General features: G+C 39.6%; 8 protein-coding genes and 1 pseudogene across 19 annotated transcripts; 6 read left to right on the top strand and 3 right to left on the bottom strand.

The window, feature by feature from the left end:
• Window positions 1–3,805: 3,805 nt before the first annotated feature.
• Window positions 3,806–17,846, bottom strand: chaf1b (chromatin assembly factor 1, subunit B). The gene is made up of 14 exons (XM_061053488.1): window positions 17,695–17,846; window positions 17,188–17,326; window positions 15,612–15,744; window positions 15,380–15,500; window positions 12,741–12,844; window positions 12,102–12,198; window positions 11,893–11,977; window positions 10,864–10,957; window positions 10,648–10,717; window positions 9,732–9,823; window positions 9,486–9,645; window positions 7,739–8,290; window positions 5,991–6,079; window positions 3,806–4,233 (listed from the first exon to the last, which is right to left on the bottom strand). Exons 2-14 carry the CDS (start codon window positions 17,311–17,313, stop codon window positions 4,133–4,135), a joined length of 1,824 nt encoding a protein of 607 aa, XP_060909471.1. The 5' UTR covers window positions 17,314–17,326; window positions 17,695–17,846; the 3' UTR covers window positions 3,806–4,132.
• Window positions 17,847–18,743: 897 nt separating this feature from the next.
• Window positions 18,744–35,609, bottom strand: morc3a (MORC family CW-type zinc finger 3a). The gene is made up of 19 exons (XM_061053487.1): window positions 35,547–35,609; window positions 34,304–34,376; window positions 33,777–33,909; window positions 32,027–32,253; window positions 31,470–31,626; window positions 28,562–28,709; window positions 27,048–27,176; window positions 26,835–26,957; window positions 26,646–26,746; window positions 25,140–25,247; window positions 24,922–25,050; window positions 23,369–23,443; window positions 22,708–22,759; window positions 22,424–22,531; window positions 22,218–22,329; window positions 21,362–21,425; window positions 20,265–21,270; window positions 19,693–19,880; window positions 18,744–19,533 (listed from the first exon to the last, which is right to left on the bottom strand). Exons 1-19 carry the CDS (start codon window positions 35,583–35,585, stop codon window positions 19,347–19,349), a joined length of 3,159 nt encoding a protein of 1,052 aa, XP_060909470.1. The 5' UTR covers window positions 35,586–35,609; the 3' UTR covers window positions 18,744–19,346.
• Window positions 35,610–42,659: 7,050 nt separating this feature from the next.
• Window positions 42,660–48,863, top strand: LOC132986837 (interleukin-1 receptor type 2-like; annotated as a pseudogene).
• A 5,507-nt stretch (window positions 48,864–54,370) lies between these two features.
• Window positions 54,371–65,783, top strand: LOC132986839 (interleukin-1 receptor-like 2). The gene is made up of 11 exons (XM_061053489.1): window positions 54,371–54,608; window positions 55,816–56,065; window positions 56,374–56,566; window positions 57,679–57,850; window positions 61,034–61,096; window positions 61,814–61,946; window positions 62,461–62,612; window positions 63,338–63,481; window positions 64,310–64,477; window positions 64,613–64,878; window positions 65,321–65,783. Exons 1-11 carry the CDS (start codon window positions 54,533–54,535, stop codon window positions 65,645–65,647), a joined length of 1,944 nt encoding a protein of 647 aa, XP_060909472.1. The 5' UTR covers window positions 54,371–54,532; the 3' UTR covers window positions 65,648–65,783.
• A 3,654-nt stretch (window positions 65,784–69,437) lies between these two features.
• Window positions 69,438–105,531, top strand: LOC132986840 (interleukin-1 receptor-like 2). Of its 5 annotated transcripts, XM_061053490.1 has the most exons (15): window positions 74,655–75,199; window positions 75,312–75,389; window positions 76,403–76,652; window positions 76,967–77,159; window positions 78,260–78,431; window positions 81,608–81,670; window positions 82,388–82,520; window positions 83,032–83,183; window positions 84,988–85,050; window positions 85,768–85,900; window positions 86,396–86,547; window positions 101,734–101,877; window positions 103,528–103,695; window positions 103,838–104,118; window positions 104,407–105,531. In XM_061053490.1, exons 2-15 carry the CDS (start codon window positions 75,314–75,316, stop codon window positions 104,695–104,697), a joined length of 2,271 nt encoding a protein of 756 aa, XP_060909473.1. In that variant the 5' UTR covers window positions 74,655–75,199; window positions 75,312–75,313; the 3' UTR covers window positions 104,698–105,531. The 5 variants fall into 5 exon arrangements, with proteins under 5 accessions (XP_060909479.1, XP_060909473.1, XP_060909474.1 ...); XM_061053496.1 differs by lacking the exons at window positions 74,655–75,199; window positions 76,403–76,652; window positions 76,967–77,159; ... (5 more) ...; window positions 85,768–85,900; window positions 86,396–86,547 and adding exons at window positions 69,438–69,611; window positions 98,558–98,810; window positions 99,131–99,323; ... (2 more) ...; window positions 100,643–100,775; window positions 101,211–101,365; XM_061053491.1 differs by lacking the exons at window positions 74,655–75,199; window positions 75,312–75,389; window positions 76,403–76,652; ... (6 more) ...; window positions 85,768–85,900; window positions 86,396–86,547 and adding exons at window positions 88,949–89,234; window positions 97,738–97,815; window positions 98,558–98,810; ... (3 more) ...; window positions 100,643–100,775; window positions 101,211–101,365.
• A 2,605-nt stretch (window positions 105,532–108,136) lies between these two features.
• Window positions 108,137–120,960, top strand: LOC132987538 (interleukin-1 receptor type 1). Its single transcript, XM_061054654.1, has 11 exons — window positions 108,137–108,424; window positions 112,703–112,913; window positions 113,985–114,153; window positions 115,054–115,228; window positions 116,171–116,237; window positions 116,517–116,648; window positions 117,011–117,150; window positions 117,888–118,034; window positions 118,335–118,499; window positions 119,705–119,908; window positions 120,250–120,960. The coding sequence occupies exons 1-11, from the start codon at window positions 108,355–108,357 to the stop codon at window positions 120,459–120,461; spliced, it is 1,692 nt and encodes a 563-aa protein (XP_060910637.1). The 5' UTR covers window positions 108,137–108,354; the 3' UTR covers window positions 120,462–120,960.
• Window positions 120,961–132,130: 11,170 nt separating this feature from the next.
• Window positions 132,131–152,863, top strand: il1rl1 (interleukin 1 receptor-like 1). The gene is made up of 12 exons (XM_061053497.1): window positions 132,131–132,267; window positions 136,625–136,688; window positions 137,897–138,137; window positions 138,244–138,430; window positions 141,424–141,574; window positions 144,703–144,768; window positions 145,813–145,939; window positions 146,671–146,813; window positions 147,921–148,058; window positions 148,850–149,014; window positions 150,439–150,569; window positions 151,454–152,863. Exons 2-12 carry the CDS (start codon window positions 136,625–136,627, stop codon window positions 151,700–151,702), a joined length of 1,662 nt encoding a protein of 553 aa, XP_060909480.1. The 5' UTR covers window positions 132,131–132,267; the 3' UTR covers window positions 151,703–152,863.
• Window positions 152,864–154,944: 2,081 nt separating this feature from the next.
• On the top strand, window positions 154,945–180,682 carry LOC132986842 (probable ribonuclease ZC3H12C). The gene is made up of 6 exons (XM_061053498.1): window positions 154,945–155,105; window positions 172,522–173,403; window positions 174,319–174,458; window positions 174,598–174,832; window positions 174,987–175,093; window positions 175,311–180,682. Exons 2-6 carry the CDS (start codon window positions 172,634–172,636, stop codon window positions 176,828–176,830), a joined length of 2,772 nt encoding a protein of 923 aa, XP_060909481.1. The 5' UTR covers window positions 154,945–155,105; window positions 172,522–172,633; the 3' UTR covers window positions 176,831–180,682.
• Window positions 180,683–181,432: 750 nt separating this feature from the next.
• On the bottom strand, window positions 181,433–226,601 carry LOC132986843 (radixin). 8 transcript variants are annotated; one of them, XR_009675553.1, is made up of 18 exons: window positions 226,327–226,555; window positions 214,140–214,239; window positions 198,073–198,156; window positions 194,869–194,964; window positions 194,393–194,515; window positions 193,666–193,817; window positions 193,374–193,457; window positions 193,104–193,250; window positions 191,944–192,040; window positions 191,690–191,853; window positions 190,053–190,183; window positions 188,248–188,408; window positions 186,133–186,225; window positions 185,485–185,694; window positions 184,360–184,520; window positions 183,462–183,492; window positions 181,914–181,936; window positions 181,433–181,615 (listed from the first exon to the last, which is right to left on the bottom strand). XR_009675553.1 is itself a non-coding variant. In XM_061053505.1 (17 exons), exons 2-16 carry the CDS (start codon window positions 214,149–214,151, stop codon window positions 183,489–183,491), a joined length of 1,719 nt encoding a protein of 572 aa, XP_060909488.1. In that variant the 5' UTR covers window positions 214,152–214,239; window positions 226,327–226,555; the 3' UTR covers window positions 181,433–181,615; window positions 183,462–183,488. The 8 variants fall into 8 exon arrangements, 7 of the variants coding, with proteins under 7 accessions (XP_060909488.1, XP_060909484.1, XP_060909482.1 ...); XM_061053505.1 differs by lacking the exon at window positions 181,914–181,936; XM_061053506.1 differs by lacking the exon at window positions 181,433–181,615 and having other exon boundaries at window positions 181,861–181,936.
• Between the last annotated feature and the right edge of the window lie 35,233 nt (window positions 226,602–261,834).

The following is a 261,834-nucleotide window of genomic DNA, read 5'->3' on the forward strand; positions in this document are numbered from 1 at the left end:
ACGGTAATCGCGCCAACTGATGGAAAAAGTCTCCAGAACCGGACTTCCAACCGGCCCCCCCACCCCTCCGGCAGAACCGCCTCCCCTCCGGTGTTCACGGGTCGGGAGTGGCCTCCTCCGGGTCTGGATGACGGCGGGCAGCCTCACCGCTGGCGTTAACTTCACATTTCTTTCCGCCAACTCGAGTAGGAAGCGACATGATGACGCAGCGATCAGCTCAGCGGCGACGACTGAAAACGACCCGAAAAAAAAAAAAAAAAAAAAGAAGCGAGGTTGCCTCCGCGACAAACCCCGTTAAATGTCGCAATTCACCACCGCTTCCGGTCAAAAAGATAAACCTTACACGCTTCCTGTTAAACACCCGACATAGTTGGTCCCGCTCCCGGAGCCGTAGAACCGGTCCAGCCCGTCAAATAGTCCAATTTCTAAACTCGTAACCTTCTGTTTGTTGCTAATCAGCAGCCTAACCGAGCTAAGTCCTTCCCCGCCTTCACACAAAGGCCATTAGCAGAAGCCCTAATGAGCCCCCCGCCAGACGGTCTGTGATTGGCCGACGGAGCTGCCACTCAACTTAGGCAGCAGGGTAGGTTGATCGCGCACGATGCCACTAGTATTTGTCTCACAGTCAAGTTAACCATGGTGCATCTTTCTTATTATGTTTATCAGTGACTAACAGACAATTTGTCAATTTAAGGTTTTACAGTTGAGATATTTCTGAATGTTTATTCCACTAATCAGTTAGAAAAACATTTTATTTTCAGGTTAAGATGTAATCTCAATGTCAGATAAATATATTTATCAATAATCAGTTTTCAGTCTTTGTGGGTCCATTTGAACAACATTATTTAAATTCCCAAAACTAGAGATGTGTGTATCATACTGATGCTTATGGAGCAGAAAGAATATCTCTGTATTAATGTCGTCTTCTTACTGTCCTTTTATTTATCCTCTTATCTTAACTCCTCTTATGTTTTAACTTATCTTACTTTGTCTATTTATGTTTTATATTTATATAGGCCTATACTTACGATAATTTATTCACTTGTTTCTATTTCTTTTTCTGCTCTTACCTTCTTATTTCTGTTATCTCTTTATTTGCTTTTATCTCTTTTAGTTTCTTACATCTTTTTAAATCTTTGCTCCTCTTGGTCTCAGCTCATGTTTTTGGGTTCTTATGATGGTTCTTGTGATGGTTCTTATGATGGTTCTTATGATGGTTCTTGTGATGGTTCTAATGATGGTTCTTCTGATGGTTCTTATGATGGTTCTTGTGATGGTTCTAATGATGGTTCTTGTGATGGTTCTTATGATGGTTCTTGTGATGGTTCTAATGATGGTTCTAATGATGGTTCTTCTGATGGTTCTTCTGATGGTTCTTCTGATGGTTCTTGTGATGGTTCTTATGATGGTTCTTGTGATGGTTCTAATGATGGTTCTTATGATGGTTCTTATGATGGTTCTTCTGATGGTTCTTGTGATGGTTCTTATGATGGTTCTTGTGATGGTTCTAATGATGGTTCTTATGATGGTTCTTGTGATGGTTCTAATGATGGTTCTTCTGATGGTTCTTATGATGGTTCTTGTGATGGTCGGGTTATACATCTGTTGGGTATCGTGCACTTTGGGTTCTTTTCTGTTGAATTGTATTTAATTATTTTTAGTATTTTGCATTTGTTATGTTCTTGCTGTTGTTTATGTTCTTCTGTGTTTGGTTTAGTTTGTTCTTGTTTTTTCTGTTTGTCAAAGCACTTTGTAAACCTGTGTTTTTAAAAGGTGATATATCAATAAGGTTATTATTATTATTATTGTTATTATTAAATTCATCATCCAGTTGCCTGTTAATATGTCAACATTGCTTGTTCATTAATTAATTTTAACCTCTGCTGCTTTTGAACAATAGAGTAAATACACTGCTGTCAAATAATGAGAAAATGTCATCAACACAATTCAGGAAAACGTTTCACCAGATTAAAACAAGTGAGGAGAACGGTGAATGTATAATGTAGGGTAATGATTACTTTAAAAAGATTTTTGTGAGTGTCTAGCTTGTTTAGATCATCCAGTTTATTTTCATTCAAGGCACCGTAACTTTTGGTAAAAAAAAACCAAACAAACAAACCAAGATACAAGTCATCAAAAAATTGAGCAAAAAATAAAATGTAAGACTTGAGTAATAACATTAAACCAAAATGTACACGTCTTATTCACTCTACAATATATCCTGCCATCTTGCGTAAGGCATTGGTGATAAAGTTATTCACTATTAATGAGAAATATTTGTACACACGCTTTGACACTCGTTTAAATGTAACTATTAAAACGTGTGGTTTAGTATTACATCGGGTGGTTTCCACTTTAAACACGAGGGCAGAATATTTTGTTGAATGGTAACGAGTCTATTTTGCTTTTTTGTATTAAAGGGACATTCAGTGAAATCAGTCATGTCCACTGTATTTATTGAAGGGGGATCCTGGGTGCTTACCTCAAAGTACGGTTCACTTTTTGAGAAAAACTTTCAGTTGATGATCTGAAAAACTTTGATTTGTCTTTAGTGACACTAAATCTAAGTTTCTGTTTCTTGCTGTGAGTTTGAAGAACTTTAAGATCTTCATGAACTTAATACAAGTGTTAGACATTACAGGATAAACATTCAACAAATTTGACATTTTTATGGTTGATTTTAAATCTTCTGACCCGATAATTCCCACCTTTTTAACAAAGTCTTCTGCTTGTGCTTTTCGTTTCATTAGTTGCTTAGTTGATGAAATTTGTTGTTTATTTCTATTTTATCTTTTTCCTGTAGCACTTTGAGATTTTTTTTTGCCAAAATGTAAAGTGCATTACAAATTAAATGTATTATTATTATTATTATTATTATTAATAATTCTAGCCTCAGTCTTCAATACTAGGAAATAGAAATGCACATCAAGGATGAACATCAAGCCTGATGATATCTCAAGAGATGAACACCTTCAAATATTTTAAAGCTCCTGTGTGCTTTGTGTCAATCATGACGCCCTGTAGACAAAGTGGTACCTCTATACCTTTGCATTTCTCGTCCAAGTGGAATAGTTTCATTGTGGTTTCTTGTATCAATCACATGGATCACTCACTGGGAATATTTGCTTTGGAAGATGAATAAGAAAAAACATTATTTTCTCTAGTTTTGTCTAAAACTTAAAAATTGGCAGTGGTCAAAGTTATTTAAAATAACTATAGAAATAGTACATTTTGTTGCTGGTTGTCATTTCTCTGTTTCATGATCAGGTAAAAACTGATCACAGAGCTTTGAGGTTAATAAAATGTAATCATTCCAAAGACCAATGTCCTGAAAAATAAAATTAACTACCAGCTGCTTGTAGTAATAAATCATGACTAATACCACAACCATTTCCTGCACACAACTGAATCACACATCTCCTCAAAAGATCTTTTATTACATAATAAGAAAAGTGACTCTTAATATGCTGAAGTTTCACACTTTTCACTTCAACTGCTTCAACAGTGAAGACTCAGATTGTATTTTATAAGAACTCACAAAGCAGTACTCTCTAAAATACTTCTTTTAAAAAAACAAATGCATTTTTAGTTTCAACATGTTTTTGATATGGAGACTGAATTGAGGTGCCCGATAGCCCAGCTGTTGCATCACACGGCCCATTTATTGAGACCCAGTATCAGGTGACCCGGGTTAGATTCCAGCCCTCATCACTTAGCCGCATGTCATCTCTCTGTTTCCTAAACTTTCCACTGAATAAAGGCACCAAAACCCCAAAACTGATCTGAAAACAAGTGAGACTGAATGTCATGTTTTCAACAGAACTTTAATGCCAAACAAATCTAATGTAACATCATCAGCTCATTTACTATATGATACAAAAAACACACAATGACTACAAGAAGAGATAACTCACAGTTACTCACTGTAGTCTGTTTTATAAGTACATTATGTGGTGTTCTTCTAGTTCGATCAAGAACACATAATCCAACACAAACACAGTGCTATAGAACTGTGGTGTTGTAAATCCATGGAGAGCCCCATGGGGTTTCACTGAAACTGCCATGACTGTTTTCCTCTGCTGTACATGTACTCCTATCTGACAACACACTCAAACACTGATTCCAGTAAACTCTAAGCCTTGGTGGAGCTGCTCTTTGCTGGGGGCTCACTGGTCTTGGGCCGTTTGGACTCTGGGGGCTGGCAGACTGGGTCGGTGGGAGGAGACGGGCGTTCTGAAGAAAAACAAAGAAAGGAAATCAGTGACAGTTGAGATGAGACACGATAGCTTTATAATCAACAAGAATTTGTATGTAGCATGTAGGATGTTTAATTTGACAAATTCAAATCAGCATTTAGGGTCCTAAGACGCTGACTAGACTCTTCTCCTCTGTCGCCCCCCGATGGTGGAATGAACTTCCAAACTCCATGTGATCTGCAGAGTCCCTCTGCACCTTTAAGAAAAAGCTAAAGACCCAGCTCTTTCATGAACACCTACTAACTTAATGATGATGGTCTCCATATTATTGATGATGATGATGGTAATGACGATGGTTTTTGTTTGATAACGACGACTTATAAGATGGTTTCTATACTGATTAGAGCTCTCAAGAACTGCCCTCAATGTTGTGCTTTGCCTCTGGTCACTTCCTGTCAGCACCTGTGTGTCCAATCAGACTCAAAGCTGATCGTTTGCTCTTACTGACATTGTTCCCTTTTTTCTACATCCTTGCTTGTGTTGTTCTTACTCTCTGATGTACGTCGCTTTGGATAAAAGAGTCTGCTAACTGAATTGTAGAATTGGAAGACTGGAGCAGGGCTCATATTTGTAGTTTTGAGCATCATTTCCACTGGGTGAACCAAACTTTTACACGCTGAAGGGAAAGAAAACCAGTGGAGTATAATGCTGAAGCAGTCACAGTCAGAAGTTGTAAACAAGCTTTAGGACTTTCTGATTACCCATGCCACTCCAGTAATAAAATTGAAGTACACACATGTAAATAATATGCCATTGTATAAACAGGAAAACTGAGTAATCGTCCGTGTAGGCAAGAGACCTAAAGAGCTGTTCTCACGTGTAACACAAACTCAACAACAGGTAAAGGACTGACTCACAGCCAGTGAATGACAGCATAGTGATCAATGTGAGCAGTCTCGTCCTCAGAAAAAAAAAAAAAGTGAACTTAATATAGCTGCAGTTCCAGACGCTACTCTCTCTCGCCACCGTCCCCCTCTTCCTCTCTCTCTTTTTCCCCATTTCCTCCCAACCACTGGCTCCTATCCGGTTGCCATGGAAACTCCACATGTCTCGAACAGCTGTTTTTTTGTTGCAATTTTCCACAAAATGACAGCCGACTTTGACTGTAAAACTGCAGCACTTCTTGTTACAATTCTACAATTCAGTTAGCAGACTCTTTTATCCAAAGCGACGTACATCAGAGAGTAAGAACAACACAAGCAAGGATCTAGAAAAAAAGGGAACAATGTCAGTAAGAGCAAACGATCAGCTTTGAGTCTGATTGGACACACAGGTGCTGACAGGAAGTGACCAGAGGCAAAGCACAACATTGAGGGCAGTTCTTGAGAGCTCTAATCAGTATAGAAACCATCTTATAAGTCGTCGTTATCAAACAAAAACCATCGTCATTACCATCATCATCAATAATATGGAGACCATCATCATTAAGTTAGTAGGTGTTCATGAAAGAGCTGGGTCTTTAGCTTTTTCTTAAAAGGTGCAATGACTTCCAATGACGTTTCAGCCACTGCTTTTCTAATAAACTTCTCAAAGTTAGACACAGATAAATAATTGGGGGTTTTGTAGATCAGCTTTTTTAAAAAGGTTACATCAACAAATAAAAGAAATTGAGCTTTTTGATCAAAACTGCCAAATAAAAAAGGATAACTGTCCATCCTGTATTTGACATTCTTTACAAACTTCTGTTGTGACATTTGAAACAAAAACAGCCAGAGACAAAATGGAACCACTGACCGTGTTTGGCCTTCTCAGTGGACGAGGGAGTACGGAAGAGTGAACTAACAGCCGGAGAGCGAACTGCGACTGGAGTCAAAGACACTCGCCTGTAGACAAATAGAAAAAATAAGCTTAGACAAAAAAAACACATAAAAATAAAACATTAAACATCGATACCTTCTACAGTGAACAAAAATGAATCTCTGTTCCACTTCATTAATCCTGATTTAAGTTTTTTAAAGTGTGGCATAGCTAGTTAAGACCAAGGAAAACATTCAACATTACAAGTAAAAACACAGCAGCATGTGCCGACCTGCCCATTGTCCAGGCACAGTCTGCCACAGTGATTATATTTTTTACAGTCAGTGGGGGGTCCAACGAATCCTTCATACCAGACAGGGCTTTGTTCTCACTGCCAGAGCTGAGCGCATGCAAACCAACAAAGACCTCACAGGCACGCTTCAAGCTAGTCACATTCTTAGAGCTTTATCATTTCATTTTTAAGTATTTAAGAACATTTCTCCCTCTGAGTGTTCCTCTCTGTTAACTTTACAGATAATCAGATTAGTTGATTCAATCGGTCAGGGAGGCAGGGAGCTGGACGTGTGTTCTTGAGGAGGTACTTCCTCTGACTTCAGTCACAGCACATTTGAATAGTATTTTACTAAATTACAACATGTAGTATTGTGTGAGTCAACACTCATTACATCACCTGAAGGACATCTGAACGTTGTTTTAACACCTTTATGAAAAAGAAACCTCTCAGCGGTTCAAACAATGTCATAATTTATGTACCATTTATTTTTATTTTATTTGAATGCTTTTTATTTGATAGTTTTTGTCATAATTTATGTATCATTTCTGATGCACGATTACAAACTGACCTCTCTCAGTCTGTCCATGTCACCCTGCTGATGTGTTCACGGTCCTGAATGTCTGTCAGATTTTAAGATTGAATTCAAATCCTTCTGATTCATGCGTTTAATTTAATCAGGTAGCGTCCTGCTAAATGTCTCCATGTTGGAGTGAGCAAGCTGCCCATTTATTAAACCTCTCTCTCCGAGGTCAGATCAGTTAAGTTTGGGGTTTGAAATCATCTCAAACATTTAAATTCACAGTAGATATCAGTCATGCTTCCTTGTCCTGATTGTTTCTTATTCTCCAGCTTCTCTTTGATTAAATTATTATTCAGATGCTTTTTAATTTTCTTTGAAGATGTCGAGCACTTTGTTACCCTGTGATCATATTTCTGATGTAAAGACGTTTAAAATCAAACTATGGCTGCAGTTGAATCAACATTCAAAATGATTCCAAAAGTATTTTTCACCAACGTTTTGAATACATCGATTAAACATTTGCACTGTGTCTCTCAGTTGTTGCAACGAGCGACACTATCACATCCTGTTTTCAAACAAATCTCAATCTGAAATCCCAGCTCGTGCTCACTGAGTCGATTCATCTGAAAATGGCTTCATGAATGAAGTGTCACCAAATTTTTAATGTAAGCGATGACAAATAAATACTTAAGTCGATTGGTTGTTATGTTTTGAACGCATCATGAAAAACATGTTTTGGCAGTTTGGTTTGTTTACAGTTGTTAGTCACAGGAACAGACAAAAACAACTTCATCACTGATATGCTCAGTGACAACACGACAGCAAACATATGAAGTATTAACACAACTATCATTATTATTATTTTTTATGTGATCATGTCCATTCTAACGAGTTCCAGCCCTAAAACTGTTAAAGGTCACATGCATTTACCTCGGTGTTGGTCCCTTAGGGGTGGTGGGCCCAGCAGCATTAGCACTGTTGAGGACTTTAGGGGTGGAGGGAGTGAGGGGGGCGATGCGAGGCTGGGTGGAGGAACTGGTTGGGGTGAGGGGGGCGACGCGAGGCTGTGGAGTGGAGGGCGTGCTTTTGCTTGCAGACGTTGGGGTCTGAGGGGCTGAAGGAGCTGCAGCTTTAGGGGTGGAGGGCTTCCCCCAGCCCTCCAGGGTGTTGAGAGTGATCCTGCGGGGCTGAGGTTTAGCCTTGCTGCTGGGGGTGCTCTTCTTCTCGTCTGGGGGGGTGACATCCTTGCTGAGGCCGGGTTGGGACGACGGCGTCAGGGCTGAGCTCGGCAGCGGGGTCACAGGAGATGACGTCCTCGCTGTCGATGACTTCTTGCCCTTTTTCTCGGCAGCACTGCTGGGGGCAAAGACCTCCAGGGTGGGGGGCTCCTTCAGCGGAGTGCCCAGTTCCCCCGGAGAGAAGGACAGGAAGGAGCAGTAACCATCTGTGGAGGAAACAGCCAGGAAGGAGCCGTCCCCAGACCTCAATAGGAGAAAAAGAAAAGAATCAAACATGTATGAAATGAAGGTTTAGTTTCCCACTTATATTTTTACAAGTCTTTGTAAAGTGTCCTCCTTTGTGTCTTCAAACCTACATCAGTCAGAAGAGCAAAGGAAGTTACTGTCTGTCCAGAGGTCAGATCTGAACTACAGAAAAAGGTGTTTAAGTTTACTTCTCCCTTTAATGGATACTTATTATAAACAGACCTGAAACATCCGGAGCTGGTCTATCCTTTGATGCTTTTAATGTGATTATAAAAGACTTGGAGGAAGGCTAATTCAGACTGTGGATGTTCTTCCTGATATATTCTTTATGGGGTCGATTTTGTCAAATATTTGCTGCTTTCACTTCTTGACCAGCACACAGAAAGCAATTTTTGTTTTGATCTCAACAAGTCTTCTCTTGGATATTTACAATATAAATCAAATAAAAACATTCATGAGAATCTTGCTCAAATATACACAAAACGCATCAAACACTTTTGTAGTTGTACAAGAGATCCCTTCCTGGCATGATTTGATTTTAAAGTATGAGGCATGTTAGTGGCTCCTTGTAAAAATAACCTTTCTTAGTAACTCAAAGGTTTACAGCAGTCTTCAGCAGTTAATCAGATGAGTTTAATAAGACTCCTTCAACCCTTCTGAGGCATCATAACAGTTTTCTTTTTCACACAGAAGGAGGATTGTAGAATGTCTGGTATGAGGAGTGGGGAAAAATAAGAACGACTGACATGTTTGTAGATAAAGGCTTGAGGTCCAACCTTTCCATTAATGCTGCTGTGGATGTAAACTCAATTAAATCAACTGGCAAAGTGCTCTCAAAAATAAATGAATGCAGTGGATTTTATGAAAATGTGCTTTGGTACCGGTCTGCTCCAACAGCTGTGGACCGCCCCCAAACGTCTCTCATTTATTGAGTGACTGAAATTTGTCTGGTTTTGTGCTCTTGTCTGACTGTATTCACCATTTGGGGATGAAATAATCTCTTTGTGCATATTCATTCATAATTTAGGAGCTGTTCTATGATGCATTTTGAAATGAATCTTTCTGAAAAGTCATGAACAAAAAAAAATATATATTTCGTTGCACTTAAGAGAACTGCACAGAACACAACTTGTTCCTCAACTATTTGGAAATGTCTAAGAAAGGCTCAAAGACAGAGGCAGGTCCTGGGTTACCATGTGAGATCGCTGAGTGTGTGGTAGTGGACGTTGGACACCAGGCCGAAAGGAAGAGTCTGCTGCGTGTCGTACAGGAAGATGGAGTCCTCGGACGCCACGGCAAACACCATCCGGTACGGCAACTGGAATACGTTAGGAAGAGGCTGAATGGAGCCATCTGTACAGGGGGAATGAGAAAGACCTTTAAAAGAGGGCAGGGAGTAGATTACAGAGGGGTTTGTGTAATGTTGCGTCAGTTCTTGCCTTCTCCCTTCTTGGTCCTCAGTTCAAAGTAGACGGGGCAGCAGCGCACCGCCAGCGTCGCTTTTGAAGGGCAGGGCAGATGTGCAATAGGCCTAAAACACACAAAGGGAGTTATACATCAAATCCCAGCGTTAATAGAGAACAAACCATATGATGTGGTTTTGTAGGACAACCCTGAAGTAGCATCACCATGGGGGTCTAATGAGAATTCTCCTCTGGGATGTTTTCATTGGATTTTGGATCGTTGCAGAAAATAATCTCTGTGCCAAACACACGTTTCTGAAGCGTAGGCGTTTTGTTCAGCAGGATAATCTTCACAGATGAACGCCATTTTTATGATGTTTGAAGCGTTAATGCGGCCGACAGAAGTAAAAAGCTAACGTTATGCTACAAGCTAACTACAGCGCGGTCGGATGATTGTGACGTCACTAGCGTTCAGCTTCAGACGATCTCCGATAAACTAATCCACGTAGCTTAATAAATAGTTCACTAACATAATATTCACCTTAACCTAAAGATTAAACCTACAGGAGACATCTCCGACTAGTGAGAGAGTTCCCGCCCTCTGTGTCCGGCGTGATGACGTTTAATGTCCCCGACAACCACTGTAGTCACATTTAGCCGCTTGTTAGCAACCACCTTTTTAAAGACGAGTAAAAACTTCAAACTTCAACAAGTGGAGGTATTACCTAACGTAGTTTATGTGGTCTAACAAAACACCAACATCTCTTCAGCTTGTGTTAACCACAGACCTTATTTCAGGAGTCTAACCACAAACCCATTTAAAATCCCCGTTGACTTTTAGACGTTAGACCCCATGGCGCTCAAATGCTAACTTACTTCCTGGTTTAGGACTCATTCCTGTGGCGCTCTATACACTCATATTATACAACACCAGAAATGTCACAGTAGTTACCTTTTTAGGCTCTTCCTGGAAAAGATGTAGGTGGTGTTAATGATGTTTTCTCCAATTTCCACACATCCAGCTGTGGTAAAAAAAGAAGAAGGTGAAAACAGAAGAAGAAGGACGTTTATGTTTGGTTTATTGAAATGAGCTTATGAAGAATATAACCACATTGTGAACATTTTCACTACATGACTTCAGCACATTTTGAGCATGCAGTGTAAGTACCTGGTGCAAGCAGGAAAGATCCATCAGGAGTGAAAGAGAGACGTCGAAAAAAAGACCTCATGCTGTCGTCGTGGAACATTCTGTGTTGTTTGACCTTCAAAGATGAAAAGAGATGCAGCATGTACAGGAGGCTGGTCAGCGTCAGTCGACATAAAACAGGAGCATGAGTCACAACAGACAAGACGTGCTTTCATGTAGCATGTGGTCAGAGAGACGTCTGCAAAATGCAGCGTACATGTAAAGGGTTGGCTCACACTGCAGGATCATCGGGCCGATTTGAGCTCTGATTCTTCCTTCCCGACAATCTCAGGGTCTCTCCCGAGTCGAGGCTGCTCGGACCCTATTCTCTGCTCAGATTATCTTTTAGTGTGAGCGGTACAAAGATCCAATCTTAACGTCGGGGACGCCCCGATTTATTTCAAACATGTTTGATATTTAGAATTAAAAATCTTGATGTTTACGTCATGAAAGGGTCCGGCAGAAGTTGTGTGTGACTACAATATAACAACAAGAGACAAGGGAGGACTGTAGTCATGGCGACCAGCGGCAGGTTAGGTTTCTGTACAGATCATCAGTGCAGCACTTTTCAGAAACTTGTCTCCATATATCTACGATTGTATCAACTTTTCTATATCCTACAACAACTTCCACTTCCTTCTCTTTCATAAACCGTCGTCCTTTGTTTTTTTTCAAATGAAACTTTACTAACAATTGTCAACGCTCCGTCACGATTTCACTTGTACAGTGTGAGCTCTCCGGCCGTGCCCGACAATCGGGTCGTACAGTGTGAGCTGACATGCCACCCCGACTTTTATACAATCGGGGGGGGGGGGAAATCGCACAGTGTGAGCCAGGCTTAAAAGGTTGGCTGAGGATTTTGCAGAATTTTAAAAATTCCAGATTCTAATGTAAAGTAACCTAACCTGGCTAATTCTGACAAAATGCATTATAAAAATTAATGTAGAATTTCAGTCTCAAAAATGGATTTATGACTCAGTTGATATGAACAAAATGAAATCTTCTACATACCTCTCCCTCTGCTTGTGGCCCGGAGCTCATCTTACTGACACAAAAAGCCTTCTTCTTGGTGTGAGTGCTGTACACACGCATCACTCTGAAGGAGAGGGAAAAACAAAAAACACAGTAAGCATTATGCTGTGGTTGCCTGATTTAAAGAAGAATAGACATTTAGTTCATCAGAGGTCTGAAACAGAACGTATGAAGCTCTGTTCTCTTACCTGTCACAGCTGAGAGTGGCTACATACTGGCCTAAAGGATCCCAGGTCACCCCCTGCACGTAGCTCTTATGGTCATTCAAGATACAAAGCTTCTGTCCTGAACAGGCACACAAAGATAGTACACCAAGACAATAAATATAAAAAACTAAATATAACATATTTCATCATTCCACTTATTTAAACATGTTTTGTTTTCTCATCTTCAAACTGATTGTGTTTGTTTTCAGTGACGTCAACACTGTTTATTTATTTCTCTCTGGGTATAGACTGAATCTCTCTCCTCTAAGGTGTCTAGTCTAGAGTTGTTGGATGGTTGTATCTGTTCTGTGTTGTCCCTTGTTTTGTTTTTTGTGTGTTTTGTTTTGTTGTTGTTGCTGTATGTATTACTTTGTTTGTTTGGTCTGTATTGTGTTATGTTTTGGTTTTGTATTGCTGTGTTGTACCTGTGTCTTTGTAAATATATGTTTGGGACGCCTTGAAAACGAGGTGATACACCTCAAGGGGCTTATCCTAATATAATAAATTTCACATATTGTCAAAGATTATATCAATGGATTTGAATTACTTACAAAACGTCACAAACGCAAAAAGAAAACAATTTAAAACTGAATATGTATGAAGTGGGCGGTGTAAGCAAACCTTTGTTGACGTCCCACATAACAGCTGTGTTGTCCACCGACCCCGACACCATGAAGTTTCCATCCCGTGTCCAGCAGATGTCATACACGTCCTCTATGTGTCCCCTGAAGACAAATCAAATCAACTTTGTTGATTACACTGTTTCTACAAATGTAGATAAAGCAGACAGCAAACAGCAAAAAAATGATACCTCCACAAATACAGTGGGCACGGAAAGTATTCAGACCCCTTTACATTTTTCACTCTTTGTTTCATTGCAGCCATTTGATAAAATCAAAAAAGTTCATTTTATTTCTCATTAATGTACACTCAGCACCCCATCTTGACAGAAAAAAAACAGAAATGTAGAAATTTTTGCAAATGTATTAAAAAAGACAAACTGAAATATCACATGGTCATAAGTATTCAGACCCTTTGCTGTGACACTCATATTTAACTCACATGCTGTCCATTTCTTCTGATCCTCCTTGAGATGGTTCTGCTCCTTCATTGGAGTCCAGCTGTGTTTAATTAAACTGATTGGACTTGATTAGGAAAGGCACACACCTGTCTATATAAGACCTTACAGCTCACAGTGCATGTCAGAGCAAATGAGAATCATGAGGTCGAAGGAACTGCCCAAGGAGCTCAGAGACAGAATTGTGGCAAGGCACAGATCTGGCCAAGGTTACAAAAGAATTTCTGCAGCACTCAAGGTTCCTAAGAGCACAGTGGCCTCCATAATCCTTAAATGGAAGAAGTTTGGGACGACCAGAACTCTTCCTAGACCTGGCCGTCCAGCCAAACTGAGCAATCGTGGGAGAAGAGCCTTGGTGAGAGAGGTAAAGAAGAACCCAAAGATCACTGTGGCTGAGCTCCAGAGATGCAGTAGGGAGATGGGAGAAAGTTCCACAAAGTCAACTATCACTGCAGCCCTCCACCAGTCGGGGCTTTATGGCAGAGTGGCCCGACGGAAGCCTCTCCTCAGTGCAAGACATATGAAAGCCCGCATAGAGTTTGCCAAAAAACACATGAAGGACTCCCAGACTATGAGAAAGAAGAGTCTCTGGTCTGATGAGACCAAGATTGAACTTTTTGGCTTTAATTCTAAGCGGTATGTGTGGAGAAAACCAGGCACTGCTCATCACCTGCCCAATACAATCCCAACAGTGAAACATGGTGGTGGCAGCATCATGCTATGGGGGTGTTTTTCAGCTGCAGGGACAGGACGACTGGTTGCAATTGAAGGAAAGATGAATGCGGCCAAGTACAGAGATATCCTGGAAGAAAACCTCTTCCAGAGTGTTCAGGACATCAGACTGGGCCGAAGGTTCACCTTCCAACAAGACAATGACCCTAAGCACACAGCTAAAATAACAAAGGAGTGGCTTCGGAACAACTCTGTGACCATTCTTGACTGGACCAGCCAGAGCCCTGACCTAAACCCAATTGAGCATCTCTGGAGAGACCTGAAAATGGCTGTCCACCAACGTTCATCATCCAACCTGACAGAACTGGAGAGGATCTGCAAGGAAGAATGGCAGAGGATCCCCAAATCCAGGTGTGAAAAACTTGTTGCATCATTCCCAAGAAGACTCATGGCTGTACTAGCTCAAAAGGATGCTTCTACTCAATACTGAGCAAAGGGTCTGAATACTTATGACCATGTGATATTTCAGTTTTTCTCTTTTAAGAAATTTGCAAAGATTTCTACATTTCTGTTTTTTTTCTGTCAAGATGGGGTGCTGAGTGTACATTAATGAGAATAAAATGAACTTTTTTGATTTTAGCAAATGGCTGCAATGAAACAAAGAGTGAAAAATGTAAAGGGGTCTGAATACTTTCCGTACCCACTGTAGCTTTATATTTGTTTTCTTGGAGTTCTGAAATTCTGACTTGTAATTTTAAATGCTAAGAAAGTAATTGAGAACTGTCTCACATTGTTTTGATCGTCAGTTGTGCAATGTGAGTAAAACTGGACGAGGCAGTAACCATCAGAGAGCAGAAACTAAACGTACTACAGTTAAACTAAAGACTACAGTGCAGAAAAAGGCAACCTTAGAAAAGCTTAAAGTTGCATATAATGACTCTGAGGAAACTGTTTAAAAAACCTCGATGGGCTCGTGCAAGTGAGTTATTTTGTAAAGCAGGAGTTAACACTTTTCAGGTTCTTATGAGAAACTTAAATGTACAAATTTATCTGCCGATTGACGGATTCTCAGAATTCCATCATAATGCTGTTGACAAATCCCAGTCATAGTTCTGTGCAATACCAGTCATCCTTGTGGCGACACTGGTACAGTTGTTTTTGATAATATTGGTGATGTTTTGTCTGTCTGTATGTGTTTTTATATGTTTTCTAATGGACTCCTGAGTCTGGCAATAAAGATGATGATTCTAAAACTTAGAAATGTAGTCAAGGTTGTTATCAGTTCATCCCGTCTGCATAACTTCAAGATGAGCAGTAGAATTAATTTTTTTTTGTGATGAAATCAATCAGTGATGTGCCTTTTCATTACTGAATGCTCAATGCATTTACTGCCTGATGACAGAGGCAGTACTATTGCCTGATTGATTTGAACCTCAAAGGCTACAGAATTGAATAAGAGGAGGTTCAATTCTTTACACAAAATAGGAGTAAAATGTTGAGAGTTTGGTACCTTAGTGTCTTCACCACAGACCAGCTCTCCTTGTTGAGCTGAGCATCTTCATCCTCCTGGAACATGGCCGCCTGCTCAGGCTCCTTAGAGTCGTTGGGCTTCCACAATAAAATTGCTGCATCTGAATTAAAACGTCAATAAAAAAATCAGAGTTTAATATCAGTACTCCCTCTTCAATAACGGCCAATAAACTTTCACACAGCACATTTGACATCGTGTGTGTGTGTCATACCGTCTCCTCCTGAGGCGAGCAGCTCTCCATTAGGGCTAAAACGCACCACGTTGACCGCCTTGGTGTGTCTAGCCAGATTAGACAGTAACTCCACCACAGCTTTCCCGTCTGGGCCTGTGTCCACTCGCCACAGCTGCATTAACATCAGACAAAAGGTCATAAAACATGCACTCAAATCCACCGTGCCTGTATACACAACAGCTGCAGAAATGCATTTAGTTTAAAAAGTATTTAATTCCTATATTTGGCAAACATTCCTAAAAAATGTGTTTGGCAGGGGAGTCATAACATTCATAAATCCATAAATCCATTTGAGGATTAATTGGATTATGCCAATTGTTCATATCTGTCATTTCATTACCAATGATATACGTGTTATAGGGCTGGGAAATATATAGAGTTTTTAAGATATATCGATATATTTTCAAACAAAATATAGGGTAAGACAATATCGTTAATATCGATATAGTTTAAGTTGCATTAAAATAACGTTATAGAGGTGCCGGGTCACCTTATTCTCACCTCACAGAAGATGACTGACTGTCTGTCCCTCTTCACCCTGCTCCTCCTCTCTCTCTCTTTTATTGTATTCAAGGAACATTTTTATTTTATAATATTACTTTTTAAATTCACAAACAGTGAATATTTTCCATGTGTTTTCACTGTTAATAAAACGCATATCGATATATATCGAGTATCGCCATTCAGCTAATCAATATCGAGATATGAGTTTTGGTCCATATCGCCCAGCCCTAACGTGTTATGTAACATTCACCTGTCTTAAGACTTTTAAGTATTCTAAAATGAAAAACAAACAATTGGAAAATAGTCTATTGGTTTCTCATAATGAGTACGAGCCCGCTTATTCAGGGGGCACCTTTGATGGTAACAGCAGGAACCATAGAATTTCCTATTCTTGTAAAAGTCTTGCACATAAGTAACGTAAAATATGTGTTGTCCTGTTCCTAATCAGAATCAGAATCAGATTTATTGACCAGGTATGCTTACATACTGTGTTTTTTTAGTAACAATAAATCTTTCCAGTGTAGTTACTGTGTAATTTTCCATTATTGTATTTTTTAATTTAACTGATGTAAATATGTTTTTAATTTTAATTTTTAATAATTATATTCCCGTCCCCTGTTTTCTTGAGCTGCTGTAATGCACAAATTTCCCCCACCGGGGATCAATAAAGTTTATCTTTATACACAAGGAATTTAACTTGGGTGAACTGTGCTCTCTTATGAACAGGTACAACATTAAATACCAACAATAAACAGAATAAGAAAAGACTAATATTTACATGACTAAATATGAAACAGTGCAGTGGTGAATAGTGCAAAAGATGCTGAAGTAACATGATGAGTAAAATGCAGTTATGTGACAGATGGGTCAATTAAGATGTCAATTACAGTATTTACATAAATAAGTGTGTGTATTGATCATTTAAATTAAATTATATATATATATATATGTATATTCACAGTGACGGTTGTTTTACAGCCTGGGGGAAGATGTGTCTGTTTGTGAACACATTCAGATGATCTTTAAAGTGACCTCATGTAAACACACTCACTCTGACTGTGGTGTCCACTCCAGCTGTGGCCAGTCGGTGAAAACGTCCATCAGAGCTGTGCTGGAAGTCCAGACTGTAGACTGGCTCTTTGTTGTGCCACGCAATCTCACACGTTACAACCTTCATTTTAAACCTGAAACTGAACACAGTAAAGAAACAAAAACAAGTAAATCTGATGTTTCCGATGGTTTTAAACTGACTCCTTTAAGTTCAGCAGCTACAACAGAATTTCATTTATATAAACTGATAGAAACAGATTCTAATAAACACCACAACATAAAGATAAATAAATGAGAAGAGGGCTCACTCTTCATTCGGTCAGCTAACACGATTAGCATTAATGTTAGCGGGTTTGTGATGATTTGTTGCTAAATTTAACAGAACGATGCTGTGAACAAACTAACTGCAAGTTAACGATTCGCTACGTTTACACGTCATTAAATATATCTCATTTATTCACTCCTTTTCAGAGAATTTAAGCTTTCTCGGTACTAAATTCATATTTACCTCCTCTGTACTCCAGCTGAGGCGCTCAGTAATTTCCCGCGTACGACTCGTTCAAAACTTCCGGTCGAGTGGACTGCAGTGATTGGACAAAAAATAAGGAAGGAGGAGGTTGATATTGTGACGTAACGACGTTGCAGATGTTGTTGCGTAGGCCAAAAGGAGCGAAAGTCGTGGAGGAAATTGTGTATAAATTTAACTATTATAGCGACAATTCGCTTTGCTCAAATGTGTCTTCTTTTGTTTAGATAACCTCATCTTGTAAACATTCATTCTGCACCATTTATCTCGAGTTAGGATCGCCCTCCCTGTACTTAAATTGTGTTTTTTACGTCAAGTTTTACTGCAAAAATGTGCTTTCCCTTTGTCTGTTTCAGCGCCTCCTGGAGGTCTTTCTTTACAAAAAATCCAAAACATTTTCTATAAAAAATACAACCATTAAGTTAAATGGTAAACAAAATAAAATAATAATTAAGTCACGCTGCTCGTCTCTACCATTAATATACATGTTCCCATTTTTTTTAAACAGTAGACAACTTGTACAGTTGATAGCAAGTAAGATATAATGGTCATCAATATTTTCTTAAATCAGGTCTGAACTGGAAAGGAATGGTTTCCAGCATACCAAACCTAATTTTTTAATTCAAGATATTTAATTATTTTGAGATTTCTAATTTCTAAATGCATGTCTACTGTACCATTTTAAACAATTGTTCTGTCTGCTGGTCTTGTAGTGAACTTTAAAATATTGTAATTCTTTTAAAGTGGCTCTAAGGAATAAGATCTCTTTTGAATAATTGAATAAAAACCGTCCGTATATCCCAAATACATCATAACCAGTATCACCCAAACTGTGTGACTTTCGAGACAGTTAAAATGTGATGATAGATTCTGTTTAATGATGGTAATGTATTAATTCAGCGCGTAGAGGCAGAGGTATCTACTGGTAGGTAGGCTTTAACATACAAATTCATTCCTCTACCACAGCTATTGTACCTTTCAAAGATTTCTCAAACAAGAACAGCCTGTTAATGAAAAAAAAGTTAGAGTACCACGCTTTAAGGTTTATTTTGTATCACCCAGAGACATACATTAAGCTGCCAGCTGCAGCTTCCAGGTGTGCGCTGTCAAAGGTGCACAACTATAACTTACCATAGATCACTTAATTACAATAGCAGAGATATATACTGTAAATATACAAAAATAGTTGGTATAGAAAACATACTGCAAAACAAACCAAAGAAACAGTCAGCTGTCATTGTAAAAAAAAAAAAAAAAGAAAAAAAAAAATTAACAGAACTAGATGCAAAATTGTTTGTGAAACCTTCGCAAAGTTCATAAGTGAGTCAACATGATCTGATTCACAAATATCCATAAGTTGACAGATGCAAGGAAACCAGAAACCTAAAGAGAGAAGTAAACTGACAAAAAAACATTCATGTACATAGTCTGATTCAATTATTGATGATGCCTGCCTGTTTAGTTTAGGAAAAAAAGTAGCAAATATTGAATTACAGGTGTAGAAATATAAAAACTATTAACATGTTGTTAATTTCAAATAAATATGACTGAATTTCACACAATCATAGTAAAACTGTTATTTGAATTCTGATGGTGTTGGAGAATATCGATGTTTCCCCTGATGACCTTAAAACTTATGACGTTTTATTTATTGATCTGGATCTGTAGGTCAGCCCCACTCGCTCGATGGAATCCATATTACAGAGCACCTGTTCCAAGAGCTCGTCAATGACATTACACTCAAAATTCACTTGTCCCAGGTCCAGATCAGGCACGTAGGAGATAAGAATGCGCCCGATGTTGTGTCGAAGTTCAAGCAAACTGGGGTGGGGGGTTGGGTAGATAAAAAAAAAAAGAAAAAATAATAAGAAGAAAAAAATTATAATAATAATAAGAAAAAAAAAGAGATACATCTTGTTAGTCTGGCTGGTTAAATCATATCATCTTAAATCACATTCCCAATTATTTTCACCATCAAACCTTTTTGATGCATCTGATCCTGAATCTGTTCCTCCGTTGTCCTCTGCATGTGTCCTCACAGAAGAGTTATTGGTCCCCTGAGGAGATACGCGTCTGTCTTGAACGTCTTCCTTCTGTTGCTGCAGGCTCAACCGGAGCTCTTCACACTCAGATGCCATGATTGCTCTTTCCTCCTCAAGATGATTCACCTGGTGGCGTGCGACACAGTAAACCCCAGGTTGAAAGAAAATTAAAGAGAAGAGTAATTTACTACTGCCACTCATTTATTTTATTTATTTATTTTCTGCTTAATTTACAGTGTTACTGTTTTCGTGCAAATAATATTATATTTATGTATACAAATATTTTTGTTTTTCTCTGTGATATTTCTGATGTCTTTGTAAACATTATTTGCAGCATCCGTTAGTTTGGGGTGGTTTTTTTTGTTTAGTTTATTTTCAGTATTGTTCTTATTGTTTGTTTCCTCTCTAAATTAAAAAACTCAATAAATAAAAACTGCTCCAAAGTCAGAGAGATAATAAAGACTAAGTTTCAACAATAAGCTGAAGTGCATACAGCTGACACACACTGACCTGCGAGTGTAGTTCATCCCTCTCCTTGTTTCTCTGATCCAGTTCCCGGAGCAGACTGTCAACCTGCAGCACTATTTCATCCATGTCGTTCTCTTCAACTTTGGCGGTGCTGGGTTTGCTCTCAGCGGGTTTGTCTTTAATCAATTCATCGACTTTCTGTTTGGCCTTCTCAAACAGACTCTTATAGCAGCCCTCCTCGCCCAAGTCCTCCGTCTGGCTCGCCTGGTGAGAACACTCCTTCTTGATCTGAGTGAGCTCCTGCAGTCTGCTCTGCATGTCGTGCAGCTGGCAGGTCAGCTGGTGGACCTCATCTTTGAACTTGTCCCTCTCCTCAGCTGTAGACTGCATGAGTCCCAGGAGCTGGTCTTGCTGTTCCTGTACCTCAACTATACTCGGATACATAGCCGGGGCGTGATCTTTGTCCTGGGCCCCCGAACAAGAAGGTCCAGCTTCTTCACTGTCCATACAGTGTGTCTTTGTATCGCAGACATCGACGTCTACATCCTCACACTTCTTTTCTTTTTCCTTTAAATCTGCCGTCCTCTGCGCCGCCCTCTCTTCCCCTTCAGTTTGACTTTGAGACTCTTCCTCCTTCTTCAGTTTGAATACCTCTGTCTGAGTTGTGCTGCTGGCAAAAGGTTCAGGAACTCCGACGGCTTTCGACGCTGCACAGCTCGTTTCTGCGTCATTGGTCTCCATCACAGCATCATCGCTGCACTCCAAAAGCATGCCGACGTTCGCGTCACTTTGCACCTTCTCTGTCTTCACTTTCGTCAAATCAAAGTTGGACTTTTTTGGCTTTGGGGTACTGGAAGTCTCCAAGATGAAGAGGTCATCGTCGGTTTCATTGCCGTCTTCATTGTCGTCACCGTTTAGGGACACAGATGGGGAACTTTGTGGACCCACGTCTCCGGATGTGGCCGTATTGGAGGTGCCCGTGTGGAAGCCGTTGACTCTAGGTCTTTTGGGCGTCGTTGGTGGAGGAGCAGGCTGTGTTCTTTTTTTACTGCACGACAGACAAAGCACAGATAATTAACTTCATAAAGTAAATGAATGGCACATACAAGATTAAAAAAAAATCACAAAAAATATTATACCTCAGGAGGTCAGGTGACAGTGAACATACGCTAGAAATAACTGGAAGACCGGGCGAGCTGCAAGCTAGAAAGGAAAGAAACCACATTTTTAATCTGAACACTCACAGACTCTCTTTCTTTACACCGACCTCCAGCAAAGTATGTTCAATTTAAAGTCTTTATATGTGATTTTTCACACTTAAATGTATAAATCAAGTATATCCTCTGAAAATAACTCTGTGAGTCATGACTGTCTACAATGGGTGTAACACCCGAGTCCCACTGTCTGTGATGTTTTCAGAGTTTTCAGAGTCCTATCTTCAGTTTGTTTACATCGCCAGGACGGCCAGCTGACTCCTCCCCTCACGTATAAAAGTTGTTTAATTGAGGGACTAGAGAAAAGAAGAATAATATACTGTACTCACTGCTTAACTGTGTTTCTAGATCACGCTCATTTCAGGTAAATTTACATGCAGTGTGAAGATACGAGCATAATAAAGATCGCTAGCATTAGCATGCTAACACAACAATGCAGCGCAAATTGTTTTGGTTTCATGCTGGTGCTAAAAGGCCGACATCTGCTGGATCAAAAAATCACATATAAAGCATTTAATCTTTTCATATTTAAGACTAGTAATGCTTAGTTAAATCCTGGTTGTATATATTCTCATTCTTAGTTTTGATATTTTTAGTGTTTATTTACTTTGTATTTAATATTATATTGTGTTTAAATTTGCTAATTATTGTGTTTTTTTGCTCATATTGTGTGTTTGGATAACCTGCTGCTGTAACGCCACAATTTCCCAGTTTGGGATCAATAAAGTAATTCTATTCTATTCTATTTCTCACAATCACACAGGAAGTTATTTTCTCTTACCAGCTTGTGAGACAGTCAGAAGAATGGATTTAGCAGTTGCTGCACCTCCTCGAGGTGAATCCATGTTTACCCTCTTCCTTGTGTTGGTGTTATTAGATGGTGAATTTGCAGTCTAATGACAACAACAACATAGAGCACAGATTTTTTATTTTCAATGATTAATATTACTAAACAAACCCCCCCGTATGTTAAGTGGAAAACCCTACTGTGTTTCTGAGCTGTAGCTCCCTCTGCAGGTCTTCACTCTGTCGTTTGAGAGCCTGGTTCTGCTTGGCCAGTTCAGCCAAACACTGACGCTCTAGCTGCACCTTCTCCTACAAAAAAAAAAAAAAATTCAAAACAGCAATATTAACCACATGTAAATCTCTAATAAGAATAACAATCAATATCATCAGATAAAATAATCTTTATTCTTTAATAAAGGTGTTACAGGTGCAACTGTAGAAAACAGCAACCAGAGTTTAATCAAAGCAAAACAATGTGACCTCACCATTCTTCTTCTCCTCTCTTCTCTCTCTTCCCTCTGTTTGAGAACTTTCTCTCTGTTAAACAGACATAGGAGGTAAGGAGTCATTCTTGCAGTGGAAAGATTGACTAGAAAAAAATGTCATGAATTAATCTCTCCGTTAAGTGAGTAAAAAAAAATCAACCCTTTCCATCTGTCTTTGTTGCCTTAAAAAAAACCTCTCAACTAATTTCTATTTAAAGGATAATTCTGCAGGAAAAAATCCAAAGGATTCAACGTCTATGTCTGTACAAGTGTCCTCCTTCTCTTCAGCTCTATAACAGCACCAGCAGAAACAAAAAGACACTTTCATAACACGACCAGCTCCAGCCACAGAACTGCACTCATACAGAACACAGCACAAAGACTTTGAGCTATCTAACAAGGTCTGTCTGGCCAAACACAAAATGACTTACTGTACGTCTCTGGAAAACTTGGATTATCATAGACAACAAATTTATTTCATTAAAAGAGCTTTTTTATTTTGTTAGATCATGTTAGCTTGCTGCCTGTTTGAACAAGGTTCTATCTAGCATATGTTGAAAACTGCTGTGTTGAGTGGATATTGAGGCCCAATTCATCCAGACTCTAGAGGACTTTTAATGATCATCCTTTATATTTGATCATGGAGATAGTTGTGACTCACTGTTGTTTATAAGTCTTGTGGTATGCAGGTTGATCATCATCAGAGTCCTCGCGCTCCTCTGCCTTTTCGCAGCTCCTTGAAGGATGAAATTAAATGACAAGTTAAACATGAGCATGAATGAAAACCTTTATTGTCCCTAGGGGGAATTTACCTTGCACACAGAGCATAAAAAAACACACAATACAAAACAAACATTTACAGGACAGCACATAAAAACACACTAAAGCATCACATGATTCAATGAGTGATTACAGAGTTAAATAAAGTGCAGAGTGATGAGTTCGTCTTGTATAATCAGCTCTTATTAAGCATCTGAATACTGCGCGGTACAAAATATGTAATACCTCTTTTAGAATAGAATAGACTTTATTGTCATTGCACAAGAGTACAATGAAATTTACTGTGCCATGCCTGAAATATAAAAATATAAATATATAGAATAAAAACAAATATATACATATACACATGTATATATATACCTACAGTAGTACAGTACAGTACAGTAGAAAATATCAAAACACACACACACACAATCATCATTAGTTTGTAATTAAATGTGTAAACAAAGCAGGTCGAAGTAATATTTCAGTCCTCATCCTGGGCGTTCTGTACCTGCACCCTGAATTCAAGAGTTCATACTCTGACCAAAGGGGGGTGCAGAGGGTCAGCTGTGAATAATTCAATTGCAGCACTTTTCTTCGTCCTTTCATGAATGTGACCCTTTTTTTTCTTTTTTTTTTTACTTTTTCCACTCAGGATTTTGATTTGAGTTATTTTACACAACTTACATGCACTTCCATTGTTTACACACACACACACACACACACACACACACACACACACACACACACACACAACACACACACACACACACACACACACACACACACACACACACACACGGGAGAGGCTGCTATGCAAAGTGACCATCAGTACCAACTAATCCCAATCATGCAAATCCACACGTACACCTGCAAAGCAGTGGGGGCAACTTGGGCAACTTAGGTGATTTTCAGAAGGACACATGTAGCTGCAGGAGCTGGGGATCGAACCCTCGACCTCTTGGTTGAGAGATGACAGACTCGACCACTGAGCCAAAGCCACAGAAATCTTTCTACACTGGCTTTATAGGCAGATTCTTATGAATTAGTTTTTTTTGCTAAAGGACCTTGTGAGACAATGCACTTTTTAATAAGAACACTCAGGTGTTCTTGGGCGTCACACGGGGCCCCTTGCTGTGTAATATATTGTTTTTACATGTTTATATTTTCAGTATTTGTTGTACATATAGATGGTTTTGAATATTCACATTCAAGAAGAAGCTCCATCTAATTTGCCCCATGTTTTATGTCCACGCCCATGGGTGGGACTCCATGATTGTGTTGTAATGTAAACACCTGCAATATTTATTTAACAATAAAATAAATATTTGGGAGTATTTTTTCGACTCGGCACCCAATCAAGTGATGTGCGTGTGTTTTTTTCCTGACTTTTCCCACAGCTTCTTATGAATGCCATGACTGTCCTTTATTTTTATTTTTTTATTTTTTTACCTGAACGCAGGATCAGGGTTTAAATGGCAGAACCATTTCTCTGGTAGTTTGCTGACTTCAATCCCATCAGGTAGTTTGCGCCAGTTCAAACACGTATCACACTGCGCCCAGTTTTGATCCGGTCGCTTCCTGTGGACATAAAGAGAGACGTGAAGCGTGAGAGCATGAAGGGCGTCAACGTGTGAGTGTAGAATATTATCACTGCTAAATGTACTCACGTTGCATCTTCTAAGGGTATGTTGTTATTTGGATCCTCAGTTTGTCTCCTGTAGCGGATTTCTTTCCAGTACTCCTCCAGTTTGATCCCCAAATTTGTCATAGTTTTCCTGTAACAGGAAATAAAGATCTTCAGTATTTTTGGCAAATACACACAAATGGTACCATTTATATCAAGACTGCACAATAAAAGCTATATATATTTTTTCTTTTCTTTTGCATTGTACAAAATCTGATGATTTAAGAGAATTATTGTTTCATGAAGTAAAATCTGAAATATTGGGGCGGACAGATGTGCAGAAACTGGAATGGCTGTTTAAGTTTGATGTGTTTAAACTTGCTAATTTTGTTTCAAAAACTTGGAAAAGAAGACAGGATATTCTGTTTGATTAGTTTGACTTCTTGCTTTCTCTTTTTGTTTCTTGAGAATGAATATAGTTTACCTAGTGCACTCTGATCCGGGAACGTTTTTAATTTATGGTGTCATGTAAGCCCATGCCGGCTGGGCATATGGATGTATGTATGATACAATAATAAAATAAAACACTAAAAACTATATTATCATTATGTTTATATTAGCATTGGTAATTAATACATCATGAAAGTCTGAGTTTATTAAAGTAACTAAAAACAATCTAATGAAAACAAGCTAAACTTTCCTCATCAGTAAGTGAATATTTCTCCCACTTATTTAGAGATAAAGAGTTCACCACCTCTTTCCTTAAGCTAGAGAAGAACTCAAGAGGACTTCTTTCTCCTCCGCATGTGTAAGGTTTAAGACTCTTGTTTGTATATGACCTGTGACCTTTACCTGTAATCTCCTAAACATTCTTTATGTTATGTTCACATAAGAAGGACCTTGTAGTCTTAGGGCGCAGTCACACTGGCCATCTGTACCGTGCCATACTCAAGCACGATTGGCACGCTGGCCGGCACGCAACTTTGTGTCTTATATTGAGTAATTTTAGTCAGACACAGACATGAAACTCTGGATTTCTCCTTAATGAAGGCTGTTAGCGTTGTGTTCCCGCGTGCTTGTGCTCGTGCATGAAGTGTACCGTGCCGAAGCACACCTCTCCGAAGTGTGCCAAAGCCAACAAAGTGTACCGTGCCCAAGCACGGCACGAAGCGGTCACACTGGCCAAATGAACTGGACTTTAGGGTTGAAGCGTGCTTGGGCACGGTACGGATGGCCAGTGTGACCGCGCCCTTAAAGCGAAAACTCTGGTTGCTTGAGAAGGTGATTGGTGAACACCTTTTGGGTAAGTGAAAAGACAAAAACAAAACTTCTAGATGAAGAAATAAAGAAACAAACTATGAGTAAAGAAACTGTAATATGAGTACCCGGTAGTTCCAAAAACTCATCTACACTAACAGTGAAGATGTCAAAGGTAGATTCTGCCAAAGATAACAGGACCAGGATGTTTGAGCGAAATAGAATTATTTGTGAGAAAAAGACAATTTGACAGAAACATATTTACAGACTGAATGATCATCAGTGCTCTTACCTGTACTGATCTGTCTCATTGAAGCTCTGTTTGTTGTGGGTAGGTTCCAGAAATTGACCACACTCTATGACCCCGATGACTCCAACACCTTTGTTGTTGGCCTGTAGAAGGAAAAAAAAAGAGATTCTCAGCAACAGTAGCCCTTTAAACATCGTGTAACAAATCCACCAAAAAACAACAGAAACTCACCTTTATCTGGCAGCCCACACGCTCGTACGCTTTGATGAGCCGGTTCTTGTGATACATCATGACACCATACTGGTCTTTACTTTTGGTGTTGTATCCAAAAGTGATACGAATGGGTTTGTTGTTCTAAAGCGATATTTAAGGAAAAATCCCAGAAGCAGATACAAACTAGAAAAAAAGGTTTAAACAAGAGAAACTCCTGTCATGAAAGGATACCAGGAAAGTCGGTTTGTAGACGTCCTTTCTGACCCAGGCCAGACTCTTTGCAACAAGCTGAGATTTCACCTTTTGACCACGTATGATGATCTGCATCCGAGGCTTCAGGTAGAGAATACTGCAATATGCCTACAAACATTCAATACGAGAGAAAAAATAAATCTGAGGGGTTAGTAGCAGAAGTTTTTCTCCTAGATACATCAGAATCAGAATCAGAATCAGGGTTTATTGCCAAGTACATTTACACATACAAGGAATTTGACTTGGTGTACTGGTGCTAAACAATTAACAAGGAAATAAAGCAGAACTAGAAACAACTTAAATATACAGTATAAGAAGATATTACAATATATAAAATAGAATTTAAAAATATAAAATATATAAATAAAAAACACAAAAAGTACAAAAGGTGTAATGTAGGAGCTGTGCAGTGGACTATGAGAAAAACAATCTTAGTGTGTGTAACTACTACGTCAATACAAATGAACTGTGATTACATTTATTCAACTACACTGAGTAGCAGTTTGGATAATACTATTAATTTATTTAAAAAAATTAAAACATCTGCTCATCTGCAAGAGTCTCCTGTTCCAAAGATAAGTCCATTGTCAGAGTGTGACCTCTAGGTTTCAAGTACGCACGACCAGACTCCGAACCCCCCCCCCCCCCAACTCTCGAAATACCCACTGGAGTTCTGCATAACTAAGTGCAATATATTTATTCTATACCTGTTACCTGCAAATTATTTATATATTGTATTGTATTATTTAATCATATTTCTTATTTCAATATTTGGTTTTAGTATTTGTATATTTCTGATATTAGGCATCTACAGGCTTGCTCCAACAATATTTCGTTGTACTTGTACAGTGACAATAAAGATATCTTATCTTTTCTTATTTAACCATATTGTCCCTTGAAAAAGTTTGGGATCACACAAAGTCCTGCTCTAAGACGCAGAACTTTCACTGAGGTTTTAAGTGCTTCAGCAGATTCATTTTTTTTATTTTTTCATTTATTTAACCAGGAAAGAAACTCATTGAGATTAAAAATCTCTTTTTCCAGAGGGTCCTGGCCAAGACAGGCAGCAAAACATTAACAGAGTTTCACACGGATAACGAGCAGTCAATCTTTCAAATACAAAAATACATGATTAGACATTAAAAGACACAAATAACAAATCCAAACAGCAAAATGTTTGTCAAAAATCATCCACAAATACATCAGAAAGAACCTCCAAGTCACTTAACTCCCTCTTAAAAGCATCCAACGAGAGAAGTTCATTAAGTTTCAGCTCTTTTTGTAATTCGTTCCAAGTAAAGAGAGCAGCAAACTTAAATGCCCTTTTCCCCAGATTTAATTCAGCCAGATGTTGCACAATACAGGTCAAACATCCAGAGGAGGTGACATGGTGAAATCAGTCAAAGTGGTTGTGAGAACTGGCTTAAAACGATGCCTTTAAACATAACAGAATCACTGAGCTCTACATGAAGTCACAGCTGACAGTTTCTTACCCGAAGCGAATAGCAGCTCTCAGGGATGTGTGACGGGACCCGGCCGGGCTGATGATCACTTTCACTCATCTCCTCGTAGACATCGGATGGAATTCGGATATCGTAACGATCCGTCAAAAAATCAAACTCTGTTGTTCTCGTAGGCGTCCTGTTTGAAAGTGAAAAGTTTAGGCCTCTGTTGTAATGAAACCATTGAGTTGCCTTGTTGTTTTCCTATGAAGGCTAACATTGGTGCTTCAAATTATATAAACAGAAATGAAAGCATCCAGGTATGGAGCTATTATTGTGGCAAAACTATTTGAATATGTAAAAAGATCCACAAATGCGTAAACTAATCTGCAAATATGTAGACCAACTTCGAAATGTTTACTTATTTATTAATGGCAGTGAACTTTTTCAGCTGTAAATCCTGAAAATACAAACAAATGATCGCTTACAGCTGAGGCGGGCCTCTCCATTGGCTGTCATTTTACACGTGACTTTTGCAAAACTGCTGCCGTGCAAGATCTTCAAATGCGTACACATATCTTCGAATGTGTGTCTGACGATCTGTAAACACTTTAGTGGGGTTTGTTGCCCTGAGCCCATCTCATCTTTTTACACATTTGTGGATCAGTGTATGCATATTCAAATAGTTTTGCAACAATAATAGCTCCAAATCCAGTAATCAAAGTAGTGTTAGCTGTAGGAGCTCTTTCAGTATATAGTCTGCCTAAAACACAAGAAAGTTTCTCTCAATAAAGTTTAAAAAAACAGTTGAAATTGCTTTAGTGAGATGACATGGTCATGCAGATCTGTAGACGTAATGTCATCAAGCCTTCAACAAGGAATTGAACCTAACCTAAGGAACAGCAGGTCCTTTAGAAGTGGAACTCCACTAACAGGAATGTTCCACTTGGACTTGGAGTTTGTGAATCTTGTAATTGGTGTAAACTCTCCTGTACTCAGTGTTATGGTTTGAAGGTTGAGTGTTTTGGAATCCTTTTTTTTTTTAACATTGGTGATTCATGAATCACACGGAAAGAGCCCAAGAGGAACAAACAGTAACATTAAGATGTTTTCATTCCTTTTTTGCGGGAGATCAACACAAACCAGATTCTTTACATTTTTCAAATAGTTTAGTGGGAGGCGATGCTGGCACTTTTACACTGCGGCTTCTGTGGACAGTCAGTGCTCGCTTTAATTTCAGCAACAGTTTAGTTTAGTTTATTTGCACATTTTTTGAAAGAAGAATAAAACAAATAAAAAATAAAACACGTGCAGGTGAGGTAGAAACCCATGAGGGCTTATCTCAAAACCTCACCTTAAGAGATTAAACAACAAAGTTTACTATCACAACATTTTTTTACCCAATTGAAAATTAAATACAAACATTGAAAACATAAAAATAGAGCAAAGCAGGACATACAGTATGTAGACAATATAACAAAATCAGGGCAATTCACTATTCACTACAAATCTTTCTGACATCAACGCATTTCTGAATCTCAATTTGTATCTAGAAAAAGACAAAAAATCATTAAGTAAATAAATATTCGTGTTCCATAATTTGACTCCACGGTATCTTACTGAGTCCTCGAGATGTACGACACATCGGTAGGTAGAGGTTATTGGTTTGTCTAGTTGAGTAATAGTTCACTTGAGAATTAAAAATGAAAAATGCTTTAAAGCTTTCTGGCAAGTTTGCACTCATGTATTTAACTTTAAAAATAAAGCTACTTATTTGAAGAATATTAATATCAAAGATTGTCAATGTGTTACACTTCAGAAAAAGAAAAAAAAACAGTACGCTTTGGTGAGAGAGTTGTCTAGTTGGAAGGCTACACCCTCCAATTTACACCCAGAGTAACTTATCCTGGCTAAAACAGCAGTACTTTGAATAGAAAAAGGATTGGCTTGTGTTGAGAAAGAAAATAACCTGAGGGATGTTTAATCCAATCGTATTCCCCAGTCAACTACCATCTTGGTTATGTAACAGAAATGACTAACAACACACATGACAACACTTCCTTAAACTTGTCTATTGGGAATAAATGAACATTGTGAAACCATAAAACTAAAACAAGAAGTTCCATTAGAACTGATGTTGACCTTGAATAAGCAGTTTATTACGTGTTCGTCTAAGAGCTTTATAATATGTTTCTTATACTTTCAAGCATAATGTGACTCGAAACCAGTCTAAAAAAAAGTAACAGGACATATCATATTGTTGCAGTGATCAGTCCAGTTCTGAGGTATTTACACCGGCTCCCAGTCTGTCAGAGAATAGATTTTAAAATCCTTCTGCTGGTTTATAAAGCGCTTAAAGGTTTAGGCCCCAAAATACATTAGTGACCTCCTGATTAATTACGAACCATCCAGACCGCTCAGGTCGTCTGGGACAGGTCTGCTCTCTGTCCCCAGAGTCAGAATCAAACACGGAGAAGCAGCGTTCAGTTTCTATGCTCCTTATATCTGGAACAAACTCCCAGAAAACTGCAGGTCTGCTGAAACTCTCAGCTCTTTTAAATCCAGGTTGAAGACTCACCTGTTTACAGCTGCCTTTCATTAAACAGCTTTAATAAGATTTTAAACTTTAACTCTGCACTGTAACTTTTAACTCTTTTATATTTTTATTTCAATTAATTTCATTGTAATTATTTTTATTTGAACATATTTTCAGATTGAATAATTTCAGTGATTTTTTTAAATGTTCTATTTTAATGTTTCTTTTCTTTCCTCTGTCATGATGCTTTTTGATGTTTTGTGTGAAGCACTTTGAATCGCCTTGTTGTTGAAATGTGCGACATAAATAAACTTGCCTTGTTTTGATAGGCTGGTGACAGTTTTTATCTGATCGATCTAAATTGTTCCGTGTACAGACTAACTACATTTATTGTGTGTTTGTTTGTGTGGGGGGTTCACAGACCTGCGGAGATTCCAGATGATGATCCGTGTGCCCGTTTTACTGTCAGGAAAAGAGGAACTGATGGTTTTGATCTCTTTCAGCAGCTCTTCCTGAGTCCTGAAGGGGGAGTACGTCAGGATGTCCTTCAGGCTGGCCTGCTGCTTCTCTCTGACACTGAGTGAAGCTGAAGTTAAAGAACAACTTCAAACAAAATGACAACATGTCTCTTTATGAAAGGAGAGAATGTGCTTCTAAGGGCGCGGTCACACTGGCCAACCGTACCGTGCCCAAGCACGCTTCAACCCTAAAGTTTGGCCAGTCTCTCCCTCCCTATTTCTCTCTTTCCCTCTCCCTCCCTTCCTCCCTCTCCCCTCCCTCCCTCTCCCTTCTCTCCCTTCTCTCTCTCCTCTCTCTCCCCCCTCTCTCCCCTCCCTCCCTCTCCCTTCTCTCTCTCCTCTCTCTCTCTCTCCCCCCTCTCTCTCTCTCCCTCTCTCTCTCTCTCTCTGTCTCTCTCTCTCTGTCTCTCTCTCTCTCTCTCTCATAATGGTGTCTGCCCTCATGCAGTAGTTAAAGGATATACTTGCTCGTCTGACTCTGTTCAAAGCAGACAATAGGAACAACGATTTGCTTGGCGTCGATCTCTTTCAGGTAGGACTGAGAGAGCATCCCGACGCAGGAGGTGGTCTTCGATTTGGAGAAGACGATGGCGTCTTTGCCGAGACGCATGGCTCCAGACTTGAACCCGTTTCCATACATACCAATCGGCTTCACACCTTTTATCGCAGTCTTGTCACTATAACCAAAGCTGGAGGAGGAAAATGCAAATGATCATCAGTGATGCAGGAATCACATCTCTGAAATCATTATCATACCACATTATAAAGGTTTGTCAAATCGATAATAAAGACATTTAAAGGCTTTATATGTGATTTTTTGATCTAGCAGATGTCGCCCTTGAGCACCAGCATGAAACCAAAACAACTTGCGCTGCATTGTTGTGTTAGCATGCTAATGCTAGCGATCTTTATTATGCTAGTATCTTCACACTGCATGTAAATTTACCTGAAATGAGCGTGATCTAGAAACACAGTTAAGCAGTGAGTACAGTATGTTATTCTTCTTTTCTCTAGTCCCTCAATTAAACAACTTTTATACGTGAGGGGAGGAGTCAGCCGGCTGTCCAGGCGATGTAAACAAACTGAAGATAGGACTCTGAAAACTCTGAAAACATCACAGACAGTGGGACTCGGGTGTTACACCCATTGTAGACAGTCATGACTCACAGAGTTATTTTCAGAGGATATAATTGATTTATACATTTAAGCGTGAAAAATCACATAGAAAGACTTTAAAAGTGTAACGGAACCAGGTGCAGAACAAACTGACAGAACCCCCCCCCCTTTTTTAGTTAACCCCTGGATCAAAGAACTGCTAAGAGCAACAACATCCTGACCAGGAACCAGGACATGACTCTCTTGTGTTTACGTTGGACTGTGAATTACGATCAAGTTCTCAGAAGAATAAGAAACGAACCCTTCCACAGATCTCTCATCTCTCACTCTCATCCTGAACGAGCCTCATGTTGAGGTCTGAGGATCGTCCAAGCATCATAAAACTGACAAGAGACTTTGTGGCTTTCTCAAATAGAAAGATCTTATTTTGAACATTAAAACTTAATCATTTAGAACTTTGTCTGTTTATTTAATGATTGAAGTGATCCGAGAGAACTTACTGACATTCTGATATGAGACTGAATAATTAATTAACTTATACAGTTAAAGTTAATTTCTTCCTTTACTGTCCAACGTTGTTTGTCTCGCTCTCTCTCTCACTGTTGTGTTTGGTTTTGTTGCTACCGTAACAACAGATTACGCCCCCCCCCGATTAGCAGCTTTGTTTAAAACAGTTAAAGGTAGCTGTCAATGTAATGTATGCCAACATTGACATTTCAAAGAAAGCATGGGTGGGAGTGGCTTTACAGAAAAATGCAAATTGACAATTTTCCAATTCCACAAATGTTACTAGAGTGTTACTGTTGTTACTATCAACATCAGAATCAGAATCAGAATCAGAATCTGGGTTTATTACCAAGTACATTTACACATACAAGGAATTTGACTTGGTGTATTGGTGCTAAACAATTAACAAGGAAATAAAGCAGAACTAACAACAACTTAAATAATACAGTATAAGAAGATATTACAATATATAAAATAGAATTTTAAAATGTTAAATATAAAAAAATAACACAAAAAGTACAAAAGGTGTAATGTAGGCACTGTGCAGTGGACTATGAGAAAAAAATAAAAATAAAAACATTGACTGTACCTGAGCATCTTGTGCATGGTTTCAAGGTCCAGTCCATTTCCACTATCCATAAAGCTGAGGCAGTCTTGTTCTTGAACCACAGTTTTATCAATCCAGAAGTTCTTGGCATTAACATCTGGATCGTAGGCATTGTCTGTCAAAAAGAAACATTTGATATACATGAAAATCTCAACGTCCAGCGTTTACAGTTTGCAGTGATGAATACATTTAGAAAGATCAGATTCACTCAGGATGTTTGGGCGCAGTGTGATAAATGTGTCCCCCTTCATACCAAGAATAACAGCCTCATCTGGTTAGAGTGGGGTTTAGTGTGCAATTAATTAATTCGGGCGTTACAGCAGCACAGAGAAGAAAGCTCAAAGTACACATTGAAGTTAACTATGCATGGAGTTGAGACAGTATTGAGACAGTAACTAATGTAATTATAACTTGCAGATGGTTTCATTTTGATGCATATGAACAAAGCTTGAAACAAAAACGAAACTTAACCAGGATGACGTTTGAACTGTTACATCAGAATGACTCACCTATAAGCTCGGCGATGGCACTGAAGGGCCAGGTGTGGCTGGTGGAATTGGTGTGAAGAAACTTGGGACAGAGCTGCAAGAGGAGCAACATGAAGAAGTAGACAAGTGTTACTTTGACTTTTCAGAGGGCTCTTCTCTGATATACATGAATGTTTTTGCAGGATTTGAAACCAACTCCAGGAAGAATCAACAAGTTTTAAATAAAAGAAGAGAAGTCTGCAGACGTCAGGCTTTGTTTAGAGTGAAAGTAGGAAAATCAACAGAATCACTTATTACTAATAATATTTACCCTGAAAACATTGACAAGCGCTCAAAGCATTAGTGTGTACACTGTACAGTAATCCAGTGGTTAAATGTGAGTATAAAATATGATATGTGTAGATCAGGGGTGGGCACATGCGGCCCCCATCAACCCCCAACGTGAACATGGCTAAATCTGCCATGAAATCATGAAAATAGAAATATGTCCATGCTAATATTTGATCACTGGTATATGTTGAGATAATTTGAGACATAATTGACTGTAATTGTTTTTGTATTCTACAATTTGGCCCCCTGACAGTGAGAATTAAATGAATGTGGCCCCTCGCTGTGAAGTCGATCATCCCTGATGTAGATACATTATCTGAATGTTGAATTTCTGCAAACATGTGTAAGGTGGCCCATTATTCTGTCTAACTATTTTTGTATTTAGAAGAATTAAAGCGTTATGACATATTCATAAAACAGCAGTGAGGTGGCGTTGACACTTTTTTTTGTTGTTGTTTTTGTTTTTTTTACCCAAATTTAAATAAATGAATATAAAGATTAAACACGAACAGTGTAAAGACATTTTCGGCATTTTTCATTTTTGTTTGTTTTAAATAATTTCTAAAAGGTCAGTTAAGGTTCATACTTTTTGTTTTAAATGTGGAACATCAACAACTTAGCTACGGACCCGGAAGTCAATATCAACCTTAATAAACACACTTGTAGTCTTTTACTAGAGGTCAGTGCAGCAATAAATAAATGTTGATTTAAAGCGTTATTTTAATATTAATTTTATAAATAATTTATGTTGTTTTCCTAGTTTAAATACAGAGAGCCACCCAGCATTTTATCTATAAACAGAAACGTCCAGAATATTCAAGCCCATTGTCTATATAACAATATGTTATATGCTTTTATCTCTTTTGAACAATAGATGTTACAAACGAGCAGAAACGCCCCCAAAAAAACAAAAACAAACGTTTAGTTTACTGACCGTACTGAGCGGGACTCCGCGCTCTGCCTTCGCCGCCATATTTTCCGTAATAACAGCGGATGGTCTTCTTCTTCGTTCTCTTTTGATAAGGTAGACTAGTGATGTGTAGTTGGTGAACGATTCGTTCAAAACGAACGAATCATCTGGGTGAACGGACTGAACTGAATCACTTACTGAAAAGAGTCGTTCATTTCTCAACTTCAGTTGCGCTCTCCTCTCTCCCGTCTCGTGTCTCTCTCTCTAGACCATAAGAGTCACTCAAAGCCATAGACTGTAAATATTACTGGACGAACCCTGACCCGTCTGTTACATAGGCAGCAAATGAGTCCAATCGACGGCCGCATCCATATTGGATTTGCAGTCTCAACCTAACCTCGGATCAACCTAGCCACAGCAGTAAGGCGGGACCGGCGGGACTTAACTCCGCCCATTCAGCGCGACGTTAGCAGTCCACTTCACAGCATAGCTAACGGCTAGGCTGCTATCATCCCCTATTCCTGCTCGTCCGGAGTTATCTCTATAAACAGTAAGCTAACATTTAACTTTTCTACAACACAGTTAAAACTAATTATATTCAACCCAAATATTTAATTAAAGTCTTAAAACTACACTTTTTTAAATATACAATTATGGTTATTAGTTATATGTCAGAGAAGTTAGACTTTGTCAGTGTTAGCAGAGAAATACATTAATAAAGTTTTATCCATAGACTGTAAATAAATATGAAACATCCAGAAGAAATCAATATTACAAAGCATACAGTTCATGTTACTGTTCTGACAAAAAGAGGAATGTCTGTGTTTTATATTTACTGATGTCAACAGTGATGAGGTGAACATGACAATTTAAAAATAATTATTTAGTATTTATTAGAAGACATTTGTTTTCTATAGAACCCCGTGAAGTCATGGAGTCTGTGGACAGTGTCAGCTTCACACCAAAAACTTTAAGTATTAGAAAAAATAGTATTTAAGACTGGCATCTATTATTATTATTGCAGCTACCTTGTTCAATATTATTCCTGCAGATGTGACTAATAACAAAAAAACAGCCTGAGCTGTCACATGTAGTTAACTGTACATTTTGTCTTGTCTGAGGCATTAATTGAACATTTGTGTATTTCTCCTATAGACACAGTGTGGATTATTGGTGACTTGTCCGTCAAGGTGCCCAGAGAGCTGCAGAGACAGAGGAAGAAACCTGAGCCTCAACAACATCTGTATTTGTTGGTTCTTCTGGGGTGGACTTCGGTTGCTTCTCTTCAACAGCTCGCAGCGAGGGAGGTCTCCCCCGGATGGCCTGAGTGATGTCACCCACAGGCTGAGAGCTGAGGCTGAGGCGTGTTTTAAGCCTCTTGACAAACCCGCCTGTCAAGCTGGTCAGCTACACGCCTTATTGTGAATAACTCTTATCCTTCATCAAATTAAACGACCCCCGTACAGTGTGTGTCGATCGAGACATGAGCTAATCACACCTAGTTTGTTTGTTTTGTACCAAGCTGTAAACATGTTAATCTCTGCTGTAAAAACAGACTTTTTGAATGTAGTTTTTCAGATTAAATAAATATTTCTATATAAATGCACTCCTTTATGTCTACTTATGAGTATACATTTCAGATTTGAATTGACAAGACTAAAATGTGCATTAATGCTCAACTCAATAGCTAAGGGAAGGAAGTCTACTTTTACACAACTTTGTCTTCTTTTGACATTTTTTTTAACCAAATACTAATGTAGTTAATTTCTGAAAGTGGGATGGAAAAGAGTCATTGCAAAATATGCCCTTAAACACAGCCCCATTCTTAAATCAAGATACATGGAGAGTAAATAAGATCAATAACTTGTGAATAAAAACAGTTAAAATTATTTAGAAATGTAGTCTTCCCAGATCAATATCACATAATATCAACTTCTCCCATCTAAACTGGACAAAGGGTTTAAAAATGGGAAGAAAATGGTTTGATTGCAAGTTGTTAGGAGGAGATCTATTTTTATTTGAACAGCATGAATACAGTCTTCCAAGGTGCAAACCCTCCTCCTCCTTCTCCTGAAGTTTGTGGAGCTCCTTGATGTACTGCCGTCTTATCTGCTGGCTATTTTCTCTCACCAGAACTTCGACCGTTGAAAAGTCATTCTGAAGAAGCTCGAGCATGTGACATGGATCCAGGAGAACATGGACTTTTAGTGTGGGGTCTTCAGGATGGCAAAGAGAGAAAATATCAGTTATTCATTAAATCATTTTGTTTGTGCATTTTCTGTATTCATCTCTGTGTAAGAGTATATTTATAAATTCAACAGTGTACTACCCAGACAACAAAGGTATAGTATTCAGGTAATCAACATCTATTTAAAGTTAAGAAGATAAACCTTATTGTAATCATGATATTTTCAGCTCTCTCACTCACTGGCACAATGATATTACACATCAAATTACCTCAGATTTTGTGTGAGGAAAAATTAAGCAGTTTATTGTGGATAGTACTTCATCTTAACATGAAACAAATACTACCTGAATTATTTAAATCATTAACAGTCTCTGTGCTTTAGTACAGAACATACAGTAACTCATTTATTATTAACATGAGCTCAGTACATGGCTGTATTCTTCAAACTATTTCTTGTACTTATTGCTTTATATCTCATTTTAATTATAAATGTTATTTATATTTTATATTTCTACTGCTATATTCTTTATAAGAGCATATGTAACGATTAAGAACTATATTAATAACCAGATTAAATTTCACTTAACTCACACAAAGTGAATTTTTTTTATTTGGTAACAGTTTGCACAAATCTTAAGACACTACATCAACCATGTAACTTTAATGTCATCCTCTATAACCTACACAGCATATTAGGTTCAGTTAAGTTTAGTTCATGTTACTGACGGATAATTACTACACAAAGTTTGTTTTTTAATGTCCACATTTACGTGGAGTATAACATTCATCATAACGTCAGATAACCATATTTACAGTCTGCGGTTAACCACCGAGGTGAACCTTTAGCTTCTAACATCACACAAACTCATTATTTTCAACATCTTAACAACAAACATTTCTAAACCATGTAAATAATGGACTACACTGAGTACAGTTAGCCGACTGGTTTACAAGCTAACGCTAAACAAGCTATAAATATAAATAACGACACATGAGTATGCAGTAAATATAACACTACTATATCACTTACCGAAAAAAACTGAAGCATCAACTTCTTGGAGGGTCTCTTAACCGCACAGCAAGCCATGTATGTTGTCAGATATGTGTAACTCTCCAAACGAAGTAAAAAAAGAGGAGAAATCAGACGGATCAAGCTGTTAGCCTTCTGACCTGCTGAACTGACAGACAGATGCAGCGCGCAGAGCTGTCAATCAAATCTGCCACAACCCTTATATGGGCATAGTCGTTTTCCTTAATAGAATAAAATCCGATGAGTTATAAAAAAATTCACTTAAGAATGTTTTGTGCAGTTGTACATTTGTATGCTTAAAATATTATGTGTAGGTTATATCTTATCTTTCATCATTAATGTAACAATTCATTTCATATAATCATATTTATTTTGATGTTGATTTCTGAGTGGACAGGAAGCTGATGGTTTCACTTTTCTTACCTGTAGCCTGGTATTCCATATTGCTTTTATTTCAATCCCAACCTTGTGGTAATTAGGATTATTTCACCGGTAAGAAGGCACAGGGGAAAGTTTTTTAGATGCGTTTTTTGTAGTCCATTTTCGGAACATTGTAGTTTCAACACGGCGGACTCACGTCATTAACCTCCGCCGGCCCGTCGCATTTAATGACGTCGCCTAGTGGAAAATGCGGTCGGATTGTCAGAGCAACGAGATCGCCTTTCCCTAAGTCCTTTATGAATTCTCCTAACATCTTTCCTTGACCTCATGACGTTTTCGCGGGGTTAAGGTAAAGTGGATAGTGAAAGGAGATAGGAGGGACAATTCCAACGCACCCTGTGTGTGTGCTCTCGTTCTCGTGTGTGAGCTCTCGTTCTCGTGTGTGAGCTCTCGTTCAGTTCCGCTCTTCCTCTCAGTTCACTGAACGAACTGAACGTACTGAACAGAACGGTCGGGGAAAATAAATGTGATTGTTTTAGCAGCTTTCAGTTTGCAAACTGTAACTTTATCCAACTAAATTCTCAGCTCATTGGTTTATTATTCACCACCGGCTGTTCTCAGTACGATCGCGAGCAGAACTAAACGTTCGGCCGTGTTTCAGCTTATTAAATTCTGATTCACAGGCAGAACTGCGGAGAAGTACTGAACGATTCGGTGAACGAATCTGTTGAACGAATCACTTTACTGAACTGATTCTAGTGATTCAGTACACTGAAAAGAACTGCTTTTCACATCACTAAGGTAGACTAGACGCTGCAATGGCGACCCCTAACGTCGGCCATGAAAAACGCACATATTCATTATTTCAAAGTGCGCGGCATCAAAACCAAAACAAAAGATCAATTTAAAGGCAAACCAAACGCCCCTAAGCATCCAGCATGCACTGACACAGGTGGGACAACCTTATCAGATATGAAAGCAAAAACATTTTTTGGTAAGAAATAGCCTACATTGCTTACCTTACATTACAGATAGGGTAAGAGACCGGTTTGCATAATCTCAATTTATTTAAAAGAAAACATTGTGTATATTTCTTCTGGTTTATTTTGGACGTGTCAGTAGACATATTCATAGAGATGTATGTGAAAGGTTAACAATTGCTTGTGTGTTTATGGACAGATATATCTGATGCCTGCTTTGAAGAAGCAATTTTTTCCCTCTACTTGTCAAGAGTCTCCTCTCTGTGCAGATGAAGATGTTGCCATGTGTTTTATTTATTTATTTATTTTTATTAATTTTTTAATAATTCTTGTAAAATTTCACCAACTGAGATGTAAATCTAAATGTGTAAAGCTGAATAAAAAAAAAGAGAGGAAATAACCTACAATCTTTGGGTCGCAGATTCAGGGCAATAATGCCATCTTGTAAATTCACAAAATTTTATTTAAATCTGAGCTATTCCTGTTACCTATTTCATGCGTTTTCCATGCATTGTAAAATCCATATACCTGCCTATAATAATAATAATAATAATAATAATAATAATAAATTGTATTTATAAGCACCTTTCAAGACACACAAGGACACTGTGGCCCTGCAAGCAGGAGGAGGAAGACATTTTTGTTTTGTTTATGTAAATACTCTATGTATCTATGATTTACTATTTATAGTTAAAGTTACTTAAAGGCCTCCCTTGAATCTAAAGTCTTGTAGCTGAGAGTCACTGCAATTCCAGAGAGAAGGACAGAAAAACGGTGTAAGCCCTCAGCTCGATAAATCCATGAGATGAATGGATACAGATATGAAGTCACTTAATCAAATCCTTACTTTAGAGTTTGTAACTTTCTCATCAAAATGAAGTTTAAATAGTGGAGTGGGTCTATTTATAATGCAGTGCAATAGTCCCTGTGAGGTTTTTTCTAATAGACCTAATATTTAGCCTATCACTGCTGCAGAAATGTATTTGTTAAATTTTACGAATGGAGAGGTTCGGGGTTGTCCTAATTTGAATTTACTTGATATACTGCTGGCAGTTTCGATGCATCAGAAATACATTGTAACAGGGCGCTGGTGGCTCAGTGGTTAGTGCGTGCGCCCCATGTATGGAGGCTATGGTCCTCCAAGTGGACGGACCGGGTTCGAATCTAGCCTGTGGCTCCTTTTCCCGCATGTCATTCCCTACTCTCTCTCTCCCTGATTTCTGACTCTGTCCGATGTGCTATCTCTCCATTAAAGAGATAAGAGATAAAGATAAACTTTATTGAGGCTTAAAGGCACAAATAGCTAAAAAATAAATCTTTAAAAAAGAAAGAAAAAGAAATGCATTGTAACCCAAGAAATCTGGAATCTGTTTGTGTTGCTGTCCAGTGAGAACCACACACTTCTCATGAGCCCAGAAATCACAGCAAGCAAATAAAAACTTGGGGTTAAGTCGTTTACTTATTTGAACTCTTTAAACTGAGATCTGTAAGATAACTGAAGCTGCCCGACAAATTCTGTGGAGTCAAAAGTAGTTTCTTACAAGATGGAGTGGAGTAGAAATATTAAGTAGGCTACCATAACATGTAAGAACTCGGGTTAAGTACAAGCACCTTGATTTGTTCAGTAGGTATTTTAGTAAATACATTTTGTATTTTACACAGTGAATTTATGATGGTAATCTCGTATAGCCTACTTAAATGTTTGAAATAATTTAAGATGATGAGGACCTCAACTTGTGCATGCTGTGCGGGGGGAATGACAACATTAGCATCAAGGAACCACCAAAATGTGGAAATAATATCAAGGTTCATAATGACCTACCGACGAGCCAACTTGATAAAGTCATCAGTAGACAGCGTTACACCTGTGGTGTTTTCTACTGCACATTCTTCATGTCTTTAAGAACTAAATAGATCAAAACCATTTGAGCCACAAGAACAGTTTCTTCCCCTCTGCTGCCAGCCTGATGAACAGCTGCCCCCCCCCCCCACCCCCCCACCCCCACACACACACACACATTACACAGACTCTCATCCAGCCCCACAGTCAGACAGCATCACAGTAATGTGAAGGCTGAAACTGTTTTTATGCTTTACATTAACACTCACTGGACAACCCTAACCCTAAACTTTTATAAACAGCGCAGGTACACTTTATAATCAAAAATATCTTCTAAAAAGTGAAATTTTGATTCCATTGTCAATCTATTGTTTTATTACATAACTACTGTCTGTATTATTTTGCTGACATTTGATCAAAATGACCTTTCGCCGACTGAAGTGAGTCATGGTAAACCCTGGGCTTAAATTTGGCTGCTGAGCGTGGGGGCGGGATGACAAGGAGTGCTAGCATTGACATCATCACTAGTCTTGTGATGTCACAAGTTTCTACAAGGTGCAAGAGAGTTTAAATTAAAGCTAGACGTCCTTACAACCCATATCAGCCAACATCAATCAGCATCAACAGCTTCAATATTTGGTTCGGGGACATTTTTGTTTTCTATACTGTGATTGTTATTTTCATGGTTAACTTAAATACAGTGTCAAACCGAGTACTTTTTACAGCTGGAACGACTAACAGTTTCTGTTCCCTCAGATGTCTATCTTGTTACTGTAGACAAAATTATTTAAGTGATTTTTGACTTTACATTTTTGTGTCACTGCAGACTGCCAACATGGTTCCCTTGGTAGTGATTTTTGCTGCGTCCGTCATGGAATGTGTTTTTGGAAGACCGCCAACACTTCACTCCACTGCCAATGAAAGGTGAGCGTGCAGAAAATATGTAGCTTCAAATATTGTGCATTAATATATTAACTCAGACATTTTTGTTGCTAGGTTAATTACCTAACCTCTATTTTTATCTCTAAATACAGGAACAGATGTTGCCACTTTTAAGACTTCTTAGTTTTTCACAGCTTGATCCAAAGGCAAATGAACACGGTTGGAGATCTTGAAGACGTTTTACATCTCCTTGGAAAGGCTTCTTCAGTTCTAAAGTAAATAGTCGGCGGAGCTAGAAATTAGTTCATTTTTAGTTTCACATTGAGGAAGCCTTTCATAGGAGGGGTGAAACAGCTTCAAGATATTCAACCAAGTCCAGTTGCCTTTGGATCAAACTTCAAATTACCATGGCCGGGATGTCATAGACCTACACAGACAATAGTTAACTTACCAATTACTGGTTAAATGGACCAATGCATGACTGAACTGACTGCACAAACTATTTTAACCCCTATGACACAGAGGTATCTTAGTAGAAAGAAGTTAGAGAGGGATTGATATATGTTTACTGATAGAGGTTTCTGACATTGCACCCAACATGATACAATTTGGGGCTGAAGTTATATTGGACCGTTTGTGGAGATTTTAATAATTTGGGACCGACGAATTTTCAATAATACTCTGAACACTGCTTTTTCTATAATATGATACATATTAATATGTATCATATTCATATTTCCTCCTCTAATTGTGTAAGTGTTTGAATCTCTTTTCCCCTGCAGACGGCTGCTACTTGGTGTCTCCAGAGGTGATGATATTCGAAATGGAGGGAGAAGACATTATACTCTCCTTTCCAATGTTTTGGAGAGTGCTAAAAAAAACGCAATATAGCCCCTACAACCGCAAAGTACATAATCACCAAGGACAATGAGGCAGAGGATGCGCCCTATCACGGCGAGGGGTGTGTCCAGCAGCATGGCAAACAGTTGTGGGTCCTCCCAGTTCAGGCTTCAGACTCGGGGGAATACATCTGCACCTACAGGTAGGCATCAAAGCTGCTACCTCACCTTCACTGCTATTTTCTTTGGGCTGACTTCTATAGAATTTCACAAAGGTAATGACTTGCAAGAAAGTTGCAATTAAACATTGGAGATTAAACATATTTTTGCAACTTGGATTTAGCTCACACAAAATAAAATATGAGTATCAACTCACTAAATAAACTGGAAAATAACAAAAATAGATTGGTGTTAATTTGATGATAAGGAGGTAGGCAGGTTCAAGTTAAATTCCTCTGAGGGAAACATTCATTCAAAACGTGCCTCAATTTTTTTTTATTGTGTGCCTCTGTCAGTACACAGTTAAGGTCAGAGTGGGATACCAAATAGCCTCTTTTACATTTGTAAAGATGTAGCGTAGTGGTCACGCGCCCCATGTACGGAGGCCATATTCCTGCATGTCATTCCCCACTTTCTCTCTCCCTCATCTACGACCCTATCCACTGTCCTATCTCTAAAATAAAGGCACAAAAAAGCCCCCAAAATACACCTTCAAGATTATTTGTTTTTGCACTCGTACTGTGTAACGGGGAGTATCTCGCTACAAGTGTACAAGTCCAGTTCTGTGGACATGAAGAAATGGTCCTATTCCATCAGTCACCCAGTGGGGGAGGATCTGAAATTCAGCTACCCAAATCTAAGTGACTTCAACCAGACAGGCAGACCGATAGAGTGGTACAAGGTGAGAGAGAAAAATCCTCTTTTGACTGGATGAGGATCTCAGCGTCTGACTAAGTTCAACAGTAAGTTAGTCAGATGCTTTAGTCTTCACTCCATCACAGAAGTCAAACTTTGCGATTTCAAGATTAGTGTAGGAGCCAAAATGCTTTTGATTGATCCTTGCAAGAAACCCAACACAACACTGTGAATTTGTATTTGAGTGTAATACCGACACTGAACACTAGGTGGAGTCTTGCATAAAGCCAAGGCTCCAGGTAATTGGATTGAGGAGTGTGTTTCGAGGCATGGAGTTTTTTGGACCATGTCCGCATGTTGGGCAGTTGACTTGAATGTAACCGTTTGTGTGTTATTATGAGTGAGACATTTACGCCTTTCATTGAACCCTGAACTAAAATAAACAGATTGAAGACTCTAGTGGAAAAGACTATCAGACAGTTGTTTGTTCCAACGCTAACAGCACGTGTCCGGAAATAGTTCCACAACTCACACCTCAGTGGTGACTGCTTTGGACAATATTTGGTTGTTTTAAAAATAGTCCCCACAGTAATTAGTGTGACTGACTTTGGGTGCTTTTTGAACCAGACTGTTTTAACTGAACAAATCTGGACTTGATTCTTACTTCAACAAGTTTCCAAGTTTCATCATGATCATTGTCAGAAAATAATCCTTAAATTAAATTGTACTAATAATACATAAGATGTCGATTATTTTTGCCCTATCTTTACTGTGTCAGGTCAAATTGAATGTAAACGTTGCCAAGTATTTCTGAAAGCTATTTTTTTTTACATTTTCAAAGACTATTGTTAAGCAGAAGAGCAACTTTACTTTGCAGGAAGCAGCTCAAGCTGAAAAACATTCAAGCTGTTTAAATGTGTCTGCCATTTTGACGAATACTGACAATTGACAACTGCCATTATATCTTCAAGGGAGAGGACTTACAATGAACTTGAACTTGTTTAGGATATAGGGGACTTGCTCCTTCTCCTTAAGTGAATCTGTATGTTTTCCTCCTGTCAGAACTCCAGCCTAACTTCAGTTCAGCCGGACAAGCCAGGCTCCTCTTTTTGGGACACAGGAGACCTTGTGATTCCAGCTGTGAAGAGATACCACGCACGTCTATACACCTGTCAGCTCAGAGTGCTCATCAACAACCAGCAGTACAAAGTCAGCAGAGCTGTGCTGCTCTATGTCGAGGGTGGGTGATATCAGAATTTTCTCTACGAATATTAGAGCTGTAATCTATAACATTCCTTTTGCAGGTTTCTTGAAATAATTATCCAAATGTTGGTTGACAAGAATGAAATATTGTTAAATATTAGTGCTTCTTACAAAAAAAAAGCAGGCAACTTAATGATGCACGTAAACACAGCACTGACTTTCTTTCTCTTCTGCTCTGTTAAAAAACTAAATACCAAGAATAATGATGGACTTTTTACTATTGGCTGAAAATGAATGCACATTTAAAGTCAGTAAAACTAAAATACTTTAAAAAACAAAAATGAATACCTACCATGTCATCTAATAGTCTTAATCATCCTTTAATAGGAGTTGTCATTGGTTTCTCTGAATAGCACTATAAAGGATTAGCCTGCCCTGCCACCTATTGGTCTGATGGGTGCACACTGACTCAAATCAGCCACAGGAACAACACACCTCCTTCTCAAACCCACACTGTGACCTGCTTGCACGATATTATCATTATGTGAAATGAGTCATCGTTGCTAATCTTTGAGTTGTTTTTGTGTTTACACTTTTCTGAATCTGTGTGTGTGTGTGTGTGTGTGTGAAGGTCCTGACCCTGTAATCACTACCACTGTGCATGAACCTTCTAAGACCTCTAACCAAGAGCCATTTAGCAGCAGCTACAGCACTGTTCACTGTGAGTTTGTCTGACGTCTTTTACCACTTTTAAGGGTATACATTTCCCTGTGGAGACAACTTAAGTGTTGCTACTGATTACATTTATTTTTCTTTGTATCATAGCTCCTGTTATTCGACCCCCTGTGATTGTCTCACCGTTGAATGGAACCATTTTTGAAAGTCTGCACGGTAAGGGATTAAACAATAAATCATAGAATAGCTAAACTAATTTTCATCTTCAAAAGGCTTTAAAGCATTAAAAAAAAAAAAAGAGAAATAATAACATTTAAAATGTCAATCATCTATGATGTCTTTCACTTTCAGGACTGGAGGTGATTTGCAAAGTGCTCACTGACTGTCAAATATCAGATAACACTGAGGTCGCATGGTGGGCCAATGGCAAATCAGTGGAGTCGTCTTACCTTGATGGGCGAGCTCTGCAGGGTGGAAAGAGGTAATTGTGGAGTATTTGGTGGATATTAGTCAAAGTATTAAAACAGGAGTCAAAAATAAATAATTTCTGGTGACATTTCTCTTGAGGAAAAAAGGTAAGAGAATTTCACCAAACTTAAAAAAAAACTTTAAGGCATAAACTTGTCCCCAGATTATAGTGCAGAGAAAAATGGCTGCCACCTTATTGTTTATGTTTACAGATGGATATGTGTATCTCAATGTTTCAGAGTAACAAGGGTGTCTGAAGGCTGCCAGATTGAGTTGAGGCTGATTGTTGTAGCAGTTACAAAAGAAGACTTAAAGACGGAGCTGAAGTGCATCACTCACAACCAAGGAGGGAGACAGGAAGTTGTTGTAAAGCTTCAACTAGAGGGTGAGTTGTGTAATGTGTATTTTTATAACCAGTTTAAAATGACACAGCTCTGTTTTCCTTTTCAGTTATGATTTATTTGGAAATGGGATTTGATACAGTATTTGCAAAAACTGCTCAAGTTGGTTTGTTTGACTAAATTTAAAACTATGACAAGGTTGTTTTTAATTCTTATTTAAATAAATGTTATAAAGGTGGGTAAGATTTTAACAGCACTCTTATTTACAGCAATAAACTTTGATTGAGTTGTTTATTTATTTAACGAGTTTACCCATTTAGTTTGTGTTGCAAATTAATTACCGGTATCATGATCAATCTATGTCTCTACAGACACTTTAATATCATAAAGAGTGTTGACCTGCTGTCAATATACATTTTACAAAATAACTTTTGATGGCTTTATATGAACATAAAATACTGACTGGAAATGACCTTTATCTCTCACGGCAGACTCCACACTTACATGTCTGGTGGTAGCTTTGGTGGCTGTTTCCTGCTTTCTGACTGTGAATTCTATCTTCTGCTACATCCTCTGCAAACCTCAAAGGAAAAATTAAATGGATTACTTTCTGGCTCGGCAGAACAGCACCTTTTAACTCTGCTTGTGTACACGCTCCCCCCACATAGACCTTCAACTGTGGGTTTCAACACTCCTTTTATTGGATTTCTGTGTTTACAACAAGCTGTCACCCAATGTCCTCCTGTTTGTACACCAATGTCAGTTTAACAATATGTAGGTCGGTGTTTGCGGTTTCAGAAGCTGGTTTCTCCTGGAAACTTGAAACCTTGGTGTGAAAACGGTTAAGGGAAAACAACCCTCTGAAATAGGCTACACATAAGCCAACCTGTTTACACTTATGGAAAATGTTTGATTTAAGATGAAGTAGTTGACCTACTGTATATCAGTCAAACTGCTTTATGGTATAGTTACAGAGTGCTAAGACGTGCAGAGAAGCTTTCAAAGGAAAAAGTAGCAAAGACACGTGTGGAACTGCTGCATTGGATTGATTTACAGTTTTACAAAGACTTTTTGTGACTTTTGAAATCTGTTTTATGTGATGGTTTTATAATTGAAAGGATATGGTTTATATTATGGCTGCAGACATTTGGAAAGTTTTCTCTTCATGCATTGTCCGTATAAGTGTGACAGGATGCGTAAACATGTCATGGAATACCTTTGCTGACAATGGCAACGTCTGCATAAATACAACATACAACAACTGAAGAAATGTGATTGGTTTCATTTTCCGGGCAGGTAGGGCATAAAGAGATTTAAAACATAACAAGCAGTAAAAACTTTATTATAACTGATGCGAATTCCAATAAAACAGCTGAATATATTATTTTGCAATATATTTATATTGTAATAACTGTGTACATGGTTCACTGAAGTCGCTGTTTGCAGTAAATTTAACTGGTTAACATAACAATCAGAGGTGTTTCCAGTGTTACGCTCACCCAAATTATAGGGCTTAAGGGTGACATTGATGGCTCTCTGTGAACTTTGTTCAAAATTGGACTTTTGTATCTTTATGACAGAATTAATGTCTGACCTGTTGCATTTGACTGCATTAAATCTAACAGGTGTATTAAATAAAAAGGCCCTTGGTGCAAGTGCAAGTGGTATAACTTTTTTTTTTTTTTTAAGAAAAGCTTTTCATGGTTGTATCTTGTACAACAGTAAAAGGTTGATGTTTGGTGTTCCTCAGGGCTCATTCCTTGGTCCTTTTCTGTTATCCCAGTATATCTTAGTTCCTTAATTAGTAGACTTAAGTGCAGTTCATATCAGTGTTTTGTGAATGATTCTAAACATTACTTTTGATTCAGTTCAAAGTGACTTTCAGCTATCCAGGATTCGATATCAAATATCTGTGTCAGAAGATCTTTGTGGGACAAAATCAAGGCTGAAAAACCAAAGCAGAACAAGTTCTGATCCTTTGAAACCATTTTCCCGCTGGTGATAAAACAAATGCCCTTGGATCTGTTAAGAATTTAAATGATTGGACTCCATGACTCCAATTTTGGTTCCTTCAGCTCTTGATATAAGAAGATTGTAGACACTTATATCAAGTGGTTTAAGTAACAAACTTCTCCTGAACTATGAATTTTATTTTTCCACATTTAAGATAAGAGATGAAAATCACAATCACAAAATTCTACATTTACATAAAAATCTGGTTATAAACAATGTTCAGTAAGAACGGTTCACTGTCAATAATAGGCCTATGAGCGTAAGAAGCTGCGTTATGCAGAGCTTGCAGCAGAAGCAATGCAACGTGGCTGGAAGACCAAAGTCTATCCGGTTGAAGTGGGATGCAGAGGATTTGTTGCGTCGTCTACCATCAGACTGCTGAAGGAGCTTGGAATCCATGGTCAGGCTCTGCGGAAGACCATCAGATCACTTTCAGAGGCGGCTGAAAGAAGCAGCCGGTGGATTTGGATCAAGTGGAAAGATTCATGCTGGGCCCCAAGTATGTCAGGGTGAATCTTTGGGACGGTTAGACACACGCTGAGGGCTGATCATCCTGGAGCAGGCCGCCCTTGTGGAGGGTGTATAGTGAAAGGCCGAAACACCCAGTGATGCAAGGGTACACTACTGATGATGTGGCCTGTGCTCAACTGTCCTGAAGGTTACCCAGGCCAAGATACCCGTACCGTACCGTACATCAATTTAGTTTCCCAGTTTAACTTGACTTTTAATAGATTTGTATCAAAGTTTAAAATTCTGATCATGACAACCCTACTTAAAGAGCCCATATTATGCCCTTTTTGGGGTTTGTATATTTAATCTATGTACCTACTTTTGTACGTTCACAATAGCTAAAGTTCGAAAAAAGTGTCTGTTTTCATGTACTGCTCCTCCTTGCTCCCTCTACGCTCTGAGTCCAGCAGCTACGCTCTGTTGAGCCCACACTGTTAGACCCCACGTGGGCCAAGTCTGCTCTGATTGGTCTGCCGATCCGCTCTGTCGTTGTTGGTCAGTTGCTCAGCACGCTTCTCGGAAATTTCAACATGAGCTGCAGGGCTTGCCACAATTAGATCAGTGATCTCACACTGACAATGACGTCACACTGACAAATTTTTATCGAGGGGGGCTAGAACCGAGCGTTACATGCAGCTAATGCTACAGCTGTAGTGATGTTAACAAAGAGTTAAAAAATGCAATACAAACACTCTTCCTCCTCATTGCCACTGTCAGTATTTTTGTGTCATGTAGGTGGGACTAATCACTCTGAGTTGAGGTTAAGAGATTAAGTTTCCTCTGCTGTCGTGAGAACTCTCATCGTTCCAGCATCTACTTAGTGTCTCTGTTGCTTTTTCCCAGGTGAGTCAACCTTCTTACTTAGGCTTACCAATCTACTGACTTCTTTTTTAATCTTTTTTGTGCAATATAAACATAGCCTTGGAGGCAAATTCAACCATCTCCCCAAGAAACTGAAGCTAAATTAATGTCCAGAATTCAAACTGGGTAAGAGGGGGGATAGGCAACTATAGTAAATTTTGTAAAAAAAAAAAAGAAAAAGAAAAACCTTGAACTAACCCAATGTTGAGAAGCAATGGCCTTGCAGAGTTTTTTTTAAAAACCAAAAGTGCCAAGGTCAACTTCACTGTAATGTCCTGGAAATATACTTTTCTGGTTATAATTCTTACTTTACTGGTTATAATTCCTATCCCATTCTTGAAATTCTTTAACCTTTACATTAAAGACCACAGTTACACAGCCATTCTGCCGGAAAACATTGATTGATTTTAACTGCAACTCGACTAGTCTGCAGAGGTGTAAAACCCAAAGGTGTTTGTTGCTACATATTTCTGCTTGTGTTTTTCACAACATGCAAAATAAACCAGCATTGAAAAGTCAGATAGCAAAGAGCCTCAAGTTCTCATCAACGAGTGACCACATTTTCCCCGAGATAGAAAAACTGAAAGTCAAAGTTATCCACAATGTGCATGTGAAGAGTTTGTAACCTTCTATTGAGTGTTAACTGTCCTCTGTATGTTGCATTTCTTTTTAGCACTGCAATAAAGTGTGATTTGACACTTCAGGAAACTTTTTTTTGTTCAGGTTTATTTATTCAGCCTTTTAGAGTAAGATACAGTCTAACCTGCACTTTGCTGAACAAACTTTTCATAATCTAAGTCATTTGAATGGAGTTTTAGATTCAAACAAAAAAGTCAGCGTGGGAAAACCTAATATGACCAAACATACACGTAGTTTCATAGAACATCTAACCTCATAACCACAATGAAAACGTTTTTTCTGGTGGGAAGTACACTTTACCTTGAACTCAAACCAGTGGGAATTATTGCATGGTTACGTTTTTAGTGTTAAATGAGTCATGATTTGTGTCACGCTTTAAAGGCTAAATGGCTGAAAGCACATTTCCAATTCTATATCTGAGATTTTATAATTTCCTTGAATTGGTGCTAGAATTGGTGACTCGTGTTAAAATATTCCCACGATGTTTGTTCTTACTCAGTCCAGATTGGGGTGTCTTAAAGTTTCTAATGCCTGCTGTTGATACAGACTCTTCTTATAAGAGAAGTCTGCATTGGCTGCACTATTTGCTTTATAAATGGATTTATCATCAACCCACACATCTATAATGTGGCACTCTTTCAATTAATGTACAATATATTAAATGCATTTTTGGCATGTATTTCAATCAACTACTTGGCTTTTGGAAAACTACATACATTTAGTTATATCTGCATAAAATACAAGTAAGACTTTATTTGGTGTCTTGTATTTAAATGAGCTTAATTAAAAGAGAAGCAGATTTTCAAAGCTTATTTTACAACATCAGCAGAATAAGGTTGTCAGTAGTTGATACTTTTCCATACCACATTTTAAAACAATATGATCCACATTATTTGAATGATCAATAGTACTAAAAAGTACTGAAGCTTTAAGAAACTATGTGAAAAATGTGTGTATTTCATGAGACAGGTGAAGTAGAGAGGAATGAATCCATCAGAAACTGCAAGCAAACACCTGCACACTGTCTAAATTACACATTTAGTTACATTGGTAACGATGATCGGAGGACAATGGATGGATGACAACGTTTCTGTAACAAAACAGGACTTCATCATTTGTATTGATTGTGAGCAAGACTGCTCCCAAGATTGAACTTTGTGAAAATCCTAACTTAACTTGGATTCAAACGTATCCACTTTTGCACAAAGCTGTTATTGAGAGAGGCAGCTGTTAAACCATGTCCTAGCAATGGGATGAAATGTTGACATTTTATAGATTCTAACGGATAAATCAACAACATAATTACACTGGTGTTAATTTCATGCAGTCAATTTGTAGTATTATTTTAATATGGCTTAAAATTATTGTTTGATTTCTATGTTATTCGCAAAAATGATCAAATAGGATTACCCTCCCTTCTGCATGACCTCATGTCAACTAGGGATGGGTCATGATTATCAAATATTTGAATACTTATTAACTTATTTAAGAAATCATAACAACTAATTTAGAATCGCTTAACTTAAGGAACGATGTATCTCACTTAACACAGTTAAATGAATGATCAATTAAAATATCTATTCTACTTAAGATTGTTATTCAAATTGTATTCCAGTAATTGCCAATAACTTTCAAGTAGTAATTTTCCTTCAAATGCCCGGGCTATATGTCAACCCCTTTAGGTTTGCCTGTAAAAATAAGTCAGTGTGAATGTTGACACGAAAAAAAAACCTCCAAAACAGCTGACCTTCAGGTATAAGAAGCCCTTAGATTACGACTTTTAGGGGGCTGTCAGACAGATTTCTGCTAGCAGTGAAAGAAGCAATGATGCGACAGTTGTGCACTGCAAAAGGCTAGCGTGAAAAAAAAAACCACACCAGCAGCAAAGTAAATTCACTGCAGTATTTCTGTGTTACTTCAACAGGTTGCTCTTCCTGTGGGGAGGCTGAGAGGCACAAATGCTGTGGTTATGATGCATTGGCTATCTACCGCAACAGTTGTCTTTGCTACTTTTTCTTTGAAAGCTTCTCTGCACATCTTAGCCCTCTGTAAAGCAGTTTGACTGATATAGGTCAACAACTTAATCTTAAATCAAACATTTTCCATAAGTGTAAACTGGTTGGCTTAAGTGTAGCCTAAATAAGAGGGTTGTTTTCCCTTAACCGTTTTCACACTGATGTTTTAAGTTTCCAGGAGAAACCAGCTTCTGAAACTGCAAACACAGCGACCTACATATTGTTAAACTGACAGTGGTGTACAGCAGTATCAATGTGGCTGCGGCTGCTACTCACTTTAGAGCCACCACTTACAGCAGATGATATTGTTAGGGTCATTGTGAAAGTCACAAATTGATATCTATTCGATATTGATCAATATGCTTCGATATCAATTCAATATTACACATTAGATGAGAGAAATACCCAGATAACTACTCACAGTACCTTCTTATATTTGTTTAATAATTATTTGTTTGTATTTGTTTCAAACAATCTGACTCAAAAATGTATTTTATCATTGCATTATTCTTTAATAAACAAAGAATAAAACATGAAAGTACAGTATGATCAGTGCATATTTGTGCCTGAGCTGTGCCCCCAGAACAAGCAGATCAGGAGGATTTCAGGGGTAGTCCTGTGTAAAATCTCCAGAAATTTTCAGGCAAGACTGAAAGGGAATGTTCACTGGCATTAAGCAGGTTTCAGAATAGTTTGGCCTCATGGGCGGTTCTAGGCAGGGGCCAACAGGGGCCAGTGCCCCTGTAACAGTGAGCTTGGTCTCCCCTGTGGCCACCCCTCCAAAAGGAAGAGCCCCCCTAATAACACATATATAGTATTTGACTCAACAACCAGACTAACAATCTAGTATTAAATACTGTTACTGAAACAAATATGAATCATGGTATTTTATGTTGTGGCATAATATATATATATATATTTATTTTTAAAGCGATTATCTTTGTCTATTTTTCACCTGGGATGTTCCCCTCTGACAAAACAGCTGGCCCCAGTTTGGCGCCCTCAGTAAAAGTAGTCTAGAACCGCCACTGTTTGGCACACTTCCAGATCCAGAAGTGTTAAACAATGTTTAATCAAAGTGGGAGTGGAAAACCGTTGGGAAACCCAGAGGGAGAAGTGAAAGCCATTATAGAGACAGGTTGGACAAGCACGAGGCTTGATTTATAGAGGAGATTAAACTGTTTTTGCTGAACGTTAAACGTGCTGTCATGAACAAACTGGACCTGTACCTTTCTCTCCTAAAGCTTTTCGTATTCATGTTGTCCTATTCAATTCTAAGTTTTTTCAGCAATGGTCCTGCGTCTACCACTGACAAGCCTCCTCATTTTCCTCAGGATGTATGGGATCTGTAAAGGATTTGAACAAGGTAAGCCGAGTCAAACTGGATTCAGAAAACCCTTCATTAGAAAAGAGAGAGTTTATGTATATAGAGTCAGGGATTCCATTTTTTCATGTTTTTTTTAAGTATTGCATATCATTAGTTTTGGCCGAGCTCACTTTGCTGATCACCCAAATTCAAAGAGAATGACAGACCTTCACAGAAATACTTTTTAAAATTATTTTTCAATAAAGGCAATACATACGGTACATGTACAACTTAAAAGGGCAAAGTAAATATTATGTTATTGAGTAAAGTGTTTCCAATCTTGAGCATTAGACACATGCACTCTGGGCCTCCATTGACTCTCAAATGCGCATCGCTCCTCTTCAGTACAAGAGATGGGAGCACGGATGAGTGCAGGAATAAAGCGCTTATGAACACATTACACACCACCACCCAGGAGGCCGCAGAGGGATACGTTCCATGAAGTGAGCCATAAAGAGAAAGTCATGCAGTGTCACTGTATCAGAGCATTGATTGTTTATAAAGATGGATCGCAGCAGCAGACCAGACTATGAATCAACATTTTTAGTATGTCTCCCAAGACTTTAGGAAACATATGCCTGTAAACACTGTTGCTGTAAAGTATGTTAAGTAAAATTTGATCATTTTCCAAGAGTTAGAACAATCACAAAATAAAAGCATTTTCCAGTACTTGCTAGCATCAAGTTAACAAACTAAGATATAAATCCAGGTCCACCTCTGAGATAGTGTGCCCAACCTTGAAAATAATGCACCAGACGCCACTGGTCAAATCTTTTTTCAAACATCTGCCTTTACCAGAAAATCCCAATTAAATGTATCTCGTTCAATAAATAAAAGTCAATTCTCCTTTGATGACTGTTTTTCAGAGAACTGTACGACCTTCAAACATCCATTTGAAAGGCCATTTGTATAACTGAAGAAACTTGTCTTGCCAGTCCTCTGTGATTCTAATAGATAGGTAACCAAAAAAAATAAAAAATTCCCACACTGATTTTTTTATTTTTTGGGAAAAAAGAAAGGCCCACCAGTCCTCCTGAAATGACCAAGATATTTTCAGGAGTGCATTATGTTAAAACAGCTCACTCTTGTCCAAATTCCCATCAAAAATGTCTAAAACCAAATCTCTATCAGGCAGGTTCTCTCAGATTTGTATCAATATTAAATCACCAAATAGTTAATTGATCCCCTTGTGATGATTGTTTTGCAGAGAACTGTACCAACCACAAACTCCGGTTTGAGACGGTTTATTCTGTTCCCGGTGAGGTAGCTATGCTGACCAGCACCCTCGTGTCTCCAAGTGTCTCCAACTTCACAGATGTACCTTACAACATCACCTGGTATGACTCAAAGGGGAAAGAAATAATCAATCAGACCGGTCGAGTCCTGGTACTCGAGGAGACTCTGTGGTTTCTCAATACAACACTGGATGATAACAAGGAATATATGACCATCCTAAGGTAATATCTGTCAAATCATCTTTACGACTTCTACAGCTGAAATGTAATAACTACTCTTTACAATAATACATGTCTGAAGTAGAAGATTGCAGCCCCAATGCTTAGGATTGAAATGTTTTGTTTTTGACAACTTCTAATGCACTCTAACAGAAACTTTAAGTCTAAGTATTTGCCACGTGCAGTTTAATGATATCATGGGTAGACATCCCTCAAAGTTTCTGCTTTTTTAGATATATCTTTACAGATGAATAAATGAAGAAAGGACAGAAAAAACCCAACAAATTACTTTCTCCTTTAAATTCCAAAAGGACCCCCTCTGGGTGCCACAAGCAGCGCTTAAATCTGACCGTAGAGCAACCAGAAGCTGGAAAATGTGAAAGGCCAAGAAAAACTCATCAGTTCCTTACGAAGGATGTCAGCGGCATGCTGTCCTGCCCTCTGAGGAACTATACTAACAAACTGAAAAGCTACAACATCACTTTCTCCATCAAGTGGTACAGAGTGAGTAGTGGGAAGGTCTTTGTGGGAACTAATGGATAATGTAAGGAAAAAAAAACTCTCTTAAGGGGAGAGAAGAACTCTTTGCACAGCATGGGTTTATTTATGGATGATGAGCCACCCTCAGCTTAGATTTATAACATTATTTTATGTTATTTTTCCACCACTAATTGTATATCATTTTTCATGTACATGTTGGCATTGTGCAGTTGAATGTCAGTAAAAGTGCCTGTGTGACATTTGGCATTTTGGAGATGAGGATTTGACCTCTAACTGACTTCGGTTTTATAATTTCTAAACAGAAACATCAAACAATAACAATATTGAAATAAGATTTTTGGTCTGTATCGTCCAGTCCTACCTCAGGTCAATGACGCCCTTGTGGTTGTCATTGCCCAAAGAGACCACACAAGGGTTTCAGCATACCAACGCTCACCTTTGTCAAATGCTGATTTGTTTATTGTCTCTTATTAAGTCCATGGTCCATGTCTCTTATGAACTCCATGGTCGCATGCTCTGGGTGGACTGTGGAACCGAATTGCCCTCTGGGATAAGTAAAGTTGTCTAAGGTCTTTAAATGTACTCCAAGAAGTTTTAATTGGTTTTGAAACTGACTCTTCATGACTTGCAAAAGCAAGCCCAAACATCTGGGACAGAAAATGTTTATTTCTGTTATAGATATTTCTTGACGCTGCCATCAGATCGAATCCAAAAGCTATTTACATCAAAAGATTTCAAAGAGTGAAGCGAGGGGGTTGATATATTTGTCAAACAGAACTAGAATAAGATTCTTTAGAAAGCAGCCCTAACACATGTACAAGACAGTAAATACAGGTTTGTCCACAACCGCCAAAATCTACATAAATGAAAGCTACCAAGAGTTACTTCAAGTTCATCTCTAAAACAGGATTATAATAGATGGGGTATTTGTTGATGAGAATAAGAACTTAAAAGTAGGAAGACACCTCTGGATTTTATGTGATTAGTCTTGGACTACCTTCAGGCTCTGCTCACCAGGCTGCTACTTTAAATGTTGTCTACCATCATAACAAAAGGAGTATTTTTTAAGTTATGTCACTGCAAAACGCTTAACTGTTATATTTCCATTCATCCAGGGTTGTGAACGAATAGAGGATGGGACAGGAGGGTACAGCTTTTTGGATGACACCAAAATAATGATTCACAAGGCGGGTCCTGAAAAAAACATTTTTTACACCTGCACATTGACCTTCACTCTCGCTGGCATTACTGGATCTGTGTCAGAGACTATCAACGCAACGGTCAAAGGTGAGAACAGGGATAAGAACTGCTTATGAGGCTACTGTTCTCAACACAGCACAGCGGGGAATACATTTCACTACCATCACAAGTAACCACTAGAGGGCAGCACAACAGCTTAAGTTTAAGGAGGCTGACAAGGGGGAAATTACACTTCATCCACAGTGCAAGCTTTAATGCTCATTTCAGATTTTTTGCTCTGATCCATTTCTTGTGTATGGTTGTTCATTTGTTTTATGTGGCCTGTATCAGAGTCCCCTGTTAGTTGGTTTGAGTCCTTCTCCTAATTAAACCTGGGTAAGGTAAGGTAACTTTTTAGTTGACACTGCAGCAGTCACGACCTTCTGTGGCCACATTCAGCCATGTCTTTCTATATGCTTTCAAACACGGGTCGGTTATGATCCTCAAGTTTTTCTTGTACTAAAGTGTCACCTCAAATTCTTATAAGGTCTCACCAGTGGCGATTGTAGAGTATATTGTGGCCCTAGGCAAAGAAAATTAATTGGGGGCCCCTCCAATGAGCGCTTGTTATTATTTTCCTCTATCCTTTCACTCCTATACAGACAAATCCTCTGTAACTTTCATTGACAAATTTTGTTTCTCACAACTATAATGCATGGACAACTAGTATGGAAAAGAGAGTAAGTGCTATCAGATGGGACCCCCTTAGGGAGGTTTTTTACTGCAAAATCTGCACATTCTGAGGAACTGCTGTAATTTAAGGTTTGTCAGCCCTTGGGGCACCACTACTGGCCTGGGGCCCCAAGTAGTTGCTTGCCTTGGCTATTGACAAGCAGCACCTCTGGGTCTAACACCTCACTGTCTGTTTACTGACAACCTCCAGCACAGCCATGGTTGTTTTCATGAAGCATGTGAGTGACTACAATTCTACAATTCACTTAGCAGACGCCTTTATCCAAAGCGACGTACATCAGAGAGTAAGTACAACACAAGCAAGGATCTAGAAAAAAGGGAACAATGTAGGGCTGCATTATTTGAATAATTGGTTAATTATTTTTCCGATTAATCGATGAATCGGATAAAAAAAAAAAAAAAACATTTTGAATTTCCACACGTTTATTCAAAAACAGAACATTAGTTCATTGACAGTGCAAACAAAAGTGCAAAAACAACAGGTCACTGCTTGGACGTCTCCCTGAGCTTTGTGAAATGGGTCCTTGAGGGAAGAGTGTAGCCAGGGTTCAAGGTGGGGATCATTGTAGTGAAGTTGCATCTTCATTTTCAACCATCGTCAGAGGCCTCATGTCAGTGACGAGCATGTTGAGGATGCTATCTGTCAAGACGGATGCTTGCTGTGGTGTACATGATGTTTTCTGCAATGACAAAGATAGTATTAGTATGTAAAACAGCACAATTTACATCAAAACAATATGCCTTGTTGTTTTAGTTATGAATTATTGTTATAAGGCAAGTAAGTAACCCAAAGAGCACTTGCAGAGACAACACACGTTTTTATAATATATATTTATTTACACTCATACAGGTACCCTAAAAACTACTTATTTACACAAATTTAATTAAGTGTCTAAATGTACTTGCATACAGTGCAGTGTATTAACTCTCACCTTATTACAGAAAATTAACGCTGGAAGATTAATCATCAAATTATCAAATCATTGTAGTAAATACATTTATACAATACATACATTTGTTTTTAAACTAAAATAAAATGCAAAACACACACCTACACAAATATATTCCAACGTCAACAGAAAATAATATGGAAAAAAGCAAAGAATATATCTGACAACGTATTGAAAGTGGGATTTTTGTAGTGACTTACCCTGCTGTGGAGCTCCCTTCCTAGTCAGGGATGACTCCGACATGTTTACTTTTCAGGTGCTGCATCATCACTGTGGTGCTCCCGTGCCACGCCATATCGCTATTGCAAAGCTTGCAACTAACTTGTGTTTTTATGCATTGTGAAGTGCTCCCACACTGGTTCGGGAAAGCACCTACTCAATCTGACGTCACTTCCTTACTGAATGAATCAGATGAAGTAGGGACAAATATCTGCCTACTGTGTGTGCATACTGAATAGTAGGTACTAACAGTATACAGCACGGATAGTACGTACTGTCTACTGACAGATTGAGAAGGTGCTTTCCCGAACTGGCCACATCCACCCGTTTTTTTTGTTTTTTTTGTTTTTTTTGTTTAGCTTTATTCAAGAAGAGTAATGCGCACATACAGTCAGGAAAACAAAAAACAATATCACAATGCTGCAGAGGGGTGACAGTCAGGTTTGCTGTCGAGCAGTTCCGAGTCAGAATTAAGTCAAGAGTGTTGCCAGCTTTGTGGGTAGGAGGAGTTGGGACCTGGGTGAGGTCAAATGAGGATAGGAGAGCAAGGAAGTCTGTTGCCTGGGCTTTAACAGTGTGTATATTCATGTCTCCCATTACAATCAGTGATGTTCCATCATCAGGGATTTCTGAGAGTAGCATGTCCAGTTCCACAACAAAATCATTTAGATTACACCCAGGTGGGCGGTAAATGATAGCAATGTACATTTTAATAGGAGCAGTAACCATGATTGTGTGATATTCAAATGAGGAGTTGTTGCTCAGTGGGAAGAGTTTATTGAATTTCCAGGTATTAGAAATGAGGATACCTGTACCACCTCCACGTCCAACAGAGCGGGGTGTGTGTGAGAACACTGTGTCAACAGAAAGAGCAGCAGGTGTGACTGTGTTTTCTTGGCGGATCCAGGTTTCTGTCAGGGCAAGTGCCTGAATGTCTGACATTTTTGCAAGTGCTTGGATGAATTCAGTTTTATTCACAGCAGATTGACAGTTCCAGAGGCCAAAAGTAAATGAAGGGTGTGGAGAAGAGGCTTTCTTAAGCAGAGACAAGTTGTTAAGATTGCGTTGTCTATGACATATGTGTCTTTTCCTGTTCCCATGAATGACAGAGATTTCTTTGTCGCACATGTTGCGTTTAGCAGATGACCAGAGGAAATATGCAAAGCAGTAGTCGTGGATGCCCGGGCTCTGTGGCACACGCTGAAGCGTCAGACGCAATCCCGCCCCAGATTTTCAGCTTGCAATCAACAGAGGGTGTGACACGTCAGGTCACTTTTGCCTCCATTGTGAACATAGCCTTGATTTCACTCCAACTCAACCTACTCCGTGATTATTATGTAAATTCATTTCATATTGTCTATCTTTTCAGAGGAGTACTATTCGGTTCCACAACTGCAGGAACCGGCCAATGAAACAATCAGGGCACAGATAGGTGAGTCTCTGTTTGAAGTTAATTTTTAGAAATATGGTCCAGTGTCATTTACATCTTCTCACAGTGTTGCGACCGACTGAATAAATGCAACTTAGTTACGTTAACTGCTGTGTTTTACAAATAAAGAAAACAATGTTTCAGCTTTGATTAGTTTACAGATTTGTAAAGTCCTGGCTCTCTGATACAAACAACTTTTTAAAGAGCTGAGCTTGATAAGTTTTTAAACTCATGGTTGATTTAAATGAAATGTGTTGTCTGGATCATCAGTCAGGAATTTTCCAGGAATTTTTCCCAACTACAGTTGTGATATGTGTGGTGTGAGTAGCTCACATATTTAAGGCAAATATCTGTTAGTATTAGTGTTGTAGTCAATACCACACTAACTGAGGCCAGGACATACCCGAGACCGGAGAGCTCCGAGGCCAAGACAAGACCCACACATTTCGGGATCGAGACTGAGACAAGACCAAGACCATAAGTATCACTGAAAAATCATCATCCTGTGTGCAGTGGGCGTGTCACTCACTGGCTGCAGCCTCAACCAGGGGATAAAAATCAAAAGTAGTCTTGAGCAGTCTTGACAGATTTCGAGTACTACAACACTTGTTTTTATAAATCGTTTGTGGAATCCATATTCTTAAGGTATCTTTCAAAATGAATTTTCAGGTTTAATATATAATTAATTTGATTTGTGTTTTTGTTTTTGTATGTGTTCAGGCTTCAATTTCAGCAAGCGGTGTCTGGCATTTGTGCCTTCTGTTGAGATTCCCTCGGTTAGTATTGTGTGGAAGGTGAGAGAAACCTTCATTGAGAGGAACCAATTGAAACGTGTCTACACAGGAAATAAAAGGTTTGCAAAATCATCTTTTCATTATATGTTTTTTTAACTGTTGCTTTAGGGGAAAGACAAATATTATAACTTAAAGTTTATATAAGATGCATGTGTGTCAAAAAAAATCAAACATACAGAGTTTAAGGCCCAAACACTGCAGAAACATTCACATATTATAGTTTTGTCTACACAGACTATCTTCATTCTTTACTAAATATTTATTTAGTATTTATTAGGTAATATCTGTCATAGTTCTTAGACATGTTTCCATCTTTTATATACAGGTGTTCTCAGGATAGCACATGTATTTTTTAACAATGAAAGTGAATATGTTAAAGCTCTATTGAGTTGATGTCACTTTTGTCAGAGACATTTTTCTTACTTATTTCATTTAACTTATTTTTGACCAACAACAATGAGTACAAGAGGCAGTAAAAGATATATGAGGTAGAGCATTTCTGAAGTACACTTTACAAACTGTATACTTCAATTTTAAACTTAATTTTCCCCCACTGTCTGTCCTCACCAACAGTTGGAGGCAAGATGGTCCCAACAAAGGTTATTTCTTCGAGCGCGTTCTGATGTTTTCGGAGGTGAAGGAGGAAGATTTCCACATCAACTACATTTGTGAAGTGATAAGTCCCAGTGGCTCACGTCAGGGATATTTCACTCTACTACCAGAAGGTAAAACGCACACTGCGACAATTGTATTTTGATCATTTGTATGGCTTTTGGCTGTCGGTGCACATGATTTGTAGCAATTTTGAGAGTCCTTTTGTTGTATTCACCAGAGAGAAAGTAAAAAATTCAATATGTTTGAAAAATACTTATATTAGGGGTTATGTTGTTAACTTACGACTCACTTAAAAAAATGAATTTATGGAAACATGAAGTCTTATTAAAGGCTTAATATGCAATATTTTGATCCAGCAGATGTCGCCCTTGAGCACCAGCATGAAACCAAAACAACAGCTGCATTTTTGTGTTAGCATGCTAATGCTAGTGATCTTTATTATGCTCGTATCTTCACACTGCATGTAACTTTAACGAAATGACCGTGATCTAGAAACACTTACATGACATTCAATTAAAATATATATATATAAAAAAAGTGTCATGTTCCAGTTTTCACAAACAGTTTGTTCTTTTATCACGGTCGAAATTAGAAAGTACCTGACTCAGAATTGAATCAGTTAAAGCAGTTTTTTATTTTTATTTGACACATCAGCATCAGCCTATTAGCTTTATATTTTACCATTCACAGGTTTAACAAAGTTTTTTTCAAAAGCGACAGCTACATTCAAGATATTGATGCATTGATGCAGAGTATTTTTGATTATATAGTCCAACCTAATGCATGTTTTAAGTCAGATAATCTGGCAAAGTTAACCACGTGTTTCTCTCTACAGATCCCAACATCATACTACCCATTGGACTGGTGCTTAGTGGTGTGATTGTTCTCTTTATCAGCAGTGTCACCGTCTACTACCTCCTTAAGGTCGACATCGTCCTGTGGTTCAGGAGAGTGTTTCCCTTTCTTTATCAAAATAAAGGTAACTTAAAGAGCAGGTTTATTATACGTCATGTGTTTGGTGCAACATACAGAATGCAATGTACTGATAGTCATTAGCTAGCTTAGCTCCTAGTTTTTGTCATTTTAACGTTAAAATGTTTTTGACATTTAGTCAAACTATTAAGACAGGTAAATGTCTCCTTGTGTTTCCTTGGGGAGGGGGGGAGGGTGATGTTATTCTTCTGCCTTACCTCCCAATTGCACCTCAAAAACAATACACACAGACTTAACACTGATCCGTCTTAGGCTAGCCTACACTGCAATTGAAGAACATTTGTGGCGGAATGAAAGCTCACACTGCACGACTTAATTGTTTACGACACACGAGCTCATGATTCATTAATTCAAGCATTCGCACTTGTCAATAGACAACTCCCACAGACCGAGATCGAAGTCTTTGCGATATTCAGCTGTATCATATGCACGGCTCAAATACACACACCAGCAAAAAAACACTCCCACTCACTCACATGCACCCACTCAGAATCACCAAGAAACAAAAGCTTACTAAAAGCTAAATCATAACAAACATTCCCTGTCAGCTGGAGGTCAAGGTCAGATATTTCCTACCAACGTCTCTTTCATGATAGGAGACTAAACAACTATGCCTGCTGTAGCCATGTTGATTTTAGATTCTGTCAAAGTCAGGGAATTGGCTCGCGGCTCTGCTCTCAGTGTGCAAGTGTGTGTATTCGTATGACTGAAATATTAAACATGCCAGAAAATATGACAGTTCAGGCTGTAATCAGCCGTTGTGCCATCAGCTTGAAACCGTACTACCCTAGAATTTTCCTTTTTTTTTGGTCAGATTTGGATGGTAAGCTCTATGATGCCTATGTGGCACATCCTCAGCCCTGTGATGCTGGATTCGGAAAGGAAGTTGAGAAGTTTGCACTTCATACACTTCCTGAAGTGTTGGAGAACACCTGTGGCTACCAACTCTTCATAGCAGGCCGTGACTGTCTGCCTGGGCAGGGTAAGTAACCTACATGGCTGAGGCAGTATTGTAGAAAAAAATGACTTTCTCTTTTTACTTGAAGTGCTCTGAAAATATTTTTTGAAACATCCTCTAACTCCAGTTTGACGTTTCATGCTCTGTCCCCTCCTACAGCCATAGTGGACTCGGTGGAGGAGAACTTACAAGCCAGTCGCCGTGTCCTTTTGCTCTACACCGCCTCCACCTTCATCAGCAAAAGACACACAAGCAACAATCAGATCTCAAAGAGCAGTGATATCAGGGAGAAAAGTGAAATCAAGACAACAGACAACATTATCAACATGACTAATCATGGTGATAAAGAAGTCTCTTCAGACACAAGGCAGCAGATTGAGTGTGTGGCAGCGATGCACAGAGCGCTTCTAGAGGGATCTCTCAAGGTGGGAAAACAAAATTGTTAATGAATATACTTGAGGTTGCATTCGAATTATATGGTTACTAACTATGGTAAAAGTACAAAGATTAAAGGCTTACAAAAAAGTTAGTACTTTAATAAAACTTGCTTTGGTGATTTAATGATCCATATTAGGGCTGGGCGATATGGACCAAAACCTATTTCTCGATATTGTTTAGCTGAATGGCGATACTCGATATCGATATGTCAGTTTCATGTGGAGTTGTTCTAATTTGATGCAAAAATAAAATAAAATCAATCCAGGTGTTTTGGAGGTTCACTTGTGAACGTTAGAGTCGAGCACCACGGTTAATTTCCTCAGAACACATTACTTGTTTTATTACGTTGCTGGAACAGCTCAATTTCAGATATATATTTTTAAATACATTTGTATCTTCTCTCATTCTAAATTAGTTTTGCTTTTTCAGGTGGTTCTGGTTGAGTTGGAAGAGATCACCCCAGCTCAGCTCGCTCTCTTCCCAGAGTCGGTGCGTCAACTAAGGAAGAAGCAAGGTGCTGTGCGTTGGTGGAAGAACTTAGAGAGGAGGCAGAGGTCTGTGACATGTAACATGAGGAGGAAAGAAGATGAAGAGAAAGATGGACAGGAAACTCCGCTGTCTCCATCCCTCTCTCCCTCCTCCAGGTTTTGGAAGGAGATGAGGTATCATATGCCTGTGAGGGGAAAGAAGAGGTGTGTCCGACAGATGGACAAGAGCGTAGCTGTAAAAATGTCAATAACTGTTGACAAACCTTGAGGTCAAGATTGAGGTATAATGTGAACATAAAAATGACTGATTGAACCAAATATCATGTGTTACTAGAGATTGTACATACTGTATGTATGTGTTATCTATTTCTATATCACATAAACACTATGTGAGGAGATCCATATTCAATGTATTGCCATTTATTTCACATCTATGAAAAATTGTTTTATTCTTATTACATGTTATTCATGAGGGCGTTGATCTTCCAACAAGGCTGCTCAGAGTGCTAATTATGTATGTTGAAAAACATTAAAATAGTGATTAATTTCAATCTCAACAACTAATAAATATTGACTGTAGACTGTGGAAACCTCTTACTAAATATTCAGTGGTGATAAAACTCAGGGCAGAGTTAATCTGAGAAACAAGATCCATCTGTCATCTGTCATGGTAAAGACAAGCAAATGTTTCCTTTGACGAAAAAAAACATACATTTCGTATCCTTCCTTGGTTAAAAAGTGGACTGGTTCTGGTGGTTTAGCATTTTTCTAGTGGATACCAAACATTTACGAAAAAGGTTGTTTTTGTACTATATGGAAATATGCTTTTTATACTTTAAATCAATATGGTAACTTTTGTCCAAATTTTTAATATAATGCTGTAATGCAGATGCAAAAAGGGATTATACTCCAAAATGTCCACAGTATTACATGTAAATGCACTGCAATGGTTAGTCCAAGGTGCAACAGTTGTATGCTGCAATATGTTATGTAAAATATATTACCAATACCAAGCCACAGAGCAAACAACATATTAGCGTGAGGCTGAAAAGGAAACTCTGAATGAAGAAATACTGTCATCCATTTGAAGGCTTCTGTTTTATAGTTCCTTATACATCAAATCTTGTGCAAAATCTTTATATTTAAATAGGATAAACAACCTCAGCTATATTTTTTCCCGTGGACATGGAGAGAACACATTAAGTGCACGCAGCTCAGTGTTTCCCCTAGGTTTACAGCTTTGGGGGGGTGGGGGGTGCGGGCAGACGGACGCCGACACAAACCATTTTAAGGAATCTTGGTGTTCATGTGTGACTTTTAATGACAGCTGTCCTGTTCTATCGGAAAGGTATCCTTAAATGACTTCTTTCCCTGATTTCTGACTCTATCCACTATCCTAGCTCTACAATAAAGGCACAAAAAGCCAAAAAGCCCCCCCAAAAAAAAAAAAATATAGATATATATATATATATATATATATATCTATATATCTGGCACCTTGGGTTGCCGGTAGCCTATTGGTTAGTGTGCGTGTCCAATGTGTGGAGGCCATAGTCCTCAAGGCAGGCGGCCTGGGTTCAGGTCCAACCTGTGTCTCCTTTCCTGCTTGTCATTCCCCAGGCTCTCTCTCCCTGGTTTCTGAGTCTGTCCACTGTCCTCGCTCTCGAATAAAGGCATAGAAAGCCACAAAAAACAATTCTGACACCACTGCTGCTGTCCTGTGTCTACAGAACACTGTCAAGATCAATCATTTAGAGCCACAAATTCATTTTGTTTGAACACCAGATCCCTCTGATCATCAGAGTACTGCATGTTGTCCTTTTAACCATTCATCCTGGAGAAGTTATAGTTTGCTACTATTTATATTCAGTTTGGCAAACCCAGAAATGGTAAACGGACTTGAGCTTGTATGGGGCTTTTCTAGTCTTCAGCATACTCAAAGCACTTTTACACCCATTCACACACTGATGGCAGAGGTTGCTATGTAAAGTGACCATCACAGGTATCTAATCCCATTTATACACATGCATACGCTGCCAACGAAGCAGGAGGAAGTATCGGACAGGTTGCTGCAGGAGCTGGGGATCGAACTCCCAACCTTCCGGATGAGAGACGACTGACTCTTACCAACTGAGCCACAGCCACCCCTAGAAAGCTCAGTTACACATGAAATGCAAACTAAGTTGAACTATTGTAGCCTATCACAACGCGTCTGCGGATGCGCAAGTACTTAAACATTAATCGAATAATGTCAACAATGAGTATAGGGCTGGGCGATATGGCCCAAAAATAAAATCCCAGATTTTGTGTACACCACACCGATTTCCAATTTTTTTCTCAAACAACCTACAAAACACAGAACAAGAAATTGATCAAATACGATTTGTTTTAACAAAAATACTTTACCAAACCATTTTTTATATAAAGATTTTACAACAGACAGTGGTTTGCTCGAGGTTGGACGCTGCAAAACCAAATTGCTTCCAGACGACTGAGGAGACTGGGCCCTTTTTGGAAACTAACTTCCCACTGTTACTGTATTAGCGCGTGCTGCCATGTTGACGTTTCCACTCACTAGTTTGAGAGACATCTTTCAGGGGGAGGGGGCATTACTATGGACTACCGGAGTCCAGAGAAGCAGCGGGGGTTGTTTACCGTTATTATCCATGTTTAAGTGAAAATCGATCAGGCGTACTGTGCGTTCTCTAAAAACCCCATGCCTGGTTTGCCCGGAGGTCTAACAGCATAAGTATGTAGCGTAGCAGAAGTCACATTGTTGGACGCCTTGAAAAGAGCAACATGAGCTAGATGGATAGCTTGCATCGCATTTGACCAAAAGTAAATTGTAGAGCATGTACCAAATGTAGAAAACTGTAAAGTTATTCACACATTCAACATAAAACCACAACAATGACCCGAAGAAGGTCCAATAGTAACTAGCTGAAAGGGGCACATCACCATCGATATATCAATTCTCAATTATTCTTCTTCAAAAAAAATCTGACGCTTGTAAGTGAGGTGGAGGTTAGACAGCAGATATTATTCTGTGGATAGGGATCCTCATAAAAAAGCCTAATCGCTGCATCAACTCTAGCAGTGCCGTTGCATCCATCGAGTGTCACAAATACATTTATAGCACAGCGATTGAATAAAACTATGTATGACATCACGTTTATTATGAGCGTAATCAACCAAGCCTCAAAGTGATGCTTTTCACCACACTGACTTTACTACGGGCTGTGGGTAAAGAAAGAAAAATATAATCACAGTTGAAACACTTGTGCAATATGAGAAAGTAAAAATAATAAGCTACTAACTTGTCTGATGTGTGTTTTAACAGGCACACTGTGGCTGCGGAGCATCCTGTTTATAAAGCCACATTCACTCTGGGACAGGGAGTGATGCACTTCCTGGAGATTCCATAGCTCAAAGACCGAGTCTGACAAGATCCCAACATTTCTTTTACATTTGTTGTTGAAAGAATTTCCCCTATGGTCGGTTTAAAATGTAGATGATGGGAACAAATGCCTGCCCTTGCTATGTCAAAGAATCCATTTGTCTTTTTGTCCGTTAGTTCTGCAGTCATGAGAGTAAAGACACTTTTATGAAAGGGTTTGTCACAAAAGTTTTCTTCAGGTAATAAATAGCCGACTTACAAATTATTTTATTTTATATTTCAGAGGCGGAAAGTCCTACTTTAAAAAAATCTGGGTGAAAATTGTTAAAATAATTCTAGCATTAAATCTCACAACTAAATATTTGTGCAAGGGTTGCGATTTTCTTTAAATGTATTTGTGCACAAAATTAGCCCTATTTACCAATAACAAGCATAATTATAGAATATGTTGAATTTGTCTAAACTATGAAATTATTTGGTTTAAGTTAGATACTATGTTTTCATCAAGGTGAGAGGAAGTTCTTTTTCATTGAGGTTTGTTTTGTTGTTAAGAGGAAGGTTTTGCTGATGTTGTGTTGAAATGAAAAGGAAGGTGGACACAGAGTTGAGAGGTGCAATCCAAACACGCTCTTCCTCCTCTTTGCCTGTGCTGTTTTTGTGTTGGTCCCATGGAGGTGGGACAGAGCTGGTGAGTCACTGGCCGAGCTTCATGGTCAAAACTGCACTCTGCACGCGAGGGTCAGAGGTGAGGTATCCTCAGTTAGCTCTGCTGTGTTGGGTAAACTCTCCCATCCTTCCTCCTTCTGCTTGGTGCCTCCGTGTCGCTTTCTCTGAGGTGAGTCACCTTATTCGGCTCAGGTTTACTTGTCTCCAGACATGTTTTATTTTTCTTCCTGATTTCTAGTATAAGCTTTGCCACTGCCATGCTTACTGATTAAGAGAAGTCTTGTGTAACTGCAGACTTCCTTTTACGCTAATTTAGAGGTTTTAGAAGTACTCAATAAAGATAAGCACTTTGCATATGTAAAGATTTTCTCCTGTTACATCAGACATTAACCTTTAACAGGATGCTTTCATTTTGAACTGACAGTAATGGTTTATAAGGTTTTATTGGTGACTTGATTCATACTTGAGGTGATTGCCAAAAGCTTTCAAATGACCTTATTTTATGGTTGTCCTTTTTATCTCCTGTTTTGTACCTTTCTTACAATACTTGGTGAGTTAATGTTTGTTAAAAGGGGTTAAAAACTGTCCACCAGGACCTTCATTGGAATATTTGTTTGCTGTTCTGTCATGATCTGACATTTTCACTGCATATAATGTCTGTATAGATCATGTCACTCCTTTATATTCCAGTTGTATACCTCTTATTTTATTTGTATTTATCTTATCTCTTCTGGGGTTTTTTACCTACTTGCTACTTTTCTTTGTGTAGCTGCAACGCCTGAATTTTCCCCTGTGGGCAGAGATGAAGTATTATCTTATCTGATCTTATTTCTGGGGTATTTAAAAATGATTCATATCCATACAGGCAGTACAAACTCAACTGAAAGGGTTTGCAAGTAAAACAAACTAAAATGAAAGACAATTTAAAAATGTGTCAGCAATAAGAAATGTTACAAATCAGTTCTTTCATTCGATCCAATTTGACTGAGAAATCGAATGCATACAGCAGACAGCAAAACGAGTCTGAATGAAACAAACACAATATTAAATTGACTTTTTATGACGTGCAATTTCTTCAGTTTTAGAGCTATGCTTAATGAGCAGAGTGGAAAGGCCTATTTGTTTAAGCCTGCTATAAAAGTTCAGTGCCTTCTTGAATATATCTGCACATTGTAACTATCATCAAATAAATAAACAATGTATGACATAGGCAATTCAATTATCCAACGGCATTGATGATTTGTATTTTAGAGTAATTTTGAACAAGATTATATTCAGACAGTCATCTCGTTGTGTTACTTGGTTTGACAGGTCAGGAAACTGTCTTTATTATCAATGTGCTTAAACCGATTTGCAACATTACATGCAGCTTTATGTTATTGCCACAACATATTGCGTTTCAAGTGCAGCCTGCACTGTGCTCCACATTGTTAGTTTATGTTGCTGCACTGAAGTGTTTACATATGTAAATGATCCCAGTGTAGTTTTCTCATGAACATAAACAGACTTGCAGTGGTTAGTGCAGACTGCAGCGATAATTAAACTTCACATAATCGCAGAGCGTAACGGACAAACAGTCAAGTTACTGGAATGTATTTCTTTCACCACAGAATGAAAACAGTATTGTCTTCAATGTGAATCATTGCAGTGTGTCATGGAAGTTATTATCCTGCGTGCTGCTGCTGTGGGAAGTGTGACTTCCAATCTTTTCCCTTTTCAAGCATCTGCAATCATGCAGATAAAAAACCTTCCACATAGTGAATTTGTTTTATATCTAGTCCCCATCACTCTTGATTAAAAGAGATTTGCCACATTATTTCTGGGTATTCATGACTTAAATTCATCATTTATATTGGAATATTCTCACATTATTCTGCTCAGTATAATAGTATTTACTGCTGTAACTTGACATTTCCTGCCGGCTGATAGGGTCTCTTTATTTTCAACAATATTTTCTCAGGCATGGCTAAAAATAAACTGGTTTTAGGGCATTAAATTAGAATCAGATGAAGACGGCCCCTCTTATGGGAAGCATATTTCCTGTCAGCAAAGATAAAAATCTTCATCAGTTATGGTGCAAAATTACCAATATACTGTATAAAGAGAAATGGCTGTGAGATAAATAAGTTTTACTGGTTCTGGCTCTTTCAATGCCATGCAGGGTGTGTCGGTCATCTGAACAAGTAATTGCTTGTATTTCATGTTTTATGAGGACATGCCTCAAGGAGCCAGGTTTCAATTCTCCAGCATCATTTGGGTTCACATCCTCTTCCCCTTCACTAAATTATTTTTTTTGCTTTGCTTAGCACTCTAGCAACATGAATTGGTTACACCTAAGTGGCTGACATGGCATGTTTCCCGAAAAGCTAAGACAATCTCAGTGTTTAAGAGTCAGCACTTCCCAAAGATTAGTCCCAAAATGCCCAACATCCAACCTAGGTCATTGATGTAAAAAAAAAACAGTTTTAAATTGTCAAGCTAATTCTTTTGCACGGTTTTGCTCCAGCTATGGTGTTATATTTGCTGCTGTTAAAAGAAGGAAAAAAGTCCACACACTGTTCCGCTCGCAAAGGGCAGTTTAATTTAAACAGGATAACTTTTCAATGTACAAGACCTGCTGCTCATCTCTATAATATCATCTAGAGCTGAAGCGATTGGTCAATCAAAGAGCTCAGTCAAGAGATCAAAAACAATCTGCAAAAATGTCTGCAAAAATAGATGCTTGAAATGGAAATAGATAAATGCTGCAATCGTGAATTGAATATCTTTGGGGTTCAGGTTTAGGCTTGTATGTGCTCAGTGAACTTGTGAGACAAATACTCTTTTATGGATTTTTCTGAAATAAAATAGATGTACTGAAATAAGTATTTATCAGTTTGTCAAGAGTAAATAGAGTAAATATATCTGTAAGTTGCAGCAAAATATTGGAATATTGTTGAAGTCTGTTTTTACCTTCCATGTGTTTTTCCACTCTAGCACATTCTGTTAGATGTTCATTGTGATCTGTTTGGTAGAACAGCAGGTGAAAGTACATTTGTTGTTAAAATGTTTATTATTAGTCATACCTTGACCGTTCAATCCCTGTTTCAGTTTAATCAATGCTTTTGAGGCTTCTTGTTTCATACAGTTTACTGTCAACATACCATGGGGTACACACTGTTGTCAGGACCTTGGACTTGTCCACTCTTCAGTCTGTGATGTCACCACTGTTCTACAAACAGATGGACAAAGTTTGCACCACTGAGCAGATTTGTAGGACAACACACCCGATTTCTGCTTCGTCTAATACAAACATACAAAATGGGACACTCTTTCCTCTCTGTCAGTTTGTTGTTAAGAAGTCAAACATTGCACAAATCTGTTCAGGAGACACATTTCCAAACCATTACCGTCTGGTTTCTACCATGGAAGCAATTTCCACCTCTCAGCCTTCAATCTCCTTTTCAACATGTCACTTGGCCAAATTAGTTCATTTTATGAACAGAGAAAACCAGTCACTTTAAAAAATGGAATGCTGCACTGATTAAACATTTCTCAGCTGAGTTTCCTCCTGTCAATGCTCCCTTTAGACTAGAAATAGCAACTCATCACACTTCTTAAGGCAAAAAAAAAAAAAGGAAATCCCTGAGCAAAATTATATGACATAGAGCTCTCAGTGCATCTGGAAGCATGTCGATGCTGTGTCACACATTTCTCCCCAAAGAATTGTATGTCGCCTCTGCAATTTGGATATGACACTGGATTGTGTTTTTGATACTATATGATCAGCTGAACTGTCCTAGCCTATAGTTTGGGGTTGAACAGGGTAAGCCTGGCCATCAAGTCCTCTGATGGACACTCCTGCATGAACCAGGTCCACTGCTGGGAATCATCCAGTTCAGATGGGAGGCTTATTGAGGATACCAGCCTTTACACGATGAAGCTCTGAATGAAGAGTAAAAATACCAAACTGCTGTACAAAACTCTAGAGGGAAAAAAAAGGTAATTATGTTTATAAAAAGACTCATCCAAACTACAGTCTTGGCAGGACAAACTCTTTTCCTCTTTTCTTTAAAGAATTTCCTGCCAGTAAGTCATATTTTCATAAGCTGTTGTCTGCAGCTCAAAGGCTTCCTGTTATATCAAGAGGTACAGTGAAGATGAGCTGCTGCAAAGTGACATCTTAAGATGACAAGCTGCTTGTTACTAAAAATGCGGTACAGTCATTCCATGAACAGTGGTCTTGCATAATCAGATTAAATTAAAACCAAACTACTGTTATATGTCATTTAACATCAGTAAAAAATTGAAAAATCAACACTGTCATTATCACTCAGCTCAACCTATTACACATTCAACCACAGAGACTTCCAGGTCTCGAGCTGCAAGTTTAAGCTCTTGCCAGAATTTGAATTCTCTACCTGGCTCAGTAAGGTACGCTCAACTCAGCCTACCATGTGTTACTCCTACATCTCTCTTTGTACCATAGTGGGCGGAATCGGCTGAGCTCTTCCCACGCTCCTCTCTGTCCAGGCTTGTCCCAGGGTAAAACTATGCTGCCTCAGTGCTTTTGAGATTCCAGATCCACACTAATAACATCCATATGCAGAGGTCTAAATCAGTGTGTGTACTGAGAGAAAGGTTCTAGTTCATTTATGTTATTGTACCCTCTGGCTTCCAAAGCTAGCACACATACAGACAAATTGATTTCAAGTTTTTGTCTTGAAAGGGATACGTTTGTTATTAGAGGTGGGGGAAAAATCAAATTATGTAAAAATCGAGATTCTTCTCTTCTAAGATTTAAAATCGATTCATAACATCCAAAAATCGATTTTGTATTTTGTATTTTTTGGGGCTAATCAGTCACTCTCTGCAAAGTGCTAAGGCTAGCATGATTTTATTCAATCCGATCTCTCCTAAACACTTTACTTTTTACTTGAAAGAAATGTGTTTAGCTAGTGTGCCATTTCTTTTTTTTTCTTTTTTTCAAAGGTTTATTTTGGGGCTTTTTATGTCTTCATTTGAGAGATAGGATAGGATAGTGGACAGAGTCTGAAATCATGGAGAGAGATAGCAGGGAATGACTTGTGGGAAAGGAGCCAGAGGTCAGATTTGAAACTGGGCGCCTGCCTAGAGGACCACAGCCTCTGTACATGGGGTGCGCACACCAACCACTCGCCCACCTGGAGAGAAATAGTGGGGAATGACAGGCAGTAAAAGGAGCCACAGGTCAGATTCGAACCCAGGCCGACTGCCTAAAGGACCACAGCTTCTGTACATGGGGCGCACACACCATCCACTAGGCCACCGGCTTCCTGTGTGCCATTTCTAAATAACATATTGTTGTGTTTATTATGCTGTACAAACAAATATTATTGCCCTAGAGTCTTGGCATAAACTTGACTGACTCAAATAAACATGTTGTGGTTGTTTCACCAGTTTCCCTGAGGAGTCACTCGTAGTTTTTTAAAGACAAGGCTGTGCTTGAACGTTCACTGACGTAAAACAGTGTTCAGGAATGCTTGGCCTCCTTTCGGCATTACGCAGTGTTTTGTCAAAGCGCTTCACCACAAATGATCTGAGAAATACCAGAACAACTTATCATTCATGTGGAAATGAGAGCAGTGGAGGAAAAAGAGAGGGGAAAAGAGACACACTTTTAGAGACATAAGGTAGTAGTAAGCTTGTTTTTAAAGGGGAAATAAAACTGCTTTCAATGATTATTGCTTAGTGAGAGCTTCTTGTGACCTCAGGGTGACACTGAACAGAAGTGTTCCAGTAAGTTGTCAGCTGCTCTGATTTCAGAATGTTGCTGTAGCCTTTCCTCAACTGCTGTTTAACCCCAGCTTGTTGTGTTTATGTAACTGTTGCTTATGTGTGTGTTTCCCAGCCATGGGCCTGAGTTCAACACTGAGAAGCCTTCTGTTTTTCCTCGGGGCGTATGGGATTTGTTCAGGATTTGTGCAAGGTAAGCAGTTTTCTAATAAGACTACATTTATACTATGAGAGCTATGATGGCACTTCTAAACTGTATATAGTCTTCATACACTTTTCTCATGTTTTAAACATGTTGCTTACAGTATCACAGTTCATAATTTTTGGTCTTGTATAACTTTAACCTCTAATTCAGTTGGAAAGAGGCATGCTGTTGCCCTCTTGTGGCCATTAGTATAACTGCAGAAACTTCTCTTGATGGTTTGAAGTCTGAGAAGATGATGTGAAATGATGACATGCATTGATGCAACAGCACACATTTTTCTACCAGACTAAATCTGATAAAAGGTTAAGAAATTCTCTGATGTAAGAGCCTAAAGAGGAACTGGAGACAAATAGATGGAAGAGGCTTTCTTAAGCAGAGACAAGTTGTTAAGATTGCATTGAATGAATCAACATTTTTAGTATGTCTCCAAGACTTTAGGAAACATATGCCTGTAAACACTGTTGCTGTAAAGTATGTTAAGTAAAATTTGATCATTTTCCAAGTTAGAACAATCACAAAATAAAAGCATTTTCCAGTACTTGCTAGCATCAAGTTAACAAACTAAGATATAAATCCAGGTCCACCTCTGAGATAGTGTGCCCAACCTTGAAAATAATGCACCAGACGTCACTGGTCAAGTCTTTTTTCAAACATCTGCCTTTACCAGAAAATCCCAATTAAATGTATCTTGTTCAATAAATAAAAGTCAATTCTCCTTTGATGACTGTTTTTCAGAGAACTGTACGACCTTCAAACATCCATTTGAAAGGCCATTTGTATAACTGAAGACTTTTTTTTGAAGAAAAAAGAAAGGCCCACCAGTCCTCCTGAAATGACCGAGATATTTTCAGGAGTGCATTATGTTAAAACAGCTCACTCTTGTCCAAATTCCCATCAAAAATGTCTAAAACCAAATCTCTATCAGGCAGGTTCTCTCAGATTTGTATCAATATTAAATCACCAAATAGTTAATTGATCCCCTTGTGATGATTGTTTTGCAGAGAACTGTACCAACCACAAACTCCGGTTTGAGACGGTTTATTCTGTTCCCGGTGAGGTAGCTATGCTGACCAGCACCCTCGTGTCTCCAAGTGTCTCCAACTTCACAGATGTACCTTACAACATCACCTGGTATGACTCAAAGGGGAAAGAAATAATCAATCAGACCGATCGAGTTCTGGTACTCGAGGAGACTCTGTGGTTTCTCAATACAACACTGGATGATAACAAGGAATATATGACCATCCTAAGGTAACAGAAATATCTGTCAAATCATCTTTACGACTTCTACAGCTGAAATGTAATAACTACTCTTTACAATAATACATGTCTGAAGTAGAAGATTGCAGCCCCAATGCTTAGGATTGAAATGTTTTGTTTTTGACAACTTCTAATGCACTCTAACAGAAACTTTAAGTCTAAGTATTTGCCACGTGCAGTTTAATGATATCATGGGTAGACATCCCTCAAAGTTTCTGCTTTTTTAGATATATCTTTACAGATGAATAAATGAAGAAAGGACAGAAAAAACCCAACAAATTACTTTCTCCTTTAAATTCCAAAAGGACCCCCTCTGGGTGCCACAAGCAGCGCTTAAATCTGACCGTAGAGCAACCAGAAGCTGGAAAATGTGAAAGGCCAAGAAAAACTCATCAGTTCCTTACGAAGGATGTCAACGGCATGCTGTCCTGCCCTCTGAGGAACTATACTAACAAACTGAAAAGCTACAACATCACTTTCTCCATCAAGTGGTACAGAGTGAGTAGTGGGAAGGTCTTTGTGGGAACTAATGGATAATGTAAGGAAAAGAGAGAAGAGAAGAACTCTTTGCACAGCATGGGTTTATTTATGGATGATGAGCCACCCTCAGCTTAGATTTATAACATTATTTTATGTTATTTTTCCACCACTAATTGTATATCATTTTTCATGTACATGTTGGCATTGTGCAGTTGAATGTCAGTAAAAGTGCCTGTGTGACATTTGGCATTTTGGAGATGAGGATTTGACCTTTAACTGACTTCGGTTTTATAATTTCTAAACAGAAACATCAAACAATAACAATATTGAAATAAGATTTTTGGTCTGTATCGTCCAGTCCTACCTCAGGTCAATGACGCCCTTGTGGTTGTCATTGCCCAAAGAGACCACACAAGGGTTTCAGCATACCAACGCTCACCTTTGTCAAATGCTGATTTGTTTATTGTCTCTTATTAAGTCCATGGTCCATGTCTCTTATGAACTCCATGGTCGCATGCTCTGGGTGGACTGTGGAACCGAATTGCCCTCTGGGATAAGTAAAGTTGTCTAAGGTCTTTAAATGTACTCCAAGAAGTTTTAATTGGTTTTGAAACTGACTCTTCATGACTTGCAAAAGCAAGCCCAAACATCTGGGACAGAAAATGTTTATTTCTGTTATAGATATTTCTTGACGCTGCCATCAGATCGAATCCAAAAGCTATTTACATCAAAAGATTTCAAAGAGTGAAGCGAGGGGGTTGATATATTTGTCAAACAGAACTAGAATAAGATTCTTTAGAAAGCAGCCCTAACACATGTACAAGACAGTAAATACAGGTTTGTCCACAACCGCCAAAATCTACATAAATGAAAGCTACCAAGAGTTACTTCAAGTTCATCTCTAAAACAGGATTATAATAGATGGGGTATTTGTTGATGAGAATAAGAACTTAAAAGTAGGAAGACACCTCTGGATTTTATGTGATTAGTCTTGGACTACCTTCAGGCTCTGCTCACCAGGCTGCTACTTTAAATGTTGTCTACCATCATAACAAAAGGAGTATTTTTTAAGTTATGTCACTGCAAAACGCTTAACTGTTATATTTCCATTCATCCAGGGTTGTGAACGAATAGAGGATGGGACAGGAGGGTACAGCTTTTTGGATGACACCAAAATAATGATTCACAAGGCGGGTCCTGAAAAAAACAGTTTTTACACCTGCACATTGACCTTCACTCTCGCTGGCATTACTGGATCTGTGTCAGAGACTATCAACGCAACGGTCAAAGGTGAGAACAGGGATAAGAACTGCTTATGAGGCTACTGTTCTCAACACAGCACAGTGGGGAATACATTTCACTACCATCACAAGTAACCACTAGAGGGCAGCACAACAGCTTAAGTTTAAGGAGGCTGACAAGGGGGAAATTACACTTCATCCACAGTGCAAGCTTTAATGCTCATTTCTGATTTTTTGCTCTGATCCATTTCTTGTGTATGGTTGTTCATTTGTTTTATGTGGCCTGTATCAGAGTCCCCTGTTAGTTGGTTTGAGTCCTTCTCCTAATTAAACCTGGGTAAGGTAAGGTAACTTTTTAGTTGACACTGCAGCAGTCACGACCTTCTGTGGCCACATTCAGCCATGTCTTTCTATATGCTTTCAAACACGGGTCGTTTATGATCCTCAAGTTTTTCTTGTACTAAAGTGTCACCTCAAATTCTTATAAGGTCTCACCAGTGGCGATTGTAGAGTATATTGTGGCCCTAGGCAAAGAAAATTAATTGGGGGCCCCTCCAATGAGCGCTTGTTATTATTTTCCTCTATCCTTTCACTCCTATACAGACAAATCCTCTGTAACTTTCATTGACAAATTTTGTTTCTCACAACTATAATGCATGGACAACTAGTATGGAAAAGAGAGTAAGTGCTATCAGATGGGACCCCCTTAGGGAGGTTTTTTACTGCAAAATCTGCACATTCTGAGGAACTGCTGTAATTTAAGGTTTGTCAGCCCTTGGGGCACCACTACTGGCCTGGGGCCCCAAGTAGTTGCTTGCCTTGGCTATTGACAAGCAGCACCTCTGGGTCTAACACCTCACTGTCTGTTTACTGACAACCTCCAGCACAGCCATGGTTGTTTTCATGAAGCATGTGAGTGACTACAATTCTACAATTCACTTAGCAGACGCCTTTATCCAAAGCGACGTACATCAGAGAGTAAGTACAACACAAGCAAGGATCTAGAAAAAAGGGAACAATGTAGGGCTGCATTATTTGAATAATTGGTTAATTATTTTTCCGATTAATCGATGAATCGGATAAAAAAAAAAAAAAAACATTTTGAATTTCCACACGTTTATTCAAAAACAGAACATTAGTTCATTGACAGTGCAAACAAAAGTGCAAAAACAACAGGTCACTGCTTGGACGTCTCCCTGAGCTTTGTGAAATGGGTCCTTGAGGGAAGAGTGTAGCCAGGGTTCAAGGTGGGGATCATTGTAGTGAAGTTGCATCTTCATTTTCAACCATCGTCAGAGGCCTCATGTCAGTGACGAGCATGTTGAGGATGCTATCTGTCAAGACGGATGCTTGCTGTGGTGTACATGATGTTTTCTGCAATGACAAAGATAGTATTAGTATGTAAAACAGCACAATTTACATCAAAACAATATGCCTTGTTGTTTTAGTTATGAATTATTGTTATAAGGCAAGTAAGTAACCCAAAGAGCACTTGCAGAGACAACACACGTTTTTATAATATATATTTATTTACACTCATACAGGTACCCTAAAAACTACTTATTTACACAAATTTAATTAAGTGTCTAAATGCACTTGCATACAGTGCAGTGTATTAACTCTCACCTTATTACAGAAAATTAACGCTGGAAGATTAATCATCAAATTATCAAATCATTGTAGTAAATACATTTATACAATACATACATTTGTTTTTAAACTAAAATAAAATGCAAAACACACACCTACACAAATATATTCCAACGTCAACAGAAAATAATATGGAAAGAAAGCAAAGAATATATCTGACAACGTATTGAAAGTGGGATTTATGTAGTGACTTACCCTGCTGTGGAGCTCCCTTCCTAGTCAGGGATGACTCCGACATGTTTACTTTTCAGGTGCTGCATCATCACTGTGGTGCTCCCGTGCCACGCCATATCGCTATTGCAAAGCTTGCAACTAACTTGTGTTTTTATGCATTGTGAAGTGCTCCCACACTGGTTCGGGAAAGCACCTACTTAATCTGACGTCACTTCCTTACTGAATGAATCAGATGAAGTAGGGACAAATATCTGCCTACTGTGTGTGCATACTGAATAGTAGGTACTAACAGTATACAGCACGGATAGTACGTACTGTCTACTGACAGATTGAGAAGGTGCTTTCTCGAACCGGCCACATCCACCCGTTTTTTTTGTTTTTTTTGTTTAGCTTTATTCAAGAAGAGTAATGCGCACATACAGTCAGGAAAACAAAAAACAATATCACAATGCTGCAGAGGGGTGACAGTCAGGTTTGCTGTCGAGCAGTTCCGAGTCAGAATTAAGTCAAGAGTGTTGCCAGCTTTGTGGGTAGGAGGAGTTGGGACCTGGGTGAGGTCAAATGAGGATAGGAGAGCAAGGAAGTCTGTTGCCTGGGCTTTAACAGTGTGTATATTCATGTCTCCCATTACAATCAGTGGTGTTCCATCATCAGGGATTTCTGAGAGTAGCATGTCCAGTTCCACAACAAAATCATTTAGATTACACCCAGGTGGGCGGTAAATGATAGCAATGTACATTTTAATAGGAGCAGTAACCATGATTGTGTGATATTCAAATGAGGAGTTGTTGCTCAGTGGGAAGAGTTTATTGAATTTCCAGGTATTAGAAATGAGGATACCTGTACCACCTCCACGTCCAACAGAGCGGGGTGTGTGTGAGAACACTGTGTCAACAGAAAGAGCAGCAGGTGTGACTGTGTTTTCTTGGCGGATCCAGGTTTCTGTCAGGGCAAGTGCCTGAATGTCTGACATTTTTGCAAGTGCTTGGATGAATTCAGTTTTATTCACAGCAGATTGACAGTTCCAGAGGCCAAAAGTAAATGAAGGGTGTGGAGAAGAGGCTTTCTTAAGCAGAGACAAGTTGTTAAGATTGCGTTGTCTATGACATATGTGTCTTTTCCTGTTCCCATGAATGACAGAGATTTCTTTGTCGCACATGTTGCGTTTAGCAGATGACCAGAGGAAATATGCAAAGCAGTAGTCGTGGATGCCCGGGCTCTGTGGCACACGCTGAAGCGTCAGACGCAATCCCGCCCCAGATTTTCAGCTTGCAATCAACAGAGGGTGTGACACGTCAGGTCACTTTTGCCTCCATTGTGAACATAGCCTTTGATTTCACTCCAATTCAACCTACTCCGTGATTATTATGTAAATTCATTTCATATTGTCTATCTTTTCAGAGGAGTACTATTCGGTTCCACAACTGCAGGAACCGGCCAATGAAACAATCAGGGCACAGATAGGTGAGTCTCTGTTTGAAGTTAATTTTTAGAAATATGGTCCAGTGTCATTTACATCTTCTCACAGTGTTGCGACCGACTGAATAAATGCAACTTAGTTACGTTAACTGCTGTGTTTTACAAATAAAGAAAACAATGTTTCAGCTTTGATTAGTTTACAGATTTGTAAAGTCCTGGCTCTCTGATACAAACAACTTTTTAAAGAGCTGAGCTTGATAAGTTTTTAAACTCATGGTTGATTTAAATGAAATATGTTGTCTGGATCATCAGTCAGGAATTTTTCAGGAATTTTTCCCAACTACAGTTGTGATATTTGTGGTGTGAGTAGCTCACATATTTAAGGCAAATATCTGTTAGTATTAGTGTTGTAGTCAATACCACACTAACTGAGGCCAGGACATACCCGAGACCGGAGAGCTCCGAGACCAAGACAAGACCCACACATTTCGGGATCGAGACTGAGACAAGACCAAGACCATAAGTATCACTGAAAAATCATCATCCTGTGTGCAGTGGGCGTGTCACTCACTGGCTGCAGCCTCAACCAGGGGATAAAAATCAAAAGTGGTCTTGAGCAGTCTTGACAGATTTCGAGTACTACAACACTTGTTTTTATAAATCGTTTGTGGAATCCATATTCTGAAGGTATCTTTCAAAATTAATTTTCAGGTTTAATATATAATTAATTTGATTTGTGTTTTTGTTTTTGTATGTGTTCAGGCTTCAATTTCAGCAAGCGGTGTCTGGCATTTGTGCCTTCTGTTGAGATTCCCTTGGTTAGTATTGTGTGGAAGGTGAGAGAAACCTTCATTGAGAGGAACCAATTGAAACGTGTCTACACAGGAAATAAAAGGTTTGCAAAATCATCTTTTCATTATATGTTTTTTTAACTGTTGCTTTAGGGGAAAGACAAATATTATAACTTAAAGTTTATATAAGATGCATGTGTGTCAAAAAAATCAAACATAGAGTTTAAGGCCCAAACACTGCAGAAACATTCACATATTATAGTTTTGTCTACACAGACTATCTTCATTCTTTACTAAATATTTATTTAGTATTTATTAGGTAATATCTGTCATAGTTCTTAGACATGTTTCCATGTTTTATATACAGGTGTTCTCAGGATAGCACATGTATTTTTTAACAATGAAAGTGAATATGTTAAAGCTCTATTGAGTTGATGTCACTTTTGTCAGAGACATTTTTCTTACTTATTTCATTTAACTTATTTTTGACCAACAACAATGAGTACAAGAGGCAGTAAAAGATATATGAGGTAGAGCATTTCTGAAGTACACTTTACAAACTGTATACTTCAATTTTAAACTTAATTTTCCCCCACTGTCTGTCCTCACCAACAGTTGGAGGCAAGATGGTCCCAACAAAGGTTATTTCTTCGAGCGCGTTCTGATGTTTTCGGAGGTGAAGGAGGAAGATTTCCACATCAACTACATTTGTGAAGTGATAAGTCCCAGTGGCTCACGTCAGGGATATTTCACTCTACTACCAGAAGGTAAAACGCACACTGCGACAATTGTATTTTGATCATTTGTATGGCTTTTGGCTGTCGGTGCACATGATTTGTAGCAATTTTGAGAGTCCTTTTGTTGTATTCACCAGAGAGAAAGTAAAAAATTCAATATGTTTGAAAAATACTTATATTAGGGGTTATGTTGTTAACTTGCATACAGTGCAGTGTATTAACTCTCACCTTATTACAGAAAATTAACGCTGGAAGATTAATCATCAAATTATCAAATCATTGTAGTAAATACATTTATACAATACATACATTTGTTTTTAAACTAAAATAAAATGCAAAACACACACCTACACAAATATATTCCAACGTCAACAGAAAATAATATGGAAAAAAAGCAAAGAATATATCTGACAACGTATTGAAAGTGGGATTTTTGTAGTGACTTACCCTGCTGTGGAGCTCCCTTCCTAGTCAGGGATGACTCCGACATGTTTACTTTTCAGGTGCTGCATCATCACTGTGGTGCTCCCGTGCCACGCCATATCGCTATTGCAAAGCTTGCAACTAACTTGTGTTTTTATGCATTGTGAAGTGCTCCCACACTGGTTCGGGAAAGCACCTACTCAATCTGACGTCACTTCCTTACTGAATGAATCAGATGAAGTAGGGACAAATATCTGCCTACTGTGTGTGCATACTGAATAGTAGGTACTAACAGTATACAGCACGGATAGTACGTACTGTCTACTGACAGATTGAGAAGGTGCTTTCCCGAACCGGCCACATCCACCCGTTTTTTTTGTTTTTTTAGTTTTTTTTGTTTAGCTTTATTCAAGAAGAGTAATGCGCACATACAGTCAGGAAAACAAAAAACAATATCACAATGCTGCAGAGGGGTGACAGTCAGGTTTGCTGTCGAGCAGTTCCGAGTCAGAATTAAGTCAAGAGTGTTGCCAGCTTTGTGGGTAGGAGGAGTTGGGACCTGGGTGAGGTCAAATGAGGATAGGAGAGCAAGGAAGTCTGTTGCCTGGGCTTTAACAGTGTGTATATTCATGTCTCCCATTACAATCAGTGGTGTTCCATCATCAGGGATTTCTGAGAGTAGCATGTCCAGTTCCACAACAAAATCATTTAGATTACACCCAGGTGGGCGGTAAATGATAGCAATGTACATTTTAATAGGAGCAGTAACCATGATTGTGTGATATTCAAATGAGGAGTTGTTGCTCAGTGGGAAGAGTTTATTGAATTTCCAGGTATTAGAAATGAGGATACCTGTACCACCTCCACGTCCAACAGAGCGGGGTGTGTGTGAGAACACTGTGTCAACAGAAAGAGCAGCAGGTGTGACTGTGTTTTCTTGGCGGATCCAGGTTTCTGTCAGGGCAAGTGCCTGAATGTCTGACATTTTTGCAAGTGCTTGGATGAATTCAGTTTTATTCACAGCAGATTGACAGTTCCAGAGGCCAAAAGTAAATGAAGGGTGTGGAGAAGAGGCTTTCTTAAGCAGAGACAAGTTGTTAAGATTGCGTTGTCTATGACATATGTGTCTTTTCCTGTTCCCATGAATGACAGAGATTTCTTTGTCGCACATGTTGCGTTTAGCAGATGACCAGAGGAAATATGCAAAGCAGTAGTCGTGGATGCCCGGGCTCTGTGACACACGCTGAAGCGTCAGACGCAATCCCGCCCAGATTTTCAGTTTGCAATCAACAGAGGGTGTGACACGTCAGGTCACTTTTGCCTCCATTGTGAACATAGCCTTGATTTCACTCCAACTCAACCTACTCCGTGATTATTATGTAAATTCATTTCATATTGTCTATCTTTTCAGAGGAGTACTATTCGGTTCCACAACTGCAGGAACCGGCCAATGAAATAATCAAGGCACAGATAGGTGAGTCTCTGTTTGAAGTTAATTTTTAGAAATATGGTCCAGTGCCATTTACATCTTCTCACAGTGTTGCGACCGACTGAATAAATGCAACTTAGTTACGTTAACTGCTGTGTTTTACAAATAAAGAAAACAATGTTTCAGCTTTGATTAGTTTACAGATTTGTAAAGTCCTGGCTCTCTGATACAAACAACTTTTTAAAGAGCTGAGCTTGATAAGTTTTTAAACTCATGGTTGATTTAAATGAAATGTGTTGTCTGGATCATCAGTCAGGAATTTTTCAGGAATTTTTCCCAACTACAGTTGTGATATTTGTGGTGTGAGTAGCTCACATATTTAAGGCAAATATCTGTTAGTATTAGTGTTGTAGTCAATACCACACTAACTGAGGCCAGGACATACCCGAGACCGGAGAGCTCCGAGACCAAGACAAGACCCACACATTTCGGGATCGAGACTGAGACAAGACCAAGACCATAAGTATCACTGAAAAATCATCATCCTGTGTGCAGTGGGCGTGTCACTCACTGGCTGCAGCCTCAACCAGGGGATAAAAATCAAAAGTGGTCTTGAGCAGTCTTGACAGATTTCGAGTACTACAACACTTGTTTTTATAAATCGTTTGTGGAATCCATATTCTGAAGGTATCTTTCAAAATGAATTTTCAGGTTTAATATATAATTAATTTGATTTGTGTTTTTGTTTTTGTATGTGTTCAGGCTTCAATTTCAGCAAGCGGTGTCTGGCATTTGTGCCTTCTGTTGAGATTCCCTCGGTTAGTATTGTGTGGAAGGTGAGAGAAACCTTCATTGAGAGGAACCAATTGAAACGTGTCTACACAGGAAATAAAAGGTTTGCAAAATCATCTTTTCATTATATGTTTTTTTAACTGTTGCTTTAGGGGAAAGACAAATATTATAACTTAAAGTTTATATAAGATGCATGTGTGTCAAAAAAAATCAAACATACAGAGTTTAAGGCCCAAACACTGCAGAAACATTCACATAGACTATCTTCATTCTTTACTAAATATTTATTTAGTATTTATTAGGTAATATCTGTCATAGTTCTTAGACATGTTTCCATCTTTTATATACAGGTGTTCTCAGGATAGCACATGTATTTTTTAACAATGAAAGTGAATATGTTAAAGCTCTATTGAGTTGATGTCACTTTTGTCAGAGACATTTTTCTTACTTATTTCATTTAACTTATTTTTGACCAACAACAATGAGTACAAGAGGCAGTAAAAGATATATGAGGTAGAGCATTTCTGAAGTACACTTTACAAACTGTATACTTCAATTTTAAACTTAATTTTCCCTCACTGTCTGTCCTCACCAACAGTTGGAGGCTAGATGGTCCCAACAAAGGTTATTTCTTCGAGCGCGTTCTGATGTTTTCGGAGGTGAAGGAGGAAGATTTCCACATCAACTACATTTGTGAAGTGATAAGTCCCAGTGGCTCACGTCAGGGATATTTCACTCTACTACCAGAAGGTAAAACGCACACTGCAATTGTATTTTGATCATTTGTATGGCTTTTGGCTGTCGGTGCACATGATTTGTAGCAATTTTGAGAGTCCTTTTGTTGTATTCACCAGAGAGAAAGTAAAAAATTCAATATGTTTGAAAAATACTTATATTAGGGGTTATGTTGTTAACTTACGACTCACTTAAAAAAATGAATTTATGGAAACATGAAGTCTTATTAAAGGCTTAATATGCGATGTTTTGATCCAGCAGATGTCACCCTTGAGCACCAGCATGAAACCAAAACAACAGCTGGTGACATGTAACATGAGGAGGAAAGAAGATGAAGAGAAAGGTGGACAGGAAACACTGCTGTCTCCATCCCTCTCTCCCTCCTCCAGGTTTTGGAAGGAGATGAGGTATCATATGCCTGTGAGGGGAAAGAAGAGGTGTGTCCGACAGATGGACAAGAGCGTAGCTGGAAAAATGTCAATAACTGTTGACAAACCTTGAGGTCAAGATTGAGGTATAATGTGAACATAAAAATGACTGATTGAACCAAATATCATGTGTTACTAGAGATTGTACATACTGTATGTATGTGTTATCTATTTCTATATCACATAAACACTATGTGAGGAGATCCATATTCAATGTATTGCCATTTATTTCACATCTATGAAAAATAGTTTTATTCTTATTACATGTTATTCATGAGGGCGTTGATCTTCCAACAAGGCTGCTCAGAGTGCTAATTATGTATGTTGAAAAATATTAAAATAGTGATTAATTTCAATCTCAACAACTAATAAATATTGACTGTAGACTGTGGAAACCTCTTACTAAATATTCAGTGGTGATAAAACTCAGGGCAGAGTTAATCTGAGAAACAAGATCCATCTGTCATCTGTCATGGTAAAGACAAGCAAATGTTTCCTTTGACGAAAAAAAACATACATTTCGTATCCTTCCTTGGTTAAAAAGTGGACTGGTTCTGGTGGTTTAGCATTTTTCTAGTGGATACCAAACATTTACGAAAAAGGTTGTTTTTGTACTATATGGAAATATGCTTTTTATACTTTAAATCAATATGGTAACTTTTGTCCAAAATTTTAATATAATGCTGTAATGCAGATGCAAAAAGGGATTATACTCCAAAATGTCCACAGTATTACATGTAAATGCACTGCAATGGTTAGTCCAAGGTGCAACAGTTGTATGCTGCAATATGTTATGTAAAATATATTACCAATACCAAGCCACAGAGCAAACAACATATTAGCGTGAGGCTGAAAAGGAAACTCTGAATGAAGAAATACTGTCATCCATTTGAAGGCTTCTGTTTTATAGTTCCTTATACATCAAATCTCGTGCAAAATCTTTATATTTAAATGGGATAAACAACCTCAGCTATATTTTTTCCGTGGACATGGAGAGAACACATTAAGTGCACGCAGCTCAGTGTTTCCCCTAGGTTTACAGCTTTGGGGGGGTGGGGGGTGCGGGCAGACGGACGCCGACACAAACCATTTTAAGGAATCTTGGTGTTCATGTGTGACTTTTAATGACAGCTGTCCTGTTCTATCGGAAAGGTATCCTTAAATGACTTCTTTCCCTGATTTCTGACTCTATCCACTATCCTAGCTCTACAATAAAGGCACAAAAAGCCAAAAAGCCCCCCCAAAAAAAATATATATAGATATATATATATATCTCTATAACTCTGGTTGAGAGACGATCGACTGGACCTACTGAGCCACAGCCGCCACGAAACTTTGAAGCACTGCTCGCAGAAGCCATAGAGGTTACTATGTGTAGTGGAGATTAAAGGATCTGGGCTGATGATGAAAACGTTCAGATATAATAACCCAACTTTTCAGAGAACTTATCTGAGGTGAATCAAAGTTGTGAAAATTCCAGTGCTGTGGTCAACTAAGGAAAAACTTGATAACTAAAGGTAATTTTGAGATTGTAAGCTTTTTAACCTGAAATGCTGTAACTCTTGTATTTCAGTATTGATACAGCACTCCTGACTGATAATTCAAATGTATGACTTCTACAGGGTTAGGCTTAAAAAAGCCAAATAAATATTATTCTTAAACCTGCACTTGAACATAAATATAAAACACAGCATTTGAAATATTTTTTATAAATACATAGTTTTAGCGTTAAAGCGGTAATAACACCAGTTCATTTGCTGGTTTTGTTTTATCTCAAGTTGCTTCTCTGTGCAGCCACAAGAGGGCTCACTGTGACAGTGTTTTAAACAAAACCTTCAGTGAGACCATAACTCAAACCAGACACAGCAATAGCTGCACTCAGAAGACATGGATTTATTGGTGTTGGTAATGATTACAGAACACAGTGTGACACAGTGCAGCCTGTGTATGATGGTATATCGTTGTATGAGTTAGCTTGTGTCCTTTAACAACAAGTACTGTAAGAGCTATGTAAAAGTGCTGTGTATGTGTGAATCATATACAAAGCAGACTGCTCTCCTCCCAGTTATTGCTCAACAGATGAGGACACACGCCGACTTTCATAAGATCCCTTATGGGAAGTTGCAACATGTGCTCAAGGCTCCATTAAAGAGGAAGTCAAAACTGGAGAAGACCCATCTTAACTTTGAGCTAATTTTTTTTAAAGCAGAAGATGTTTTTACAGGATTTTCATGTGACCTGAGGTGGACAGTGGACTACAATAACATCAGACTGGTGAGTTATCTGTCCTGACAAACAGAATACTATGAGCTGGGGCGGTTACATTTAATTTACAAATCTGGCACCTTGGGTTGCCGGTAGCCTATTGGTTAGTGTGCGTGTCCAATGTGTGGAGGCCATAGTCCTCAAGGCAGGCGGCCTGGGTTCAGGTCCAACCTGTGTCTCCTTTCCTGCTTGTCATTCCCCAGGCTCTCTCTCCCTGGTTTCTGAGTCTGTCCACTGTCCTCGCTCTCGAATAAAGGCATAGAAAGCCACAAAAAACAATTCTGACACCACTGTTGCTGTCCTGTGTCTACAGAACACTGTCAAGATCAATCATTTAGAGCCACAAATTCATTTTGTTTGAACACCAGATCCCTCTGATCATCAGAGTACTGCATGTTGTCCTTTTAACCATTCATCCTGGAGAAGTTATATTTTGCTACTATTTATATTCAGTTTGGCAAACCCAGAAATGGTAAACGGACTTGAGCTTGTATGGGGCTTTTCTAGTCTTCAGCATACTCAAAGCACTTTTACACCCATTCACACACTGATGGCAGAGGTTGCTATGTAAAGTGACCATCACAGGTTGGCATACGCTGCCAACGAAGCAGGAGGAAGTATCGGACAGGTTGCTGCAGGAGCTGGGGATCGAACTCCCAACCTTCCGGATGAGAGACGACTGACTCTTACCAACTGAGCCACAGCCACCCCTAGAAAGCTCAGTTACACATGAAATGCAAACTAAGTTGAACTATTGTAGCCTATCACAACGCGTCTGCGGATGCGCAAGTACTTAAACATTAATCGAATAATGTCAACAATGAGTATAGGGCTGGGCGATATGGCCCAAAAATAAAATCCCAGATTTTGTGTACACCACACCGATTTCCAATTTTTTTCTCAAACAACCTACAAAACACAGAACAAGAAATTGATCAAATACGATTTGTTTTAACAAAAATACTTTACCAAACCATTTTTTATATAAAGATTTTACAACAGACAGTGGTTTGCTCGAGGTTGGACGCTGCAAAACCAAATTGCTTCCAGACGACTGAGGAGACTGGGCCCTTTTTGGAAACTAACTTCCCACTGTTACTGTATTAGCGCGTGCTGCCATGTTGACGTTTCCACTCACTAGTTTGAGAGACATCTTTCAGGGGGAGGGGGCATTACTATGGACTACCGGAGTCCAGAGAAGCAGCGGGGGTTGTTTACCGTTATTATCCATGTTTAAGTGAAAATCGATCAGGCGTACTGTGCGTTCTCTAAAAACCCCATGCCTGGTTTGCCCGGAGGTCTAACAGCATAAGTATGTAGCGTAGCAGAAGTCACATTGTTGGACGCCTTCAAACAGCAACATGAGCTAGATGGATAGCTTGCATCGCATTTGACCAAAAGTAAATTGTAGAGCATGTACCAAATGTAGAAAACTGTAAAGTTATTCACACATTCAACATAAAACCACAACAATGACCCGAAGAAGGTCCAATAGTAACTAGCTGAAAGGGGCACATCACCATCGATATATCAATTCTCAATTCTTCTTCTTCAAAAAAAATCTGACGCTTGTAAGTGAGGTGGAGGTTAGACAGCAGATATTATTCTGTGGATAGGGATCCTCATAAAAAACCCTAATCGCTGCATCAACTCTAGCAGTGCCGTTGCATCCATCGAGTGTCACAAATACATTTATAGCACAGCGATTGAATAAAACTATGTATGACATCACGTTTATTATGAGCGTAATCAACCAAGCCTCAAAGTGATGCTTTTCACCACACTGACTTTACTACGGGCTGTGGGTAAAGAAAGAAAAATATAATCACAGTTGAAACACTTGTGCAATATGAGACAGTAAAAATAATAAGCTACTAACTTGTCTGATGTGTGTTTTAACAGGCACACTGTGGCTGCGGAGCATCCTGTTTATAAAGCCACATTCACTCTGGGACAGGGAGTGATGCACTTCCTGGAGATTCCATAGCTCAAAGACCGAGTCTGACAAGATCCCAACATTTCTTTTACATTTGTTGTTGAAAGAATTTCCCCTATGGTCGGTTTAAAATGTAGATGATGGGAACAAATGCCTGCCCTTGCTATGTCAAAGAATCCATTTGTCTTTTTGTCTGTTAGTTCTGCAGTCATGAGAGTAAAGACACTTTTATGAAAGGGTTTGTCACAAAAGTTTTCTTCAGGTAATAAATAGCCGACTTACAAATTATTTTATTTTATATTTCAGAGGCGGAAAGTCCTACTTTAAAAAAATCTGGGTGAAAATTGTTAAAATAATTTTAGCATTCAATTTCACAACTAAATATTTGTGCAAGGGTTGCGATTTTCTTTAAATGTATTTGTGCACAAAATTAGCCCTATTTACCAATAACAAGCATAATTATAGAATATGTTGAATTTGTCTAAACTATTAAATTATTTGGTTTAAGTTAGATACTATGTTTTCATCAAGGTGAGAGGAAGTTCTTTTTCATTGAGGTTTGTTTTGTTGTTAAGAGGAAGGTTTTGCTGATGTTGTGTTGAAATGAAAAGGAAGGTGGACACAGAGTTGAGAGGTGCAATCCAAACACGCTCTTCCTCCTCTTTGCCTGTGCTGTTTTTGTGTTGGTCCCATGGAGGTGGGACAGAGCTGGTGAGTCACTGGCCGAGCTTCATGGTCAAAACTGCACTCTGCACGCGAGGGTCAGAGGTGAGGTATCCTCAGTTAGCTCTGCTGTGTTGGGTAAACTCTCCCATCCTTCCTCCTTCTGCTTGGTGCCTCCGTGTTGCTTTCTCTGAGGTGAGTCACCTTATTCGGCTCAGGTTTACTTGTCTCCAGACATGTTTTATTTTTCTTCCTGATTTCTAGTATAAGCTTTGCCACTGCCATGCTTACTGATTAAGAGAAGTCTTGTGTAACTGCAGACTTCCTTTTACGCTAATTTAGAGGTTTTAGAAGTACTCAATAAAGATAAGCACTTTGCATATGTAAAGATTTTCTCCTGTTACATCAGACATTAACCTTTAACAGGATGCTTTCATTTTGAACTGACAGTAATGGTTCATAATGTTTTATTGGTGACTTGATTCATACTTGAGGTGATTGCCAAAAGATTTCAAATGACCTTATTTTATGGTTGTCCTTTTTATCTCCTGTTTTGTACCTTTCTTACAATACTTGGTGAGTTAATGTTTGTTAAAAGGGGTTAAAAACTGTCCACCAGGACCTTCATTGGAATATTTGTTTGCTGTTCTGTCATGATCTGACATTTTCACTGCATATAATGTCTGTATAGATCATGTCACTCCTTTATATTCCAGTTGTATACCTCTTATTTTATTTGTATTTATCTTATCTCTTCTGGGGTTTTTTACCTACTTGCTACTTTTCTTTGTGTAGCTGCAACGCCTGAATTTTCCCCTGTGGGCAGAGATGAAGTATTATCTTATCTGATCTTATTTCTGGGGTATTTAAAAATGATTCATATCCATACAGGCAGTACAAACTCAACTGAAAGGGTTTGCAAGTAAAACAAACTAAAATGAAAGACAATTTAAAAATGTGTCAGCAATAAGAAATGTTACAAATCAGTTCTTTCATTCGATCCAATTTGACTGAGAAATCGAATGCATACAGCAGACAGCAAAACGAGTCTGAATGAAACAAACACAATATTAAATTGACTTTTTATGACGTGCAATTTCTTCAGTTTTAGAGCTATGCTTAATGAGCAGAGTGGAAAGGCCTATTTGTTTAAGCCTGCTATAAAAGTTCAGTGCCTTCTTGAATATATCTGCACATTGTAACTATCATCAAATAAATAAACAATGTATGACATAGGCAATTCAATTATCCAACGGCATTGATGATTTGTATTTTAGAGTAATTTTGAACAAGATTATATTCAGACAGTCATCTCGTTGTGTTACTTGGTTTGACAGGTCAGGAAACTGTCTTTATTATCAACATGCTTAAACCGATTTGCAACATTACATGCAGCTTTATGTTATTGCCACAACATATTGCGTTTCAAGTGCAGCCTGCACTGTGCTCCACATTGTTAGTTTATGTTGCTGCACTGAAGTGTTTACATATGTAAATGATCCCAGTGTAGTTTTCTCATGAACATAAACAGACTTGCAGTGGTTAGTGCAGACTGCAGCGATAATTAAACTTCACATAATCGCAGAGCGTAACGGACAAACAGTCAAGTTACTGGAATGTATTTCTTTCACCACAGAATGAAAACAGTATTGTCTTCAATGTGAATCATTGCAGTGTGTCATGGAAGTTATTATCCTGCGTGCTGCTGCTGTGGGAAGTGTGACTTCCAATCTTTTCCCTTTTCAAGCATCTGCAATCATGCAGATAAAAAACCTTCCACATAGTGAATTTGTTTTATATCTAGTCCCCATCACTCTTGATTAAAAGAGATTTGCCACATTATTTCTGGGTATTCATGACTTAAATTCATCATTTATATTGGAATATTCTCACATTATTCTGCTCAGTATAATAGTATTTACTGCTGTAACTTGACATTTCCTGCCGGCTGATAGGGTCTCTTTATTTTCAACAATATTTTCTCAGGCATGGCTAAAAATAAACTGGTTTTAGGGCATTAAATTAGAATCAGATGAAGACGGCCCCTCTTATGGGAAGCATATTTCCTGTCAGCAAAGATAAAAATCTTCATCAGTTATGGTGCAAAATTACCAATATACTGTATAAAGAGAAATGGCTGTGAGATAAATAAGTTTTACTGGTTCTGGCTCTTTCAATGCCATGCAGGGTGTGTCGGTCATCTGAACAAGTAATTGCTTGTATTTCATGTTTTATGAGGACATGCCTCAAGGAGCCAGGTTTCAATTCTCCAGCATCATTTGGGTTCACATCCTCTTCCCCTTCACTAAATTATTTTTTTTGCTTTGCTTAGCACTCTAGCAACATGAATTGGTTACACCTAAGTGGCTGACATGGCATGTTTCCCGAAAAGCTAAGACAATCTCAGTGTTTAAGAGTCAGCACTTCCCAAAGATTAGTCCCAAAATGCCCAACATCCAACCTAGGTCATTGATGTAAAAAAAAAAACCCCCAAAAAAACAGTTTTAAATTGTCAAGCTAATTCTTTTGCACGGTTTTGCTCCAGCTATGGTGTTATATTTGCTGCTGTTAAAAGAAGGAAAAAAGTCCACACACTGTTCCGCTCGCAAAGGGCAGTTTAATTTAAACAGGATAACTTTTCAATGTACAAGACCTGCTGCTCATCTCTATAATATCATCTAGAGCTGAAGTGATTGGTCAATCAAAGAGCTCAGTCAAGAGATCAAAAACAATCTGCAAAAATGTCTGCAAAAATAGATGCTTGAAATGGAAATAGATAAATGCTGCAATCGTGAATTGAATATCTTTGGGGTTCAGGTTTAGGCTTGTATGTGCTCAGTGAACTTGTGAGACAAATACTCTTTTATGGCTTTTTCTGAAATAAAATAGATGTACTGAAATAAGTATTTATCAGTTTGTCAAGAGTAAATAGAGTAAATATATCTGTAAGTTGCAGCAAAATATTGGAATATTGTTGAAGTCTGTTTTTACCTTCCATGTGTTTTTCCACTCTAGCACATTCTGTTAGATGTTCATTGTGATCTGTTTGGTAGAACAGCAGGTGAAAGTACATTTGTTGTTAAAATGTTTATTATTAGTCATACCTTGACCGTTCAATCCCTGTTTCAGTTTAATCAATGCTTTTGAGGCTTCTTGTTTCATACAGTTTACTGTCAACATACCATGGGGTACACACTGTTGTCAGGACCTTGGACTTGTCCACTCTTCAGTCTGTGATGTCACCACTGTTCTACAAACAGATGGACAAAGTTTGCACCACTGAGCAGATTTGTAGGACAACACACCCGATTTCTGCTTCGTCTAATACAAACATACAAAATGGGACACTCTTTCCTCTCTGTCAGTTTGTTGTTAAGAAGTCAAACATTGCACAAATCTGTTCAGGAGACACATTTCCAAACTATTACCGTCTGGTTTCTACCATGGAAGCAATTTCCACCTCTCAGCCTTCAATCTCCTTTTCAACATGTCACTTGGCCAAATTAGTTCATTTTATGAACAGAGAAAACCAGTCACTTTAAAAAATGGAATGCTGCACTGATTAAACATTTCTCAGCTGAGTTTCCTCCTGTCAATGCTCCCTTTAGACTAGAAATAGCAACTCATCACACTTCTTAAGGCAAAAAAAAAAAAAGGAAATCCCTGAGCAAAATTATATGACATAGAGCTCTCAGTGCATCTGGAAGCATGTCGATGCTGTGTCACACATTTCTCCCCAAAGAATTGCATGTCGCCTCTGCAATTTGGATATGACACTGGATTGTGTTTTTGATACTATATGATCAGCTGAACTGTCCTAGCCTATAGTTTGGGGTTGAACAGGGTAAGCCTGGCCATCAAGTCCTCTGATGGACACTCCTGCATGAGCCAGGTCCACTGCTGGGAATCATCCAGTTCAGATGGGAGGCTTATTAAGGATACCAGCCTTTACACGATGAAGCTCTGAATGAAGAGTAAAAATACCAAACTGCTGTACAAAACTCTAGAGGGAAAAAAAAGGTAATTATGTTTATAAAAAGACTCATCCAAACTACAGCCTTGGCAGGACAAACTCTTTTCCTCTTTTCTTTAAAGAATTTCCTGCCAGTAAGTCATATTTTCATAAGCTGTTGTCTGCAGCTCAAAGGCTTCCTGTTATATCAAGAGGTACAGTGAAGATGAGCTGCTGCAAAGTGACATATTAAGATGACAAGCTGCTTGTTACTAAAAATGAGGTACAGTCATTCCATGAACAGTGGTCTTGCATAATCAGATTAAATTAAAACCAAACTACTGTTATATGTCATTTAACATCAGTAAAATTTGAAAAATCAACACTGTCATTATCACTCAGCTCAACCTATTACACATTCAACCACAGAGACTTCCAGGTCTCGAGCTGCAAGTTTAAGCTCTTGCCAGAATTTGAATTCTCTACCTGGCTCAGTAAGGTACGCTCAACTCAGCCTACCATGTGTTACTCCTACATCTCTCTTTGTACCATAGTGGGCGGAATCGGCTGAGCTCTTCCCACGCTCCTCTCTGTCCAGGCTTGTCCCAGGGTAAAACTATGCTGCCTCAGTGCTTTTGAGATTCCAGATCCACACTAACAACATCCATATGCAGAGGTCTAAATCAGTGTGTGTACTGAGAGAAAGGTTCTAGTTCATTTATGTTATTGTACCCTCTGGCTTCCAAAGCTAGCACACATACAGTGAAATTGAAATTGATTTCAAGTTTTTGTCTTGAAAGGGATACGTTTGTTATTAGAGGTGGGGGAAAAATCAAATTATGTAAAAATCGAGATTCTTCTCTTCTAAGATTTAAAATCGATTCATAACATCCAAAAATCGATTTTGTATTTTGTATTTTTTGGGGCTAATCAGTCACTCTCTGCAAAGTGCTAAGGCTAGCATGATTTTATTCAATCCGATCTCTCCTAAACACTTTACTTTTTACTTGAAAGAAATGTGTTTAGCTAGTGTGCCATTTCTTTTTTTTTTCTTTTTTTCAAAGGTTTATTTTGGGGCTTTTTATGTCTTCATTTGAGAGATAGGATAGGATAGTGGACAGAGTCTGAAATCATGGAGAGAGATAGCAGGGAATGACTTGTGGGAAAGGAGCCAGAGGTCAGATTTGAAACCGGGCGCCTGCCTAGAGGACCACAGCCTCTGTACATGGGGTGCGCACACCAACCACTCGGCCACCTGGAGAGAAATAGTGGGGAATGACATGCAGTAAAAGGAGCCACAGGTCAGATTCGAACCCAGGCCGACTGCCTAAAGGACCACAGCTTCTGTACATGGGGCGCACACACCATCCACTAGGCCACCGGCTTCCTGTGTGCCATTTCTAAATAACATATTGTTGTGTTTATTATGCTGTACAAACAAATATTATTGCCCTAGAGTCTTGGCATAAACTTGACTGACTCAAATAAACATGTTGTGGTTGTTTCACCAGTTTCCCTGAGGAGTCACTCGTAGTTTTTTAAAGACAAGGCTGTGCTTGAACGTTCACTGACGTAAAACAGTGTTCAGGAATGCTTGGCCTCCTTTCGGCATTACGCAGTGTTTTGTCAAAGCGCTTCACCACAAATGATCTGAGAAATACCAGAACAACTTATCATTCATGTGGAAATGAGAGCAGTGGAGGAAAAAGAGAGGGGAAAAGAGACACACTTTTAGAGACATAAGGTAGTAGTAAGCTTGTTTTTAAGGGGAAATAAAACTGCTTTCAATGATTATTGCTTAGTGAGAGCTTCTTGTGACCTCAGGGTGACACTGAACAGAAGTGTTCCAGTAAGTTGTCAGCTGCTCTGATTTCAGAATGTTGCTGTAGCCTTTCCTCAACTGCTGTTTAACCCCAGCGTGTTGTGTTTATGTAACTGTTGTTTATGTGTGTGTTTCCCAGCCATGGGCCTGAGTTCAACACTGAGAAGCCTTTTGTTTTTCCTCGGGGCGTATGGGATTTGTTCAGGATTTGTGCAAGGTAAGCAGTTTTCTAATAAGACTACATTTATACTATGAGAGCTATGATGGCACTTCTAAACTGTATATAGTCTTCATACACTTTTCTCATGTTTTAAACATGTTGCTTACAGTATCACAGTTCATAATTTTTGGTCTTGTATAACTTTAACCTCTAATTCAGTTGGAAAGAGGCATGCTGTCGCCCTCTTGTGGCCATTAGTATAACTGCAGAAACTTCTCTTGATGGTTTGAAGTCTGAGAAGATGATGTGAAATGATGACATGCATTGATGCAACAGCACACATTTTTCTACCAGACTAAATCTGATAAAAGGTTAAGAAATTCTCTGATGTAAGAGCCTAAAGAGGAACTGGAGACAAATAGATGGTGTGGTGTTTAACTGGATAATTGGCCCCTGGTGCAGTCCCATATTTTTAAGTGTTTAAAGTACTCAATTTACATCTTCTTGCCAGTCCTCAGTGATTCTAATAGATAGGTAATCTAAAAAAATATTCCCACACTGATTTTTTGATTTTTTTGGAAAAAAGAAAGGCCCACCAGTCCTCCTGAAATGATCAAGATGTTTTCAGGAGTGCATTATGTTAAAACAGCTCACTCTTGACCAAATTCCCATAAAAACTGTCTAAAACCAAATCACCTAGCCTTAGAAGATGAATCTCTATCAGGCAGGTTCTCTCAGAGTCAATCAATATTAAATCACTAAATAGTTAATTGATCCCCTTGTGATGATTGTTTTGCAGAGAACTGTACCAACTACAAACTCCAGTTCGAGAGGGTTTATTCTGTTCCTGGTGAGGTAGCTATGCTGAACAGCACCCTTGTATCTCCGGATGTCTTCGACTTTACAAGTGTGCCTTACAACATCACCTGGTATGACTCAAGAACCGGTCAAGAAATAAACAACCAGACCGGTCGAATGTTGGTGCAAGGGGAGACTCTATGGTTTCTCAGGATAACACTGGAAGACGATGGAGAATATGTGACCATCCTGAGGTACATGGCATCAGTAGTATTCTTTATCTGTTAAAATCGATTTATATTGTAGAAATGACTGACTACAGCTCAAAAGTTCTACTTGTTCCTTGAACGGTGACTTTTCTGGAGCAGAAGATTGCAGCTTCAATGTTTGGAACATTTTCATACACCTTGTGGTTTATTTGGGGGGGGGGGATTAGGGGGGAACATTTTGGTGTTTCTTTTTCTAGAAATCTTTAGCTTACATATTTTAATCATAAGAAAGAATAACATGTGCATGTTCAACAAGTCATGTAATGTAACATGTTCATTAATATTAAAAAAAATCTTTCCAACAGGACTCCCTCTCAGTGCTACATGCAGTCCACCAAGCTGGTAGTGGATGAACCCATTCCTGGAGAATGTGGGAGGCCACAGAAAGTTTACCAAGCACTTACAAAGGGAGTGACTGACACCTTGTCCTGCCCTCTGTGGGACCACATCAACAAACTGAATAGCTACAATATCGCCGCTTCCGTCCAGTGGTACAAAGTGAGTTCTGGGACAACTTACTTTGACTTACTGACTTTGCTCCACTAGTTGTAGAGCAGTTCTGCTTGGTGAGGTCAATACAGACATAATCTGGAGCTAACTGTACAATCATCCAGTTCAGGAAAATATTTAAAATTATTTAAAATTTACATTAACGAAAGGCACAAGTACATCTAATATAGGCATCATAAGATAATATCATATTGTACAACTTAAAATGTATATATTACTACAATAAAACTAACAATAAAATATTCATGCTACTTTGATACTAAAAAGGCTGAATTGTTTCAAAAATCAACTCAAACCATATAAAAAACCACTCACAAAGATGGAATCCAGAGGCTGAAGATGCTACTAACTAGGTAGATACATGATGTGTGTCTACTGTCTCTAGCCAAACTATTTCTTTCCTCTCTCATCAAGGGTTGTGAGCCCATAGAGGATGGGACAGGAAGGTACACCTACTGGGATATGACCAAACTAAGGATTGATAGGGTGGATTCTCAAAACAGCGGCTCCTATACATGCACTTTGTCCTTCACTCTTGGTGGGGTTATGGGAGCTATGTCAGAGAGCATCGACGCAGGGATCAGAGGTAAGAACAGATGTACACTACATGGGAAAAGTCCATGGACACCATTTCATTACGCCAATAGAAACTTGTTGGGCATCCAATTCTAAAACCATGGACAGTTATATGTCAAATGTAGTTCAGAGCTGTGTTTCATTAACCAGTAAACAATGGGTGTGGCAGGAACACCCTCACTCAAGAACTTGAGTATACAATAGGAGTGGACTTCATATTATTTCCTACAACAAAACTAAACCTGCCATGCTATACACTTTAATTTTCTTAATCGCAATCATCACAATCATCCACTAGAGGGAAGCATGAAGTCACAGTAAATATTAAGGAGGCAGACAGAAGTGTTTTCTGGTATCACTCCATATCTCATCTTTGATTTTGATTCTTCATTTCTTGTTTGTCTATTTAGAGGAGTATACTATGGTTCCACAAGTGCATGAACCTGCCCATGAAATAATTAAGGCAGACAAAGGTGAGTACCTTCAGAAATATTATTGAGTTCAATTGAAATGTCTGTTGTTGTAATAGAGTCAGCCTTCATTCACACAGAAGTTGTCATTTTGGACCAGAAAAAGCAAAGCCTCTTGATTGCTTTAAGTAACTTTGTTGGTGAAACAGTGTTGATGGTCCTACTAATGTGAGGAAAATATTTGGAAAGTTTAATTTTGTTCAATAGGTTAACAGAAATAATGTTGTTTTAAAGTGTAATTGGTGCTATTATTTCTGCAAGGCTCCAGTTTCAGCAGGCGGTGCCTGGTTTTTGTGCCCTGCGTTGGGATGCCCATGGTTGATGTCATGTGGTTGGGTAAGGATGGTTTCATCAGTCCTAACCCTGCCAACCGTGTCTACGTGTCAGAAGAACGGTTAGTACCCTTACCTTTCCTTTTAACTTAATTTTGTTTTATCTGCTCTTTTTTTATGTAAAATACAATATCTCAAGGTGCTTGATGCACATAAAAAATAATAACAAGCCTGCAATATTACAGAAATAATGTGGGAAAGTTGTTCAATATCAGAGGTTTTCCCAAAATTGAGAGGAGGAAAATCCCTCCCAGCAGATAAAATCGGTTTTATTTATTGGAAATTGACAATTAGAAAGTGATTTCAGTGCTTAAACTTGAACAGTAGTCATGGAAGACCAATAGACACTCACAAGGAGACATCATTTGGCTTCAATAGACTACATACTTGTCTTTTACCAATGAAATATTAAGCAAATTAAAAAATAAGGCTTTTAGAGGGTCCACTAATTTAAGACCAATTTTCACTATTTTTTGTCATGTATCTTTTCTCACCAGTGTGTGGAATCAGGATATTCCTATCAAAGGACTTTGGTTTGAGAGGGTGCTGATGTTTTCTGAGCTAAGGGAAACGGATTTTGGCGTCAACTACACGTGCCGAGCGTACAGTACCAGAGGCTTCCCTGAGGGATATTTTACTCTGCTACCAGCAGGTATAAAACACTGACTAAGCCTGCTAATGAAAATAAAGTCTTGAAACAAAGCTGACACCTAATATTGTTTTTTGTTATCCAGGGAGAGTTCAAAACTCTTACACTCAATTTAATATCACAGAGGACAAAGAAAACTAGCAGATATTGACAATTTAGAAAACTGTGGGGAGAAGGAATTCTGCTTCACAAATTACCCCTTTATTAAATAGTTATTACAATGTTTGCACCGCAAAAAAAAGACCAGAAGTATGTTGACCTTTTTCCTCCACAATTATATACACAATGGTATCCACTTCTCTAAACACATCCATGGTGGAGACCCAACCTAAAATTGTTTGTCTGGTTATGTGTGACGTTCATCTCTACAGATCCCAACATCATACTACCCATTGGACTGGTGCTTGGAGGAATGATGGTTCTCTTTATCAACAGCGTCATCATCTACTACCTTTTTAAGGTTGACATTGTGCTGTGGTTCAGGAGAGCATTTCCAGTCCTCTATCCAAATAAAGGTAATATTTCCCACCAGGATTATAAATATCAATGTGCTCTCTATCATAAACACATTCACATTTGAGCTCTTAAAAGGCTTTATCAAAATGGAAAAACAAGGTAGTATTTTCTTCCTCTCTTAAGAAAAAATATTAACAGAAAAGGTCTGTTTGGTAAAGTTTAGACATATGGTCACAATACAATATTATTTTAAACAAAGGTGCGATACTAGTAATTAAAACAAATCAAACGATATTGATACCTGTTTGGATACCTCAGCAAAAAAAATACAATTTATAGGCACCCAAAATTTGATATATTTTTATTTTTAGTTCCAAAAATACTGCAGGAGCCAAAATGCTTGTTTTATTTGATCCTTGCAAGAAACCTAACAGAACACTATGAATTTGTATTTGAATGTAATTCTGACACTGACCACTAGGTAGAGTCTTGACTTATGCTGTGCATAAAGAAAAAGGCTCCAGGTAATTGGATTCAGGTGTGTGTTTGGAAGCATATAGTTATAAGTATGACTATAGATCTGTATTTTTCTTTTTTAAAGCTTCTTTGTAATACTATCGGTCAATGACCAATCTGAACAAGTAGACTTTATTGGTCTGCCTAGTGTCTACAACGTGAGCAGTTGCCATATGACAATAGTATTACAGTAGACGAGCCTGTATAGCCTGAAAATTGCCGTTGAAAAGTGTCAACGTTTACATCCAAACCACAATTCTCCAAGGTGGAAAAACCCACAGTAATCTTGAGCTTAGTTTCCACACATACAGTCCCCACACATACATCATAACCGACAGACTCTCCCACAAGATCTCATATCTGCCAGCATGTGTCAACAGTGAGGTCAAACAAAAGAAACAAACTGTAACCACAAGGCTACCTGCAGTATTTCTGCTGTAAAGTCATCAGCTGCTTTTACAACAGAACAGCCTGTCACTAATCTGCATGTTATCATTTTGCCTGCAGCTCATTGGTATAAGGCCTATGAAGTTAGTCAATGAAATCAGGTAATTGTTTAGTAAGACAACTTGAAACCTTAAAGCCTTCATGACTACATTAACAGAGGAAAACAGTGGACAGTCAATACTGAGAAATGGGAACCACAGTCCTGCCCATATTGTTTGAAATGTGGAGAAAGTAGGGCATAAACACCAAACAAGAGCACTAAGCCACAGAGACACTTACTGAGAAGCCTTTGCCATTTCAGCAATTTAGGTCATCGTGCAACAGTTAGGAAACAAAGAAATTAGGTCATTAGGGGTGATACGAGAGCTCGTGTTATTGAAAACGCGACAATGTTTCTCGTCAAGGTGAAAGTTGTCTAGCGATACAAGTACATAGGGGTAGCCAACATGACGGAGTCTGATGTTGAACTAGAAATGACCATTGAAGATGCCCCCGGTCCCACTACAGAAACACCAACCAACCAGATAAATTAATAAGCTGACCATCATGCTCTTTTGCTTGACAAATGGACCTAAAATCTAAAAAAAAAGAAGCTGCACAAGATAATTTTTGTATCTGTATGAAAGAGACCCTTGGCATATGATGCATTTTTTCATTATACTTTTACTGAATGCACCTTTAGAGACACCTGTGGCTGAATTTCCATTGGAAATTCCCTTAACAAAGTGTGTATTTTTCTGTTTCAGATTTAGATGGGAAGCTGTATGATGCCTATGTGGCGTATCCACAACCATGTGCCGTTGGATTTAGTGAGGAAGTGGAGGACTTTGCCCTTCATACTCTGCCTCAAGTGTTGGAAAAGGCCTGCGGCTACAAACTCTTCATAGCAGGCCGTGACTGTCTACCCGGGGAGGGTAAGTCACCTACATGGCAGAGGCAGTTTTGAAGTACTACTTTCCTCTGAGGATTTGTCTTTAAGTCCTGGATTAAAGGAGTTAGAGAATAGATATCATTATCCATCTATTTTGTTTCTCTTCATTCTGTCTCCTCCTACAGCAATAGTGGACTCTGTGGAGGAGAACTTACAAGCCAGTCGCCGTGTCCTTCTGCTCTACACCGCCTCCACCTTCATCAGCAAAAGACACACCAGCAGCACTAGCAACAACAATAACAACATCTCTAAGATCTGTGACACCAATGAAAACAGCAAAAGCAAAACCCCAGAGGACAGTGACAGCATGAATTATTATGATGATGAAGAAGTCTCTTCAGACACAAGGCAGCAGTTTGAGTGTGTGGCAGCAATGCACAGAGCGCTTCTAGAGGGATCTCTCAAGGTGAGAAAACAAACTTGTTAATGAATATACTTTACAACAGAGATCCATAAACTATTATAAACACAGATTGCATGCATACAGTGTATGAAATGTGTATGAAAACTCACAGCCAATAACTAATTGTACCTACTGGTAACTACAACTACGTCAAAGAGAGAAAATTACTTTGGTTGATTGAGGGATGATTTGATTAATGTGGTACAAAATTCTTCAGCATATTTTCAGTGATTTTATAGTTCATGGTCACATGCTCGGAACAGCTGATTCTAAATGAGCTCTGCATTTCAGGTGGTTCTGGTGGAGTTGGAAGAGATCAGCCCAGCTCAGCTCGCTCTCTTCCCAGAGTCGGTGCGTCAACTAAGGAAGAAGCAAGGTGCTGTGTGTTGGTGGAAGAATTTAGAGAGGAGGCAGAGGTCTGTGACATGTAACATGAGGAGGAGAGAAGATGAAGAGAAAAGTGGACAGGACACTCCATCCCTCTCTCCCTCCTCCAGGTTTTGGAAGGAGATGAGGTATCATATGCCTGTGAGGGGAAAGAGGGAGGTGTTTCCTGAGAAAACTGCCCTGCTGAACTTATGATGGGGTTATAGCTGGTTTCAATATAAGTGTGGATGGGATTAAGCCCCCTCTCTCACTTGGAAAATCTGAGTTGTTAAAATAAGCTGTGAGTTAACAGCACATGTGATACAATAGGTGCTTCTTCAGATAGCTGTCAGTTTATATTTTAAGAAGCAGATTTCTGATGAAACAGGAGGGAGGTTTTTACTCAAAGACTCAACAACTGATGCTCACGCGGCACTCCTAATGTGCAGATCATCACTGTGTTTGTGCTATTGCTGAGGTTTGTGAATTGTTGATGTTCTCTTGCAGGTTGAGACTGATGTTGGCTTTTAGTTATCAAATGTACATATGTATAATAAAGACTGTAAATTTGTAAATAAATGTTCCTCAAGTAATGTAAAAGGTCAAGCAGCAAACTGGGAGCTTCTTATCAAATAATCTGAAAATGGAAAGTGTCATGATTTGGTATTATTTGGTTTTGTATTTTTAGTGTTTCTTTATGTTCTAGTGGGTTTTGTTCATTCTTGAGTTCTGTGTGTCTTCAGTGTTTCATGTTTTTTATTTTGTAGTTGTCCTCAGTGTTTTTTGTGTCCATTCCTTCCTCTGTGTGTTTCCCCCCATTGTGATTGCCCTCATTGTCTTCACCTGTGTTATTAGTCTCACCTGTGTTTGATTACCCCATGTCTATTTAGTCTCTGTGTTTCTTCCCTTCTGTGTCAGTTCATTGTATGTGTTTGTCGGTGTCGTTTGTTGCATGTCAGTTTACCCGTGGCGCCTTCTCTTGCTGGATTTTTTGGAAGTAAGTTTTTGTTTGCCTTTTGTTTAAAGAATAAATAGTTTTAGTGAATCCTGCATCTGGGTCCTCCTCTTCTTTTTCGTGATCCGAGACCGAATGAACTGACCAAAAAATGGACCCAGCAGGATTATTTTCGTTGGAATTGGGTGAGGTTACTTATAACCTCACATGCTTAAAAAATGACTTAAAATATGCTTGCTGTAGCCAGGAGAGACTGTCAGCCATTTCCACGGCTCAGGAGTAAATTCTTTCTAGACCATGGCTGAAAAACTTACTCCCTGAGTGGACTAGAGACTTTTTCTCTACGCCTGCTTCACAGTCTTATACTTCTGAGCCTCAGCGCAAGCCTCAGCACAAGCCTCAGCGCAGGCCTCTTCAGCCATGTGTTCCTGTTCCTGTCTGCCACCGGTTCCAGCGGAGCGCCATCTGCCTCCTGTTCCTGTTCCGGCAGAGTGCTGTCTGCCCCATGTTCTGGCAGAGCGTTGTCTGTCCCCTGTCCCCTGTGCCTGTGTCTGCTGAACCGCGTCTGTCTCCTGTGTCTGCTGAGCCACGCCTGTCATCGGTGCCTGTATCTGCTGAGCTGCATCTGACTCCCCTGTCACCGTGGGAGGCCCTTCCCACTCTCATGACTCCTGTGCTCTCGTCAGAGGCCCTGCTGACTCCTGTGCTCTCGTCAGAGGCCCTGGCGACTGCTGCGCTCTCGTCTATTTCAACAACCATTGGCTGGAGAAGTTTGTTGATTTGCATTAAATTATATATTATGAATGCACATTTTCTGAGACTGTCTGCTGAAATTGTCAATGTTTATTTTCATTAACGGTAACAATTTAAACTTTTGTTTTTTTGGTGATTGCTTTTGAACAAAGTTTTAGCCTCCAGATTAGAACTGACTGTAGACTGTCATTGGAAATGAAATATTCCTCCACATAACAAATATTGAAAAGTTTCATTTCCTGTTGAGGTTTTGAACGGTTGAACATGCTCGGTTAAAAAACAAAGATTCTTCACAGGAAACCAAAGTGGAAGACTTATTCTAGTTGATCATTCCTCATTTACAAACAGAGAGGTCTGTTGAATACATTTGTTGACCATATTATACAAATCTCCAATGTTTCTGCTGAACAATTTAAAGAGCATATTGGGCTTTTTGTGTTTTTTTTTTCATGCAGCAAAATTATTTCCAGTTTTTTCTTTTCATATACTAAAGAAATAAGCTTTAGAAGTTTATTTATTTTTTTAAAATCCTAGGGACTGAGTTTTTCCCTGAAAACTGATAGTGTAAAAAAAAAAAAATACTACAACAAGCTTTGTTTCATATAATGGCGTTAGTCAATCAAACCCTCAAAGAGGAGAGGTAGATTCATTCAGTAGGTGAATAGACTGTAGACTTAAAAAGTGTATTGTTGCTTCACGTTACAGAGTGAATTGATTAAATAGATGTGACTTGTGTCAGTAAGATGTTCTGTTTTCAGATGGTAAAGCCTACAATTTAAAAAAAAAGTGTGCTCAACCAGCTTTGAGGTCTTCATTGTAGAAGGAAAATCTGCATATTTCACCCCCACGTCAAGAGCAATTGAGGTCAGGTAGCCTATATTTCAGAGTGTGAATCATTCCAGCGCACCTTCGCTGCGCTATGAGTGGTATTTTTTTTTCTATAGTGAGTGGAAGTTTCATACACAGGTTAGTGGTATAAAATGAAGAGGAGACAGAAGGCAGAAAAACCCAGCGTCTTCTAATAAGTTTACTTCAAGTGAGAAGAACCAGTTTTTTTTCTTTTCTCAGCAATCTGGTAAGTTGGAAATTACTATAAAGTTAGTCACAACAGTCTGCAGCATATGAGGCTCTTTAAGGAAGTTTTCCCTGCTTCATGTGTAGAAGTCTTGAGTTTACATAAAGGTGTATGAACTTTCATTATGTATACAACATTTATTTGATATAACCTGCGTCACCACTGTATTGTTAATGAGTGTGTCTCACTGATCTGGAATGTAAAGGGTTAGCAGTGCTTTGTAGGGTACCTTGTTACAGTCATGACTAAATTAACAGCTTTCACTAACTGACTGTCAGTGAAATATGAAAAATGTATCTTGGGTAGGGCTAGGCAACATGGACCAAAACTGGTGATACTCAATATATTTATGGATAATTTTTTCTATAAAGAAATAATGATATCAAGGTAAGTTCTAAGTCAAGAGGGCTTATGTTCAACTTAAGATGCAAATAAGGTGTGATACAGTGAGTAGGTTGTTAACCCCAGACAGGATGATGCTCTCTGTTTTGTGTCATCCTGTAGGTGTTTATTTCCTATACAATGACCAGCTCACTGTACATTATCCAGCGCACAGCTTGGGTCAGTTCCGGCTGTTTTTTTTGGCCCTGATCTAGCTGACACTGGCCCTAATGGTATTAATCAAAATCATTTAGTGATTCATTATGTAAAAGTACTGTATCGCTCAAATTGTATGACTATAATAACTGATTAATTAGACAAGATAAAAACATAAATATTTTAGTACAACAAGGGTTAAAAAGCAATATTATAGGAAAACCACACTGCAAGTTTAGAATAAAAGTACTTCAGTGAATGACAAAGACTGCTGAATAATTTCTTGAAGATAGAGAGCTCCTCTTCCAAATAAAAGCCAATCAGTGGAACTTCCTGGGACTTTACTCGGAGAGTTTGCTCCTTGCCTACCTAGTGCGTGCTGTTTGAACTGCATGTCTCACTTCCCTTTACTGGGAGAACTTAAGCTAGTTCACCCTTCAGGAAATGTGTCAAGTACCCTGATTTATTGCAGAGTACGTGCGACTGAAAACATGACCAGAGTCTGAAAGCTCACACAAGACTTTTGTGTAATGGAGCCAGTTTTTGCCAACAGATGAGGACCATGGCAGCGGCAGGTTGGGTCTTCCTTCTGGCTGCCCTGTTGTCTCTGGGATTTGCACACAGTAAGTACTCATAATCACAATTCTTTTCAGCCCTTAATAGACTGAAGAAAGTTCTGATTTCACTCATTTCTAAAACCAGACTCATGCTGTGTAAAAGGAAATGTATAACTCAAAGCTGTTAATAATTGATTTACAATAGTTGTTGATTTACAGGTTAGAGCATTTTTCAGTTTCAGTATTCCTTAAAAGGGTTAATATGGACTTTAAAACTGTAAACGCGTGCAACGAGGGAAGGTTAAAAATCTTTAGCTCTTAGAATGTAAGGTATGAAGATATAAGGTCTATGAGACGTTAACATATTAAAACCACATTTGTTAAACAATGAAGTGAAAGTAGGTTCATAGACCTCATGTTGAATTACTGTTTTTCCTGTTTTTGAGACACTGTTAAAGAGACACTTGAGAAACCTGCTTCAGAATTGTACGCTGGGAATTTCATCTAAACTCAACTCTCAACAAGTATAACCTGTTTAAAGCATACAAACACCTCAGAGATAATGAAACTGTAACACAAGATTTTGAAACTTCGCAAAAGTTTTTACACACTTTAAGACATGTCATCATGACATAAACAAACCCCACAAAAGGCAAATGTAACCCTATTCCAGTCCTTTGAAACAGCAGTGCTGTACCAGGCAATCAAATAGGGATAATTTTATATTTCATTATTTAGCTTCCTTCACACAGGGCTGGTACAGAACAAAAACACGCTTTTTCAATTATGCAAATAGTAATCAAAAGCTGAGGCATGAGGATGTAAAGCTGCAGGGAGGACTGACGGCTGGTCTAAAGTAAGCGACACTCAGCAAAGCAAATTACATTGCTTACCCACAGACAATTTTTTTTAAATTTCACTCAATTTAAACTGTTTTCTGTGTGTTTTCATATCTTTTGACTATAGTCAGTTAGATAGAATTTAAATTTCCGTGGAACCGACTAGGAAATTAGTTGGCTGGGAACAGCCCTAGTTTTCAGGCTGTTGAGGTCTTTTACAACTTTCAACTTGGCTTAAAACAACCTTTAAAACAGTGGTTTCCAGGCTCCAAAATACCCAGATGTCACATACACACCCATTAAAAATGACCATTTTAACAGCAGAAATGAATATGTTTACAGCCTGGTCTGAGTATGTATAGACTTTATCGGCACACATTGTACAAGGGAGGATTTTTTTTAATAATACATCTGTTTTGATTTTATGAACGATACAAGTTATGTATAGTTAGGCATAATGTAACAGTTTGTCAGGAGGCTTAAAACCCACCTCAGCAGCTCTTACCCTGTCGTTGGGCTGACTAAAAGTTAGTCTGAGACAGCATTTCCAGCACGGCAAACACCAAAAACGCGCCCCCAAAGCCCCCTGCAGTAACCAGTGGGTGACTTCACTCAGGCTTCTTCCACTATCAATTACAGTCTATGGTCACATATTGCAAAACTGAACAACTTAGGACGACAAAGAAGACCTTTTGGGAGCCAACTCACTGTATTTGAGCTAGTGCTTGCCATCATGCTGACATTTTACATTATGTGTGAAAATACTCCAGGCATTACTCCTGTATTACAACCGGAGCTCAAAGAAGAAGCTCTGTATTGTAATTTTCCGAGTTACAGAAACATTAAATTAGTTTTTGTTTTTTACATCTTCCAAACAACAAAAAATCATGTTGCTAGATTAAATTGTTTATTGCCCAGCTTGACGGCCATAGTGTATTGGAGACACATTTGTTTGCGGTTAAAACAAAAAGCAGGCTTCAACCTGTCACTTCTCTTACTAAATGGGCCGAATACGTAAACATTTACTCTAACTCTTTTACGGTTGAGTCTCCAGGAAATCTCTTACATGAAAGACGTCAGCACCGCTTCACAGAGGAAACTGTACTCTTAGTGTGAGGTTACACAATCAAACACTTCTACGTGTAAGGCTTGAAATAGGTCATAGCTTCTAAGATTGACTTTTGAAAACAACTACAGTAAATAAGGGTCCTGCTTGGTGAAAGTTTTAGTATCTGAGTCGTCAGTCTTATATGACGTATGAGTCTGCTAAAGTAAAGCCAAGTTGTGTGGTCAAAAACAAATCAAACCCACTAAAGAAACATGATGGCTTGTGCACTGTGATATATTCTCCGCCAGACCAGATTCAAGTCTCTACAGGACGATTTTTATTAAATCATAAGATAGTGGGGAAACAATGGCTGCCTCAAAAATTTTTCCAGTCAATACATTTTGTGCTCTGTGAAAAAAATTCCCACTTATTCAAAGAAATAACATCTAAGGTTGATGGGATACAACATGCAAAAATGAATGGTTCTTTCAAATCCTTGTTTCCATCTAACAACAACCATGTTTGCCTTGAACTGAGAGACAAACAAGAACCTGCTGCTTAAAACTACACTTAGTACAGTCCTCTAGTACTGCCTTTATCCCAGGTTTACTTAAGCTCTTTGCCCTTGCAGAAGAATCTTGTGCAATCAGCTGATAATAGATTGCCAACATCATTTCTGGTTAGTGACGTGTTGTTTGTGTTGGTTGTTTGATATGGTTTACAACTTTTCCTGGATGTTCCCCTTTGCAAATGTACACAGGAGCTGACAATCAAACAACAGACAATCTGCTGCTATATTATGCTCCAATAAAACACAATCACTGTTAACTCTGGGACAACAAAAGCAATTATCAAACGATATAATTTAGGGTTTTAGGGGACAGACCAAAACAATTTCACAGTATAGGCCTTTTATATATATTTTTTTAAAGAAACTGAAAGGTGGGATGCAAAAAAACGTTTAATGTTGCATAGGGTTGCATATCTTGCAACCCTAATCATTTGTCATTATGCAAAAGAAAAAAAAAATCTCCCCAAAATGTGTTCACGTTTGCAACTTTGTAAACTTGTGGAAATTTATATTTTACACATAACTGAAGCACAGTTTAAGACCACAAGAAGACCAACTTCAGACAGGCTTAAAGACATGTGAATGCCATCAGCCACAAATTGCAAACAAAGGGGCCTAGATAACTGTTCACTGCACGGCGAACTTCAGGGTAAATTAAATGGCCGACCAATCAGTCATGCTGTACTTTAGTTGAAGACATATTTCTTATGATAAATGTCACCCTCTGAAGCCAGCATTTACCAAGAACATGGTGACATGATATTAAAGACAACAAGTTACAAAGCTTTCTGTTTACACACCAAAAAACCCAACATATATATTTTTACAGTGATGTAATCTGTATGTAAGTCACAACCAATTACACAGCCCCTAATCAGTTAACTGCCGCAAAGCTTGTCGTGAATGTTAGCAGTCGGAAACAAACCAGCTGTCTTACCTTGCGTGTGTGGTCAATCTGCATAAGCATTGGTCTCCATACTCAATTTCCAGGGCTTATCCCTGATGTTTACAGTCTATGGTTTACCCTGGTTCCTTACACTTCACATTTCCTCACTTGTCCCAAACGGTAGCTCGTTTATTCAAGCTAGAAGTTAGCTAGCATCAGTGCAAACATCACAGCTCCCGCAGTTTCGCCGTTTCCATCCTCCGAAATGTCAAAAAAAAATATGTCAATTAGCCTTTTTTTCCCCTTCATTTTAGGGTAGTGGTGGTCGCCTGTGTCTTATTTTGCTTCTTTCTTTTAATTCTGTTGTAGTTAACTCAAGGTAATGACAAGGTAATAACGCAACGATTTAGATCGCCCGCCAAGAAAACCGTCTCGTGCAGAGCTGCGTTCACGTACGCACATAAATATAAACTTTCAACTCGGAAAATAATCTACGGCTTGAATAATCACATGTGACTAAAAAGATAAACATGAAAAAAGAATTACAGTCGTAGTTCAGTTGTACAACAGCAAAAACCTCATCATCTCTTATACAGCCAATTACAGTCTATGGTTAGAACACTTGTTCTTCCTTTTTTATGTGAATGCAGCATCAGATTGTTAGTCCAGCAGTGCCACCTTCTGGCGGTGAATGTGAAAGCACAAGTTCAATTAAAAGTTCTTTATTAATACCTCTTGGGGCAATGGTTTTGGCGCAGCTTGGACATAACCGACCGAAAAGGAGAAACCAATGTTATACAGACTGATTAGTAAACAACCACACTGAATAATAAAAAAAAACATCCATACAACATGCTCAATTGTGCCTGTTAACACATGAAAACCGAAAGCTGAATCATGAATCATGTCATCCGTGTAAATGTGTGTCTTCAATTTTCTACCCTCGCCTTGACATTCAATAAAAACAGACTGGTCTCCGTTTTTGCACTATCACATATAGACCACAGTGGGGAGGCAGAGATCTACCATGTAAGTGCTGGACGTCTCTTCATGCTGAGGTGTCCCGATGCTGATTCTCACACCAACATAACTTGGAGACGAGGTGGGAGACACAACCAGAGCCTGCCTACTGGAGTGGAAGTGAGGGACGGGTTACTGTGGTTTCTACCCGTACAGGTGTCTCATAATGGATCCTACACATGCGAGAAAAGGTACAGAAGCTTCTGCATAACGAAACAAGTTTCACTGATTTCCTGACATGGCTGCATACAGAGCCGAAAGCTACTTTACCACAACACATCACACACTTCTATAATCCAATTTAGTTCAATGCTACAACAAAATACCTTCAGAATGATCATACAGTTAAAACGACATGTCTCATTGTCTCAAACATTTTAAACTTTCATAAAGATAATATTTCCAACATGAATTTTGACATTGGACTGCAAGTTTCAGCTAGCTGTTGGTCCTTGGATTATTTTTCCAGAATAGTCCATTAATTGTTTGATCCATTACACGTGGAAAAAGTTGTGACAAATGCTTATCATGATTTTGCATTCAAGTTGCCTCTTTTATCCATGCAAACAGTACAAATCTTAGAGATATATTTGCTCATAAATAAGAAAGCAAAGCTGCAAAATATTGTGATTATGAAGCTGGAACCAGGAAATTTAAACTTTTGTCTAAACTTTTGATGGAGGACAGCACTTCCTGGATAGATAATTGATAGATTACTGTGCATCACCTTTTTTGTTTTTGAAGGATATTTAAGTTAAAAATACATTTTTCTCATTGATTATCCCAGCATCATCACAGCAGCATGTATCAACAAGTTAAATGTGAAGTTAAACTCGTTACAGGTATTGCATTTGAAATAGTACAAAGTACAAATATTACAGTTACGAGTCGGGAATGTAAAAACAGTATCCTGAGTACTTATCTCACTCTGTGGTGTATTTCCCCAATGATTGCTGTTGGAAAAAAATCCTTTATAAATCTCTTTTAAATTTACTTTTATCTTTTATTACTCTTTTATTTAGTCTGTGCGCTCTCTGATATCCTATTCTTTAGTGTTTTAACAATTTCCTGTTTGGGCTTCATGTCTGAATAAATCAGACGGAAAAATTGTGAAAATATACATTTACAACTTGGTCTACTTGTCTAATCTCTCCAAGTGCACTGTCAATCAATCAAGCTTTATTTATACAGTATAGGGTCATGTGTTGCTGAAGCTCAAGGTGTCCTGTCTTCCAGCTATCTCATTGTCTCCTTCTCTTCAGGGATGAAACTGGTTCATTCAGGATTAAAGTTGGGGTGTCAGTGTCAAGTGGAAAGTGTCCTGATCCACTAGAGACCATATCCATCCCACAGGCTGTCAGTGACGGTCTGCCTTGCAAACAGAGTGAGATCTTTGGGTTGAATAGCACAAGGAGTATACGATGGATGAAGGTACACACAGCTGCATGATGTCACCAGCCCCTTTCACTACATTTGTGTGCTTCACTGTTTTTACTTTCTTGCTTTAGTGAGCTCTCGGTTTAGCTTGTTTTCAGTACAAAGACTTCAGACTAGCAACATTAAAAATGTGTTCCTCATGAATGGTTGAAAACAGATTTAAATTTCTTGATTTTTGCTTTCTTTTTGAACACAACACTGCCCCCTCCAGTACAAATCAGGACAGTGAAATTGTACTGACATCAGAGGAAATGTTGTAAAAGAAAATGCTTAATATGTTGATGATAACAACTGTACTATGCTGTTTCTGCAGATATAGTAGACATGTGGTTCACCAGAGGGCCTGATTATATTCCTGTTTTTTTAGCTGTTGTAACAACAAAATTTCCCCCAATGGGGGATCAATACACTTTGATCTTATCTTATCTTATATATCCATACCAAAAGATTGAATGACTATGTAACATACAGTAACTTAAAATCCTCATTCAAATTCTTTACAACTTTTGAGTAGAGATATGTCAGCCCTGTGATTGACATGGCGATAAACTGGATGGAAAAAATGGATTGATGGATGGATGGATGGGTGGTTAAAAAAATGAGGAAAATTCTGATCCGAGCTGGTGACTGGATAAAAGGGAAAAAAAAATATGTGAAAAGAGTGTATTAAACAAAGCAACAAGGTAGTTCATATTTGATGACATTTTTTATGTATTTTGCACAAGAATGCTTTATTGCCTCAGTTACAAACAGATAAGGTACACTTTAAGGTTGATTCTGTCCCTTAATTGCCTACTGCCTTTATGATTTCTCTTTACCTCGGCAGCTGGATTTTTAAAAGTAATGCATAATTAAGGTTTCCCCTTCATCCTCCTCATGTGTTTATGTGTGCAGGACTGCGGCCCTGTGAATCGTCAGGGAGAGCCCATCTCTGTGGAAGAGGATGGTTTCATGAGACTGCTGTCAGCCTCACGGGGGGATGCTGGGATTTACACCTGCCTGGTGGATATAAGCTTAGACGGCAGGAATTACACGGCGGCACGCAGCATCAAGCTAACTATTACTGACGGTACGTCCTGTAAGTGTCATCAGGTTGACATGGGGGGGACTGCAGAATGAATGGTAGGGTAAACACTGCTAAAAATGTAAATCACTACTTGTACTATACCATATACTATCATGCAGGACTACTGACAACACATCATTTTACATTTTTTCATCATTTAAATGACCAGTTATTTTTTTAAATCAATGGAGCTCTCTAGATCAAAACCTTGAATGCCATTATCTGCAAGCCAGCTTAACCTCATAGTTAACTTGGCTTTCCCTCTTCGTACAGTGTCAGCAGTGTTACGGTTCGGTGTGTAAAACAAGGGAGGTGGACCCAAGTGCAGAATAAACTAATAAAACTATTTATTTAAACAAAAAGGAAAAAACTAAAGCTATCTATCAAAATGTCCAAACTGAGAAAATCCAAAAATTGACAAGCACTGAGAAACACTAGGAAACACTGACACTCCAACATACGACAAACAACACTGGTAACTCACAACAATGAACTGACACGGAAGGGCAGAAACACAGAGACTAAATAGACATGGGGTAATCAGACACAGGTGAGACTAACAAGACACAGGTGAGGACAATCAGGGCAATCACACAGAGGCAGGAATACAATAAACACTGAGGACAACTACAACCTAAATCATGAAACACTAAAGACACACAGAAAGTAAGACTCTAACAAAACACACCAGAACACAGAGATACACAAGGATAATAAATGACAAAATAAAACAGAAAACACTGAAGACAAAACTAGGAAACACACAAGGGAAAAACCAGCAACACTAGGGAACATTAACACACAAGGGAAACAAGCAACACTGGGCTAAAACAGGGAAACTCAAATACAAAACCAAATCATGACAAGCTGATTGTATAATGTGTGTGATGAGTATTGTATTAATGTATGTTATACTGAGTATACGGTTTCTTTTTTGAATTGTAGGAACAGTTACTCCAGAGGCCAAGGTTGTGACCCCTCAACAGGAAGTGGTCATAGTTGAAGTGGGCAAGTATCACAAACTCTGACCACTGTCATAGTAACACATACATGCACACATACATACACACACCACGCACATGTACACACACACTGTATGTCTGTCAGGTATGAGATTACATTTACATTAAGTGTCACCTAGTTTTTTTTATGTAGTAGCCTATACAGAAGGTTGCATGATATTTGTTTCTGATTTGTGTGTTAAAGAGTTTTCATGTGATTGTGATTCATTTGTAAAAGAACTATGCTATGTAGACTCACAGCTGTTTTTTTTTTGTACACTTCTGTGATGAACAGGAGGAAAAGCTGAGCTGAAGTGTTTGGCTTACATCGGCTTCAGAGAGGACATTGAGGATGACATTTACTGGACTGTTGGCGGGACCTTCGTTGAGGATAATGAGGGATTCCAAGAGTCCTGGAAATAGTGAGTCTCTGCTTGTTAGTTCTTTGAGCCAACACTCGAGCATTTGTGTCAACACTTGTGAAAAATGACTGAAAGAGCACATTAGGCTGAAAGCCAATAAACAACATTTGTCAGCCAATTAATCACTATTGCTCTACAGCCAATCTTATTCCAAATAAAAGTGGGGATCTGACAGACCGCTTTTGGTACCATTGACAGCTTCTTTCAAATATCTTCAAACAGAAAAAAAAAAAACATTTCTGTCTCTTTTTGCTTCATTTACAAAACAAAAGCATGAGGACCAAATCAATGCCATTTCCCTTGTCTGCCTGTTTTTTAAAGGGACAAACTGATTCATGACTGATCTGTTCTGTCACTTTCAGTTCGCATGTCAGTGGCCGTGTGTACGGTATGTCCACTCTGATTATCTCCAAGGTCCACCGTCGATTCTTGAACGTCCCCATCGGCTGCCATGTTATGACCCTAAATGGAGTGAAAGTCGGCTTTGTGCATCTTCAAGAAGGTAACTTAACCAGCAATTTTCAGAAATGCTCAGGAGGCTTCAGTGGATGAAATCCAACAAGTTTACAGGCTTGTTGAAAGTGCTTTCATGATAACATTTTAAGATTTATATCAGGAAACACTAGAAGAGACAGTGCCCTTAAAAAAGTAGAAAAAGGTGAAGAAGGTGTAACCCAGGTTGAGAAAATGTAACTCCGTGCCCTGTTTGCTGCTCTCAGAACGGAGAAATAAACAGTTTTTAGGATGTTCAACCATTAACAACATGGATCTTTATCCAGAATAATCCATTGCTTTATACGTGCAGTGGTTCACAAACTCTTTCTGCCGGGACATATGAAAACATTTTCAATAGTATTTTATACTATTTTATTTATTGTAATATTTGAGTCATGTTGTCGGCTCTTGTGTTGCTTGGCTTTTTATGTTGTTTGGGTTAATCATTCTAGTTATTATGTAGTTGCTCGATTTTCTTCTTGATTTTGCTTGTTTTAATAGGTGCTGTATAAATAAAGTGAAATATGGTCCCAACACTTGAAAAATGTTTGAAGACGTTAATGTTGAGTTCATTTCAAAGCATGAAAGGCTGTATTGTTTGAAATATGATGCACAAAAGAACTGCTAGTTTCCTGGAAACGCATCACGCATCACTCCTTCCTAGAGTGCTTGAATACAGTTTAGTTATATGAGACACCAAACAGCAGATATGGAAGTATAAACTACTCCTCCTCCTCCCTGCAGCGGACCGCAGCGCCCTCTACACCAGCTTGGCTCTCTGCATCCTCGTCCCGCTAACCGTTCTGATCCTGGCGACTGCCCTCATCTTCTTTAGAATCGATCTGGTGCTGGCTTACAGGAAACTGTCGAGAGGTTTCGCAAAACAACAAGGTGAATGTCTATGTGCTTTTTCTGCTGAATCATCTCAGTGGAAACTGCCTGGAACTCTAATGTTTACTTAATTTCACATCAAGGAAACTACCAGTTTGACCTTAGGAAACAGTGAGCTGGTTGACATACAGAAAAAAACAAGTAATATGTAAGCATAATGAAATAGATGCAAACAAAGGCCCAATGGAAGGAATAAAAGATTAAAACCGCAGACTTGGATGTTTAAGAGACGAGATACGCACTCATGTTGATACATAACTTGGCTAAGCTTGGCTAAGATAGATGCTGTTTTCTCCACAGCTCCAGATGGGAAGCTCTATGATGCCTATGTGAGTTTCATGCACCCTGACACTCAGAGTTTGGCAGAGACGGCGAGGTTCGCAATGCAGATCCTGCCCGAGGAGCTGGAAAACAAACACGGCTTCTCCCTGTACATCAGGGGACGAGACGACTGCCCCGGAGAAGGTCAGGAACAGAGACTCATCTGAATCACATCTCTGAAGCTAGAATTTTTTTTTTTTCATAGACTGTATAAATAATGGACATAGTGTGAATGATGTAATTGATTAGTGTCTGGCCTTTTGAAGCCCAAAGATGGCGGTCACAGGATTAGAAATGTTTTGTCAACCGAACTTTCAGTCAGTCTAATATCAGGCAAGGAGGTGGAGTTGAGGTGGGCCTTAAGCTACATCGCAAACAGCTACAAAGTGCCCACTCAGCCATTTCAGCCACACCCCTAATTATGCAAATCTATGAATAACTCTTATATATATATAAATACTCTAATAATTAATAACTCCTTAATTAAATCAAAACAGATGATTTATAAAAAAAATTATTCTGATAAAAACACGAGTTGTGGATGCCAAATTAGTTTTTTGAACCAGACTGTGAATTTGTTTGTTTCTGCTGTAAAAATGGGCATTTTAATATGGAGCCTAATTGGGATTCCTTGGCTTTTGGAGCCAGCCTCATGTGGACACTTGAGGAACTGCACTTTTTTGCACTTCTGGATTATTTTAATTCCTCAACACTTAAATTTGCCGCTTTGCTCTGACCCAAAATTGGGAGAGCTGTTGTTAAAAACTACACAGTGCCTCTAGTGGAAAAACTCCACAGGACAACAGGTTCACATTAGACCTGAAGGAATATATTACTGATAATATTCAGGTTGTCAATGATATAATTTAATTTCTTCCATAACTGAAATACCAGTTTTAGTATACAGGTGGTTCTGTAAGTTTTGTCAAATTAAATTATGCCCATTTAAGGACAACACTGACTTCTTTGTTTTTGGTCCTTTTGGAGAAAAGGAATATTTTACAGCAACCTATGAAATGTAGCTTAACTGACATTGAACACTGACCAAATAAAAAATAAAAAATGCCACTGAAATCAAAACATTTGATTCCATAAGATCCCAAGAAGTTGCTACCTAAAAGGAGTTTAGGAAATTTGAAATCTAATCTTGTGCATCGGAAAAGTTATTGGTTTTAAAGACAGAACGTGTTTTAGGTAGAAGTCTTAGTAATAAAACACCAGTCATTTCATTATTCAAAAAATGTTTATCCTATTACCTTCATACCAGGCTGCTTTCACTTTGTAGAGATACGTTTACTCCCCCACACTGATGACATATTTCTTTATTTGCCATCTTTCATCTCTTACAGCGGTGCATGATGCTGTAGCTGCTACACTGAGCCAGTGTCGCAGACTGATACTTATCCTGTCACCTTTGGAGAAATCCTGCAGTGAAGTCAAAACCGAAGAAGTTCCCATATGTGACAACCTGAACCAGCTGTGTTACGAGCACAAAGTCGGCCTTTATGACGCTTTGACTCGGAACAGCCTGCGAGTGATTCTGGTGGAGATCGGTAAGGACAAAATCTGCTGTGACTTAGTAGAAGAGGAATCTGACAGTATTGATGTCGGATGTGGTTTCAAATTTTGATGTCGATTGAAGTTAGGGTTATCTTATTATTATCATGCACCTCCCGGCCTTCTGGTAATAGGAGTTGAGGCAATCTGCAGTTTTAAATACTAAACACTGTCGGGGCGGCTATGGCTCAGCTTCATCATTACCATAAAGACATGCAAGGTATCAATCTTCTTAGCAGTGAATAGTGGGATTTCTCAATAACTACTTTTAGCACTTGATAAATATTTGTCAGTATCTTTTTCTGGTTATAGTTAACGCTCTCCTCTGTTCTATCAGACGGCCCGGTGGATTACAGTCTCCTGCCAGAGTCTCTGCGCTACATAAAGAGGAAACAAGGAGCTCTGAAGTGGAGGACCACCTCAGCTGGAGTCCATAAACTCAAGAAATTAGACTCTAACAGAAAACTGTGGAAGAATCTGAGGTACCATATGCCGTCAGTGCCTACAGGGAGACTCAAGACTGAAGTGAAAACAGGTCACTTATGCTGAAGTTTTAAAGATTTTTTTTGTTTGTTACTTCAGGATCTTTGGGCACATTTCCTCGGAAAGATGTTTGGATAAATGGATACCAAATGGGGTTGTTATCTGTACACGTACTGTAATTAAGTCAGTACTAAGTTGACTTGCTAATACTCAAGGAATTTTCCTGTTGTGTGCAGGCAGGTCGAAAAAAACAACTGCTGGATTTCCTCCTGGTATAAAGCCGGCATTTCATAGAACAGGCTGTGTTCCACAGATGCCGGAGTGTCTTTATTCACTGGAACTGTCATTCTCTATTTATCAAAGGGGTTACAACTTTAACATAATAAGGAGATTTTTTTTTTTTTTTACTACATTTTCTTTCCCACCTTGGCAAATACTTTGTAAAAATCCAAAACGTGAAGAAGAAGAAAACAGATCAGCTCATAAGTTTTCAGAAGGTTGATAATGATCAGAAGAGGATGTAAAGGTCACAGATATCAGCACAGTTGTAGTGCATAAGAACTTTTTTTTAAAAATCCACATCTGCAGCTGACTTGATCTGCAGTAACTGATTTGATTTGATCTGTTTTTTGCAGCTACTTTAAGTTACTTTAAGTTTTCAATATGTGACAAAATGACACGTTCTATATCTTTGTGTGCAGAGCCGTGTTGTGGGTTAAACCTCGTCTTGTATTAATGCAGACAGGGATGTCTTATACAAGATATAGAATTTGCACTATTTTAAATAGTATCGTTTATTAATATTACTTTATTTAAGTGGCTTCTCACATTTCACACAGTGATAAAATCTTTTTTTTAAAGAAGAACAGAGGAGAAAAATCAACTGAAGGATTTTGCATGTAAATAAGTAAGTGGTTCCAGAGCTGTGGAAAACTTTAAATACCGCTGCACAGTTTGGGAGTGCCAGCTTAGCTTCTCTCAAAATACAGAGTATGCCTTCAAGAAGGCCATAAAATTTTAGAACTGGTGTACAGATGAGTTGTTGAATGCGTCTTAACTTTCCATCGTCCTGCTTGGTGCGGTCACTTGAGCTGTGGATTTAAGAATAAACTCTCTAAGATTGTGTCAACAGCAGGCAAAATGCTGGACAAACCTCAAAAACCTCTGTCTCAACTAATTACTGAACTACTGATAGGACAAGGAAGAAAGCGAGCTGTACTAAAACTCAACAGGAGTTAGAAGGTCCTTTTCAGGGCTGCTGCCTCCCCTCCAAGAATTATATATCAACCCGAACAAAGATTTAAAGAAGCCCCTTCATGACGCAAAATTAAACGTGCAATTAAACAATAGACTTGTACATTGACTCACAACATCAACTCCATATTTCCTTTTGAAGATGAAAAGCTAAAGACCCAGCTCTTTCATGAATACCTGCAACCTAAATGATGATGATGATGATGATGAAAATGACGGGTAACGCAGTTTGAGGATGGTTTTGATGCTGATTAGAACTCTAATGAACAGCTGTCGATGTCGTGCTTTGCCTCTGAGCACTTCCTGTCAGCACCTGTGTGTCTCAATCGGACTTAAAGCTGTTTGTTTGTGCTTACTGACGTTGTTTCCTCCTCTCTAGATCCTTGCTTGTGTTGTATCTACTCTCTGATGTATGTAAAATAAAGTGTCTGCTTATGAAGTGTAGAATTGTAGACGAAGGCAATGCACAGAAAACAAAGTCTTTCGTGGGATCCTTTCATTTCCTGCAGATGTCAGATGATATCTGATGGATTACAAGGTTGTGTAAAGCCTTTTGGTCAACAATAATATTTGGTAAAGGTAATCAAAACCAGTCCAACAATCATTTAAGATTAGGGCCTAACTTTTCTACAGTAAGTAAGGTTCATTCACAGTAAAGCCCAGGAATCTTTTTTTGTGTGTCTTAGACCTGGTTGACTGACTGACACATCTTTCTGGAATCTTCTCTTTGGATTTCCTCACAAGAGTCGGTTGATGTTGTGTAACCTGCAGAGTTTACCCTTTGATGGGAACATGCCCCCAAAACGCGGGAAAAATACAGACTCTGTGTAATTTAATGCGTCAAGTTACTGCAAGTACACAAAGAGAGCAGCACAGTTGACCCATGAATCGTATAGTAAAATCGGTCGGTAGGCCATCTGGGCCAGGGGCGTTTCCTGATTGCAAGCTTTGAATTGCCTTACTAAGTTCTTCTAGCAATATTTCATGATCAAGACTACTTTTCATTTCTTCTGAGAGCTTAGTTACTTCTATATTTCCAAAAAAAATCCTCACACTTTTTGTTTCTACCTATTTGGTTTTCAGATTTGTACAGACTGTGATAGAAGCTTTCAAAACATTGATTTATCTCATCAGGCTTGTTTACAATGTCGCCATCTTTAGTTCGTATTGAATCTATTATTTTTGAGCTTTCCTCTTTTCTGATTTGCCAGCTAACAAGTTTACCAGTTTTATCTCCTTTTTCATAGTAGTGATATTTAGTTCTTGCCATATTTGCTTCTGCTTGTCCAGTGGTTAGATTGCAATATTCAAGTCTTTTTCTTTTTAGCAAATTGGCTATTTCAGCTCTATTGAGGTCTGCATGGTCAGTTCATGGATTTCTTGCTCTAATATATTTAAGTGTTGTCTGCTGATTATTTGCTGATGAGAGCCATAAGATGTGATCTGTCCTCTCAAGAAGGCTTTCAGAGCTTCCCATATGGTGCTTGGGGAGGCAGAGTTGGTGTTGACCTCCAAAAACTCATCAATTTTGTTTTCTATAAAGACAACAAATTCAGGATCGTTAAGGAGGTATGGTTTAAATCTCCGTCGGTGAGGTCTGGGGCGCTCTAAGTTTTGTCTTACTCTCAATTTTAAAGGACAATGGTCTGATAAGGTTGCCGCCTTATATTTACATAGTATTACATTGTGAAGCATTGTTTTGGATATTAGGAACAGATCTATTCTAGAGTAGCTGTTGTGTGCTGAATGAAAATTCTCTCTCCAGTGGATTACGTGTTCTCCAAGTATCCACCAAGCCCAGATCATGCATACCTTCCCTGAGGGCCTTAGCTGCAGTGCTTAGTGAGAGGGGGTTCTTGTTTGTTTTATCCAATGAGGGGTTAAGTGTCAAATTATAATCCCCAGCCATAATACATTTTCCATAAATCTGTGCAGCAGCTAATAGAATGTCTTAAAAATAGAGCATCGTCATTATTTGGGCCATAGATATTAATAAGTGTGTATGGTTCTTGAGTTATATGACATTTAAGTATTATCCATCTCCCAGTTGAGTCCTTTTCCTGGCTAAGCACTTTCATTGGTATTTGCTTGTGGCATAATATGACCACACCCCTAGAACTAGAGTTATATGAAGAGTAAAACACTTCCCCCACCCAGTCTCGTTTTAGTTTTAGACGTTCTGCGTCTGTCAAGTGTGATTCCTGTAAAAAAAAAAGAAATACTACAGTCTTGGGTCTTTAAGTAGTTTAAAATCTTTTTCCTTTTCATGGGGTTATTGATGCCTTTGACATTAAATGTCATAAAAGTTAAAGTACTAGTCATTATAAAGCCAGCTTGAATGTATTAATACAGTCAGTATATTCACATGTAAAAGCATCAGGAAAAAAGATAAATACACAATTAAACAAGTACAGACAAAAAGGAAGAAAGTAAAAAAATAAAAATAAAATAAAACGCAAAGAAAGTGAAGGGCATTGACTGTAGATATATCTTGTGCCTATAGCAATTTGTGAAGTCAAATCCATTAAGTTCATATATTTTTGCACTGGGCCCCCCCTTCCCACTTCCCCGGTACGCACCAACTGACAATAAGATTGGTCTCATTTATCACTTCCCATACTGTCTTTAAATGAGAAAAGGAAAAAAAGAGAAAAGGAAGAGAAGTAAAAAGAAAGAAGGAAAAGGAAAGAAAAACAGTCTTGTAATCCCAGTTGACTACCCCTTAACATTGCCAGGTCCCACACCACTATTAATCATCTGTGAAGCTCTACCCCAACGTTTAGCCTAGTTCTGGTGAGATACAAGAGATTTTTAGTGCGGAGAGCTGGGGACAGTCTAAATAGTACACACAAATGCAAGCGCACACACCTTTACCGTCCCTCCCTCTGCTCATAAAAAAGCCGACTTCATAAGTAAGAGAGAGAGAAAATAAAATGAAAGAAGCAACAAACTTAAACCAGAAACTACGCTGCACCTCTCTCACCCATCACCCAGTTGTTAACATAATCTCAATGGTTCATGCATACAAATTTCACCGCTATTTATTTTTGTTTTATTTCTTTTCCGTCCATTCATAGATTCCACTTCACGAGCCCATAGGGGGCGGGGCCCGAGTCATAGTAGCCTACTCGCTTATTTTATACAGCTGAAGCAATCACACATTATATTCGTTCATTACTTATCTTTCCGTATAAAGCTGCTTGCTCTCCGTGGGTTTTTTTCAGAAGATTACGGCCCATTAAGATTGTTCGAGTTCGCGGACAAACTTCTGTGCAGTTTCTGCAGATTGGAATTCTCTGGTGGCTCCGTTGTGCACCACTCGGAGTGTAGCAGGGGATTTCATGTAGTAGCTCAGTTTCTTGTTGCAGAGGGTCCTAAAGCTAAATATTTAGAATGTAAACTAAATGTTTATAAACGTAGCTAAATATTTAGAATCAGGACATGTATTTTTAACATTTATATATAACATTTAACATTTAGATAAAACATTCAACATTTAGATATAATATTTAACATTTATATTTGCCAATGAAATTATCTTACATTTTTATTCACAAAAGAGAATGACAAAGTTCACAAATATTTCTCTAAATGTGAATAAAAAGTGACGTTTTAGGGCTAAATGTGGAGAAATGTTGTTGTTATTTTGTAGTGTGCGCAACTTTACAATCAGCGCCCCATAGATGTCTTTGTCCCTTGGTCTCAGAAACTTGATTAGGACTGGCATGGGTTTTCCTCGGTTCGGTGTTTTAGATTGCAAGCGAAACGCACTTTTAATGAGCAGAGGACTTCCAAAGTGTCTCTCTCCAAGCAGCCACGGTATCCAGGCGCTCAGGAAGCCTACTAGGTCCTGCTGCTCCGCTGCCTCCGACAGGCCTACCAAGTGAAGGTTTAGACGCCTTTCGTCGTTTTCAGCCAGGAGTTTTTGATTTTTGTCTAAAAATCCACCTTTTTTAAATTAAATAAATCTAATTGATTTTAAAAAATCTGAAATTTGGGTCGCAATTTATTATTAAGGAGTTGGTGGTGGGTCCTGAGGCTAGACCAGTTGAGAACCACTGGTTTAGAGGATATTTCAGACCCCTGGCTCTAGAAATGGTCTCCGATTGAGTCCAGATTTAGGTCAGTGGAGTTGAGACAGCTAGCAGCCACGGAGGACGGCTTACGTTAGCTGACATCACTGGCACTAGACATCGGTCATATTTACAATTTTCTGAACACGTTTTCTTTTTAAATAGATTCCGAGTTATCCTCATACACCATTTTGTGTCTTTGTCTGTATTTTTCACCAAGACCAAGTTTAGAAAAGAATAATATCAAATCACCTTTTAGAAATGATATTGGGGTTGCCAAGGCTGAGTAAGAAAGTAGCATCCATGAGGATGAGACTGGTGGGTCATTTCCGGAGACACAGGGAGGCCCCAGCCAGTAAACTGGTGCTGTGGGAGCCAATACATCAACCATAAGGGCCTCCCATTATATAAGGATGTTCTTAGGAAAGATGCAGGAGCAGAAAGCGTTGACGAGTAAGCCAGCTGCAAGGAAGATCACTGGAAATGTTGCTGGAGGGGTCATCTGAGGACCAAAATGAGGTCATCTGAGGACCAAAATGAGGGGTCGTCTGAGGGCGACCAATCATTGATAAAGGCCACATAGACATTTACTGTATGTGATTAATTAAAAAACAAATTGATTAACTTCATTTACCACTTGAGCCACACAATGGTGGCTTTGGATTCTTCACAACAAAAGTTATCAAGTTAGAGAGAATCACAAAGAGGACCCAAGCAAACTTTGAGTTTATTTAATGGACAAATGGCCAAACCAAAATCCTACTGTAACAGAGTTCATGTTAATCAGGCAAGAGTAAAGCATCCAAAGAAACATGAAAACATGTCCAATCAAAAACAAGACGGTCGGTTTGACGGAACATGCTGGAACTGAAGTTTCGTCTAATTCACAAATCACAAACAAAGGACCAAATGCTCCCCGACATGTGCTACAGAGCACATCCCATCTCTGTGCATCGGAGCTGGTTGCAGGAATCTAAATGTGACATTTTACATTAATTTGTGCCAAAATCAGCCCTTTTCTATGCAAATGAACATTGTTGCACAAACCTTCTAACGAGCAGTTAAAACGAACTTTTTCTCAGTCTGCTGAGCGTAGGTGGTAACTGCGATACAGTATTTATATGGGATAGGAAGTGAACAGAGAGAGTTGAGCTCCATCAGGATAAGAGAGAGAGCAAGCAGCGGGGGCAATTGATGTGCAATTCACGAAGCTGTAAGTGACCGCAATCCATTATCAGAGTGAGAGATGTGTTTGACAGTTTAATGGCAGCAGGGGGCTACAGAATGCTTCACACATCTGTACTAAATGAGATAGGCTCAAATGTAAAGAATTCTTAAAATAAGAAATCTGACAGGAAGGTCATAAACTGAGACTCAGGTTGTCATAATTTTAGAGCATGATATGAGGCATCGCTGCCATGACGGATCTAGAGTAGGATATAATACGTAAAACAGGGAGGTGTTGCTCACCAGTCATGAGGTATACCTCAGTTGTTTGGCTACAAGTAAAGTGTTCCCCTTTCAGTGAGGGGGAGTCTGAACTGACTAAGACATACAGATTCCAGAATGTCAGAAGATTTCATAATGAAAGAGGAACTAGAGGGTCAGTGATTTTCCCCCATGTGATTGTGGTCACGTGAATTTCATTGTGTTGCTGCTGTCTGAGTTGTGTGGGTCCTTGGGTATCTAAGGTGGCTGGGAGGTGTAAGGTGAATGCATTTGCATTTGTAAACTCCACAGCATGAATGCAGAAGAGCCGAAACGGAAGTTGGCCACAACGTGTTGCGACTCCTTTGCATTTGTGTTGCAGCTCTTTTGCATTTGTGTTGCAGCTCTTTTGCATTTGTGTTGTGGAGTTTGCGAAGCGTTTTTTTGTAAATGCATTCGCCTGAAACCTCCCAGCCACCGTACCAATTCCTGTTTTTTTCAACTGGCATGCTGTTGGGTGATTTTCACCCGACGTTATTGATAGTGAGTAAAATATTTCCTGCAGTTGTCAGTGATGCACTGAGAGACTTTGCCTACGCTGGGCAAGGCTCACATGTCTCAGGAACAGGTGGACCAAAGAACAAGATCCCAGCTCCATTATTATTTTTTTAAAGAATTTTTCATTAAAGATTCCCTAATTTTTCACAAATTTTAGAGACTTTGTATAGGGGGAAATAAAAGAAGAGTACTTCAATTTGCCATGTATTGTTGTACTTAAATATATTTGGTTGGGAAGTTTTACACTCTATGTTAGTTAGTGTTCTAGGGTTAACTTAAAACTCTATTGAGGGCAGGCAATGTCAAAGTTACGATTTAAAGAACTAACCCAAAAAATACTGAACTAGATTTTTGGAGATTCTGTAGATTTCAAAAAAAAAAAAATGAAGCTATGGATCTTTGACGTTTTTACATAAAAAGCCTATTAAATCCAATCCAACTTTACTTGTTAAGCACTTTAAAACAACCACAGTTGACCAAAGTGCTGTACAGAAGAATAAATAAAATGCATAACAGCTCACATGAGTTAAAAGAAAACTACATGTGAAATACAACATAAATTTAAAAACCTATAGCGGTTAGAGCATGCGCCCTATGTACAGAGGCTTAAGTCCATGAGAGTGGGCAGCCCAGGACCAAGTCCGACCTGTAGCTCTTTTCCCACATGTCGTTCCCCAATCTCTCGCTCCCAAGTTTCAGACTCTCACCGCTGTCCTATCTCTAAAAATAAAGGCATAAAAAGCCCCAAAAATAAATCTTAAAAAAGTTGTTATTGAAAGATTGTAGCGTAGGTTTCTCAATAAAAAAGCAGGTAAGTAGAAGTGGTACAGTCTTGTTTTTATAGTATGTTTGTTGAGTTAGCTGCCTGCTGTGGCTGTTCAATAGTACTGCAAAACCAAATGTATCTTTGATGTTGTTGTTCCACAAGGCTATTCTTTTTTTTAAATGTGAGGTGTATACCCTTTAAACACAAATATAGGAGCGCAATAGCCTAGTGGTTATGGTGCGCGCTAATGTATGGAGACTACAGTCCTTAAAGCTGCCTGCCTGGGTTCAAATTTCAAATTGTGACCCTGCATGTCAAACCCCACTCTCTCTCTTCTGATACTACTCTATCCACTGGTCTGTCAAATAAATTAAGCAAGAAGGTAAACCTTTAAATGATCAATCCGACCTCAATTCAACAAACAAACATCAGATCTGCAGAGTGAAGCGCTGTATAAGTTCTAGTCCTCTGTTGAAATGAGACTCAGCAGAGCAACTGGGTGTTGGACCAAGAATTAACTGTTTATTTATGCAGATGTAATAACCATGTGGTAAAAGGAAGTCTTGCCTGGAAATTGCTAAGTGCTAACCTCTGGCTTCACACGAATTACTGAGAAATTCAATTAATTTTCAGAGGCATGCGTCCTCTGTCAGACGATGATTGCCAATGGGTTCTGAGAGTGGACTGTACTGCTTCATATTGCCATTTCTGCTTCATTCTTTTCACTATCATGTCCCACCTTCTGAGATACCCCCTTCCTGCCTGACAGTGAAAGTCTCCTGCTGTGAGGTGCATATGTGAACAGGCAAGTCAGGAAGATTTCAGTGTAGCCATTTTTTTTAAGAAATTTTAAGAGTGCATGTGTGAAAGAGGCTATATTTGTCTAAAAAAACTAAACTAATAAACTAAACCAGGGTGTCACTCCTCAGCAAATGAAAATGTTTTTATGGAATTAATCAGAACATCTGTTCTCTCACATAAAAAAATAGATCATTGAGGTGGCTTTGGGTAGCGTTTTATAAAGCTGCCTCCTTGACATGCGAATCCTGGTGTATGGTGACCTCGGGACAGACTGAGTAATGCTGCTGGCCGTTTGTGCAACCTTCCAGGGATTTTTTGGATTCTGACAATTGCTGTGGAAAGATGCAGCTGTTTGTCTAAAAATGACGTCAAAGGCACTGTGTCTGGTAAGCTGCCACTAAAGTTGGGTTAGGGTTATGGTGTAAGAAAAAATATATTCAGCTGTCTGGAGATGTGGCTCATATAGCCTATTGTAATCTTCACTCATGTTTAATCACTGAGTTTAGTTTGTGACTTTTTGCTCTGATGTCAGTCTGATGTCAGTCATGACTGAGAAGTTTCCTGGCTCTGTTATTTTGGGGGCAAGTGTGAAAGCCCTGCTTGCCTGTGTATAAGTTTTGGTACAGTTCTTTTGAATCTGAATCAGCCAGAATATAATGACCTTCACTCTAAGGGAGTACTTCTACAGTAGACCTTGAATAACCAAGCCTTCTTCTTATGAAGTAGTTATTTTATGAGTTCATTCATTGGAAAGTGATGTCACTGTGTGCTTTCTTACTTAACGGGAATCATGAATGGAGATGTATTTGTCAGTCAAACCACTCATTAGTTCATTGCAGAGAAGTTCCTAACATAACAAACCATGTTATTGGAAGTCCAGGAGTAGAGGAGAATTCAGCACACTCAAAAATTCACAAAGCATCATTGTGAATGTCATCAGTGACGATCATTTCAACCCTCTGAGCAGACAGGATTGCGTAAGTCTGTTTATATGTCAATGCTTTTTGTTGCTTAGTCCCCAAAAATGGGATGTTGTGCAAAAAAACAGGTACAAGACCTCCATTTATTTGGAGCAATAAAACATGTAATGTAGCATTAGAAATATAAGCTAGGTGGCTAGTTAGTAGCTAGGTAGCCTGCATATGCCAAATAAAATGACATCATTACAGATGGAGACCTGTGTGAAAGATGAGTAGAGCGTTTATTTGCTATGACAATGTCAACATGGCTGTGCATTTTCATCTGGTTCCCAGGATATTCACCTTTTGCATCACAGCAATCATAGCCTGTTTCATGAGATGACTAACCATAACTAACTGCTGTGGACAAAGGGAAGATTTAAATCATTTATTTGAACATGATTTATTTGAACTCTCAAAGCAAAACTATGGGATATGATTGGTAAATAGACGTGACATTAAGCCCTGAAATCAGTCTTTTACTTGATTTCAAAAACAAAAGAGTACCATTCCCTTGATTTCTAATTTTGCACACGTCCACTATCTGCTACATTCTTTCTCAATAAACCGTAGGAGGTCTAACAGGTAGTGTTTGAACCCAGAAGCAGCTCACGTAACCAAAGAAAATATAGTTAATGCATCCATCTATCTCTCTATCATCTATTCATCCATCTATCAGTTCGTCCATCCATCCATCTCTCTACCAATCAAATGGGCAAAGATAGAAGATGGGTCAGAGGCTGGCAGAGTCAAACCAGGTATTCAAACCTAGGGGAAATGTTGGAAAGTATGTTTGATTATTTCAGCAGTGCCTCGTGCATATTCTCTTGCTTTTAGAACGATCTATAAGCTGAGTATTTACAAGATTTTGATGCCAATATTGAAATGATGTTTAGTTTAGTGTGGGTCTACACTCTACCGTTAGAAAGAAACATCTCCTACTCATGCAGTGTTTGATATTTTTGGTTTCTGAACAAAGCGCAATTTTCTGCTTGAAAACAACCCAATGGATTTTCGTTTTATTTGACTATTGCCTCAGAAAGTAAATTCCATATTTCTGCTTCAGGATTAAATAACAGTCTTTATCTTGTTCTTGGAAATGTACCTAGCAACATGTTGTGTCACAAGATTTCCGTTGAAATACTACGTAAATAGTTATTGTCCAACATGCAAATCAAGCAGACAAGACACAGTCTGTTGTCTGATCTAGTTTGAATACCTACAGCAAAGTCCTCTCCCATAAGCTGTATTTGTGTCTCAGTTCTGACAACAGTGTGTTCAAATAACACTTTGTATTCATGATCAAAGAAACTACTCTGGCAGTTTAAAGAGTTAAAGTATCGTTCTGCTCATGAAACTTTAAGGAATGCACTTTTTTTATGCGGCACATAAAGAATAAGACACATTTAAAATGATGTTTCCTTTGGATTTTGAAGGCTTAATGTCACCTGCATTTAATGAGGATTTCTAAACTCACATTTTTGGTAGTATGAACATCTAAATTTTAGATCTGTCTTTATTTTTAAGAAGTGTGTGTCCATTGTGAATTCCTTGCGTTGCCCTGTTAACATTTAACCGCATGTATGCTTTTTAGCACTAACATGTCCTGTGTGGTCCAACGTCAGTCTGACCTCCAATAGCTTACTGAATGAATTATTTTTTTTACAGACACAAACGTGTCGGGTTTTGCTGGTTCATACATTTCTGACAAGGCGTGTGGGTGTTTACGTGTGTGTGTGTGTGTGTGTGTGTGTGTGTGTGTGTGTGTGTGTGTGTGTGTGTGTGTGTGTGTGTGTGTGTGTGTGTGTGTGTGTGTGTGTGTGTGTGTGTGTGTGTGTGTGTGTGTGTGTGTGTGTGTGTGTGTGTGTGTGTCTGTGTGGGTTTGTGTGGGTTTGTATAGTGATTTCCTCTTAATGTGAAACTGATGCTGAGCTCAGCCTCAGCAGAGCAGATAAAAACACAAGCAGAGGAGGAAGACAGCACAGAGTCTGAGTGACTGAGTGCACTCAAGCTGCCAACAGAAACTTTATGAGGTAAGATTACATTTTTTTATTTATACTCCGGTTAATTATTATCTGTTATGTTCTGGAAACACTAAAGGTTGTGTTTATTCACATTGAGTTTAGAGTTCACTGACTCTTAACTAGATGTTTGTGGACAAAGAAATAAAAGCAAAAGATCATTTGAAAACCATCAGATGTACATAAATTTGGTTCATTTATATATTTTATTACATTTTCTTAATAAAAAGATCTTAAAGAGTTGAAGGTTTTTAAACTGATGTAGCGATCTTTTATAAAGCTGCGTCTCAACAGAAAAAGAATCCTAAAGTACTGAAGTCTATGTGGACAAATACGTAACTAAACTTTTAATTATACTCTTTTCTTTTTGATAATTATGCACACTCAGTCTATTCATTAAATGTAACCTTGAGTGATAGATTATGAAACACCTTCACAACAATTTTATTTAAGAAGCGGAGGAGGACATGGAATATTTAAAAGAGTGTTATCCTCCATGTTGATTTATGCTGAATTCAGCAAAGTTTAAATCGTGGTGCCATAGCAACAGACTTTGGAAAGAGCTGACAACATTCACATAGACAAACTGTGTGTGACGGATGTTGTTGTTTGAGTGTTTCATTTATGTTACTTTAAGTTTCTGCACCACCGAAACAACAGTGAGGTTAAAGCTCTATTAAAGCTCTATGACAGGGTTTAAAAAACGGCTTCGTCTCTCGTGAGTTACTCTGAAAGTAATCAATTTTAGACCCCAAAAACACACATCACTGCTCCTACAGCAACAGCAGAAAGCAGCTTTATTTAGAAAAGGATCTCTCTTTGTGGCGTCAGCAGCCCATTAGTGTCCACGCCCTGTGGTCCTGGTTCCAATCTGATTTGTGGCTCCTTTACTGCATGTCATTCCCAACACTTTCTCACTTCTTTTTTTTCTTTTTTCTTTTTTTAAAGATTTATTTTTGGGCTTTTTGTGCCTTTAATTGAGAGATTGGACAGTGGATAGAGTTGGAAATCAGGGAGAGAGAGTAGGGAATGACCCGCGGGAAAGGAGCCACATGACTGGATTTGAACCTGCCCACTTGGAAGACTATAGCCTTCAGACATGGGGCGTGCGCACTAACCACTGCGTCACCTTTCTCTCACTTTTTGACTCAAAGCCCAGAAATAAAAAAAAAGAAGAAAAGAAAATAAACTCCCAAGGCACCAAAACTGCAGAAAGACTACGTCAAAAATGAGATTGAGATCACTCTGAAGCTGTTAAGTACCAACATTATTTATGTGTGACATCAAGGCTTATTCATGGACTTTGTAGAAAAACAGCACAGCTAAAAGGAGTGTGTAGTGGAAAAATACCATCTGTCTGTTGCCTTCGTTTGACCTTAAAAGATTAGGATGTTCGTGCGTCATTTAGCAATTAGAAACGGTTTCTCTGTATGGCCTTGGTCTGTATCTCCAACAGGTACGCTCCTCAGGATCTGGGTACAGCATGACCTTAGATCAGTGCCCTCCTGACAAAGGAGTTTCTGTTGATGTTCCTCCGTACCAGGTGTCTTATAGAAGCTTGCATAGATAAATCACCAGACAAACTAGCAGAAGGCGTAGTCACTAGGGCAAGCTGAAACCAATGACGATGTATCACTCATGTATACGCAAAATACCTACACCCTGTGAAAGTATAAATATGCTCTGCAACCTGGACTGCCCCGGGAATCTTTGATGCACCTGTGACTGATGTTACTTTTGTAGCTGATTACCCCTTTTGCAAAAGAACTTTTTACTTTATGCAATAAAATACACAAAGACAAAAGACAAAAGACTTGAGATCTTTTATTACCAACAGAAAAATCCACAACAAGTGTGAGTGATGGACTTTTACATGCCAGATGGCTGGAAACACGTCTCTGAGTGAATGCCAATGTTGTTGCATAAGCTCTAAATGTGTGATTAGGCATCTGCTTACTAACAATCTGGTCACTTATTCATCTCCAGGCTAAACTGTGACTTAAGTTAATGACTCAACTGCAATGATGACCCTGATGACTGATGAATTTTATTTTGGTTTAAATGATGTTTTATGGAAAAAAAAGTTACACACATTCTGAAACTGAGAATACATTCTCAGTTTCCTATTGTTATCTGATGAACTCTAGTATTTATGTATTTAATGTTGTTTCTACTGCCTGAGTCTCCGTGCCTGTGTTTCTGTATGTTTCTTGTTCTCACAAGGTCATAAAATCAAAAAGGAGGCGTTGTAAAAAGATTCAGCCCGTTAAGTGTGTGCCCATTAGGAGCAATCAGACCCATATGGTTTTTATGCACCAGGTTGTAAACATGTTAATTTATGCTGTAAAAACTGCGTTTTTGGCTGTGGTGTTTATGTGCAAAAGCAATGTCATTTCTAAGATTCAACTTTTGTTATTTAAAAATGGCATCCTCTTTTTAGGAATTTGTGTGTGTGGGTGTTGTTATCTGTGTTTTTGATGCTGCAGCTTTTTCAATCATATCAGGAGAGGAACTCACTGCACTTGAAGATAAGATCCCTCTATCCTGTGTTGATTCTGCTTTAGAGCATCACATTTTCCGCTGCATGTTGTGCAACTGCTTCTGCGCTGTCTTTTTTTCAATGGTACTTTCTGACTTACTGGCAGGACAAGTTTTCTGCATCATTCTTTTACCACTACTTGATTTGTTGTAACATTGTGTGTGTGTGTGTGAGAGAGAGAGAGAGAGAGAGAGAGGGATAGTGAGAGAGGGATAGTGAGAGAGTGATAGTGAGAGAGAGAGAGAGGGATAGTGAGAGAGAGAGAGAGAGAGAGAGAGAGAGAGAGAGAGAGAGAGAGAGAGTTGTCATGTTTGTAGTTATTCATGTGAATTTGAGTGGGCCTCTATCCTGAGCCAGAGTCACATCCTTGGGGGATGTGAATTGAAACCCCCCCCCCCCCCCCATACAGGGTCGTCATTTTCAGTTACACCGTTGGCATCCACATGTAGATCTACATTTCCCTGCCCATTGCTCTCCTTCTCAGCTGCTAGAAACCTGAGACAATCTTGCTTTTTGTGACATTGTTTTAATGTCACAAAAACGTTTTATTTTCTTCAACTTGTTATGTCTGAATGTAACTGTAAACTGTGTCTTTGAGTGTTTTGAAAAGCGCTATACGGATAAAATATATTATTGTAATTACAAGGCAAGGAAGGAAAAAAAATAAATAATTTAAGCCTGATTTAAGTTGTTTTCTCACCAATTTTTTGCCTGGGGCCCCAAAAGACTCGAGAAAACTCACTGAGAACAACAAGTGCCCCTTTCATAGACTAAATAACAAATGTAGAATTATAATCCAACACAACTACTTTTTCTTTGGTTTTTAAGGTTTATTTTGGGGCTTTTTATGCCTTTTATTGTACAGATGTATTTTAGATAGATTCAGAAATCAGAAAGGGAGAGAGTGTGTGGGGAATGACATTTGGGACATTACCCTTCTAGATGTTTAGAAACCTGACTTGAAACCTCCCAACCTTGCAGCGCCTTCTAGGTGACAGAGATAATTATCACCTCTAACCAACATCCGGTATGTAGCACTACTAGCAAGAGAGCTGTAAAAAACAAGACATATTTTGAAACTGAGATGATGATATCTTTCTCTGGGCTGATGATGCAGCAGGACTGACAGTGCAAAATAAATACACACACATCGGTACACGGAAAGTCATCAACGCCTGGCACGGGTGTCACAATACTTTAATCATGACTCATGACACTATACCATCCAAATTACAGCAATAGCACTGATGTTGATTATAACATCATCTATTCCATGCAATCTTATGATTACTTTATTACTCAATAATCTTAATTAAATTATGCAGTAATTAACTTACTGCACAAATAATAATGAAAATACACCACTACAAATGTAACTTCTGTATTCAAAGTCTTCAAAGTTTGTAAGTATTATCAGAAAACTGTAACGTTACCAAAACTTTAAAAAGTAAAAGCACAACAGTTTTTTCTATATACAGTATATAGCCTATTTCTTAATATTACTGCACGTGGCATTTTACACCTAAAATGTTTAAAGTGGAGCCGTTTTAACTACTATAATCATTATTTCACTTTATTTCATTTCATTTTTAAGTTTTTTACCGACGTTATCCATATTTTTGTGCTTCACTACTACTACCAAAGATCGTCTTCACTGCTACTTCTTCTTCTTCTTCTTCTTCTTCTTCTTTTCAATTAGCTGGTGGGCACCGTTCTGTGATTCTCCAGAACACACAGATGGCCAGTCCGCCCCTGAAGGGGACCCATGTTCATTATTGACCCGGACGCTAAATCACGTGTCTAACTTTGAATGCACTCTGTCTCTCTCAGATGGATTCTTCACGACTTCTATTCTCCGTCTTCTTCCTGCTGATAACCACGTCTGACTGTTCAGGTAGGTTTGCGTTCATGTTCCTGTTTATGCAGCTGCAACTATTTAAGAAGGCATCCCCACACTGTCATACACATGCAGCACACTATTTAATGACAAACAACCATAGAGAGTTCAGTTAAAGTCATCCTATTTTGAGGTCAGACAGATTTTTTTGTGATAACAGAAATCCCTTTACGGTTACACATTACTTTTTGTCATTATTTACATTTTGAGTTACTGTTTACAGGGACAACCAACACAGATAACATCTCATTCTTCATCTCGTTCTCCTTAATGTTTTCCAATCAGCAACATTTTGTGAAGTCCTTATCCTCTTCTTTGTCAGTTCCTCATTTCAGTCCCCTCCATATTTATTTTATTTGCCTTCATTCAAGTTTTCTGTCTTCCTCCGTGCCATGAGGACGCAATCAGTGGTATGAATGATGACAGATGTTGCCCTTAATTTGATGTTGCTTAATTTATGTTGCCCGTGATTTATGATGAAAAAAGCAAAAGATGACAATAGACATTTATCATTTAATAAATATCTCATGTTGTCACATTTTAAAGCCCGAGTTCTAACAAATGCACAGAGTTACTTCTATTTAACTAAAGGAGCAGTGCACATTTAAGTCTCTTTTTTAAAAAGCAAAGATGTCTGCACCTTTTTATGAAGAAACCAACTCGCAGTAAAGTGCAACTTTGGAGGAAAGTTAGAAATGATTGTCACTGGACGGACTGAAGTGTGTTTTTTATCTTGAAGAGTTGGGGGACGTCTTGTGAAATTTGAATAAAGAGACCAGAATGTGAAGATTTGCTAAATATTGAAACCCCCTTATTTAATTAAAAACAGCACAAAGACATTTAAAAAAAATATTTTTCCATTCTTGTGTTGCCACTTTTTTTAAATGTGCGGTCGGCATCAAATCCCCCCCCCCCCCCCCTCCATTTAAACATTTGATGTGTTACCTCATATTTAAGGATCTCTTATGAATGTACTATTGCAGGATGAACACCTTCTCTCATGTATTATAGAAAATATTTTTCTAAACATTTTCTCTTGGTCATTCCAAGTTTGACTCTGTTGTTCTTCATTACTTTGGACTGAAGCCGTACAATGTTGTAACAATCGCATTCATTGTATTTGTGCACATGTACACACCCATGAATGCACAACATACGGGATTATTTATTAACACCACCCTCTGTGTTTTGTCCCTCAATTTTAGACACAGACGAGCTCCAATGTCTTGATATGGACAATGAAACATTTCACCGACTTGAAGGTGAAGCGTTTTATTTCCTGCCTTATGTTCTAATGGACGGAAATATCCCAGATGAAAACATCACATGGCACAAAAACAACTCAGAGGAAATCTCAAACAGCGAGGACAAAATGGTGCATTACCATGGAGGGGCTCTCTTTTTCCTAAACCTTCAAATCGAGGACTCTGGATTTTACACTGCCCAGTAAGTAAACTCAGCTTGAGTTAAGAATTAATTTCATGTGATGCTCTGATCATGAGAAGTGCTGCTGTAAACAAAGTGCCTGAGAGAACTTCTGCTTCTTTTTCAGGCATAGAACCAGCTCGGGAAAGTGTTTCAACTATCACTTAAAACTCGTGGTCTTCGACAAAAGCCATGCAAACACAGACGTCCTCTTTCTTACAGTCAGCGGAGGTTCCAAAAACAGAAAGATCCCGTGTCCAGATAACGTCAAAGAGACGTGTCGTGTATTCGGAGGAAAACTCTCGTGGGAGAAGGTATGAACACTTTGATTAACAGTTTTAACGTTTCAAGGGAGACGGGGGATGTAGCGATTGAATCAATTTACGATATATGTATCAAGATACTGGGTTAATGATACGAATTCAATACGATTTTCAAAATGTTTATAAAGAAATTAAGTTAAACTATTAGTTTTTTTCAATTCTCTCACTATGAAAATGCACAATAGTCTTGTTCTTGTTTGTCTTTTTAAGCATTACTTTTTAATGTTGAGGTTAAAGGGATACTTCACCCGTTGAAACATGAATCTGTATTGACATTTGGTCATATATGTAGTAGAAATGTGAAATACATTTTGAAGTTGGTGCCTTCTTGATTGAGAAAAGGCAGAAAGGGACTTTTTGGCTCATGTGGATGAAAGACAACAACTCCCAGAATGCACAGCTCCGCCCAAACTCGAGCCGGCCCTGTTTCCTCGCCCTAACCGCCGCCGACAGGCAGGTCTTGTGCCTCGGCTGCTGCCTCCTGTTCCTCCATCAGCCTCAACTGCTTGCCGTTATATTGTGGTTCGCAGAGATAGCAACGAACATCCGATTCGAGCGTAAGACCTTCAAAATACTTGATGCAGTCGATGTTTCTGACATTAGAGCACAGAGAGCTTTTAAAAAGACGACGCTCTCCACAACTGACTTTTGTGTCACCTCAGTTTTAATTTCATGTTTATTGAAAAAGCAGGTCATAAAAATGGTCTCCAACATGTTCATTATAAGCCTAAACACAAATGCACGTAGCAATCTCTGTGGCTCTTGTACTAGTTAGTGTGAGGTGGTTTTCACATTTGCTTCCCAGCGTATGTTAATATGTATTTAGTTTCTTGAGCCTCGCAAAACCAGTACTGTTTTACATGCTGCGACATGTTGGTTCTGCTTTTTCTGTAATTCATTAGTCTTTGCCATGTTTGCACACTGTTCTCTTTGCTTGTACAACAAATACCTAATGCTTTTGCATCATTTATTCCTTGTGAATATTTGGTCAGCAGTTTTCAATAAACACAATCAATATATTTAGGTATGTACGTACTGATGGACAAGCTGCAAACTCTGCTATAGTTGCATGTGCCAAAAGCTGCAGCCGACAGCAGATAATGAGATAACTCTTGTTTGTACCGAGTACAGCTGATATGAAAGTGGTATTTCCTATGAAGTTCTGTGGAAACATACACTGCATGCTTATGTACAGGGCTGGACTGGCCACATGGCATACCGGGCAAACGGCCGGTGGCCCGTTATTATTTTGTTCGTTTATATGGTGGTTTTTGGGTGGAGTGGTGACTAATTTGCCCATACAGATAGAAGGATTACCGAGGGCTGAGGCACACCCTCCGATCGTTGGGCCCTCTGCTCTCAATCAATCAAAGAAACAGTCATGTCTCCGCCTGTCAGGTTTTTTTAGCCGAACAAACTTTTATTGTTATTTATACGGTCCGCGGCAATAAACAGGCTGTGCCCAAACCCAAAAACACCTGCATCTTCCTGTGTGATCCTAGAACCTCCTTACACACTGATTATGTCTCACCTCAGGATCCGGTCAAGGTTCCTCTTTGTTCAGCCACCCCTGATCACCAGGGAGTCAGCCAGGAGTGAGTGAGTTAACTGGTCCACTTGTCCAAAGCACTTACTACTCCGCTTTGTAGTGGTTTGGGGGAATAGTACCATCATCTTTGAGGGGACCACAAGAATGGTGTACTGGTGGATGGCGTTCAACCGATTGGGGGGGCCGGTCTGGGCAAAAAAAATGCCAAGGCCGATTTTTTGTCCCAGTCCAGCCCTGCTTGTGTAATATGTGCAAACATCAGAAAACGTAGGCTTACATTACCTAATTCAGATAGATTGATAAATGAGTGGAAAAGTCAGAAAATAAACTTTGAGGTTTGGTTACAGTTACATGTTTTGATACTACCAAGAAACATGAACAATTTAAAACAGTAATAATAAACTAGCTGTAGGGATGTAAGTAACTGTTAAACCACACTAAATTAATAAAACAATAACATATATGTATTAAGACATTTACTAAGTGATTCTTTTTCTACTTTCTCTCTCCAGAAAAGGGTTAGGGAAATGAGAGTTCATAAAGTTTTTGACAATGATTCTTCTTTTTCTGAGAAACACCTACGTTAATTTTTTGTTCCCTCTCATATGTGTTCATGCATTGGTGTGTACGGCTGACTGAGCACTTCATTTTTCCATGTAAGAAGGAGTACGTCATTACATACATTTTCCTCTGAACTTCAGGGGAAAATATGTTTGCATATCAGTTTGAATAAAGGAAGTGATAAGCAAACAGATATGGAGCGTAGCATAAGTTCAGGCAGGCCACAGAGTCACGCTCTGTTATCATGCCAGAGTTGCGGTAACAGCTTATCCCACACAAGCAGGGTCAGCTGATGGCCACCTGATTTGCTTCAAAGCGTCCTATTGGCCAAATAGTACATATGCCGCATTATTTAAACTGCTCTAGCCTGCCTACTCTTTGCAAGCGCATTTGCGTGCCTCCTCCTCCCCAGCTCCTCCTTTTCTGCTATTCTGACTTAATCAATGTCATGCTTGTCATTGATGCTTGCTCTGTTTGGGATTTTCTGCTTATCTCCCTGCCTTATGGCTTTCCTTGTATGCACGGGAAGGGCAAATTGTGTGCTGTTCCTGCCTAATGGTTTCCACGTAAGCGTGTGGAAGGGCAGGGAGATCCCTCACAGAGACATACCGCCAAATGTAAATAATTGCGTCAAAGTATCCTTCTTGACAAAGTGGTCCTGACTGAACATCAGTTTAGAGGGGCAAGCTCTCTGACATGTAAACCGACAGCTCTGTTTAGAGGCACATGAACAAAAAGGAGCATGAAGTTATATAAATGTTTAAATGCCCTAACACTCTCCATCTTCTATCCTGATTCTACATTGCATAAGGCTAACCTCTTTCCCTTTTCTTTTCCTTACCTACATTTGTGGCCCCTCCTGCCTGCGATCAAGGACTCCAATATTTTCCCAGACCAACCTGACGCTCAGCTGTGGATTATGGACGTTAACAAAAGTCACGAGGGCATCTACACGTGTGTTTGTACCTGGGAACATCATGAGAAGGAGTACAAGACGTCCGGCTCCAGAAAGCTAAAAGTTGAAGGTGAGACGTTTTTATTTTACGTATTTACAAGTCAGGGGAATGGCAATTTAACAGAGCAGGAGGGCAGTTTTTTGGTTAGCTTACCTGCTAGATGATGACTCATTGACCCAAATAATACATGTGTTAAACATCATTACCCTCTTCAGTAGGCCCAAGAAAGAGTCGGTTCAAAGAATTACAAATTTTTTTGTATGTTGGCCCTCGATGCTGGTGAAAGGTTATGCTCAAACTGCAACGCAGCCAACCGCCACTAACCAGGGCTGTAGCTCCAGTTAATGGTACGCTCTCCTCGCTCTACCACCCAGGATGTAAACAAGCACAGTGAGCAGATAGCATCTCGCAGAAGAATTGTGGTTAGGCAGTATTTTCTTTCCTGTAGTTATCTGTTGAGGAGAATCAGATGGCTTAAGTTGAAGAAGTTTATATAATACTCGTGAGGAGAAATTAATTAACAGCACACGTGTGGTACAGTGTCTTGCCAAGCCAGTTCTGCCAGACCATCCCATAGGCTTTGTATTTATCCTAAAGATAATACTAAAGTCAGGGCCATATTACCCTACCTAAACTTGAATGTAATGTCTAAGACTATTGGGAGTATTAAGTCTACCAAAACAATCCAGATATAAGGGGAAACACAAAGCGAGTCAACATTTAGCAGAAATGACCATCTAAATATCTGTGGAGACTTGTAAGCTGTGTTTTGGACATTTAAAGATAACTAGTTAAGGTCTGTGTCTTGAGGCTACCAACATTATTCAAGATGTGCTGACTTTGCTCTTATTTACCTTTGCTTTTGTAACACTGCAGCGCTCACTATCCCAGTTTTATTTTGTAATCAATCAGTTTGAGTTCACTCCAAAGTATCAACGAGTTTAAGTAGACATAAGTTGGTTAAAGTTTTGATACATTTTAATCACTTATTTGCTTCTTGGTCAATGCTTATCTTTGTTTGTGCGTTTGTTCAGATCCCCGAGTGGTACCGCTTAAAGAAGCCAGCAGTGGTACCGCTTAAAAAAGCCAGCTTTCCCCAGTTGTAACAGACCTGGTGATGTCATTGTTGACATCTCTAGGCTGTACCAAATTTTTCGAGTCCATCCATCAATTTATGCCCCGTCCATCTCTACATCCATCCATCCATCCATCCAATTTCTTCAACATATCTGAGGCCGGGTCACGTTGGCAGCAGGATAAGCAAGTTGCCCAAGATGTCCCTCTCCTCAGCAACACTTTCTAGCTCCAGTAGTTCCAGGAACAGATGAGATGCATAATCCTTCCCCCAAGCCCTTGGACTACCCCCAGGTCTCCTCCCAGTTGAATCACCTCCTAAAAGGTGATGCCCAGGAAGGAGATGCTGCACCATCAGCCATATTGCAGGCTTTGTAACTGGGCCATAAAGAAGGAGTTGAACCTGAATTCAAAGCATGCAAATTACTTGTCGATCGACATTCTGACATCAACTTGTTGTCATGAGCTTTGAGTAGTGATGAAAGAATAAGACAGCAGCTGGAAAGAGCCTGGACTCAGCCATAGATATAGGGTGAGGTGCTCACACTTCTGGAAGGTGCAAGGAGAAGAGCCGCTACTCCATTGCATCAATAGGAGTCAGTAGAGGTGGTTCGGGGTTGGGTTTTTTTCTTTAATAAATGACATTTATGCATGTGAATGAGTTAATGTTAATATAATAATCTGTTTGATTTCCTTATCTTAACAATAATGCAGAACACTCTTCTTGGGCGAGGGTGCACTCTGCGGCAGTCAGTGTGTTACAGTAATTGAAAAGCCTGTAAAGGCTTACTTACTTACTTTTTATGTGTGTTGTTAAGTTACTGTACACGCTATGGAAACCATTGTCAATAAATGCTCACCCCTCGAACACTTGAAGTCTGCTTTGTTTGTCTTCTTGCACCCCTTTAAATGGTTGGACGAACGGAAAAAGCAAAAATGGTGTTGGATGTTTTCTGCTTTGAGATTAGATTTTTTCAAATGTAGGGGCTGGCGTTGTGAGGAAAACACAAGACCTGCATACATGATCAGCTTGGAAAACACTTTCTCCCCATAAACAAATACATTTGAAATGATACCTTTTAGACACTTAGTGATCTCATTAACTTTCAAATATCTTCTAACTCATAAGAGACGACAACACTGTTCAGGATAATGTGACATCTTTAAACTTTTTTGCACATCATGCTGTCGTGCTACAGTGACATCAGGTTTTCTAAATGAGTCACCAAATAACATCAATAACAACGTATTTATTTTAAAGCAGCTATGACCAACCTTCATTTAATGTGGATTAATGCATCTCCAGTGAGAGTCAGCAGTAAAAGAAAATCAATTACAAGGACAAAGGCGAGGTTGATTACTTGATCCTGGAGAGCATAAATGGGGGTGTCCAAATCCCAAACATTCCTGTCAAGATTAAACCTTTTTAACAACCTGGCCTTGGTGCTGTCCTTGGCTTTTCATACAGACCCACTCTGTATCCTAAAGTGTCTGTATGACATGCAACAAGCTTGTTAACTTGTTTTTTGCAATGTTAGACACTCAGATCAACTGACCTGGGTGATATAACTGTAGGACCAATGAAGTCCATTGGGGGTTGTAGTGGGAGCTGATGTGGATGGGTCAAAAAACAAACAGAAAATGATACCCAAGTGACCTAGGAACTTTCACTTGTGAAACCAGAAAGTATTTTTTAATATTTCAAACACAGATGAAGTTTTCACTAAACCTACCCTAACCAACAGACTGTTTTATGTAAAACATTACTTAAGGAAGAAAACCAACACTACAATGTGAGCAATTGTTGGGATAAAAACCCATTGGAATTTTCTGAAGGAGATTCAGATGCCATCACCGTCTAATCCTTACTGTTGTCAAGCTTGAGGGTTAAAAACTTGTCCACATATTGGCCTCTTCAATATTTAAATAAAATCATTTCTTAGCTGGCTCTATTGGTACAATTGTTTGTGTGGAATTTGCAACAAACAGCCTACAACATAAAGTAAACCCCAGAGTAAGAAATACACCATGCCTGCAATGGTTCAGTCACCACCGGGCATGGCATGGCTGGAACAAAATATAAAAGTGCATTTATTGATGGCTTTTACCTTTCTTCCATTCAGATCAAGTTGTCGTGAAACCACCCAAAATCCTCTCTCCAGCCAACAAGGAGCAGTTTGCAGATGAAGGTATGAAAACTTCACTTATGAACACCATGATTTTGTTAAAGCAAATAAGACGATTCATGATTTGACTAAACCACTAACATCTTAGCTTGTCTGACTGATAACGAGTGTTTGTGTTGTTTTAATAAGATATATTTAAATGGTTAGAAGTGTACTCTACCTAGCTGAATCAAGGAAGAATTGTAGGTGCTTGGGTAACTTTCATTAGGATTCACTAAAAAGTCAATGTTATTGGTGGATTATGATAAACATAAGAATAGAATAAAAATGAGGTATCAAAGTGAAAAGCTGTACTCCCACTGTCAAAAATGGTAAATCATTTAGTAAACATTAGAAAGATTACATGTTTTGTCTTGTCTTTGATGAATGAAAAGTTGTAATGTGCAAGCAAGGTGTTGTCCAGGCAGTATCCAAAAGTCTTCTGCACAAACTACTGTACAGAGACAATTTATTGAATGTACAGAGATTGATTCGATTAACTGTCCATTTAAGGGTTTGTCAGACTTCTGGGGGCTAATTGCACTTATCATATCTCACTTTGGTCAAAGGTTTCAGGAAAATGAGTGTAGAACACCTCTTGTTATCTGAAAAATAAATCAACATGGAATACATGGAAAATAAAATAAACTAGGAGCTGGTCTGCAAACAAGAGGCGAGTGACAACAAGGCAGCTAAGCTTACTCAGTTGTTGCTTGGCTCTGGACCTTGGTGAAGGCGTCATGTCGCGGCGATCTGACAAACACCATCTTCAGCCTCCCTGAGCCAATCAAACATAGCTGCAGTACCTCGTGTTCCCAACCAGCTCTTATATTAACTTAAGAAAGAAAATAAAAAAAACAAAGATCTGTCCGTAACAGTATTGTTTGGCTTTTTTTTCTTGTTCATGTAATTTATCCCAGAGATTTAAATGCCCTCTTCCAATACAAAGCAGGACAGAGTTAAATTATATATTGGAGACTAATAAAGCGCTGTTAAACTTTTCAGTATGGTAAAGCCAATGAAGGGTGAGGGTCTCTCTTGATTCTTTTAATTTTTTATTTTATTCAGGACTTGAGATCAAGCTGAACTGCTCAGTGTTGTGTGGAAAAAATGTGGGAATTGACTGCCTAGCTAACTGGCTAATTGATGGGAGGGATATCAGGCAGATTGAAGGATACAATCTCACCACCAAAAGGTAAGACCAATTAACAAAAGATATGCAAGAAAAGATATCACACAACGTACTAACATAGTGTTTGAAATGGACAACAAATGTTACATTTAGGCATAACTATACAATTCTATAATTCCACAATTCATTTAGCAGACGCTTTTATCGAAAGCAATGTACATCAGAGAGTAAGAACAACACAAGCAACGATCTAGAAAAGAGGAAACAACGTCAGTACTGTTAGTGCAAACGAACAGCTTTAAGTTCGATCGGCCACACAGGTGCCGCCAGGCAATGCTCAAAGGCAAAACACAACATCGACAGCTGTTCTAGAGAGTTCTAATCAGCATCAAAAACCATCCTAAAATCATGATTATCCAACAAAACCATCATCATCGTCATCAACAATATCATTAAGTGCATCTTGTTAGAGACTTGGAGCCCTGTTGTGAAGGATGCATCACAATGAACAGTGCACACATTCACAAGCATTCATAATAACAGTGCAAAATCAAGTGGAACCAAGAACATAGAATCAGTTGTTTATTGTGTACAGAGGCTGCTATGGAAAGACCATCAATATTAATCCACTCATACACATTAATATGCCGCCACCAAAGCAGCAGGAGCAACTTAGGGGTTAAGTGTTTTGCCGGAGGTCACATACCAACCCCAGACCTTCCGGTTGAGAGACGACTTCACCACCACCCCCCCCCCCGTTCCTAACATCAATTCATTGATGTGTCCTTTGTTAGAGAGGACCCTGCAGATGGTACGACTGTCACTGCAATCCTGACCATCAAAAGAGTTTCTGCTAAAGATTTCCTGGCTGAATTTACATGTGAAGTTCATGGAGGTTTCGCATCAGCAAATGCAACTTTAACTCTGAAGCCGAAAGGTGAGTGAGAAAATCATTGATTATTTTCTATCAAATGCAAACCGCTCTTTTCATCGCACATCATGCTCCATGGCTGAAAAGCTCAAATGCTAATGTAGCTACTGCTGTAATTACAAAATGTTAACTTGTGTAAAATGTAAACAATGAAAAGAAAGAAGCTGTAGGACTAAAGTTAAACACAGATCTGACAGCCTATTTACTACAGACCACATTAGCATTCATCCATTTACTAGCCAACAGTGCCATTAGGACCTGGCATTTAGGGCATATATTCCTTGATAAGAGTCGTGTCAGCTAGCTGTCATTTTAGCTAACAGTCTAGCTAAAAGTTAAGTTATATAGAAGCAGTGGCAGCTGGTGGATTGTTCTCAGGGGGGAGTGGGCACTATTTCTCACAGAAAGACCAGAAAGTATATCTCAGTTCATTAGCTTGATGTCAACACATACTGAAAAATGCCATTAACTGGCTAACAAAATTCGCATCTTCATTATTTTGACTGAGGTAACGATCTATGTTGCTTAACATACTCAACAAACAACACCATATGCACTTTTACTTACAGGCATACATTTCCTATACTTGTGGAGACAAAACTCACAGAAAACTGCTGCTCTGATCCATCTTTATAAACTGTCAAATGCTCTGATCCGGTGACCCTGCATGACCCGCTCTATATGCCTCAGTTCATGGGACGTATCCCTCTGCTGCCTCCTTTTGGGTGGTAGTGTGTAATGCGATCATGGACACATTTTTACGGGGCCGGAGAAGCTCGTATGTCTCATATTGAATTGATTTTAAAAAATAGATTGTTTTAACTTTAAATATGGCCTGATGTCTGTCCATATTTTCATCTATTCAGTTTTTGATCACTCAGGAAGCAGTGAGATGACAATGACTTTTTTGAATACCTATTTTTTCTTTATTTGCAAAGTCTACCTGGAACAAAGTCATCAGAATGCATGACATCTGAGAAAAACTGCTGCAATCATTTGTTGTGTCTGTCCTTATATTTATTTTTAAATGTGAATAGAAGTTTTCTTTTTCTTGAATGTGCAAAATTCTTCCTTTTAAACCTCCCTTTTTATCATTTTGTGTTTGTTTCCTAGAGTCTAAAACTCCACTTATCATTGGAGCATTGAGTGTGTTGTTCTTCTGCGTCTTTGCCGCCGTGCTGATTAAGTACTTTGCCATTGACCTTGCTCTCCTCTTCAGACCGTACTTCACACTTGCGCTTAACAATAAAGGTAAGGAGAAGTCAGAAAACGTGAACAATTTTGTAAGGTGTTCTCATTATTTCTTTTGCTCTAAATGACAGTGTGTAGCACCACCATACTTTTACATTTCTGTTCATGTTCATGAAGTTGTGTTTTTAGTAAAGCTTGGACAGTTCAAGTCTACAGTAGCTTTACCCCCATTTCCCCTAGATTTATGCTAAGCTAAATGAATCAGGTACTTCTAAGGAAACAATCCCTCTTTTGCAAATCAAAGTTAGTTTGCAGGTTTGGGTTGTAGTAGGCTAATTCAAAGTCTGGATCACAACTTGGAAAACAAATCTGTAAATTTGGATCCAGAATGAAGGTAACCCTACCTCTTGAAGCTAGCGGTTAAGTTAGCCGCTAAACCCCAAAACATCTCCAATAGAATTGTCTTTCATGAATTGTGGAAGTATTTGTACATAGTTTTGAATTACTCCAACCCTAATGGTTTTGGTTACACATTCTGACCCATCTTACAAAGCAAATAGACATAAAATAGACCTCATTACTGACAGCACTATCAATCATTTTTTATGGCCTCGGTGACAATAAGTGAGACAATGTGTGTAACCATAATTCTTATGTTTTTAAAACAATGGGACAATGACACAAGCTTCTCCTGGCATGTGCCTTTTAAAAAAAACACACACATGGGTGAGGTTACCTTGAGTTCAAATAAAACTAACACAAACTACAATGGACAGGGTTTATCCATAAGGCCGCAAGAAACAGTTATAATTTGTCAATAAATATCATGAATTTGTTTGTATTTTTTTCAGATGGGAGGGTCTTCGATGCCTACGTAGTTTATCAAACACAGGACCTGGACAAGCCCTCTGAAGACACATTCAGTCTTTTTGTCACAAAGAATTTGCCCTCCGTCCTCGAGGAAAAGTGTGGATATCGACTTTTTATCCAGGGGAGGGATGACATACCTGGAGAAGGTCAGCATTACAGTTATTTTTAATTTTTTTATATTTTGGACAAACAAGTCCAAATGAGTAGTTTGAATATGTTTTAAAGACATGTGTCCATCAATATGAGTTCCCCTCTTTGTTTGGAATGAAAAGGGTTCAACATGCCTTTTTTTAAATTTAAGAATTTTGTTCCTGTAATCTTGCCTGAATTCAACTCTCTTCTTTGATTAGGATTATCTCGATGTTCTTTTTGGTCAAAGTCATCCCAATCCTACTGAGAAGTTTTGAACAATACAAACTCAAGTTTTTGGGCGGCAGTGGCTGAGTGGTCGGTTTTTTGCGAGCCCCAAGTATAGAGCCTGTAGTCCTTGAAGCGGGCGGCCTGGGTTAGAATCCCACCTGTGGCTCCTTTTCCGCATGTCATTACCACTCTCGCTCTCCCTGATTTCTCACTCTATCCACTCTCCACAAGAGCCTATAAATAAATCTGAAGCCTAATTTCAGATAAAAACCAAGATTGGATTATTTGATTTTACCCAATGTTGTAACCCCCTCTCCCCCCTTCTTTTATTTCTATTAAACCATTTTCTGGATTTGATCCAATCATTTCAACCGATCAGTTAACTTTGGAACAACTGGGCCCAGTAGTTCTGTCAATATTTCTACAGCAATATCATTTATGTAGACAAAATGATCCTCACTGCAGTCTCAAAACTTTCAATAACTTAAAGGTGACAAATCAGAAACAGTTTTGACTACATGTCTGTTTTTTCCACCACAAACTGCAAGAAGTTAAGGTTTTTGATAAGATTCTGGTCTTTGTCAGGATGACCAAGAAAAGAAAGTCTTCCTACTATCTCTCTCCCCTGTGTGGTCAAGCAGCCTGACATAAATATGCATTAGTGCTAAATATACTTTAAATCTGTACATAGGCCTACAAGTGTTGCAGTTTGTGACGACTAACACAAATGTTCAAATCCATCTTCATCGCTCTTTTTTCTTTTTCATGAATGTTTCAAAAAAACGCCCTGAGACTGGGTAACAACATGAGACGCTATTTAAAATATTTCAAAACCACAACCACAAGGAAATAATATCTTTCAAACGGTTTGTATGACTGAATTGTTTTGCAGACCAAAAATGAAGACGCAATGATGTCATGGTAGCAATAAGATTATTTTCATATGTTCCTTGAACCCGCAGCCTTGCCTTTATAGCTTATAGTCATAGCTTACTTTTTTCTCCTTTGGGTGGCGGTTTAGGTATTGAATCATAGGACTTTAAGAGCCTGAAGATGTGGTACCACAACAACAAAATCAAAGTGGAGAACTCTAATGTTCATGTTCTCAAAAAGGCTCCTTTAAAGCGCTTGGAAAGGTTCCTGATGTGGAACCAGTGTAAGGAAACATTTGTGAAACAACACACAAACAACTTCTTGTACATGTTTTCAGACCGTCTGGAGCTGGTGGAGGACCGCATGAATCAGAGCAGGAGGCTGATGGTCATCCTCACCCCGGGTTCAGGATCAGAATCCAGTCCCACCTCGCCTCAGAACTCAGTAATCGGAGGTTTCGACTGGCAGGTACGAAGGGAACACTGTTCATTACACTTAATTGTCAGCTTAGGGAAAACTGTCTTGGACTCTGAACACATTACTTATATTGCACAAGATCTACATCACACTGTGACTGCAATCTGCTGCTGTTCCCCTGAGAGATGATATGTTTTATAACGTAAGTAAACAAAGGAATGACTACACACTGTTAGCTTGGACCTGCTGAATTTATTGTTATTTATTCAAGTCTGATTCCTGGTTCAATTTGTTGGCAACTAAGTCAGTATTTTTTAATTTAAATTAAATTAAACGCAGAATCAAAGGATTATTTACAGATAATTTGAGCACAAAACTAAATGTTGCGGTTGAAACTAATCATTTGTTACTACTGCGAGAGGTCAGCAGCAATCAATTTATAATAATTAAAGGAAGAATATGCGACCTTTTGATCGAGTAGATGTCGCTCTTTAGCACCAGCATGAAATCAAAACAACTTGCGCTGTTAGCATGCTAATGCTAGCGATCTTTAGTTTGAACGTATCTTCACACTGAATGTAAATTTACACAAAATGACCATTGTCTAAAAACGCTAACATGACATTCAAATAAGCAGTGAGTACAGTATGTTATTCTTATTTTCTCTAGTCCCTCAATTAAACAACTTTTATACGGGAGGGGATGAGCTAGCTGGCCCGGCTGTCCCGACGATGTAAACAAAGTGAAGCTACGGCTCGGAAAGCTCGGAATCGCATCACAGACAGCGGGACTCGGGTGTCACACTCATTGTAGACAGTCATGACTCACAGAGTTATTTTCAGAGGATATATTTGAGTTCTGCTACATTTAAGTGTGAAAAATCGCATTTTCTTCCTTTAAAGCATTTGAATACTTTTTTTTTGCTGATGTCCCAGGTGGGGCTCCATCACGCGCTGGTCCAGAGGGAAATGAATGTCATTCTGATCCAGCTGGGGGACATGGGGCCAGAGGGATACGCACACCTTCCTCCGGGCCTGCAGCACCTCATTCACAAGAGCGCCCCCATCAAGTGGCCAGAGGAGTCGCGAGGCGCTTCCGCATATAACTCTCGCTTCTGGAAGAGAGTAAGATACCTGATGCCTGTCACACCCGCCAAAAAAGACTCCCAGTCTTCAATTATTTAAACTCTTTTTGGACTCAGGTTTAATCTGGTCCTCAGGAATGGCTGATGTAATGAAGAAAAACGGAAGGTGGGTCCCGTTTATATAGAAGTGTTTAAAGGCAGGATTGGTCATTTTCTCCAGATAGACTTTTTAAGATTTTGGTTGAAATTGTCTTTAGGTCCTGAGAGACATTAAATAACTCATGTGCTCTGAAAAAGGAACAAAGAAAATCCGTCACCTGTAGCAGTTTGTAAGCCTGTAAAGACTTCAACCAATGTCTGCCACGATGTACCAATCTGATGAACCAATCACACGCCTCCCTGTCTCCCTGCTCGCTCTCTGACCAATGCATGCACGAGCCCACACTCAAAGCATAAGCTGAGCTACGCTTCTGGACCAACGACGCTTGTGCATGTAAGTGAGGGGCGTGGCTTTAGAGGGAGCACAGAGGGGAGGGGGTGGGTGCAGACGGGGCACTGAGGGAATGCTACTTTCAAAATCATGCTAGTTTTCGAAAATTACCAACCCTGCCTTTAATGTACAGTTAATGAAAACATGCAAACAGTCCAGGTAGATTCCTATATTTACTGTAGATTGACAAACATGTCTATTACTCAGTCTTTATTTGTATAGCACCAATTCATAACAAATATTATCTCAAGACACTTTTCCAAAAAGCAGGTAAAAGACATATCTATTTCTTAAATTACAAAGACCCAACATAACATTTAGCAAAGTTATAAGTTCCTTTAAGAGGCAGAAGTGCTGCAACTGCGCTGGGCTTGAAAAATGTGATGGAGGGAGACGCAAGGCGAAGGTTCGGGACAAACAGAAGGCGGTCCAGTGCAGAAGGTCATCCCCACCAACGATCCAATGAGAGTTTGTACATTTCATTTGTCATTTTGGTTCAAGTCCCGGTGCAGACCAAATCCGGAAGTTGGTCTGGTAGCTGGAGAGGTACCAGGGCACTTCCCGAGCACTGCCGAGGTGCCCTTGAGCAAGGCACCGAACCCCCAACTGCTCTGGTGCGCTCTCTGGTTAGCAGCTTGTAGCAGCCCCACTCTGACATCTCTCCACTAATGCATGTTCACAGATCCTGCTTGTGTATGCGTGTGATTCGGGCCTATGTGTGTGAGAAGCATGTCCCTATAAAATAACAGAGTGTAAACCGAATTTCCCTCAGGGATTAATAAAGGATATCAAAATAAAAAAATAAAAAAATAAAAAAAATTCGATGCTGACGAAGGATATGTGAAATCATCTCAAATGTTAATATTTAAAATATTTTGATAACCTTAATGAACACTGTGTTTGTACTCTTTCACTCTTTGTACAGTTGTTTTTAATATTTTGTTGTAAAAGTGTTCTTTAAAATGTATTTTCAAGTGGTTGTAAAGGTTTTCATTTAAGCTTTTTTATTTTCCGATACAGAAGACCTCACAGTTTTTGATATTTATGTTTCAAAGAGCTGAATATTTGTTGTAGAAGTGAAGGAGGAAGGTGACGTATTTAAATGAGTTTCTGTAAGAGATGTTAAAATAGCTTCTCATGTTTTGTATGTTTACTTTAGTGTTAATTTAATTCATGGTCATGTAAATGTTTCATTGAGTTGATGTATAGTATAATGAATCTGTATGAGGAGAGAAAGTTTGTTTGAGAAATAACAAGCTGGGTGACCACTTTAAACTGTTACAACTTAAGTCCACTAGAGGGAGACATTTCCTCTCTACTCTACATGATGCGATAGTCCTGTTAATAAAGTTTTTACCACAAAGGCGATAAAATATTAAGAATAAATACTTAGTTAATCTGCTATTCTGTTTTGACTAAATAAATAAATAACACATTTGTTTTTAAGAACAGTTGGTGAATGAGGCTCACTGTTCACTTCACAGTGTTACAACTTGGATCCACTAGAGGGAGACATTTCCTTTCGAATCTCCTTGATCTGCATGAGCGTGTATAAATGCCTGTGGTCTGAAACTGAAACTAACTGTATTCATCTTTTTCTTTAATTAAAATATTTCAATAAAGAAATCCAGACGTCTTTGCTTTTTTTTACAGTGCAACATGCAAAAGAAAAAACAGAGGACATTTGTTGAAAATCTCAGACTGTAAATATTAATGTATGAGGCCTGAGTGACATCTATTCCTGCAGGGGGCTCTGGAGGCTCATCGGCAGCAGCCTCAATGTTGTAAATACTTTCAGTCAACCTAACGACAGGCTGAGAGGTGGAGCTGAGGCGGGTTTTAACTCCTGACAAACCGTTACATCGCGCCCACCTGTCAATCATGTCGGCTTCATTCCTTACTATGGATAACACGTATCGTTCATAAAATCAAAATGGATGTGTCAAAAAAAAAAAAATCACCCCCATACAGTATGACAATACATTTTTTTAATATGATTTCCGGTTTTCCTGCAGCCAGCCTCAAGTGGACCCTTGATGGACTGCAGGATTTTGCACTTCCACATTGGCTTCATTTTTGAACAATGGAGGTAGAAATCAAATAATTTACAAAGTTATAGTTCTTCAGTAAGAGACTAAAAGTACTCTCAAATTCTTTAAAGCAATAAGTACAAGTAAGAGTGTTAAAGAAATACAGCTGTGTACCAAGTATATATTATTGAAAAATAATGTATGTATAAAGTGTAGATTATTAAAGAAATAAGTTACGTACAAAGGCGCAGAGAGTTGAAAAAATAAGCAATATATACATAATATATATGCAGTATTAACAGTAAGAAACAGGCTGCTTGCTCACTAAAATAAGACAGTTATAATGACAAAAACTAGATCAGGCCTACAGAACCCAAAAAATATCAGTGGTTTCAAAAACTTAACATTAAAGGGAATATGTATTCATTTATTTATATATGTTAATTTTATCTTCGACAAAAAAAGTCAAACAATTATATATTATATATGTTCTTTATACAGCAAAACCTTGATCAACACTTCATCATTTTGCCTAAACATACTGGCTTTAATTATTATTTTCTTTTTTAAACCCTAACCTTTTTCAAGAAAGCCTCATGACGCCTCACTCACTTCTTGTGTGCACTGTTGCGTTTTATTTAGTACAGTGAGGCCAAGAAGCAGAAACATAAAAACTCTCCCTGCTTGTAGTTGCTGGTTACGACCGCTAGGTGGAGACAGTCAGGCAGGAAGAAGACGGAAACTTTTCCTCTCATACACACTCACACACTCACACACACACTCACACACACACACACACACACACACACACACATACACACACCTGCCGAGACAACAAATCAATTTGTATTTTCCGACTTCCTCAGCCAGTGTTCTAAAAGCAGCTCCTACCTGCCTGTCCTTCTTTAAACCTCTGAACGATTACCCAGACAGAGAGAGCGATATGGAGGATTATTTCAGGACGGAGGGGATAACATGTAAAAGTAAGTGGTTACCTGCTCTTCTTTTAACCTATGTGACGTAGTTGATGATTCAGTTTTAAAATAACACGACAAAAACATCACGCATTTTGGAGGGAAACAACAGAAAGAGGACAGATTTAGAAAGGAAATAATCTGTAACATTTTTGGCTAATAATAGCAATAATTTACCAAATTCTATGAACGTAAAATAGAACTAAAACTGTAAAAGATAATGTGTTATTTGCTTAAAAAAAACTAACATTTCTAATTTTTCTATTGACCAGTTTACTGTTTTTACAGACACAGAACAGAAGGGTATTAATGCCATATAATTAAAAAAAATCAGCTATTTATGATTGTTATTATTTATTCATTTTAGGATTACGCCAAATTATCAAGGCTATAAATGTTTATACTTGCTTTTTTATATAAACTTAGTTTTTTCTTTTTGCTTATTGCAACTGTCAATGTTATTGTGGAAATTTGGACTTCATGGTGCATTCATGTGGTGTCGGACACATCGGAAAAATGATTTTCTGAGTTGTAAAATATACATGAGCCCCTGCTCAAGGCTTAACAACAACACAGAAACTCTGGAAAAAATTTGGTGCCTTACTTGACGATATAATCATTTTGTTAATGTTAATATACTTTTTATTAATTCGGGTATTGAACGTCAACCATTTTCTGAAATATAATTTGTTACAGTGACAGTCCACAAATCTTCTTCAGAGTGTCCACGCAGTTTTTTTGTATAGGTGTAACTACATTCAGACTTTCCAAACTGAAAACATGGAAGAACGACTTTCCCAACTCGAAAACTGGGACCATCCGATGAGCTCATGAATGCAGCTTCATTCCCACTCTAAAAATGTTTAACATCCTGCTGATGTAATGCTGGGCCCTTAAACTCGGCCTGTACTGTACATCAGTCTATGTAATTACTTGGAAGATTATATTGTTTTCTTAAGTACAGTAAATACAATTAATTACATGTTGTACCGCAGATATGTTTAAGATCAAATGTTGCACAACTGTAGTTTATTTTAGATTATAATAAGAACAATCTGACGAGGCAAAGTGACTTTAAGAAGTCTGACAGATTGATTTAAACCCCACTGAAGACTTCTCTCTCCTGAATGAATAATTATGAAATCATTAAACGATTCTTACTGAACAAGTCCGGCTTGCTTTCCTCTTTTCTGCCTGTATGCAAATGGGATGTTTTGATGGTTAAACAGAGCAGGTATTTGACTCCTGATAGCTTCATGTCACTAGATCTGAGGTGACACTGGATCACTAACATGAAATGTGACCTGATCAGACATTTTTAAGATTCATTTTGCTTTTTATAATTCTGTAATTTCCTCCCTTGAAGCAACATATTCTTTGAAAATGTTAACATCAGAGTGTAAAAACTAAAACTATAGGGATGTCAGCTTAAACTAATAGGTCATGCTGCATATGTCCCCATGTGCTCTCTTACCCCCTTAGGCCTGCTGATGCATGCCCTAGACATGACTGAGGGCCGTCCCGCCCGACTGTGTGTGTGTGTGTGTGTGTGTGTGTGTGTGTGTGTGTGTGTGTGTGTGTGTGTGTGTGTGTGTGTGTGTGTGTGTGTGTGTGTGTGTGTGTGTGTGTGTGTGTGTGTGTGTGTGTGTGTGTGTGTGTGTGTGTGTGTGTGTGTGTGTGTGTGTGTGCGTGTGTGTGTAAATCTTCATGTGTCAGCAGAAGCCGAACAGCGGCACGCTCCCATTGAAAAGAACGGGGGATGGGGGGCGGGGGGCGGGGGCTGTGCTGGATGACGTTTGGCCCGGCAGCTGGGAGCTGCTCCGCTCTTTTGTCCCCCTCTGACCCCTCCTGACCCGGCACTCGCCCCGGTGTCACACACACTCTCACATACACCTGCACAAAGACAGACACATGGCCGCACATACGGACACACACTCAAGCATGCAATGTGGATATTTGCTAACACACACACACACACACACACACACACACACACACACACACACACACACACACACACACACACACACACACACACACACACACATGCTCAGATGCTGTTTAGTGGGCCCAGTGGGGACCATCTATCATGACTTAATCAGGGAGCTGCTACTCTGCGACTTGCTGTATGCACCCTGTGAAAGATTTCAACGTAAGAGAAGGGTTTTAAATGTGAAATTCCATTATCATTTTGGTAGCAGATCCATTGTCTGAAGAGCTTTCCTTTCCTCGTTTGTCATCGTTAGAAAATCCCCATAATTCCGATATATTCCCCGATGATGTCTTTGTAAAAACAGGTAATAAAAAACAAATTCCAGGAATATCAGCACCACCAGGAAGCAGTTCAAAGATTTAATTTTTAACCTGAAATTGAAAGTTTTAACCTTTTTCTGACACCTATCATTAAGGCCTCAGACAGAGCCCTAAATGGGGGGAAAATATTCTCCTGCAAATATGTTCTTCCTGCTCCCTCCGTCTTATAATTTTTTAGTTAAAAGGTAACTAAATAATGTGAGAAATATTAATTAAATAAATTCTCTGTATGCATTCGTTCATGTTTTATAAAAAGGTTTGAGCTGAGCCACATAATGATAATCATATCACATCAATACAGGGTTATTTATTCACAGCTATACAGCTTATTTATAAGTTAATGTAATACGATCAGAGATAACTCACCAGTCTGTTGAAAACAGACACTTAAACTGGCACACAGAAATAGTGAGAAAATGTGTTTTGTCATTGTGCTATCAAACAGATTGTGTACGTTTGTGTGTGTTGGCTGTGGATGCGATATTTTTTATTTACTGTAGAAAGTTTCATCTAACAAGTAAATGCTGCAATAAACAGTAGCAATCTATTTATGAATCTGAAATCACACATTTTGTACAGCTGAGAAAGTCAAAAAATGGAGTCCTACTTCTCTTTGCTGTTTGATGTGATCACAATCAAAGACTCTGATTTGGACTTCAAGCAACAAAACGTTTTTCATTTTCCCTTTTTTTTTTCTGAAATGCTCCAATATTTAATGTTTAATTCACAGTGATAAAACATTGCCCTTACCCTTTCCTCCCCTCAGAAACCTGAGATGAATAAAATCAGATATCTGACTTCAGTGATCCCAATCCTCTTCTCTAACAGAGCTGGACGCTATGAGGAGGGTTGCTTTTGTGTCAGTGCTACATGTAGTTTGACAGAATCATAATCTCAACATAAGAGCAAGCTAGCGAACTGAAAACACAATGAAGCCGTTTCATTACGTGCACACAGATCACACTGAGGGGACAGTCTATGGTCATGTGCTGGTCGCTGGATATAAACCTCATCACACCCACTCCTGCTCACTCGCAGTGAATTATTCCCAGAATATTTCCTGTGGCATTCTCACATCAGCTCACCCTGACTCAGCAGGGGAAATTCAGGCTTACGTCCGACTGAAACATGAACATTCCCGGAAGTTTTTTAGGAGTTTTGTGCATACATGAAAGCACCCTTTGATTTTTCCTTTAAAAACTAAAATGTCTTTGATGCAGACCAGGTTGCTGTGGAGCTTTTTATGGCCCACAGTTATGTGGTAAATCTCAGCAATGTGTTGTCTTTGTGTGGCTGCTGCATCACTCCATCTCCATTACACCAAACACGAGTCTGCTCCAACAGCAGGTGGTGTGTGCCTGTGTGTATGTGTGTGTGTGCGCGTACACATGTCTTCATGCTGCCTCCTTAAGTGACCCCAAAGGTCAGCAGGCCTAAGGCCAAGCTTTTGTTCCTTCAAAGTCCTTGATGACCCTGCCCCATCCCCCCCTCTACACACACTCTCACACACACACCATGTGGTCTGGTCTGGTTTGTTTGGCCTCCCTCTCCATGGTTAGGAGCATGTGTGTGGGGGCTCTTAGTTTAGCATTATGCTTGTAAAGTGTGTGGAGATGATACCAGCTGGACCTCTACTCTCTCTCTCTCTGCCTGCGTCCTCTCAGGTCTTGTTAAGGGAGCCGAGTAATCCCTGCAGCACTGGATCAGTGTTTACCCAGAGGGCCGAGCTGCTCCTTCTGTTTCTTTACGGACACTCATCCATCCTGCCTGGATTAACTTCACACCTTCCTTCACTTCCGTTTTCCTCCTTTTCCCCTTTCCCCCCTCACTTGATTGCATGTTAAAAGAAACGATTTCCTTACATGATAATGTTGTTGGAGTGAGTTAAAGGCGCCATTTCTGTACCACGGTGAAGTCGCAAAGGGTTTTTTTGGTTTTAACGGGCCGTACAAAGTGCAGGACCGTCTCACCTCAGTCCATGGCCCTTTTTGGATTAGGATTCTCCGGCAGCGCCGAATCAAGGCTCCCCCTTTTTATTGATTCTCTAACAGCGTAATATCAGTGTCCCAGTCCCACTTAAGACACGCACACACACAGCCGTCGATGTATTTTCTTTTACGCTGATTGAACTCCCAAGAACAGCTGTCTACGACCATATATTACTTTTAAATTTTTTTTAAAAAGTGTTCTTTCTCTGTGCACTTCCTGTCAGCACCTGTGTGTCTCCCAGACTTCTAGCTGGGTTTCTTTTGCATGTTGCTCCTTCCTCTCTACATCTTAGCTTGTGTTGTTCTTACTCTCTGATGTTCATCGCTTTGGATAAAAGCGTCTGCTAAAGGAATTGTAGAATTAGATTTTATTTAACCGGAAAAGCTGAGAGCATCCTGGCTAAGACAGGAAACAGCACAGCTTTTACGTTTCCAACAAACCATGAGCAGCCGTTCATACAAACATAAAAGATATGTGACAAATAAATTAAAAGACTTGAAATAATCAATTAAAACAGCAAATATTTGTCAAACTCGACTTCATTCATAAAAATATCAGACATCTAAAAACTACATTTGACTGCCTCAAATTCAATAAAAATCTACCTGAAAGCATTCAATGAGACCGGTTCTTTAAGCTTCAAGTCTTTTTGTAATTCATTCCAAGAAATGGGAGCAACAAACCTAAACGCCTTTTATCGTTGTTCAGTTCTGAACTTTGAAACAGAAAGCAAGAGGCTGAAGATTGTTAGTCCCTGCTCTCTTCTGTCTGATGTAGGTGTGAAGGAGGCAGACTTTAAATAGACTTGTAGAATCAGACACCACTGTTATGTGGTCATGTGGTTATGTGGTTATGTGGTTATGTGTTATGTACATCCCCAGTTCAAGCAGGGACATTTAGGCCTCTGTTAGGTCTCACATGCAGCGTGTTGATGACGCTCATAAATAGAGGTGGGGTAAATAAATCGTTACAGAATGGTATTTTTGTATGGCTATATATCGTCTCATGGCAGCCAAGTATCGATATTTTTAATATGATATTTTAGATGTGTTTTTTAAATTTTTAACTGCTGAAGGGGTTGCACAATTCATTATGAACAAGTTGCATTGTTAAGAATTCATGTTCAAGTTCAATTAGGCTGAAATACAAATAAAAAGACTGAAGTGAGGTGAACAGACTGAGAATTTTATCTTATTTGACGAAACAGTTCTTGATTTAGTTTAGTGCAGTGGATATAATATGCAGTTAAAAAGCTGTATATCGCAATATATCGTATCGCAAGTCTCAGCATGTCGCAAAATGTTAAAAAAACGCAAAAGGATTGTATCGTTTCTCGAGTATCACGATAATATCGTATCGTGGGGACTCCGGTGATTTCCACCCCTACTCATAAAGGCCTAGTGCTGAAACCATCCGTTGTTTTGCTGCTCTCTTTTTAGTCTTGTTGCGGTCGTGCACCTCTTTTGCTGTTTTTGCTCCTTTAAATGTATACAATAGGATGGGACTGACTCTATAGGGCAAACTACGAATAGGCCTAGGTTCAAGACCTGTGTTGGTCTCCATGTTTGACTCTAGTTATCTTTATTTCCAAAGTCATGCTAGTTATGCAACTCAACATTTATTCTTATATAAATATTGGCTAATAATCTTCCTTGTACAAAAGACTTGAAATGATAAATATCTTCATCTTGCCCAAAAATGTGTCAACAAAGCACTACAAAGAGCAGAGTGCCAGTGGTAAAAAACAATGTCCATTCAAATCTTAATTTATTTGAATTTCAAATCCAAAGTGAGACAATCGTGGATCATGTTAGTTCCTGATAAATAGAAGTCCCAGCGTCCATTATAGAGAAACGTATTAACAGCAGATGTATAGTCACAGTAAAACAGTTAATCTGACTCAGAACTGTAATAACAGGCTTAGCTTTCATGGCTGTGATCTTTCTCTCAGATGTGGTGCCACTTCCATATGTTTTCTCTTTTGTTTGAGGTAGAAATGGCCACAGGTCAAATAAAACTCCTCAGATTTATCTTGTGTAAACAGCAGCCGTGGCGTGCAGCGCTGTGCCGTGCTGCGTCAGAGGGCCTTGGTAAGGTGCAGGCAGGCGGCGGGGAGCAGGACACCTGTTCATCCTGCGACTACAAGCAGATGGTCCACATGGCTCCTGCTCCCCGAGGGGAAAACCTGTCAGCTGAGCCCCAATTAAGGAGTCACACTGCAAGTCAGGGAGGAGCGGGGGAGGGGGTGGGTGATGGAGAGTGGAGAAAAATCAGTCTGACAAAAAAAATGACTGTGTTTATTTTTTAGAAATACTGATACTGTTGGGTATTTTTTTTAATCTTAAGATATTTGATAATCCATTAACCATCTCAACTAATTTTTGGGCGCATATGTCAAACGTTTTCTGGTTTGAGATTCTTCAATTTAAGGATTTGCTGCTTTTTTTTTTTTTGCTTTGTCATTCACGATTGTCATTAAAAAAGTCTTAGGGTTAGGGTTTTTAGACTGTTGATGGGACAAAAGAACACTTCTGTGTCTTACCATTTCTGTGAAATTGCAATCAATTTTTATCCCGATTTTTACTAGCTTTAAAAAATTAAAATTATTAATTGATTACGGATGCAATTTCCAACACTAATACTAAAGCGATCCTCTATTTTTCCCAATTCACCAAATATTTCAAAACTGTCAAGGAGTTTGATGGACCTAGGACAAAATGTTTGAGCATTTTTTGATTTAAGCTCTTCGTGTAAACCAACACATTATAATTGACTTCCCATGTGCATGTTTTATATATTTGCATATTTCCCTAAAAGCTTGGATTTTGTAAGCCTTTAGTGTTACCATATTGTTAGAGGAGTGACATGCTGTTGAGCCATTTGTTTATTTATTGTAATGCTTTACACAGTATACAGGAGGAGACATTTTGGCAAAATATTATTAATTCTATTCGGGGATAAAGATACTAGCACAATATTATTCACTTTGATAAATGTACCTCCAATTGAAAGCCTCCTCAGGAGTATTACTGTTGTGGTATGACATTTGTGAATAAGCAACTCAGGAAGATTTCAGAGGCCAGAAATGTCCTATACATTTTCAGGAGTGCATATGTGAAAACAGCTTCGGTCTCATTGCAGCGAACCAAGAACAGGTCTTGCTAACTGAACTAGATGAGACCAAAGACACGTTGGTCTGACACGTCAGGGAGATAAATTTGCATAAAAAACAAAGAACATTAACCATAATAACCTTTAATGAGGGCTTTACCCTGATCAGATTACTGTGGGTACTTTGGACTTAGAAATGTAAACTTCAACTTGCAGATTTGCATGTTGGCTTCCAAGGAGTGACAGGCTTCTTCAAAGACGTAAATGGGGATTAGTTGATATAGTGGGTAAAATTCCTGGTTTATTCAAGGACTGTTTACTGAGCATGCAAACGCCTCTCTGCAATGTTTGACAAGTTGGAAACAAGCCATAAGTGCTGGCTGCTAAAAATTGAAGTGATAAAGGTCTCTGTTCCAACATGAGTAATAAAACTGATAACAAATGTGGTTCAACACATTTTATGACACAAATTTGTCCATTGGTTCTGTCACTCACCACAAATAGATTTCACACACATATCCAAACACTCAACACTTTATTCTGCTAAGTTGTCAATTTTCTTGCTGTTTGTAGTCCTCAACATAAACTTTAAAATTTGAAATGTCTCACTATAAAGGCAAAGAATCCAGATGGATTCATGGCCTACTTACCAACTAACTGGGTATTTTGCAACGTATGGAATGGTATGTGGGTTAAATTCCATTTGGTAAGAGAATGATTTCTTTGGCTGCTCTGGAGAGTTTGTCAGGTGTGTCATTACAGCAGACTAGGCGAGGAGAATAATTTCTGACTCTACTGGCTTTCTAAAGTTTGTATCTTTTTAGAAGGGCCCGACCAATATGGGATTTGTGGGGCCAATACCAGAATCGATATTGGGGAGGTAAAAATTCTGAAACCGATATATCAGCCGATATCTTTATTAGATCTATGTTTGATCTGTAGAGATGGATATAGATATACACTTTTATTGCATTGATCCCTCAAATGCAGTTATCAAACACTTGGGGAAAATATATTCAGTATAAGGTAAACAAGATGGTCACTTAACTGGAAAGAAACTGGACACGAACATGTGTCACCGCTTGACAAGCCATGTAGAACACTGCTGGTGAAAGACAAATGCTACTTTAGTAAAATGAAATGCTATTTGACTGGTGAATGAATTTAGTAATAATGTAAACATATCTGCGATAAAGTTAGCCGATACCAATTGTCCTTTCCCCATACTGGAGTTCAAGTATCTCGGCGTCTTGTTCACGGGTGAGGGTAGGATGGAGCGTGAGACTGACAGACGGATTGGCGCGGCGTCAGCAGTAATGCAGGCGTTGTGCCGGACCGTTGTGCCGGACCGTTGTGCCGGACCGTTGTGGCGAAGAGGGAGCTGAGCCTGAAGGCGAAGCTCTCGATTTACCGTTCGATCTACCCTTCGTTCCAACCCTCACCTATGGTCATGAGCTATGGGTAGTGACCGAAAGAATAAGATCGCGGATACAAGCGGCCGAAATGAGCTTCCTCCGGAGGGTGGCTGGGCTCAGTCTTAGAGATAGGGTGAGGAGCTCGGACATTCGGGCGGAGCTCGGAGTAGATCCGCTTCTCCTCCGCATTGAAAGGAGGCAGTTGAGGTGGTTTGGGCATCTGTTAAGGATGCCTCCTGGACGCCTCCCTTTAAAGGTTTTCGAGGCACGGCCAACTGGGAGGAGACCCCGGGGCAGACCCAGAATGCGCTGGAGGGATTATATATCCCGTCTAGCCTGGGAACGCCTCGGAATCCCCCAGGAGGAGCTGGAAAATGTTGCTGTGGAGAGGGAAGTCTGGATTGATTTACTGCGCCTGCTACCACCGCGACCCGACCTCAGATAAGCGGAAGAAAATGGATGGATAGATGGATGGATGGATGATACCAATAGTCACTGTATATGATAATATCTGTTTTTGTCAAACAGGACCAGTGACACTTCAGGACACTGAACTGAACTCAGAATTAATGTACACCTCAAAGTGCAGGATGAACCAGTATTTTTTAAAGTCTTGTTTCACAATACCATTAACACTTCAAAATTACATAATTGGTCATGTAAGAACCGGATTGTGTCATACAGGGGGTTATAATTGCGGGTTAAATTGTTAATCCATTACAATCTCAGTTAATAGTCAATAGTGTTTTGTTTAGGAGAGGAATTAATCCATCCACAAAAGCAAACAAACACCTGCACACTGTATATAATGCACACATACATTGGCAACATTTTGGTACCGATGGATTGGTGTTTTCACACAAGCACAAATATCCTGAACATTTCTTTAAGGATGAGCTGCATGTGTTTAGCAAACACCCCCACTTTACTCAGAATTAATGGTGTGAGCCCCCCATTAAAACTTGGGTGGGAAGTGAAGTGTACACATGTGAACATAGCCGGTAAGGGTGATGGCCTGAGCGATCGTGTACATAATGAAGCAGGACTGCGATGACTTTTCTGCTCTTTAGTTGATCCCATGGAAACGTCCAATAACATGTAGGGTTTTTATGAAGGCAAAAAAACAGTAATTTTATCGTTGTACTTTTCCTTCTCCCACCATGGTGGATATCTTGTAAACAGACCCCTCCCCCTTCTCAACCAACAGGGAAAACTCCACACTGTTAGGGACACGTGTGGATAAAAGCTGGAACATTTCTGGAGCAGACTACCATTTACATTTTCTATCATTTTTGAGGAGTGCATATATTTGTATAATTTAGACAGTGTGTATTTTTTGCTTGCCATTTTTGATATCTAAGAACAAGAAAAAGGCATATAGGGTGCCTGGGACTTCTACTTTTGTTGCTGTGGTATCAAACCAGGTTTCAATATTGTTCGATAGTATTTTATCCAAGTTTAAGATTCTGGTATTCAACCCCAGACTTGATGAAAATCTTGAATATCTATTATGACTCATGAGAACTTTCAGCCTTGTTATCTTTAGGTTTCAGTTTTTATCACTAAATACCATCTCAACTTCAGTAAAGTAATGAATGATGTGTGATCTTTGACTTTTTCCATTTTCTTTTGGCATTTCCTTCAATGTTTTTTTTGCAGAGATCCAATTTTTTCTTGCTTGTCAGTTCTGTGCATGTATTCGCACTCTTTTCCGCTGAGAATGAAACCACCTTTTGTTACAATGAAAATGTTGGTGATAAAATGATAAACTCTCTCCTTTCTGAATGTAGAATGGACTGGTAACTCAAACTGTTTAAGTCCAGTCTGACGGACAGCCAGTCTTTGTATCTGATCCTTCTGAGCCTTTAAGAATAAGCCCTCCTCACAATGAGGCCTTAGAAACCATGCCGCCATTTTGTCAGGATTGTGTCCAAACATAAAGCCCAACTCTCACTTTTCCCCCTCCTTTTATAGCTATTTCTACTCTTTTCCCTTTTTGCCTCGTTAGTTTGACAGCTTTTTCCTTTCACAGCTTCCTTCTCCACCTGCTTACCTACGGACAGACACACACACTGCTAACACCCATTCCTGGAGCACACACTACTTTTAACATAATTCGTCTCATTGTCTGAGTCAAGCCAATTCCCCGACCATGAAACAAAGAGGTTGAAGGCGGCAGCCGTCCCCAGTGGGACAGGTGTTCCACAGGGCTCAATTCTGGATCCTGTGTTTTTTTTCACTCACTCTTACCCCCCCCCCCCCCCCCACCCCCTGTGTGTGTGTGTGTGTGTGTGTGTGTGTGCGTGCATGTGCGTGCATGTGCGTGTGTGTGTGTGTGTGTGTGTAATGGGCCTGAGCATGGTGAGTGTGTGTGCAGCTGCCCGCCGAGGGCCCTTCTTTGTGTCACCCTCCCCACTATTGTCAACTCATGCCTTCTCGTCCATTCATAAGTTGGTGGTGTGTGTGTGAGGTTTTGGGTGGGAGTGGGGGGTGTGGTAGAGGGGGTGGAGATATCCTGGCTTATCTTGGTGTCTCTTGTTATTGGCTGAGAGTTTGGTTGATTGGTGTGTGTACAAAATAAGCTTTGGTGAAGACAGGAAAGCAAGTTGTGGGTGTGTTTGTGGTCATTTTTCTGCCTTCTTATTGGTCAGAATTGGTGTGAAGAGGGGACTGTGGATCTCTTACACTCCATCTGTTGTTAGTCACACCACTAAACCTGCAGCATCAGGACACTGCACTCTGCTTCTCAACCAAAAAGGAGTCTTTGAAGGCTAAATTCGTAGGATTGCTGCTCAAGCGCAACCAGGGAACACATTTTTGCTCACTTGGATTGTCAGCTTTACTTTCTCCAACTCGTTACTGGATTCTGAGATTTGGCTTTTTAATCGTCTGAGAAGGATTCTGCATATACTTTAACAGCACCGTTTCTGGGAAACTCTCTCTGAGTTCTTTTGTGACTTTGTGCTTTGCTACTGGAATAATCAAAAAAAGCAAAGAAATTGTAGGAATTGTAGCTTTCTCTCTGTTTTGCTGCCTTACTGTTTCTCTTGGAGCTGTGTGGTAAGTGTTAAAGTTTTCTTTGAGTTTTCTATCATGTTTAAGCATTATTTGGAATCAAGATGAATATGTCACTCTCTTATCATGCTTTGTCATAGATAAAATTTATTTGATATTTGGTAGTTACACATATTTTTTAAATCTAGAAATGGCCCCTAACCATATTGGTGAAACTAAAGTTAGTTAACTCACAGTAATGATTTTTAACCGTCAACAAGAATCAAACAAAATTTCAGTTTCCAAAGTTGTTGCAATGTTTGTGTTCTTCTGTCTCCGGCTTAAATCGGTTTTACAATAATGATGCAAGCACCTTCTTTACACAACACTTACATATATATATTTAGACAAAGGGTAATTATAGAGTGTAAAGTAAAATGTATACTATCAACTAACAGATCAATTGGGCATCATACTAGTAAAAACCATACAATATCAATAAATGTTTCAATTCCATGGCAACAAAAATAGAAGTCCTAGTTCCTATTCGTTTGTTGTTTTAAATTACCAAAAATTGAAGCAAGCTCCTGCACAGTCTGAATTGCACAGATATATTGGCATTGTTTCAGTACATTAACATGCTGACAACTTTAATCCCAAGTTTAATTTTTAGGAAGGTATGTTTAGTGTTTCATTATTAAACTGAGACGGCTTTGTGTGGTTTGCCAATAGGTCCAAGGGGGAATTCTTTCGGGTTCTCCTAAAACCTTGGGTTTATTCTAATTTTTCTTGAATTGTATCCATAACCAATCACAGCATCTGTATGTAATGATGTGAGTTATGCCAGTTTTGATTAACGGTTCTATTCCCCCTTAATATCCACACCTTTAATGCCTTGCCCTGTGATGTGTCTGCTCCTGAGTTTAGTCACCACAGGGAAGCAGAATGAGACATGAGAGTCTGCAAAAACTCAGAGTTGAAAGTGAGTACTACCCACAACCCCCCACCAGGAAGGTCACATGACAGACAGACAGTGGTGATATGTATCACAGAGGATGAATCTCAACACCACCAGTTGCAGTCAAGTAGTACGGGAGGGTGGAGGAGGAGGAGGAGGAGGATGCTTTCAGGGAGGTCCCCTGTGGCTTCAGCAGGCATCTGTTGCCCCCGCTGCCCATACATACCCCAACCCCCACCATCTCTACCCCCCCTTTGTCCCCCATCCCAGCCGGTCGCTGGTGTGGCAGACTGGCTCACTGCCGGGCTCAGCCGGCAAATGGCAGCCATGCGACGGCCCTGACGGACTGGTCAGGGTCTGGCCTCTGGGGAGCTCATCCCTCCGCACATCCCCAAGGGGGCTAACCCTGGGACCATGACATGTGCAGAGATACACACATTGCAGTGGCAGTGCAGGCAGGCTGGGTCACTGAGGTGGAGGCTGAAGCATCTGCTCACTATGGACGGCCCCTCCTCCCACAAAATACAAAAAACAACTCAGAAATTATTTGGTTGATGAGTTATTCTGTCCCTACAATAGGAAATAATCAACTTTAAGATAAACACACATATACATAATCTGAGGTGGTGAAAAAACTTTCTTTATGAGAATCACATTCTATATTTTGTGAAATCAATAAGTAGGATATATTACAATAAGGATAGAGTATGTAGAGTACTACGTTGTTATAGTACTTTCCAGTGCAGGTCTTATTGTGAAACAGCTTTTTTTGAGTGAGGTTTACTTTGTAATTGATTTGTAGTAGGTCTGAAAGTTGAACAATTGGCTCTTTTATGAAATAGTTGCACTCAGCGTTACTTTGCAGGGCTGTCTTTTCTCAAGATTTGATTTATTTGGGCTTCTTTAACCACACATAGCATAGTGTCTCAAAACTTCAAATACCGTTTGGGCACACTTTGTTTGACATTATTTTGTGGGCTTACAGCTGAAGATAGACAGGAAATGTGGGGAGAGAGTAGGGGGTGACATGCAACAAATAGGAACAGGGTAAGAACCATGCGACCAGTAAGACAAGGACTGTAGCCTCTGTACATGGGGCGCCTGCTCTACCAACCGAGTTAAACCAGCGCCCATTGGCACACATTTAAGATTGTTCCAATTATATATTTTCCTAAAAAACACACCATTTTCATAGCTGGACAGTACAGGCCATGCTGACTGTTCAGGTTCAGACAGCTGTGGGCACATCTGGGTGACTGATTAAGACTAGCTGTTTCATTGTCATATTTCTGCTGACTCCTCAAAGATTCCGTCTGGCAACTAGTGACTGAGGCCGGTGAGACTGCTGCATTATCAAACATCCTGTGCGTGTATTTTTCTGAGTATGTGTGTGTAGCCCGGGGTGAACGGGTTTAAAGAGCCCCAGCCTCCGTCTGTGCACGCCGCTCAGGCAAAGAGAACAATACTCCCCGTCACAGAAGGACAGATTGGGTGGCAGCTGCATTGTTGAGGGACGGCAAGCCAGACACACTTCTTCCCCCCACCCTCTGACACACACATACACACACTCTCACTCTTTCCTTTTGTGCCCCTTTTGTTGTTGGCGGACTAAATTATTCCAGCTCTCTTGTGGCATTCAGGGTGACAAACAGCGGCGCGGCAGCTTAGACGTCGGGGTCGCGGCATTAAGAGGCCCCTGCTTTCCGGTGCTTTAGCCCGAGAAGAAGAAGAAGGGACTCCTCATTACAAATGTCTCGAAAAATTATAACCACACATGCATAAATACAATGATCAAAAAAGTTCCTTTTTGAATTTGTTTGCCCAGGCAGTTCATAAAATGAGCCACTCAAGTTAATTATGTACCGAACGAAAGTGAAGTTTGCTCCTCCAAATGCAAAGCCAAAAGCCAAAAGAGCACTAGTTTTTGTCAGTAAACTCAAGGTTTTTGCTGCTATAGTCCAGTATTATCAGTATCTTATGGTGGTTTCTTAAAGTTTTTGATAGTATGGAGACTCTTGCATGAGCCTGGCATCGGCCTCTTTGTAAGACTGAGTTCTTGCAACTTTCTGCGTAGGGTAAAAAGACCTGCTGTTGATTCTTGGTGTTAACAGAATGGGCCAAACTGCAAAGAGGAGATTTTCCCGGTGTTGTTTTTAGTTTGTCCAGAAAAGAGTTGATGAGCTAAATGGGACATTGAAATGCCTTTGCAGATAAGTTGCAGACTGTTGCTAAATCTCCTGACAATTTTGAAAGGACAAGGTAAACATTGTGTAGATATTGAGTAAAATGTACAATCTGACGTTCTACATGCCTAAAGTTACTGATTGGTGGTCTCCAGCACTCTGGTCCTCCATTGGATCTCATTATGAGTTGCTCCTCTTCAAGACAAGAGATAGGAGCTTCTATGGACGCAGGAGAAATGTGTTCAGGAACACATTACACACCACCAACCAAAAGTAGGCAGCAGAAGCATGTGTCCCATGAACTGAGACATAAAGAGCGAGGCATGGATCATAGCATTGGCTGTTAATGAAGGTAGATCAGAGCAGCAGGCCAAGCTAGTATGAGTCAGCAGTTTTCGGTCTTTGTTTCCACAGAGTTTAGGAAACATATGCCTGTGAGTACCTTAGTTTAAATTATCGCAATGTTAGTAATTCTGTAATTCTGTTAGCCAGTCAATGGCATTTTTAGTATGTGTTAGCACCAAGCTAACGATCTTATATGTACATCCTGGTCCAGAAAACTGAGATAATGTGATTAAAAAAAATCTTTTGACCAGAGAGTAGTTTGAAGTTGTGGAAGTACCCTACATGGGTATTTCCACCGATAAACAACTGCACACAAACACTGATATTTGTTTATGACATGAACTGGTGTGAAAGGCCATTCAAGCAGGCCAACCCGATACTCAACCCACATCAAACCAGTGATCGCTGTGTTGAATCCAGAAATCAGATCACTTATATTTGACTTGTTTTAGAGCTTGAAAGACGAGCAGAGCCACATGGAGGATGATATTGTCCATTGTTCTGAAATGTAATAATCTGTAACACAATGAACAAAGCCCCCATGTCTTCTGCATCAGACAAACATGACTGAACTAGATCCAAGGATAAAGAACCTTTAAGTAGGCCTAAAGGACGCCTTTTGTGAAGGAAAGCAATTTTGTGTGCTATAGAAAGAGTGTGTTGTCCTTAAAACTGTGGAAATGCTGGAAGATTAATCGAGCATTTGTTATTGGAAAAGATTATCAGCCATTTCCAACCACAATAGATCCCCCTTTGTTTGAAAATAAATCTTCAGCCACAATCTGAAAGAAACAGGAAAAAAAGAAATGTCAAAGGTTCTTTACAAACATCTGCCATAGGACGAAATACTGATCCCTCATGAAGGGCTCATTAGGATGATTGCTGATAAGTGAGTAGAAGGTCATGTTTTATCCTTTCAAAAATCGTGTTGAATTCCATGATAGATGAATACATGAGCACGTTGTGAATTAAATGAAGGCCTGGCCCATCGTGAAATGAGGTGAACGAGGTGAATGCATCGTATGTTATGCAACCAGAAAGTGCACCTGTGGATCTGCAGTCAGCCTACGACTCTATAATTAAGTAATTCATTCTTCTTCAATTATATTATTGTGTTGTTCATATAAAACTCTCCTGTATGACTATTAAAATATACAAAATCAGATTATGTAAGAGATAATGTACCTCGAGAAGGTCAAAGTCAAGAAGCTGCCTATCAGGTGCTTCTCTTAGTTAGACCTTATGATTGGAAGTGTGGCTGTCTGCCACTTAACTTTCAAACGCTGATACCATTTTAATTCTATTCACCGGTCATTAAACATTTCCAAAGACCATACTTTGTCCTGTTTTAATGTGTTCAAGTTTGTTTTCTTGAATTTAGTCAATTTCCCTCCCTTTTTGTTGCATCACCCAGCCTCTTTTTGGCAGCAGCTTTATTCCTGTTCTATTCTTGCATGTTCATTATAAGGTTTGTTCTAGGCACAGGTAGCAGGTATTTTGCCTCTAGCCTAATTGACATGTCTTTGACAACAAATCCTGTTGCTGCTAAAATGCAAATCAGAGGTGTAACAGCAGGAAAGAGGTTATTGTTTTCAGCTTGCCATTTACCTTCTTGAAGTCCCATTGTGTTCAATTAAAAATCATAGAGTCACATGAATCTTTGCTTGTAAGACCTCATTTTAATGAACACGAGGATGCAGGAGGAATCAGAGTCAGATGACCTTTGAATGTTATTTATTTTCTTTTTATATGAACTGGTCCAGACTTTTCTGAGAACGCTTACACAGGGCTGAGATGTGAGCAGACTGACACTGTGTCTGATAAATTCGTCATTGCAAAATGTTAGCTGGTAGAATGGTAGATTTACACTTGTCTTGAACATGCATTTTCAAACTGTAAAACAGCTCATATAGTAATACAATCTCTGAGAGATTGAAGAGTGTTAAAAGGTAATACAAGCAGTTTTTAATATTTCCAAAACTAGCATGTATATACACCAATAGACCTTGTAGATTTCACTCATAGGAAATTTGGATACATTTGACTCAAATAATCTTAATTCAACTTTCATGCAATTCTCAAAAAATTAACCAGATGATTATTGTGTCTCCTTCCAGCTTCACTCCCAGGACCAGTCAGTGAGTGGTAACCTATCAGCAGTAACGGTGGGGTCTGTCAGGTACCTGAGAGGTCACAGAGAGCGTGGAGCTGGATGTATGAGACAGCTTCATGGGCGTGAAGAACCATCTGGAGGATGGAAAAGGCCACATCCTCAGCCTGGGGCTGGATCTGGACTACCTCCATGTGGAAGGTGCTGAGCGGCAATCCAGTTTGAGCATTGTGACTGGTAATATAGGCGTCTTACAGGTTGGATCTGGATCCCTGAATAACAGCAGTAACAGTATTGGTAGCACTAGTTTTAGTACTCATTCAAACTACAGCAGCAGTAGCAGTTGCAGTAACTTCTCTGAGGAGGGTGCTGTCTCAGACAGTGAAGATGAACGGCTACAGAATGGGTCTGGTGTTGAACCTCAAAACCTTATGCAAAATCAGCCATCTCACCTTCACCATAAAGAATCCCCCTCAGTCTCACAGATGGTCAGGCTGGACCTGGCACCAAAACAGTCCTTTGAAGACCCTGCACAGCCAGAAACATCACCCACTAATCCCGCAACAGACTACCGCAATAAAGTAGAATTTGCTCTGAAACTAGGCTACCCTGAGGAGCTGGTGCTACTAGTGCTGAGGAAACTCGGCCCAGATGCACTCATCAATGATGTGCTGGGTGAGCTGGTCAAACTTGGAACCAAGACGACAATGGAGCAACAAGGAGGATCAATTGTCTCCCAGTTTTCCTCCTCCTCTTCCTCTTTGGACTGCTCCTCCTCTTCCTCCAACTCTTCGCTGGACTCCTGTCGACAGCTGTGTCCTTCCCATCTACTTGAAGACAAAGAAAACATTCGTCCTGTTGTGGTGGATGGGAGCAACGTAGCCATGAGGTAGGAAGAGAGAGAAGATACCATAGCTTCATTTTGATCATCTTCAGATGTTACTGCTCAAAGTAATGTTTCCAAACATTTGTTAATCCAACAGCACGGTCAACATAATGCTAAGTGTGCCTGCTAACTGTTTCAAGCTACTCTAAAAAATAGTGCAAGTTCTTGCCATTCTACCATTTTATGGATTCGTCCTGTAATCATTAATGATGGTTAGATGGTTGTGTATACCAAATTTTTGGAGACTTCGGTTCCTTTCCTACTCCCAACTCTCCCTTTATCCATTTACCAGCAGTTCCTTTCTTTACGCCTAAAAAGCACTGCACTGGGTTTGGGTTGCATATTCAGATGTTTTTCATTCTCACAGGGTGTTTATTAAAGGGAGCCAGGAAGCTCCTGCAGACCTAAGTGACAGATTCATTCAACAACAGTTTCAGTGGTCTGTGCTTCCTCTTTGAGATTCCCTCATGCAGTGCATTACTGTCATCACTTTGCAGATTTTGGATTTCCCATCCATCAGACACAAACAGAGCCTAGACTTGTTTATCATTGGTGGTTTTGACATGTATTTGCTCCTCTGGAACTTAATTGTATAGGTCCGGTTGTGTATTGGGTTCTCGTAGTTCATCTTTTATGTATTTAAATACAATATCCAAAGAAACTGTGCTCCTTTTTTTGTGATAGCTTCTGATAGTCCTCATTATCTTGCAACATTCCCATCAAGGGTGTAGCAAGTGCTAACAATGAACCAATTTTGGATTGTAATTAACTCTGAACAAGCTAAAACAAGCAGCAATACTTGATAATTTTAATAGAGCAAAACCAGCTTTAACATCTTTTATCTCTGGTTGACAAAATGACCCCTTTGTTTGAAGATGCACCTTTGTTTTCCATTAACATGTCTTTCTGCTTTTGCAGTCACGGAAATAAGGAAGTATTTTCCTGTCAAGGCATCCAGTTGGCTGTTGATTGGTTCTTGGAGCGAGGTCACCGTGACATCACTGTTTTTGTCCCTGCCTGGAGAAAAGAGCAGTCAAGACCTGATGCTCTGATCACAGGTAACGGCTTCTTTGGCTTAAGTGATTAAATGAAATTGTAATAAAGACGACAGATGGGACGAAGTCCACTTCTAATGCCAAATTTATAAACTCGTTATTGTCTTTCTTATGTTTAAACATTTTCTCTCTCTCTCTCCAGACCAAGAGATCTTACGGCGACTAGAGAAAGACAAGGTCCTGGTGTTCACTCCATCACGCCGTGTGCAAGGTCGCCGTGTGGTTTGCTATGATGATCGCTTTATCGTCAAACTAGCTTACGAGTCAGATGGCATCATTGTTTCCAATGACAACTACCGTGACCTAGCCAATGAGAAACCAGAGTGGAAGAAATTCATTGATGAGCGTCTACTGATGTACTCCTTTGTAAATGACAAGTAAGCCACTTATACTAAATAATTATTGAGTTCAACTTCAAATAAAACCTCATGACAAAAAACTTGGAAAATTCCATAAAAAAATAAAAATTTTGTGTGGATGTGTTGGTTGAAATTTTGGGTATGTTAATTCTAAACTGTAAACTCTTCATAGGTTCATGCCACCAGATGACCCACTGGGTCGCCATGGACCAAGTCTGGAGAACTTCCTTAGGAAGAGGCCTGTTATTCCAGAGCACAGGAAGCAGCCATGTCCTTATGGTAAACTCAGGTTTTTACCTTCTGAACAGTGCAAAAGTGTTTTTGTTGCAATTTGTATTATTTATAAATGTTATGAAGTTTTATTTTCCCCAGAAGGGATACTTTTTCTCCTGGGCAGTGAATAAAGGCGAAAATTAAATACTATACAGATACAAAGATGTTTTAAAACCTTTCCATAAAATCACACTAACGTTAATGTTTTTCGCTTTTCCTTCAGGAAAGAAGTGCACATATGGCCACAAGTGCAAGTTTTATCACCCTGAGAGAGGTACTCAGCCACAGCGGGCAGTGGCTGATGAGCTCCGTGCTAGTGCCAAAATGTCATCAGTAGCTTCCAGAGGCCTGCAGGAAGATTCCTTAATGGCAAAGAGCCAAAGTTCTGGTCAACAAGAAAGAATGGCTGAGGCTGAGCCAAGTCAGAACACTCCAAAGAAACATCCATACCCCAGTCCACGCTTCTCCTTTAATGATCTCCTTGAGGACAGGCTTAGGATCCAGTCTAAAACTGAAGGTCGACGGGGAAGCAACTGCAGCAGTAGTAGTAGCTGTAGCAGCAGCTTTCAAGGGCAACATGCCCCAGGTGGACCCCCTTCTTCAGGAGGTCTTGAGCGATGGGAGCACTCTGGGATTAGTGAAGGAGGTTACTCAAGGTTTTCTGGAGCCTCAGGACCAAGTTTTGGTGACACTCATCACCGATGTGAGTCTCCAGACCTGGGCTACAGCTCATTGATAAAGTCCTATTCTGGCCTCAGTCTGGTGGTGCCAAATAGTCCTGAATGCTTCTTCCCTGCTGACCTACGAGCTGCATCACTGGTATCAGACTGTAGCAGTGAAGGCAGTGTCAGCTCAGACTCATTCTCCCCCGACCCCTTGTTAGATGAATGCTCAAAGTGCCATCATCACCAACAGCATCCTCACCACCATCATCACTGTCCTGGCCAGTATGCTCACCCTGTAAACCGTGTTCCTCCTGGACTGGGCCACCATGTCTCTCAAGGCTTTCAAGTTCCACCGCGGAGACAACATGGTTTTGGCTTGGAGGACCCGGCAATATCTGTTACCTCTCATGCATCTCCACGGCCCTTCAAGATCCCTTCTGCCTACATCTCTAGCCAACCTCAACATCCCCTGCTGAGTAGTTTCCCTGAGGAATTCCCAGTTTGTCCACCCCAAACATCCACTGCTCACTCCTTCTCTCAGAGCTCCCCACTTAGACGCAATCTTATGGGCTCTCTTTGGCAGGAAGGTGGGCTCCAGGACTCCCAAGTGTACAAAGGGTCACCAATTATTTCAAGAAGAAATCATTTAGGAATAAACCAACAACCACAGTATCAGCAAAACTGGGATCCCCATTACCAGCAGTCCCCTAAGCCTAGCTTTGATCCGTTTACCTTCAAGAGCATTCCACAAGTCCAAGAGAGGGCTTGGCACTCTCCTTGGGAAAGACAAGTTCATTCTACACCCCATGGCCTCTCATCATCAAGCCTACCATCACTCCCACTGCTGTCTCTGCCATCCATCTCTTCCCACAAAAGCCCCCTGCCCCCAGTACCCCAGCACCAAGAGCCCCCTGCCTTGGGTCGATACCAGGACGTAAGGGAGAAGGTGTTTCTAAACTTGTGCCGCATCTTCCCTTCAGATTTAGTGAGGATGGTGATGACCAGAAACCCTCATGTTATGGATCCTCAGGAGCTTGCAGCTGCAATTTTGATGGAGAAATCACAACACTGTTCTTGAGTAAAGCTAGATGATGAAGTAACGGCTTCATCTTTATTGGAATCACAGCTGCAGGTATTTTTCCTTGCAACCATCTTAATTATTGAAGTAAGGTTTGATGTACACAAACCAAAAGCCTTCAACCGTTAATGGAATGCTTATTTTCATTGCAGGTATGTTGGCCCATTAATTTTAGTAGGTAACTTTTGGAGGGAAATTGCCATATTTTTCTTTAATTATGCTGGCTCTTTTCTGCACTTACGATCAAGAATAAGCATTATTTAGCTTATGTTTATGGAGGCTTTAATGTGTTTCAAGGGTGAAAGTGTTGTTCATGTTAAATTAAATTATTTTTATATTTTTAAGTTATTAACATGTATTTTAAAATTATTGTTTTTGGCACTTTTTCGTTATAGTTGTGGTTCCTCCTCATCTTTTTCCAGCAATCATGTCAGGGTGTAGGTAAAGCCCTTTTTTTTTTTTTTTTTTCAAATCATTGTCAAATAGCTGTTTTCCAGTCACTGAGATAACATATTATCGTAAACATTTCACTGCTACAGTGCGAATACATTCCTGCCGATTTTACTTCTTGATTTAGCTCAGCAAACAGATCTTTCTATGAAGACAGGTGGCCGATCATTAGCTGCGGTGAGACTCTTTGGATTTCCCCAATAGGGAAGTGAAACTCAGACAATACCCACAAAAGACGACGGCAAAAACTCCACTCAAAAACCCCAAAGGCGGTTTTTCACTTTTAAATTTGAGTAAATTTCCTCTGGTAGGATTGCCTTGACAGCTGACTTCATGGTTCTTCACTTTTCTGTACAGATTTGTTTACAAAATTAAACCATATTAAAACTAGAACACATGTATCTCTTAAGAGCATGGTCACCAGAATGATCAAGGTGGAACGAAGACTGATGATATTAGTTTGACATTAATTTAAGATTTGTGTTAATTTATTTCCCTTTTTATTTGTGTGAATGTCTGTTATACACGAGGCACAGGGTCTCCATAGTCAGTCTGGGGTTAAACTGCCCCCTAAATAGACTGGTATGAGCTGGTAAACATCTCAATATCAAAAAGTTCCCAACAGAGTAAGTCCTCATACACTGCTAATGTTATGAGAACAGTTGGAAACGTAATAGCTGGTGGTATTCTGTTCTAAAAAAAACCTTTCCCAGAAGCTCAAATAATCTCATTAGTCAAGTCAGAATTCAGTGACGTAGTAAAGAAACATCAAAATATCAAGACAAAATTATATTTAATAATGTGTATTTCTAATGAATGTAATGGGACTTGGAAAACAGATCTACCTAGACAACAAGCGAATCCCCAAATACACTCCTTCAAATTTCTTCTTTCAGACAATAAGTCATCATCATAATTGAAATCGTGTTAATTTTGTCAAACTTTCACCTTTTGCTTTTTGCCTGCTTTTCTCTATGAAACAATTTGAACAGTCAATTTCTCTAAATGTAAAGCACTTTGAACTGCATTATTGTATGAAATAATAATATTGTTATTTTGGTGATTTCCACCAATGGGATTATTTTTGGAGGTCTGAGGAACCGTTTTTAACTTGCCTGGTTAACATAATATCTTCTAGCCAGATTACACCTCTCTTTGTTGATACAAATTGTATCATATAAACTTTTTAAACAAGATTATCGTTTGATATGAGAATAGCAACACAAAGAATGTTGAATATGAGTATCTGTGGCAAACTTTGCCACCTTTGGATTTTTAGTCTATATTTATACAATGGGGCTTTCTACCTTTTCTGTCCAAGGTGCAGGCAGGAGAAGGTCTCATGATATTGTTAGTGTTTATGTTGTCAGTGAACTGTAAGCATGGTACTGTGTAGCCCCCCCCCCCAAAAAAAGTTAAACCTAAACAAGGGTTGATGTTGACTCAGCCCAAGCTAGTCTAGAGGCATATATGGCACTGAGAAGTACTGTCTTTTATTATTCAATGTTACTTATGAGACATTTATGACCTTGTTTGTCTCCTGAGTATTCCTGAACGCTTTCGGATTGTGATTGTGAGGGGTTCGAATTAAAAGCTCAGCTGGAAACTGAGCTGTTCACAAATTTGTGCTGCAGGCTCAAAAACTATCCTGACGCCTTCCCCAGACGTCTAGAATTGCAACGTCTTCCTCTTCATTGTCTCAAAGCTGTCTTACTTGAAAAGCTTTTACTCAAGGGCTTAACTTTAACCTGAAAAGCGTTGTCTCAGGAACAAGTCCTCAGGATCCCTGTCAGTGCCATCAAACAGTTGAAAAGTCTGTTCAAATATTTGTTCTTGTGCTACTATGTGATTTCTTAAGAAGTTATGCTCTCGCCTTGCTTCTCGGGCTGGCACTGTGTGCTACTGTTTGCTGCAGGGTTGAGACACTATGACGTAATATAACAGGCTCCTCTAGGGTTTTCATTAACATTCCTGTGGATATTTAAACCCTTGTTTAGTGAATGTGGGCAGAAGAATATTTTTGTATGATGAATTGTTTAAGAGCTATTTTTCAAATGATACACAATGACTTTTTGCAAGAAGAGATTGTAGTCAGAATCAATGTTGCTGAGAAGAGGGAGGTACACGATGCTTAACTGTGCCAATGTTGTTGTTTGACAGTGTTTCACTTGAATATGATCAAGTAGGCCTGGGCGATATGACTGAAAATGTTATCACGCAAAAATAAAATAGCCAAAATATCTCCAAACTCCTGAAGTTGAGTGGCCTTTCTTGTCATCTTGTAGTCGACGTTTTCTCCCTGCTTTGAGCTGGGAGGCTCAGCGTTTTCTTCAGTGTCGCTGTCGCTCATTTCGGCTGTGTTTCCATTCCGCTCCAAACGTCTGTAAGCCCGCCCACACATATCCCTGCGACATGATTGGCTGTTTGTCGTCTTTTTCGTCTTCTCGCCATTATCGGGTGGCAGCTAGCATTTAGGGCGCATTACGGCCCCCCGTTTCCCAGTGGTTGGATGGTGTAATTACAGGTCAAACTTTTATCGGACAATTGTTATATTTATATTTAGACAAATTTTATCACGATACTTACTGTTATCGTTTTATCGCCCAGGCCTATGATCAAGCAGTTCTCTTGTGATGTAATTCTGCTGCCTTAATTTGCTGTGAGTTCAGTCCGAACACGCCTTCAAGAATTCATGGTCGTGTCTTGACAGATTATTTTTTAACTCGTTGTGTCGACTACACTAGCTATTTTATTCAATGAAAGAAAAGTAATGAATGATGTCCCTGTTGTTATTCTCACCGTTATTTTTAATGTGCTGTCCTTTCAGCTTAATTTCTGCAATAAAACAAAATGAATGGCCAGTTACCCAGGGACCAAATCCAAATAAAAGGTTATTGATTTAATGTCTCTGTGTTCCCTCTCTCGTGACAGTGGTGGTAATATAAAACCAAAAGGCTGCTGTTTCAATGTGTGTCCTACTGGCAGACGAAGAGTTTCATACCAAAATCCCAAAGCAGTCAAAAGCACATTCTTTTTTAAGCATACCGTGCAATACGACCAAAAGGTATTGCTTTAAGATGATTTGGAAATTGAAGTTGTACTTTTCAAAGGAAAAAATAAAATAAAAACAAGGTAGAGTGCAATGAAATGCTTTACAACAAGACTTCCTTAAATGTCTTTTTTTATCTTATTATTTTTCAAAACTTTTTGGCGTAGATCTCTTCAGATGTTTGAGACACAGGTCAGTGGAGCCATATCAAGCTTTCAGCAATGGAACCCAAAACTAAAGCCCAAAACTTAGCTGTCATACCTACAGAACCTGGGAAAAACTGTGAGACATATTGACTGTTATTGTGTGTTAATTAAAAGTGAACAATAAAAAAAAAAAACTATTCAAGCTTTCATGTGTTGTTTTTCCTTGTAAGTTTCTATATTTGTTATTTTGATCTTTAAAGGTGCACCATGTAGATTTGGTGGTGAAATTTGAAAGTTCGAGAAGTGAAATAATTCTATGCTATATTTTCTGAACTAAATACACAAACTTTATTTTGCTTTCCACATGGACTTTTGTCAGCATACAGTCAGTTTTCTCTACAATGCCTCAAACAATTCTTGGACATTAAATGTAAACCAATACACTACACACACCAAAATGCTGTCAGATAGCCTACCTATAAGTTCTGTACTGTTAAAGATAAGGACAACTCAGTTTGACTTTACTGCACTTGTACCAGTGTTGGTGCCGGAGCCTTTTTTTAAAAAATGTGGCTTATTGATTTATGTGCTGACGCCGAACACCACTGACGCACTAACACACCTACTGTATATGTGCACGGACGCATAAACAAGTGTTCAACTGAGGACAAATGTACATGCCTGCCTACATGCACACTTCTGAATCTAAAGGGAAACGTAACCGAGCCAATGACAGGGCTCGCACACACGCAGCCAGCATTACATTTCACACAAGCGCACTCCACCCTCAGATACTAAGATCACATGAACTCAGTTGCCAGTTACCAACATTTCAGCTAACCATTCATTCATTGTTGATTGTATTAAATGAGCAACGCACAGAAATAAGTAGCCTACAAGAAATCAGAACCAAATGCATTTCACTAGCAAGGACCAGGCCACAACCATAATCGTTTAAAACATTTAATGTGAATTTGTATGACATGTTGAGACAGAAGTGTATGAGAGGGGTGTGGGTGAGAAATGGCCGTCATCTTTAAGGCTGGTCTGGGAGGTTGACCGGAGATTGGGCGAAAGGGAGACTCAGAGCGGGGGTTCCGTCTCGGGCATTAATCTACCCGAACTGATTACGGCTACGACCTGAAATGAGAGAGACATGGGAGAGGCATGTGTCGAGTTGAATAGGAAGGGATGAGGAAGGAAGGGAGGGTGGGTTGAAGGAACTTACTGAGTCAAAGTATAGACACTCCTGGTCAAATATGACTCTAATGGGATAGTTGCTTTAGGTTAAGAACGGGAGTTATTGCTTTTAAAAATACTTCAGTATTTACTTGTTGTTGTATATTCATGATGCACGAGTGCAGTCAAGAATACATGGGACTACATTCTGCTAGGTTATGTTTATTTAGAAAACATTATTTACATTTCTTTAACTCACATGCTAGATGGACAGATTTGCAGCTGCAAAATAAAAGGAACAACAAAAAGGACGACAAAAAAGACCTGATGAGCAGGGAAAATGTCAGCGAGGCTTTACTCAGAGGGACAACATTCACATTTCAAACATGGGCTTCAGATATGGCCATGGATGCTCAGGTGGAGAATCATCACACCTGAGAGTGTAGCGTACAGGTACGGCAACACCAGACTGCGCGCGGAACTACACGAACATAGTTGTTTTTCAGATTTGATTTTAGAACATGAAAGGAAATTCATCAGCTGACTTCAGAGCAGAATAGAGAGTAGGCCTATTAAGAAGAAGAACATTCATAAACATGTAGCGGAGTGAAAAGTAGGCCTCCGATTTTTGTGTTCCAAATGTTATGGAGTAAAAGTAGTCTAATATGTTTCCCAAAAAAAAGAATAGCCAACTCAAGTAAAGTACATACGGTTATATTAACGTCTTACGTGGCAGATAGGTCTACTCAAAAAATTTACTTAAGTAGGCTACATTTACTTCAATACCGCCCATCACTAGTGCCGGTGTTACATCTAAAAATGCATCCCTGACGAGAATTGCATGCACCTCACGGAAGTGATTTAAAACAGTATAGGCTGATTTGTGGGGGCAGATCTGTGATGACAGATTATCAGGAACTTTATACTTGATAAGCTGTAAGTGCCCTCAAATAAGTTTTGTTAAAACGCTCCGTGGACCCTCACTGGGATGACCGCCTCTATAGATAGTGTTTATAACATTGACAATGTCCTCAGCGAAAGACGCGGGCATAGTGACTCATGTCGTTTCTAAACATTTATCAACCCAGTAAACATCACCTGACTGAGTCTTTCTAAGTTCATCATCACTCTCGTTTGCATTATTTAGTTTACTGAGACTCTACATGTGGACGTCCGTGAAGCCAAACCAGCGAAAACTTGAAAGCTGCGCTCTGGCCAAGAGAGGAAGTGTATTAAGGTCAAAAGTTCAATGTGTTCTGCGCCATTGGCTGAATTTAATAACCTGCTTTCGCTTTCCATTTTTATTCTAAAACATTTTCTTTTTTTGATGTCTTGATCAAAAGTGAAATGTATAAGACTCAATGTGTAAACGAATAAGACAAGAAAAAATGATGAATGGTCTTTACAGTAAAAATAGCAACATTCATTTTCATATTCAATGAAATATTTTTGATGTCATACACCTATTTCTACTATTTCAGGCCAAAAATCCTTAAGGGTCAACATCTAGATAAAGTAACAAACTATCATGTAATGTTTCCTGACAATAATAATTGACCTTAATAATGCAACTTCATCTCTGACTTCCCCCTTTGGTTAACAAAATATTGAATGCTGTTGCAATGCTCACATTGCCCAATCGGACCACGTTCAGATATAGATTCCAGGAGTCTGATCCAGGCAACATTTAAAAATGATGTGAACAGCCAAACAAAAAAATCAGATCTAAGCAAGAAACCAGAATTGAGCATTGAAAGCCTATGTGACCCAACAGCATATATAAATCCAGCTTTACTTCGGTTCTTACCTGAGTCAGGACTCTTCAGTTCATGCTTTAGCTGCAGAGTTGGAAATATAAATTAATTCTTTATTATGGGCAACATACAGATTAAAAGAAATGTCAATATGGATGGGGGGGGGGGGGGTACCAGCACAGTAAGGGTGTAAAACAAGCATATTTAGTTTTGTAAAAGGTGTTTTGCTCATGAGTCTAAAAAGGAGCATTTGCAAAGTGACGGCCATTCGAGAAGTTAGCTGAAGCAACGCTAACGTATCGATGTCACTGACCGCAGGAACTGAGCACACTAACTTTCCCAACACAGAATGAAAACAAAAAAAAGGAATTGAGACAAATAAGGCGGTTTCTTTTTTTTTTTTAAAACAAGTTATTTAAATCGATCAACTGATGACAAAAGAAGCAAAATAAGGTACAGATATTAAAGCTTTACAGACAAGCGTGCCGGCAACATCAACAAGCTACAGGTGGCCCTTTAATTTCTTTGAGTAAAAGCACGATACCAACCAAATCTGTTCAGTTTTTAAGACGAACAGCCCTGTTGCTGCTTTAGTATCATACATGCAAGCGTTAAAACTGTCAGTATTGTGGAGGGGAGAGGTCCATGTTTGACAGGAGATGTTGCTTGCTATTTTTCTGACATATTAAAAGGTGTGTGCTTTTTCATTGGGCTGGGGGCGGAGCTCTAAAAAGCAGGTAGCAGTGGGATTGGCCAACCGCTGCTAGGGAGAGCTTTGGCGAGGCTGAAGCTACGAAGCCCGTTAGCCGGTCTTTCTCCTGGATAGAAAATAAGCAGGAGGTCCTCGGTGGCAGCAGGTTTTTGGGCTTGACAAGGAAAGGGAGGCGTTGACATGGCAACGAGACTAACAGTCTCTTTTCAGGGTTGTGTCCATCCTCTACCCCGACTCACATGGACTCGAACTCGTCGATACGCTGCTTGGTGTTGCCTTGGCGGATCTGGCGAAGGGTTTTGTACTTGTCTCTGCCCGCCCGGACATTCTCAGCGTGCAGCATGTCGTTCTGCGTTTTCTTGGTATCGTCACGGGCCTCGGCCAACTCTGAACTCAGAGCCTGGACAGAAGAGAGAGAGAGACAGGGAAAGGGGGGATGAGAAACAGAAACATCACTCGATCAGACCAGACCATTAAGTCATCATAAAAATAAAAAGAAGTAACACAAAGTGGTATCCCAGCGCGATTGGAGGCATTTTGCATTAGGCTGCATTTGGTGGCACGCTTGACAAAAGCGAATCTTTTGGTATTTTTTGGTACGTTTAAGCAAGAAGTACATTTTTTAACAATTTGTCTGTTATAACCACTGTAAAAAAAAAAAGAAAGATCAAGCCAGCCAACGTAACAATTAAAATCTGGATTAAAGGAGAAGAAGAAGCAACATTGCTTTAATGTTTTGTAAGAGTATTTGTTAAAATTTATAGCAAAATATTTAAATATAAATGATGAATTGGGTGAAACAATGACAGTATTTGAAACACTGAGGCACATAAAGATGCTCCATGTCTTTAATTTTAGTTTCTAGTGGCATCTGTTGTTGTTGTTGTTGATGTTGTTGATGTTTGAAGTTTTCATTACTAACTTTAAATTGTCCTTGTTAGACTGCCAGCTTGGATGCTTATTTTGGTATCCAGATTGTATCCAGAATGATTTGATCAGGACTGTATCAGCAGTCAAAATGCTTGTGAAATGCAAAAGACTGATGTGTCTCAGTCCGGACATGGCAGCTGCTGAAATCGGACTTAGAATTGTCCTCTTGGTTCTTATAACTAAAGCACAACATGACACATAATGGTGACATGAAAACCACAGTGACTAAAGTGAAACTAAGCACAACTCTTTGCAGTAAGCAGCTGCTCATAGAGTCTGAGTTACAGACAGTTTATTGATATCCTGACACACAGTCTAATCTGATCACTTCTAAATAACAGTGCAGACAATCTCTGTAAACTGGGATTTAACACATCGGTCTAAACAAAGCCTGACGTTCGTACCACGTATCTTCCCCCTGTGTTTCCCTCTACCTGTAGCTGTTTCTTGACGCGTTCGTTCTTCTGAGCCTCAGTGATGCGTTCCTCTTCGCTGCGCTGGCTGCTGACGCCGTCACTGAGCAGCTCAGCACTCGCCTCTGCGTTCGTTTCGTCCTCTTCATCCTCTTCTGTATGTGTCGGTGATGTCATGGCCGACTTCAGCTCCTCCCGGGTCCTCTCCAGGTCATCTTGTGCTGACAGAGCCTGTAGACACACACATGGACACTGACAGCTTACACACAAACACAAGCCCTTTTTAAGACTGCTTCAGCCGTCGTCACGCCTTTGTACATTCATACTGATTACTCGGCGGCGTAATATTTGTGTCCCAGTCTGTGAATTCATTTTGCCTTTCAGCATTGTGTGAGTGCATGCCAGCAGGGGATGGGGAGGGGGGGACAGTTGTGCTTTAGCATGGTACGGGACAATTGCTAATCTGAGTGTGCCCTTAAATGTGTTAATAGTTAATATTAGATTTGTTTTTTAAATCATTTAATCTATAAACTTGACCTACCTCCTCTGTATGGACACATTTCCCCCCAAGTATAAATCAAGTGTTTTTGTATAAACCATGACTTTCCAGATGTTGTTAATAATCAAACACATATGTCTTACACAGACAATAAACATTGAATACTTTACTTTGTGTTGCCACTCTGTTGCTTCATCTTCTTTTTTCCTCTTGGCCTCCTCCAGCAGGGCGATCTTGGCTGTAAACTCAGCTAACTCTGCAGCCTGTTTGAACACAAGTTAAAAGTGAAAACAGTGTGGTGTCCAACCAACAGTCCCAAAACCACAAAGGTGTTCCTAATTTACAGTAACATGAAATAAAGAGAAACAGGAACGGTTTCTTCTCACGCTGTAGAAAGTAGCAGTTCCACTTCAGTCATGCTCGAAAACTGACAACCTTATTAACATCCAGAAACCTGATCTAGAACAATAAACCCTGATCCAGAACAATAAAACCCTGATCCAGAGTAATAAAACCCTGATCCAGAACAATAAAACCCTGATCCAGAACAATAAAACCCTGATCCAGAATAATAAAACCCTGATCCAGAACAATAAAACCCTGATCCAGAACAATAAAACTCTGATCCAGAATAATAAAACCCTGATCCAGAATAATAAAACCCTGATCCAGAACAATAAAACCCTGATCCAGAACAATAAAACTCTGATCCAGAATAATAAAACTCTGATCCAGAACAATAAAACTCTGATCCAGAATAATAAAACCCTGATCCAGAACAATAAAACCCTGATCCAGAATAATAAAACCCTGATCCAGAACAATAAAACCCTGATCCAGAACAATAAAACCCTGATCCAGAGTAATAAAACCCTGATCCAGAACAATAAAACCCTGATCCAGAACAATAAAACCCTGATCCAGAATAATAAAACCCTGATCCAGAACAATAAAACCCTGATCCAGAACAATAAAACTCTGATCCAGAATAATAAAACCCTGATCCAGAATAATAAAACCCTGATCCAGAACAATAAAACTCTGATCCAGAATAATAAAACTCTGATCCAGAACAATAAAACTCTGATCCAGAATAATAAAACCCTGATCCAGAACAATAAAACCCTGATCCAGAATAATAAAATCCTGATCAAGAACAATAAAACCCTGATCCAGAATAATATATTTAGTAGTATGGGAGTAGTTTATTAGATAAATGTTTTTTAAAGTAATAACTGTTTTATCTTATTAGTGACTAAATCTTGTAATCTGTTGTTTGATCACCAACTGTTCGCAGACAGGTGGCGCTGACATTAAGTGTAGTAGTGGATCATAAAAAATCTAGACAGAATCGAAATAACTGTTTGTAGCTTTCAGTATTTGTACAGCGCCAATTCATAACAAGTGTAATCTCTGGGCGCTTAACAAGAGAGCAGGTGAAAGACCTTACTCATTGTTAAGAAAAATGGGATAGGGGGAGATGTGATAAGATGCAGGAAGGACTTCTCCTTTGTATTCCTCGTGTTCCTGTTGCCCACACGTCCTTGCCGTTGAGAGAATGAAAGAATGAGGACAGCGGTGGTTGCGGTGACGACACAGTCTGATGGTTGTTGCTGGGCTTCAGGGGCGTCGGATGGCAGTAAAGGGTAAATGGACTTGAGCCTGTATAGCGCTTTTCTAGTCTTCTGGTCACACCTACAGATTCGCCTAACTAATCCCATCCATACACCACAGACGAAGCAGTGGGAGCCACTTGGGGTTAAGTGTGTTGCCCAAGGACACATCGGACATGTGGCTGCAGGAGCAGGGGATCAAACCCTCGACCTTCCGGTTGAGAGACGACGACTCCACCAACTGAGCCACAGCCGCCCCATAGTAATACCAGTTCACCTCGCTGAAGGTTTGTAGAGATTTACTAAGGTATGCTCGAATTAGGAAATGAATTAGCTGTTTAATATTAAAATTCTCTGTTGTAATGTTTTTTTTTTTTTTTTGGGGGGGGGCTTTTTGTCTTTATTTAGACGGGGCATTGGATATAGTAGTAAATCAGGAAAGAGAGTAGGGAATGACATGCAGGAAAGGAGATGTAGGTCGGACTTGAACCCGAGCCGTCCACTTGGGGGACTATTGTCTCGGTACATGGGGTGTGACCTAACCACTAAGCCATCTGCGCCCCACACCCTACATGTATGATGATAAGGTGACAGAAGCGTTACACTAAAGAGGTGAGTGTGGATGCCGTGGTGTGCGACACTGATGAGTGATATTGACATGAGCACAAGTACCAGTTGTTCCTGTGTCTTCATCTGATCTGCTGCCTGCTGAGCCAGCGCCGCCTTGGCCTCCTCGGCCGCCTGCCTCTCCCTCTCCAGCCGCTCCGCCTCCTCCTTCGCTCGCTTCCTCTCCTGCTCCAACTCCAGGGCCTTACGGGTTTGCTCTTCCAGCTCTGCGGGCACACACATTTTAAAATTTATGAGGCGTGACTGCGATGAGAGACAATGTGGAATTGCGTCATCTGGTCTGTATAAATCTAAAGACAGAGTTCAGCTTCTTCAGGCTTCAAAGAACTCTACGTCTGTAAAGTATAATTTATGACTTGAGATTTTTTTGGTGCGGCAGGATTTTAACTCCGCTGGACAAGCTGTATTTATGTGAAGGAGTAAAACTTCTGCCTCCTGTTTGCCTAATGTCGCTCCTCCCAGTCTGCGTTAAAAGCCTTCACTGTATGCAAATTCAGAGCGGCAGGAGATAGCATGTTTTGTCGTACACAAGCGGGCATCATTTGGGTCTGAATGTTTTTCTTGGCCTGACCTTTTCATGTCACCCGTGCTGCATTGTCCCTCCTCAAACCTGGAGAACCAGCTGCAGTGTGTGAGCGTCAAACACTGAGCTGTTCAGACAAGTTGACCTTTGAGAAATACAAATAATGCAAATAATGCAGGCTTATTCAGTTCGAGGTCTGGGATTGTGTTTTTCGTTATCTGTGTTAAACTGAAATTGTAGATATTGTTCTGTGAAGGTCCAGACTTTTGAATTGTGTTGTTTATATTCAGAGTAAGCTTGGGGGGGGGCGGGTATACCACACAGCGAGATCAGAGGGTAAGCCGAGTCTAACTTACTCTAAACTCCTGAAAACGTCTGTAAAGTACCGTCATGTGGTTGATTATTACCTGGGAATGTTCTATCGTTCTCTTCACATTGTATCAGTCTGACCTCAGCAGACGGACGAACAATCGTTAGTCTTGTGTAGAAGAAGCATCACACGACGCTTTAAACGCCCTTTTTTTTATACGAGCGTGCTCACTCAGATCCTGAAGCAGAGAGCCTGAATAACACAGACAGCTGATAACCAACTCACACTTGTGCCTCCCTGTTCACACATGGTTGTGTTTTTCTATTATTTTATTTATCCAGTCAAGCGGAAGAAGCTGAATGTTTGGCAGCACTTTGAGTCCAAAGACAAATTTCCCTGTGGGGACAATAAAGTGTACGGTATTGTATCGTATCTTCATGATACTCGATATCTCAGACTGTATCTTCAAGGCTTTGTGCAGCCAGCGTAACTCAAATAGAGTCTGGGGGTGTTGATCTAGCTCCGAGGTATTCCCCTCTGAGTTCAGTTTCATACAACAAAAAGAAGCTTTGAGATGCTGAGTGTTGGCTAAACACAGAAAGCACACGAGAACACGAGGGAAATAAACTATTAGGAAATTAGAAAGTCATCATTTTAAACAAAACTAAATCAGAAGTAAGCTTAATTTAAAATGTCAGTTTATGATACATCCTCATGAAGTATTAAGGTTTGATTTTATAAGTTTCATAAATACACAATGCAGTATTCTTCAGTGGAAGGGACAAAAAAGATAAATGAGATTTCGATCACTTTCCAGATTAAATCAATTAGTTTAATGAATGCGAGGGTATTGTAAGTGATAGAAATGATGAACAAAGCTCAGAGGGGAAGCAGGTCAATCTGGAATTACCCTTAAACCCCTCGTACCGCTTTGTCAAAAACTTCATTTGGTTCTCACCCATATGATCATCCAGGAGTATTACGGGCCAGTGTTTGGTGCGGGTGCAGCAGGCGTACCTTTCTGAGCTCGATGCGTCTGCTCCTCGATCTGCCTCAGCCTCTCGATCAGCTCGTCCTTCTCTCTCTCTATCCGCTCCTTCTCCTTCTCTGCGTGCTCGCGCTTCTTCTTCTCGTTCTCAAGCTGTGCTCTGTTCAAATAACAGAAAGCAAACCCATTGTATTTCCTAACCTGTTAATCGTCTGTAGTAACACATGAAAATATTCCTCCAAAGAAAGCTTGTAATGAGTCTGATCTGAGCCAGTCAGTTTCCATCAGCTTTCTACAAGACATTTCCAGATCTCATTCAGCACAGTATCTCCTTATGGGAATGTAAACCTACAGATATGTAGGAGAATTATTTGGATATTGTGTGTTAAGTTTAGATTTTGGGATAAATGTCCAAGTGTCAAGCGTTCAGTATTCTGTGACATGTGTGTGCAGACTCCTGTGACGTTTGTTAACAGGGAACAATAGAATATAGTTTTTTTTTAAATAGGGACAGTAATGATCATAAACATGTAAATATGTCAAGTTGGTGCCTTAGGGTAATTTCCATCTGTAGTCCCTTGGCAGGTTGATGGAAAGCAAACAACAAGTTATGACCAAACAAACAACATAAATATCAGCTGACAGAGACACATTTATACATTTCTTAAAGTGGCTGTGCGATGTTGTTCAAAACAAACAAAGAGGATAAAGTGACCATCAAAGCTACGGGAGGTAAAGTGCCCGAGTGCAAAAGTGCTTCACTATTGCGGCCGTAGCTCAGTCTGTAGGGACCTGGGTTGGGAACCAGAGGGTCACCGGTTCAAGTCCTGGTCTGGAAATTGGTTGGATAGCTGGATAGGTGCCAGGTCACTTCCTGAGCACTCCCCCTGAGCGAGGCACGTACTCCCCCATACCAGGTCAGGAGCGCTCGCTGTGTGCAGCCCCCTCACTCTGACATGTTTGTGCATGTGTGTGTAGCATGTTCAACAACAGAGTGTAAAATTGAATTTCCCTTCGTGGGAATAATACAGAATATCTTCTTCTTCTTCTTCTTCTTATGATATTCATAAAACATTATTTAAAAAGTGTCTCTTCTGTGCACCAGTAGTTAAACAATATGTTGTGTTTCATTTTGACTGAAACAGATCAAACCTGCACATTAACACCATGAACATGTTTTTAATCGACACAACACTGCCCCCTGTTGGTCAAACAGCTTCATCATTTCATTTCATTTCAGACTTTGGGAATTTCAGTTAATTCTAAATTCTATTTGTAGGTTGGAAAAAATACCAGAATATTTGAATATTTAATATTGCCATCAATAATAAAAACATGTTGCTGTGCTGTCCAGAAATACTTTTGATACATTTTATTGGTTGAGGATTCAGCACCCCTTTAAGTTACTGAGGGTGAGCGGGTTTATTTGGATTTACTTATTAGAGATCACGCACTCAGCAGAAACGTTCTGTTTGAGTTGTTTAATCATGTCAAAACATGTTGCACCACTAAAAAGCAAGCCAAACGTTAAAACAAAGTTAAAGTGGAAACCCTCCTCCTAGTTTTTATAGTTTTTGTAGATTCTGTCGCTAGTCGTCAGGAGTAAGAGACGGATCATGCTTCCAGACAAACTTCTAGAAAATGAAAAAAGCAGTGTTTCCTGTACCTCTCCATCTGTTTGTGGTGCTTCTCCTCTCTGGCCTGAGCCTTCATCTGCTGCACCTCGATGGTGTCGGGCTTCCTCCTCCTCATGTACAGCTCGTGGTTTCCCATACATAACGCCAGGATGCGCTTGTTGATCCGCAACCGAGGGGCGTAGAAGACAAAGTCCTGGAGGAGATGCAGAGGATGAAGATGGTAGCTATTAAAACAATGGTACATTAAAGAGAGATAATTATCCCACATATTTCCAACACTTACTGGAGCTTTCTTGTCGATGGGCTTGATGACAAACTTCTTGTCGTTGAAGGAAATGTTTCTGATCTCACTCCAGGGGAAGCCGATCTTTGGTGACAACCTAAGACAAAATCAATCGATCACTCAATCTGCGACTCACTCGACTATTTTCTTTTGTAATATGTTTCAAGAACCCAACATTTTGAAAAGTGTCAGGGGGAAGGAAAATCTGCCTTTTTACAGGTAAGAACCAGAACAGCTGAACGGCCTTCTGTCACAACTGTGTCAAAAAGTAAAACGTTTTAATCAACTTCAAGAAACACACAAAGCATGCATATCCATCTGGAACTGAATGTGAAAGTTCTACGCCAAGTTCAACAAATACAAATCATCTGTAAAGTTTTGTGTCGGTCTGTGTTTCGCTTGTTTCAAGTTATTTTCTGTTCATCACCACAAGAGGGCGCTGTTGTCAAACTAATGCAATTCAATGCCACGGAGGGAGCTGAGAAAGTCTACAGATCAAACTTTTGAACAAGATAAAACATGGCAACGGTGTCATTTGAGATACACATCCTCTTTGGAGTGAATTAATTCCCTAATAATCCATGTGAATTTATTTATTATATATTTTTAAGACCAAAATGTAAGTCCATTGATGTCAGGATGTCACTGAAAAGTTTGATCCACAGCAGCTTAAACTAAAACATGTTAGTGGGTGTTGTAGGTGTCATTGACAACAACTTCACTTCCCTTGTGGTCTCAATTTCTTCCTCTTTATTTTAGGATTTCGGTTTCGACGAGGTTCTGATCACATCAACTATTAGACCAGTGGTTCTCAACTGGTGGGTCATAGAGCTGTTATCAGTGGGTCGCTAAAGTGTACTCGGGGGGAAAAAAACTGTGTCGAAAAGTCTGTGAAGTGCTTTCTAAACATGTTTGTTTCGTTCAGTATCTTTGTTCCGTCAAATGTTTTGTACGCACTGAGGTCGAAACTGCAGAATTATCATATTTAATTTATCTGATTGGTCCCAAGATATCAGAAATTTGGCTCACGGAGAGCAGCCAATCAAATCAAGTAGTTTCTCTGGCCCCCTCAATACTGCAACATATCTTAAATTTACTACTCAACTTCATAACTATGTCAGCGCCATGAATGTGTGCGTGTGTGTGTGTGACTTGGTTACTTGTCTTCGTGCTCGTAGATGTTGAGTCCGAGGGCGTCGACCCCCAGCCAAAGCTCCGTGCCTTTCTTGTTTTTAATTTCAAAGTAGTTAACCCCGTACATCTCCAGGTCCTGAGCTATTTTCAGATACTCCATCATGGCATCCTCCCTGCACACAAACACACGAAACAATGATGAACATTAAAGTAACAGCAAAAGTAAGTCATCCACACAGATCCACAAATCCACAGAATCACAGAGCTGTAAAAAAAAACTTCCCCGGTACGTTTACCTGAGCATGCTTCTGTGCTCCTCGTGCCAGGTCTGTATTCTGTCCTCCCATTGCTCCTTAGTTAGCTTGTGCTGCTCTAGAACCCTGCAGGGCAACAATGCACACAAACAGGATAAAGTACAGTATGACAAGGTTGCGTAGCATTAAATGGAAAATAATTAGTGCTACATAGACAGCATAGCAAAACAAACCAAGAATAGGCAGAGAATAGTAACGTATATCTTGTTATTGTTTGGTTATTGAACGGTGCTCATAATATAGATAGTTTAGTACAGCTGTGTATTTACTGTACCTCTGCGGAAGTAGCCGGTCTGAGGCCAGGTATCCCGACTTGTGGATGTCTTTGCTATAATCTCCGTATTTTGCCTGGACAGCGTAGGAGGCCACCAGCACGGCTGTCTCTGGAGGACAGTAGTTCTCATCGTTCAAGATGGCCTCTTTCACCTGCAGGGAGGACACACACACACACACACACACACACACACACACACATTAACACATAAACACAAAGTCACACTCATAAATCTCATAACGATAACTGAGAGAAAAAACAACAATCAGTAGTCGCATCTGTCAGAAATGAGGGAATTCCATGAACTTCACTACAGACATAAATTTAAGTCTTGTGGTGATCCTCTGGCTTTAAAACGAGGAAGTATATCCTCGTATCATTTATATACATTGATACTCGCACTACTGTAATACCTGATCACACAATGCATTTGCCAAAAACAGAAAGTGTTCTAGTTTGATCATTTGTTTCATATGGCACATTTTTCAGATGTATGCAGAACTGATTATAGTTAAAAGAAAAGGAAACATCAAACTGAAGAATGCTAAAAAAGTGTTCATCTGACTAGAAATTTAAGAAATTAAAAAAAAAAACAAAACATGCCTACACACAAAGAAAACAGCTACATATCACAGCACGTCTTCAGCATCAGTCTGCTTCATGTTAGTATAATTTTGGTTGACCTTATAACAGACGGATCTGGTCAGGTGGTTTAATCTCTCAGTACCTGCAGGAAGAAGAGTTTCTGTGTGATCTCCTGGATGAGTTCTTCAGAAACGTCCTCCGGGAAGAACTTTGCTCTGAACTTAAACTGCAGAGGATTCTCCTTCTTCACATCCTGCTGGGTCACCTGCAGAGAACACACACACACACACACACACACACAATCAAACATTTTACCCATAATCCTCTGCCTTCACGTCTTCAAAGGATGTAAACATATGAAAACATTTCTTGTAAATCAAACTGTGTCTTCTTTGAAAACAAGATTAAAGATATATTAGATCTAAGCTCTTTTAAACCGAATTTTTAAGTCAATATATGCGCACAAGTTTACTTCTGACGCGCTTTAGCGTGATCAAGTCTAACCCCGAGAGGCTTTCATAACTTTGATCATGTTTTCAAGAAGTGGAAATGAACATATTTGCACAAAGATAAACATGGGGAGGAAATGTTGGAGTGGTTGTCTTCAAAGTCTCTCACCTTCTTGTTGAGTTTGAGCCACGTGATGTAGCCTTTACTGTCGGTGTACTGCAGGCCAAAGAACCACACCTCCCTCAGACCCACCGTCTTCACCACCTGAAACGACACGGCCAGTTTACAGGGTGCTGATGTAAACCTCTCTGACACATGCAGACAGCACAGGTACAAGAATTTCCGTAGATTTAAGAGTGCACGAAACCTATTTATCTGGATCTCTCCAAGGGACTACCTGTGCTTTTTTTTTTATTTTTTTATTTGATTAAAAAAAAATACAAGTTGGGCAGCACATTAGGTCATTAATCACATTTATGGTTTTGTGAAAAGCAGACTTCATTGGCTCATAAATTTAAAACTCTGCAGCGACATAATGACTGGAAATAAATTTAGCGAAACCCCAAAATGGAAAAGAAACATTTTTCCTGCAAGTTTATCATTTACATGAAAATATGATGACACAGCTGTCGACTTCCTCCAGGCTACATAAGATCAGACTTGGGTATAATTAACTGAAGTTGCCGTGATGTTGTTCTTACATGTGCACTCATCAACAGCAATAGAAGTTCCCATGCATAGTGACTGCTCTACAACTGCAAAGTCACAGTTTTATGGTGCTAAATCATTTCCATTCTCCTTCTTTTGTCCTTTCTTTTTTCATTCACTACTAACTTTGTCCTCCCTTCCTTCTCTCTCTCTCTCTCTCTCTCCCACACACTCACATGCTTTGCCATTCACAAACTGTCACCACTTACAGAGCGAGAGAGAGAGAGAGAGAGGGGGGGTGGAGAGAGAGAGAGAGTCCCTGGGGGGATGTGGACACTTACTCAGACCCTAATGTGATTTACACAGTCAATATGATAGCACTTACCATCACATAATTAACTCTCTCCCACACTCAGACACACAAAGTCACGCTAAAATAAACACATGAAAATCCTCTGTGTATATCAGAGAAGCCCAGCTGTAAGATAATAAAAGAACAGATAATAAAAGAACAACACTGAAACATCCATCTAAAAACCCTGTTGGCTCTGTAACCACACAAACAAACACGCTTATAAATCCACACAAACACGCATGGCGCCCATTTGGTTTGGGAATATCGCTGAGAGCCATGCACTCAGATGTGGAATTGAAGCCTCAGAATGGTGGATCAACGATCTGGGAATGCCCGGGATGAAAGAGAAGGAATAATAAGTGGGAGAGACGAGAGGGACGCCGGGTGACATAAAAAAAAAAAAAAAGACTCGCTGGGAAACCGAATGGGACTCCTCTCTTTGATATTGGATCACAATCACTTGTTCATGTCGACACCTTTAGAAGTGTTTGTGGTTTTTAAAGCATCAAGGTGTTCTCGCTCGATGCTGCTGTCGGGGGGGTTAGTTTGATGAAAACGCTTTTCTGTGTCACTGCCTTTTATCATTCTCTTTATCTGTATGTGTGAGTGTGTGTACTTGTGGGTGGTAATATTTAGCTCGATAACCTTTTTTAATCCATGGAGCCCTCTCTCCATTCATATGAATCTGCACCATTTAAAAATGAAAACAGGCCTCCTCTGGCATTATCACAGAGCTCACAGTTTACTGCCAGATATGTGATTTCCTGTTCTGTGTTTAACGTTCAACACAGAAGAGTTAAAGAGGACATATTATATCCCTTCTCTGCCTTTTCAAACAGCCCCCCTGTGGTCTAAATGAAACATCTGTGGAGGTGGTTTGTGACGGAGCATTTTGTTTGTGTATGCCACCTAATTTTTGATAAAGCAGAACTGTGTGCTTAAGAAGGTACATCTACTTTATCATCATCTATTTTCGGTAGATGACGGACATATGAAACTTCACAGCTACCACTGAGGTCTAACGTGACTTCTACACCTGCTCGCTCACTCTCTTTCCACCTTCCGTCACCTCAGTCTAGTTCCCAGAAGCACGGGGGGGGGGGACATCTTTAAATAGCTTGTACGCTTTGACCGGAAGTCCAAAGAAAAAGTTTTAAAGGATGAATACTAAACAGAACTTGATCACGCACGCAGAAAATTAAATTTAGACCCGTCGGTCATAGCAGATGACTGTCCATCAATGAGTCTGGCTCTGCTTGCAGTTTCTGCCCGTTCAAAAAGTAGTATTGCCTCTTTGCTGTTGCAAAGCGTTTGTTCATAAGTCTCAGTAAGTTATGCTATAAAGAGTGAATTCGAAAACTGATCTCTACACAGTGATTTAAGAAAAAACGTCCGCTGTGATTTGGGGCTTTATTTACAGAGACAAATAGATTTAGGAATAAAATCATTCTTGGTCAAATAACTGATAAATCGATTCAAAATCATTTTATTAAAAACTCTATTGTTGAGTTAATGGATCTATGTGTTTATTGAATACTAGATTTATCTGAAGTACTAAGGGTTCTTCATTCTTATCCAAGTTTGTGTATATCCATTTTTAAAGTATAGAAACAATAAATGCAAGTCGAAAAACATTTTTTCCAGGACGTTACTGTTTGAACTATTTATGTAATACGTCGCTGTACGGTCTCTGTCTTGCCAGTTAATCAGAACAAGAGGAAAAATACATAAAAGAACAAGATGAACACCAGAATTTGCAGTTGGAGAGGAGACACATGTAACGGTAACATAAACATGCCCCGTACAGCTTTTAATATGACTGTGTGGTTTTATGTTGCACAATAACATCGACCGCAGAGTTCAACAAACAGCCAACAAAAAAGACAGAACACAAAGATCCTCTCTTTTATCTGTCTTCCTCGCTTCATGTCACCACAGCCCTCGACAAGCCTTTAGAGCCTGACATGAAACAATGCTGAAAGCTGCCCTTTTACTTCCCAGACTCACACTCACACACAGACCCACACCATCCACCCAACACTTACATCCACTGTCTTCTAAAAGCTCTGGGTAGAGACAAAGAGCACTTTGTTGTTTTTTAATGGAACCAGTACTGACTCTAAGCCAGGCAATCACCCACTGGCACACACACTGACTTTCAGTATTGGTTTGAATTTGTACTTTGAAAGAAAGTTATTCTTTATAAAAGGTCAACAAGTTCAAAACCAAAAAAATAAATTGATCTGACCCCCTTCAAGATGTATTTTGCACCATTTAGCTGCTAATAATTGTCGGCCCTCACAATTTATTCACAAGTCATGGTCCTTGTAAGGCACAAAAACATGAATGTGTGTGTGTGTGTGGCTTACCTGGTCGAAGAGCTGTTTGCCTGTCGTGTTGGGCTGGATGGCAAACTCCAGCTCAGCGTCCATGGTGGTGACACGCACATTGATCTGCAGAAAAAAAGAAAACACAATTAAATGATCAGACCAGTAAAGAAAAAAAAAAACCCAGTACATAGTGGACTGTCCAATTTTGGGTGTGATCATAGTCCCCACTTTTTATACCATACCCCTTGTTATGCATTAATTTGTGAGGAATATAATTAAATAGATAAGTAAATAAAACTCTTGTTTCAAGCATTTTGGGAAATGTAAAAAAAATATGCCTCCTCTTGCTACAAAGAAGATTATCACAAAAAATCCTTTTCTATCACGTGACCCTGAGAGACCCTGAAACCATTTCTCAACATATTGTATTACATACACAAAGAATTTTGCCTCAATGGGAAGTCTACACAATGCATGTATCCCTCATGTATATGGACTGATTATCATTCTCAAAATGTAGATGTTGGCGGAAATGATTCATTCAGTATTAGTTAAGGTCATACATTATCTTTGCATGACTGTGTGTGATCCAGAGATACATCTAGTAACCAAAGCTGAGCAATGAGAGTATTTACTGAATATCTTTGAATAGGATAACTATGAAAGTAGATCTTTAAAGTTCAGTATGTGGCACGCAAACATGAGGCTGAACTCACACACACACACGGGCAAAGAAAAAGAATGCAGTATGATGATTCTCCCACTGAGCTTTTACAGTGAAACTCTGTTAAAACGATTGTTGGGAATACCTCAATCCTGGAATATCACAGCTTTGTACAGAGAAATAGTCTAATTTATGATCACTGCATTTTAAAGGGGGAGGGGAACAACTGGCAAACTGGCAACAAATTTGAAGAGGTCCCACCACAGAATGACCTCTTGAAATAAATTAAATATACAAGTAAAGGTTATAAAGTAGGTGCTAAAAATAGTTTACGCTACATAACAAGTTAACCAAATTTTAAAGTGAAATTTCCTTTTTTCCAGAACAAGGAGCAAAATACCTCCAGCCTATTAACTTCTGTTAATCCTCTGTAGGACTGCCTGTGTCAGCTGTGTGTGTCCTCCTATCAGACTTCTACAAATATTCCTCCCACATTATGGAGAGAGACACACACACACACACACACACAGTGTTACTGTCAGTCTCCACCTGCTGTTTACGCTGCTCATCCTTCTGCCAGGAAGCTGCAGAGAGAAGCTGCTTTCACTTCACTCTGAAGAGGGAAAATTAGTAGGAGACCTCCACTTAGGAGTTCCAGCAGCATTTCCTTAACCAGACGTTATCTATAATTAAGTCCCCACACATGAATTTTTAATACGAGAATAAACTGTATACTTTATCTGAGGGATGAGAGAAAAGAAAGAGGGCCATGCAGACCAGGAAATACAAAAGAATTGCTGTAATAAACATTTCTACTGGTTCTTCAGGGTTTGCAGACCCTCTGCACTAGAAGATATAAGAGTGACTGACTGCACAAGAAATACTGAAACTCTTGGCATGCCAATTAATGATGGCCAAATGTATATTGAAAACAAATAAAACAACGGTTCTTGAAACAGATGAGAAACAAATAAAAATGATGACTTGACAAGTGGATGAAAGAACAGATTCACAACAAGATGTGAAAATTGCAATCCATTCAAATGCATGCCCCCCATCTACTGCTACTTCAGAAACTTCAACTTAGCCTCAAAGGGTTTTTCTGAACTTCATGAGAACTTTTTATTTCTTATTTCCACTCAAATTTAAAGTTTTACCTTTCCCCATCTCCTCCAAGTATGAGGCACCTTTTCCAATAGTTTAAAATGACATCTTCTCTTTTGTCTTCTCTTTTGTCTTCTCTATGCTTTTTACAAAAGTTTGACGTTGACCTCTGATGACCTTTTTGAGTTTATTGTATTTTTTCAACACGTCAGGACTGTTTGCTCTCCCTGCGCTCTACTTTGACTACACTTATTGTGTACTGTGCAGATAAAAGCTAAGCTCAGATACAAGCGCATAATATTGAATTATTCATGATGGTAAAATAATTAAATGTTTTACTGCCACTGGGAGCAGTGGCAGCACTGCAGTGCAGAGGGGTTGCTGCTCAGCTGCAGAAATAGGAAAACAGTCACAAGGAGAGAGCAGGAATCTGGGCAGTCAGTTGTGACTTTCTGAGCCAAATATGTGAAAGTGGAAACTTAAGTTAAATCTGCTGCCAAATCAACACTTTGCTAACTTTGTGAAACTTGAAATATCTTCAGGTTATAACAATATTAAACAGTGCAAGGTTTTTAATAGTGCGTCAATCCAGCAGATAGTGTGAAGCAAACTAACACCTAAAAAAATCAGATAAATCTAGGGGTGAGCCGCATGTATATATTATTTTGAATTTTTCCTGACAAAATTTGTAATGTAAAATTTTTAGGAAGGAGTCACAGTTGGCACAGATTATAAACCCAGCAGGATACATTCAGGAAAATTAAATCCTAGCAAGTGGGCTTGAAATGATTGGAATGAATTTGAGATGACGACGTTTATTTTACCACTCATACGTTTATACTTGTCCAATTACACTTACAATAACATGAAGGTTAAACTGTTATCAAGGCTTGGACTCAATAGCTTCATCAGCCACCTTGGACATGTTGAAAACATTATCAATTTCAGCGGTGCCCTTTTTACATCACGTGTTGCCTCATGAGACCGCCTATGCTCCTCCTTTCCGACAGGGGAAAACTCCCTCACACTTTTTTTCTCCAAATTTCCCCCCCGAGTTTTTCCTGCCAGCCACCTAGTGAATTTTCCACATGGCGGAGCTGATGTGAGAATGAGGCAAGAAATGAAAATGAACCTGCGAGCGAGCTGACATTTATATCGTGCAGCTGGCGCACAACCTTAGACAGGTACGCAACCGGTGTGATATCTGTTCATGTTAGAAACTTCTTAATGATTTTTTTCTGTTTGCCATCGTGTTCTCCTCTCCTCTTTTGTTTATATTTTGATTCTGTTGAACTACAGGTAGCGTTGATATAAAGGCAAGAATTATCATTAGTGTCATAGAGAAGACTCTGTTGCTTTGTCGGCCACTTCCACTTTGTTCTTTTTACATCATGGGCCGCTCCTGAGACGGCCCCCAGGATAGTCTCCCGCTGTGAGGGTAATGTGTGAATAGCCAACTCCGGAGGATTACAGGGGCAGTATGCCTGACATTTTCAGTAGTGCATATGTAAAAACAGCTTGAGGGATGTATGAAGGGGCAACTCCATGCATGTGTGAAAAGGCTCAGCAGTTTTCCTATTGGGCCTGGTTCCTACTGGAAACTAACACAGATACGCCGGAGGTTTAAAACATTCTACTGTGCCGTCTTTACTGCAGTATGCAAACCAAGCTGCAGTGAAAGCAAATGACTCTGTCCTGAAGAAACCCTTAATGAGAGCGAGAGACACAGGGAGGACGAAAGAGAGAGACAAAGGGTACAACAAAAGGAGACAAGGAAGACGTAACAATGTTGCTTTTACTTTACTTGTGACCTGCCTTAGGGAAACACCAATACTATGTTTGTGTGTCTGTGTATGTGCGTGTGTGTGCGTGTGTGTGCGTGTGTGAGTTCTTTTGTGTGTGTGTGTGTGTGTGTGTGTGTGTGTGTGTGTGAGAGACAAAGACTGACAGACATAACGCCTGAGGTGAACAGAGTACATCAATCACAAGAAACCCTCAGTGAGGAAACTAGACTCACAGACAGCTCAACTGACCTGGAAAATGTGCTAAGACCAAACACACACACACACACACACACACACACACACACACACACACACACACACACACACACACACACACACACAGACAGACACACACAAACACACACACACCCACACACATACGGAGGATAAACCACGTTCAGTAGACAGAAGCAATCCATGCCCTCTGTACACACACAGTTAAACATTTCAGCATCTTGCAGACAGAAGATAAACCCAAACCTTCTGCATGTTTTTTTTCTCAAACAACTTAATGATGAGTCAAATAAAAAGCGGAGGTGATAAAAAAAAAAAAATGGGATAACTCATTTGAAATGATTGAGTACTGAATCATTTGAGAGGAATTCTGACCTGAAGCCCTTTCCTTTGTGTGTGCTACTTCAGACATCACGTTTCTGTAGTTCAGCTATGTCAACGGAATATCACTGTAGGATATTTATACTGCCTGTGTCAATGTTTGCTGACAGTTTTGTGTTCTTCAACTTCAACTTGTGAAGATCGACTGTGTTTTACTGCATTAGTTCAGCTCTGCATGAAGAGTTTCAGCACAGTAGATGATTTTAAAGTATGGGAAAACAACCATATGGGTGTGTGTGTGTGTGTGCGCGCGCGTGTGTGTCGCAGGGAGACAGACATCTGTGTTTATGTATGGGAGTGCAGCCATATGGTTGCTTTACATGCCTTCACAATTTGCACACAATATGGCATTTCTCTGTGTTCACATCTTTGTAGTTCATGTGTGTCTGTGTTTGGCTGATAAGGTCTCCATAGCAACGCCCTTGCTGCTGATTTTAATGTAATGTTGTACAAAGCCTTGAGGGTATCTGAAGGAGGGCTTGAACTCTTCATTGACGGGGTGACCTCAAGTGTATTGACCCCTCGAGTACAGACCCAAGCAAGGTTGACGATCGAAACAAAAGCAACACGCAGGAAAGAGAATCAAACTGCAGTTAAGGGACTACATTCGTTTGTTTTAATAGTAAATTACTATGAAATCGCTTGCTTTGAGTAACAATCATTAGCAAAAGTAAAAAGACTAAAGTCAGAATGAAAAGCAGCTAATTCTCAAAGATTAAAGAGCGCTGGAGCGCGGGGGAAGAAAAACATTAAATCTTCATTCTCGACAATTAATCATAGATTTAAACATTAAACTCTACCAGCACATCATAAAATCAATGTTTAATCTGTAAAAAGACAAGCAGAATAATAAATCTATATACAAGAACTCTGCCTCAGCAGAACAACACAATAGAAGTGGGTGAAATGAGAAATACAGCATCTGTGGAGACACTGCAGCTCTGCACAAAGGTGAATAACACCAATTTCCTTTGTGCAGAGCGGTGAGAAAAACCCCTCTAATACAGAGTACTATTGTCTGGAAGGGGCACTGTGTGAATGTGTGTTTGTGCCTGCAGAAAAATTAGACGTGCATGTGTGTGTCTGCTGGAGGAGAAACACACATACAGAGAGAGAGAGAGAGAGAGAGAGAGAGAGAGAGCAGTATGTCTTCTAGCTGATAGCGACAGTTAGCAGATAAAGCATGCAGTCTCAGTCGGGCCACTGACCACAATATTTTCTGTTGACCCTCCTGAAGCCCTTTTTTCATCATGTGCGGAACACATTTCAGATCATTCAAGAAAAACTTCACATTAATTCTTTAAATTATGCAAGAAATAATCTAGCTGCATTCATTATAATCAATATCGTCTCTGTGCTTCTGGTGCTATACTTCATCAGTGCTCAGCTGTGAAACATGTGCAATCAAATATATATGATATACATGAGTATCATGATAGGTTTAAAATGATGTTTCAAATGCGCTGTGATTAATTGTTCATATGCAAATACTTTTTTTTACTATCAGTAAACTGTACATTTCTTTGCTCAGACATAGTGCTGTGAAGCTGGATGTCAAAAGAGACAGCTGTCCTCAAATTGAAATGAGAAACGCAACGTATCATCTGTTTTCAGTATCGCAGCAAATACCAACATATTGGATCTTAATCTCTGTATTGTGATAACTATTATAATGACAGATTGCTGCACACCACAAAGTTATGGGTCTGGTAAAAAAAAGCCCTCCCTGTGTGCCCCTTCTCACATCCACCACTGTTCATTCTTGCACCTTTTGACAGGTGCTCTGGTTCTTCAGCCCCCCCCCCCCCCCCCCCCCAGTCTAACACCCCTACTTCTACTGCTATCACATATACTGCAAAGATAAAGAATAAAACTCGGGCCACCAACAGGAATATATCAACCGCTTCTCTACACTGCTGGATTATTGAACCTGGCAGATCCAGGGCAAAGTGTGTTTGTAATTACGGAGGAAAAATGTCCGACACTGGGGAATAAATTCTCCCTGTTGTAGCAGAGTTCAGAACGCTTGCTTTGGAAAGACTCTGAAACTGTGAACCCTACAATATTTGTGGTTTTGATATTTTTTTTTTAAATAGTGCAAGACGCTGAAGAAGTGCAGGTTGGAATGTTTCAAGGATGACAAACATTTTTCTTTTCCTTATTGAGATCCTGAGCTCGTCCTGCAAAAACAACAAAAAAAGGTTTGCAAACTGAGTGAAAGCAGTTGGTTTTCCACTTCAGCTCATGTTTATAGAGATGGCCCTCAAGCACTGTAAGTTTGGTTTCAACTTAAACAGATATAAATCATCTTTAGCTTGGGTCCGTGTTTTAAACTGTTTGAACGCTCTGGTAAAAAGTTGGATGACAGAAGTAAGGCTGCTGATCCCCACTTCAAAATGACAGTGAGCATGTTTCTACCACACAGGATGTTACACTCATTCTAACAACCTGAAAGCACCCACTCCAAAGAAGATCTCACAGCCAATGAGCTCTGGTGATGAATGAAAACCAACAACAGCACTGACTCATCAACCAACAAGTACAATACAACAACTCCATTCACAATCCTGTGTTGAATGAGCTCTTACTTTCACTTCAACCTGGTTGTGACTGAGTATCACTTTCACACTGGGCCGTCAAACGATTAATTGCATTTTCATCGTATGTTTGAAATTCCATTATTTCACATTCAAAAATACAAAGTGTTAGCCCCCATCCCACCACACCCCAAAAATATATTTAAAAAAAATCATGGAATCAGGCGCTGGTGGCCTAGTGGTTGGTGCGTATGGCCCATGAGCAGAGGCTGCAGTCCACCAAGCAGGCGGCCCCGGGTTTGAATCCCGCATGCCGTTCCCCACTGTCTCTCTATCCCCGATTTCTGACTCAATACACTGTCCTTTCAAAATAAAGGCATCAAAATCCCCAAAAGCAAACCTTAAAAAAAGCAAACCTTTAAAGACAAATAAATAACGTCACAACTCTAAACACAGGTTGCATCGATTCCACTCTTCAGTTTCCCCGTTGTGTGACAGGTGCAAAGTTTCAGAGGACACATTGACTCACGCTTCCTGGTCCTGTCCGTTGCTCACCGGTCCAAAAATATTTGACTGCTATTCTAAGGCCGATAACAAACTCTTTTATCCAGATGTTATACTCACAGCTGGCTGAAAGTCTTCCGTCACGTCTGCAACGCTCCCGAGCACTGGGGATGATTATCGCTAAGAGACTCGTCTTTTCAGAAATGGATCTCTGAAATGATGTCAGCCATACAAATGGTTCCTGAGGACAAGTTCGATTAAGAAATTCTCGGCCACCTGGGACCCATTTCTTGCCCATTTGGACAAAGCTGACGAGGGGTGAAAACTCACCTTGTTACCCCCACAGTCCTCTTCTTAGAGACTTAATGCATATGTGAGTGTGTTGAATGACTGGCAGCTGTGAAAGCAATTTCACTTTTCATGTGTGAGCCGTGTTGGTTTGTTTGAATTATTGTCTGTTCTTGTATTATTTGTATTACGCACAAAAAAAACTAAAAACTACAAATAAATATTGGAAAATAAATAATATATATGGGGATGTTTTTGTGGATGGTTTGACAAGTTCAATCGTTTTTCTAACTTGTTAGATAACAATGGCTTTACAGAACGTCTATAGGTTAGGCTTTAATGTTTATTTGTGGTGCCGGCATCAGCTTCCTGGCTGGATGTGATGTAAAGCTCCTGTCATGTCAAAACAAATCATCTAAGATGTTGCAGGGTCTTTTTCTGGCTTTCATTTTCCTGGAAAGCAGTTCAGCAGCCGTGCACTCGTTACACTTCAGCTCTTGGCCACAAAATGAAGCTCTGACTTTAGTCCTGTTCACACATCTCAAGGTGCTTTTCGCTTTTGGTCACCTGGCTGACGTCACTGTTCTGTCCATTTTGTTAAGACGCTCAGAAGTTTCTCTCCCTCCTCTGAATTAACGGTTCCATATTGGAAGAAAACATATTTACCGCCGACAATTACAAGCAAGCATAATTTGTTTTTTTTAAAGAGAAATGAGCTGTATTTGTTTTGCTGTTATAATTTGAGTATGCTGCACAAATTCTGGATATGGATTTTTTTCAATCGACATTCTTGCCAAATCTTCGCCCATGAGGCTCTGGGGAAAATACAGTGTGCATGTCAGTCTCCGTTTAGCTGGCTGTGTTTACCATCGTCCTCCATGCCTCCGTGTTATTCATAACAAGTAGTGACAGCTAAATAGTAGGCTAGTGTTTACATGCAGAGTTCCTCCTACGCAATACTGAACACCTGTTGATGTATGAGGGACTCAGACAGCCATAATTAAAAGCTGTTGCTGACTAAGCTGATTAATAGAGGCTTTAAAGGCAACCAGGGCCATAGTGCCTTCTTTACCTTTTCTCTTAAATGTTCTCCTTCATCATCCTCTCCTCCTCTTCACCCCATTCATTAACTCCTCTCTGTTTTCCTTCACCTCCTCTCATCTATGTGTCCTCTACTACTCTCCCTCTCTCTTTTCAGCTCAGATTGTTTCGCTTCAAAACTATTTTCCGTTCTTCCACTTCTCCTTTTCTGTCCAAAACACACTTTTTTTATTCCAATATCCACTTCATTTTGAGCTCTTATTTTTAATTCTTGTTTTTCCAAATTCAAAGCGCGGTATGAAGGATGTAAGACAGAAAATCCATTCAAAAGTCTGACCTGGGATCTGTGGACTGATTTGGACTGGAGCATAAGGAGTTTGGAGATTTGGGAGAAAAAGCCCATCTCCAACTCCAAGTATAAACCGAGTGTGATACAAATCCCAAAGAGAGAATACTAAAACTGGGTGTATTTTCAGAGCAAGAAGCAAGAGAATAAAACCTGTTTGCCAACTAATTGTCCTCGACCGACTGTCTTCTTCTTTTGATTTTCTGCCAATGACTTGCAAAAGATCCAAAAACCAATTTCCAATCTGAAATGTTCTGTTGTTTTTTTTTAAATAAATTGCTTTACTTTTTAGTCTCTACAGTATTCAAATGTCTTACAAAATTTGTTGAAGTTTCGCAATTTGTTGGATTTTCTTAACAAACCATCCAAAATCTGGGGCACGGGTAGACTAGTGGTTATGTTGCCTGCCCCATGCACAGAGGCTGTAGTCCTCGTCACAGCGGCCGGGGGTTTTGAATCCGACCTCTGCCCTTTGCTGCATGTCGTCCCCTGCTCTCTCCTCACAACTTCTCCTGTCTCTCTTCAGCTGTCATATCCAATAAAGACAAATATCCTTAACAAATAAATAAATAAAAACAGCCAAAATCCAATGATATTCAACTGAAAGTTGCATGAAACTGAAGCTAAAAGTTACATGAATCCTCAGATTAGAGAAGAAGAAACCAAAGACTATTTGTTAGTGATGTTAATTGTTTAAATAATTATGAAAATCATTGTTGTTATTTCATTTCTTTTACATATACTTTGCCTTTTGATTTTTTAAATTACAGAATTGTCAATTTAATGTCATGTTTGCATGTTTGGAAAAGTACCTTAGAAGGGAGACTAATGGCGATCCAAACAAATAAACACGTTTACTAAATCAATTCATCTTAACAAAATGGTCAAATTAATTTCAAGTCGAGTCATTTTTTCAGCACGACTCTACTTTGCAGTAGCTCCACATGTTTGGTAACGATCTGAACGTGACTCAGTCAAAAGTATGTCGACACTCAAACAAAGAACCCAGAGGTGATCGCTGTTCGTCCAGTTCTACATTTAAATGCATGAATTTATTGCTTCAAGAGAAAACTCCCTTCTTCTGCTTTCAGGCCACATTTTGGAACTTGTCCACGGGGATTGGCTCTCATTCAGCCGTGAGAGCATTAGTGAGGCGGGACAGATGATGTTGGAAGACGAGCTCTGGCTCGCAGCCAGCTTTCCAGTTCATCCTAAAGGTGAGGGTGAGGTCAAGATCAGGACTCTGCGCGGGTCAGTCAAGTTCTTCCACTTTGAACTGGGAAAACCCTTTCTGTAAGGAGCCCTAAGGGGTGCTGGATTACTAATGTATACAATATAATGATATGTATTAATCGCTGAGTTTAAAGCCATGTTTCCAACACACACACCAGGAGCCTTTTAGTCCTGGGAGATCCTTTAAAAGGGACTAAAAAGTTCCTCATTCCCAGAGCCAAAACTGTTCCAGACTGTTCCTTTTTTTAAATATCAAATCTGGAGAACTGTAATTTTAACTATTTTCTTATTTCACCTCATGCACTCCCCCCCCCCCCCCCCCCCCCCAAATACTTAACATATGATACAATCTCCGTTAATTTAATTATTGATCGTATCAAAAAGTATCAAAGCTTTAAAAGTGATGTATTTGTCATATTTTATATATACAAAGCTAAATCGCACAAAAGTTGTTGTGCAAGTCAGACAGTGTTCAAGAGTTTGCTTGCAGTTTTTTGTTTATTAAAATTTAAAATAAAACCCTAAACTTGGGGCCTAGCATTTCTATTTTGCTGCTGTGGTACTGAAGCAGTTATTAAACTATTTTAATTGTTTAAAATTCTCGTGTCATGACAACCAAAATGGAATCACTGCTCTTGTTGAACTGTAACCGAGGAGTTACAGAAAACATGACTAACTGCCAAGGACCCAGTGAGGAGCTCTGTCTGCATCCCTTCGGTCATGTCATGTCTGTCCGTAAATCACGGAGCTATAAATCCCCTGAGCTCAGCTTTGGAAGCTAATGTAGACGTGAATGTTTTATCCTGGTGCTTTAGCAATACTTTGTTTTATTACATTCCAATAAAGCAGTGACTGAATTAGAGGGAGGTTAGGGAGAGGAGGTGGGAGGACTGCTGAACTTCACACCTTCCCTCTAATTAGACTTAGTGACTTGGATAATTCCCATTATATAAATGAAAATGGCCCTCTGAAATATTTAAAGCCTCCAGTGCAGGCTCGCTGCTCGCTCCCTTTCCACCAGCTATCAGCCCCCCTGGGACACCGTCACCAGGAGGGGCAACATGTGCAAAATGCAGCAATAAATCAATAATGTACGATGTGCCGCCGCATCTCACACCCTGGATTAATAGACCCGATGCACACTTATTCACACACACGGACACACAAATGAAGCTTTAGGCAGACATGCTTTCCCCTCTAAGAAGGCAAATATACGGTTCAAATTAAAACACATTAACACATCGACTCAAACTTTATGTCTACAGATGCATACATGAACTCAAACATCCATAAACAGATCTATATTCTCACATGCACACCCCACAGTGCCCTCGGGCTAACACATTCACTGACCGAAGCATATGAGCAATCATTACATCTCTGTAAGGATTCTCCAGCGACATTTAACCCCCCAGGGTGTGTGTGTGTCTGTGTGTGTGTGTGTGTGTCTGTGTGTGTGTGTGTGTGTGTGTGTGTCTGTGTGTCTGTGTGTGTGTGTGTGTGTTACTGAATGAGTAGAATGATTTTTTTCTCCAGCATTGTCTCCATCTTTGCTGTTCTTTTTACCCCCCCCCCCCCCCCCCCCCATGTCCTTTCTTTGTCCTTCTCAATATCAAAAGCATTATTTAGAATTATAAAAGGGGTCAGTCTGCCTGAAACGTCAGCTCTTTTCAAACATTCATCCATCAGTCCATTATCTATACCGCTGATCCCATTCAGGGTTGCGGACTTTTCAGACACGCACCCCTTAACCTAAATCTGACAGCCATGTAACATTAAAGTCTCACGTTTGAAGAAGTGCATTTGTGTCTTTTTCATAAAAAACTATGATTACAATCTGACAAGTCGGAGCACAAACTATTGTAACATCACTTCATCATGTTCTCTCTTTCTTATGAAATCAGCTGGATACACCTGGTAGGTCGTTCTTCTCATAGTAGATCAGTCTATACTGTTTTGTGGTTGCATACCTCAAACCAAGACGGGTTGTATTTTATCAACCACGTCTTTTTGAGACTTTTTCAGGGAATTTAAAAAGGGCATTATGGATTTTTGGTGCAGGAAATATAGGATGTTATCATGTTGATTTGCTAAGCACCACCAGCGTTTTTACTGGAGATTGATTTTACAGAGGAGTGAAACGGGACTGATGAAGATAAAAGTCATTTTAAAGCTTCAATCCAGCGACAGTGTTGTTGAGATGCTCCACTGTCATTATGACTTTGTGCTGTTACATTATATTTGCAACGGCGCAGTATTGGTGCCCCAGTGTTTGATTTGACATTGCATGGCGTCGTTGCAGAAACACAAGAGGCACAACATGTTAACACACAGCTCTGTACAGTTTCTCGGAGGTGCCTGCCGAGCAGTAGAATCGCTTCATTCTGCCATTAAACCCCTGTGACATTTACACTGACGGCGGAGGCATAACAGGGACGGAAAAGTCCCACCTCGAATTAGCAACGTTAAAGTGGCTAGTGTGTGAACAAGAATGGGATGGAGTTAAGGTCACAACGACTTTGACCCTTCACCTCCAAAGTCTAGTCGGTTCTTCCTTCCAGTGAGAGTGAACGCTTGTGCAGGCTGATGAATAATAAAAGGCTGGTAAAGACCGAAGCGTATATAAAAATGTCTCTTTTTGGCCTTCGCCCTGTTTGTTTGTTTGATAAAACATGTGCAGCACTAAAATAAAAAGAAAAGATGAGACTGTTTTTTTTAGCATGTCCTCTTCTTAATTTGATTTAATCACCTCTTGTTCGTCCAAACATTCTCTGTCTGGTTCACCAGCCGACACAGAGCCCCCTTTGTACGATCCTCCTTTGAACAAGATGAAAGACATGAGCACCGGGGGGACACTGTTGTGTGTGTGTGTGTGTGTTTGAGGTGTTTGTCCAAACAAAAACAGCATTAAAACACAGCCTTGAGGGGCGTTATGGTCCAGACCAAATCCACATTTTAATGGCCCGCCTGAGGCCTTGATTCGCCTTTTGGGGAAAGAACAACAAGCTTTCAACATAAAGAGGCCCTCTGAGGCTTTTGTGTAGGCTTACTTGCCTCACCTACATAATGTTCAATGAGTTTTTCATCTATATATTGGGTCTTTTGTTGTCATCATTAGAGACAGTCTAATGGATCCAAGGTAGCTTAAAGCCTGCCTGTGGGGGCCACTTAGCTTCAGCCCTAAATCCAAATGTGACATTTGAGTGTTTTCAAGGTAAAAAAAACAAAAAAAAAACAAGTGCAGACGTAGCAGTGAAAAGGCTGATGTGTTTACTGTCAAACTGTGAGGCTGAATGTCAAAGCCGTACCCGAATGTAACCGGAGTGGGAGTTCCCCTCGAGGGCGGCAAGGGTGTCATTTTTCTGGACTGGATCTGAACAAAGTGCCCGTCAATCAGTCCTCTCACAAATCCTCTCTCGTCCCTTTGTGTGCCTTCTCTCAACCCCTACGGTGTGTTTCAATAATCTGAACTGTACTCGTCCGTTTCAACTTTCTCTTTTGCTTACTCTTGTCAAATTTCCCTCCTTCCTGTCGTGCACATGGCTCCGTCTCTCCTCTCCTTCGTTCGCTCTACATGTAGTCAGGAATCTATTCTCAGTGATTCCAATACAGCGGCATCCAAGAAAAAAAAACTGTTCTGAAATATTTCTCAGTTTGTCTCACTGAACTTGTTTTTACTGTCATTTCAAGACGGTAATAGTTGGTAAGGGCTGCCCTCTCAAATAGTGCTTTCTGACAAGCAGAAAACATCTGAAAATCTCCTGATATTTTCAGGAGGAGCTGGATGTGTGAACACAAACAGACACAATTTCCCCATGGACTTCACGCGCAGTTTCTCCTGCAAGAGAAAGCAATTCTCTAGTGCGCTGATGTGAGGACGCAGCAGGATATTCACCCCGAGCGAGTGGGAGGGGGCGGTGACATTTATTTCCCGTGAACAGTGCACGATGCATAGTGTATGCACGCGACCGCCATGATCTCGGTGCACGTAATTAAACGGCTACAGACTGCACTTAGCATTGATATAAAGGCAAATATTCTCATTATAGCATTGTGTAGCCGTAAAAGATTAGACTCATGCAGGCTGATTTATAAAAGGAGTGTGGCTGCTAAACAAAAAACAAAAGGGGGGAGGGGGATTAAAGCTGCGTATTGAACAGCTAGATTTTATTTAACCACAAAAATCAAAAGAAAATCTCAGAAGAGTTTAAGTTTTTTCTGGTCTCAACTTTATTCCAGCCTCACTTTTCCGTCCTCTCTCCATTTCCCTCACCTTCTATGTCTCTCTTCATCCTCTCGCTGCTTTTTTTTTTTTTCCATCACGTTCCCATAGTCTCTTTCCAGGAATTGAGCCTGGCCTAATTCCCCATTACTTTGATTGATAGACTGGGGGCTCTGCGCGATCGCTGGCTGGCTGTAGATAACGGTGTGAGCAGTCAGGATGTTTGCTACAGGCAGCAGGATTGTAAACACCCTGCAAACACAAGCTTCATAGGCCTGCTGCAGTTTCCCCCTGACCTCGATCAAATCTATCTTTAGTTAATGTGAGTTTTTAGGTTAACAGTCAGCTGATTGGTTACTCAATTAACAACACTGAGGTTTGATCAGAGGCTGCATTGATTCGATTTTCTTTGTATTGAAACATGTAAAAAATAATTAGGGGTCGATACAGCGATGGTTGTCCTGACTCGTCTGATACAATTATCGAATCACTGGGGATAAATATATCTGAAAAGGTTTTTTTCTGACTTTTTGCCTGGGCTGTGTCGTCCCTCAACCACCGCCGTCCTCATTCATGCACGGCCTGCTCCGACCTCCACATCAGCGGCAAGAAAGTGTGGACAACAGGAACGTGAGGAATGCAAAGCAGAAATCCTGCCTGCATATTATCCTATATGCTCTTTTGTAAAGCGTCTTGAGTTAACGCTTGTTATGAATTGGGGCTATACAAATAATGATTGATTGATTGACAGCTTAAGAGACAGGAAATGTTCCGTGCAGAGAGATTGGGGAATGAAATGCAGCGGGGCCGAAGCCGGATTGGAACCCTCAATATTATAACAATTCAGAAATGTGACATTTCACCTCATTGATTTGATTGCATGAAATGAATCACTTGTTCCATACTGAGGTTTAAAAAATGAAACGTGAATGTTCTTGCTCCCAAGGTGAAAACACAGTATACGTAATGTAATAGATGGCTTCACAAGCCTCAGCCCATAATCCTGGTTTTTAAGCCGCAGTTCAAACTCAAACCCTGTATGTGTTAGTGTCAGAGCAACATGAAAGCTCCCACTGTCCTTCAGTCTAAAAATAGAGTGGAGAAAGCCCTCTTTGTGTTTGTTCTTTTTTCAGCAGTCAGGACGGTCCCACAGAGTAACCCACTGTTGTGTGCTTCTGTGTGTGTTTGTGTGTGTTTGTGCGTGCGTGCTTGCTTGCTTTCCCAAAAGTCTGCACTTCTGTTACACATTATTTCTGACAGGGAGAGCCAGTGGTGGACTCCTGGCTCAATTTTAAAAATGATGTTAGCAGTTATAAATGGCCCCAAAAACTTCAGCATGCTGCACTTCAGTGATAAAAACAATGCCTTTCAAAGAACTTTAAACCCCAAGAACAAAACACACGAGAGCCGTAAAACTGTGATGTTTTAACTGCAAGAAGCCGTGGATCTTAACTTGATGATGTCATGATCACAAAGTCTTATCTCATCATATTGTGCCTGCAGTTTGTCATCCAGGTGCAGAGACGCTTCAATGCTGCAGAGACTGATGGCAGAGCTCACCAGAAACACTTCTCCAAAACGAGGACGTCAATCACCTTCAATAACTTCAAATCATTTGTGGAAGGAAAATTCTGCAGGCCGATCCTGAGACATGCAGCAGATTCACAGGTAAAACTTACACAGTGGCACAGTGGAATTACAGAGTGGCAGTGTTGGTGGCATCTCTGTACATGGAGTGCTACAAATCTCCTGCATGTTCATAACTTACCGGTTTGGGCATCTTTCTCCTCTCTCCGCCCGTCCCCGTTTGCTGACAAAACAGAAAGAAGTCGTCCTCCGTCTTCCTGCCTTTCTCCGGGCACCAGCGCCTGAGGCAAAGCAACAAAAACAAATGTTGGAAAAAAAAAAACAGGCAGTAGAAGATCAGACTGAAACACAATGTTGGTTGACGTAACTTTCATTTCCTTTCATTGGTCCTCCTTTTAACCTACCTCGCACAATTGAAAGAGACAAGGTCAGGAAACTATCAAAGGCGAGACTCAAAGGTAGAGAAGGGAAACAATAGGGGGAGAGAAAGTTGAATTAAGACGGATCAAATCGGAGAGAGAAGAAAGGAAAATAAATTGGAACAGGAAGACACTTCTCAGAGAGCTTTTTCAAAAAGTCCTCACAGACTCCGAACTCATCAAAGAGGATAACAAGTGAAAACTCAGCCTGGATGGGGCAAAGTCTGAGCAATTTTCTTCCCACGAAAATGGATCAAGAAAAGGTGATACTGCAACTTTCTGTCTGGGAAAGATTTTTTACTCTTAAAAAAAAAAGGCAAAAAATCACAACACCTTCTAATTTATGGAGAAAAACTTTGGTGCACAAGTCAAAGCATATTCTCATTGTGATATGAAACAGAGAAAAAGCAGAATATAATCGGATAAATCCATCTTAAACAAGCAAACAGCTGGAATTTGTGCTTGCCAAATTATTCCTCAAATTGTTACAAGATATTTTTCAGATTTTCTTTTTTATGTTTCCATTTTTTCTTTTTGTTTATCACAGATCTGACGAGAATCAAGATGTTTTTCTCTCCAAAAAAAACCCATCTGCATTAAGGTGTATAAAAACTGGATAAAGAATGGGGATTTGATTTTTCTACAGACTGAAAAAAGGCCGGACTTCTCCAGCAGAAAACAGAACATGCTTTGTTTTGAAAAGACAGTTGTGAAATAGAGGGAACAGAAGAAGGAAGAGGCCGTCACAGAGAGAAATGTGCAAGTATCTGAGAGGAAGGAAGAGAGAAGTCCAAAAATAGAGACGCAGAAATCATCGACAGAGAAACAGATATGTAGAAGACCAAAAAAAAAAAGAGTTTTACCCAGATATTTATCATTTCTAAGATGTCTTCCCATTGGTTTCTTTGAGGCGACCCTTGACCTGCTCACTAAGATAATTAGCTGAACAGTGTGGGATTACTTTGGGTTAAGTGCTTGTAAGCTAAATGGTTAGAATCCTAAAGAGAGAGAGAGAGAGAGAGCAGTCAGTATAGGTGTCCCACAGGTGTCAGATCTTTGCGATGTGCAGGGACAGAAATAGACTTTTCTCAAGTGTCAGCGCAGAGAAGGAAACCAGCTCAATGACTCACGCTCACACTGAGCGAGGAAACACACCTGATGACTAACAGCCTTTGAAAAAGGTTTCCCAGGTAAGTATTGTACACTATACAAGGTTCACTTACGATTGATTTATTTGAAAGTCTTGAAAGTAACAATATGTTAATTTTTCACCTTCAAATAACAGTTTTAATGTTCCATTACTTTGATCAGAGAGATCAGACGTTTGGAGAAACATGTTCCTGAAGAACAGATTTCAACGTTGGATTTCTACTTTAAACCAGCGGGACTTTCTACAACGTTTGTCACGGCAGTTTTGAGTGGAGGAGGAGGAGGATGGCTGACGACTAGCAGCAGCAGCAGATGGAGATGACGGAGGTTTTCAACCCAAAGACAGGCCTGCAGGGGAGGCCATGCCCTCCTCTGAAATCTGATTGGCCACCCTAAAATCCTTAACTATGGTTGGCTATTTGCCTTGCCAGAGACAGGACCAGTTTTTAAAAAGTAACTATGGGCTGTGATTGAGGCTGCTAGCAGCTTTCATGTAGCACTTTTCCCCCAGTTTGGCCACCCATGGTCAAGAAAGAAAACTGACTTTTTGTTATGTTTTGCTTGCAGCTTAACGCCTCAAAAATTCTTCTAGCGAACACAACGTTTGATTGGCCAACCACTAACGCAGCCTTGACCCAGGAGCTTGCATTGTTAGGTTATTATAGATGGTAGTGGTATTTAACTCAACTGAATGCAAACAATAACATGATTGAAACAATAACATGATTGGTCCAAAGTGAAGTAGAAGATAAGTTGATCAAATGAAGCAGGGCTATCGCTGTAACTTAAGTACTGGTAGGTCACATATTTGCCTCTTCACTATCTGGTTTTCATTTCTTTCAGAATCCTGATACACACAGAGAAAAAACATTTCTATATATCGAGGCAAACTGCAAATGCTTCAATCACATCAGAGATCATAAAGAGAACAGACTATAAAGTATTTAGCTCCATTCTCTCCTCTACATTCGTCTTAAAACATTCACTTTGATGTGTCAAATACTGTCAAAAACCCAGTAGCACAGCTCAATCTGGTCTCCCTGTGAGACCAACATTAACAAAACATCCAAAGATCTCTAGAAGCGACATCAAGAGAAAAAAAAAACTCTGGAAGTAAATTTCACCATTTCTCCAGAACTGGAAAAAAAAAGTTCCAGTTTTATATCGACTTATTCTAAAGTTAGTGCAGGATGATTGGGCAGGCAGTAGATCGAATCAGCATCATTTAAAACCGATGCGTGGCTGCTTCAAATTAAGCAACACCCCAAATGGTTCATTGCAGTATCCGGCTATCCAGATGAAAGCACCACACACAATCCCAAGTGTGCTGCCGGTTAAAAAATGAATATAAGCCACATATACAGGTCAAGGCACTGAACCGTTATCAGTGTGAACGTCTCCTGGCAAATAGCTAGGTATTGAAAATGGAGCAACTTATTAAAAGATCAAAATATGCAGCCTGAGTGAGTTCATCAAAGGGTTCTCCACCTTCAGCCACCTCTGTATCTCTTTTTCATCCATCTTTATATTAACACCGTATTAGCGGTGAGAGAGTGAGGACTAGAATGATGCATCATGGGAGAAAAGGCAGAGAGCAAAGGGAGAGAGGCACATAAGAATTCAAAGCTTGTCTTGACCCATATACCTGCAGTTAGGAGATACTGAATACTAAAATCACTACCAGACTGAAAGCTGCCTCACTGCTTTCCACAGATTATAGAAATGTAGAAAGTAAGGACTGATGACTCACTTTCAGAGAACAGGGTATGCAGAGCTTTATTAACCAATGCTGCAACTTTTATGAGATTCAGAGTAAGATTTATTCTGGATGTAACGCCCCAACCTCAGCTCCAACTTCAGTTTGCAGAAGCACCAGAAAAAGAACTGAAACAGAAAAGTAATCAAACAGTATCGTAAGTTTACACCAACATGTTCTGTGAACATTTAAAATATGTCCACCTTTGACATTGGTTCCCAACCTGGGATCGGGGCCCCTGCAGGGGGGTTGTCTGAGATCTCGGGAGTGGCGCAAAGCTCCCCAGGTTGACTGTTGTGTTTACAAGCTGCAATGAACAATACTACTGACTCTACCTTTGAGCAACCAGAGTGAAAAGGTAAAGTGATGGAGTATGTGGAGTTTAACGAGGGAGTCAGATCGTCTTAAAGCTCTATAGGTTAGAAGAGGGGACTTTGAAAACAGATTCTTATCATAAGAATAGTAGATGTTCTGTTCAGACATGTTGATTTGTAGCTGCAAGGAAAGAGAAGAAGAAGAGAAATATTGGTACCAGATGCTTAACTCTGAGGGTCTCGTAAATTCTGCAGCCATCAAGGTCAATGAAAAAAATAACGCTAAGTTGTGTGTGAATGTAGTTGGACTGACCAGATGACATTCTTTTGTGATTTCAAATTGAGAGAGTCTTTGCACAACAAGATTTGGATTTCTGACAAGAACATTATTCACTTAAACCGACTGAGAGGAAGCATGGACTGTTAAAGGAGATGGATAAAAAGATGGATGGATGGATTTTATTGCTCTAGTATTGAAGCACTCAAAATCAGTCTCGAGACCGCTTTCTGAAGGTCTCGGTCTCGGAATCGAAAGCGTGGTCTCTTGTCTCGGTCTCGGACTGGGCGGACTCCGGATTTTAAATCGAGACCACCACTGATTGGCTATTTCTCCACATCATTACTTAGATTCACAGGAAATCACCTTTTTTTTTTTTTTTTTTTGAAAGACTTTAATTCATTCATAATTGGATTTTTATCCCCCGTTCATGTCTGCAACCTTCCCGGTGGTATACGGTCTAAGTGAGAAACACGCCCCTGCACACAAGATGATGGTTTTTCAGAGATATTTATTGTCTTGGTCTTGGTCTTGACTCTGTCTCGATCCCTAAATGTCTTGGTCTTGGTCTCGTTTGGAGCACTCCGGTCTCCGGTATGTCTTGGTCTCGGTTAGTGGTCTTGCCTACAACACTATATTGATGCCATAAGACTTCATAAGACATGATGTGACTTTATTTTGTCCATCCTATAAATTGTCTTGGACATAACTGCTGAATACATTCTCGACAAAGTCAACTCTCCCTGTGGGGATAATCAAGTTCATCACATAATAATGTATCTGTTTGGTCAAACATTATGGATGTATGGCCAATGTTTCCATGGCAGACAGGTTCATTCTTTGTATGCAAAAGTGTGACTGCAATGAGAGTGTACGTAAAATCTTTGCAGATGTAAAATGTGTTTAAGGCAGTTTAGTTTTAGTGAGTGTTTAAAGATCATGCTTAATATCGCTATGACGATGAATGTAAGATTTATCGTGCAGCCTAAATCTCTGTCTCTCTCTCTCTTTGTCTGTGGTTGTTCTGAAAGCTGCCCGGTTGATAAGGTCACCATTGTTCTACAGGAGGCAAGGTGAAAGTGATTACCATCTACAAAATTTAATAGATGCTCCAGGCCTTTAGGAAACACATGACCTTCTGGCCTATCGACACACACACACACACACACACACACACACACAGGAGCCGACAGTACCTTGTAAAGCTGAATGTAAGAGCCTTCAAGTGTGTGTGTGTGTGTGTGTGTGTGTGTGTGTGTGTGTGTGTGTGTGTGTGTGTGTGTGTGTGTGTGTGTGTGTGTTCCTTCATTCAGAGGGTCCCACCAAAGCAGATACAGCTTCCACGTCACCATTGATGAACTCTCTCTCTCTCTCTCTCTCTCTCTCTCTCTCTCTCTCTCTCTCTCTCTCTCTCTCTCTCTCTCTCTCTCTCTCTCTCTCTCTCTCTCTCTCTCTCTCTCTCTCTCTCTCTCTCTCTCTCTCTCTCTCTCTCTCTCTCTCTCTCTCTCTCTCTCTCTCTCTCTCTCTCTCTCTCTCTCTCTCTCTCTCTCTCTCTCTCTCTCTCTCTCTCTCTCTCCCTCCCTCCCTCTCTCCCTCTCTCTCTCTCTCTCTCTACATAGGACTCTTTTCATCCCTCTCCTTCCTTCTCTTGTTCGGTCCAGATCAATATTTACACACTCTTGAATTTTAAACACACTTTTATAACGTGTGCTGTAACGCTGCTTGAATGACTGCTGCTGAGATATTTCCACTAAACAAAATGAATCACCCCTTATAATAATAACTGATCAGACTTTTTAGTGATGCAATGACGGCAAACCTTTGCTGTTTTAAACAAACTTTAAACAAAGAATTTTCTGCTTTTGACATTCTTGTGAATGAACAGTTTTCGGTATTAAAGTGAACAAAGAGAGTGAAGATGCTGATTTAATTATTCCCTCTATGTTGTTACAACGTGTACAAAGAAACTCTTTGATGAAGAAGTAGAAATTGGAGCAGTAACCCATCTCTATATGAAACTGTCAATTATTTAAGATTTGTACATTTTTTAAACCTTTTTTTCAGACTGCTTTTACGCAAAAGTGCCGTAACTAATCTCAGCTGTCATCACGTCTTGTACATGTACATTCATATTGATTCTGCCACAGCGTGATACTGGTGTCCCGGCCTTTGGATTCACGTTGCATTTCGACGCTGCTGAAGCACGGCACAAAGGGAGCTCCACGTACACAGAGAGTACGACATGTACGCACGCACGCTCTGATGACACCGCCTCCCCTCTGTCACTACCTCTAAAGATGGACCAGAGGGGGCGATCACTTCCTCCCTCCATTACGTCTCTGCGACATTTAGATCGAAGGCGATACGTCAGAGGGGGAATAAATATGGTAACGGTAGTTCTCAATCAGAGGAGATATCAGACATGATAAGATGTCTGATATCTTGTTCACTTGCTTGTCTTTTTGTTTTACCTTCTATATGTCTTCTGGGTGTGGTTTTCATACAAGCTATTTGTCGGCGTCTACCGCACCCACACACGTGCCGGCATGTTGTTTCTATGTGCCTTGTTTTTGTATTCCTGTCTGTTACATAAATTAATAAAAATCAATAAGACTTGAGGTCACTGTAATAAGCACATTTAACGACTTAACTATTCTGTTGCAGCTCTGGTTTAATTGCATTCAGAGTTGATGAGATATCTTTCTGACGTTTCCACAAAGAATATTGAACTCTTTCGCTTCACTTGCTTTACTCATTTTCTTCTTTCCTTGTCATCTCAGGTACAACTTCCACTGCCTCTGTGAGACTGTCTGAACTCTCACTAGGCGAGTTCAGGGTTGCTGGTTGCTAAATTTGGTTTGTTGCTGTGTTGAGGTTTTATCTCCTGAAGTGCCAACATGTTTGTGATTTAAGTAAAATCCTCATTAAATCCAAATATCTGAAAAATGTTATATGTTTCAAAGATATGACAAAATGCATCGGCCACTTTGAAAATAATTTGATGAAAAAGGTTTGCATCATGTCTGTCATTTCTCGTGTGTTTGCAGAGAATACAATATGTCCCGCTGTAAGAGCCTGCAACCACACACACACACACACACACACACACACCCACAACCACAACCACACACACACACACACACACACACACACACACAACTCCCAGCAGCTGTTCTAACAGTAGGAAACTGAACCAACTGCTTTTCTTGACGACAAAGCTGTAGTTGTACGACTGAAGAAGCAGCAGATTCCTCATCGAGTCTGAGGAGGAGAGAGTTGGAGCACACAAGGCTCGTTCAGGGTGTGACCTCTGACCCCACCAACACGAAGAGCCGGGACAATGAATCAACTAGTTAACTATTTCATTTGCCAACATCTATTCTGATAATATATTGAAAAGTAATAATTATCTGGTTTCTTTTCCCCCTATGACTGTTAGTTCATTATCTTACTGTTTACCAGCATAAACTGTTTGTTTTTTTGAGCACATTAACATGAACTTTTGGAATCTCTAATGACGATTTTCTGACATTTTATTGACCAATTGACTCTTAAGCCCTAATAATTTATGAAAATGTTATAGCAGGTGGCCACAGAAATCTTCCTGAGTTGCTGTACCTCACAGCGGGATACTTTGCTTGTCGTACAGGAAGGAGGCGAGGCATGACGTAAAAAAGAATAACGCTGAAATATCAGACAGAGCAACAAAGTCTTGACACTATGACTGTTTTTTTGCCTCTATAATCGTGTGGTTCGACATATTCACATTATCAAAAAAAAAAAAAAAAGAGTGTTGAAGAACCTACTGGCAAACATAGAGCAGTTTCATTACATGAACGGACAAGGCATCAGTCGCGCTGGTTGAAGGATATAGATGTCATCAACCCCTCTCACTTGCTCAGGATGAATTCTCCCCGGCTGGCTCATCTGACTTTATATGGAAAATGTACTCAAGGGCTGTCAGGTATAATTCCAGGTAAAGTCAGGGAGAACATTTCAGCTGTTTACATTCACACTTGCAGCTCAACCTGAACATTTCAGGAAGTTTTGCACATGTGATAAAGCACCACCGAGTTTCCTTTCAGAACACGCAGATTGGAGTGGTTTTAGGACAGACGGAGTAACAAGTTGAAAAGAAGAAGACGAGGAGAAGAACATTAAGATCGTCCTAATGGGTCTTTACTGTCAACCACAGGAGTTCAATTCAAGTCGCTTCGATAAAAAACCAAAAACCAAATCTTTGGGTGATGCAACAGGTAATGAGAAACTTTCTAATCTCTCCATAAATCCAACAACAACAACAACAACAACAACAACAGACACATTAAGATTTATGATTATTTGATCAATATTTACTGTAATCATTATTTGCTCGGCTGAACAGACGGTGACACAAACAAGTCGGCAGCAGCTGTTAAAATGAATGGAAATGTGAGAAGAGTGACATCATCGCTCCCGTCTGCTCCAGCACGGACTTGACACTCATCCACGCTGACGAACGAATGTTCAGCGTGTTGATGTTCAGAGTTCAGCTCAAGGACACCGAGCCGGCGTTGGACGTAAAGCTACCTGAGACCGCAACCACATAACCTGCATAAAGAAGTGAACGGAGTAGATATGAGGGTCCAAACAAAAAAATCATCATGTTTATCTTTTGTTCTTAGCAAAGATCTCCCTGTCAGTAAATATCTTTCAGATCCCGGGAGACTCAACGTGCTGAGTAATGTCAAATGTTCATGAAGAAAAGGGCAGAAATGACAAAGAGGCGATACGGAGAAAGAGATAGAAATCAAACAGCAGAAGACGAGCTGCTAGGAGGAGTGACAAACTGAGAGAAACTGGATATTGTCTGTCAGCGAGCCTGGCCGTGATGTAGGCTGTGAAACTGAAACGTTCGCTCTCAGACAACAACTGAAACAAAAAGAGTAAAATCACCTGAACTGTTGCTTTCAGGGCTTCATCCTGTTTCTGTCATCTGTCAACCTGCAGAGTGATTCCTCAATTCATCAACTCGTAGTTTCATAAATGAAATGCAGTTAAAATGTCTGTTATCGTTTGAAGCGGCCAAGAATGACACATTGTACTGACACTTATGATGCAGAACGGTATAAAATAAAAAGTATCACGTCTGCTCTCTGAGAAGCTGGAACTGATGAATATTCTTCAGTCACTGAAAAACTGTTTGAGAAAGATTAAACAGTACTGTGTCTGTCTTTTGTTAGTTCATTTTACGAGGATTTCTTTGACATGAAAGGTTTTTCTAACCCGTTTTCTTCTCCATTAATAATAATATGAACTGGTGGGGGGAAAAAATCAACACAGCATAGTATCACAATGTTTTGTGTGGCGATATTATATATCGTCTCATGGCTGCCACGTAACGATATTTTTATTTTATCATATAGATTGCAAATGTGCTTTTTTATATTATTAAATGCTGAAGTAGTTACACAATCCATCTTGAACAGGTTGCATTGTTAAAAAATCATGTTCAAGTTTTCTCAGACTGAAATACCAACAGTTCAGATTGTGAGGTGCAGGCAGCCTGTAAAGGGTTTGACTTTGATCAGTGTTGCTCAGTCTGTGGGCTTGACTCCCCGCGTGTAGAAATAAAAAAGACTGAAGTGCGATGAATAGAATGAGAATGTTTTCTTACTTGACGAAACAGTTTTTGATTGAGTTTAATTTTGTGGACGTAATACGAAGTTAAAAAGTTAAATCGCAATTCTCAGCATTTGGCAAAATGTTTAAAATCGCAATAATATATTGTGACTCAAGTATTGTAATAATATCGTACAGTGGGTCCTCTGGTGATTCACCAGCCCTTACATCAACCAGTCTTTTTAGTTGTATTAACATTTCTCGTGCACGGGGCTGCAGGTTAATAGCTCTTAAATTGAGGGTTGTCATGATACCAGAATTCTAAACTCCAATATGATAAAGTAAAAATCAAACAGTATTGATACACGTTTCTTCACCATGGCAACAAAAATAGACGTCATGTGCACCAAATATAGGCTGATTTCTTGTTTCATTTACCAAAAGTTGAAAGCCATGAAGAAATATTGCCAATGTTTTTGTGCAATTTAGAAAGCGTGCAGGAGTTTTCCAGAAATGTTTCGATGGATTCATTCCTCTCCTCTGCACCTGTCTGACATGGATGTAGTTTCTTTTAAAGCTTCAGTACTTTTAGATAGTGTAGAATCTTAAATAAATTCAGTCCATTAAACCACTGATTTGGAAATATTCACTAAATTGAGCGTTGCATTATTATTCAAGAATAACATTTCCTGTCCTCTGCAGTGAATGAAACACTTCCTCTTTCAACTGTGACCTACTGTGTGTGTTACTGATGCATGCATGCACATTTACAATACAGGGAATGATTGTTGAACGGTTATTTCTGGCACATTCACTATTGTCTCGTACTTTCTATTTTGGGTTCTGTTTGACCCGGCTGTGTAACCTTTGTCGGACAAATGACTAAATCAGAGCCACTCTTCTGAGATTCCCAGTGAACATACAAACTGCAAATATAAGAAAAAGAAGTGCTCATCTAATTTGCTTAAATAAGCCAAATTTCCGACCATTCAGCAGGAAGAGCTGACCATGCATCCTGGTGATTTTGTAGGCCTGCATCCGTTTCAGACAGTCTCACAGTAGCAGCTGGTGTGTGAAGAAATGCTCAAGATTCAGGCAAATTTGCAAGTTTGGTTTTCTCAATTAATGTGTTTGTTAAGATTTTTGAAAAAGTCTAAATCTGTTTCTGCATACATTAGGCTTAACTATGGCCTGTTGACCTTTCCCTATTATACCTACATAATTAAGATAGATGGTTCTTAATATACGGATCCACTACAAGGAGTTTCTGGGCAAAATATTGATGCACATTACACAACACACATTGGACTTGAAGGTTTAGTTTTCCAAACGAAAGCCTAAAAATTCTTCAGGGTGGATATTTTTTACTCAAAAAATGCTTTTTCTTGCAGTCAGAAGGAGTGGCTATAACTGACTTGAAACACTGAGAATGCATAAAAACATACAACACCGTAATATAATAATAATTTCTCAGTAATCTGCATGTCTGTCAAAATAAGACACCACTCTTCTCTGTTCTGATGTGGACTCATGAGATGATTCAACAGGTTACAAAATATAGCGCTGCTGGGAGAAATCTAAAACCCTCTGTCAAAGGTAGGCTATCTCATGTCATGATGCACGTCGAGCCTCTCTCTCAAATGAGTTGTAATTTGGTCCCTGGGAAGGGGGCGGGGCCAAGAGGATGCAACAGGAGGATTTGAGTGACGGGGGTTAACAGCCAATGAACTCACTCAGCCAGCTGTAATGAGGCCAATCAGAGACGTCTTAAAGTTCCCCGACGCGGACGGAGCATCTGTTTGTGCCAGATGGACCGCTAGCAATCGTGAGCGGGACGGTATTCAGCACGGACGTTTACGTGAAAACAACCGAACTACAGCGCGTGTTTCACGTTGGAAACGCGGCGTGGTTTCCAGGACGGGAGGTAAACTCACTGCAAGTTACATGACGAACACAATATCCGAGCCAATTCTCCCTAGTCTTTAATTTAAAAAAAAAAAAAAAAAAAATGCACCTTTACCAAATTGTCAGCATTCTCGTGACGAAAGCGGAAAAGGCGCAGAAGTAGCAAAATTTGAATCGCCCACAAGTATTTCCTGAGCACCAAAAAGCAAGCGTTTTGACACATTTGACACAAACGGCTCCAGTGTGTGGACACGCTGGTTGCTTGCGTTGAGGCAGCTGCTACACTGTAACAGAAAGAAAGCTGCACCGTCAGCGGCAGCAGCGACAACAGAAAGTTGCAAACGACGCAACAAACATTGTTTACGCTGTAAGCTTTTACAAAGACGCAGCAGAGCATGTACAACGTTAAAAAAAACTGAGGTGAGGAACTGTGTTAAACATAGTGCACAATAAAAACACAAAAACAAATGTGAAATTGTAAATGATTAGTTTGAATTTTGGTGCAAAATCCTAATTTATCACAGTGGCAGCAGATGAAGCGCCTGCAGTTCATTCTGGAAAAAAAAAAAAAAAAGGGGACACGCATCTAATTACCCTGACTGGGAATGTAAGCTCTACTCCCGTTGCATAACCTGGTCAGTGGCACAGAGCACCCTCAGCGCAAAGTGACACCCATCCACTCACCCGTCCTCCCGTCCTGAAATGTGCAAGAAGCCGGTACGAAACGGCGGGCGAGGCACAAACTGAGCCCCACGCTGTCTGCAGCCTCCCTGTCAGAAAAGGTGTGTGCGCTGCAACAAGACGAACTTGTAGCTACGCACTCGTTCGCCGGGCCCACGTTAAAACACCGCTGTGCTCGCTCCAGCCCGGAGTGGAAAATAAATCCCCCCTCATTTGAACGGCTTAACGGAAGGAAGGCAGGCTGAGATGAAGCCGCTCAAACTCACCTCTAACGCCCGGCTGCGCTGAGGAGGATGTGTCCAAGTGTCACCCTCCCTCCAGCTGGTACTTAATTTATCCACGGAGAGTAAAAATAGAGCGTTTCACCTTCCCGTTGTCGGCGCTGTTTACCGGACACGCTGCGTAGGCTACCGGCAGTGCACAGTGATACGCGCTTTTAGCGGTTGAAGCTCCCACCTCTCCCGGAGAAGAGGTACAGACAGTCAATATGGCTGACGAACTTACCGTACTGAGGCGTGGTGAGCGGAGTCCTGCAGATTCCCCCCCCCCTCTCTCACCCTGTGACTGGAAGTCTGCAGAGCTGCCTGCTGCGGGGTCCCAAACTTTATCACACCCAACAAGGAGTCCTGTCACATAATGAAGCCTCACTTGTAAATGCATAAGGTGGCAATTTATTTCTGTATTATTTGAATGCTTATACTTAATAGATTAGAATGTGCAAGTAGGCAAGGACTAAAGAGCTTACAGAGACGTGATGAGGGATGTGCACTCAGGGTTAGATTGAAATTCAGGGTCCAGGTTGATATGCTGGTCTGGTTTTATGAGGAGGTCTAGGGAGTGAAACAAAGCAAGCAATAGTCATAAACACAAGGTGTACCTCTATGAATATATTTTCAATTTCACTTATATCCCTGAATATGTGCTTTAATCACAAGTAGATAATAAAACGTTTTGTTGCTTTAATAAATAACTCTGAAAACTATCATTGTGTGCTTTAAAAAAAACGATATTTACAAAAGGTTTTCTTTAAAGAAAAGTCCTCCTGCAGGGCTCATGATCAGTGGTGATCCGAGAGTCTGTTGGGGCCCTAAAGGCAAAAACAATCGAGAGGCCCTCTAACCAGCGTTCTCTATCGTATCAAGGTTGTCCCTTCACCGAACATATTTCCAACATGGGAACAGACGCACAAACACGGCGCCCCTCGAAGTGCCAACGAGTGCATAAGCGCTACTCATAAAACATGTTTCTCTGTTTCATCACCCGAGGGGAAAGAGGGAAGAAGTAGCGGTGGGTTCCTCACCTTTATGTCTGTCTCTGTCCCGACGCTTCCTCCTCTTCCTCTTTTTTTTCTTTTTTCTCTCCTATAGACGGATAATTCCTCCTAAATATTAGTGGTTGTCTTTCATTGAAAAACTCTGTTGTTTTTTTTTTACAGCAATAACTTGTGTGATGCTTAGCAGGGCAACATAAGTGAGTGCTTTCAGATGGGGCCAACTTAGGGAGGTTTTCTACTGTCATTGCAAAATTTGCACATTTTGGGCTGCTGGTTTGGGTTTAAAGTTTGTCAGCTCTCAGGGGGGGGGGCCACGAGCAAGTTGCCTGCCTTGCCTGTTTACAATCACAGGTTCTTTTAATGCAAATCTGTGACTGATTGACAAAATTGAAGAGGGATTCTCTGTGCTAAAAGTAGAGTAAAAATGCTCAGTTTGATGTAAAAAGCAGGCCGGGGAGTGTTACAGAGTAATTTAGCAGTCCACGGGCTGCACAATTCTTTTGGGATGTCCTGTAAACAAATACATTCTCCACTCTTGTCTCCAGAGTTTTCTCTCTCCGCCTCAGCACATGGGCAGCTCCTGAAAAAAGCTCGCCATTCATCCCCGCCTGCTGATGAAGCTTTATGAAAATAGCCGTGTTGTGAAACGGAGCTGTGTGGTTGTGAGGAGGAGAGATGTGTCATCTCTGAGCTGTGAGTCACGGGCTTCGTCTCAACCTGAAGTCATGATGAGAAAACCACACAGCCAATCTGGAATCTGACAGTCACTCAGAGAGAGAGAGAGAGAGACTGAGGATTTGGAGAGAGCCAAGTTGATGACTAGATTTGAAAAAAAGGTAACTGTTACCTTTTTCTGCCCTCCGGCAGACATATTTTTAAAATAGATATTACCTGGGATTGTTGCTCTAACTTTAGCCTCACATGTGTTTTTCAAGGAGTTGAAAGAATTCTTTTAAAGGGATATTGCACCATTTTTTTACGTAATCATTATCTGTCTAAGGTATGCATTATGAAAAAACACCTGCAAGCAGCTTAAAAAGATTAAAATAATGTAGTTTTTATATAATATTACAAATTAAAAGTCAATAACAATATGTCACATCTTCCATCATCTTTACAAAGCAGCGGTGGACGGATGTTTGCTCAGTGAGATGTGAGGTCAAAGGTCAGAGTAGAGCAATTCATCTGCTTTAGTTTTGCTGATCCATTATTGTCTCTGATTTATTAATCAAAATGGAACATGTCCTTATGACAGGCCTTGTAAAATATATATATATATATATTAATCTTCCTGCACCAGTGTTATTATTTGAGGATGTTGGTGACCACGTTGATAACATGCTGACTCAGCTTGGACTTGTAGCCTGAACATTCATCTGAAAGATGCTCCTCTGACAGAAAGGCACAGGATGTAATGGAAGAGGATGCATGATGTAAAGTTTTGCTAACTCAATAATCAGCCGTATTTCTGAGGCAATGCTAGTGGCTTGTTGTGTGCAAAGCATCCTGGTTAATGTATGCCGGTATGATAACACAAGCAGGAGTACAGGGCTTTTAAAAAACAATATACAATAGCATTCAAAGGAAGGAATGTGTTGCTTACATTGTCGACATTTTCCATGAACACTGATTGGAAATCCACTGGAAACACTTTACTTTTCCAGTGCCTAAATAGCATATATATATATATATATATATATATTTACACTATAGTAGTCAAATATCTGCTGAAATAAAAGACTCATAAAGAAGTCATGCTCTTCACTCCAGTATTGATTATTTTATAAAACTTTCACTACAGTATTATTTAAGTTATTTCTAGTTCTGCTTTATTTCCTTGTTAATTGTTTAGCACCAATACACCAAGTCAAATTCCTTGTATGTGTAAATGTACTTGGCAATAAAACCTGATTCTGATTCTGATTCAGACCTTTTTTTTAATCCCAAACTATATGTTCTTTCACATTCATATTTCTGTCACTAAAGTTTTCCTGCTGATAATATTTCTTTAAACTGTCAATACATTAACATGTATTAACATTAACAATCCAAAGTGTGCAGACTCGTCTCCAGAAGTGACGTTATCAGTTATCCATCTTCATTTGTGTTCACACAATATTCGGAAGCGATCATCACAACATGTACGATTTGTCTAAGTCTTTTCCAAACCCCAGTTTGTCCTCAGTGTGTGTCAGAAGAACTCAGGCTGCAGCAGACTTGAAAGTAATGCTCTGCAACAATGGACGCCTACTCCTTCATCAAGACGAGAAAGAGAAAGACGACAGAGGAAAATGGAGGTCAGATTATAAAGGCAGATCTCCTGAGAGGCTGATTCATCAGGTTGTATCTCTGGCCTATTAACTCTATAAATAATTCCTATAAATGTGGAGCATAGTGAGGAGGATGAAATTGTTGTAAATTGCTGTTATGAAGACAGATGCTTTAAAAAAATCTCACATTGTGCCGCACGTTGAGTCACTCCTGATGTCATTGTCCTGTGACAGAAAATACAGACAGGTGCAAAAGCAAGGCAGCTTACTTAATCGTTCATTGTTTGTAATAGATTTTAACTAATTTTTAATTCAACTCGTCTTCTCATTATTGTTTTCTGTGGGAAAATGTACATCTCTTTCACGTCTCTCCCACACATTCATCCACTTCCTCTTCTCCTTTTGTCTTCTCTTCAAGGCCGTGACCTCTCACTATCACTCGGCAGTCCAAATGCAGTTTTAGGAAGTAATGTAATACATTAAATGAGATTACGGTCTAATCTCAAGGATGCACTGCAGGGACTCTGTAAGCAGCATTAATTCTCTTCTTGTAAGACAAGTCAATTGAACTCTTTAAAGTCCTTTTGTAAAGACTCCAAGTCTCTCCAAGTGAATCAAACCTGGGAGTTAATTTACCAGTAATGTCAGTCTGGGTTCCCAAACTTTGTCTGCCGCGCTCTTCTTTGACAGAAGAACACATTTTCAAGCTCTTCCACCCCCTCACCATACACGTCAACAAGCCTTCATTAATCCCAGAAGGGTTGTTCAGTTTCACAGCCCACTGAGTCATTAAAAGAAGTCAAGACAATAGTATTAAAAAAACCGCTGAAAATATTGCCCAGTTTTTGCCACAGATCTTCTCAAGCGCTGGGGGTGCGGCTGTGAGACTGCCGCTCTGAGTTCAGTTTCAGTGTCCAGTTTTATCTGTGTTTTGTCTCACACAGGTGGAATAAGGCAAAAGGAAGGAGTGTGTGTCTCTCTTCATTGCCCACTGATGATCAGGTGAAGCCGAGGGGGAGATAGGACTCGTCAGATTTTGTTGTCTTTGTTTTAATAGTTGTTGTGACGTCGTCTACTATAGATTTATTGCTAGTGTTACATTTACCTGGAAGTCCTCACAAAATTGACCTTGCTTTGCCAGCAGTGGATAACGATGTGCATTGTTTTTATTTAGCCTTGCCCCCCACCACCACCACTCCTCAAAACTTCAGGCCCCACAAATAGGAGGCATGGTCCCCACTTTAGAAACCCCTGGCTTAAAGAATGATTATGGTGAATTTGACATCAGAGTCAGTGTTTTCTGAAATTTTGTTGTACGACACTGACACCTTGTGGCCACTAATGGACATGACAGCAGTTTGTCACGGTCTCTATGGCAACACCAGTTACAAAGGCAGGCCTTCAGCAGAGGGGACCTTGATTTAAACACAATGAGGTTATTCAGTTTGACAGACGAGGACCTGATGTGTCCTCGTCTCTGCAGATGAAAAGTTAAAGCAGGTTTGTCTTGTTCTTAAAGCCCGTAAATAAATCGTCTTTGGTATGTCAGAAACTGAAGCACATCAACACCCTGAGGCTAAAAGAATGAAGACTGATTCTTGATCTGTAGTCCTAAAGATTAACTCAAAGTATACAAGGAAGAAGAACATCCACTGAGAGACAGACCATGTAGCATCTTGAACTTTTGATGGACTAATTGATTGATTTAAATCCTGATTCTGAACTTGCTACTACAATAAAAGTAGAACTTTAATGTTCGCAGACTGAAGTCAGTAAAAGTCTGGACTCATTTTCAAACAAAACAAAGACGTTAATATAATATGTTATTTAATGTCATCACTAATGAGTTCTATGCTGGCCTATAGAAACACCAGAATGTCTTCAGTTGTTTAAAGCATATATCACAGTGTTAAAATGTCCCATGTGATATGGAAAGAAGCTTGTTTTCATCATTTAAACTTTCATTTCCATCTCTAAAGCCAGAACAAGCAGCAGAGTCCTCTCTTTCCCTCCTGTCACTCACTGAAGTTTCTTTAGTCTTTATCAGATCTCCTGCAGGACTCTGAGAAGTCGTGCTCACCATCTATTTACACACACACACACACACACACACACACACACACACACACACACACACACACACACACAAATCTCCAGATGACCTTTAACCTTCTTTCTCACACTACGTACACTTGCATTATTCTGTTTTTCTTGGACAGATGTTAAAGTTCATCTTTATTTTTTGTGTCTTTGCCATCATTTGTTTTTGGTCAAAATGTTGCAGCAACATCAGGACAGTGAACGGGACTGGGACTTAAATTGGGATGGGCTTTTATTTGAAGATTTACGGCAACTAGACAAGAAAAACAAAACAAACATGAAAACTAATTCTAAACATTTTCAAAAGCCATATTCAGCACAAAGCAAACGATACATGTTACGATATTCACTAACTAATTTGGGAAATCCAGTTTTTCTTTAGTCATTTTTCATGCAAATAAATGTCAAACAAAGCAAAGTCCAGCTTCTTTAAAGGTAAGGATTTAATTCTTTCGTTAGTCATTCATGATGATGAATAAAGAGTTTGAATTATAACCTTAATTGACAAAGAGCTCAGGTCACTTCTGCTAATAGTTGCAGTTGTAACAATTTATGTGCATGAAATAAAATCCTTCTAATGTCTTTTTTTCATTAGCCAGCCCATGAAAACATTATTCCACATCTAGATTCAAACAGAGGTTCAGGCTGGTTCATGTTGCCAGTCTGCAGATTCTTTTTTTTTTCTCCTCCTGGAGGAAATATCAGGTCGAGACCTGCTGCAGGCGCTCATTTAACCTCTCCTCCCTCTGTGCTCAGAAACAGAATGACTAAAAGATCAGAGTTAATATTCTGTTGAAGCTCTATTCAACTCCAGCTGAGGTTAGAGAGATTACTTTTCTGAGAACATTTGATTAACAAAGTAGCATCAGGGAAGCTTAGAGGTCTCCATTAACAACAGATGTGAAGGCAGGGATGTGGAGAATAATACATTATCCTCATGTACTCAAACAGTCACACAGTCACGAGGACAGTACAAATGTTCTGATGATTACAGATGAGTACATGTTCAGTGTCCTGTGATACAGAGAGTGTTACAATTCATTGTTATTGAATGTGTAGATAACAGAGCTGAAATAATTGATTTGTTGATCCCTATTGGCTGTACCCAGAGCAGGGTAGTTCAAACCTTTTCAGCTCATGACCCCCAAAATAAGGGTGCCAGAGACTGGGGACCCCCAGTGTACCTGGAGGTGGTTAAGGTATACAACGCACATGCAGAAATAGTCTATTCAAACACTGGCAACACAAGAACACAACAGCCTAAAAAAACATTTGTTACCTACAGTGTTGCTGTTGTGTGCAAATATACATCTTTTTTTTATACATCTTTTTATTATTTTCATAATGTGTACAATAGCCAGCATCCTTAGATGCACATACAAAAAATAAAAAATAATAATGTTTTTATAATAATTTTTACAATACTGGGTAAAATATACAATTGTAAATTATTTTTAATTTGCATCCGTTTTTTTGGTTTTTTTTGGAAGGTGTCCCCCCCTCTTGGTTGTCTGTGAAACCCCCCCACACACACACTTTGGGAACCACTGCCCTGTAGAGCACAGCTATTCTTCCTGGGGTACATTTGAACATGAAAATACAAGTTTACATTTGTAAACATATTAAAGCACTACAGTCCGCACAAACCATCACAAGAGAGCATTAAAAAAATTCTTTACTCGTATCAGTACAGTTTAGAATTTAATTAAAAAAACTTCACCATCAATTCTCTCAAACACAAGACATATACCTCCGTCCTGAGGAAAGTGGAGCGAGGTGAGTGTTCAGTGGGTGTGTCATGTCCTGTTCTATTGAGGTTGCAATGCGTGTGATGGCCCTGTTATTGAGTTCTGTTAGGTTGGGTGTGGGGAGACCGATTATTCTGGCAGCTGTGGTTGTGATGTGTGTGAGTTTGGCCTTGTTTTTTTTTACAGATAACATGTTGAAGAAGCAGGTGGAACAGTACAATAAGATGGGCTAGATCATGCTCTGATACAGCATCAGGAGGAGATGGGGGGCAACATAGAGTCCTTTCAGCTTGTAAACAAAAACTACAAACATCTACGCACATATCTTACAAATATGGTGCCTCAAAGTGTTTCTTATCTTTTCTTTGTTGAGCTGAATGTTACATTTGAACATCATTTCATTTAAAAAAATAAGTGTAAAAAGTGGGACGATCAGTTTGTTTATACAGACATATAAATATGAGATTAAATAAATTAACAAAATGATATGTATTTGTGAGCTCCACTCATTTCAGGGGAAACGCTGGTTTAAAATCTGGTTGGAGGTTCCACCCTCAGCCACAGGGGGGCAGCATCTCACCACCTCTGGACCCCTTAATCACCTCAAACACTGAGCAAACACTCCTGAAGCGTCGAAGCCCGATGTTTGCACGTGGCATTCTTTGCATATTGATCACTTTAAGTCTTTAAGTAAACAGAGGTTTGTCTCGTTTGATGGGAGAGTCAACACATCACGCTGCCTCCATTATGTCCTCATCAGAGAGGACTTTACAGTGCAGCTCACAATAGAAAATGTTGTTTGCTCATGGAGGAGGTTTGACTTTCTGTGCTCGTGTGACTGAATGTTCTGAATGTTCAGCTGAACTTTGTGGCATTTCTTCATCAGGTCGAGGTTACAGCAGAGTAAAGACTGAAACTGTACAGCCTGACCTCAGAACACCTTCATAATCAGTGTAGGGACGGCTTCAAGTCTTTGTTTGAGTCTTTATTTACCGACATTCTTTGGTTCGTATTGACTTTATTATTAACTTTATTATTAACTTTATTATTGACTTTATTACATATACATGTGCATTTATTACTTTGTCAATCAATATTTTTCACTATTGTATGTCGTGTTCTTTCAGGCATGCTTTTTCATGCTTTTATTTTTTTTTCGTCCTTTGCTTTTGCTGCATTCATGTGGTGTCGGGACACATCGGAAAAACAAGTTTTCGAAAATGCACATTAACACCTGCTAAAGTCGGAACAACGACTCGGAAACTCTGAAAAGAATTAGGTGCCCGACTTCCCGACTTGGCGTCAGAATCGTCATCACACAGGGGCAAAATGTGTTTTCTCAATGTTCACATACTTTTTATTAATTCAAGTAACGTTTTGCTCAAATATCACTTTTAACCGTTTCGCTGATCTTCTTCCAAGCATCAACACTGTTTGTGCTGTTGTTACAACATGCTGACTTTTCCGAACTGAAATCACTTGAACACACGAAAGTCATAAGAACGACTTCTCATCTCGGAAACTTGGACCACCCGAGCAGCACATGAATGCAGCATCGGTCTTCTTTCAACACTTTCCAAAGATCTTCTAATGTTTTGACACTACTCCACAGTATTGACTTTATCTATTGTTGAAGTTTCTACATTTTTACATTGTTCCTGTTTCCCTCCTTGCCTTTGTCTGTTCAGCTGCGATATCCATCCCCTGCTCTCTAGTTATTCATCAGAAAGTACCAAACACATCATTTATCACTGGCAGAAGGAAGTGGAGAGTTTGAGAAATAAAACAAGTTCCCATGAAAAGACCAAAAACCAGGACAAACAAATAAACTCTGCAGCTCGATCTATCTTATTTGATTGTTCATTGTTGTTCAAAATGTCCAACAAACATATAAATGAGCCACAGGCTGACATGTTGATTCATCACCAGGAACACACAGCAGCGACTAAGGGAAATTATTTAGACTTTTTTTGTAGTGCTAACTCTGGGAGAAATGCCAAAAAAAAAATCAAATGTACCCGAACTGTCCTGTACCTGTGAAAATGGCAATAAAGATCTAATCTAATCTAACATTAATACGATAAGATAAAACTTTATTGATCCCCAGAGAGGAAATTCAGGATCAACAGTTTTCAACATGATAAAGGACTTCAGAGTGTCATGACCTGTGGGAGGAAGTGAAGTAACCAACGAACACGTAAAGTCCTCACAGAAAGAGTCCAGATGTTTGAACCAGAAACCTTCCTGCTGTGAGGCGACAGTCCTCACCACTGCACCGATGTAGAAAGTTTAAACATAACATTACTCCCACGTACACCGTCATGCTGCTGAAAACACATTTAATGCTGCTTCACATTCTCTGGCTCAGAGTAGACTTCTACTACTGCATTTAGTTTGGTTATAGGGGAAACACTTTTTAGATTTAAAAACATTCATTCATGAACTATTTTTAAAGTTATATTCTTCAAGAGGAGCGTTAAGGTTCAAAGATTACAGGACAGAGAAGTCTTAAAGTTTGAGAGATAAAGTAAAAACAAAGCAGGTTTTTGTATTTTTCCTTCACTTTGTTGACCAAAAAAAAACCTGAAATAATTTTCAGCCTCTTCAGCTACATGAAGTTTTGGTGACTTTTCTTTTTACGTTTGAAAATGCAATAAGCAATAAATCAATCTTTATTTGTATTGCGCCAATTCATAACAAGTGTTATCTCAAGACGCTTTACAAAAGAGCAGGTAAAAGACCTTACTCATTTCTATATTATAAAGACCCAACGTTAATCCATCATGAGCTCTAAGAAACATTTAGCAAAGTTACAGTGGCAAGAAAAAACCTCGAGCAGAGCCAGACTCATGATGAACAGCCGTCTGCCAAAATTGCGCTGGATTTGAAATACGGGATAGAGGGAGAAGCAGGAAGAAGGATATGGACAAACAGAGAGGCGGTGGGAGGGGGGTAGGGGGGTCCACAGCAGCAGGCCGTCCCTACCAACGACCCATAGGAACCTACATGAGAAGACAGCTCAGGAGCTCCAAGATATGTAAACGCCTGCTCTGACATGAGCATGTATAACACACTTCAAATACATTTAATGAAAGGGAAAGTGCAGGACTCGTCTGGTTTTTATTATCCACCGACAGCCCACTTAAGTAAGTTATTCCTCCTATCCGTCATCTCATTACTCCAGCTCTGCTCTTTTTAATAATAAGTGCAAACATGCAAACAACAGGCCGACAATGTAAACCTGCTTTACTCACTAGATATAGTCTCATCCGATATGCACAGCCCCGCGTATCATGTGCACACAGTTCATCTTGTCGACGTCGCTCACACTAACGTTGTTTGGGTGTCGACCTCTGGAAACCCAGACAAACACAGGCGGCGCTCGTCAACACGCAGTTTGGCTTCTGCCTGAAGGTGACGTGATGTTTTCAGCAGCGCGGAGGAGAAACCGGGAAACCTGCCATCGCTGCTTCTGGATGCCAAATGAAATATTATTCAGGTGGAATAAAGTGATGGATAAATCAGACCAATGCCCTAATTTTTGGATAAGAAGGGAGATTGTAATCCCTGTTGTTGTTATTAGTGTAATGAGGCTTTCTTTGATGGAAAACAGGGATGGAAATCAAAGTGGCCTGATGAAAATGTTCCCTGTGTTGTAGACAGTTGACCCAAATAACATCAAATAAATAAATAAATAATTACACAGATAAACAACAAACACAAAAATGTGTTCTAACCAGGGATGTGTCTTTGGTTATGTCCCCAGAATATAAGATATTCTTCTTGAAATGGATACAATTTAAAAGGTAAATGCACTTTTTTTTACGTTTTCATCATCATCAGCGGTCACTCGGGGGACTGTCCTTTTTGGTCCTTGTGGGTCTTCAAGTTCTTGAGCCACATGTTTTGGTGCAGTGTGGGAGGGAGGGGGGCGGCTGTGGTGTCTTTTTGATGGAGGATATCTCCTTTCTCTGTCTGTGTTTGTCTTCTGCAGTGCGGTGGAGGTCATTGATATATAGTACAGTCACCTTCACAGACAAGCTTTCTCCAGGACGTCCTCTTTGGAAAATCCTGGAATATCTTATCATGACACAAACAGCAATGCTGTATATGACTGTGTGTATATTATACACTTTTCAACACTGACACTAAAGTAAACGCATGCTGTTAAATACCTGAAACCTGATCACTTCGGTAAGGAACACTCTTATGTGCTGCTTATTTTAAATACAGTTAAGGTTGGTAGTGCTGACTCTGCTCCTGAGGTTAGCCGAGCAGAGTGCCAGGACTTTCCAGGAAATGCAATGCCCCCCCCCCCCCCCCCCCCCTCCATAAGAAGGGGTATCAAAGGCTTTTAGGCTAGAACCAAGGAGGCTTTGGGGTTTTGGAGGCAAAACTTTGCCAGCACAGCATCAGGTATCTGAGATCAGTGAAAAGGAAGTTGTGGTGAGAGAATGAGCTGTGATTGGTTAATGAGTGATTTGAAGAAATCATTTAATAAGAAGGCTGTCAGCTGATTACAACTGGCCTGCACGAACTAACGCAAAGCTTCTAGTTTCTCCATATAAGGGTACTGCAGGATAATAATCACCGTTTTTACTCACTGGGTCACTTTCACTCGCGGCACAATCACTCACAGTGACATGTGGCACGTGTCGCCTTCAGCCTGTGCACGACCCTCAGAGTCTCTTCATGTCTTTATATGGTGGATTCACAACATCAAAGAGCAGAGGACAGAAACACAGAGGTGAAGGGAGGAGAGGAGGGGGGGGTGAAATGTGCGATGAGGATGAAATGATGCTCGAGAGGAGGAGAAAACAGAGCAGGAGAGGAGTTAGGAGGAGAAAACAGAGCAGGAGAGGAGTTAGGAGAAGAAAACAGAGCAAGAGAGGAGTTAGGAGGAGGACATGGCAGGAGAGGAGGGAGAGAGAGAGAGAGCAGGGGAGGAGTGAGGAGGAGAAAACAGAGCAGGAGAGGAGAGAGAGAGAGCAGGGGAGGAGTTAGGAGAAGAAAACAGAGCAAGAGAGGAGTTAGGAGGAGGACATGGCAGGAGAGGAAGGAGAGAGAGAGAGAGAAAGAGAGCAGGGGAGGAGTGAGGAGGAGAAAACAGCGCAGGAGAGGAGGGAGAGAGAGAGAGAGAGAGAGAGCAAGTGAGGAGAAAACAGAGCAGGAGAGGAGAGAGAGAGCAGGGGAGGAGTGTGGAGGAGGACATGGCAGGAGAGGAGGGGGAGAGAGAGAGAGAGAGAGAGCAAGTGAGGAGAAAACAGAGCAGGAGAGGAGAGAGAGAGAGAGAGCAGGGGAGGAGTGAGGAGGAGAAAACAGCGCAGGAGAGGAGGAGAAATTGAAGCAGGAGAGAGAAAGAGCAGGAGAGGAGTGAGGAGGTGAGACAGAGCTAGAGAAAAATGAGGAATAGAAAACAGCGCAGGAGAAGATTGAGGATTTTTTTTGTATTACCAACTTGGCAAAAAAATGTTGGTTCATCAGACACGTTAATGAACACAAGCGAACATTTTAGAGAAGCTGAACAAGTGTTCTGGAGGTAAAACTGTTATTGTACCAAATGACAGAAACTTCAGCAGGTTGTTATTGTTTTCAGCCAAAACTTCTATATTCATGACCTTGGTAAGTTCATATCTATTAGGGTCAAAGGGTGACAAGCTTCAATTTTCAGACATAACAATTATGTTTTCATAAGATACATATCTGCTGCTTTTAGATATGATTCAGAAAAAGTCACTGCTTGTCATCTTCTCACCCTGCTCTCCCTCACTGTCCTGCAGCTCGGACCTATTTTGGTACGCGGATGATAACATCTTCGTTCCTGGCAAACTTCAGACGAAAAAAAGAGAGAAAGAGGGAGGACCTTGTTTCTCGATCGGCTCAGTGTTTAAACCCTCGTGCCCTGGGAGTGAGTGTTTGTCTTCATGCTCACAGAATGAAGCAGATATAAAGTAGTTTACTGCTCTAACAAAAACACATCCTGTGAAATCTATGAAAAGTTATCACTTCAGAATAGAAGCAGCTGTTTTAAAACAAGCTGAACTTTGGAATTACTTTGACTGAGTATATAGAACGTGTTTGGTATTGTTTTCACATCATTTTGATCTCCTTTGGCTTTCATTTTGATGAGGTCATTGTTGTTTTTATTGTATTTGTTGAGACTGATAATGTTCTGTTAATGAGGACACTAAAGCTCCTGGTATGAGGACGTAAACAGTTTTAAAAGTTCTCTCTGGTAAACATAAAGACAGCGTGGATATGAGCTCAGGCGGTCTGTAAACACCGTTAGATATGTGACTGTAGACGTAAACAGTATTTGTGTTTAGAGATGTTTAATAATGGCGTCATGGTGTAAATATTTAAAGAGGAAGGCGAGATCGACAAAGTCCGGTCGGATTTCTGTCAGGCCTGGTTTTTGTTTTTAAGATCGGACACAGAGAGCTACACCTGTGAGGATTATTGCTGTTGTAGGAAGAATGAGCAGCATTTTACACATCAATGTAGAAGAAATCCACTACTATGTAAATGTCTCTGAGTCATGATTAAACATACTTTAAACACCTGAATAGGTTAGTATTTTTCCCTGCTTTTACTTTTAAATTTGAATGGTGCTATCTCTCCTTTTTTTTATATAAACATATGATAGACTATTAGCAGTTGCACTTAAAACATGAAGAAGAAGAGCGCCAACATTTGAAATTAACAGGAGCAATGCCAACACAACAACAACACAACAAAGCAAAAACCTCAGACGCTAAAACAGATATCTGCAAGTTCCAGGGGACATGATTTCTCCTCTCCAACAAAGTCCGCAATTTTGAATACGTTTCAAACTGGCTGCAGTTTTGTTCCTCTGGCTGCTTCATCAGACCTGAGCAGAAGGTATAATCTGAGCTTCGTCCAAAACTGTCAGGAGTAAACAGACCCCCTGCTGTGTGCTGAGACTAATGCATTTCTATCTGTGACCTTTCATTCCTCTCCAGGCGAGCCCGCTATCCCTTCTCCGGCCTCTCTGTAGACAGCAGGGATTGTTATTTAAATGTCATTCCTATATTTGACTTGGCAACCCTGCAGACCTTTCACTTTTTCATTGTCTGCACTGTGTTTGCATTTGGTTTTTTTTCCCCCCGTGCAGGTGCGTGTAGATGATTCCAGACATCTAGGCTTGTTTCCAAGTGTGTCAGCCTCTATTATCTGTACAGACCTGCTTTCTGTTTCAAATACATCTGCTGCTGCATATTTACGTGGAAACTGAAACATTGTTCATTAATGTTGAAAGCTTGGGAACCTCTAACACACCTCATCTCAGCCAAGAACTACATTAGTTCAGCCGGTAGGCAAAAAATTCACTTGAACTCAGATTAAAATGATACACTCTCTATCTCTGATCTCACTTCAGAGGCTGCACAGGTGCAAAATACAGCCTGCTAAAGTAAAAACAATTCTACTGTGTGTGTTTTTCCTTGGATGGTTTTATCGCTTTATCTCTAAATACGCAGAAAAATCAATTTCCATAAACACTCTTTTCTTGGAAATTATCGTGGAAAGTCAAAATTTCTCTGTCATCTTCCACCAACATCAAACTTTAACGTCTGACCTTGTCTTCAGCCTCCTCTCTCGTAAGAACGACCTCTTCTCAACCCTGCCAGGGCTCACTGCTTTGATGATTTCAACGAGGATGCTTTTGAACTTGACAGCTCTTTGACTCTGTGTCCTCCGTTCCATCTGGTGTTCTCTATGTTTCTTCTACTCCTCCTCCTTGTTCTGCTTTGTGGTTGTCTAAACTCTCAATAATGTGTCACAAACGTCCCTCAAATCTCTTGCTCCCCAAAAAAGAAAACATTCACATCATGATATGTTGTATTAGTCAGTTGTCCCTGGGTCTAATTATTCCTTCTTCTAATAGCGTCCAATTTTATGTCACCAGGAAGCAGCAGGAGGTGATGCATACGACATGTGCTTATATCAGATCCAAGATGGCAGATGTTAAACTGAGAGCGATGCCGTCAGAGGGCCTCGTATGGGCCCCGTGCAGCAACACGTGCGCTGGTTAAAAAACAGAGCTATGTGGAGATAGATACGCTGATTAGCGTCACTGCTGCAGCACCTTGTCTTTGACCCTCTGATATTGATTATCTCATGCATGTCCGGACTTATCCTGCCAGGTAATGTTTTGGTTAAATGATCTCGGAACTATCTGCAATCAGTCACACTACGCAGATGTTCAAAACTCTCCCAAGCCCGGAGATCTGGAAATACAACTGCTATCGTCTTTGTGTGTGTACACACTCCTCTGCTCCTGTCCTGATTAAAATGTTTACTTGCTGCCTTATGGAGAGAATCGTCCTCTGGCAGTGTCTGTGTGGACAAACTGTACACTAAGACAGCATGTAAATCTGCAGTAAAACAAAGTTTCCTGCTTTAAAGCAACACCTCTGAATCAAATGATTTCTTATGGTGTCCCCAGAAACGTTTTCCAGCTCCTCCTGGGTGTGCCCAGATATCCAATCCCTGATCGCTGTACCACACAGTACCATTATCATATCATATCGTTTAAAAATGTTGGATCCTTTTAGGATGTTTTTTGTGATTGACAGACGCTTACGGGGCAACCTGACAACTACGACAGAGACGTAACAATGGAGACCGAACCTGACATTCAAATATGGTCAATTCTGGTTCCAGAAACAAAATTGCGACTGCAAAACTGCTAAATTCTCGGCTTCCAAGACGTAGTTCACAAACCAGGTGAGCAACACTTTTTGCAACGGAGATCAAACCCAATGAAACATTTCTCTACAATCCTTCTCCTACTCTCGGTTTCAAATCTGACTGGCCGTCTGACATTCAGAGAGCACTTGTCTCGTTCTGTCAGGCGAAAGGGAGGAAGTTGTGTGAGGAATGTTGGCTTTGTTGGACAAAACAGGGAGCGCTGTGGACAGGGAAGTGGGTGGTTTGGTTTCTGGATGACCTCTCTGAACGCATGTTTCTCCTACTTGCTTTCCAATTGGTGCAGATTCAAGGAGCTAAAGTCAAGAGTTTATTGGTCGGGGTGCCAAGCCTGTCAAAATGAGACTTTCTTTCCAGCACCTGCTGAGATCCCTGATCTTTTATTTCTTTTTAATCACTTTATGATTAAGTTATGTCTGTTTTCACTTAAATTGTACTTATTGACAGAAGGCTTCTTTCCTGCAGCCCTCAGACACCTGAAATGTACACAAAACAAGGAGACATTTGTGGAAGACTGAGGGGACTTGAGGGGTCTTTGGAGGCCCAGTATACAGTAATACAACTGAGGGTTAGACAGTGAGAACTACAATTGTGTGTGACTAACGCACATGCTTTCCCAGGGCACCAAGAAAGAAACCAAGAAACCCATTGAGGCCTACTTTTTTCTAACCTAAAATTATGAATGTCCTGGTTACTCGAGTATACAGTAAATAGTAGGATGAGGACGGGGTGTGTCTTGTAATTCATTCATGTGAAAAAGAAAATTAGGGTTGTTGATGCTTTTGTAACAAAGAGTGAGAGTGGATTTATAAAGGGCGGGAAAACTGAGGGCACGTGCCAAGAAGAGAGAAGAAGCTGCAAAAGACAACAAAACAAAAGTTGTATGCAGACTGAAAGTCCAACTTACACATCTCATCATTACTGATTACAAAAACCTAATTCACTTAAAAAACAGCATAGATACAAGGGGGAAAATGGTAGCTTAGTGTTGTTGTGTTTTAATCTTTCATTGGTCTAATATCTTTATTTTTTCTACGCATGTGGTTTAACTGCACAGCGGGAGTGCACAAAATAACTTTTGTTGCTTCAGTTCCTTTGGGTGATTTCCGTAGACTGTATAAAGAACAGAAAGTGCGAGTGTTTTAGAGCTTCCCCTACTGACTGGCTGCAGTATAGGTCATAAGCCCCGCCTCCTCCATGTTAACAGATGGAACATGGGTCAAACTTTGAAATCCAAATAGACGTCAAATACATTTTTCTCACACATGGCTTCTGTCATCCCATTTAATTTATATCCTGCTGAGTTATGTCTTAGTGTTGAATTCTCTGAGATGTTTAGCTCTTTGCTTTGGGTCAGCAGAGTGAAGGAGAAACGGCGAGTGCAAAAGTAACAAACGTAACTAACACAAATAGAAGAGTCATTCAACTTTCCATAATAGTCAAAGTCTGGTTTAAACTGACACGAGTCTGTTCAGTTGTGAGAGTCCGTACAGTCCACATGCTGTTTTTAAAAAGCATGTTTTTGTTAGCAGAAACAGCAGTTACAGCAGATCCCAACTGCGAAAAATTCTCCCCTTCTTGTTTTTGATTTGTCTGTGAGGGAGAAGTGACATGTAAGAGCGCGACATTGTTGCAAAAGTTGAACTGTTTTCAACTGAGAGTGCTGTGAGGACATGGATATGAAACAGCTTGCACAGAGGGCGTTTTTTCCTTCAGAGTACTGAACGCCGAAAACGCAGAGCTGCATCGTTTTTGTTTTAAAAATGGAAGAGTCCGGCTCAAAAAATGCCCTAAGTGGACACAGACCTTAAATATGTTTTTTTTTCTTTTAATCATCAACCAAAGATTTGGACAATTACTGAAAAATATTTCTGTGCAGTGTCATCATGTGTGCTGCCTGTGAAATGAAGCAGGATGTGTAAACAGCGGATAGGTCACAGGGTTAACAGGACAAACACTGAACGAGAGTAATAAGCATGCTGACAATCTAAATTGCATCCCGGTAAATAGGCTGGTGAGTGACAGCTGGTGAACTCCGTATCCCCTCACACCCGCTGGGCTGGGAGCCAATAAAAAAGCAGAAAGTGGGTCATCGTGGTAGATTAAACTCTCACCAGGGATTGAGACATGCCAGAATATTATTTGTCCTTCTTTTATTGTTCAGTTTGTCAGATATGAACAGAATGGGGACCTAAGCCTCTCGGGGCCACTTACAATGATTATATTAATCAGATTTCAGGGTATTTGGGGATGAAATCCCTCTGAGGGATTTATTGAGCTGATGAAAACTGGAAATTGTTCCTCTGTGGTGCTTAAACTGTTATATCGGATTATGTGGTAACTGTTGTTTAAATAAAATGAAATCCTGCGTACAGTACAGATGGGTCAAAGGTATAAAAGTCAAGTAATTGACAAGGATTTAAACCGATATTTCCATTCCATTGTGAGATGAAGAACAATATTTATATATTGTGAATGAACAGATAACAAAGGAGGAGAGTTATTTAAAGAATAAATCCTTTTGTAGTAGGAAAGTTACATTAGTACTAGTAGTTTACTTTGGTAAATATGAACAATTCCCAACATAATCACACAGGAAAGTGTCATAAAGATACAACTCAATGAAAAAGATGGGATTCAATTTAAGGAAAAACAAAAATACCGACTGAGAAGATGTCGACTCGAGCTTTATCCTACGATGCCGTCAATTTTTTTCCATAAATTATACTGGAAAGAAACTACAAAAAAATCCCTCATAATGTGTCATGAAAGATGGATTCTTTTGTCTAAACATTTAACTTTTCACTTTCTCTGTCTATCGCTGGCTTAGTCTATCGACAAACAAAAGTTCTGTTTGGCTAACATTAGCATTAGCTAGTTAATGATGTGCGTTAAAGTAGCAAAAGTTGGCTAGCGTTAGTACACCTCACTGGCTTAATAGCAGGTGTTTGTTGGCTCTAGCTCTCTCAAGCATCAGCTCAATAGAGTCACAGAGCAGCTGAGATGGAAAGTTTAAAACAAATGTCGGTATTTTCTCAAACTCAGATTAAAAGACGACATCTGTGCTGGGCACAAACACACAAGAACCCTCGGTTAGACAGAACAGTTGCCTTGCTGTTTTTTTTGGCTGAACATAAATAACATTAAATAATGTTTATTTATTGGGGGGGGGGGAGCCTTGAAGGTGGTTTGTGCTCTAAAGTTGGGTGTGGTCAGTGGTTAGCTAAACGTGGGGGTTGGGGAGAGGGTGAGCTGGTGCTGAAGTGATAGCCTGATGTGGCTTCTCCTGCCGGTCTGCCCTCTACTCAACCATGCAAACATTTGCTGTGTGTCATTCAGTGACATTTGAACTTGATTGTAAATTTGTTTGGGTATTTTCCAGCGTTATAAGTTCCAGACTTGCAGGAGTTGCTGTGTGAGACTCCCTAAATGTTGCAGCTGGATCGCCCTCAGTGTTCTAATCTGTCAGAATGACGGACAGCCTTCACGTTTTCTGTCATTGTTCAAAAGATTCGGTTAAAAAAGAAATGGTTAACATGACTCCTGTTTGAAAACAACCCTTGTAACCCTAGTTTAGGGTGAGTTTATAAAAAGGTTTAAACACCTTTGTGTGTAGATGGAGAGTGCATGTTGTTGTCACATCATCAGGAGGTTTCGTCTCTTCCTCTCACAGGAGGCAGCACAGGTTTCAGTCCAGATTCTCATCATCTCACACCTAGACTCCTGCATGATGCTCCTGGCCTGTGTACCTCTTAAAAGGCTTTAAAAGGTTGTGAACATTTAACATCTTTAAGGACTGTTGATCCGTGAACAAAGCACCCAAAACATAAAAATAACTTTAAATCCATGTGGACGATTTTCCAACATTACAGAGTTATTCAGCAGTATTCTTGTAAAACACGTTGTTCTTTATCATACGCCTATAGAGCAATAGACATGGCTCAGTATGGCCGTCACATTAAACTCTGACTGTGTTATGTAACCATGATGTCACCTACAATGTCGACTCCATTAGCCATCTGGGCGACCTTAAGGTCTTGGCGTGAGGTGTTCTCCTGTGCTTTCTTACTTAATTTACGAAAACAATGTTGAACGGAATCGGAGCAGTATGGTGGGTTACATCACTAATTATGTAACATATGGCACTTATACCCAAAGCCGCCTTTAGGCTGTGACAGCATGCCTGATTGGCCCGACTGTCAAATAAAATCTGGGCAGAGGATCATGGTGACATATTCAGGCAATGGAAAGTAGACAGGAACAGAGGGGTGAGGGGTTCAGACTGAGAACATGAGAAACAATGGAGGGAAGAGGCGGATTTGGATGGATTTTAGACCCTGGCTAATAAATCCCATAATGGGGTCGCTGTGAAGTTAAAAGAAGAACATGTTAGGGCAGATAAAATCCCTTCATATGGGAATATGAATGGACATAATAAAGAATAAACTCTAGACCTGCTCTTTTTGTAAAGGGTCTGACGTTTGTTAGTGCTGTACAAATAAAGATTGATTGATTAAATAAATATGAAATATCTTTTAACTTCTAGCAGCTGATTTTCTCTTAACATGCAAAAGGTTTGGGAATCACAGAGTAACTACATAAAACAGGTTATGATTCAATATCTGATACATGGCTCACGATAACTATAATGTCACAATACAGCGTTCCTGTGATCATTGATTTAATGTTAGGACGGCTGTCAATGTTAATGTCTAAACACACTTTTAGACATTAAAACAAACATCTACAAACTTTGACTTTTTAACTTTTTTTTTTACACAAATTAGTCATAATATTATCCTTTCACCTTTCAATAAACACAGAACTTCATTCACCATACAAACCATGATGAAGTCTCAGAAGAGAAAGGTGGACCAATCAGCAGAAAGCGACCAAGTGGGTCATTCTGGACTGAAGTGATAACGTGATAAAAAACCTTTGTTTGATCATGAAGCCTGATGTTCCTCTACAGTTCAGTGCATCGGTGTAATAAAAGATTTTCACTGCAAACTTGAGGTTTCTTTGACGGTGAAAAAACTGTTTTCTTCTGTTTATGGCCAATAAGCTTCCGTTCACATTACCCCCCTTCATGTCACAAGAACCACCCTGAGGAATCATGAAGTTGTGACGCAGTGAATCAAATTCCATGAGAAATCTGTTTCGAGCGCCATATGTTTTTGTTCAAAAAGCTAAAATTGCACTCTCACACACACACACACACACGAATCCCCTCCTTGACTCTTACCTCCTTTTGTTATTATTTATCTGGATTTTTATACACCTCTTAAATGTATATATCTATTTTTTTTTTTACCATATGATAAAGTTAAGTTATATCCGTCTTGTTGGGGTTTTTTATTTTATTTTTTATTATTGTGTATCCTTGTAAACATATAGATACAGCTGTAAACAAAAAAAAGGAAAATTTAAGTATTGTGAATATTATTGTATAAATTGTTGAATCTGAAATAAAAACTAAGTTTAAAAAAAAAAAAAGCTAAAATTGTATCACATGTATCAAGACATCTATATATTGCCATATTCTGTCCATGGCTAATATGCATGCTGGGACTTTTCCTTACATAAAATAAGCTTTTCTGTATTTTTTCAACCTTTTCAATCTATCCAATCATTCTTTTTGGCACAGATTAGTCACATCCTTTTTGTCCGCATGGGAATCCCAAGATGTAAGGCCACTGGGATGTTCAGGAATATCCCTCCCACTTATTCTTGGTCTGCCCTCTCGTCCCTCCCAGCTGGATTTGCCTAGAATACCTTCGGAAAAAGGAGTCCATGACAGATTCTAATATGACTCTTGCTCCATTTCTTGTTATTCTTTGAGGTAAGAAACACAGCTCATCATCTTAGGTGATGTAGCACTTTTTAATTGAAGCTCTCAGGCAGAACTTCAGGAGCAGAAACTTCACCATGCCAACCATTCTGGGATTCCGCTATTAATAAAGCTTTCCATTGCTGTCTCTCTCATGTCCTTCTTCCTCTTTACGGGGTCCTTAGGTGGTCTGCCATTCCTGGATGCTAAGGCAAATATCCTTTTGAAGCCTCCTGAAAATGTAGACATAAACAATTGGATTGTAATCACATCCCGTCCTCGTACAGAAATTGAGTATATACTATCATGCAAGTGTGTGACAGCTGATCTCATAGCCTCATCATTTACTTCAAAGCATCCTATTGGCCAAATCCTCCCTCTGCAAGCCGCATTTGCAAGCGCATTTGCAAGCGCATTTGCAAGCGCATTTGCAACCCTCCTCTACCCCAGTTCATCCTTTAATACTGTTCTGACTTTATCAATGTCATGCTGTTGTCATTGATGCCTGCTCTCTTTGGGGTTTTTGCTGCCGCTCTTCCTGCCTTAGGCTCTCCTTGTATGCACGGGAAGGTCAGGAATGTGTGCTGTTCCTGCCTAATGCTTTCCATGTAAGCACGTGGAAGAGCAGGGAGATCCCAGAACAGAGGATTACTGCCAAATATAAATCGTGCAATAGAGTATTTTATTTCTTGACAAAATGGTCCTGACTGAATCTCTAATGATTGTTCTTATGCTTCTAGCTAATGGTCGTTGTTCGAAAGAAGAAAAGAAAGTACATTTTTGCTTCCAACTCTGAGTCACTTCTTGGACAAGTACTTTTATTTTGGCCATATCAAAACTTTTGGAAACCCATGCTAGGGGGCTTTAAAAAGGCCTGAGTGTGGTCAACAGTGAGGCTTATGTAAGAGGGTTGGAGGTCGTGAAGATAATGGCCGCCCATGACTCGGTAATTAGAAGGAAAGCACACACGCATGCTGCTGTTGGAGAGCTGACCAAGCACTTCAAAAAATACCTGCCAAGACCTCTTTCTGGGGTCATGCTATGAATCACTTGATTCAAAAGACATAATAAATCTCAGCGAAGCATTTTGGGCAAATATTTCCAGAGGGGAATCCTGTAATTTTTTTTAATTGTAAGACTTCACAAACATTTTAAAATGTTGGCTTATTGTTCCCCTATGTAGAAAGATATTTAATTGGAAGAATTCTGTATATGCGAGACACGTCTGCATTTCCATTTTATTCCTGTAGTACTTCATGTATTCATATATGTTTGGTTTCATTTTGTCTTTATCATTGATAATATTTAGTTACGTTTCATTGTGCTTTCATCGTATGTTACAGAAGAGAATCAGTCCGTCAAGTTAAATGAGGTCATGTTTTACTTTTTGTCCATCAGTTGTCATTGAGTGCATAATTCATTATATAACACTGTTTGTGTGTGTGTCCCTTTATACGGTTTAGTTGGTAATAATTCAGACTGATGGTTTGTGTGGAGGTAAATTACACACTGACTGAGCAGAGCAGTGACTGATTATCTCTCTCTTTGGTGTGACTTTTTGGAATGTCCAATCATGAATTACACCAGTCATATTTCTGAAAGGAACAATTTACCTGGAGCGCTATGTAGCAAGTAAAACCTGCTCTAAATATTAAAACACAACATGTCACACATGTCATGGACGCAGCCACCCTATAAAAAAATAAATCTAAAAAAGATACAAACACACCAAAAAGTTCAGTTCAGTTATAGTAAATAAGATAAGATAAGATAAGATAATCCTTTATTTATCCCACAATGGGGAAATTTACATTGTTACAGCAGCAAAGAGCAAAGATTGCAGACAAAAAGTGAAAACAGTACAATTTAAATTAAAAAAAAGAAAAATTAAGAATGTACAAAAAATAGATACTAAAAAATTGATTTAAAAAATAAAAAATAGATCAGCTATTGACAAAAGTGTAGTCCGTAATATTCCATGTAAATGTTGTGCAGAAAGGTATAGGCCCCAAACTGTTACTTGTCAGCTTTTAGCCTCTTAACCTTGTAACCTTATTAGTTAAATAAATGAGTTATAAAAACAACGTAGCACCTGTACAGCAGTCATGAATAGAAGAAATCCTATGGAGACAAAAAATAAATCGCTTATTAAGGGTAAGAAGGTTATCAAACGGCAGAGACTAGCTCCATGGTTCAACTCAGAAGCCGCACTCTAAAACAAACATCGCAAAATTTTGAAAGAATATGGCACTCGACCAAAACGGTAGAATCTCGTTTATTTTTGGCAGGATAGTCATAATAAATATATGAAGGCTCTACGTCACGCTCGAGCTGCCTACTACTCTTCTAATCTAGGAAAAACAAAAGCGATCCTAGATACCTTTTTAGCACTGTAGCCAGGCCGACAGAGAGTCATAGCTCCATTGAGCTTTGTATTCCTTTAGCCCTCAGCAGTAATGATTTCATGAGTGAACTATAAATAGGAACAAAAGAGAACACTTTATTCTTTGTACATGACTCACTTACGTGTCAATCATCACAGAGGGACATGGGGTGCATGTGTTGATGGGTGGGAGGACTTTGTGCTTTTGAAGCCTTGATGTTGAGCTGAGGTGGTCTCAGTGGGTTCTTGATGCCTTCACCTTTCAAAGGTCATGGCATCATCCCAAACCTCATCTACCATTTACCTCTCGTGTCCGTCCATGTTTCACCTGAGATTGAGCGCATCCTTGATCTTATTCTTCACCGGTCCACTTCAGTCAAGTCCTTACTTTCTCCACCATCAAGGGAGGGTGAAGTAAAAAGGTCAGAGATTACAAATGTTGTAAGAACTTCAGAGATAGAGTAGTATGAAATCAGGCTTAAGGAAACTTTGCCATGCTGTCAGGGCTGAGTTTGAGGGATAAGATACGATAACGCACGCCTAAAGATGACCACAGTAAATTCAATGCTAAAAGAATCACTTTAGCAGCTGCCTCTTGGGGTCAAGATCTGCTTTTAAGGGATCCTTCAGATGGAAGTTCTTTGTTTCAAGGGATTTCCTGAGAGATGTTTTCGGGTTCCCCTTGTTACTGAGAGTGGAAAAAAGAGTCTTCAAAGCCTTATTGGTTCATTTTATGGGGGAAGTGGATAAGAGCGTTGGTGGTGATAACAAAGGGCTGGATGAAAGTTTGGCCTAATCCGTTTCTTTTAATGCCAGCAAAGGTCAGACTTCTGCGGCCTCCCACCCACCTTCACCTACACACATGAAAGAGACCCCGATACAAAAGCTTGCACAGCAGCATGTGGGAAAACAGCAGGGGAAAGTATCCTGAAGTTCCCCATTCACATGAAGAGTGAATGATTGGGTGCTCTTCTGAGCATGTCTGCACAACTACTTTAATTTTCATTTTTGTTGATATTGTGTGTTTCATTGAGTCTGTGCTTCAGAATTGTTTGTATTATTCGTGCTACAAAAGCGGGTGAGTTTTCGGGGCTGTGCAGAGCTTTGTTCAAAAGCGAGCTGAAGGCAGGAATTCAATAGAGTCCGCATCCTTTGTAGAAGAGACAAGAAGTCCCTCCAAGGTTGGAAGAAGATGTGCATTGAGAAAAAGGCACGACTCTGAGAGGAACAAACAACAACCTTTTGTTTTTTAAAGTAGCAACCAAACCTATAGGTACAAGAAAAACATGGGATTTCTCTCAATAGGCTTGTTTTTCACAGCCAAAGCTCTGAAGCAGCCTCTTCCATTCACTTATGATTGACAGGCGTCATTGCGTGCCCCATTGAAATGCTGATCAATCATGTTACCAACTTTCAACCAATGACTAACTCAGCATCTCTGAAGTTAAGAAAAATCTATTTTACAAAATAGTTTGTTTCTTTAGTAAAATTTAAATTGGCATTATAAATCAGTTTATTTGACTGATTTAAGTATTTTTTATTTGGGGCTGTACAATCTCACATATCGATATTCATCTTTCATCTCCATTATGCTCCATGCATGACTGCATGAAACACTAACTACAACTGCTCTGGAGGATGTGCAGTATTTATTCAGCGGATGTTTTGCAGACTTTTAAATGTTTCTCTAATTTGAATTTGCATTAATTGCATGTGGCCTCTGCTTTCTGGACTACCTCTAAATGAAGCGTTACATTAGTTCAGGCAGAACAGTGAAGTCATGAAACCTGTCAGCTAATCAGCATGTTGGTTTTAAAATTATCCAGTCACATTCAGACACGTCACTTTTGAAGTTATGCACTGACATCACTTTTTTTTACATTACACCAACACCCTCAAACCCACAGAGTAACGACACATCTATGATTGCATATTTTTTGCTAATCAAGCTGCCTTTTATGTTTTCTGTCAGCGTAAATACAGCGTGACGTTCAAACACAATTATGTATTCTGTGTAAAAAACACACACATGTACATGTACACATGTATGCAAGACAAGTTGTGTTACAACTATTTTCCTTTCAATATGGAATGCAATACTTGGAAATAAGTATTGGCTAAATGTGAAACGAATCACAAATATTTGGTTTGGGTCACCGATTGGACTGGCCAAAAAGAAGAAGATACTTTTCCAAGGAAGCAAGTAGGCCTACATGAATCTTAATAGTGTATCACATCCTCAGTTTTGGGGCTACAGCATGGTGCAGTGTTTAGCGCTGTTGCCTCACATTAAGGAGGTCCCTGGTTTGTGCATGTGTGGGTTCTCTCAGGGTACTCCAGCTTCCTCTCACAGTCCAGAGACATGCTCATTAGGTCAATTGGTGACGCTAAATTGCCCGTAGGTGTGAATGTGAGTGTGGCTGATTGTCTGTCTCTATATGTCAGACCTGTGATTGACTGGATAACAGTCCAGGGTGTACCTGGCCTCTCGCCCAATGACAGCTTGGATCAGCTCCAGCCTCCCCAAATGGGAAAAGCGGTATAGATAATGGATCCTCAGTTTTATTCACTATACACATTGCAACACACCTCCCACAATCGTCACACTCTTCTTCTAACACTACATCTTGGTACTGCTACTGCTATGGGTGGCATACTTGATGATACTTTACCACTTATAGACAGTATTGGAAGCATTTTGAATATTGATGTCAGTACTGAACAACTCACTCTAAACTTGGACTCATTTGCATATGTTGGTGGAGTCACACTCACCCACGTAGTCTGTCTTCTGCACTGTCTCTCTCACAGGTATCTCCATCTCTGTTTTGTTGCATAATTGTCAGTCCTCTGTGCTCCAACACATAAATCTTTTCTCCTGTTGTGTAACTGAACTTTGTTGGAGGTCTTACATTCTCCTGAGCTGCGCCTGCAATTTGTGGTATTCAGATGTAAAGCTGTCAAACAAAAAAACTAAAATGTTTTTCTTTAAATGGCTGTGTACCTTTACAGGGTCCCGTAAACCACCACACATCATATTTTGTGGGTTGTAGCTTGGGAGAGATGATGCCGTAACTCGGCTTGGTTCTTTTACAACAGCTACTTCCATCACACGGGATAGGACTGTAAAATAATATGAAAGTTGGCATGGAGTTACTCCTCTGTCAGGCCCATTATTTTCTGATATTTTTCACAAATAGAAACTTAATCAACATCAGATGGAGGATCCTGTGGGGCTTTAAGAGGGGGTTTACTCATGCCTGCTTTTCACTGCAACATTGAGCTGCAGGAAGTGTGTCAGAAAAACAATATGTGGGAATATCACCAGGGTTCCTCTGCAGGGAGTTGCATGCTTTGCAGAGTGGGTCGGCAGTATAACCCAGGGAGAAAAATACAGCTAATTGCTGTTTTGACTGAAATTCGCAAATGGGAGAGATCTTATCAGGCTTGACCTCATTGTGCAGAGAGCTACGAGATGGTGGAGGAATCTCAGTGAGGAGCCAAGCTTCCCCGAGTTTCTCTTATCATCCTGAAAACAAAAGAAAACATTCATGTTGCTAAGAGGGAAACTGAAGGTGTGAACTGCACCTGTAAAGTCAGCAGGATTTGTAAGGGGGCTCCTAAAAGTTTGAAAGTGGTTCTTTTAATGGAGGAAGATAGCTTTCTAAATGATGCAACATCAAGGAGCTAAAAACTGCACTTCCTCAAGTGGCCAATCAATGCTGCTTCAGTAACTAAATCCCAATGGGGCTTTATATTTATAAGTCTGATTTTACTCCAGGTGTAAACATCTTTACAAACATTTGATCCTTCAAGATTGTTGCTGAGGACTGCTAAGAGGCTGAATTTTAACCAACCAACCGTAGCAAATTAATTCACTAAATATCACTAATCTGCCTTGTTTGTGTTGTTGGTGCTATTTGGGGGGTATTAAATCATTGGACAAGTAACATACCTTCAAAAGTGGTTAAGTGGTTATTTGTATGAACAGATTGTCCTAAAATGACATCCTTTCCTGCTTGCTGAGCAGTCTTAGCCAGCGGTTAGCAATAACGGACTTTGAGGCGGCTGTTGGTTATAGGAGAGTGGGTCGTTTCTCAATCTGAAGTTTGGTGTATCATCAGTGTATTAATGTGTGTTTGGGTGAGTGTGACACGTTGTGTAAAAACACTTTGAGGAAAAGCATCACACAGTCTTTTTTTTTAACCACTTTACCATTTACTTCTGGCTATGTCTTTCTTTCCTGTGTGTTGCCTTTGTTTACAGTCCAACTAGCAACTTGAGAAGCAAGAATGGAGGGATATGCTAGCTGCACTTGCATACATAAATCTGACACAATTTTAAGCTGAATCATTGTCTGCAGGATTTAATTACAGAGGATTTCCTTCTGCCCCTTTTGCTCTCCACAATAGCCATTATTGTTGTGTAACTTGACTGGTTGCCTGCTAAATGAATTGTAGAATTGCAGAACTTGACTTGTTGCTTGTTTTGCTTTAGTCCGTTTCATGTGTGAGATCACCTTGACATGTGCAAATCTTGCAGTTTCTAATCCTGCAGTAAGCAAAACTACTGATCTTTGAAAATGCAACGATTGTGTTAGAGATTAAGGGTTGATGAGGGGTCGTTGATTATGTCGGACTGCTACTTCCAACAATGAGAATATGAGTGTGGGTGAGGTGAACAACCATCAAGAGGACTGTTTGAAAAAGCAGCACTAATATAATAAGTTAGCAAAGTGAGCTAGTAGTAAGCTTCCTCTTAATGTGATGTGTGCATTGACCTGGAGTAAGCTAGTTTATTGGATCTAAAGTGAACGTTCCAGGCCCCCCAATCACTTCATTACGCACCATTGCTGTGCAACATTTGAACCCAGGAGGACCCTCTTGTTGTGAGGCTGCAGAGGTTACACTGAAATCTGGAGGTGACCCAGTTCCACAAAGGAAGCTAAGAGCCCTGCAGAAAATCCTCCCGTAGCATAACCTGTCTTCTTATCTGTGTGATTGACAAATGTTTGTCAGAAATTACAGAGTTTTTAGAGCCTAAAATAGACTGCCCCAGATGTTTCTGCCAGAGGTGAATGTAGATCATCCAGAAGTTGAAGGTTCAGCTTCTGACCTACAAAACTCCACACAAATGAGCAGAGACATGAGATCATCCATATCTCACAGTTTATCAAAAGCACCTGGTCTTATGGTCTTCATGTAGAGTGCCGTGCAGTTTTCTTGCGTTAGAGTTACCCCTGCGAGAAATGAGCCCCTCAGCCTGGTGTGATTTGCTCTGCTTCTGCTCGACCAGCACAGAATATGAAACCATAGCTGTATGTGATCCCACAGCCACCGCAGTTCTACATTTTCAAAACGGATCAGTATGTGAAGATGAGCAGTCCAAACACAAAGCTCTAAGATCTGGAAAGGCTTTGCATACCTGCCTTTTGGATGATTTAAATGTCATCACATACCATTTGATTTTCATTCAGACATGCTTTTGATTCGTAACATATTTCTCCCTGAGACATACATTACATATAAAGTGCTTTCCACAAACACACATAGGAGAAGATCCATTCAGGACGTTTAAAATCCTTAATCTACCTCGGAAGTGTGACTGGCAAAGATGGAGGGACAGATGCAGGACTGGGAACTGGGAAGAGCTTTTGTTACACTAAAGCCCGTCTTGAATCCTAAAGTATAATGGCAAACACCAAATTCACATGCGCATTCACATCAGTGTAGAATCATGGATGCTCTACTGTTCAGAGGTAACAATGGAGAAGTACAAAAATCCTCCACCAACAAAACCAAAGACACACCAGCCAAACACCACAAGAAATTAAGCTCTGCAAAGATCACAAACCAAGAGAAATCAAACTCCCAGATGAGGAAAAGGAAGTACGGCTGGATCGGAAACTCAAGACCCATGTAACCAGACTGGCTCTGACATGGAACCCACAAGAGACGTGAAAACAAAGAAGGCCCACAAACAGCTGGAAGACAGAGAGACCAAGAAACTGAAGAACACTGCGATGGAGCTCAAGAAGGCAACGCAGGATTCAGATGATGTGGATTGTGCAAGTATCAAACTGTAAAGATTTATTTCCTGTATCATGACTTCAGATATTTCTGATTAAACCTGCGATCTAGCCCACATCTAGCGCTCCTGAGCTGGGGGGTTCAGTGCCTTGGTCAAAGGCAGTGCTCAGGAAGTTAACTGGCACCTCTCCAGCTGCCAGACCAATTTCCAGATTTGGTCCACACCACAACTCGAACCGGCCAGCCTACTGTTCCCAACCCAAGCCCCTGCAGGCTGAGCTACTGCCATCCTGACATTTTGCCGACTTGAAAAGTTGAACCTAACCCCTGAGTATATGAGCGACTGCTACACAACTGTATTGAATATGTGATTCTGATTTTTATGCAGAGCAACGGTCTAATAACCGTGACAGATCATTGTTGTGAAGTAGAACAGGCTGTTACTAAGAAAAGCAGAAGGCTGCTAGGGACAGGGCTCTTATCACAGACTCTGGAGAACTAGGAAAGCGGTTAAAAGACCCCAAAACTGTCTGCTATGACAGAGAAATCGTCAAAATTGGACCATGAATTAAAAAAAAAAAAAAATAGTTGAGTGTGTTTTGGGATCTCTCTGACAATGATGAGTCAGAAAAACTCAATCAGGTGCTGCACTGATTCATGTGGCTCTGTTTACCTTATTTCACATCAGTTTAATGTGAGTAATACTTAGCTCATTTGATGACGGCTACAGAGTTAACAGTAGGTATGGACACAGCTCTAACTGTTGATTTAAACAGACTATTTGTTTAGCGAAATAAATTAATCATCATGCTTGATTTCCTAGGGAAGTAGTAACTTAAGCCCTTCAGGGTGAGAAAAGACCCCTCCACTTTGAGTGGGAGTCCTGTTCATCCTGTCGGTGTTCCATCCCCTCCCTCTTCATTATCCCATTGACTCATGGCATCATAAATCCATCCATAGGGAACACATAACTAAATAGATCAACACCAAACCCCTTCCAAAACTTCTTTAACATTTTCCCGCTAGCTGACTATCCTGCAGGTAAACCGCCGGCCAGGTATGCGGAGACATAAATACCAACACACAGGACACACAGAGTTCAATCCAGCATTATCAGAAAAAGGAATGTTTCAAAAGACGCCCCTGACATTTCTGGTCCAGTTCACTCCTTTCAAAGGATCTCCGCTGTTATCGTCTGACGGCTGCATCACTCATGTTTGACGGCTGGCTGTGACTTACCGCAAACTTTTTGACTTCAGTCACACATCACCTCTTAGAGCAGAGAAACATACGTCATTGTTGTTGATGTGTTCATGTCAGTGCCTTGCTCAATGGCACCTCAACAGTGATCAGGAAGTGAACTGGCACCTCTCCAGTTACCAGAGCAATTGCCAGGCTTGGTCCGGACCAGTACTTGGACCAGCGACCCTCCGGTTTTAAAACTCAAGTCCCTACAGAGAGAGCTACTGGCGCCTTACTGACCTGCTAAGCCCCAGCTGCTACATAAACAACTTAAAGAGTAACTAAACCCTAAAACCACTTTTTTTCAACTATAAACCTGTATTTGAGTATTAAGTAGTGTTATGGATCAATTCAAGTCCAAATCTCAACATTTGAGTACAAAGTATTGAAATTCGAAATATTGTGTTAGAAATGTGCATAGTGTCTGCCCTTCTGTTTGAAAAACTCTAACGGCTGTGTGGAGTGAATTACTACGTCACCAAACCTATAAAAGCTTTGTGACTCTGATTTCTCCTGCTTATTCTGCTCTGGTCCCCGGCATCATAACGTTGCCTCTCGCACACACACCTGCCGAACACACACACTCGCCTCGTTCCCTCTCTCTCCTCACTCGCTCCCCCCACCCACACGCATGCACACTGAGCCATTCACAGACAGACATACCCTGCTCGTATAACAGTGGTTATTTGTCTAAAATTGAAAAAGCCGTAAATCCTCCAGGGGGGCCTCGCGTGCAATTCAGAAACGTCCCCCACCCTCTCCTGCACCTCACTGTCCTCGTCATCAGCTGCCTCTGCTCTCGCCGCCCCTACTAACGGGTCAAAACGATACGGCTCTGGAAGTCCGTGGTCGTGCTCTATTTGAGAGTCTACAAGGAGACTCTGGAGGAGAGAAGTCTTCGACTACAAATGACATTTCCGTGGCGCACGTGCCATTGCTGCTGCTTACGGAGTCGTCGCTCATGGCTAAATAACCTAGCTAAACCTATTGGTACTGTTTTTATTTGTGTGTGTGTGTGGGGCAAACATTGTATCGTGTTGCGGCTGATAACGGTGCGAAGCAGTGAGTGGGCGTGTCTTATCCCCCAGCCTCCCCCCCCTCTCGAAGTTGATACGTTGACATTCTAAATGCATTTTTTGAAATTCCAGGGTAGAGCACTACAGCTGAAAATATGGGGTTTAGTTACCCTTTAATAATCAAAGATCAACTCAAAAACATATTGAACTAAACACAACAAGCCTTCACTGAGAGACACAGCGATCCCAACTCCAAAAGCCTCTCTCCTCCTGAAGTCAGCACTGGACTTTTAAGCACCAAGTTGAGTAATCCCTACCTTCACCTGGGCTGTGTCCGAAATCACTCCCTATTAGAGCACTATATAGTGAACACACCATTCTGCAGTGGTGTCCGAATTCTTAGTGAGCATGATCGTACCCTGTATAGTCCAGTCATTGTATCCCACAATGCATTGTGAAAAGTAGTGTACAGCCGATGGTCACTATCCAGCAATTAGCAATATATACCATCATGCATTGCGGTTCAAAGATTTTTTATTGGCAGAGAGAGCCGTTTGACTCGACTGCTCCCATACAAACATGAGGAGGGGCCAGCGTGAACACAGAAACACTATAAAGGTCATATTTGGAGCATTTCCACAGAAATGTACAAGCTGTCTTAATAGAGAGTAAAAGATTATCAGCGGATTAATTGACAGACACAACAACAGAGTTTGTAGGTATAAATAAATGAGTTTTGGTGCAAATTCAATATTTACATTTATTCATTATTTATGACTGTTTTGTGAATAAACACTCAGTATAATATAGGTAATCACTGAAATTCATGTTGTTATTGATCCTGGACTGGAGTTAAGCTGCACGTTTTAGTTGCGCAACAACAATGACGTCACTCTCAGCGGACGGCGAGTGAGCGAGTAGTGTCCGAAATGTTTTTTTTATTTTGCTGAGTGTGTGCACTATATAGTCCACTAAATATAACTCATTATATAGTGAGTAGGGAGTGGGGAATGATTGTGTGATTTGGGACAGAGCCCTGGACAGAGCTGGAGACAACGGAAGGAGAGAAGGGACAAACAGCACAGGGAAACATCCAGCCGTAACAGTAGTTATAAAGGTTGACGCAAGGAGAAGATCCTGACAGGTTTCCGCCGTATTAGCTAAATTAATCCATTCTTAAGCAACAACAGAGCAGATGTTTGATTGGAGACAGTGAAGAGAAACATTACATCATTGCTTTACGTCACTCGCAGGTCTATGTAACCTCAGGGAACCAGGAGGGGTTTGGGTTTCTTTGAGATTTCTAGGAAGAGAGAGATATTTAACATCTCTGTAAAAACACTGTCATGAAAAGTTATAGGAAAATAAAAGCTGCTCTGACACGCATGTTGTCGTTATCTGATGAATATGTCCATGGAGCCCAAACACCAAAAGACGGTCTTTTAAGGAAACTTGTGAAGATCAGGTTTAGCATTTTATTGGAGACATTCTGATTATGTAACAAAGTTGTGCTTGGTTTGCATCACCTAAAGTACCAAAGCAACCTGAGGAGCATCAGACTGGAGGAGCCACATCATCAGTAAACATTTAAATCTTCACATGGTGGACTGCTGGAAAATATGTTCAGAGTAAGTGTACAAATCTGAGTCTTTTGAGGATTTAGTCTATAATTTAGCCTGTTTTGACGTCCCAGAATTTACACAAGGGCCGACCTGACTGCTGATGTTCTGGTTCTCGTTGTATTGTGTGTTGATGGCTTTCAGAAGGAGATTATAAATTAAAGTTAGAAAAACAATTTCAAAGCCGCAGTTGATTCTTGTGTTTGTACATTTTGCGCTCCATTTTTCCAGGCGGTAAATTTCCATATCAGATTTTCTCTCATAAATCAAAAGTCTTAAACAAACTTTCCTGGTTGCTTCAGACCGCAGTCAGTGGGGAACCAAGAAGTCATACATAAATTATCTCGTAAACTTTGAGACTTGCGTAATCTTACGACTCCTTCAGCCTCCCCAACAGCATGTACATCCATCCACTGTTCAAACACAGAAACTTTTGGTCTTATTTTAAATATTTCTCACAATTTACAGAACAAAACAAAGATTGAAATCTTAAAAAACCTGTATGACGCCACTTTTAAAAACTTAAAGCATTTGATAGTGAAAGTTATCCCCCAGTCTGCAGCCCTCTTTGACTTCAAGGAGGATATTAATATATAGTGTTAAGCTGTCCAGGCTGTACATTTACTGTTCTAGGTCTATAGCTTGGACTTGCCTGCTGTTTTTAATTTGCCAACTTTATAACCCAGTGGACTCAATCTAGAAACTCCATGGCATGTCATGCTACAAGGAGTTAAATGGTCAGCTGTATGGCCCTCCTCAGACACACTCAGTTCATGTGTTAAGACTAATTTAAATAACGTATGGAAACTTCCGGCAGGCAGATGTTTGTAATTTAAGAGAAGAAATCTCTGGAAATAGTTTTGAAGTAATTCTTGATTTTTTAAATTTTATATGTATTGTGGTATCCCTTGTTTCTGTTTCCCATTCTTGTTCTTATATGTGTGCACAATGAATGCATAACATTTCTCTACATTTTCTGTCTACTCTGCACAAATCATATCTTAATCTACTAATATTTAAGTATTAAACAGATATAATATTCCTGATTTATTCACTATAAACATCACCTCTTAGATCAAGGAAACATGCATCAGTGTTGTTGATGTATTCACATCGGTGCCTTGCTTAATGGCACCTCAGCAGTGATCAGGAATTGAACTGGCACCTCTCCAGTTACCAGAGCAATTTCCAGACTTGGTGAGCACGGGTACTTGAACCAGTGACCCTCCAGTTCTAAACCCAAGTCTCTACAGACTGCCGCCACTTTAGGGACTCAAAAAGGAAATTGTTTGTTCAAAGTCACAACTTAAAGTACAAACAAAATTAAACAATGGATTGGACAATGAAATGCACAAAGGCTACGCGATGCCTGTTGTAAAAAATGGTTGCATCCAATTGTAGTCCCGCCTCTGATAAGGCAAATAACCCATCGTAGTTGAGGATTTGGGGCTCAAATTTCAAGTGGGGGCACCAAGGGGAAAGCATACTTTTTAAATATAGTTGTAAGAAATGTTTAAAAGTCTACATAAGTAAC

The sequence above is a fragment of the Labrus mixtus genome, chromosome 13 (assembly GCF_963584025.1).
Source record: "Labrus mixtus chromosome 13, fLabMix1.1, whole genome shotgun sequence".
Classification (NCBI taxonomy): Eukaryota; Metazoa; Chordata; class Actinopteri; order Labriformes; family Labridae; genus Labrus; species Labrus mixtus.

What these genes read in the sequence shown, in the direction of transcription:
- chaf1b (XM_061053488.1), bottom strand. Translation starts at nt 17,313, where the DNA reads ATGAAGGTTGTAACGTGTGAGATTGCGTGGCACAACAAAGAGCCAGTC. An exon ending in TCTGTGGTGAAGACACTAAG is followed by an intron (nt 12,845 to 15,379) that starts GTACCAAACTCT and finishes ATTTGTCTTCAG; the next exon opens with GGGACACATAGAGGACGTGT. An exon ending in TATGTGGGACGTCAACAAAG is followed by an intron (nt 12,199 to 12,740) that starts GTTTGCTTACAC and finishes GTGCCTGTTCAG; the next exon opens with GACAGAAGCTTTGTATCTTG.
- LOC132986840 (XM_061053490.1), top strand. Translation starts at nt 75,314, where the DNA reads ATGGGCCTGAGTTCAACACTGAGAAGCCTTCTGTTTTTCCTCGGGGCG. An exon ending in TTGTTCAGGATTTGTGCAAG is followed by an intron (nt 75,390 to 76,402) that starts GTAAGCAGTTTT and finishes ATTGTTTTGCAG; the next exon opens with AGAACTGTACCAACCACAAA. An exon ending in TTTCACTCTACTACCAGAAG is followed by an intron (nt 83,184 to 84,987) that starts GTAAAACGCACA and finishes CTATCTTTTCAG; the next exon opens with AGGAGTACTATTCGGTTCCA.
- LOC132986842 (XM_061053498.1), top strand. Translation starts at nt 172,634, where the DNA reads ATGGGCGTGAAGAACCATCTGGAGGATGGAAAAGGCCACATCCTCAGC. An exon ending in ACCTGATGCTCTGATCACAG is followed by an intron (nt 174,459 to 174,597) that starts GTAACGGCTTCT and finishes CTCTCTCTCCAG; the next exon opens with ACCAAGAGATCTTACGGCGA. An exon ending in GAAGCAGCCATGTCCTTATG is followed by an intron (nt 175,094 to 175,310) that starts GTAAACTCAGGT and finishes CTTTTCCTTCAG; the next exon opens with GAAAGAAGTGCACATATGGC.
- morc3a (XM_061053487.1), bottom strand. Translation starts at nt 35,585, where the DNA reads ATGGCGGCGAAGGCAGAGCGCGGAGTCCCGCTCAGTACG. An exon ending in ACCATGCACAAGATGCTCAG is followed by an intron (nt 32,254 to 33,776) that starts GTACAGTCAATG and finishes TTCCTCCTCCAG; the next exon opens with CTTTGGTTATAGTGACAAGA. An exon ending in TCTACAAACCGACTTTCCTG is followed by an intron (nt 26,958 to 27,047) that starts GTATCCTTTCAT and finishes ATATCGCTTTAG; the next exon opens with AACAACAAACCCATTCGTAT.
- il1rl1 (XM_061053497.1), top strand. Translation starts at nt 136,625, where the DNA reads ATGGATTCTTCACGACTTCTATTCTCCGTCTTCTTCCTGCTGATAACC. An exon ending in CAGAAAGCTAAAAGTTGAAG is followed by an intron (nt 141,575 to 144,702) that starts GTGAGACGTTTT and finishes TCTTCCATTCAG; the next exon opens with ATCAAGTTGTCGTGAAACCA. An exon ending in ACTTGCGCTTAACAATAAAG is followed by an intron (nt 148,059 to 148,849) that starts GTAAGGAGAAGT and finishes TATTTTTTTCAG; the next exon opens with ATGGGAGGGTCTTCGATGCC.
- LOC132987538 (XM_061054654.1), top strand. Translation starts at nt 108,355, where the DNA reads ATGAGGACCATGGCAGCGGCAGGTTGGGTCTTCCTTCTGGCTGCCCTG. An exon ending in TCCTACACATGCGAGAAAAG is followed by an intron (nt 112,914 to 113,984) that starts GTACAGAAGCTT and finishes CCTTCTCTTCAG; the next exon opens with GGATGAAACTGGTTCATTCA. An exon ending in AGACGACTGCCCCGGAGAAG is followed by an intron (nt 118,500 to 119,704) that starts GTCAGGAACAGA and finishes CATCTCTTACAG; the next exon opens with CGGTGCATGATGCTGTAGCT.
- LOC132986839 (XM_061053489.1), top strand. Translation starts at nt 54,533, where the DNA reads ATGGTCCTGCGTCTACCACTGACAAGCCTCCTCATTTTCCTCAGGATG. An exon ending in TATCAACGCAACGGTCAAAG is followed by an intron (nt 57,851 to 61,033) that starts GTGAGAACAGGG and finishes CTATCTTTTCAG; the next exon opens with AGGAGTACTATTCGGTTCCA. An exon ending in CTTTCTTTATCAAAATAAAG is followed by an intron (nt 63,482 to 64,309) that starts GTAACTTAAAGA and finishes TTTTTTGGTCAG; the next exon opens with ATTTGGATGGTAAGCTCTAT.
- LOC132986843 (XM_061053501.1), bottom strand. An exon ending in AGAAACTCTTCTTCCTGCAG is followed by an intron (nt 193,818 to 194,392) that starts GTACTGAGAGAT and finishes TCCTCCCTGCAG; the next exon opens with GTGAAAGAGGCCATCTTGAA. An exon ending in CAACAGAGTGGCAACACAAA is followed by an intron (nt 185,695 to 186,132) that starts GTAAAGTATTCA and finishes GTGTGTCTACAG; the next exon opens with GCTCTGTCAGCACAAGATGA.